Genomic DNA, 288,358 nt, shown 5'->3' with positions numbered 1-288,358 from the left:
TCTAGAACACATCATCGGTGTTTCTTTGGTTTCCTTGACCTGATATTTTGATGAGTTCCAGGTCAGTTATTTTGTAAAATGGCTCTCAGTTTGAGTTCCTCTGAGATTTCCTCCTGAAGTGAGGATGTGTTCCTGGTCAACCAGCTCCACCCTGATGGAGAAGCCAGAACTCCACGGCAAAGCAAAATAGAAGAAAATGGGATCTCAGGTGACCACATGGAAAGCAGACCCCTTGACAGCTCTGGGCAAATTAACTCTAGGTTGTACTGTAAGGGAAAATTAACATTATTTTATTTATGTCTCTAAGTTTGAAGGTCTTTATCCAAGTTTCATTCTGCTGCCTGAGTAATCACTCTCAATTGCAAATGTATTCATGAGATTATCAAGTGTCTACAATACACAACAGCTGAGAACATACAGGGCTTATTCATTTCTATCTCCCAAATACCTAACTGAGTGTGTACCTAAAGGCACTAAGCAAATGTTTGTGGAAACTGTGAATCAGTATGACTTTCAACAGTAAGTATTTGTGCTGTGTTCTCTAGAGCCAACTCTGGGTCCCCTGTTGAGCATCTGATTCAGTTCACACGTGGACCACCCCCCTCATCATGTCCTCATGTCCCAGGCTCCCTGGGACCCACCCTAATCACCCCAGGGGCCGGCCCCTGTGCCCCAGACTCACCAAATTATTCAAAGTAGCCAATCCATACCACTTCCCCTTTAAAAAAATATTTTCCATAAGCCTATGTGTTTCCAATTCTAGACTTCACAAATGTTACATATTTTCTCTCCAATCTTTTTAGGTCACCACAAGGCTTGTGATATTTATCTGATTAATAAGTGCATGCTGTTCTTAGAAATAACCTTGGGATTTATAAAAACCCTCTGGGCTCGTCTTCAATGCTGGACATTAAGAACACCAAGTCAAGTCCGCTCTCGCCTACTAGATAGTAGCATCCAAGGCAGCGGCCGAGACGTGGGCTCCAGAGCCAGCTTAATTGGTCTGCTGGCTCCAGACCTAGGGCAATGCACTGTTTCCATGCCATGGTTTCACCTCTGTAAAATGGCAATGCTAATGCTTCCTATTTTAAAGATGTGCTATGAGGATTACATTAGTTAATATACTGAAAGTGATGACAACAAACCTGACTGCATTCATAAGCACTGGGTAAGTGTGGGCTATTGCTACTGAGAATTGTCAATATGAATACACGTACATACACAACAAAGGACATAGTGTGAAAGCAACTGCTCAAGACAGAACTGCTCATGAAAGCCAGATTTATGAAAAAAAAAATAGACAAGTCAGAAATTAGTAAGGTATCGTTTATGAACAGAAAATATTTCATCGGTTACCCCAAATAATAAAAATGTTAGCGCCTGTGCACACGCACGCTTATTGTTTCCTCCACAGGTACAAAAACATTTAACAATTCCTCGAGATTAAGAAATTAGGAAGAGACATCCCCACTTTTCATTGTGTCACATTAAGTGCAATGTGGATAAACACACTCACTTCCACACTCACATGTGTGTATGTACTATTTTTACTATTATTATTATTTGATTTACAAAATGTTACCTGTGAGGAAAATTGTATTTTCTTATCCACAGTTCACTTTATTCTACAAATAAGAGAATAAATACCCCATTTTTCAAATATTGAAAGGATGAAAGCGTTAAGCATAGTGAGAGGACTTTGCGAGTAGTCGAAAGTGGGTAAGAAATGTTGACACGCTGGGACATAACTTAAGGCGATATGCACATAAAGCACAGAGAGAGAGACACACACGACCTAACCAAACACGAAGCTGGATAATGAATGAACTATGGTGATTCTGTGTGGTGCTGGGAACATCGTGCTGTTTAGTGGGTACCTTCGTGGTTGTTGCTATCAAAAGACACAGTTCGGTGTTTATACTGCTTTGGGAAGAAGGGGTGGGCAGGGCAGAGCACTGGATATATTTACAGAAAATAAACCTTGTCTCTCCTCGGAGAAGATTTCAAAGATGAGCTGGCCTTTCCAATGTCTTTGAAGGAAAGTCTGAAGCAAGATCGTGCCAGATAGACGCCTGCGTGGGTACCAACTGTCTTGTTTCAGGAGAGACGGCAGCTTTGCCTGTGACTTCCGCACAAAGGTGTACCGTGACCTGCAGTCTATCATGACTGGATGCTGAACACTTTGAGAAAATACAGGACCATAGAGCCCATAGGCCCCATTGTCATTATAAATCCCTGTCTTCCCTGAGATATATACGTGGAGCCCACATAGACACGTGCACATGCTCTCACACACACGAAGGATTTGGAGGCAACACAGACGAAAGGAAGCAGGAATTCAAAGTGGACTCTTCCCAAGGAAGTGGAGACAGAACCCTATTCGGGAATTAAGTCATTTTAGGAAGAAATGAGCCATATGAACAGCAGGTGTGTATGCTAATAGAATGGCTCTGTGTTTTAATTAAGCAGCATTTCCCTACAGAATAATTACCTATGTTGTTTACTCAACTATTTTTTTAAAAGCCATTAACACTTCTGTAATGTACTTTCTTCCCAGGCTACACGTTTAAAAGCTTTAAGAACATTTACTTTCATCATGAAAGAAATACATAATAGGTACTTTGCTTATTGCCGATATTTATTCCCTACAAATAGTTCATCCAGGAACTCAAACACTCCATAGCCTTACTTTCATAGCTTACTTGAAGTTTATAAAAATTTGTCTTGGCTTTATTGTAAAGAATTATGCCTTGGATTCTACAGAAGTGCAAAAATGTTTTGAGGGAACATCAAATGCACATCCCTATTCCCATGGAAACTTCCACAGCTGTGATGCCTTCTCATGGCGGCTGTCCGGGGGAGACAGAAGTGTCACAGTGTGCAAAATCACAGAGTGCCATCTCCTGAACTAAATACTCATCCCTTGAATTCAAAGCTGCCACGTGAAACACCCAGAATGGAAGCTTCGGTGCTCCTTTTGGAAGAATTTCTTGGAAGTCATGACAGCACTGTCATGAACACAAGGAATCCATACATTTTGAAGGCTTACAGAAGACCTGACCACATGGAGGGGGTACTCTGTTTCTTTACCTGAACTAGCACAAATCCACAGCATTTTGTTAAAGATTCAGTGGAGTAGCGTTGCTTATCAGAGAAAGTTAGCTAAGTGGATGATTTGAAAGACAAGGTTACCAGAAGCCATGCAGAAAAAGTCTACGCCATCATCTTTTGAAGGCTGAACTTGGCTTCTAAGGATCCCGTGTTTCAGGGCGTCTGAGTCTGGTTCTCTCTGCTGGAACAGTGCAACTGCAGAAGCGGCCCCAATTGTTCGACTGGAATCTTACGGGAAGAAGACAAAGTGCTTGATGAGACTTAATTAGGGGACTGCAAAGTGATGTCTCCCTTTTTTTTTTTAATCTCTACCTAGCAATTTTATAAATTATTTTCAAAAATTCTCACGGCTCTGACTGGACGACGATGTCTGGCAGCCAGCATAGTTGACAAAAAGGATGCTGGACAAATCACACCGATTCGTCTGGGAAGGCAAGGGGTGTGACTGCTGCGAGGAAATGTCATGGTGGACTTTCTATTACAGAGTCGGCCCGCGAGCTGCCGAAGGGTAGATGCCCAAAGAACGCCGCTTCACACAACACACACAGACAGCGGTCCCAAGTGCATCGTAAATGTCTGTGCCGACGGTTAATAGTAAGTATTACGCGCACTTTTGTTGACATCAGCCATGTTCTACTGAGGGGAATTCAGAGCACGGTGCAAGAGGAAGATTTCGGCACAGACAGTGCAAGTGGGTAGATCTTCCAACAAAAGACCTTCCAACAAAAAACAAAAGGAGTGTTTTTCTTCAGTGACTGTGTCGTATGGGGGACTCACACTTCCTTTGTGATGAAGTTTGATAAAGTCTCTTCTTGGAATTTAAATTCGGTCCTCACTTCACGAAACCATCACATCCGACCGGATTTTGGGATGGCTTTTTACAGTCCTCACCTTATAATTTCATGAAAGAAATGATAGGAAACAAGTTCAAAATGCTTTCTTCACGTAGATAAGCAATCGGAGCAATTGTGGCAGTAAGGGTTCAGGAGTGAAGAGGCCTTATGACATCGATGTTGCCGTGGTTTTAATGGTCTCTTTCAACAGGGCTTTAAAAGGTGAGCAAAAAGGAGCCAAAATAAAACTTTTGAGAAACTTGAGGCCTTAACAACTCATTATTGATAATTCGGTTTTTTCTTCATTTTTAAAGAACGACATAACGATGTGTTTGCACATCAACGTAACCCGTACCAGATTTCAACTTCTCCAGATCTCCTGAAACTCAAGGTGCGCTGGATTATGAGATCTGGCAGCAGAGAGCTGCTGTCTTCTGGACAGAGCTGGGGGAGAGGCAGATTTGGAGGTTCCAGGTCAACCCAGTAATTATCTTTCAGCAGGTAAACAACACTTGTGTGTGTGTCCCCACTTCCTGGAATTCTAAGATCTTTCCAAATCTTGTAATTTTAAGATTTTCAAGTCTTTTTTTAATGTTTATTTGTTTTTGAGAGAGACAGACAGAAAGACAAAGTGCACGCACGGGAGTAGGGGAGGGGCAGAGAGAGAGGGAGAATCTGAAGCAGGCTCCCGGCCCCAAGCTGTCAGCACAGAGCCCAACGTGAGGCTTGAACTCACAAACCATGAGACCATGACCTGAACCGAAGTCGGATGCTTAGCTGACTGACCTCCCAGGTACCCTTAAGATTTTCAAGTCTTATCAAGCAGTCCATCAACCCCAACCACAGAAAAGCCATGTAAAGTAATTCTCATCCTTTACTTGTGCATCATAGTCTTCATTTAATTTTCATGAATTCTGTATTAAAAGAACAAAGAGCAGTTACTCTAGGTCTTGACATCTATATTGCTAAAATAGCTTCCTTGAAAAGCATGAGGGCAATTTTGGCACCTTTTATTTATGGAAGCTGTTTACTCAGCAACTTACTAGATGAAGGGTAGGGAACATGAATTGATGATTGTTGCCTGTTCTGATTCTGACATAGTTGGTGGTCACTAAAGACTATCAAATTAATACAAAGACCATTGTAACAACAATACAGTGAATTACTTTTTCAATAGAACAAGACATAATTTCTTAATTTCACTGCCCACATTAGTTCCTAGGACTATATAACCAGGTACCACAAACTGAGCGGCTAAACACAACGGAAAAGTGTCCCCTCATGGCTCTGGAGGCTGGAAGGGGTCATGCTCCCACGAGAGCCTCTAGGAGTGGATCCCACCCCCCACCCCCGGGTCTTCAGCTTCTAGAGATTCCAGGTGTCCTTTGCTTTGGGCTGCATACCTCCAATCCCTTCTGTCTCCACGTGGTTGTATTTCCTTCTCGTCCCTGGGTCTGCGTCTCTTCTCAGGAGGACACCAGTCAGATTGGACTAAGGGCCAATACAGCTTCTGTATGACCTCACTTTAACTTCACCAATTACATCCACAATGACCCTATTCCAAAATTAGGTCCCATTCTCAAGAATGAGAGCCAGGGCTTCAACGTGTGTTTTCGAGGGGGATACAATTCAGCCCCTAACAATACCATTGGTTAAAAATACTGTAGGTGTGATTTAAAATATGGTGACAGATGACTTTAGGATTCTCCCATCATGGAAGGAAGAGAAGACATAAGGATGTGTTCTTATAGAGAAGAGAAGTGAGAATGGAATAGTTATCTGGTAAATGAGTGATGTAGACAGCCACTCTTGATAATGAGGCAGACATTTATGCTTGATATTTGCCTTGACCTTCATAGTCACGTTACACTCACACCTTACAACATGTCAACATGCCGTGTGTAATAAATGCCAGAATCACAGTGTTTCCTTTCACATCCTGGACATTTAATACAATTTTGACATAAAACTGAAATCTTAGCATTAAAGCAAGTTTAGGTAATACTTCCAGGAGTGCACCTCTAACACACTAGGTACTATCACTATTTAGTCTAATCAGGTATATTCCTCCAGGATTCCCATTAGAAATCACTGGAAAAATGATGTAGTTTACATATGACCATATAATGTAACCCTTTATGCTTCCTTTTCTCATGACATTATTTTCCCTTGTGAGTTCAGCTCTGGGAGCCAAGCTGAATTTTCTTAAGTAGAGCACTTAGTTAATTGGCTTGAGGCTTCTTGATTAGAATAGCGACTTCAGCTTCAACTTTTTAATATAAACATTATCACAATAAATGAAGAAAAGTGTCTGTCAAGACACATTTCACTTAAAACATACAATGAGGAAAACAGAAAAGAAAATGCAATATGGATATCAAATATGTAAGCAAGTGTTACTCCTCTGTTTTATGCTGAATAATGATTTTTTAATAAAGGCTCAGTGGTATATTTCAAGTAATTCCTCAAAAAAGCTGAAAGCCGGTGGCCATATTTACATTGTTCTGGCTTTATGAGTTTAATGCTGCCCTGGTTTTCATACCAGGACTGTTAACTACAGCTGTCACAGGCAGCCGCTGAGCACTTGGTATGGGGCTGGGTTGAATTTTTAATTTACGATACTTTAATAAAAATAAATTTAGGGTCACCTGGGTGGTTCAGTCGGTTAAGCGTCTGACTTCAGCTCAGGTCACGATATCACGGTCCGTGAGTTCGAGCCCCGCGTCGGGCTCTGGGCTGACGACTCAGAACCTGGAGCCTGCTTCCGATTCTATGTCTCCCTCTCTCTCTGCCCCTCCCCCGTTCATGCTCTGTCTCTGTCTCAAAAATAAATAAACGTTAAAAAAAATTAAAAAAAAATAACTTTAAAAACTGAAGCAGAGTAAAGTATTTTTCTGTTAAGTACCTTTTTATTGTCTTGGTAGGACTACACTTCATCAAAACCACTGAAAATACAGGATTCAAACTGAGATGTGCTGTGACCCTCCGTGCCAGAATTTGAATAGTGAGAATAAAAAATTAATGTGAAATACCTCAGTCATAAGTCTGAACTGGATTAAATGTTGAGATACTATTTTGCACATATATTTCCCTTCTTTTTTATGTGAACACTATACATTTTAAAGTTATGTATATGGCTCAGTTTACATTTTTATTACACAGTGCTACTGCAGAGTAACCTAAGAAAAATAGAACTGTTACGCAGTTTCAGAAGATTTACAAACAATTCAGTCTTAGGGTGAAGCAGGGTGTTTTTGCTAGAAAAAGTAGTAAGAAAAGTAGCATTTCAACCTCAAGCCTGTGAGTAAAACCAATGCACTGGCTATGTAACGTTTCATAGGAAATTACACTTGTTTGAGTTCTCCATGACTTGTATGAGAAATTTTTTTTTTTTTTTTTCTAATCAAACTTGGATTTGCACACATAAAACACCCTACCCCCAACTCCAAAATGCACACACACACACACACACACACGCACACACGTACACACATGCACACACACACACACACACACACACACACACAGATACATAAACACACATACCCACACAGGCTCAGATGCATTTTGAACCATATTCTGAGTGGTTTTCTAGCTTCATTCTGGAACTTTTACTAGTAAGGTGCATAAAATTAGAAGATTGGTTTAAAAAAAAGAAATCCAAAAGTGATGGGTTTTCTGCCTCATCTTTTTGGAGAAGGAGGAATTGATATATCATTATATTTTTGTTGTTTGTTTACTTATTTATTTTGAGATCGAGAGCATGTGAGAACAAGGGAGGGGCAGAGAGAAGGAGAGAGAGAATCCCAAGCAGACTCCTCAGTGTCAGTGCAGAGCTTGATGCAAGGTTCTGTCTCATGAACTGTGAGATAATGACCTGAGCTGAAACCAAGAGTTGGACACTTAACCAAATGAGCCTCCCGGGCGCCTGGAGAATAATTCTAATCTTACTCAGATTCTGTAACATCCTCACATTCTACAAGAACCCATTATTTTCTTCTGAAATCCGATGATGGTAGCACTGAGAAAGACTGGGTAGGTCCCGTGGCACAGTACTTCCTGTTAGTTAGTTAGTTAGTTAGTTAGTTAGTTAGTTAGTTAGTTATTTTTGAGAGGGGGGATGGGCAGAGAGAGACAGGGAAAGAATCCCAAGCAGGTTGCACTCTGTCAGCACAGAGCCCGACACAGGGCTCGACCCACGATCCCTGACATCATGACCTGAGCCAAAGACAAAACCAGACTCTTCTTAAGCGACTGAGCCATCCAGGTGCCCCTGTTGTTACTTTTAATTTATTTTACTTAATCTTTCTTGTGGTACTTGTTTTGCCCTAATGAGAGCAGACAAGTAAGGCAAAGATGACAATATTAAGTAAATAGTGAGGGAAACAGTACGTAGTATGCGTATATTTATGCTTTTTATATCAATTACTTTACTGATACTTCATAATCACCTGGTTATGGTAGTGGAGCCCACACTTTTTACTAATAAGCAAACCATGTGTCTGCATTTTGCCTGATGTCACTCTGCATCGACCTGCAGACCAAGATCTGGACGGTGTGCAGCCTGTCCCGCCCCACGATGGACAACACAGACAAAGAGGGTCTGGAGAACAATACGGGGGCAGGATATTTAAATTTTTGTTTATTTGTAACTTTTCAGCCATTCTTTTTTTAGACCATTCTTAACAATAAGAACTAAGAAAGTAAAGATCATACAGCCCATTATGGGATTTAGTTTCCAGGGAAATCACTTGGGGAAGCCCACACACTAGTGAATTGCACCTTAACACTTGATGTCTCATTACATTCCTATCTGTTTTCACCTAAGAATTACATTCACCACCTTTGAGGAGCTCGGTCACTGGTGCTTTCCCAAGACATGTAAGAAAGAGTATCTGCTTTCTTTATTTTTTTATTTATTTTTTTTTAATTTTTTTTTCAACGTTTTTATTTATTTTTTTTGGGACAGAGAGAGACAGAGCATGAACGGGGGAGGGGCAGAGAGAGAGGGAGACACAGAATCGGAAGCAGGCTCCAGGCTCTGAGCCATCAGCCCAGAGCCCGACGCAGGGCTCAAACTCCCGGACCGCGAGATCGTGACCTGGCTGAAGTCGGACGCCTAACCGACTGCACCACCCAGGCGCCCCAAGAGTATCTGCTTTCAAGAAGAGGCCATACGCTTGGAGAGACACTGACCAAAAGCATACTGTGTGCAAGGCCCAGATGAGGGCATCTCCTTCTTTCCTTTAGTCTCCCTTCTGAAAATAAAATACTGGCTTTGCCATTGGATCGATTAATGGGTGTTATTTTTTTCACAGGTGTAAAAATCACCACTTCTGGGTCCCACAGGTATCACCTGCCTACAGGCCTACATAAAACTAAACAAAGCACAAATAATTCAAACAAGTACCATCAGCAGTCCTCCTACTCAGGAAAATCATTGTTAATTTTTTGGTAACTTGTTTTCTGGGTTTTTTTTTCCTATACGTATAGAATACATGTAAATGCGTATATCATATATGCATTTTGAACCTTTACTTTAACAGAATACCACAAACACTTTCCACATTAAATACGTTAATATTTTTCAAAGATTATTCTTCACAATTGTATACTATTCTTTTGCTTAAATGCAAATTGCTCCCTTTAATTGTATATAGATTACTTTCATATTTATTATAAATAATGCTTTGGTGTTAATTATTGTAAAGTACATCTTTTTGTATATCTCTAATTAGTATGATTTCCCAAAAGGACAATTAATTACAGGATACAGGAGGCAATTAACTTAGAAAGCTTACGAAATACTACAGAAAAGAAGTTGTTTAGAAGATCGTACCAATTTATATTTATACCAGCACCTTACAAAAGCATTATTCACAAACTTTATGGGTACTGAACGTTTTCCACTTTTTTGATTTAATATTCACATCACTTGTCAACTTCACACATAAAAATTATTCTCAATTTTACATTACATATCATATTTTCTACATGTTTAGTCACTTTGATTAATTAATTTTTAAGTGTGTTTACTTCTTTATTTGAGAGAGTGTACATGCACATAAGAGGAGGAGGGGGAGAGAGAGAGAGAGAGAGAGAGAGAAAGAGAGAGAGAAAGAGAGAGAGAGAGAGAGAGAGAGAAAGAGAGAGAGAAAGAGAGAGAGAAAGAGAGAGAGAAAGAGAGAGAGAGAAAGAGAGAAAGAGAGAGAGAGAGAGAAAGAGAGAGAGAAAGAGAGAGAGAAAGAGAGAGAGAGAAAGAGAGAGAGAGAAAGAGAGAGAGAAAGAGAGAGAGAGAGAGAGAGAGAGAGAGAGAGAGAGAGAGAGAAGAGAGAGAGAAAGAGAGAGAGAGAAAGAGAGAGAGAGAGACAATCTCAAGCAGGCTCCATGCTGTCAGCACAGAGCCCGATGCGGGGCTTGATCCCACGACCCCGGGCATCATGACCTGAGCTGAAATCAACAGACGCTTAACCGACTAACCCACCAGGCGCTTCTACTTTGATTAATTTAAAGACTCATTTTCTTTTTTTTTAGTAATTTCTTAAAATCTTGTCCTTCTCACGGCATAGTAAGTACAAACAAACAAAAAGGGGAATGAAAACGCATCACGGAATTGTTTCTTTGCACAGTTATTATTGATTATTTGGGGGAAGAACCACACATTCTTCTCCCCTTGTCTACAATTTACCCTTTAACACGGAAGCAGAAAAGCACACGGAAGCAGAAAAGCACAGTGAGCAGGTGTGCTCACTGGGAGGCTGGCAACCCTTCCACTAAGTATAATTTTTGAATTGATTAAAGAATTCCATGTGTGTGTTTTCAAGGCACAAGAGAATTATAATAAAAAATAAAATTGAATAAAATCCTCACAAAAGTGAACAGCTTTTTTAATATTGTCAAGAGATATCGTAGATACTGCTTATCTCCTGTGTGACCAGACCATTTTCTATGGCCCAGAACGGATGAAACTCTGTGACAAACGGCTCTGTGTACACTGAGAGTCTCGTCAGAGTATGTTTTCTAGGTGTGACACCGGGCTCCCTGCTGCAGCCGGGAGGCTCTCTGCAGCTGGGAGGCTGCAGGTGCATGGCGCGCCTGCGGGCTCGGGTCCGTCATTCGGTCCAGGCAGCTTCACAGCTCAGCCCTGAGGCAGAAAACCAACCCCATAAATGCAACGGAATTTAATCAGAAAAGCCTTGAATTTTGGAGTCACTCTTGCAGAAAATGCCAAATTAAATGGAAAATTACTCTGGTTTCCCTCGGAGATAGCTCCACATCTAGGAAATTAACTTGCAGAAGCAGCTTCTTTCTGTAGGGAGAAAGCCTCCAGGGCGACCTCAACACCATACGGGAACACGACCCCAGATAACAACAGTACCAGATACGAGCAAGCTGTGCGTTATCACTGCAGAGAGAGCAGGGATACGTAGAGGACTGGCTGAGTAAACTCAACCGTGGATCTCCTAGAACAGCGAAGCGGGAGCCCTTCCATTTTGGAACGATGAGATCTAACCCTGCTTCCTTCCTGAGAAAGGGCGACTGAGCATTTGTTACCTCCTAGGTGCCACTCACAAAACATCAGCTCCTCTATGGGGTTCTCTTTGCCTCTAGCAGCAGGATGTCCTTTTCCTTTGCTACTCTATTTCTATTGTTGGTTCATGCCACTATCATGACACATTAAAACTTACAAGTAGATTTATATATTCTATCCAGTGTCGTGATAACATAGCGAAGGAGCTATCCACAAGATGCAGATGATAAGACAAGTGCAGCGGCTGTAGATAATTTTAAAATGCAATCAACCGGACTAAATTTCATTCTGGTTTTTATTATTACCATGCACCAGGAATCGTACACAATGAGATGATAAAATGCTCCTGTCCTCCACGGATCACTCCCACCCACAGGCACCCTCCATTTCCACCTGCCCCCGCCCCTACCCCTGTCTGGACTACCACTCATTATATCTCTCCTTCTTCACCTGTCATATATTTGAGGATAGAATCACTTTTAATCTGATTCATCTATCTATCTATCTATCTATCCATCCATCCATCCATATCTGTGGCAATACAAAGACACTCAGGAAATGCTGGTAGAACATGTCTATTTTTTTTAAGAAAAAGGTTGTTTGTTTGTTTATTTATTTATTTAGAGAGAGAATGGGCAGGGGAGGGGCAGAGAGAGAGGGAGACATAGAATCCGAAGTAGCTCCAGGCTCTGAGCTGTCAGCACAGAGCCCAATGCAAGGTTGGTAACCCACAGACTGTGGGATCATGACCTGAGCTGAAGTTGGACACCTAACCAACTGAGCCACCCAGGCACCCTAAGAGCTAATTTTTTACACATTTATTTATTTATTAAAATTTTTTGTTGATTTATTTTGGGGGGGGCATAGGGGAGGGGCAGAGAGAGAGTGGGAGAGAGAGAATCCCAAGCAGGCTCTGAGCTGTCAACACAGAGCCTGACTCAGGGTTCAAACCCACAAACTGCGAGATCAAGACCTGAGCTGACGTCGGACACTTCACTGACTGAGCCACCCAGGAGCCCCTAAAACACATCTGACTTAATGAATAGCACAGGTAGAAGATCTCAAAGGAAGGGAAAATGGGAAAGTCAAGTTTCTTACTACATGAGATCAGAAAATATTTTCCATATTAAATCAGAGAAAAATGGCACGTGAAACAAAATAAATGATGGGAACTTTATATAGAGTCATTTTGCAACTTGTGAGAAAACAAGATATTGAAATGTATAGCAAAGACTAAAATAAGCAGTGACTGAACAAGAAAACACATATCTCCCATCTGCACACGTGTCTGCCTGAGAACACCTAGGATAAATGTTGCAGTAATAATTTCTCCTTTGCATTAGTTTTCCGGGTCTAAAAAAGGGCTATCGCTGACATAATCAAGTCCAGAAACATGAGGAAATGGGTTTCGGAAAAAGCAGAGCATGGCTTGTCTTCATGATGCAGAGGGACCTATCCTGGACGGTACTGATGCCACGTTGACAAGAGCAAATTAAGCACAAGAGATGCGTGCTGGGGGAGACGGATTGGGCAGAGTCCACAGAGCAGGCGAATAGTGGGAGTGGATACATTTCTTTAACAGAATGAGAAGAAAAAGTTCAATTGCACCAAAGTAGTAATATACTAGAGGTGTGTGTGTGTGTGTGTGTGTGTGTGTGTGTGTGTGTGTGTGCGTGTGCGTGTATACATATATAAACTTCAGAGGAGTCAAAAAATTTGGAAGACAAAATCAAAGAAAATGCTAAAGCAAGATAGATTTCCTCTGGAATAAAAAGCAAACTAGTCACATGCAGTACAAAAGTCATGGTAAACCACATATCTAATGCTGAAGAAGTTCTGATTTTGATATTAATAACTGAGATGTCATTGTATACCAGCAACAAGATTGAATATGAATAAATTAATCATTAGACGGTGATGGAATCGAGTTTCAAGCAGAAAGGAACACAGAGGAGAGAGGCTCATCTCTTATACTAAGTACAATGCATTTGGTGTCAATGCAAATGTAAGTTGAAAGGGGAATTTAGTATTTTCATGTGCACTCTCTTCCAATCAAATAAAAACAGAAATTTTTAAGAATGTAAACTTGTCTGGGGCATCTGGCGGGCTCAGTCGGAAGAGCCCGCGACTCTTGACCTTGGGGTCATGAGTTCAAGCCCCATGTTGGGTATAGAGATTAATTAATAAATATATTTTTTTTAAAAGAGTGTAAACTTCCCTGAATAAAACAAAGCTAGAATTTGAAAGCATTTTCAATTTGTGGCTACTAATAAAATTATATGGAGTATAAAATAATGCACTGTATACACAAAATACATAGATTACACTATAAATGATATATATCACTTGTTATAATCTATGTTACATGTAGGTCATATATTACATGAATTCTAAATACTGTGTATACCTCATGACCCAGCTTTTATAAATCCACATTCCGTCAGCCTAGAGTATATTCACAACACTACGAGTAAATCAGAGCTGAAAAGCTGCGTGGGAGAAGGAACAGCTGATCACATGTAAGTCAAAGCAAACATCGAGAACCAAGAACACGGGGTCAGGAACGAGGTTGCCTGCGGTCGTGCGTTGTCAGGGTAACATGCGTGTTCGGTGTGGATGCTGTAAATCACAGACGGCACAGGCAAAGCGCTCCGGAATGTGACAGCCTGGCCTCTGAGGTTCCTACCCCGCCATGCCTGAGACTCCCGCGGATTTTGGGCGACACGACTCCAACGCCAACACCGGGAGTGCGTCCTAGTCCTAAAAAACCCCCACAGTGGCCGGAGGCGGCCCTGAGCTCTCCACACAACCTGGCTCCTGGGCTCCACTTCTACCCTTTCCATTCAGCACAGAGTCCCAGCACCTGGCTCCCCCAACGGTGCTGTGACCACTTTTCCTCTGTTGGCTTACATACACCCAGACACCTCCGTGGAGGGTTACCAGTTTGGAGTCCTGACACTGCTCCCGAAATTAGGCAGTGCTTCTAATAGTTTCCTTACCATTAGCAGCTACAGAAAAACAGTATGGAGTGAATAAAGGGTAATTCCAACAGAAAAGACACTTACACATCCAAAACCTACTCTTAGGTTCATGGTACACAGACTCTCCCTCATTGTGTAGTTTTCCCCTGCCTCTAGCCACCGCAGTCCCCCGTCTGCACTTAGGCTTTTGGGCTGGGAGTCAACCTTACCAAATCCTGATCCCTTTGGGCATACACGTTACCGGCTTCTGCTCAAGAGCAGCTTCAGGGACCAATGTTCTCAAAGGCTGTGAGTTTTCCCCCGAGCAATGGTCCAGGTAGTGTAGGCACCCACAGCCCCCTACCTGTTCATGGCTCCTGCACCCGACCCCACACACGCCGTGTCCCAAGGTCTACAAGGGGCAGGCACCCCCCTGGTGGGGTGCCCAGAACACAAGCCGAAAAACAAGGACTCTGCTTGGATTTCAAAAGTCCCAGAGTTGATCCCGCCATCATGCTGCTAACTCCTCATCACTACCTGAGTCTCAGATACTCAGAAACTTTATAGTTCTTGGGGGTTGTGCAGCATATAGAAATACTGCGCAGAATTAATTTAAAACATCATTTAATGTTTATTTATTTTACAAAGAGGGAGAGTGTGCAAGCAGGGGAGGCGCAGAGAGAGAGGGAGACACAGAATCGGAAGCCGGCTCCAGGCTCCGAGGTGGACACAGCCTGACGCGGGGCTCAAACCCACGACCCGTGAGATCATGACCTGAGCTGAAGTTAGACACTTAACTGAGACACCCAGGCGCCCCTGTGCAAGATTAATTTTAAAAGACTCCCTTGTGTGGTCCCTAATGACACCTAACCAAACAGGTCCTTTCCCTTCCTCTACCAGGCCAGGTGCTGCCGGTCCCCACTGCTGGTCCCCACCAGAGAGTCCCCACTGCTGGTCCCCACCAGAGAGTCCCCACTGCTGGTCCCCACCAGAGAGTCCCCACTGCTGGACCTCACCATGGGGACGGCCCTCCAAGCCCCTCCTATGACCAGGCTCACGGCTGGTGCTCTACGCACTGCGTTCTCTGTGACACACCTCATGTTCTCTGCCAGTTGTACACCCACCCCATCCCTTGGAACAAATGCTCTTTAACTTGGTATTAGTGCTGAACCTCAGTGATGCTTATGTGGCCTCCACGGACATGTGTAGACAGAAAAAAGTAATAGCTACCAGCTATGCGAATCCTGCTCAAGCGGACACTTTGTTAGGAGTTTAAGTGCGGCCAGGTGGGGGAACAGCGAGGGTGCCTACATATGGACAGACACTATTGCTGAGCCAGTGAAATTCTAATTACACATGGAATGTGGTGAGGGAGAGATTACTAAGGAAACATTTTAATAACCTGATAACCCTAAAATTAAACATAGCAGGTTGAAAGGATTTATAGTGATTATCAAAGATATTATAAAACTATCCATTTATATCTGGTAACATTGTATTTTTACATTTTTATTCAACTATTCCTAATGGAAAGCGTTATTATGAAAACCAAAAGAGTCATGCCTTCAAAATCAAGGTGGCATTAAGGTTGTGATAAATGTATGTTACGTACAGCATGTTTCAGGAAGAATGTTAGGGTATTTATTTGTCCACACACACACCGCTATAGTCCAAGCATTGCTTGTATTTAAATTCTTCAGTTGCTGATTCGTTTTAAAAAACAGAGGATACCAAAAAGGACTTCGGCATATCTTCAGCATCAGCAGGCCATCGACATTTACTCAGGATTACTAAAAATCTACTGTATTCAAACACGTGTACCTGGGACCTTTAGAAAATGACCTGGATCCTAAATAAAGGGACCTTGTAGGTCATTACTATTAACTACTTTACCGTGGGCTCCACACGTGGTGCTGGCTTGCCACAAAGTAAGGACTCAGGCTACCATGTCCTAAACACATGTTTCGTGTTCAACACCTTGCACATTTCCTCTCTGGGGTACATGAAAGTAGCCCCATTTTACAGGGTGGAAAGTGAAGCGGAGGAAGAGAAGCAATCAAGCCAAGAATCCGCAGGAGAGTTGGGATTTGAATCCGAATTTTTATCTATAATCCCCGAAGTCTTCCCATACCGCCACAGACTCCTCGTGTGACATCTGACACATAAACTGTGCTCACAGCTTCCTGTTATTTCGTACGTAGCACTCTTTCTACATTGCACAAAAATCTCTTCGTGCGCATACAGCTGATGAGGTCTTTAATTCCCTTATGAAGAAACTAAGAAGTAGCAGATGTGATTTTCGTTATCTTCAATTTATAGTGTTTCACTTTATAAAATTTGTAAATGTTTCTTAAAAATATTTTTTCTTTTAAGTTTATTTTGAGAGAGACAGACACTGTGCAAACCCACAAAGCTGTGACATCATGACCAGAACCAAAACCTAGAGTTGGACACTCAACTGACTGAGCCACCAAGCGCCCAAAATAACTTTTGTTTTAGAATAGTTTTCAGTTCATAGAAAGTTTATGGAGATAGTATCAATAGTTCTGGATACATACTCTGCTGCCAATCCATCTGCTTCCCTGGTCCCATTCAAATCCTAACCTCCTCCAGAAACACCCCCCAGACACGGCCGGCAATAATGTTTAACCGGCTATCTGGGCACCATCCGACCCAGACAAACTGACACAGAAAATTAACCGTCACTTTCAGTATGGTGCATTTGTCACAGTTAATCAATCAATATTGATTTATTACTATTAAATGAAGCCTACTTTCCTCAGGTTTACTTCGTTTCTGCATAATATCCTTATTCTGTTCCAGGATCCCATCCAGGACACCACACTGCACCTAACTGTCACATCCCCCTGGGCGTCTCTTGGCTGTGACAGTTTCTCAGACTCCCATGGTTCTTCGTGATCTTGAAAGTCCTCAAATAACCCTGGGGATCAGGACTGCGGAGCAAGTATTTTGTAGGATGTCCCCTCCATTTGGATTTGTCTGGCGTTTGTGATACTATTCGACGGGGTGGAGGGGGGCCGTGGAGAGGAAGTCTAGCTTTCATCCAAGGGCACATCAAAGGGCATATGGGGTTGGCATGATAGCTGTGCCTGTGAACATCGGTAGTTTGTCTCACGTCTCTCCAATGAAAGGCAATTTTGTTTTCAATATTTCAGTTTTTTCTTCCTTTTAAATTGAAGAAGAATTGACATCAAACGTCCTATTAGTTTCAGGTGTACCTGTCACTCGGTATTTTTATACATTACTAAATGATCCCCAAGATAGGTCTAGTTGTCATCTGTCACCATACAAAGTCATTACAATACTACTGACTATGCCCCCATGCGGAACGTTGCATCTCCGTGCCTTATTTTATACCCGGAAACTTGTACCTCTGAATCCCCTTCAGCTACCCCAACCCCTCTCCGCTCTGGTAACTTTGTTTCCTGTTTCTCTGAGTCTCTTGCTGTGTCGTTTTGTTCCTTTTGCCTTTTAGATTCTACATATGAGGGCAATCACACAATATACGTCTTTCTCCAACTGACTCACTTCACTTTGCATGATACCCTCTAGATCCATCCATGCCATGGCAAATGGCAACATTTCATTCTTGTTTGTGGCTGAGTAATATTCCACTGTGCGTATGCACCACCTCTTCTTTATCCACTCCATACCTTGGCTACTGTAAACGAAGCTGCAATAAACCGGGGTGCGTGTATCTCTGAATTGCTGTCGTTCGTTGTCTTCAGCTAAACACTCAGAACTAAAATTGCTGGATGGTGTGGTAGTTCACTTTTAATTTATTGAGGAACCTATACATCACCTTCTATAGTGGCTGCACCAATTTATACCCCTACTGAGAGTGTATGAGGGCTCCCACTTCTCCACCTCCACACCCACACTTGCTATTTGTGTGTGTGTGTGTGTTGATAACAGCCAGTTTAATGGGTGTGAGGTGATACTTTATTGTGGTTTTGATTTGCATTTCCCTGATCATGACTGACATGGAGCAGCTTTTCATGGGTCTATTGAATACCTGTACGTTCTCCTTGGAGAAATTTCCGTTCATGTCGTCTGCCCATTTTTTAGTCAAGTTGTTTCTTTTCTTGATATTCAGTTGTATAAGTTTTCTATATATTTGGATATTAACCCCTTGTAGAATGTAAAGGTAATCTTTTTTCCTCCACTTTTCACGTGGTACATGTGCAGATGACATTTAAGGAATGGGAATTATGCTCCGAATCTTTGAGGGTGGTAATAGGAAGAAGAGTCCATACATACGCCCGTAATGTGGCTCACTCTTCGAAGTGACAGACCAGTAGGCAGAGCCCTGAACATAACCTGCATCTGACATGAATGAGAATCATCCAAATGAGGGCGTCAGCACTATTCTGGTGACTCCGTCCCAGGCCAGGGGGTCACCAGACCTCTCTGTGGAAGGAAGGCTAGACAAGGAGGTACCAGGAAGAGGACAGAAGCATAATTTCCCCTCCTCCCAGCTCCCCAGGGCATCTGGTTTGCTGCAAGATTCGAGCTCCCTGAGAGGAAAACGTGGACTGAATTCCAGACTGGGGCTGGTGCATGAGGTCTCCCCGTTCTATCGGCAGAGAACTGAGCAAGTCTTTAGAAAAGCAACCCAAAGTATGGGGTGTCTGGAACCAGATCTGAGTGGTGGGGCCCCAGCTGCTGGGGTACAAGGGCAGTGCTGACCTGGTCATGCCCAACTGTCCCTGCAGCAAGGGGCATTCTCACTGCCACAACCCTGTGGTTCAGAATGTGCAATAGTGGAAAAATAAAAACCCTACCTAGTGGATATTCCATAATCTAACAATTTAAAAGATTTTGATAATTTGATATATTAAAACATCAACTTTTCGATTCATGACTTGAAATATTTATAGCACTTATATGTCCTTGCTAAAAAATTTTTAATATCTAAAATTTATATTTTTATTTGGTGTGTTAATGTGTCTCTTACTAAGTCTGAGTGCTTTTATACTTAGTTATTTAGTACATTAATCCAAATATTTTCTCAGCTCGATGTTTGCCTTAAAATTATCATAGATTTCATGCATAGCTTAGATGAAATATTATTGGTAGTTTTCTTTGCTGAAGTTGACTTTCATTTTAACAAAATGTTTTCCAGAATCATTTTTAGCATTAATAACTCCATAGCCTTTGATGTGATTTATTATATATTATACTCACATAAGTTGACAGGATTGTATATATTCGTTCAATGTATTCATATTCAGTGTTTTGAAATATATACATAACAGAATGCCTTAAAGTTTATGGTTATTCTCAATTCTTCTAAAAGTCTCTTTAAGTATCAGAATTAGAAATGAAATAGTATTTAGATATACTTTTATATATAATGAAGACTTCTACAGGATTAACACTGTCGGGGCCGATGACAGCCTGCCCCCAAATGCGCCACTTTGGAATAGTATTGTAAAGAAAGTTACTGTAGAGACACTACGACGCTGAGACTGTCCTGAAAGCAGGTAATCCGTCTCCCACGTGAAAGCCCCCTCCCCATCCCAGGAGGTGAAGAGAGTCCTCATCACCAGAGACAGGAAATTTAGAGCCGAGAAGGCTGCTTAAACAACCCAGGTTATTTCTTACTAAGTTACTACATTGGCCCAAATTCTGCTTAGAATTCTTTACCAACTGAATCCCCCGACGTTGACTTTTCTTGGTCCCGACAGTCCCTCACAAGTGTATTGTCTCTTTGTCTGAAAAGCATAAACCCTGTGCCTAGGTCACTCCTTTAGGGTCCCAACGTAATAAAACTGGTTTCTTCTCCTTTTCAACTGCCTCATGTAAATTTAACCCTTTTCAGCTGGAAGACCATGAGGACGGAGAACTTTTCCTTCCCTGCAACACAGTCTGGAGATTTAGAACCAGCTTGTTCACAACACTGTGACCCAGGAGAAATCACGTGGGATCAGTACAGAGGGATCCTCCCTGCTCTGCCCCAGCTGTGCTGCCAGGATGGGTCCTAAGGACTTGAGTGTGCCGGGCTGGGCCACACAGAGAGCGGCAGAAACGAGCAAAAACGAAATTTACGTGGGAAAAACCACGGAGTGATGACCTGAAGGGAAGGATGATCCTGGAACGAGGGGAGTAAGGAGGGCCAGGACACCAGAACGATCATCACAGTGCATTTTAGAAAATTGCACAGAAACTTGTTGCAACTTACCTCCTGCCGGGTCCTCAGAAGAGACCAGCACTGACTTAGATGATATCCCAAAGCTTCTGGGCTCGTGTTGTTAGTTTCATCTGGAGGCCACATCAGCCTCGATCTGCCCTGGTTTCAGAACACAGACATGCAAGTGTACTGGGGTCACTTTTAAGCCTTGTTTATACATTTCCTTTTTTTTTTTTTTTTTTTGCATTTGCATCCTAATCAAACCCTCAATAAGATGTTTGTAAAAAATACATAAGTTTTGATGTTCGACACCTACCCTTGATATTGTGTGATTTACTAGCCCTCAGACTTTAGACAGATTGATCTCGTGATTGACAGGGAAGGAGTCCCAGGGCACTGCCCAAGTCACTCCGATCGGCCAGTCTTTTCTATGGAGGAGTCATCACCTAGTCTGTTGGGCTCGGTCCATTCTGCGCAGGAGTAATCTGGCATACAGCAGATATATTACGCATTTGCTTTGCTCTAACACATTCTATGCTCAGAGATTAATAAAAACATTTTATGGACTTTATTATAGCTGAACATCACCAGCGTTGGCCCTTTTAAATTTTACACCAACGGCTGCTTATATCTGCATTTTCTCAGGCAGGTTCTGCATCACACTGTGTTAACAGCTTTCTCATTGTGCCAAAGAACCTTGAATTCTCCTTCCATGTACTTCAATAACCAAAGGCACATAACTACAGCTTGAAAGTAAACACATTTTTAATGACCTATTAGCTATTAAAGCAATGCGTGTTGGAAAATGAAAATGGATGTACAATTTGATTAATTCAGTTTGCTATGAGAATGGTACTGGGAGTAATCTGTTTTCATTATGACATCTATAAATTCTGCATATCCTAATCACGCCTTACACTTCAACACAATGTATTTTATTACACTTTTAACATATGCTATACCACGGTTGTTCTTAGCGTTAGACATAACAAAATAGTGGAAAATGGGTTCTAAATTGCTGCTTTTGGCAATATTACGTAGGAACGTGTAAGAATGTGAGAGCATACAGCTGAGATAAAAGTCAGATACATGCTGACCAAAGAGATGCACGTACATGCTTGTACACGCAGGTCACACATCGTGTGCCTGTGTTCACACAGACACACAGACTCATCCATGGTGACTTATGCTACAGCCCCAGTAAGACCTGAAACTCAGGTCTAACACATAGTAGCTGGGCAAGATGTTTAACTTAACTAGATCTTATATTCATACACTGTAATTTTCATATATTTATGAGACATTCAGATTCAAGAGAAAATATTTCTCAAGTAATGGATTTTTTTAATGGTTTTTAATGTTTATTTATTTTTGAGAGAGAGAGAGAGAGACAGTGTGAGCAGGGGAGGGGCAGAGAGCGAGGGAGACACAGAATCCAAAGCAGGCTCCAGGCTCTGAGCTGTCAGCACAGAGCCTGATGCAGGGCTCGAATTCATGAGCTGTGAGATCATGATCTGAGCCGAATTTGGGTGCTTCACAGACTGAGCCACTCAAGTGTCCCTGGATTCTTTTTTATTTTTTAAATTTATTTATTATAATTAGAGAGAGAGGGAGAAAGGATGAGTAGGAGGGGCAGAGAGAGCGAGAGCGAGAGCACCAGTGGGGAAGGGACAGAGAGAGGCAGAGAGAGAATCCCAAGCAGGCTCCCTGCTATCAGCACAGAGCCCTATGCAGGGCTTGAACCCATTAACTGTGAGATCATGACCTGAGCTGAAATCAAGAACCAGACACTCCATCCACTGAGCCACCCAGGGGCCCTTCCAAGTGATAGATCATTTTAAAAGTGCTATTTATCTTTCTTTCCCACTCCTTCTGCATTTTCAAAGCCTATCATTTCACTTTGTTTTTGCTTTTCCATCTCCCACAGATGTACCAGTATTTGCCACCCAGGCCCCATGGATTTGATTTCATCTTTTGCCTTTTTTTTTTCTCATCTATGTCTCCAAACATTTTCTACTAAATCACATCCTTCAGCACACAATCATATCACACACTGGGTGAAAATATCTGCAAAGGCTATCCGACAAAGGACTGGTATCTAAAAAATACAAAGAGCTCTTAAGAATGAATAAGAGGAAGGGGCGCCTGGGTGGCGCAGTCGGTTAAGCGTCCGACTTCAGCCAGGTCACGATCTCGCGGTCCGTGAGTTTGAGCCCCGCGTCGGGCTCTGGGCTGGTGGCTCGGAGCCTGGAGCCTGTTTCCGATTCTGTGTCTCCCTCGCTCTCTGCCCCTCCCCCGTTCATGCTCTGTCTCTCTCTGTCCCAAAAATAAATAAAAACGTTGAAAAAAAAAATTTAAAAAAAAAAAAAAAGAATGAATAAGAGGAAAATGAACAAATGACCTTAACAGATAAAAGTGGGCAAAAGACCTTACCAGGCGTCTCACCAAACAAGGTCTACTGACAGCAAATAAGCATGTGGAAAGAAGAGCCACATCCAAGGGCACTCGGGAATTACAAATGAAAGCAACAATGAGATAATCCTACACACCTGTTAGAAGGACCAAATTCCAAACCACCAGGGCACCCACTGCACGTGAGGGTGTGAAGGAGGAGGAGCCCTCATCTGTTGCTGGTGGAAGAGCAAACAGTTCCTCCACTTTGGAAGACGGCTGGCCGGTTTCTCCCAAATCTAAACATACATCCACCATAAGACCCAGCGATCGTGTTGCTAACATTTTACGCAGGTGAACTGAAAACTTATGTCTCCACAGAACCTGCTCATGGCAGCTGTATTCCTAATTGCCAACAACCTGGACTCAACTGAGACGTTCTTCAGTAGGTGATGGATACATACACTGTGGGGCATCCGGACAATGGAACGTTATTCAGCACTAAACACAGAGAGCCATAAAGCTGTGAGATAAAGCATATAATTCTGACTATATGACACTCTGGAAAATACAAAATTAGAGATACAGTATAAACACCAGCGGTTGCCAGAGATTGGGTGCGGGAAAGCTAGAGCACAGAAGAAGTCGGGGGCACTGAAACTATTCGGATTGTACTACAGTTGTGGATACCTGTCAGCATACATGTGTCAAACCCACAGATGGCACAACAGCAGGGGTGAGCCCTAAGCTCACCTACCTACTTGAGGTGACAACGATGTGCTCCTTTAGGCCCCTCAGTGGTAACAACCCAACCACTGTGGTATCACAGGTCTGGGCTGGTGGATGGTGCATGTGTGTGGGCAACGGCTATCTGGGAAACCTCTGTATATCCCACTCAGCTTTCTGTAACCTAAAACTGCTCTGAAAAATTAAGTCCATTAAAAAAAAACCCTGGGTACATTTTTTGCTTCATTTCAATTTGTGTAAGCTATTTGTGTGAATACCCTTGATGAAGCTGTGTGATTTTCCAATACTTATAAGAGAATCAGAAGACTCACCCCTTGTTTTCATAATTGCCTGTGTTATCAAAAGAGTCCCCTGCCCAGAAATCAGATCAGACAAGTCACGCCCCATGGTAGAGTCTCTTGTTTTTGTAATTATTCAATTATAAATTCAGAAACAGAAGGAACTAGCTACTTCATTCTGCTCAAGTTTTAATCCAGTTTGTAAGAGATAATGGACACTAAAGTTTAGTGAGATCTTTATTCTGCCCGCAAATGCAAACTGAAATAGAGACAAGTCTGGGGAGTAGAAGACATCGATTTCTATTTTAGCTGGTGTATTTACCCGCACACAGAACTCACATTCATTCTCTCCAGAGAGGTTTTCCTGTGAGATGATAAACAAGTTTTAGAAAGAAATAGCATTTGACTCCACTAAAATAGAGCATGCGTGCGTGCATGCGTACACACACACACACACACACACACACACACACACAGATGCAAAGGTAGGCACAGACTGAATGAGTTTCATGTATTTAAAACTTAGGAGTTACTTTTATAAATAGATGTGCCCATTCATCAAATCAGTCCTGTCCAAATGAAAACATTACTCTTACTTCAACTCTTGACTGTTGGGAGAGTTGGAAAGAACGTTGAATCCATAGTTAAGTATTTGAGAGCAAAGCTTGATCCTTCTCCTCACTTACTCTATGACTTTTGGAAAAATGGGGAGCTTTGTAGTTTGATAAATATTTAGAAATTCTTCCTCTTACCAGGTGGAAGATATTTGCTTGACGTATTCAATTTGAGGCTCAGAGACTTCCCCAAACAAATCAGTATAATAACTTATAGCCTTAACAGTTGTTATTAGGATGTTATATGAATGCATATCCTACATTTGAGATTTTAAATTCATGCAAGGAATTGTCTTAGCCATCTTTTCCACATCGGTGACTCAAAGGAAGACTGAACTGGTTCAGAAGAACCAAAATCTATTCCAGGCTGACCCACCTGTTCCATTATTTGGGTAGAACACTGAAAGATGTTTAGGATTCATCTTTCTCAACTGTAATGAATGAAATTGTTGGACCGGGCAATCAATCTTTCCCCTTTGCTTTCCAAATGCAAAATGATTTCTCCTAACTTATGCGTCACTTCATTGTGTTCTTGACGCCAAATTCCATTATGTCCTATTCTCTCTCTCTCTTCCTTTCTCTCCCTGGGTACATGTTTATGTGCGTGTACCTGTGACCAAATCACCACTGGATGCAGCAATGGCCTTGCCAAGGTTAGCCTGCACTCTTTCATCGGTTGGATAGAAGCAAGCACACATTACATGTGAACCAGCTTTCTCTAAAAGCATCTAAATATATGTATAAATTAAAATGACATGCATGGAGAAGCACTTGCCTACTTAGCTTGATAAATGCCCTCCACAGTTATGCCTACCACCCTTCACAATTCTTCTGTCTAGGATGAGATTTAGAACCTAATATACTAATGAAGTAATTGGAAGTCTTAATTTTATTCCCTAGGTAAACTGTGAAGAATGGTATACCAGCAATTTGCTTACATTTGAAAAAATAAAAACTAGCCAAGTACTCTCCTGGAACTCTACTGTGGTGACAGTATCAGTATGCCATGTATCACTGTGGTCACTTTATCTAGCAATGCTTAAAGGATGAATTAACATGCGAAATACTTTTATGTTAAGTTCCTAGACTTGTAAAAAGACTTAGCAATTAATAAAAAATGTATTTTACAATTAAAAAGCTATTAATATATATGCAAACAGTGCAAAGTGAGAGATTTCCTTCAATATAATGCTGGGTTCAGTAATTTTAAGAAGCATGGAATAAATTTAATGGGAAACAGGAAAGCTCCTGAAATTCACATGTTCTACTGGATATGCACATGTATCTGCTCATGTACATACACACGATTTTTGAACTTTTCTCCTGGGTAAGTTCATTCAATGATATGTATTTACCATATGATTTTGTGCACAGTGCCATGCTGGATATTGTTGGATATTTCCAGGGCCACATCCTGGGGAAGGGCTAAGGATCATTGTATGGAAAGAAGAGCTAATTGTAATTAACATAACTGAGAAGCAGGAAGAAAGGTGATAAAAAGCAATTGGTCGGTTGGTAGTAACACACAGGTAAGTAACAGTATATCCCCCCCTGTCCCCCTGGAGCATTTACTGAGGCCCTCTCGTCAGACCCTGTGCAGGCAGAAATCACTGGCGATGGTGAGGACAGCTGATGCACCGTGTACACCGGCAGCCGTGGCAGAGGAATGTCCAGCCCTGAAATAATGCTGGAAAATCCAAAGGCACTTGGTTCTGTGTGAGCTACCTTGTAATTTGTGACATCCAGTACTTGTAATGGTTTGCATCAGCAGTACCAAGAGTAAGATTCCTCCCTCAGAGCTACAAATAGTGAAGACAGGACCCCACATGCACCAGGCAGCAGAGTTGTCATTGAAGGTGAGGGTCAGGAGATGATGTAGGCGAGGACGAGCAGGTTAGGAAAAGGAAGCACGATCGTCAAGACAGATGAAGGGTCTTATAAGAGTCTAACCAACCAGACTCTACTGTTATCGTACCATTCATACCAAACACAGAAAAGAGAAAATTAGCAGAGGAAACATATTGAAATATTCATAGCCAAATTTCCAGCTATGCTTTATCACCCATTTATTGTAGGACAATCAGAAATATAAAACTGTAGGGTGCCTGGGTGGCTCAGTCGGTTAAGCGTCCGACTTCAGCTCAGGTCATGATCTTGCAGTTAGTGAGTTCAAGCCCCACGTCGGGCTCTGTGCTGACAGTTCAGAGCCTGGAGCCTGCTTGGGATTCTGTGTCTCCCTCTCTCTCTCCTCCTCCCTCGCTCACATTGTCTCTCTTTCTTTCTCAAAAATAAACATTAGAAATATAAAACTGTATCTAAAATGGTTAATATATTGTGTGAATTTTATAGAAGCTGTGTTTGGATTAGTTTGACTTAGTGTAAAGGCTTTCCTAGGAGAATTTATTTCTCTGATATTTGAGTAAATTAACAGTCCCTATGATTAACATTTCCTTAAAATAGATATGCCCCTACACAGAGGTACAGGCTGTAAACTCACAATCTCCACTTAGAAATTTAAGCATGGTGTTTAAGGTCACTGTCCTGTGACTTTTCCAAAGAGAGTTTAGCCTTGGCTGTGCTTGAGGGAAAATCTGTGTCATCCATAAAAATAATTAATTCTATCTTGTAAACATTGTTGTATATTTTGGTTGCATATGTATATATCATATGCCGAGGTTATCAGTGCATTTTTAAATAAAAAATGGAAGGCCATTCAAGGCTAATGTTCTCATTGCTAATATCTTCCATAAAGATCTTATATTTTTTTCACTAATTCTGCAGAGTTTGCCGAGTTGTGGTACGAGTGTAGATATTCAACGGAATATTGACACCAACTTTGCCTCAAATCCTGGAGTATTTTATAATTAAAAGGTTATTAAAGGGGCACCTGGGTGGCTCAGTCAGTTGAGCATCCCACAGGTTCAGGTCAGGATCTCGCAGTTTGTGAGTTCAAGCCCCACTTCGGACACTGTGCTGACAGCTCAGAGCCTGGAGCCTGTTTCAGATTCTATGTGTCTCCCTCGTGCCTCTTCCCTGCTCATGCTCTGTCTCTGTCTCTCAAAAATGAATAAACGTTAAAATTTTTTTTTTAAATAAAGGTTATTAAATAATGGAAATATGCTATGTGGCTTTAAGATTTGCATGTTCTTACCCTAAACATCCTATGATTATGTTATGAACAGATTCTATCTCTGAAGCTCTAAGAAGAATTAAATTTCAAATTTCACGTTACACAGAGCAGAGCAGCAGGGTGGGGGCAAGCAGGTTACTGGGTGCTAACTGTAGAGGGCGCTGCAGTTCTCAGCTCCAAGCTCTGAAGAGTTTTCAAATGACCATTGATCCCTGGAGTGTAGACACTATTCCCCAAGCTCACAATCCACCAGCAGAAGTTCTAACGGACTCTAACACTTCCCCACGGATTACTGATATGTTCCTTATAAGTCAACGTACCCTGAAGGCTTGTGCAAAGATACTCTGTTAGACAAAAGCTAAAATACGTGTTGGAAAATTTTCTCAGATGGAACAAGTTGGCATGAAGATGAAGGCCCTTCTCTTATGTCCTAATCCTTCGTGTTTCAAGAAAATGAATTCAGACATCAGTACAATTTTCTTGAGTTTCACAAGGCCATAAAACTTCATGAAAATAAAAGATTCATTTGTATCTACAGGTATGCGTGAGTATAGCAGTGCGCAGCTCGGACAACGCTCAGGAAGTATGGCAGGAAGTGCGCTTTCACAGTAAGAGCCAAGGACCTGGAGTCAACAGTGTAAGATCTCTGGACTTAAATTCTCACTCAACCAACTCACAAATTATGTGAATTTGGTGTGTGTGTGTGTGTGTGTGTGTGTGTATGCACGCACCCTCTCTCTCTCTCTCTCTCTCTCTCTGCGCCAGTAATTTAAAAAAAAAAAGTTCTGTGTTAGGTATTACTCCCCTTGAGTCAGGCACTCTAAGGTAAGCCAAAAAAAAAGCTTGCCCAAAACCCCTAATTTCATCTCTAAGTTGGTATATCATTATATTTTAGCACTGTGATAAAAATAAAGCAAATTATTATAAGTAATAACATTCTCTGAATTGTGTAAAATGCTTCACAATGTTGGGTTTTTTTTTCCCCCTAGTCAATAAGAGAAAGTTCAGATTGGCTACAGGGGGGCCATTAGTGGCCTTGGGTCAAAAAATGTTAATTGACCAAATTGAGAATTTAAACTCATTTTCTGGCTTCATTAGCCCAATTTTCTTGTCAGCTGATTTAACCAGTAACAGACCTAAACTGCCAAAAAACAGAACTGCTATGCATCCTAGCAGTGAGCTGACAGATATAGGAAACCATTTCTGCAAGAAACCCTGTCACCTGTCTCTTCAGCCCAAATTTACAGTGATTATTGCCAAAGTCACTCAGTGGAAAAGAGGCTTGGACCTTTGACTGCTCAGCTACATAGTTTTAACAGTTATTAACAATACATTTTTAGAAAATGTCAACATATCCATCAAAGCAGAAGTCTTGTTAAGAAAAGAGTTTGAAAAAAAACTGAAAAGTTTCAATGATGGAAAAAAGATGCTTTCTTACCCTCTGAAAATTCAAAACTGGATGAGCAGAAATTAACATAATTTTCCAAGAGCTCACTCCAGATACAGAATTCTGTCATATGGAATTTTAGCCTAAAGGAGATACCTTACATCCTATAAACTTTATATGAAAGAATATAAAATCTCTAAATTATCACCACAAAATGTAATTTATGAGTATAATAATAATATGTTCTTTCAAAAACAGAAAAAGTTTTCTTCATTAAGATTCTGGTGTCATCTGACCATGTAGATTTATTTTAAAAATTGTTATTGAGGGAAACAATCAACCTTTGCTTTCATTTTTTAAAATACTGATTTTGATGAGTATTTTGATCAGAAACAAAGGACAGTGAAACAAAAGAGCTATAATATTATCAATTGTAAATAGTGTCAGTTTCTATCATAACATATGTAATTCTATTTACTACATTATCTCAAGATTATTTGAATTGATTTAAATCCATTGTTTATTTTGGGTTCTGACAGTATGAGAGGCAGGGTGACCAGAGAAACTTGGGGGATTTGCTTACAGGAATCAACCAAAACACTGAATAAAATTAAAAATATGTATCCGCATGATGACAGTTGTGTTAGTAATAAGGTAAGGAAATCTTAGAATGCCATAAATAACATGAAATTGGGAATACAAGGAGGTCAGAGGTTGCCTTGAATCAACCTTTGCTCTAGGAACTTCTAGCCCAGACCTTAGATTTTAATGGATCTTACAGAGACATAATCTAAGGACCCCACTGTGAAAGGGTGAGGCAATGATCCCCCCCCAATAAAGCTGGGTCTCCTAAAAACCAACGCTTACAATGGACAAACTAAGCATGAAAAGCAGAAACGCTCCTTAAAGGGAGACAAAATCAGAAGATTCTGCCCTAACAATCCCTAACCACAGGCTGAGTATCACATAGTATTAGAGCTTACATTCATAACACGTGTACCCATCTAACAATGCACAGGCAAAAATAAAAATAATGATTGTCCTAGATTTGGAAGTCCTTGAGGGACCTGCCAGAAGCAACTATACTTTCTGGAGAAATGCGGTTAAACTTTCAACAAATTCTCACCAATAAAGTGCAACTGTCATGGTCCCGCCATTAAAGTTCACAAAAATACATGAGGAAATAATCCATCATGAGTGAGAGGTAGGAGACCCACCAAACTGCAGATCATACCGCAGACACTGGAATTTCCAGAACCAGGATGAAAACATATCAGTGTATTTCAAGATACAAAGTAAGGTATCGAAATGTTACGCATTAAGAAAGACTGTCAAAATATCCAGGAATATTTGTAAAGGAAAGAGTTTTCCAGAGGTTAAAAATGCAAAGATACACACACACACACACACACACACACACACACACACACACAGTATGTGAAGCTGGCAACTCAATCCAGAATTAAGGAGTAGCTTATGATCAGCAGAATACAGAACTGGCACCCTGGAGAACAGAAGAACCACACAGAACACAGCACAGACAGACGAGAAGGCGGGAAGTGTGCGTGGGGGTCTGAGACACTATTGGTGGAGTGAGCCTATCATATTAGAAACTAGCATTAGAACAGGTAACACCGGTGAGGATGGAGAAAGGGACAGATTCAGACACACCATGGTGCCTTCTCCTTCTCTGCTCTCCTCCTCTGCCTCCTCCTCCTCCTTGCCTTAACTGTCCATCCATCTCATGTGCACTCAGTCCAACAGCAGACAGGAGGTGACCATCTAAAGCTGACGGGAACATAGGCAGGTACGAAGACCAACATCAGGAGTGCGGGGAGGGCACACGAGCATGCGGAGCCTGAGTGGTGTGAGGGTGGCATCCACACGGGGAGGTGAAAACGCGGAGGACTTTTTATCTAATAAATGAATAAATAAAAGCCAAATAGAGCCATTTCCTCAATGTTAGAGAAGGCAATTACAAATATGGAAAGAAAGAAAATAAGAATGCACCCTGGGATATGAGACTGGATTTGGCTGTATCTATGTGCACTCAAGATTTTTGATGAGACACTGGGGCGCCTGGGTGGTGCAGTCGGTTAAGCGTCCGACTTCAGCCAGGTCACGATCTCGCGGTCCGTGAGTTCGAGCCCCGCGTCAGGCTCTGGGCTGATGGCTCGGAGCCTGGAGCCTGTTTCCGATTCTGTGTCTCCCTCTCTCTCTGCCCCTCCCCCGTTCATGCTCTGTCTCTCTCTGTCCCAAAAATAAATAAAAACGTTGAAAAAAAAATTTAAAAAAAAAAAAAAAGATTTTTGATGAGACACAGAGAAACAGAATGAAGCATAACTCAGGTGGAAATGTGAACAGGTACACATTTTACAGCTCGTTCACTGCGAGAGCTGGGAGCAGCAGCCCCCAATGGCAACGAACATTACAGAGATTCACATTTTGGCTTCTAACTACCATCCTTCTCTGAAATGCACCAAGCGTCCTGATACGGGATAAAGGCATATAAAAGGGGACGACGATCCGTGAATAACTTCTGCCAGATGGCCAGAAATGCTCAGAGATGCAAGTATGTCAAAAACACACAGAAGCCAAAGACATTCCTATTGGCTAAGTGGAGAAACTTGACCATTAAAGTGACGACAACAACAGCAACAATAAATAATGGGTTATAACACCAAATAAAGCAGGAAAACATGAATCCAAAGTGTTATAAATAAATAACTTGGAGTTTCATGAGAGACAAGACTGTTAGAGTTTCAAAGTAACTCCTACAAAAATATGTATCCACTTCACAGGAAAAACCTAACATTTCTGGGTGATCAAGTCTGGGTGATCAAACCTCATTCCAGTGAGCAACGCGACCCTCACCACTAACAGGGAAATCTGAAGTGTGCAGCACCTCATCAGACACGTTTAGAAGAACACGGCACCGACTCAGGGAAGCTCCCGCCACGGTGTCTGAACCTGGGCGGTATCATGAAGAAACATCACACAAAACCGAGCTCGGCAGCATCTTCGAACATGCCAAGGCGTAAACTTAAGGGATAAAGAATTGTTAGAGGCTGGAGGAGACCAAAGAGACTTGAAAACTCCATGCAACACATGCCTCTGAGCAGAGCTGCTTGGACATAAAGGGCATTATTGGGAAAAGTGTAACGGACTCCGAATGTTGTACAGAAGCAGTCCATCAAGGTTTGTTGTCACATTTGACGGCTTTATTGAGATCAAGTAGTAGATTATCCTTCTTTGTACTAAATATGTAGTAAAGTATTTCTGGTCATAGCATCTGGTCAACAACACACAAATAGTATAGAAAAAAAACTTTGTTCTATATATGCAACTATTTTGTGAGTTTGTGAATACTTTAAAATAAAACTATTTTATTGTACACATTTCTTCCTAAATTGCCTTCATTTATAACAATGGTTTCTTTTTTTTTTTTAAGTTTATTTATTCTGAGAAACAGAGAGCGTGAGCAGGCGAGGGACAGAGAGAGAGGGAGACTCAGAATCTGAAGCAGGCTCCAGGCTCTGAGCTGTTAGCACAGAGCCCGATGCGGGGCTCAAACCCGTGAACCACAAGATCATGACCTGAGCCCAAGTCGAACACTTAACCGACTAAGTCACCCAGCCACCTCTATAACAGTGGTTTATAAATCTCTTTTATTATTTTTATTTCAAGCTTATTTGTTTTTTTTTTTTGCCATAATCTCAACGTTTTTTTTTAATATTTATTTTTATTTTTGAGAGAGAGAGAGAGAGATCAATTGATCACATGAACGGGAGAGGTGCAGACAGATGTGGGGACAGAGGATCCAAAGCAGGCTCTGTGCTAGCACAGAGCCTGATGCAGGCTTGAACTCAGGAACCATGAGATCATGACCTGAGCTGAAGTCGGATTTTCATCCAACTGAGCTACTCAGGCACCCCTCAACTTTCTTAAACTACTACAAGATGTATAATTATTACTAAAGCTAAAATAAATAAAAATTCATCTGGGTTTTTTTTTAAGGGCTTTTATGTCATTGGAGGTCCTATATTGTACAAATAATAGAATGAAAGAATTTTGAGGATGAAATTCATAATTCAAAATGCATTTACAGATATCATTTTTATTACGAAAAGTTATACTAAATTCAACAGTTTCCATAGACGCTGCATATACTTTTTTATTGAAGAATATGGATTGGTGTGTTGGAAGAAAGGGAGGGCATACTGTTTCCAGAAAAAGACTGAAAAGTAAGTTACATCTTTCTAAAATTAGTGAAGCAAGCTCAAAGTCTGTGTATTCGTAAGGGTTTTCCACTGAACCTCAACTGTCATAAGAGCTCATGGAGTGGGTAAACTGAACACTGGTTGCAGATTAAGCAACTTCAAAGTCATATTTCAATACTCCATGGTGTTGTGTGGAGAAATTACAACCTACAGCTACTGTCCAAACGGTACCCTAGTGACCCAAAATGTTGAATGTGGGATTTCTTTAAGGAAGAAGCTTATGCACTCAACTTTGGTTCAGTAATTAACACTTAATTTTAATTTTACTAAAATTTTCTGTCAAGAGTAGTTTGTATTTCAAACCATATTTATGTAAATACATATACCTGCAAAACTATGATAGAAAGTAAATGCCTTTAAATCACTAAAAACATTTTTTTATTATTTTAGAGAGAGAGAATTAGTGGGGGAGAGTGGCAGGGGTGGGGAGAGAAAGAGAGAGAGAGAGAGAGAGAGAGAGAGAGAGAGAGAAAGAGAGAGAGAGAATCCCAAGTAGGTTCCACACTAAGCACAGAGTCCAACACAGGGCTTAATCCCATGCCCCTGGGATGATGACGTGAGCTGAAATCAAGAATGAGATGCTCAACAACTAAGCCAGGTGCCTGGCTCATCCCTAAAAACATTTACAGTAGAACCATGGACCAACTATTTCTCAGATATACAAAAAATTTCATAATTCAGGATTCTCTCAAAAGAAGTAAAAATGTCCCAAACAGCTCACAAAATTCTGAATTACTCTTAAGAACAAGGATATTATTTTTCCGAGTCAAAATTACACATTAGGGGCGGCTGGGTGGCACAGTCGGTTAAGCGTCCGACTTCAGCCAGGTCACGATCTCGCGGTCCGTGAGTTCGAGCCCCGCGTCAGGCTCTGGGCTGATGGCTCAGAGCCTGGAGCCTGTTTCCGATTCTGTGTCTCCCTCTCTCTCTGTCCCTCCCCCGTTCATGCTCTGTCTCTGTCTGTCCCAAAAATAAATAAACGTTGAAAAAAAAAATTCAAAATTACACATTAATATGCTAACTTGATATTGAGGGATAGTAAGTAAAAGTTAATATTGAGCCTGAAACAATAAAGCACTGTCTAACACCTCATGTCTCATGATACCAAAATAAGCTTTCTCAGGAAAAAACCAGGTTCATCTCCTGAAAGCAAAGATAATAGGTAATCGTGCTTTACAGATAAGACGATAATTATGTTAGCATGTCATTTTGTTGCTCGGGGAAGGGAAGGCCAAGTATGGTTTATTGGTAGGTATGCGTTATTCTTACGGATATTGTAATCACATAGAACTATAAGGTACATTTTTAAATAGTCCTCTATTCCTTTTTATTTTTTATTTTTCATGGATTCAGAAATTAGTTTCTGGGCACCTGGGTGGCCCAGTCGGTTTAAGATTCCAATTCTTGGTTTCAGCTCAGGTCATGATCTCATGGTTCATGAGATAGAGCCCCACGTTGGGCTCTGTGCTGACAGTGTAGACCCTGCTTGGGATTCTGTCCCTCTCTCTGCCCCTCCCCTGCTGACACTCCCTCTCTCATAAAGTTGATATCCAAAAACCATGTATTTAAAAAAATTTTTTTTACCGTTTATTTATTTTTGAGACAGAGAGAGACAGAGCATGAACAGGGGAGGGTCAGAGAGAGAGGGAGACACAGAATCCGAAACAGGCTCCAGGCTCTGAGCGGTCAGCACAGAGCATGACGCGGAGCTCGAACTCATGGACTGTGAGATCATAACCTGAGCGGAAGTCGGATGTTTAACCGACTGAGCCACCCAGGCGCCCCAAAAACCATGCATTTTAAAAACAAGTGCCTGACGAACTTCTTAAAAGTATTAGTCTGCTAATTATCCACCAAGTCCCTTTTGCCATATTCCACCTTTTAGTGAAGAATGCGCCAGTTTCAGAACAACCGGCCGAACAGGGACAAGTCACGTCTCCTGGCCTCCCCGCCTCCGGCTGTTCCGTGACAGTTGGTGGAAGGTTCGGCACAACTTCGGTAGCACGTCTTGATGAAACCAGTTTGCGTTCCATTTTCTCTTCCCCTTTTCTGCAGGCAGTCAGCAGAAAGTGGCAGGAGTTAGAGTGAACAATGCGTCAAGAACACACACATGGAGACAGCAGACACAAAGGCAGAAGGAGTTCTGAGTTACTCGATTCACTTAATTTGGGGGTCCCTTTACGACACCTTAATCTGTACACTAACTCAGAGGCTTTGCACCTGGAGGTGCGTGAAGATTCTCTGAGGAGTATGAAAGCACAGACAGGTTTAAGGGACTTAACTGTCAACGCTTTAACTTCCATATAGCCCCTTAAGAGAAACGGTCTGCCTGAGAACTTGCCGGGTCATCCACAGCCCTTCTCCAGCTTCACAAAACAAGGGCAGACATACCTACTTAACCATCCCCGATCTTCACACAGCACCTAGCTCAGGCTGCAGAAATCCCCCCACGGTATAAAAATGGGAATCCATGATCCCACAGGACTTCCTGTGTTCCCCTGTCATAGAAAAGTTAAGTGACAGAAGTCAATGAAGGAATCGAGATTCAAACCTAGGCCGCTGGCCCCAGTGCCTGTCTCTTGATCACAAACCAGACTCCAGAAAGACAAGCCCAAAAGACAAAACCATCACGCACAAAGCTCTCCCCCTGCATCCTCTGTTTCTGAGCCATATCAACAGCGATCCTCAAGGTGTGAAGCCTGATTAGGATAAGGGGAGAGGCACCGAATGACCTTGGAGCCCAAGTTTTAAAATCAAAATAACGCGAAACTAAAATTTATGGAACATCCACCATGTGCCAGGCACCACGCTAAACCATTTACAGAGACGTACGATAAGTCTGTGAGAAGTGCACGATTATACTCATTTTATGGAACCCGGCACACGGAGGTAAAGCTAATATTTCAGAGTAGCACAGGAAGTAAGTTGTTAAGGAAGCGTTCAAAGTCATGCCCCCCACTGCGTATTCAACTTGCTCTGAATATACAGCGGGGGCATTAGTGTGTGTTTGTGCAGCTGAACACCTTAATCGCAGATAGCACGTCTGGTAAATAAGTATTAGCAAAGGCGAGCATAAGTGCGTTCAGGATCCCTTCAAAGTTTGTATTCTCTGAAAGGCCAAAAAGTTTATTAAGCAAGGAATGCTTTTTGATTGCTCAGGATGTGACAGGGAATCTACAATACAGCGTCAAAAAATGCTGCTACTCTGTATATTGAGAATGATAACTACTTCGCTTTTATACCTACCTACGTAATTAATCACATTGGATGGCCTGTCTGTTAGAATCATGGATTTTCAGAGAAATGCAAGCTGCTATAAATCTTCATGTGTACATATTAGTGTAGACATTCCTGTCTTTCTCATGGGTAAGCAAGCTAGGATTGAGACCTCTGAGTTGTATGGGTCACTCTATGTGTAATTTTATAAATACCTTAAAATGTTTCCCAAAGAAAGTGTGTAACCACTTTAAATCACTTCAAAGAACGTCCATGTCCACGGTTGTGCCATTTTTACGTCACCTTTCCTGCCAGTGCTGCATGAGAGTTCCAGCTGACCTACGTGCCTAACACCACTTGGTTTTCTCCATATTTTAAGCTTTAGCCATTTAGGGAGTATAGAGCTGGGCGTCTTGCCGTTTTTAATTTGCATTTCCCTGGACACTATTTTTCTTCCTTTTTTGCTATTCATTTTATTTATTTATTTATTGGATTCCTATTTAAATTCCAGTTAGTGAACATCCAGTGGAATATTAGTTCCATGTGCACAGCAGAGCGATTCGCCACGGCCAGACATCACCCGGTGCTCCTCACGAGAAGTGCCCTCCTTCCTCCCCATCATCTATTTCAGCCTAATTTTTGAGTACAATACATTAAAGTATTGCATGAGCTATTTAGTTTACATATCTAGGATAGATGCTAACTATAAATATTATCAAATAAATCATGCTATATATTTTAAACCCTGTTTCAGCTTTAACACTCTAATTATCCAAATATGTCCATGTTAGAAAGTATGGATCTATCTCATTTATTTGGGTGACTACAAATCACGTCTTATCCATTTATCAACATACCATCCTTGATTAATTTTAGAACATTCATAATACTTCCAATTTTTGTTACACCAAACAACTCTATAATAAAAATGCTTGTGCAGAAATCTGACATAGCAGTCGACTTCTATAAGTAGGATACATTTTCTCAAACTATAATTGTTAAATTTGTCCATTTTAATGTTTCACTTGCATGTTTTTTATTTATTTTTAATGTTTACTTATTTTGGAGAGATAGGGAGACCGAGCATGAGCGGGGCAGGGGAAGAGACAGAGGGAGACACAGGTCACATGCACATTTAGAGGGTCCACTTCCATGGACGCCTGCAAACGTGAAAGATCATCGTTCTTCTCCACCTTTTGACATTCCTTTTCAAGTCACTTTGATTATGATCTATTGATAAACTTGTGAAAGACTTATCCAAATATACTAGAATCTATTAGATATATGGTAGTTATTGAAGTACTTTTCATGTTTGGATAAGATTAGAAAAGTATAAAGTCTGGAAGTAACTTAACATTAGTTGCTTTTCCTGTGAGAAAAGCAACTGTTTGCCAAGCTTTGTTTACGTACTATGGCTAAACTGGTGAAGAAGGCAGACAAAACATCACGTTTCACAGACCTTACCTTGAAGGGTGTTGGGCATATAATAGTTTTAACAAGAAAACTACAAAATCTTTGATTAGCATTAAACAAATATTTGCAAAACACCTACACTCCCCAGGATATATTACTGAATAAAGCAAGAGAAATGACCATCCTCGTGGACCCTGCGTCTTAGAAATCACTCCACGGCAGAGAAGGAAGCACATTTTGGAAGTGCCCCAAAATGGCAGTCCAGGACATGGGGATCAGAGGGCAGTGTAAGCGCTCTGTGGGGAAGTACAACAGAGTAATAATGCAGAAGGATGAGCAATCACTAAGGAAGGGACATAGAGGCTGAGGTGTGAATGACAAAAAGGGAACCATTAATTTGAAGATTGAAAGTCAGGGAGAGTAGATACTGCAAAGTCTCTACAGCAGGAACAAAACTGTCATATTTGAAGTAAAAACAAAGGGGTTGATATGCTTAGAGCTTAGAGCCACTGTAAGAATCACAAGAGCTGGTGTCTGAGAAGCAGGCGTGGCCGAAGACTTAAGAAACGCATGTGCAGGAGACCCCATCTGTTTGAGTCACGTAGAGTCTCCACTTAGAAAGTTACACGTATGTATACCCTCAGAAACATCCACAGAATCATATTTCTGGGTGTGTGTGTTTCTGGAAAGAAGCACATGTTGACACGAGTGATGGTAGAAAATTCATGTTTCACTTGACCCCACTGACTTTTTGTTACGATCGGTTCCACGTTCTGAGTTGTCCTGAGAAGACGTTGGATGATCTGTTTCATCCCAAGGAGGCCAGAAGGACACACACACACACACACACACACACACACACGCACACACACACACCAGGAAGTATGAACAATGGAAGAGACTGCCGGGTGAGTGAGGAGGAGGAGAGGGAGGAGAGGGAGGAGAGTGGGGAGAGAGGCCGGCATGTCACCGAAAGGCATGAGCAGCCTCGGTGACAACCAGGATGGATCTTCCCTGGTATTTGTGTCACCCGACTTAATTTGTCATCTCTCCACTTCACCAGACAGAAGAAATCAAGTTTAATCTGTGATTCTTTCTATCCTCTACTGCTGTATCTAAACCTCACAGGCGGGAAGAAGAGGGATTACTTTGTCTTTATGTCATCTGTGCTGCCAACCCTCGTGACCATTAGCTAGTCCTGTCCTCAAGCTTCAGTCCACACAAGCCACCAGCGAGTTCCCCTCCACAACCCTCTTTATTAATTTCTACGTTTTTATTGAAGTATAGTTGATATACGATGTCCTGTAAATTTCACGTTACACCACAGTGATTTGATATTTCTGTGCATCACAAGACGATCCCCACAATAACTGGTTACTGCTGTCACCACATAAAGTTGGTGCGATATCATTGGTATGTTCCCTGTGCTGTACATTCTACATCCTGTGTCTTACTTATAATCCGAAGTGTGTATGTCTTAATCCCCTTCGCCTGTGTCACCTGCTCTCCAATCCATCCCAACCCATCCCCTCGCTGGTATCCAACAGTTTCCTGTATTTGAGTCTGTTTCTGTTTTGTTTTGCTTCTTAATTTGTTTTGTTAGATTCCACGTATGAGGGAAATCATACGGTAAAAATCACTTCCTGCCTGACTTATTTCACTCAGGATAGTACCCTCTAGGTCCATCCATACCGTCACAAGTGACGAGACTTCATTTTCCTCAGGCTGAGTAATATTCCAGTGTGTGTATATACAAGCCCCAGGCCTGCACTCTTCTCTCCGCCATGTCCTCATCAGTGATGGCGGGTTGCCTCCCTCTGGTACCCCTTTAATCTGCTGTCATTTTCCAACATCCAGTCTTCCGCTTCTTCCTTGTTCTCTTTCCTGTTTGCTCTGCTCTTAAAGTTCTTAAGGGACATGGGTCTTTCTTTCTTCGTGTTACTGTTTTCTTTCATAGGGCTTCGCACTTGGAGCAGGTTAACAAAAATACTCCCATTTCCAGGAAGCCATGAACGCCCATTCGTGAGTTTCCTATCCCTGACCACCCTCAACCCCACAAAAATCATTTTCTTCTCTCTGGTCTTAAAATAAAAAACACTGTTCATCTATCAATCTACTTCCTCTAAAATAACTCATACGACTGTGAACCATTATAGTCCCTGAGGTCCTAAATTTGGAAAATCAAAAGGCAAGAAAATGTAAAAATATTTGGGAGGGTTTTGTTTTTTGTTGTTGTTGTTGGTTTTTTTTCTCTCTCTCTCTCATACTCCTCCATGAGCAGATGAGCACAGCATAACTGTCAGGTGATTCACTGATGGTGATAGAGAGGATAGTGATAGTGGTGATGGTGGTGGTGGTAATACTTTGCATTTGTGTGTGTGTGTGTGTGTGTGTGTGTGTGTGTGTGTGTGTGTGTGTTGGGGATGGGTATTGAAACCAAGAATAGATGAAAGGGTCCAAAATATGGAACGCAAGGCAAATACATCTATTAATCTTTCAAAATTCTTACGCTATCACTGAATAACATGACAAATTGAAATACCAGACTAGGATACAAGTCAAATTTGCAAAGCACTTAGATACTCACTTATATATGACATTCAAATACTTGGTACACCTGACCCACAAAATGTTACAAACTTAAAATTTTGTTATTATGTAGATGTGTTCATTAGAGAAGCCCCTTGAGTCCTTATTTATTCATTTTAAAAAAATTACATTTATTTTTAAGAGCAAGAGAGAGAGAGAGAGAGAGCAGGGGAGGGGCAGAGAGAGATTGGGAGACACAGAATCTGAAGCAGGCTCCAAGTTCTTAGCTGTCAGCACAGAACCCAATGTGGAGCTTGAATTCACAGAACGTGAGATCATGACCTGAGCCGAAGTCAGACGCTTAACCAACTGAGCCACCCAGGCACCCTGAGTCCTTATTTATTTTAAAATACAGAACATGCGGGGTGCCTGGGTGGCGCAGTAGGTTAAGCGTCCGACTTCAGCCAGGTCACAATCTCGCGGTCTGTGAGTACGAGCCCCGCGTCAGGCTCTGGGCTGATGGCTCAGAGCCTGGAGCCTGTTTCCGATTCTGTGTCTCCCTCTCTCTCTGCCCCTCCCCCGTTCATGCTCTGTCTCTCTCTGTCCCAAAAATAAATAAACGTTGAAAAAAAAATTAAAAAAAAATACAGAACATGAGTTCCCCTTTTTCTGCTTACCACTCATGTAATACATTATATGAATTTATAAAAAATAGTATCAGTAATAATTATAGTTTTTGTTTTGTTTTTTTGCTAATTTGCTGAGAAGTAAGCTCATGGAAGAGGGATTTGCTTTTATGTTTTCATTAGTCTGATTAAAAAAACCTTTCCATAACAGGGGAACCTGGGTGGCTCAGCCGGTTACGCATCTGGCTCTCGATTTTGGCTCAGGTCATAACCTCATGGTTCATGAGTTTGAGCCCTACGTAAGGCTCTGTGCTGACAGCTTGGAGCCTGCTTATAATTCTCTCCCCTTCTATCTCTGCCTTCCCCCCCAACCAAATAAATAAATAAACTTAAAAAAACCTTTCCATAATAATGAATTCAAGTATTGGAAGAATCCACATTTTCCTTATTCTTTTACTAGCTATCATTGAACAAATCATTGAAAAGTCTATGGATGCCACCTAGCTATATATACATCTTCAATATTATAAAAATACTAAAATGAGTAACGAAGCTAATTAAAGAAATCTAAAAGGGAAAGATAAAAGTTTCTAAGTATAATTGATAGAACAAATCTAATTTGAAAGGTTAACAAGCACTTGAAAACCACTGAATCAAGTAAAGAGTGATGTACCTAATATATTTAGATGTAGTTAGAGGGCATATTCATTTTTATATATTAAAATCTGTATTTCATCATGCCAAACAAAATCTGAATTAAAAATTTTGCAGATTATATTATATAAAATCTGAATTAAGGTTTGTAATTGACTCAAAATTCAAATCCATTTTTGCAACTAAACAGGATTTGTATGTGCTCTTTATTTTAAAATATCACTATGAAAGGTCTTCATTTTCTACATTTATTGGATATTATTTGGGTACCTGCTATGTCAGATGCCAGTGAACAAGGCTCCAAACCTATTCTCAAAAGCTAGTATGATCTACACAACGATAAATGAAACAAAGAAGTATAACAACTAATAAATATGGAGGGTTTAGAGGATTTTAATGGAGTATGTAGGAGAGGCACCTGACTGTGTTTGAGATGAGACAGGGAGGATTTGGGAAATGTTTCCAAGTGCAGCAGACTCAATGCCCAGGCATCACCGGTGGGGAAAGGAAAGAGCAGGGTCCTAAGCAGGGGAGAGTCAGCAGGTGACAGACACGAGGAGGAGGAAAACCCACCACATCTGTGCAACCCTAGAGAGCTGGAAAAACTACATCCTAAAATGGGCAGAGGAGCGTGGGGGAAACACTGTTAGATACACAGGCAGACTCCAAGGGCTTAAAGATCTCATACCCCCAAATAATGGGGTTGAGCTTTGTTTGAAAGTCCCTGTGGGTTTTTTTTTTTTTTTTTTTTTTAGTTTATGTATTTACTTTGAGACAGAGAGAGTGAGCACGGGTGAAGCAGAGAGAGAGAGAGGGAGAGAGAATCTCAAGCAGGCTCAGCACTGTCAGCACAGAGCCCGATGTAGGGCTCAATCCCACAACCCCGGGATTATGACCTGAGCTGAGATCCAGAGTTGGACACTTAACTGACTGAGCCACCCAGGCGCCCCATAGTCTTAGGGGGTTTTTAAACACAACATGTTCAGAGATGCATATTTAATCTATTTCTGAAGTATATTTTATTGTAGAGATATTTAACAATAAGCATGCCACCCAGTACCCAAGAGCATTTAAAATGACAGAACCATGAAGATAGGAACAAAAAGATACAATGCAAGCCATCTTAACTCCTTTTCTTTCTTTTTTCTTCCCCCCACCCAAGTGGCTCAAGTTGATCAGAGGGGAAAGTTACAGAGATTAGGAATGTCAAGGATCAAGGGTGAGTGTTTTTCTTGATGGGTCATCTCAACAATGAAATCCTCTCTCTCTCTCTCTGTCTCTCTCTCTCTCTCTCACACACACACACACACACACACACACACACACACACACACACACGGGGGGGGGGGTATAAAGAGAATATGAAGGTGGCAAAGGATTTGAGAGGGAAAAACAAGCAAAAATGTGGGCAGATGACAGCAATGGGGAGTGTAGACGAAGTACATCCAAAAGGCCTTGCCTCTAAACAGCATGAGGGGAGCCAAGAAGGAAGGCACACTGATCTCAAGTTGCTTTGGTTTCATAAACAAAACCAGTTCTTCTTTTCACCCTGACAAATGGATCAGAAATGGAAAATAGTCAACTATCTCAAAATCAAATAGCCATTTAAGCCAGAACATCAAAAATCTCCCCTCCAAAATACAACTTTTTCTGATAGATCACTCCTGTTCTCTCCTTCCAGATTTTGTCTCTCTATTCACGTTAAATGTGCTATTAATTTCATTTCCACATCACAGAAAATATAATCACTTTTGTCTCCGTGGTTCCAGTGTGCGAGACGAGTTAAAGTTATTACCGACACACTAGCAACCTGCAACTAAAATTTTATCTAGAGAATTTTTCAGTGGTTTTTACCTAGCATTTTGCTTCATTCTAAGAGGGCTGCAATTTACCTAACAATTTAAACCAGAAATGTAATCAGTATCTGAGGACAAAATATATTTTGGTTGGAAATCCTTCCGTCTGGAATTGAAACGCACACACACACGCCCATGCACACGGGTGTTCTGGAACAGAAATGCTTCACACTAAACTGACTTACCATGGAGCTAATGGCCATCTAGACCCGCACGAATCACTTTATTGTTTCACGTAATATTTGCTATTGCAAAGACCTATCATGAGTGATTAGGAAATGATTGTTTTCAAACTGGTTGTTAGAGAACATTTCTAAAATTATTTTAGGATTACAAAGTTTAATTTCTTCTATTTTAATGTGTTAAATCTCAGATTTTCAGTTTAAATTCTGACCAGATATTTAATAAAGGAAGGAAACATGGTGGTTATAAAGCTTGGTTGAGGAAGCTCTATCATAAGATGCTGTTTTAAGTCTCTTCATTTGACAGTCAATCCTGATTATGCGACTGTCGGTCCCAAGGTGACACTCAGCCTCGTAACGAACACAGATGAAGACCATACAGTTCCCTCCTGCTCCAGAGACTGACAGAAGACTGGATTCACGCTATGCTTTTTTTTTTTCTTTGTGTTATAGGCTTTGTCACAGGAATTAGGTTTTAGAATTTTATGGCATCGTGTGTTCCTGGAGAGATAACATTAAATTGTATTGTTTTGATCTTTACCATGTTCCATAATTTCTCTGGATGGTCATTCTGATTTTTCCTTGTATGTGCTCGGAAGTCGATGACAAGACAAAAACGGACCCAGAAAATGCTGTGTGTACTTGATACTTGGTCAAAGGCAGGCGACTCAGGCCTCTTTCCCAGGGTATTCTGAACATTTTCTTGAGAGTGTTTTTGACGCAGAGAAATATCAAGTTTGGATGAAGTCCAGACTCTGGTTCATCGTCCTTAAAACCTAAATGAGCACTGGAGTGAAATAAAACCCCGCGAATCAGTTACCGGAAACACAATGCTATCATTTGGTGGTTTGGGGATCCCACTTCACGCACAAGGCCACTTGTCACAGAGACGATTAGTAACCTACCACATGAGGAACAGGGGCTCGTCTGTTCCCGCCCTTGTCCCCACACGTGTGGGAGACCACTGCCGATACCGTCCAATAAACAGGAAACCACTGCAGCCTCTGACGAAATACTACTGAGCGGTGACTGCAAGTCAGCCGCACAAGCGGGAAGAGTCAGAAGACAGTGGCTGAGTTACGGTCTCTCACGCCGTGTATGGGACAAGCATATGCTCTGGAACTGGTTTGCTACGAACAGAATCAGCACCGATCGCCTTTTTAGTTTTAGGCTCCTTGATAAAGATGAACAAACTCCCAAAACACTTAAATGTTTTGAGAACAGGATCTCACACGCCGCACACAGCCACCAGCCGTAGGTCCTTTGCCTGCACCTTCCAGGGTCACAGAATGTTCCAGGTGATGGCCTCAGAGCCACTTCATTTCCTAACACCTCGCTCAGCATCAGCTATGTCTCCTGGACTCCTCGCACTACGTCCTTTATTCGAGGTCCACGGCCCTTAGGTGGACGTGATTCCTGCCACTCACTCTCCTGCCGATAAATGTCAGTGAGAAGGGGCTTGCTCACGCGACGCTATATTCCGTGGAACACACACTGGGAAAAACCCACGATGCTGTGCCTTCTGTTGATTTCCTATTTCTACCACCCAGTATAGCCCTAAGGAGATCTCTGTTCGGTTACACTTTAACCTACTACTTCTGAATTTGACTAGTCTAGACACTTCATCTAAGCGGAATTAATTATACAACGTTTATCCCTCTGTGTCTGGCTTTACTGAGCACAATGGCTTTACCTATCATCCATGCTGGGAGGTGTCCCAAGACTTCAGTCGTCTCACTGCTGAATGATGTCGTCACACACACACACGCACACACATTTTGTTTACTTGTTCATCTGCTGATGGACATTGGACTGTTCCCACCGTCGGCTACTGCAAAAACGCTGCAGTGAATACTGCCTGCCTGTCTCCGGTTGTTGGAAGTGGACTCCAACTGCTGGGCCACACGGTCATTCCACGCTCAGCCCGGAAGAAATCTCCCACCTGTTTCCCACGATGGCTGCGCCACGGACGTTCCCACAGCACGCTGTGCTGCTTTCAATTTCTACAAGTCTTTGCTGACCCTCGCTCTCTGACTGAGGCAGAGAGGTGCAGCTGTGTCCATCCAGCAAGCCTGGGGCCTGACGAAGGTCCTCCTGTGTCGCGTCCCCTCCCTTCACTGCAGGATGGAAACCCTGCACCGTCCTGCCTGCCTGCTATATTGTGAGGACCCAGTCGGTCCTCTGTCATGATTTATACTGAGTACCCAGTCAGAGTGGAGGCAATATCATCCACGGCTTTGTTGACTAAAACTGCAGTGATGAAAGAAAATCAGAGTAAAGAATAAAACTGCCATCAGGGGTTAGTCTAAAAGAAAAAAAAAAATCACGTAAATGTATGTTTTGATTTTTAGTGTCCCCTGATTGAAAGAAAAGAAAAATAATCTGAGAATCAAAATATCATTAGAATTATACAGAAAGGATCTAAGTGACACATACTGTCCCTTTTCACATTGTTTCTCGCATTCAGAGAACATTCATTTCAACATTCCATGGATTGGCTTCTGTGAACAAAATCCACTTATTGCCACATGTTGGTTTGATAATTATTTCAATTCCTCCCCATTGAAAATGAATAGGCAAAGCAAAACAAGATGAAAATTCCCTTAAAAATAGAAAGAAAAAATAAAAGAGCAAATATGAAAAGACATTCAAATACCATAAAAATCATATATTCTCTTCTACCTTAGTTCCATCACTTGTCCGTGTTCCTTGTTTCAGGTCAGCTGAAAAGAGCTCCACCCCAGTGCCAGCTCATACCTAAGTCCTCTGTTTATTTATTTCAAGATTCCCCAGTGTTTCTGACAAAACCAATTTCTTATAAACCACACTTCATTCCATCAAGTTGGAATCAAGACGGCTGGTTATTAATGTTAGAAATCTTGCAAGGTTTGATATTCTATACTGGTATTTTTATTTTCCCAGACTTTTTCCTTTTGCATTGAGTTCAGCATCCTAGAGATTTCCGTAGGAATTTAAGGTTTGCATATCATCATGACCAAGTCTCAGGTTTTCTATGGAAATGCAATTTTCCTGAGAAATATCATGCATGTCCTACCCTTACCTCCCAGCAATGGCTTTGATTCATCACCACAAAGGACTGTATCTCGCTCATGCATTCTTCTCTACACACCTCACCTGCTCTTAAGGAAATGGGCCCTCCCTTGAAGGAACCCAGAATGATAACATCTGCTTGGGGAGGCACCATCTTTAATCTGACTTTGGCTGCAATGTCCCATTGAAGCAGAGAAATTTTAATAGAAAGTTCCTGAGATGATAACCTTTCCTCATGTTAAGACTGTCTCTTTGCAGCTACTTAGAGCACCTTGTCTTTGGCATAAAAAGGCAACAGTCTTCGAATCACAGAAGTGTATAAACACTGGGAATGTCACTGACTGTACGCTGTCCATCACGGCTGGAGTACTGTTCCTCAGCAGATTGGTTTTCCCTTCTTTCTCTGCTTGTGAAGGGTCTGGCCCTCATCTGATGCTATTGTCCCTTGCAAGGAGGTCTTGAATGGAAGCAAGAGGCGGAGTAAGAAAGCAAGTCTGATTCCCTTTTTCTGTTCGTCCTCCTACTACAGCTCAGTCAGCATGAGGCCTCACGCACAATGGTCAGGGCACGAAAGCGTGCCTGACGTCTGACGGGTCTGCCTGTCCATCCAAAAGCGGTCGGCATTTGAGACTTTCATATCAAGGCTTGAGAATGTCTGCAGCCCAACGTCTTCCAGACTGCCAACGCCACATATTCGCTCCCACTACTGTCCACAACATTTTTCTGGGCCACTAATTCTGTACCCTTCATGAACGTATTCAGATGCCCAGACAGAACAACCCCCATTAAATGATTTAATCAGGTAAGCGTTTATTTGCTTGTTTGCTTCTAACCGGGTAAGAAATCAAGAGGTGGCTGTGAAGGATTGTGCGGTGCCTCCATTTTTATATCAAGGACCCTGGGTCGTACTTTCTCTCTCTCTGTCCATCATTCTTAGCATGAGCTCATTCCCCTCCCCATCACGCTTTTAAGATATCTGCAAGGCTGACTCGATAGGCGTGGGGCCTGTGTAGTGACACAACGCCCTACTCTCAGAAGGGACTCTGCTCGTGTAACTGAAGTCCACGGGAGAACAAAGCACGTGCACAAGCACATGGGATGTGCGGGGTCAGCACGTGCGCACAAGCTCCGGCCTCTGGGCAGGGAGAGCCGCGCACAGCTGTGCACCTGCTGGTCTCAAGGTACTAAATGTTACAGAGCATAATGAAATGTCATTGTATAGATTTAAAATTAAATTCCGACCGGGGTGCCTGGGTGGCTCAGTCCATTAAACATCCGACTCTTGGTTTTGGTTCAGGTCAGGATCTCGAGGTTCATGAGTTCGAGCCTTGTGTTGGGCTCTGCACTGACAGTGTAGAGGCGGCCTGGGATTCTCTCTCTCCCTCTCTCTCTCTGCCCCTCCCTCACTCTCTCTCAGAATAAATACACTTTAAAGAAAACGGATTATAAAAACATAAAAATTAAATTCAGACTTACAAAAAAGTAATTTGTTTGAAAAATTAAATAGTTTAGAAAAGAAAAGTTGTATAAGAATCATCAGCTCTAGATGGACTAAAATTGTTATCCTGAAATAATTGATTAGAAATGCATATCCAAGTTTTTTCATCCTCCAAAACACAATTAACAGCTGCAGTAATGATGATGTAAGTAAAAAGATCTTTCTCAAAGTTAAAAAGTTTAAAAATTAGTTAAGATCTTGCATTTGCCAACAGAAATCGGTATCACTTTCAACTATCGTGCTTACAAATGAAGTTGCCAGAAGTATATATTTTGATAACCATTGAACAGACATGCAGAAAAATGAGACAAAAAATCTTTGATCAAATGACACATTAATAAATTATTTTGCTATATAAATTAATGGATGAAAATACTTAATGCCATTTGTACTATTTGTCTGCCACTATATTGTTACTTGTGTATTAGTACTAAGCCCTGTAAGTCTTTTTTTTTATTTTTTTTTTTTATTTATTTTTTTTTTTTTATTTTTTTATTTTTGGGACAGAGAGAGACAGAGCATGAACGGGGGAGGGGCAGAGAGAGAGGGAGACACAGAATCGGAAACAGGCTCCAGGCTCTGAGCCATCAGCCCAGAGCCCGACGCGGGGCTCGAACTCACGGACCGCGAGATCGTGACCTGGCTGAAGTCGGACGCCCAACCGACTGCGCCACCCAGGCGCCCCAGCCCTGTAAGTCTTAAAGTAATGAACTAGTTGAAAGGAAATGTTCTACATTTATGCACCTATTCTACCCCTGCTCTTTGAACGGGGGGGGGGGGGGGGGGTGGCTATTTTCATTTGTACCAGATTCTGCAAATCGTGTGGCTGGTCTTGGATGTTTGTTATTAAGTGAAAGCAATATATGCATGTTGCAGCCAGGAAATGAGAAAGAAGTCAAAAAGGTAAACGGAGAACGGGAGCATATCCGTATCCCTTCAAGATGCAATTTTTTCCTCACCCGCTGGTTACTGGCCATCTCATTGGCCATATTGTATCACATACCCTTTTAATTTCACGGAAATTTTGGAGGCAGAGCATGCTAATGGGGCACTTGGCCACTCTGGAAAAAAGGCTTTGTAGACCTCCCTTTGTAGGGGAGAAAGGGTGAATGGGTAGTGAGCTACCCACAGGGTATTTTTCATTCTGTCAGTGGTCACCAGGTACCCATGGCTCTCCATGTTATCACCTCCGATTCCCTTCTTTTGTAAGAAGTATTTATAATACCCCCTTTATTACTGTGAAACAAAATTCTGAAAGAGTTGTATATGTTACACAAAAAACATAAAAATAAATCAATATGACGGCCAAAATTAGCTCCCTTATTCTAAGCAGAACTAAAGATGAGTTACAATACTATACTACAGAACTGTAAAACTAGGCACTCAAATAAACTGACATTAGACGTCACAATAAATTGGTCTTAGTTAACCCTCCACACAGAATCGTGCATAGTTAGGCTAATTCATGGTGCCAGCCGCACTCTACAGCCCAGTGGACATAACAGGCAGCGTTGCCCCCAGTGATGTGATCTTCTGAAACTGAAGTGGGGGGGGGGGTTAAAACCTAAAGATCCACAGAAGATAAACTGTGGTCTCTCTTTATTTACACTGAAGTCACAATCCTGAAAGCCTCAGCATATGTTAAAATGATGTAGACTGAAGAGTTGGGGTCTGGACTCAGGTGAAGAAGTGTGCCTGTGACACAGATACCCGAGGACAACAACGGGCATTTTCACGCTCAGGTAGGAAGGTCGTGCACCGCACGAGGTCTCTGATTCCCCGGGCCCGCACTCCGCGTACCAGTAACACTCACAGTCTGAGTGATCCACACCCACCATGAGGAGAGCATCCCCAGAAATGCCCCTCCAGGTTAGACCTTCCCCAGAATACCTGCTGATTCGCAGGTCTTTTCTCTTTCTTTCAGGAAAGCAGGTTTCTTTAGAACATCATTACCCTGTTTTGTGACGGCTCCTGGCTTCCACAGCCTGGACGGAGCCCACGCCTTCCTGACGTCTCTTCCCCGTCCCCCCAGACGTCCTGGTCCTCACGTGCATCCTGGCACTTCACACCTTCACCCACGCTCCGCCCGTGCATGGAAATCCTGGGTCTTTGTGGAAATACCTACTCGGTTGTGTAAATGCCTACTCAATTCAAAACGAAGACTTCTGTCGATCTTAGCCTTTGGGATCTGGCTATTTCCTTCGCTGGCAACAATCGTACCCTGCTACCAAAACTCGGTCCTCTTGAAACTTCGGCACTTTCCTGTCCTCTTTGAGCCTGCATTTCCTAACGTGTCACTGAGGCTATGCCGGGATGTATGTCACCTGGTGACAACGATAATGCAGTGAGACGCTGTGTGCGGTGATGCACTTAGTGCTGCCTTACTTCATGGGACGCTCTCCGTCAAGTATCATCAAAGGCTGTCATGTGCCACTGTACCTAAACCATTTTTACGAGTCCTCCCGTACTGCCTCTATGGCTAAAAGGACACTTAAAATTCACATCTAGGGGTGCCAGGGTGACTCAGTCGGTTAAGCGCCCGACTTCGGCTCAGGTCATGATCTCATGGTTCGTGGGTTCGAGCCCCACGTCGGGCTCTGTGCTGCCAGCTCGGAGCCTGGAGCCTGCTTGGGATTCTGTGTCTCCCTCTCTCTGTGTGTCCTTCTCCCTCTCTCACTCTGTCTCTATCAAAAATAAACAATAAACATTAAAAAAATTTCAAAACTTTCCCATCTAGCACTTTATTTGTGGTGTAGCATACGGTAAAAACTATTTTTGAGGGAATAAATAAATGTATGCATTAATATTTCACAATGTGTGTGGGCAGAGGTATGGGTATGTGATTCTGGAAAGGCTATCTTGTTTTGAATTAATTTTTCTATGATATTCGGATGTCCTCACTAAAGTTAAAGTTAAAACCTAAGTTAAACTGTCCACCCCCATACATCAGCCTGATAGTAACAACATGGCTTATCAGAGTAGATCGCACTTAAATAGAAAACTTGACAGGAGTGAAAAATTCTCACACTTTTTTTTTTTTGTCTCACAATAATACTCTCTAGAGAGCCACATTATTCTGTGCAATGTCAGGAGACGGTCCAAGAAAAGAAACATAAAATATTCTGGCAAGAACACTTGGAAAGCTGTTAAATACTGTTCAGTTAAATACCGTTTTTGTTTGTTTTTGTTTTTAAACATTTACTTATTTTGAGAGAGAGAGAGAGAGAGAGAGAGAAGTGAGCGAGGGGCAGAGAGAAGGAGAGGGAATCCCAAGCAGGCTGCACACTGTGAGCGCAGAGCCCGATGTGGGGCTCGAACCCACCAAGCGTGAGATCACGACCTGGGCAGGAACCGGGAGTAGGAGGCCTCCCCGGCCGCGCCCCAGGCGACCCGAGCACCCAGGGCTCAGGGTGTCCCCCCAGGTGCACCTGTGCAGCCCCCGCCTGGCCGGGGTCAGCAGAGCACAGGCCCGCACGTGCCCGGGCAGGAAGGCAGGTGTGCCGTCGTCACCCAGGACGGGTCGGCACTCGTGGGACCGGCGCCCCCAGGGAAGGAGCCGGGGGTGGGGGTGGGGGGGCTGAGCAGGCGGCAGCTCGGCGGGTCCTGAGCCGTGAGCCGGGCCAGCCGTCCCGGCCCCTCCAGGGGGCGCTCACACTAAACAGCTGTGAGTGTCCCGGGACCTATGCAAATGCACGTCTGACCCAGCCCAGCAGAGCCCAGGGCAGGGAAGACGAGGGACCGGCCTTGCCGACGGCGGGGTGCAGGGAGCTCACCGCTCCGGGGCGGGCGCCACTCGGGCCTCCGGCAGGGCGAACCATGCACCGGGGTGTCCGCGGCGGCCCTCGGAGGGGAGCGACCACTCACCTCCCGGGGCGGGGGACGGCACGGAGGGCAGTCGGGACGACGGCGGGGGACGGCCCAGGGGCCGCGCGCTCGCAGGGCAGTGCTTCCAGGTCGGGTGCTGGGGACGCACCCCGCTCCCCTGGGGCAATGGCTCTTCACTTGCGGAGGGAGGTCCCCCCGCGAGACAAGGGCTAGCTGTGCACGCTCCGCAAACAGCCACAGGAGGCCAGGAAGGCGGGAAGTCCCCCTCCCCTGCAGGGTCCAGCCGGGGCAGGCGGTCAAGGAACTCGAGTGATTGGACCTTTCGTCTGGGGGATGAAACAGTTTGGAAATCTGAAGTGGATAAAGGCATTTTTTTATTACCTAAGAATGATCGCAAGAAAATCAACGAGGGTAGATCCAGATTTCAACCAAGAGAGAAGGAAAACTTGGGGCCCCCGGGTGGCTCAGTCGGTTAAGGGTCCGACTTCAGCTCGGGTCATGATCTCCCAGTCGGAGGGTTCGAGCCCCCGCATGGGGCTCTGTGCGAACAGCTCAGAGCCTGGAGCCTGCTTCGGATTCTGTCTGTCTCTCTCTCTCTCTCTACCTCTCCCCTGCTCATGCTCTGTCTCTCCCAAAAATAAACAAACACTAAAATTTAAAAAAAAAAAAAAAAAAGGGAAAACTCAGTTCCACAGAGTGGTTAATGATGGACGTAGGAAAGAAGAGAATGAAAATTATTTTCTCTTAATAATCACTGAGTCCCTCTTCTTCAGTTTACAAATTATACAGTCTGTTCAGTGATAGTATTTTACATTCCAACTCGTCACTGGCACGGGTTTGAAAATGAGGACGGCGCGTGGCAATGTGGTTAAACACTTTCCCAAAAGGCCAGTTTTCAGAGGAAAACTACTTAGAAAACGAGTCCGTATTCTGAAGTGATCATTCGGCGCTCCATCCACAGTGTAACACCGAGACCCACCTGACAGCACCTCATGTCCGGCAATATTCCCACGACCGTATCTTCCTGTCAAAAAATGTCATCCAGAGATAACCCGGCCTGTGGACGTCCACTGCCCTGCTGAGGCTGAGTTCACTGCCTGATTCTTGAGCCACTTCGAACTAAAAACACTGCCCTGAGGAAACAGTGCCTGAAACAAAGTTTGTCGCATTTAAGGATCATTGTCACTGGAGAGCAGCTGCCCGACTCTCTGCGTTCCCTGACGATCCCATGCTTCACGTAGGTACACGGCCAGTCGTGACCACACGTGACAACTGTGTCTCTGGAGACCTCGTGGATGATCCACCTCAGACTGTAGAAGATAAGCCACATTACAAGATACTCTTCGCCCAAACTAACATCGTTTGTGGACGACCATGTGACCTCAGCTGCAGGCCACTGGCTGGCAGATTACGTCAGGGTTCAATAGATACTTCACCTAATTAGATATTTAATAATTCTGCTTCAGAGTTTTCTTCCTATATTTGAAGCCCGTCTCCTGTTTTTGCTGTAGTGGTGATCATTTATCCTTTCCCTTCTATTTTTAACCCAAGCACTTGTACAGGTTCTTAATAAACCTCTCAGGCCTAGGCACAGAACGGCAAGTGGCTGGGGTTCCTGTTGTCAGCTCTCAAGGTGACTCTGTTTCGGGAAGGGACTCAATGACAATTCACGCTGCACAGTCCACAGAACCTCTGGGGCCTCTGGGGGCCCAGGAGAGAGAAGGCTCTGCAGGAAGAGGCCTAGCTGCGTCTCGTCACCACATGACGTGGGGAGGCCGCTGTGTCCCCTGCTCCTGAGCATTAAACCAGGCAGCTCACACCACTGACGCCCCCGCCCTGGAAGCTGGACACACCTGCTGCCCCCGCCCCACTCCCCCTCCATGGTGTCCCCATCCACAGCAAGTGGCTCTTCTGATCAGGAAAAGAACCACAGGGGCAGAAAAAATTCTAGCTCCCCAATATCATAATTACGTGTGCCATGAGGAATCGCTATTTTATTTTTCTGTATCTGAGTTTTCATATTTGCAAAGTCAAGTTTCTGCTACCAGGAAAAACTCAAAAAGGAAGACAAAGTATCAGGTGTGCACACGTGTGTACGTGTGTGTGTGTGTGTGTGCAGGGTACAGGAGATGAGAACACATGCTGGACGGAACCGCTCGGCCAACATACAGAAGAGAGAAACCCAGAGAAGCGGATCCAACAGTAGAGTCCTTTTCCTCCCCGGGGACGTTTTACGACTTCCAGATACAGCAAAACTACTGAGAGCCCCACACGGTTAAACAGACAAATGTGGGGCGGGGACATCACTCATGGGGGCAGACAGGCCAAACTGGGGGCACTGACATACTTCCGGTCCTGAGAATTGGGGCTTAACGATAAACTGGAAGTAATGCATCATATGCATGTCCTAGAAAAATTCCACCACTGAAAGTCAACTCACATGTTCCCAGATTGCTGATGCCTGTTACCTAAAAAAATAAAAAAAAATAAAAAAAATAGAGAAAAGCCCCTTTAAAGGAAGATATGCTAGGGTTTAGATTCCAGGATTTAAAGCACAGGGTCCAGGACACGAAGCCCACACACGCGCGGACACAGGCAGCAGGAGCGCTAGGTAGGAGAAACACGAATGAAAGCCAGGGAAATGTCAGGTCCCCAAAGCCCTTATAAACTCTACACATTTGAATAAATACATGTTGTGGGATTAAGGAAATAAAAGATAAGCTTAGTAGAGGGAGATTCAGGATCAAAGGGGGAAATTACAGCAAACGTTCTTCACGAGAAAGCCCACGACTGCTCCATGAACACCTGTGCATCAGAAATAGCTTCTCCTGGAGAGAAGCAGCAAGCTGATGACCTGGGCGAGCATAAAACGTATCCAAAGGGATGTTACCTTCCTGAAGCACCGACTTTCTGAGGGCATATCAGGTCCAGGCCTGGACCTGTTAGGCAAGAAGTCTCTTTCACCCTCCTCACTACGATCGGCAAAGTGATCCGAGACTCACTGAGGCTCCAGGATGCCTTCCCTTCTGTCCTTCTGATGAGGGCCCTGGGTCTACACCCAAAGATGGGTCTCCACTAGCCCCCAGGAGCCACCCTGGGTGCCCAGCAGAACATTCCCTACCACGTGGGCCTGAGACAGCTTCACCTGGGAACACAAGAAGCCCATCTCCTGCTACGGACTGTGAGGGGTCACTTGTGTTGGCTCAAAAGGCCCCAAGAGTGTGCTTCAAATACCCTTCACCACCTCACAACAGGATGATGCTCACCTCAGCCTGATGGTGAACATGGGTCTCAGCTATGAAACTCTACTGATCCTTCGACTCTCCCTCATCACTTCATATGCTTGGCACTTTCCTCACGAGACCCTCGCGCATTCCCCTCGAATATGGCACCAGCCTTCTAACACCTCAGGTGCGTACACGGGGGTTCTCTTGGAGCTTAACTTCTGAGCCTCCCACTCATTGCCCTGCACACGCGTGTGCACGTATGCACACACACACACACGCTCTCCTCATACATGAAGATCACTTCAAGTTGATGTTTTATGTAGAATTATCCTCTTACTTTAGTTCACATAAACACTAATTTAGAAAGTATGATAAATACACTTTTAAAGGATTTAATTTTCTCATTTTATAAAGCTACACTGCTTGAAATAAGGGATTGTAAAAACTGATGTTGAAAAGAATTTTACTCAAGAACTCAAGTTATTTTAACTACAATGAAGAATATTATTTTGGGGCGCCTGGGTGGCTCAGGCAGTTAAATGATCTGACTCTTGATTTGGGCTCAGGTCATGATCTCATGGTTCATGGGTTTGAGTTTCGCATCCGGCTCCCTGCTGACAGCTCAGAGCCTGGAGCCTGCTTCAGATTCCATGTCTCCCTCTCTCTCTGACCCTCCTGTGCTCACTCGCTCTCTCTCAAACTAAGTAAAATAAATTTTTAAAAATTATTAAAAATGAAAATATTAAAGAATATTGTTTGAATATTTCTGTTGTAACAAGGATTTTGTGAATTAAGAATGCAGATTCTTTACTCGCTTTAAAACACCTTGGGTTGTGTATCATTTGTTTTTCAAGTAAGAAAATAATTATCGTAATGACGAAATGTCCATATATACACACACAAAACCAGCCACTGCTGGAAATCAGAATAAAGAACCTCAAACATCTCAAAAAGCAGATGATCTGTGAATCACCCCACAGGGAGGGTTCACAACAAAGACAACTGGAAACCAATTCCCTAATATTTATGGCAAATAATCATTAAACGCTCTGCTAAATTTATGGCTCAGTTTCACACACGTTCTTGTTATTCTGCCATTTCCTGGTTTGAAGGAAATTCACATCAGCCAATGTCACATCAGCTGAGACACTGTCTACCCACATCACACAGCTCTAACACCAAACTGTCACACAATCCATTTGCTCAACATTAAGTCACATAACAGAATGACAATGCGGGGGCTTTACTCAATAACACAAAGGAATAAGGATCAAAAGAAGTATTCCAAATCTCTAATATACGTGGACATTAAAAATACCTGTTCTTAGGTGTGTAATTTACACAGTCGTTTTTATTAGACACACTTTTTTGCCAACAGAAGGATGTTGGAGGTATTAAATCATTAGAGACTACGAGTATTAGGGCTTTACTCAATAAGGCAACAAAAAGTTATACCATAAAGTTAGCCTAAATATTTAATATGTGGTGTCAGAAAATAATGCTTCTTAGGTGGGTTAGTTTTTTTTTTAATGTTTATTTATTTATTTTGAGAGAGAGAGCGAGCATGGGGGGAGGGACAGAGACAGGGAGAAAGAGAATCCCAAGCAGACTCTGTGCTGTCGGCAACCCACGAACCATGGGATCATGATCTGAGCCAAGATCAAGTGTCGATGCTCAACTGACTGAGCCACCCACCCAGGTGCCCCATCTTAGGTGTGTTTTCTATTGGTATTACTGTTAACATTTTCCAATCACCAATTTAACCATCCAAAAAGCATTCAAAAGATTAATGTTTAACTTCCTTTTCTATCAAACTTAATATCACATTGTGTTTGAGAATCTGTTCAAACCCAACAATCTAGAATTATGTTCGGTCCACCTCACTGGACATATACTGATATAACTGGAGAGTTTAATTGGAAGAACAGATACAATTTAAAGTCTATGGAAATAATATCTAAAGGCAAACACACTTTTTTCCACTTTCTTTTGATAAAAATATATTTAAAATCTGTTTTTCTTAATCTTTTGGCAAAATAGTCTTTTAAAGAAAGATTGTTCAAATACAAGCAAATCTAAAGTTTAATTTGGCCTTATAACAAATGTGGTTATTTGACTATTAGTTTATGTTACATTAGTGTTTTGCAGTTACTTGTACCAACTAATTACATAACACCTATTGGTCACAATAAATGCATCTAGTTACCATGAGCTCATGGATTTAAGGCTAATCCCATTGTTAGCATTTTCTAGAGAAAAAGCAAATGTGATTACGCCTGTAAATGACCTGCAAGTTTCTGAATACTATATTCAGGACGGTGAAATATTTCTCATATTCCATCAATGTCGAGCTTGATCAGAAAATCGGAAGCCCCTGAGGTAGTCCAGCAGGAAAAAAATGAATACCAGGCAAGCAGTGTTTCTAGTCTTAGAGACACTAAGGTGACCCAGCGATTCCTTAACTCCTGACGTCCACATCTTTATTTCGTTCTACTTGATTGTATGCAAAACCTACAACTTGTTTCCAACCAACAGAAGGTGCAAAGCGGATGGGCCATGTCATCCACCAGAGGTCACAGCAGGCAGCCTCCGTCCTTGCAGATGCAGATGGAATCTCCACGTGGGATTCAGGAAACAGGAAGCCATGTTACAGAACGCTACCTAGGAAGGACCTCAGGTGGCCTCTAGGGATGGAGGGGTACCTGCAGGTCTGAGTTACAGAACAAAAGTGACCGCTCAGGCCTGGAACCTCAGGGAAATGATAATGCCATCCACATGCTAATCATGAACAGTTCCCTACCAGATTTCTCCCAGAAGGCCCTCCACAGGAGAACACAGTGCAACCACGGGGCGTGGCTAGTGGTACACAGCCCCCTGACCCCACGACCTACGAGATAATGGATACGTGCTGCGGGAAGCTGCCGCTCTTGCGGTTAATTGTAACACAGTAATGGACAATGAAAGTACTCTTGGGAGTGCTGAAGCAGCAAGCTCAGAAAAACAGAAAGACTGTGAGCTCTCCGTGATTTGCCCTGGAGGCCTTCCTGGATAGAAACACCCAATGGCCGGAAATGCCTGCAGGCCAAGAGGATTGATCTGCATCAAAACAACTGCCGTTGAAGTAAAATCCTGCATCAATAATGTTCCACCAAGGATCCACCGTGCTGTGGGTGGAGAAAAATAGCTTCTGCTTTCCTTATGCCTTTTAAATATCCCAAGGGTACCTCCCATGAGCTGAATGGAAACCAGAACCCTGCAGGCGAGAGACTCGGGAAAATACCGTTCCTGAGATTCAGAATACATATGTGGCACACAGCAGTAAATGAAAAATGGCAGCACAGTGATTAGAACTCCTGGTTCTGTGGAAATCGACTACATCCGAGATGTAAAACTTCAGGAAACTCATTTAACCTCTGTAATCTCAAATTCTGTCTTCTATAAAATGTGAAAACTTTCACCCGCCACACTGGGTTACGGAGAGGATTAAGCATGAAAGTAGCATATATGAATGCCTCTAAAAATGTAACTGCTATTATAATGATCACCATTATTGTTGCTCTCATTAGTATTGGTTAGCATGAAATTGCTCCAGAAGACGTGTTCTTCCCGAGTTAAAACCAGCTTTTTCCAAGACGCTCTCATGTCCCTGGACAGGCTCCCCTTCTTCTTCTTCCCCTTGGTTAACATTCTCAGCATGATCTTGCCACCGTTTCTAAATCTAAATTCGGTCTCCTTTCTTTACACCGTCAGACAGGTAAGGCTGGTTTCTACTGTCCGTTCCCTTGGAAAGCACCCACCTCTCACCTAGCAGAGCGGCTTCTACTCTATTCCATAAACTCTTCAAGTCACAAAGTATCTTTTTTTCTTGACTGTTTAAACCCTATTTAATTATTTATTTTACTGAGCTCTTTTTTTTAAAAAAGATTAAGTCTGGAATATTTTGTTGCTCCTAATTGTTTTTGAGAATAGTATTAGCGGGAAGCCAAATACTTTCCAGGTACCAAACTGAGCCTCCTTATTAATGAAAAAAAAATTCTATACAGGGATTTTGAGACTAGGGAGGAGTGAACATGCATCAATTTTACTCTAGAGCGGTATACACAAACCCGGGGTGATCCACACGGATCTAGAGCGGTACCCACAAACCTGGATTGATCCACACAGAACCAAAGTAGTATACACAAACCTAGAGTAGTATATAGAAACCCGGAGTGGTACACCCGAATCTAGAGGCACAGTCACCAACTTGGAGTGGTACATGCAAATCTAGAGTAGTATACACAAAGCTAGAGTGGTGCTCAAATCTAGAACATATAAACATACCTAGAGTGATATAAACAAACCTACACCGCTATACAGAAATCCTGAGCAGTATACACAAACTTGGAGAGATATACACAAACCTAGAGACTCTTAAAAACTGAGAACAAACTGAGGGCTGATGGGGGGTGGGAGGGAGGGGAGGGTGGGTGATGGGCATTGAGGAGGGCACCTGTTGGGATGAGCACTGGGTGTTGTATGGAAACCAATTTGACAATAAATTTCATATGTTAAAAAAAATAATAAAAAACTTAAAAAACAAATGTAGAGCAGTATAAACAAGTCTAGAGCAGTATAGACAAACCTAGAGTGATATACCCAATCCCGACTGGCATAAACAAATCTAGAGTGTATAAACAAACCTGGAGTGGCATCAACAAGGCATAAGAAAGTTAACTGGAATTTTTAGGAGAGGCATATCCTTGACCTAAGGCTGAAGACGTAGACAGAAAAGGTAAGACAGTATACTGTGAGATAGCAGTGATCCATATTTTAGCTTCCATCTTTACTCTTTCTTCCAGGTACTGGAATCATAGAATTGTGATTGTTTCAATCTCTCTCATTCTTCTTCTCTAACTTAATCTCAGGATTGATCAACTCTGGATGGGAGCCAAATCTGGATTACATCTGGATCACAAATCTGAAAATGCACCCATTACTCTCACTGGATCTTTTACCCTTTTGCTGAAAAATTTAGTGAAGGAAAAATAAAGCATGGAAAGAGAGAATTATTGTTTGAAATACACTTGTTACTTACCTGCTTAGAAGATGAGAATCATTTTGAGCATGAATCTTTAAAAAGTTATTTTTGTTTCTCCAAAACTTATAAATACCCTAATTATAGGTACCATATGTTGGCTTTTTCTTTTCCTTTCCCCACCCCTTCCCATCCCAACATCAAGCACAATGTACGCTTATGGTATGAGCCCAAGAGATACTTGTTGAAATGAATTCCAACCTAATAGCGTGATCTTCTATAACATGGCAGAGTAATATATTTCAAGGTATTTGAAATTGATCATTCATAATATGCTGTCTCTAAACACATAGGCAAATAGATGCATGTCGCAACAGACTCTACAAGTTAAATGCCACTTCAGCAATAATTGGGTCTATCAGGGTAAGGTGATTTCTGTGCATTTTTAGCTCTAGGAGAATTGCTTTACTTCCTCTCTTCACTGTAGAAAATATTTTCATTTCCATATTCAGTAGGAAGTCAGTCCACAGCCATTATTAATGTTCTTCAGAAAAATAGATAATTTCATTTCTATTTTTAAATGTTGTGGCTTGAGAGCTCCAAGGTCTCCTACAAAATCGAGTTGAATAGACGGAATTTAAAGAACTAGAATATTCTCTAACACACCATTACAGTCTTCATCCACTCTTCCTTTTTTAGTTATGTATTTTCTGGTATTTTTCCAATTTTGGAAGAAGTATAATAAGTTTTGAAAGAAATACTCAAAAGACACATCTACTTCGTGTCTGTCTTTATGACAAGCCATCTGTTGCAGCCGGGAGAAGGGTCTGCAGACCTGCCATCAAGATTCATTACGATCTTTACTGCTTCACATAAAGAGGGATTCCGCCTCAAAAATAAGGCAGAAGGCCTTTGGGCTTTTAAGGGCTCATTTAAGGGCTCCTTAAAATGAGATAAGAGTCTGAATTATGCTAAATGCAGACCGGGCAGTCTTGACAGGTCTGTCTTCAGACTGGAGGCACCGATCACTGGTATTCTCTGGGAGAGGAATGACTGCATTTTCATCTTCAACTCAAAACAGAGTCATTTGGGTAAATCACAAAGTCTATGGCTGAGTGCAGGACTTGACTTGCACTTAGAAATAATCATGCGACAAGACATACAAAACTATAAAATTACCAGTGAACCCAGAAGCGGTTAATTTTAATTTTTTTTTTTTTTCAATGTTTATTTTATTTTTGGGACAGAGAGAGACAGAGCATGAACGGGGGAGGGGCAGAGAGAGGGGGAGACACAGAATCGGAAACAGGCTCCAGGCTCTGAGCCATCAGCCCAGAGCCCGACGCGGGGCTCGAACTCACGGACCGCGAGATCGTGACCTGGCTGAAGTCGGACGCCCAACCGACTGCGCCACCCAGGCGCCCCAGAAGCGGTTAATTTTAACGTGGTCATAGCATAAGTCACTGTGAAGAATGTAAGTGCACTGGAAAATCAACAGTCTTTTACTGTTTTAATTCTGTCCCATTTAAAGGCATCCTGCAAATATGTTACATTTTCCCTAGTTCAATGAACGTAGTGATATCTATCACTTGTTGGGAGACGGCTGTACAGCTGAGGCCATTCCTTGACAGACAACTTCCTTTTCTACTATGTAGTGACCACGTCATTAGAATTACACGGCTTGTGTATTCATTATTCAGACTGTCTGGCCCTGCCTCAGACACAGTCAGTCACAAGGACCAATATTTGGCACAGGAATTTAAAACATATCCAAGCTCCTCAGGTGATTTTAATATATACTGACATTTAGCACCATGACTTAAAAGGATAGAAGTTTCTATATCCAAATGCTCTTTATCACCATCAAATACATTCATAAACTAGGGGGATTCACATTAGAAGTCATCTCAAGCAAACTTCAAAGAAGAAAAACATCCTCACTATATTTATACCCATTGTATGGTTTTGAGTATAAAAATGTGGTGTGATAAAAGGAGACAAGAAATAAAACTCTGGAGGACGCACACACTTATCAAAAAATATGTACTGAGATCTCCAAGAGCCACGTCCTAAGCCCTGGGTTTACAGTAATGAAAAATGTTCTCAAGGCGGCACCAGCATTTTCTCCACCGGCAACTTCGTGGTAGGAAGCAGAAAACAGTAACATAATAAGTGAAGTACACAGAACATAGGAAATAATATATGCTATCATTCACGTTTGAAGGCTGCATTATGGAATTTTCCATTACACTTATTTTTCTCAGCTAAGCTCTGCTATTCTTTCATCTTCTGGATTCTGCTGAGAACTGTATGCCTCTTTCTGTATTGTTCCTTAAAGATAAAGTGTCCTCTTATTTCCGAAGACTCTTGTGAGGTTCCTCTTTGTCTTTGGGTTTTCAACAGTTGCGCTATGATGCTTAGTTATGCGGAGTGTGTGTGTGTGTGTGTGTGTGTGCGCGCGCATGCGTGTGTGTACGCAAGCTTAGGGTTTATAAAGCATACTGATTCTTTGGTTGGATGTCTTTTGTCAGTGTTGAATTTTTTTTCAGGCAGTATCTCTTCGAACATTTCTGTTCCTCATATTCTCTACACTTACAGCCTCTGAGTCACAAACTGTATGCATCTTAGAATTTTAAACTATTTCCTAGGCTACTTTTAAGGTGTCTTGTGTGTTTTGTAGCACATTTTCTCTCTGCACATTAATGTGGGTGTTTTCTACTCCTTTATTGTCCAATTCACCAGCCTTTCTATTCTGTCTAAACTGTTTTTACGCATAACCACTTAGTACCATATTTTTAAACACATTCAAATGCTCAGATGCAGTTGTTGGTCTTTGTTTTCTGTAACATATTTTTCAGTTTTTTATTTCTTTTAATTTAAATTCAAGTTAGTTAACATATAGTATAATAATGTTTTCAGGAATAGAATTAGTGATTCATCAATTCATACAATTAATGCTCCTCCCAACAAGTGCCCTCCTTAATGCCCATCACCCATCTAGCCCATCCCCCAGCCACTTCCCCTCCAGCAACCCTCAGTTTGTTCTCTATACTTACGAGTCTCTTATAGTTTGCCTCCCTCTCTGTTTTTATCTTATTTTTCCATCCCTTCCCCTATGTTCATCTGTTTTGTTTCTTAAATACCATATTTGAGTGAAATCGTATGGTATTTGTCTTTCACTGACTTATTTCTGTCTTTCACTGACTTAGTATAATGGATAAAGAAGATGTGGTATATATATACAATGGAATGTTACTCAGCCATCACAAAGAATGAAATCTTGCCATTAGCAACAATGTGGACAGATCAGAGTATAATATGCTATGCTCAGTTGTTTTTAAATATCTGTCCTATAACTACAATCTCTAGGTCTCTTCGAATGTCTTTCTATTATATTTGTTTCTCCCCATCTGTCTCTGTGTGCTTGTGTGTGTGTGTGTGTGTGTGTGTGTGTGTGTGTGTGTGTGTGTGTCATTACACCAGAGAGGAATCCATTTGTTTAATCCACTGGAGTCTGACCTAGTTATGATCTGTCCACCGTGGACACTGCTGGCTTTCAAAAGGAGATAGCCTGCATGTTCTAAGGTATGCTCACCATTTCTAGAGTCTTTGGCAGGTTTTTCCATGTGGGCTCCTTGGCTACTGAGTTCTTCAAGCCAACAGGAATCTCTTACTTCAGAGAGAGCCCAATCCCTTTTTAACGGCTTCCACCTGATGAAAGGCAATCCTCCCATATAGTCACCCCTTGGAAGACCTCAAAATCAGCTTGATTTCACACCTGCAGAATTCTTTCACCTTGTCCATTTGGCTAGGAGCAGGTCACATGTCTCACCTACACTGGAGGGGAAGGGCCTCCAGAGACCGTGAACACCCGCAGGAGTAGATGCCGCGGCAGACCCCTGGGTGCACCCTCACTGCTCCTGATGGGAGATCACTCCTCTGGCAGCAGGTGCACTTTCCTGCAGGGCCTCCATGTTCTTGGCCCTTTATGACTCCATGAAAGCCCTGAATGCAAATGTTCACCTACTCCCAATCTAGTGAGACTTTTGCAAGTTCTATTCCGCTTTCTCTTCAAGATGTGGCACGTGAAGTGAATTCACAAATATCCTTTGAGGGAAACAATAATCTGCCTTCTTTCCCCATCAAATCCTGTTGCCTTGGCTGTTCTCTACTTTCAATCTCCCTTCCTTCTTTTGTCTGTTCGGGTGTAGTGTTGCTTTTAATCTACTTGTTATAGCTGTTCCCAGAGACAATATGCCCTTCAATACCAGCCACTGCCCCGAGCTTGAAGCACACTTTAGATAGTATGCAATTATTCTCATCTTCGCAAAACCCAGCTCTTTCTTCTTTCAAATTAGATTTATTTTGTTTTACATAATACACTGCATGAAGCGTAACTTGGAGGAATTAGTGTTCTTGTATCATAAGCCTGTTTTTTTAACCCCCTAGTCTAGATGGATGGCTTGGGAATGTTAGTATTGTTTTGTTTTGTTTTGGGAATGTTAGTACCTTACTATACTAAAGAAAGAAGGTTAAAAAGTTCTTTTATATTAATCGACTCCCTGTCCTCCACACGTTTTTAAAATTTACTAACCAACTTTGTTGCCATCAGTGTTAGTGACAAGGCAGAGCTTGGATAAGAGCTTTAACCACCCTATTGTCTCCGTTAATCTCTTCTCCGTGAGACTTCAAGGTGCAAAATAGGTCATTTCTCAATTATTAATATAAGGAAGCATCCAGCACAATTCGAGTGAGATTGTTGCTCCCAAACCCTTGGTAAAGATTTCTGGAGTTTCCTCTGACCGCCATCTACTGTCTTTCTTTGTGCTACAGCGAAATCCCAGATTCCTTTCCTGAGAACGTGTGGCACTAGCAAAGAGAACACTTCACTCCTCAAGTCTGAGATGCCCTTACCTGGAGGTAATTTGCCAGTGGACACACACAAAGGCAGCGCCACCCCATTTAGGATTTTGCACTTCAGTTACATGAAGCTCGTAACATCACTAGCATTCAATAATACAAGTGGAAAAAACATAATGAAATAACAAGTCACTGAGACACACTGATGGGTACCAATGTTTGAAGCCATTATTTTAACCATTTGAAATTTGGTTTTCTCATCTATAAAACAGAATAATAACATCAATAGCAACGAGATCCAACAGTATGTTGCTTACAACTTAAGTTTTAACGGCATCCACAGGCTGAAAGTGAGGGACAAAAAAAGATCCTCTGTGCAAATGGAAACCAAAAGAGATCAAGGTAGCTCCACTTGTATCAGACAAAACAGACTTTAAGACAGGCTATAAAAGGAGACAAAGAAGTTCTTTATGTAATGATAAAGAAGTCGATTCATCACAGGATATAACAACTGCAAGTATATACATAGCCAATACTGTAGTACTTTAAATATATTAAACAATTATTAAGAGATCTGAAGGCAAAAATAGACAACAATGCAATTTAGCAGGGGACTTCAATATCCCCACTTTGAACAATGGACAGGTCATCCAGACAGACAACCGGTGAGGAAATAACAGACTTGAACTACACGTTAGAGCAGGTAGACCCGACAGACACGCACAGAACATTCCACCCCACAGCACACACACACACACAGAATACACATTCCTCTCAAGCACACATGGAACATTTCCTAGGACAGGTCTCAGGTTAGTCACAAAACGAGTACTAACAAATTTAAGAAAACTGAAACCATATCAGGTACCTTTTCTAGGTACAATGGTATGAAACTAGAGACCAATAACCAGACAAAAGCTAGAAATATGCAGATACGTGTAAATTAAACAACATATTTGTGAAAAACCAATGCATCTAAGATGAAATCAAAAAGGGAAATCTTCAGATCTTGGGGAAATAAGATTTCAGGTAAACAAAAATGGAAACACAACATACTGAAACTTAACAGATATAGCAAAACATTCTCTACTATCACCATTTTAAGAAGGAATTTTACAATGATAAAAGTCTTCTTCAAGAAAAAAGGAAGATCTCAGTTTAACAACCTAATTTGACACCTTGAGGAATAAAAAGGGATAACAAACTAAGCCCAAAGATAGCAAAGGAAGGAAATAATAAGGATTAGAGTAGAAATAAATGAAATAGACAATAGAAAAGATCAATAAACTTAAAATTTGTTTTTTCAAAAAGCTAAATGAAACTGACAAAATTTTAGCTACATTAATAAAAAATTGAAAGAACTGAAATAAAAGAAGGGATATTACAACCGATAACCAGAGAAATACAAAGGATCGTAAGAGAATGGTATGAACAATTATACACCAACATATTGGATAAGGGAAGAAATGGGTAAATTCCTGGAGACACGCAACTTACCAAGAGTGAATCATGAGGTAATGGAAAATCTGAACAAACCAATAATGAGCAAGGAGATTGAATCTGCAATCAAAAATCTTCCAATAAATAGAAAAGTCCAGAACCAGATGGTTTCACAGGTGAATTTTAACAAACTTTTAAATTAGAATTAATGCCAGTACTTCTCAAGCTCTTCAAGAAAACTGAAGATAAGGGAACACTTCCATATTCATATGATAAGGTCAGCATTACCCTGAGACCAAAGCCAGATGAGTACACTGCAAGAAATGAAAATTACAAGCAAATATCACTGGTGAAATCCTCAACAAAAGACAAGCAAACCTAATTCAAGAGCACACTAAAAGAAGCATACACCATGATCAAGAGGGATTCATCACTGGAATGCAATAGTGGCTTCATATGCACAAATCAACTGATGTGATACACCACATTAAAAGAAGGATGGATAAATATATGATCAGATCCTTTCAATCATTGTAGAGAATGCATTTCACCAAATTCAACATCCTTTCGTGATAAAAACTCTCAACAAATTGTATGTGGAAACAATGTTCCTCAACATAACAAAGGCCATATAGGACAAGCCCACAAGCTAACGTACTCATTCATAAATATAAAACCCTTTTCTCTAAGATCCGAACAGGACAAGGATTCTCACTCTTCTCATTTCTATTCAACATAGTACTGGAGGTCCCAGCCAGAGCAATTAGGCAAGAAAAAGAAAAAAAAGCCTTCTAATTCAGAAAGGAAGAAATAAGATTATCTCTGTTTGCAGATGACCTGCCCTTATATAGAGAAAAATATAAGACCTCCACCAAAAATCTGTTAGAAATAATAAATTCAGTAAAATTACAGGATACAAGTCAACACACAGAAAATAGCTTTGTTTCTGTACAATAAAAACAAAATGTCTGAGGGACACATGGGTGCGTAGTCGGTTAAGCATCCAACTTCAGCTCAGGTCATGATCTCGTGGTTCATGAGTTCGAGCTCTGCGTCGGGCTCTGTGCCGACAGCTCAGAGCCTGGATCCTGCTTCAGATTCTGTGTCTCACTCTCTCTCTACCCCTCTCCTACTCAGGCTCTGTCTCTCTCTCAAAAATAAACATTAAAAATTTTTTAAACAATAAAAAAATAGCTGAAAAGAAATTAAAGCAATTCCATTTATAATAACAACAATAAAATATTTATAAATAAATTTAATCATGTAGGTTAAACACCTACATACTAAAACCATGAGACACTACAAGCAAATGAAAATATAGTCTGTGTTTTGGATTAGAAGAATATTGTGAAAATGTCCATGCTACCAAAAGCAATTTATACTCTTTCTGCAACACCTACAAAAATTCCGAGGGTATTTTTTCACACAAAGAGGAAAAAACTCTACTAAAATTTGTGTGGAACCAGAAAAACACTGAATCGACAAAGCAATTCTGTTTCTTTTTTTCAAGAACACTGAAGGCATCCCACTTTCTGATTTGAAGCATATTACAAAGCCTAGTAATGAAAACAGTGTGGTACTGGAGTAAAAACAGGCTCCTAAGCCAGCAGGACACGACAGGAAGCACAGACACAAAGCTCTGCATATCCAGACACGACTGATACTTGATAAGGGCGCTAAGAACACTAAGGGGAAAAGGACAGTCTCTAATAAACGGTGCTGGGAAAACTGGATATCCACATATTAAAGAATAAAACTGGACCCATTCTTACATCACTTACAAAAATTACCTCAAAATGGATCAAAGACTTAAATGTAAGATCTGAAACCATAAAACTCCTCGAAGAAAACATAGGGGAGAAGATCCTGACACTGGTCTTAGCAATGATTACTTGGCTAAGACAACAAAAGCCAAAATAAACCAGTGGGGCTGCATCAAACTGGAAAGCTCCTGTCCAGCAAGGCCCACATTCAATAAACTGAAAAGCTATTATGGAAACAGGCTGCTGTTTCCTCACAAAGTCAGAACTAAGCTACCACACGATCTCGCAGTCCCACTCCTGCATATACATCTAAGGGACCCAGAGCCGTATCTTGAAGAGATATCCACTCCCCCATGTTCACTGTAGCGTCATTCACAATAGCCAAGATACAGGAACAGCCTCAATGTCCCTAAACAAATGAATGGATAAAGAAAATGTGGCGCACTCACACACACACACACACACACACACACACACACACACACCCCAATTATTATTCACTCATAAAGTAGAGAAAATACTGCCATCTTTGATAACATGGATGAAGCTGGAGGGCATTACACCAAGTGAGATAAGCCAGACATAGGACAACATATACTCTGTGGTATCGCTTATGCATGGAATATTTTTTAAAAATGCTGATTTTATAGAAAAAGCAGAGAATAGAATGGTGGTTTCCAGGAACTGGGGTCAGGGGAAATGGGATGACATACGGATGACATACAGTAAAATTTTCAGTTGAGGTAAGAACAGATCAAACACACAGCATGGTGACTATAGTTAACAAAATTGTATTATATACTTGAATGCTGTTGAGAGTAGATCTTAAGTATTCTCATCACATTAAAAAATTAAATAAAAAGAGTTAGCTATGTGAGTTTCCAGATGTGTTAATCATCTTAATCGTGGGCATCACTCCACAACACATATGTACACACATAACCACATTGTACACTTTAAATACACAAAATTAGATGTGTCAGTTTTTTCCTCAATAAAGTTTAAGCAAAACAAAACAAACAGAAACAAAGCTGAATGACCTTCCAAACTGTTCAGGGAAAAGGATATGCTTTAAAGAAAAGTAACATGGAAAAATTAAACTATATAAAGAGGAAACTGGGTTTTTGGTCTGGCTTCCCAGGCATGAGTAGCACACGCACGTTTTCACTTTGATATTGCCTCCAATAATCATGTCAATTACACCAACATGTATGTTGACCAATAATTAAAAGAGGTAATTTAAAAAGACACCCAATTTACACTGTGTTCTAAGCAATGTCATTTGGAACCCTAACCAACCACCAACGCGGAGTCCTCACTTCCTGTTTCTGTGCAAACTCCTCCTTCCACTTCGTGGGGTTGATACATTGGTCACCTAATCAAATTTTTATATAATTCAACTAGCTTAACTCATAAGCTAAGAAATGAAAGCAGTCTTAAAATTTGGAATTGAACAAGTCTGCAAATAGCATTCAGCATTTTCTTTTTTCCTCCTCCTTTCCCTTCGATTGAATCAACAATTCTTTAAAGATCCCAAGTACCCACTGTTATCACACTTTGCCAAGCTTTGAAGGTAAAGACCTTTCCAAACACATTCAGGTTTACTGAGACACATTATCAGTAAAAACCTTGCAGACTAAGAGGGCCATTCTTTGTATACTGTCTAGCCTCTTGCCCCTTCTCTTACCGGCTTCAGTAGAAGAAATTTAAATCTCTTTTTAAAGATTTTTATCCAAAGAGTTTCTGCCAGCATTTCTGGTAACCTTAAGCTAGCAATTATCACCACCAGATCAATATGTGTTGTGTTCTTCTAGCTTGCATCCCTCCTGCAAGAACTTGAGTTCTGTTATTTAAGGAAAATCTAAGCCACCACTCCACGTCAGCATTATTTGTGGTGACTCATCAGAATAACCACTGCATCAAACTAATTTGCCAGTGAGAAATCTGAAGTATACTCTTTACTAAATTTCACATGCGTAAGTAATACCAGATCTGGACCACAGCCCAAGATTATGTCCAGCCACTGTTCTCCCACTCCTCCACATGACCTTTCAAGTATTTACTATAGCCCTTAATACAGGATTGATGCAAAACTGTTTTTTTTCTCTTTAAAGAATATAAAAAGTAGTAGAAAACTGAAACTGGCCCAACATACAGAGTACTTGGAAAATATTCAAACTTTTAATGAGTCAGTTAGTCATGACCTATATTGCAGGCATTTTGACTTGCACATGAAATATGACAGCCCATAAGTACTGGCTCATGTAATAGAAACTATCATTTGACTTGGGATCTGACAGAACAGTATATATAATTGAGAGCTTTTGAAATCAGTTACATGAACAACAATAATCAACTGGAAGAACTAATCATCAGACAATTTCAGTCAAAATACAGGAGAGAGTCTGATTCAACCACTCATTGCTAAGTTTGCTCAGTCAATTAAATACCAATAAGATTTGTTATAATTTCTGTTGTATATACTGATGTGTGAATCTCATTATAGGAGGCGCTTACCATGATTTGATACCCAGCATAAAAGATACCATATTTTTTCAGACACAATGTAAATTAATTGCCAATTCTTTTCAGTTTTTTCATTAATTTATACCGAGGGAGTTAACTTATAATTTTGAGGAGATGGACTGATGGCAGAGAGCATGCATGCTTGTGGATATAAGTGAAGTTTTCCTGGTAAATACTCAGTTTCTCTGACAATGTACAAAAGCAAACTCTGCATTACACATTTAAGTCCATTATGTTGCCAAGATGTTATGAAAATATTTTCATATAAATATCTTTAATTTTGAGCCAATGTATGGTACTTAGAATCATTATAGCCTTTACAGGATTTAACTAGTAAAGTGGAAAAAAAAAAGACTGCACAACACTGAATGCGATATTAAGAGTTTAACTAAGAGTGAGAAGCTGGCACCCAGTTATTACTCATTAAAAAAGAATCATTGATAATGAGAAATCATATGCTACAATAAATCCCAGTGGAAAGAGTAAGCATATAGTGAAGGTAGCAACCTAGTCACTTACGAAGATCGCATTAAGGTTAAAAGACAAAAGTAGTGAAAATAGAACTACAATATTAATTAGGGATACAAAACATAAAAGATGCAAAATATGACAGCAGAAAGATAAAACAAGAAGGGGAGAGTAAAAATGTAGAGTTTAGAATGAGTTCAAGTTTAAGGTGCTATCAACTTCAAATAGACTTTTATACAAATAACATTATATGTGAACCTCATGGCAACCCTACAGCAAAACCTTCTAGTAAATACAAGAAAATGAGCAAGGAATCCAAACACAAACTAAAGAAAGTTAACTACCCAGAAGGGAAGAGAGAAAGAGAAGAAAGAAGAGAAAAAAAACTATAAAAACAGCCATAAAACATTTAACAAATGGCCAAAAGTACAGGCATACGGTGTTTATTGTACTTCACACATATGGCGTGTTTTACAAATTGAAGGTTTGTGGCAGGAAACAAGTCTATCAGTGCAACGTTTCCAACAGTATTTGCTCACTAGGTGTCTCTGTGTCACATCTGGGGGATTCTTGCAGTATTTCAAACGTTTACATTATCATTTTACTTATGCTGCTGATCTGTGATCAATGATCTTTGAAGTTACTATTGTAATTGTTTTCCGACGCCACAGAACATGCCCATATGAGATGGCGACTTACTTGACAAATGTGTGTGGGTTCTGACTGCCCCGCTGACCAGCCATTCCCCCGCCTCCCTCTCCTCAGGCCTCTCGATTCCCTGAGACACAACAATACTGAAATCAGGACAGTTAATGCTCCTACAGTAATGGCCGCTCGGTGTTCAAGTGACAGGAAGAGTCACGGGTTTGTCACGAATCACAAACTAGGAAGGAGTCAGCTCAGAGAGGAAGGGGTGTCCAAAGCTGAGACAGGCTGAGAGCGAGGCCAAGGGATGCACCAAACATCAGCCAAGTGGAGGACCCAGAGGACAAGCTCCTGAAGGAAAGGACAGGTGCTTCTTCAGTGAGTGCACAGATGGCAAGAAAGCCACACAGCCTACTGCTGATACGGAGAAAGGTTGTGTGGTCTGGACTTATGATCTAACCGGCCCCGACGTTCCTTCAGGCAAAGCCTAACCCAGAGCAAGGCCCTTCACTTCTGTGCAGGCTGAGAGGTGAGGAGACTGCAGAGGAGAAGTCTGAAGTGAGCAGAGGTTGGTTCGTGACCTTTAAGGAGGGAAGCCACCTCCATGACATAAAGGCCCCAGGCAAAGCCACAGGTGCTGATGTAGAAGCTGTAGGAAGTCATCCAGAAGATCCAGCTGAGAGAGTGAGTGAAGGTGGCCACACTGAACAAGACTTTCAAGATGAAACAGCCTCCTGTTGGGAGAAGATGCCATCCAGGACTGTCATAGCTGGAGAGAAGTCCGTGCCTGGCTTCAAGGCTTCAAGGGACAGGCTGACGCTCTCATTAGGGGCTAATGCAGCTGGGGACTTGAAGCTGAATCCAGGGCTCATGTACCAGTCCTAAAATCCTAGAGCCCCTAAGGATCCTGCTAAATCCCCTCTGCCCAGGCTCTATCGAGGGAGCAGCAGGACGACAATGCATCTGTTCACAACATTGTTGACTGAATATTCGGAGCCTCTGTTGAGACCTGATGCTCAGTTCAAATACAGCTGCTCACACAATGCACCTGGTCACTCACAAGCTCTGATAAGAATGTACAATGAGATTAATACTGTTTTCATGCCTGCTAACACAGCATCCGTCCTGTAGCCCACGGATCAGGAGTCCTTTCAACCCAAGTCTTATTATTTAAGAAATACATTTCATAAGGCTCTAGTTGCCATAGATAGTGATTCCTCCGATGGATCTGGGTAAAGAAAATGCAGAACCTTCTGGAATGGACACATAATTCCAGATGTCAATAAGAACATTCATGATTCATGGGGAGAGGTGGTCATCAACATGACCAGGAGTCTGGAAGAGGTTGATTCCAACCCTCATGGAGGACAGTGAGGGTCTCAAGACCTCAGGGGAGGAAGTCACTGCAGATGTGGTGAAACAGCAAGAGAACTGGACTCAGAAGTGGAGCCTGAAGGTGGGACTGAATGTCTGCACCTCATTATAAAATTTTTAATAGATATGTTGTTTCTTATGGATGCTCAAGAACATGGTTCCTCAGGATGGAATCTACTCCTGCTGACGATGCTGTTAAGACTATAGCCATGAAAGCACAGCATTAAGAATATCACACGAACACAGTTGATAAAGCAGTGGCAGGTTTGAAAGAATGGACTCCAGTTTTGAGAGAAGTTCTACTGTGGGTAAAATGCCATCAAACAGCATCACATGTTACAGAGAAATCATTCATGAAAGAGTCAACTGAAGTAGCAAACTTCATTGTTGTCTTATTCATTGTTGTCATAGAACTTTCTATGGCCGCCCAAGCCTTCAGCACCCAGCAACCTGACCAGTCATCGGCCACCAACATCAAGGGAGAACCCTCCACCAGCATAAAGATCATGATTCATTGAAAGCTCAGATGATGGTTAGTACTGTTTATCAATAAATCATTTTTAATTAGGGTATGTACCTTGTTTTTTTAGACATAATGCTATTGCAGACTTAATAGACAAGTGTAAACATAACTCTTATATGCCTTGGGAAAGCAAAACCTTTATTGTAGTCACGTTGCAATAGTCTGGAACCAAACCCATAATCTCTCTTAAGTATGCCAAAATTCATCAAACCTTATTACAAAGTTACAAAAATCAAAACATTGTGGTATTGACATGAAACAGACACATAGATCAATGGAACTTAATAGAAAGCTCAGAAATAAATCCACGATTATATGGTCAATTAATTTATGATACAGGAGCCAGGATTATCCAATGGGGAAACATGGTCTCTTAACTGAAATGTTAAGAAAACTGGACAGCGAGGGAGAAGCCAAGATGGCGGAACAGCATGGAGGTTTTTTGCATCTTGTGTCCCTGAAATGCAGCCAAATCAACATTAAACCATCCTGCACACCTAGAAAACTGATTTGAGGATTAACACAACAATCTGCACACCTGAACCACAGAACTCAGCAGGTATGTGGTGCAGAGAGGTGAACTGTGGAAGAAGCTGTGGAGGGCAGGGAGGTGTTTTTGCTTGCAGAGAGAGGCGGGAGGCCAGTGGGGAGAGTGTGGCAAAAGCATCCCACCCCCCAAACCATCTGGAAAGTGGAAAAGTGGAAATAGCTGCAAGGATAGAACTAAAAAGGGAGAAAGGAGAAAAGAGAAAGGAGGAAGGACAGGGTTTAAATCCCATTAACACTCTATAAACAGGGGGAGTGCAGAGTCTGAAACTCTCCAGCTCGACACCTGGCAGTGCTCTGGTGAGAAGGGTGAATCCCCATGAGCAGAGTGAAGTCTGGGGGTCTTCAGGCCACATGGGAAGAGTTGGTTCCCCTGCTGGGAGGACATCTAGTAGAGGATATGTGTCTCCCCAAAAGGCAAAGGCCCCAGTGGATCCAGGAGAACAACCACATTTGCTGGTGCTGGAACAAGGTCACAGGGGGTGAAGCCTGGTGCCAGATGTGTGTTGTAATTTTCCACAATCCCTGAAACTCTGTTGCTACACTGTCCTGTGAACTTTTTCTGGGATAGGCTGGCACCCAGCCACAGTTTCTAGGCATCAGCAACAGCATGATCCCGTGAATGTTCCTGGGTGGGGTCAGCACCCAGCCATTGCTCAGTGAGAGCCTCCTGCACAGGGGCAGAAAGAGTCAAACCTACAGACCCTCAGGGCTAAGAAGTCAGGAAACACAGCCACATCTGACATAAAACTTATGAGGGAGGTGCTGCCTGGGTCTTGGTCATGGACAGTGTAAAAGCAGGGAGCAGATGGACGCCGAAGACAAAGTACGGGTGCATGATTGCTGCTGGGGAGAACAGAGTTCCGATACTAGAGACAGGGTAGGTGGGTGAGGCCAGTATCACCCCTCCTGTGCATGCACGTACACACCTACAAGCACCACAACAATCCACCCCAGTCAGCTAAGCAGCACCATCTGGTGGAGAACATAACCATTACACTAAACCCTGCCCAACTGGGCCAACCTCACTCTTCAGGAACACCACAAGTCTCTCTGCCTGCTTAGTTTATGGACTATAAAGCGCTTCATAGCTTGACTTCTAGGAGAAAACGAAATAATTTCAATCATATTTCACTCTGTTTGCTGGTCCAGCTACACAATTTTCTTTTTGTTTCCTTTTTTATTCTTTTTGTTTCTTTTCTTGAATACAGAAAGAGAAAAAAAATTATTTTTATTTTCAATTTTTATTAAAAATATTTTCTTTGTTTTTCTACTATATTTTTTACGTTCATGTAAATTTTTTTCAAACCCTATTTTACTACCATTATTTCATTTTATTCTATTTCAGTATATTCTTTTTTTTTCAAATTTTCGAATGATTTCTTTTTTGTCATTCTCCTTTTTTTCTCTAATCTATCAAGCCCCTCTCAACACCCAAACCAAAACACACCTAGGATCTAGCATCATTTATTTGATTTTTTGTGTGTTTGTTGTTTGTATTTTTTTAATTTAAAAATTTTTAATTTTAATTTTAATTTTTTACCTCATTCCTTTTCTCCCTCAAAATGATGAAACGAAGGAAGTCACCCCAAAAGAAAGAGCAGGAAGAAATGACAGCCAAGGACTTAACTAACACAGATACAAACAAGATGACTGAACCAGAATTTAGAATCACGATAATATGAATACTAGCTGGAATCAAAAATATATTAGAATCCCTTTCTACGGAGATAAAAGAAGTAAAAGCTAGTCAGAATGAAATAAAAAATTCTGTAACTGAGTTGCAATCTCAAATGGATGCCACGGTGGCAACAATGGATGAGGCAGAGCAGAGAATCAGCAATATAGAGGTCAAACTTATGGAGAATAGTGAAGCAGAATAAAAGAGGGAGAGTAAGGCAAAAGAACACAATTTAAGAATCAGAGAAATCAGTGACTCATTAAAAAGGAACAACATCAGAATTACAGGGGTCCCAGAAGATGAAGAGAGAGAAAAAGGGACCGAAGGGTTATGTGAGCAAATCATAGCAGAAAACTTTCCTAACCTGGGAAAGACACAGACATCAAAATCCAGGAAGCACAGAAGATTCCCATTATGTTCAACAAAAACCGACCATCAACAAGGTATATCATAGTCAAATACACAAAATACTCAGGCAAGGAAAGAATCATGAAAGCAGCAAGGGGGAGAAAGTCCTTAACCTACAAGGGAAGACAGATCAAGTTTGCAGCAGACCTATCCACAGAAACTTGGCAGACCAGAAAGGAGTGGTGGGATATATTCAATGTACTGAATCAGAAAAATATGCAGCCAAGAATTCTTTATCCAGCAAGGCTGTCATTCAAATTAGAAGGAGAGATAAAAAGTTTCCCAAACAAAAATTAAAGGAGTTCCTAACCACTAAACCAGCCCTGCAACAAACTGTAAGGGGGACTCTTTGAGGGGAGAAAAGATAGATAGATAGATAGATAGATAGATAGATAGATAGATAGATAGAGATAGACAGAGATAGATAGAGATAGATAGATAGACAGACAGACAGAAAGATAGGCAGACAGATACCAAAATCAACAAAGACTAGAAAGGACCAGAGAACACCACCAGAAACTCCCAACTCTACAAGCAAAAAAATGGCAATAAATTCCATCTATAGGCTGTTTACAAGAGACCCACTTGAGACCTAAAGACACCTTCAGATTGAAAGTGAGGGGATGGAGAACCATCTATCATGCTAATGGTCAACAAAAGAAAGCCAAAGTAGCCATATTTATATCAGACAACCTAGACATTAAAATAAAGACTGTAACGAGATGAAGAAGGGCATTATATCATAATTAAGGGGTCTATCCACCAAGAAGACCTAACATTGTAAAAATGTATGCTCCAAATGTGCAAGCACCCAAATATATAAAGAAATTAATCACAAGCATAAAGAAACTCATTGATAATAATACCATAATATAGGGGACTTCAACACCCCACTTACTACAATGGACAGATCATCTAAACAGAAAATCAAAAAGGAAACAATGGCTTTGAATGACACACTGGACCAGATGGACTTAACAGATATATTCATAACATTTCATCCTAAAGCAGCAGAATACACATTCTTTTCCAGTGCACATAGAATGTTTTCCAGAATAGACCACATACTGGTGTTGGAGAACAACAAGCCAGAGGCACCATAAGAATATCCTAAAGGGAAGGGACAGAGCAGCAATAAACTAAAAGCATTTTCATTCCTAGGACGGAAAGCCACCAGGACTGCTCGTTCTCTCCAGAAGGACATCATACAGGTGCCAGGCCTGGGGATAAGAATGTTTTGTCTGGCACCAGATGTATTCATGACCCGGTATGGAATACATGGCAGGTGGATGACTTGTCCAGATGCCAAATACTATGTCGTATGTGCTTGCTGTTGTCAGACAATTTGCAAAAATAAAAGAGGCTTGAGTCAGGGGACTGATGCTTCGGCTGCTGGAGAGCCTTAGCCCCCTGCTTTCCAATTCTCTTGCCACAGAGCCTTTAGGACCTGTCTCTCCACATACTGGGACACAAATCAGCCGTCAACAAGTACAAAAGGAATGAGATCATACCGTGCATATTTTCAGACCACAAAGCTATAAAACTCAAAATCAACCACAAGAAAAAATTTGGGAAGGTAACAAATACTTGGAGACTAAAGAACATCCTAGTAAAGAATGAATGGGCTAACCAAGAAGTTAAAGAGGAAATTAAAAAGTACATGGAACCCAATGAAAATGATAACACCACAACCCAAAACCTCTGCAACATGGCAAAGGCAGTCAAAAGAGGCAAGTATATAGCAATCCCGGGCTTCCTAAGGAAGGAAGAAAGATTTCAGATACACAACATAACCTTATGCCTTAAGGAGCTGGAAAAAGAACAGCAAATAAAACCCAAACCAGCAGAAGACAGGAAATAATAAAGATTAGAGCAGAAATTAATGCTATTGAAACTAAAAAAACACAGAACAGATCAATGAAACCAGAAGCTGGTTCTTTGAAAGAATTAACAAAATTGATAAACCACTAGCCAGTTTGATGAAAAAGAAAAAGGGAAGGACCCAAATAAATAAAATCAGGACTGAAAGAGGACAGATCACAACCTACACCACAGGAACACAATTATAAGAGAATATTATGAGCAATTATATGCCAACACTAATGGGTAATCTGGAAGAAATGGACAAATTCCTAGAAACATATACACTACCAAAACTGAAACAGGAAGAAATAGAAAATTTGAACAGACCTATAACCAGTAAAGAAATCAAATTAGTAATCAAAAATCTCCCCCAAAAAACAAGAGTCCAGGGCCAGATGGCTTTCCAAGAGAATTCTATCAAACATTTAAGGAAGAGTTAACACCTATTCTCTTGAAGCTGTTCCAAAAATTAGAAATGGAAGGAAAGCTTCCAAACTCTTTCTATGAAGCCAGCAACAGCTTCATTCCAAAACCGAAGACTCCACTAAACAGGAGAACTATAGACCAATTTCCCTGATGAACATGGATGCAAAAATCCTCAACAAGATTATTAGCTAACCAGATCCAACAATACATTAAAAAAATTATTCACCATGACCAAGTGGGATTTATACCTGGGATGCAGGGCTGGATTAATATCCACAAAACAAACAATGTGATTTATCACATCAATAAAAGAAAGGACAAGAACCTTATGATCCTCTCAATAGATGCAGACAAAGCATTTGACAAAATACAACATCCTTTCTTGATAAAAACCCCCAAGCAAGTAGGGATGGAAGGATCATACCTTGAGATCATAAAAGCTATATATGAAAGACCCCATGCTAATATCATTCTCAATGGAGAAAAACAGAGCTTTCCCCCTAAGGTCAGGAACAAGACAGGGATGTCCACTCTCACCACTGTTATTCAACATAATATTTGAAGTCAGCCTTAGTAATCAGACAACACAAACAAATAAAAGGCATCCAAATCAGCCAGGAGGAGGTCAAACTTTCACTCTTTGCAGATGACATGATACTCTATATGGAAAACCAAAAGATTCCACCAAAAAACTGCTAGAACTGATTCATGAATTCAGCAAAGTTACAGGATATAAAATCAATGCATAGAAATTGGTTGCATTCCCATACACCAATAATGAAGAAACAGAAATCAGGGAATCGATCCCATTTACAATTGCACCAAAACCCATAAAATACCTAGGAATAAATCTTACTAAAGAGATGAAAAATCTATACACTGAAAAGTATAGAAAGCTTATGAAAGAAATTGAAGAAGACACAAAAAAATGGAAAAATATTCTATGCTCCTAGATAGGAAGAATAAATATTGTTAAAATGTCAATACTACCCAAAGCAATCTACATACTCAATGCAATCCCTATCGACATAACACCAGCATTCTTCACAGAGCTACAACAATCCTAAAATGTGTATGGAACTAGAAAAGACCCCAAATAGCCAAAGTAATTTTGAGAAAGAAAACCAAAGCAGGAGGCATCACAATCCTGGACTTCAAGCTATACTACAAATCTGTAATCATCAAGACAGTATGGTAATGGCACAAAAGCAGACACTCACAAAAGTGGAACATAAAAGAGAGTCCAGAAATGGACGCACAAACATATGGCCAACCAACTTTTGACAAAGCAGGAAAGAATATTCAGTGCAATAAAGACAGTTTCTTCAGCAAATGGTGCTGGGAAAACTGGACAGTGACATGCAGAAGAATGAATCTGGATCACTTTCTTACACCATACACAAAAATAAACTCAAAATGGATGAAAGACCTAAATGTAAGAAAGGAATCCATCAAAAGCCTTGAGGAGAAAATGGGCAAAAAACCTCTTTGACCTCAGCTGCACCAACTTCTTACTCAACACGTCTCCAGAGGCAAGGGAAACAAAAGCAAAATTGAACTATTGGGACCTCATCAAAATAAAAAGCTTCTGCACAGCAAAGGAAACAATCAGGAAAACTAAAAGGCAACCGACAGAATGGGAGAAGATATTTTCAAATGACATATCAGATCAAGGGTTAGTACCCAAAATCTATAAAGAACTTATCAAACTCAACACCCAAAAAACAAATAATCCAGTGAAGAAATGGGCAAAAGACATGAATAGATACATCTCCAAAGAAGACATTCAAATGGCCAATTGACACACGAAAAGATGCTCAACATCACTCATCATCAGGGAAATACAAACCAAAACCACAATGAGATACCACCTTACCCCTGTCAGAATGGCTAACATAACAACAGGCAACAACAGATGTTGGCGAGGATGCGGAGAAAGAGGATCTCTTTGGCACTGCTGGTGGGAATGCAAACTGGTGCAGCCACTCTGGAGAACAGTACGGAGGTTCCTCAAAAAATTAAAAACTGAACTACTCATGACCCAGCAATTGCACTACTAGGCATTTATCCACGGGATACAGGTGTTCTGTTTCAAAGGGACACATGCACCCCCATGTTTATAGCAGCACTATCAACAATAGCCAAAGTATGGAAAGAGTCTAAATGTCCATCAACTGATGAATGGATAAAGAAGATGTGGTTAATATATACAATGGAGTAATACTCGGCGATCAAAAAGAATGAAATCTTGCCATTTGCAACTACGTGGATGGAACTAGAGGGTATTATGTTAAGGGAAATTAGTCAGAGAAAGACAAATATCATATGACTTCACTCATATGAAGACTTTAAGACACAGAACAGATGAACACAAGGGAAGGGAAGCAAAAATAATATAAAAAGAGGGAGGGGGACAAAACATAAGACTCTTAAAATGAAGAACACACTGAGGGTTACTGGAGGGGTTGTGGGAGGGGAGATGGGCTAATTGGGTAAGGGGCATTACGGAATCTACCCCTGAAATCCCTGTTGCACTATATGCTAACTTGGATGTAAAAAAAAAAAAAAAAAAAAAAAAAAAAGGAAAGGAAAGGAAAATTTAAAAAAAGAAAACTAGACAGCCACATGCAAAAGAGTGAAAGTAAACCACTGTGTTACACCATATATAAAATTAACTCAAAACTGATTCAAGACTTGAATGTCAGACTTGACATTATAAAATTCCTAGAAGAAATCATAGGCAGTAAGCTCCTTGACATCAGTCTTGGTGATGATTTTTTTGAACAAAAGCAAAAAATAATCAAGTAAAACCACATCAAATTAAAGACTTCTGCACAGTAAAGGAAGCATGAACAAAATGAAAAAGCAACCTACCAAATGGGAGAAAAGTTTTGCAAATCATATAGTTGATAAGGGGTTAATATCCAAAATATATAAAGAACTCATTACAACTCAACAGCAAAAAAAAAAAAAAAAAAAAAAAACCAGCAAAACCAAAACCAAACAAACAGTCTAATTTAAAAATGGACAGATAACCCGAATAGACATTTCTCCAGAGAAGACATCCAGATGGCTTACAGACACATGAAAAGATGCTCAACATCACTCATCATCAGGGAACTAAAAATCAAAACCTCCATGAGATGCAACCTCACACCTGTTTGGTTATTATCAACAACAACAAAAAAGGAAAAAATGCCTTAATTAGGAAAGGCTGCCAGCATGAGGCTGGGGCCTAAGTCGATCCTTGCCTTACTCTAATTTTAAGGCTATTAATGTGGTCAGGCTGATCAGTTTTGTTGTTTTTATTTAATTTTTTTAATGTTTTTTAAATTTATTTTTGAGAGACAGAGACAGAGCACAAGCATGGGAGAGGGGCAGACAGAGGGAGACAAAGAATCCCAAGCAGGCTCCAGGCTCTGAGCTGTCAGCACAGAGCCTGACGTGGGGCTTGAACCCACCAGTGGTGGGATCATGACCTGAGCTGAAGACAGGCACTTAACCGACTGAGCTACACAGGCGCCCCTGTTGTTTTTAAAGCCACAAGTGAATAAGGCTTCCACTCGGAGCCTCCTCTGGGACAGTGGCCTCACCACCCTGAAGGAGAAGCAGATGGCAGTGAGGGTGAAGTTGAACAAGGTGCAGACAACAGAGCTGAAGACAGAGAAAGAAGGGGGTGCGGAGGTGGCAGAAGGAAGGGGGTGAGAAATCAGGGCCAAGAGAACACCAGCGAAGGAGGGGGCTTTGAGAGGTACAGAAACCATCCTGAAGGCGCGGTCCTTCAGGAACTTCATGAACTCACATCACATTGAGCAACACAAAGAAACAAACTCAAACGTGGGCAACAGAGTCCCATGGAACGTCAGTGTACGTCCAAAGAGCACGAAGTGGAGAGGGCGTGTGCGATGGGGGCGGGATCTCTGTCCCACGTGGCCATGAACTGCTGACGCTAAGACCCCCACGCTTCTTGCAGCACCTACCTTCGCGTGTGACGCTGTCACACTGTTGCGTGCCTAGATCTCTTGGGCTTTTCTGAACAAGACACTGAAAGAGAATGGGACAGCGGAGAAGGAGACCGAAACCAAAAATCATCAAATGCATTTCATTCACTGGGAAAGGAGTAATTGAAAGGAAGGAATTTTTCAATATATATACTGGAGAATGTTAAGTATGAGGTCAAAGAAGGCACCTTGTGTAGGGGAGACTCAGCTGTTCCCCAAGCCTTTGACCCACCTGACTACTCTTTTTCAGTGTTCTCTCTTTGAGTGGGGGTAGGGAAGTTTGGATTCCAACACCCTTTCTATAGTGCTAGACAAAATGTCAGTGCGTCATAACAGCATGTTATATGGAATTCGGCTTGGAAATTATGGCTGTTGAGTTATTTAAGCAAGACTTGTTTTCAACACTGTTCTCTTCATTCATATTAACACTTACATTCATTTAAAACTATCTCAACTAATATGTGTCCGAATAATAAGAATTGTAGGATTCTCCATTTCTTTTCCTACATTAGATAATAAATTAGCAACTGCATTATCACCATAAATGACCTTAGTACTTTTTTTATAGGAAATGGGTACAGGGTCACTGTTGGGGCCAGCTGTCCCACCACGGCCACAACGGAGTCCCCTTCAAGTCTGGAATCCAGTATTTCCAGGTAAATGTGGCAAGATGGATCCATGAACATACTTCCTTTACGTACACTGATTAATAAAGAAATCATTGGAAGAAAAACAGTTGTGTAATTCTCAAAAAGTTCTTAATGATACAAGTTCTACGTGATCCCTTTGCACGACACATGCTCTCGACTCAAGATCCTTGTATACACTGTCACTTGTACAACTGGTCTCCCAAATTCCCAGATGGGGCCAATATCGTAGCGCCACTGAGCTGGATCCAAATCATTATAAGCCTTGTGATCCCGGTTACATTAAGTCTTGTATAATTTTATTTCTTTCCTGTTACCATCAGCAAACCATGAAAATCTCTTCTTTTTTATCTCATCAACAAGACCAACCTAGCACAGCACTTCAAATGTTTACTTCCATGCCTACAAATTGGTATCATTTATTTGGCTTTTACAAATGGACTGTGGTTATTTATACTCCTAGTTGAGCACACCTACATGCTATTCTAATTTTTATTTAAATACAATAATTTCTTATCATCATTTTATCATAGCTTTTTATCAGTGACCTGAACGAATTGCTCTGCTTTGTAATGATGTGATTATCTTAAAAATTAATAGCAAATTAACTACATTTGTATGAACTCTTCAGGGCCCTGATTCACTTACTTAGGAGTTGTTTTTTCTTCCCTCCCCACGCCCCCAAATCCTATTCTGGGTTTTTGTTGTTACTGCTTTGTTGCAAGCAAAGAGAAGAGACGCCATAGGAGATAGATCAGACTATATCCTGGTACTGAGAGAGTATTAACTCTGGAAGAGGAAAATATAAGTCATGTGCATAATGAAGTTATGAATCACTTTGACATTATGCTTGGAGCTAACCCTGGAATAAATTCAAGGCAACAGGCAGGCTTCAAAAAGAATCAGGATGAATGTCGCTATGTGGAGGGGGTTCTCTATACAAATGTGTGACAAGCCAATTTCATAGGGCTTAAATTTCATAGCAAAAATGTGTTACTTAACCCCAGTCTGAACACTTTGTAATAAATTATTGAAAAAGAAAAATCACAGCAAAATTAGTCGATACATGCTCCTGTTGTTGGAACCTTTTTAGAGCAGAATTTGCAACCTAATGTGTTATAGACAACATCCTGTGAGGACAAAGGTTTTGTTTACGTCACACTGTTTTTGGATTGAAAGTGTGTTTTAAAATGGGATTTCACATGATAATATGTATTTTATACATATATATGTATAATAATATGTATTTTATACACATGTATAATAATATGTATTTTATACATATATGTATAATATGTATTTTATTTTATACGTATATATGTATACATACGTATATACATGTATATACATATATATGTATCCATATATACATGTATATACGTATGTATACATATATATGTATAAAATACATACTTCAAAAATATATTTTATATATAATGAATCTTATTTTTAATATCTAAGTCCAATAAATATTCATTTATAAGTTAATCACTAAATGCAAAGTCTAAATTAAATATATATTTGAAATATATGAGAATATACATATATACGTATATATATGTACATATTTTTATATACCTGTGTGTACGCACATATACACATACACACAGGCACATAAAAATTGTAGTCTCTCTTGGTAAGAATTGAAAGTTTTGGCACCGTATTTTCAACACGACAACAACTTGCCAGAGCTGACCTACCCCCACCGCGGTTGGCCAAGCCGCCCTAGAGCCTGTGTGCCCCACACTCCCATGGGGTATTACTTGCTGCTCATCTATACTGTCTTGATTTTACAATCCTGAGTCTATAGATGATGTTTGGGAGCACACATATTCATTTCCATCTATCTGTTCTACTTCTCCAGCTGAAACAGTAGGCAATGATAGTTGATACTTCTCAGGAAATGCATTATTTCATCATCAAGAAAATGTTAAATTATCCTTAATACTGTAAACTGATGTCTTTAATTTCTAACAATGTTGAAACAAAAATAAAAAGAGAATGAAAAAAATCTCTGCTTAGCTAAGTCAATAGGAAATTAAATTATGCTGGATTTTTAATACTTGAACATTAGAATTATCGAAATCTTTACTTTTTAGATGCCTCCAGCATAGAAATGAATTTAGAAAGCAACAAAAATTCCTACAGGAGGAAATCTTATGTTTATATTTAATATTCAAATCCAATAGTTTATAAAGTTGATCACAAAATTAAAAGTCTAAATTGAATATGTAGATATATATAATTATTTAAAATTTAATAAATTTCTAACCTACATATTATAATGCACTTATACCCAGCAAACCTCTTGTGATATTTATATTTCTTGAGTATCCAGAAAGTTGGAGTATGAACTTCTCTACATCACTGCCTTTCAGAAACTGAAACTGCCTTTCAGTTTTTTATGATTGATGTAAACCCAGGTCATCATTAGGAATTTTCCTTATTATGTTGTGCTATTAAAAACTTAGGGCCATACCTCCTATTGATGGAAACGAATTTCTTTTATGAATGGCCATGGATTATTGTAATTTGAGACTGACTCAGTACACAGTACACAACATTTTCTTTCAGTTTTACAATTAACTCTTACTTGTCAGCATTTTTGGTGCAGTCCTGATGGTGTGGCATCTCCTTTTACCACTGACATTTCTAAAATTCATACAATTAATATATTTTGGGGCTGGTGTTGTAACATACATCTTGTTAATCAGAAGCTTTTTAACCGTGTACTCCTCTGTTTCATTAGGCAAATCTGTAAAACAACCTAAGTCTGGATACACGATGTGTTGCTGCACCCATGTTTGCTTTAAATTTTCTGGGAGAAGAATTAGAAATATTTTCGCATACTTATGCCTTCTCACTATAAGCTGAACAATCTGGGGGTGGATGCAGCGTACCCTGAAAGTCAGACCAGAAACGAGACAGGAAATTAGTACATAAAAGCACAAATACTGAGTGCTTTGAGCTGCTGGCTACACTGAACATTGTCCCAAAGGTGACAGAATGAGGGAGTGAGACTTGGCGGTGGATGTCACAGCGTCTACGCGCTAACAGGACCCTAGAAAAGGTATTTAACATCTCCCACCCTAGACTTACCTATCAAATCAACAGAATAAATACACCAGAGGTCTGTTAAGATGAATAATGAAAATAATTAAAAGAAACCCCTCTAAACTCGACATTTCGATCTCATTTCTTCTGTTTAAATAAAATTTTGTAGAAACAATTGCCTGACATACCGCTCACCTTTATGTGGGAAAACACAGGCTGCTGTAAGTTTTATTACTGAAAATTTAGAATCGTATTTTGGTGGCTAACGGCTACCAAGCGGCACAGCAGCCTCTAATTCAGAGCAGCTAATGAGCTGTGATCCCAGAAAATGTATCCGCGGTCTTAGCCTTGCACGCTGATGCCCTGAGAAACTCACGCACCATTTCTTAGGGTCTCAGCAAAGCATCATCTACAATCCTTACCTTTGAGGTGTTAAAAGGATTAGTATTTGTAAAACACTTAAAGTCCCTTCATTGAATATAAAAATCATTGCACAGGTACTTTTCCCATCCCACAGTAAAGAACACGCGTGGGCTATTTAGTTGTAAATGATTATTTTGGATAATCCAGCTTTGTGTGATGGTGACAACTCACTGGTTACTGGGAATTCCATTCTTGTCATGTCTATGGATGGAGACTTTTATACCACAAAGTGGAAAACCAGAGCTGTACCATAAACCGGGGTAAGAATGACAGGTAAGTGTGGTGGTCAACAAAGTAACCTGGAAGAAGTTTCCTAGATAAGTCACACTAAGGGTGTCTCTTTTTCTTGGCCCTAATATTCACAAGTGAAGTCATCACAGGCAACCACTGTAATGTTTCTGAACTTTGAGAAGAACTGTGCGTCCGCCCCTTTACCGCTCATAGAAACCTTGGACTCCTGGCCTTTTTTTAAAAAAATGAACACATTGAAAATGTATCATAATGATAAAAAAAGTGGAAACATTAAGCTCAACACAATTCCATTTTAAAACTTAGAAAGTGAAAACCAAGTACCTAATTCTATACAACTGATTGTGAGAGACAGAAAAAGCAAAGTTGCTCACAGGAATGATATGAAACTAGAATTACCAAACTTACTTAGGGAAATAGGTTTCATTGTAGATTTCAGAAAAGGGAACAAAGAGTCACACACCCTGGGGAGCTAGCGAGCTTCAATCTGCACGTCGCAAAACCATCTCTGACCTCCTAACAACCATCTCGATCTCTACTGAGTGCATCACTGAGTATTTATGTCAAAGGTATATAGAAAGAAGATGCCTTCATTACTCAATCATGAATATAATTTCACAGAAAATCAGATTAAAAAGCACATAGCTTCCCCCGAAGCCAAGGCTGACATTATAAGAATGGCACTCAACCTTCCTGGACGATGGTCTGAAGCCAGAGAGATTAAACTAGAAGCCAAGAGCTCTGTCCCACTTTCAGGCTCTCCCATCAGCATCTCAGAGACTGTGGACAATCGCTCTGTGCTCCCTGCCCCTGCCTTCTCAGGGTTAAGTCAGGTACAACGGTGGCTGTGTGGTGCAAATGACCAGATTGCCGTAATCACATGGGCATACAGTGAGCAATCAAATACTTAAAAACTGAGTACAGAGTATTTGATTTAAACACCACCATCATCCATCACCTATCGTGATGCCACACTGAAAAGTGTGCTTCACGGCCTGTTGGGGAAAAAGCGGCCATTATTAAGCACCGTTGTCCGGCCTGTGCACTGGAGGGCTTGTGGGGTGGGCGGCCCGTGTAAGATACTGACTGGACAGAAACCCACACGGAATAAAAAGACCCCCGACCAGAGTTCCGGAGGAAGCAGTGAAAGATACTCAGCCTGTGGCTGACTTTGCCCGTATTTTCTCCACAGCATTGGTAACAATATGGGAAATAGGAAATATAAATGAAGAGAGATGAAACACGTTAAATAAAAACTTAACAGTATGAAAATCAGTTTTCAATATTTGTATATAGTCTGTACAGATCCGCAGACGCAGTAACAGGAATGTGAGCACGTGTGTGCGTGCGTGTACATACGTTGCTCGCGTGAAAGTCCGCGCCAGCCGCCGTGTGTGCCTGTGTGTGTGCGGGGGTCTGACTGTCCGCAGCTGGGCGAGCCGACAGGTGGGTTACTGAGACCGGACTTGACACCCACAGGGCACACAGACAGGATGGGGAGGGGACAGGGGCTGCAGCCCGACCGAGTGCTGTCTGCAGGCTCAGCTTCACCGCAGAGGAGCTCCAGAATCCAGGGGAAGATAGAGCGTTTGCTGATCTGAGCACCGCCCTGCCCCGAAGAGGTGAGCCCGTGGGTAAACAGAATATATGAGTACAGCCTTCCCTCCAAGTCACCCACAAGAGTTGCAGCCGGGGCTCACGCTTCCAGAGACAGGCGGGAGAGAGGGTTCTGGCAAGAGGCCAGCACTCAGTGCAAGAAGCTTACAACCGTGTACTTCCAATCCCCTGAATCGGTCTTCGGTGTTAATGTCACGGATTTTACCTCCACATATGATGCAACCCCGTACTCCACTGCTAACTGGCTGTGCTTTGAAGTATCAAATTTTAAAGATATCCAAATGGTCTCTGTTTGTCCTATTTTTGTTTTAGATCCAATCCAAGAGAACTGCCTGGAGGCGGAGTTAGACCCCCACAGTCTGAGCCAAAAGTGAGGCACAAGAGAAGGAGATGCGGTTGCCACATCACAGGAAGACAGGAATCGCTGACGCCAGCACAAAAACTCGAAAGTATGTAGTTTAACCTCTTCCTTCTAAATATTAAATTACAAAGGAAGTGATATTTCTATAGCTTTTAATAAGTATCTCAGCATTTTTTGCACAACGTATTTCATTTCATTTTAACAGCAATCCCCTATGTCTGGAAATAATTTTGTAATTTATCCGAGTGGTTATTAAATGCAGAGAGTTAAGACTGCCATTCTCATTTTCTGATTGCAAACGCTTAAATATTGTTTTTCCAATATTTTAACTTTTTGAGGAAATAAAACTAAAGTGCATGCTCATGTGACACTATACTGTGTAAAAATTCCCAGTAAGGAAGTTCTTACTGCTATAGGCACGAGGATAATGAGAAACTGAAGGCATCTTGACTCACTTTTCTCCCACTAACGCTGTGATCAGACAGATGCTCTGTGCTCGGAGCCTTATCCTTCCCAAGAGACGCGTCCAAAAGAGCGGAAAAGCGCGAGGACCGATGGGATTTCTGCCGATTGAGGACCTTCCAAAGGTAATCAGCATAGAATGACCTTTGCAGGGGCCAGTGTAGCTTTGCTTTGATTGCGTTGAAATCTGAATGCTCCCCACACACCAGGCTCCTATTTTCCCCGCGTTTCAATCAAAGCCAGCAAATTGCTGTTTCTGAGCTCCACGATGGTAAATATCTCTGCAGCCACAGGTGTTCACCGCTCTCGCTCTCGCTGTTGAAGGGGCAGCTTTTGTTCTGAGGGTGAGCTTTGCCCTCAGTAACCACTGTTTCTTTTTCTCCTGGCTGGAATCTAGAGACAGGGGTCCACGGAAGGAAAACCTCTTCGGTGTATTACAGCACATGGTGGATCCATTCTTCTCCCAGACAATGCGGGAGCAGCAGAGGATCAGAGGAAAACAACTGACAGGTGGTGTAAAGGCCAAAGCGAGACCCAGGATTATTCACTCTGTGCTCAGTGGCCCCGAGCCCAATCCACAGGCTGCATGGTCGGAAGTGACCGGCCATCAAAGAACACGATCACTACGCCCAAACGGGCCTGGAAACAAAGGGGCTTGTCTTCGGTCCCTGCTTCTCGTTGAGCACCCCTGAAAACGCATCTTTAACTTTTTGTGTGACTGTGCTCCAAGTGGCCTATATCATAAAACAGCATGTGGGGAACACAGCCCGTGACCAGATTCGAGCTCAGGAGGCTCCCGCCCTGCGCGGGTCTGCGGTTACTTTTCATTAAGGCATGTGGCGAAGCCGCCCAGGGCCCACGGACCTGACAGCTTCCTGACTGCAAAACAAATGAGTACCATCGGCTTCAGACAGTAGTTCTGAGTCGGAGTAAGAACCTGCAGAATATGTTTCTATGCAAAGGAACACTGGGATGGAAAGGGACGCGATTCTGGGACTAACGCATTTATTTCGTCGGCACTTCTGCGGACACGTCTTTCCACTTGTTCCAGACAATACACGACAAAGGGCCTCCTTTTTCATGTGGGCAAATTGAGAGGCAAGGCTGCAACGCCGACTGCGTTTCTTCCGGTGCCTCTGCCTTTCCTTCCTGGGTCTTGGAGGTGAGCTGGGCAGCCGTCTGCCACCCCGCACGGGGGTCTGCTCGCCCCCCTTCCTGCTGCGATCCCTGCCTCTCCCTGGTGGGCCCAGGGCCATCGTCCCCCCCCCCCCCCCCCGCCCCTGGTGAGGCCCGCGTATCTGCAGAGCGTGGGGCAGACACAAGGCCTGGCATCGTTAGAGCCAGAGTCACAGAGGCGGCCATCTCCAGGGCCCAAGGGGGTCCCCACTGCAGTGGGCTTTCTCGCACTTGGGTTGTGCATGTGAAAACACTGAAATAAAAACTTGAGGAGTTTGGGGTGCCTGGGTGGTTCCCTCGGTTGAGCGGCCAACTCTTGATTTCAGCTCAGGTTGTGATCGCGGTTCATGAGTTTGAGCCCCTTGACCAACTCTGACGGTGTGGAGGAGCCCGCCTGGGATTCTCTCTCTTCCTCCCTCTCCTTACCCCTACCCCCCAAAATAAACATTTAAAAAAGACTTAAAGCAATATGTTCTCAAACCCATTTTTCCTGCAATGTAAAACTCTAAATTTTGTTTTTCCTGCTTTAAAATATTAAGTAATAGAGAAATGTTTTCCTACTCTAAGTAAAAATAAAAATGATAAATTCAGCTTACACTCAGTATCAATTTTGAGGAATTAATAAAGGAACCCTGGGGAATACTTTGAACTCCCTTCTAAAGGGGCACGTGAATTCCACATTTATTCACACCCAGCATCTCCTCACCATGAGAAAGTATGGACGGAGGGTTGTTTGAAAACCTAGTATTACTAGAGAAGCCAGAAATACAGATTTTGAAATAGGAAACACCTATCTTCAAACACTTTTGTTAAAAACTCCATTTTAAAGGCTCCTTCATTCTGAGAGCCACATATGTGTGTGTGTGTGTGTGTGTGTGTGTGTGTGTGTGTGAGAGAGAGAGAGAGAGAGAGAGAGAAAGAGAGAGACCACATTTAGCCCACAGGCTAAGAATTTTCAGCTTCTCACAATGAAAATGAATTCGGTATAATACAAATTAAATCATTGAATCTTTGATGATTATGAGCAACTGTACCCACGTGACAACTGTCTAATTTACTGAGTACACAGCTGACTAGCACATACATCAACACACTACACAATTCAGCCTCCCAACTCCATCGAGTGAGCTGAGATAAAACGACTCGTTGGGATGACTATTGGGCACAGGAAGGTTTTGTGTAGTAGGAATTAACACATCCTCCTTTCCGGCCACAGTACATGTGCACGGCCATATTGCAGGACATTTCCTGCCATATGCAGAGAAGGGAGCAGAACTGCAGCATTTCTGAACTCATTTAAGGTTTAATTATAACAATAATGCAATAAATCTAATTAAAGGACATTATGAAATTCGTTGTCTCATTCATGCTTCTTGTGAGGATATTGATACCGGGAACACAATTCTTTGTCATGCACACATCAGTAGCTTTCATTATTGCCATACGTCTACTTGGATTTTTTAACCATTTGTTGACGTGTGACACACAATACAGAAAAGTGCGTGTGCGCGCGTGTGTGTGTATAAATATAAAATTGTGCAGGTTGATGAACGGACACAAAATGAACACCCGTTGAATCAGCACTCAAATCAGGTACTGGACATTTTTCAGCACGACGGTTAGTGCCTTTTTGGGTTTCCTACTAGTTTACTTCTCTAAAGGGTAAACAATATCCTGATTTTTAATCACGGATTAGTCTTGCAATCCTTTGGACTTCATGTTGGTGTAAGACTTGAGTACGTACATTTTGTGACTGTGTCCTTTCATGCAGTATCATGTCTGTGAGATTATCTGTGGTGTAGAATGCACCTGCAGCCAATTCATTCTTAATCACTGCAAGTATTTCCTCCCGTGAATGCCTCACAATCTATTTAGGGACCTCTCGACTGGCCTTCTGCAGTTTCCAAGGGCTGGCCACTGCAAACAGAGGGGCTATGTTTTGGAGACTCAGATATGCACTTTTTTTTCCGACAAAGCCATGGGATTCCTGGGCCATCAGTTGTATCCACAGCTACAGGTGCCCAGCACTGCTAATTCCCCCAGTTCACTGAGTCACTCAGCTAGGTGAGACTCTGAGAGTAGTACATAAGAGGTTCCAGTTTTCAGTTTTCTACACAGTACTGAGTTTCTAAAATTACATTTTATGTTTTAGCCATCCTCGTGGTTACATATTTTCATTTCCAATATCCCTGATGACTAATGAAGCTGGACAACATTTCTTATATTGTTACCCATGGGTTATCTTCTTTGGAGAAGTGCTCATTAATTTATCCATATCTTTTGCTCATTTTTATATTTTTAAATACGTATTTTTATTTCTACTTATATTTTCAAACTGACAATATACCCATTTCTTGGCAGTTTTGCAATAAATTGGTTTACGACAAACATAAGTAATAAGTACGATTAAATTGGTAGGGAAAGCTTACTCTTTTAAAGATTTTTCCAAAAATACTAGAAATAAGTTCTAGCTTATTTTTTTCTGTAATTAGATTCCTTGAGCACAGTTACAGCTAATGACCTCGGGAAGCATGATTATCAACAGGAACAAATTATCATAAAATGACAATTCAATTCTCAATGTGATTTTTCATTTACTTTACAGTAACTCTTAACATTCAATCATGTGTCAGACATTTTTCAAGGAACTACACACAGGGTACTGCACAGATTCTCACCCTGTTACGAAGAGAAAGCTCAAACCAATTCAATTACCGTGACGACTCCTGTGCACGTTTGTTTGTTTTCTAATCAGACATCAACAGAAAGCACGATCTCTCCAGTACTTCTCTCGATGCCATCATGAAACCCATTTTCTGAGTTAAAGGGACGGAGAGCTGCCTCGTGCATAATTTTCCTAAGTGTTAACACAATGTATCTCCTGTAGTTCCAAATAATTTATTGGATTTTGGGGTGAGGCAAAGTGGCTCCAAGGTTAAGGATAACAAGGTCTTGAATTCATATTAATTTTCTGTGAGCAAATCACTTCCGATGGTTTGTGATGATGAAGTACATCCAGGTTAGGGGAGAAAAAGGCTTCCTCTGCTGTTCCTTCTTGACCACTTGACAAGTGTCCATGCTATGGCATCCCTGCACATACTGCTTGGTGCCTTTCAACCAAGTAGAACCTGCTCTCACCCTACACTTCATCCTTCGGAAGGAAATACCTCCAGCTAGAAGATGACTTAAAGAAGATTTTCCTTGGACACATCTCATAGCAAGGTCGGCCACAGGTTTTCTGGGTCATTAAAAGTAATTAATCTTCACTGGCACAAAAACAGACACTCAGATCAATGGAACAGAATAGAGAACCCAGAAATGGATGCACAAGCGTATGGCCAACTAATCTTTGACAAAGGAGGAAAGAATATCCAATGGAATAAAGACAGTCTCTTCAGCAAGTGGTGCTGGGAAAACTGGATGGCAACATGCAGACAAATGAACCTGGACCACTTTCTTACACCATACACAAAAATAAATTCAAAATGGTTGAAAGATCTAAAGGTCAGACTGCACCACCAAAATCCTTGAGGAGAAAGCAAGCAAAAATGTCTTTGACCTTGGCAGCAGCAACTTCTTACCCAACACATCTCCAGAGGCCAGGGAAACAAATGCAAAACTGAACTACTGGAACCTCATCAAAATAAAAAGCTTCTGCACAGCAAAGGAAACAATCAGAAAAACTAAAAGGCAACCGAGAATAGGAGGAGATATTTGCAAGTGACACATCAGATCAAGGGTTAGTATCCAAAATCTATAAAGAATTTATGAAAGTCAACACCCAGAAAACAAATAATCCAATGAAGAAATGGGCAAAAGACATGAATAGATACATCTCCAAAGAAGACATTCAAATGGCCAATCGACACACGAAAAGATGCTCAACATCACTCATCATCAGGGAAATACAAACCTAAACCACAATGAGATACCACCTTACCCCTGTCAGAATGGCTAGCATTAACAACAGGCAACAACAGATGTTGGTGAGGATGCGGAGAAAGAGGATCTCTTTGGCACTGCTGGTGGGAATGCAAACTGGTGCAGCCACTCTGGAGAACAGTATGGAGGTTTCTCAAAAAATTAAAAACTGAACTATCCTGTGACCAGCAATTGCCCTATCAGGTATTTATCTAAGTGATACAGGTATGCTGTTTCGAAGGGGCACATGTACCCCAATGTTTATATCAGCCCTACTGACAGTGGCCAAAGTATGGAAAGAGCCCAAATGTCCATCGACTAACGAATGGATAAAGATGTGATATAGATATACAATGGAGTATTACTCGGCAATCAAAAAGAATGAAATCTTGCCATTTGCAACTACGTGAATGGAACTGGAGGGTATTATGCTAAGCGAAATTAGTCAGAGAAAGACAAATATCATATAACTTCACTCATATGAAAACTTTAAGACACAGAACAGATGAACACAAGGGAAGGGAAGCAAAAATCATATAAAATCAGGGAGGGGGACAAAACATAAGAGACTCTTCAACATGGAGAACAAACAGAGGGTTGCTGGAGAGGTTGTGGAAGGGGGGAAGGGCTAAATGGCTCAGGGGAAGTAAGGAATCTATTCCTGAAATCATTGTTGCACTATATGCTAACTAACATGTATGTAAATTTAAAAAGTAAGTAAATTATTTTTTTAAAGTATTTAGTCTTGCCATAGCAACTAACAACTTTGACAGCTATGTTTTAAAGATATAAAAGGGAAGCGAGGGAATACATTAAAGGAAAACAGAAATCCCTCTCTCCTCGGACGTATAAATTAAAATATTGATTTTAAATGCCATTGTTTAAAGTTTTCTAATGTTTAAAATAGAGGACTGAATTTATTCTGTGTGGCACTCTCAACAGATCCTGAAATCCTATGCATATTTTTAAGGGTCACACCTTACTTTGATTTGGTTCTTTTGTTTCTAGCTATGTTTTGGCTGGTTTTGTAACATAAGGAGTGTGCTAGTAAGATGGCTTAAGTTTCTATAATTTTGTCAAGTGCTTTTACATCATCTATTGAGATGATCATAAGATTTGCTACTTTATTACCATGGTGTCACGTTGGTTGATTTGTAGATGTTGAACCATCCTTTCATACCTAGAATAAATTCCATTTGATCATGGTGTATTATCCTTTCAATGTATTGCTGAATTCAGTCTGCTAATATTTTTATCGAAGAAATTTGAATCTATCTCATTGGGGATACTGGCCTATGATTTTCTTTTTTTTTGCAGTGGCCTAGTCTAGTTTTGGTATCTGGGTAATGATAGCTTTGTAAAATGAATCTTGAAGCATTTTCTCTTTGATTTTTTCAGAGTTTGAGAAGGATAGGTATTAAATCTTAAACGCTGGGCAGATTTTACCTTTGAAGCCATCTGGTCTGTATTTTATTTGTTGGATGTTTTTGATTACTGGGTCTCATCATCCTTATTAATATTTGGTCTATTCAGGTTTTCCATTTCTTCATGATTCAGTCTCGGAAGATTGTATGTTTGTAGGAATTATCCATTTCTTCTATGTTTTCCAATTTCTTGGCATATAATTGTTCACAGTCATCTTGTTATCCTTTGTGTTTGTGTGGTATCAGTTGCAATATCTCCTCTTTCCTTTCTAATTGTATTTATTTGAGCCCACTCTTATCTTGCAGAATCTAGCTAAAGGTTCATCAAATTTGTTTATCTTTTCAAAGAATCAGGTCTTACTTTTATTGATTTTTTTGTCTCTATTTCAGTTATTTCCACTGTAATCTTCATTATTTCCTTCTTTCTACTAACTTTTAGCTTTGTTTGTCTTATTTTTCTAGTTCCTTTAGTTGTAAAGTTAGGCTGTTGGAACTAATAAATTAAGTCAGTAAAGCTATAGAATACAGTATCAATATGCAGAAGTCTATATATAATAATGAACCAAGAGAAAAAACAGTCCTATCTGGGGAGCCTGGGTGGCTCAGTGGGTCGAGCGTCCGACTTCGGCTCAGGTCATGACATCACAGGTCATGGGTTCAAGCCCTGCGTTGATCTCTGTGCCGACAGCTTAGAGCCTGGAGCCTGCTTCAGATTCTGTGTCTCCCTCTCTCTCTGTCCCTCCCCTGCTCATGCTCTCTCTCTCTCTCTCTCTCTCTCTCTCTCAAAAATAAATAAATGTTAAAAAAAATTTTTTAAAGAAAGAAAACAGCCCTATCTATAACTGTATCACTTGATACAATTAGGCAAGAAAAGAAGAAAATAGCTATGAATAAACTAAATGATGGGGGTGAAAGACCTGTACACTGAAAACTATAAGACATTTATGAAAAAAAAACCTGAAGACACAAATAGATGGAAATATGTATTCCACGTTCATAAATTGGAAGAATTAATAATGTTAAGATATCCATACCATACAAAGCAGACTACAGATTGAATGCAATCCTTATCAACAACCCCAACAGCATTTCTCACAGAACTAGAACAAATAATTCTAAAATATGCATGGAACCACTCAAAGACCCTAAATATCCAAAGCAATGTCAAGAAAGAAACGTAAAGGTGGAGGCACCACACTCCCTGACTTCAAACTACATTACAAACCTGCAATAATCAAAACAGCATGGTGCTGGCATAAAGACACACTGGTGACTGAAACAGAGTAGAGCCCAGAAATGAACCACATGCGGTTAATTAATTTATGACAAAGGGGCCAAGAATATACCTTAAGGACAAGACAGTATCTTTAATAAATGTTGTTGAGAAAACTAAACAGCTACAAGAAAAAGAGTGAAAATGGAGAACTGTCTCATGACAAACACAAAACTTAAATGGAGAAGACCTGAATGTAAGACCTGAATGCACAAAACCCCTAGAAGAAAACACAGGCAGTAAGCTCCCTGACATCCATCTTCCCTTTTGAGTTTTTGGATCTGACTCTAAAAGCAAAGGCAACGAAAGCAAAAATAAACTACTGAGACTACACCAAACTAAAGAGCTTCTGTGCAGCAAAGGGAATAGTTAACAAAACAAAAAGATGACCTACTGAATGGGAGAAAGTATCGGCAAATTATACATCTGATAAGGGGTTAATATCCAAAATATATGAAGAACTGAACTGAATATAAAAAAAATTCAATTAGGGGCGACTGGGTGGCACAGTCGGTTAAGCGTCCGACTTCAGCCAGGTCACGATCTCGCGGTCCGGGAGTTCGAGCCCCGCGTCAGGCTCTGGGCTGATGGCTCAGAGCCTGGAGCCTGTTTCCGATTCTGTGTCTCCCTCTCTCTCTGCCCCTCCCCCGTTCATGCTCTGTCTCTCTCTGTCCCAAAAATAAAAATAAACGTTGAAAAAAAAATTTTTAAAAAATCCAATTAAAAAAGGGGCAGAGACTCTGAATAGACATTTTCCAAAGAAAATGAAAAGATGACACATGAAGAGATGTTCAACATCACTCGTGATCAGGGAAATGCGTATCCAAACCACTGTGAGATCTCACTGTTACAAGTGGCATTACCAAACAGACAAATAAGTGTTGGCGAGGATGTGGAGAAGGGGACGCTCATGGACTGCTGGTGGGAATGCAAACTGGTGCAGCCACTCTGAAGAACAGTATGGAGGTTCCTCAAAGAGTTAAAAACAGAACTGCTATATTCAGCTACTCCATTTCTGGGCATGTCTCAAAAAATATATAAATTCAAAAAGACACATCTTAATTGTAGTATTGTTTGTAACGGCCAAGGTATGGAGACAACCGAGTGTCCCCTGACAGATGAGTGGATTGTGAAGGTCTGGATACACATATGATGGAATGTTACCTAACCATAAAAGGAAGGCATTCTTGCCATTTGCCACAGCACGGATGAACTCTGAAGGTGTTATGCTACATGAAATGAGTCAGACAGGGAAAGACAAACACCGTATGGTTCAACTTATATGTGGAATCTAAAAAATTCACAAAAGACAACACAACAAAACTCATAGAGTCTGAGAACAGAGTGATGATTATGAGAGGGGAGAGGGGTTGGGCAAAATGAGTGAAGGGGTCAATTATGCTGTGATGGATGATAACTAGACTTATTATAGTGATCATGTTGTAGTGTATACAAATGTCTAATTACTATATTGTGTACGTGAAACTAGTATCGTGTTAATGTCATATACCAATTTTACCTCAATAAAAGTAAAGGTGATATATCCAAAAAATAGTTCAAAGACAGAAACTGCCATAAATGATGTATGTTCTAGCTATTTTCTACCCAGCTAGCTACCCCTGGCCCTCCTGTATAGAAATTCTATAACTGTCACTGAAAACAGTCTGGAATGGACAGCCAAAAGGTTTTATGTGTTATGAGACCTTGGCTTATAAGCCTTTGGCTTATGGATCTTATAGATCTTTGGTTTATAAAGACAGAAACATAAACTTTATACTGCCAACAACTGGCATATATATATAGTTTATGCCCAGACTAGGCAAAGGGAGGGAATGCAGAAAAGTCAGGAGAACAGAATAGACCATTTTTGTCTCTAAAAACCTCCTGAATGATGAGCTCCTGGGCCCATGTCAGAAGCAAATGGAATCTGAGAAGACCAAGAGATGTATGGTGATTCAGAACAGAGGCGCCTCACCTCCCAACTGGGCATGGGTTACTGATGCCGTCCAGACGTGCCCTGGGGCTGGGTATGTGCAGGACTTTATGACTAGGCCTGTCTGAGCAGAACAGAGTGGGCCCGAGACAGCCTGTGAAATTCCCGACGTCCTGCACAGAACCGCAGAAGAGCCAAATTTGACCACACCACCTTGAAGGACATGAGGACTTTTTGAGAGGGTGAAATCAATGGGTCAAAGAGATTCATGGTCCTAATGAGGGAAGCCTGCAGCAAAATGCATGGGGAAGATATGACCGGAGTAATATGGAGACACGGGTATTCCAGCAGAAGCTACAGCAGGTAGGTATTGCCGCGTAACAACCAGTTCAGTGGCTAAAGCTAAGTTCATTATTCCTCACAGATCTGAGGGCTGCCTGTGAGTCCTGTGGGCCTTGGCTGCTTCATCTCTTTGTGGACAGTACATTCATGAGTCTGCAGTCAGCTGAAGCTCCAGCTGGAGAGCCAAGAGGCGAATCTAGGAGCACCCAGGCTGGGTCTGCTCTCATTCACGTGTGCTTCGTGTCTCTCAGGCAGGCACGCTCTTATTCTAGTGGCAAGGTCCAAGGAAGGAGGAGAGATGTGCATGCCTGTTCCCAAGTCTCTCTGAAGTCTGCTGCCACCGTACTGGTAAAGCATCTCTCTTGAGAGGGGGCTGCATAGACAGAGCACAAGCAGGGGAGGGGCAGAGAGAGAGGGAGACACAGAATCCGAAACAGGCTCCAGGCTCTGAGCCGGCAGCACAGAGCCCGACGCGGGGCTCGAACCCACAAACCGTGAGATCACAGCCTGAGCCAAAGTGGGACGCTCAACTGACTTAGTCACCCAGGCGCCCCAGGAGCGTGTGAGTCTTAATTTTCTCTGTGGTTATGTTTCCGGCATGGCCACCACCAGGGAAAGTATCTCCCTCTCCTCTGAAGAGGTCCACTTTAAATCTGTGCACATCTACCGAGGAGGTGACATACAGGCCTGTATCTCTACGGAATGCTGCAACATATACTGTGCCCACAGAGTGTTACCATGATTTTGCAGGTTAATCTTTTAATACGAAAATGCTGATTTAGTTTTTCTCGAAATGCTGGCACATCGGGCAGCACGGGGATGGCATTTCCGAACGGCAGGATTTTCTGGTGGCCGTAACCCACCATTCTCAGCAGCCTCAGACGCTCCTCACCTCCGCGATCACACTCTTGGTTTTCTGCGTTAGAGAAATATACGTATTATGCTTCTAGCAGGAGTGGACAATTTGGGTGTTGAAACATGGGAGAGGGCGTATTTGTCTGTGAAAACTAACCCACACGTGTTTAAGGTGAACCCTGCTTTGCGCCTCTCGTGTCTGTTCCTCCGTAGATTTCTCACTTTGTAAGCTGTGCCGCTTCACTACTCATCAGGCGTTGTCTCCTTTGGTAGATACTCCGCGCACATGCTTTACTTCATTTTCCAGACTATAAATTAACTGATGATAAGCAATCACGTCTTGATGCAGAGTCGACACTTAATACTTGAATGCTTTACTGAATTTATTTTCATAAACCATTCATTTTACCATGTTTACATAGATGTGTATACACATCTACACACACACAAGGAGGAAGAGAAGCATTTGGGGACAACAGCTTTTAGGCTATCATGACTTCTTAGTGTTGTTGAAGCATAGGTCACACTTTTCACAGGGATCGGGGACCTCCTGTGTTACCAGCGGTCGCTGACTTCTGATTATAAATATTGGAATTTTCATTTTTCTCATTGCCAACCCTCAATTTCCATTTGGTCAGGCATAATCTGGTTTGTGTAAGTTTCAGGTTAGGTGATGTTCTGTAATCATGTCGTCCGATGAAGCCTTCTTTCTAGGTCCTCAGGTCTATCGGCGAGTTTCTCTCATTCTTCGGGAGTATAACCCAAACCCTTCCTTGTCAACACATGGACCCATAAGATGTTCTGGAGAAGAAAATGAGTCAAGGTTAGGTAAGTGTGTGAAATGCAGTATATTTTCATCTTAAAAGTCTTTTAGCAAGTATTAGTGTGCTCACGACTCTCCGGAGTGTCGAATAAAGAAATTTCCGCATTTTCAGATGTGTTTGATTATAAAGCACTTTTCCCCCATCCATCCACGTGGGACTGAATATTCTTGGGTTACCACTAGTAAGATCTTATCAAGTTAAAAACCTGCCTTTTTAAAAATTATTTTTAATGTTTAGTTTTTAGAGAGAGACACACAGAATGCAAGTGGGGGAGGGGCAGAGAGTGAGGGAGACACAGAATCCGAAGCAGGTTCCCGACTCGAGCTGTCAGCACACAGCTAAACATGGGGCTTGCACCCACAGACTGTGATATCGTGACCTGAGCTGAAATTGGACACTTAACCAACTGAGCCACCCACCCAGGTGCCCCAAAACTTGATGGTTTTTAATATCCTGATGAGGCCAAGGAAAAACATTAAGAAACTCTTTCTCCCAAGCCCTATTTTATTTATAGCTCCAATTTTTAAAGAAATATGTAAAATTTATTTTACCATTTACTTCCTTGGAATATCAAATTCAAATTTAAAGGTTAACCATAATGATGATTTCATGCAGTTTCCTTAATATATTTTCTTCTTTGTTCCTATAAGTTCACGTAGCCTGCTTTTATTTTAAATCGCTCTTTTAAAAATCAGTTTTAACTTGATAACGTGTATTTTGTTAAACATGTGCTCACCTCTGCTTCTGCCAAATGATGGCGGATGGCAGCAAAAGAATGAAGAGTCGTTTCCGCTCCTGTGTGCACAGGTCCATCCACACCACAGCTCTGTTGTCTCTCACTGTAGGGAGACCACCACTGGGTTTCTCTTCCCGGTGATGCAGCCAGGAAACTGGCCCCAGGAAGGAAGCCGGCACAATTACTGTCCTCTTGGTAATCAGGGCCCACTGCCTCCTGTCCACCACCCGAAAACTACTGTTTCATATATTTTAATCCTGTTTTCCAGTTGTTTACTGTGGAAAGATAAGTCTAGTCCTTTCTTCACATTGGCCTGCCTGAAAGATTTATGAAAATCAAATTTTCCTGCAATGCTGGGTGACACTCCACTTGGTCTATATGCATTATGTTTTCATATATTGCTGGATTTATAATCAAATTCCTGAAAACCCGTGGAAAGACAAGTTTCAAAAAAGACCTGTACAGAGAAACAAAGATAAGAGTAACAGTGGATTTCTCACCAGAAAACGGCACAGGCCAGAGGATTTTTGCTTCGTGTGCTCATGTAAGATACTGATTTATAGTTCAATTTGTTTCTCCCCTACGGTCTTTGACTAGTTCTGGATGAGGATTATGCTGGACATGCTGGGGGTTCATCAAGAAAGTGTGGAGGGGGTTGACCTATCATCAGGAAGATGTGGCCGTGGTCGACTATCAGCAGGAAGACGTGGCTGTGGTTGACCTGTCATCGGGAAGACGTGGCCATCGTTGATCTGTCATCGGGAAGGCATGGCCATGGTGGACTCTCAGCAGGAAGGTGTGGCCGTGGTTGACCTGTGAGCTGGACCCAGTGACTGTAGGTTCCCCACCCACCCCCATCCTTGGACTGTGCCCTCTGCTCACCTTCCCTATTCCCAGAAGCTGCCCCAAGGATACAGCCTTGAAATAGAAACATGGTGTTGAAGCTACCTGGAGTACACGTGAATGAACCCAGTTAAGGCCTCTGTATAAACTTCCAAGGTTTGGTGAGCTGGTACGGTTACCTGCTGATCATGCAGCCACCCAACACAAGCCCCAACACAAGTTCCCTCGCTTATTAAACCTTCCGCCTCCTACCTCTTTGTTTGCCTTTTCTTTGGTCTCTCCCTGCCCTCCTATATGGGAAAGTACGGGAACTAGTTTCAGATTAGATCTGGGAAACTCCCAAGGCAGTTGTAAAGCAACACATAAAATCATCTGGGAAGCGTTCCCCTCTTCTGTATTATTCAAGAGAGTTCATGTTTAATTGGTATTAATTCCTTGTAAAATGTTTGATAGAATTCACCAGTGAAGACCTCTGGGCTTCAGAAACTTCTCAATGAAGTTTTCATCGATGGAGGGATTTTTAATTCAAAGTAAACTAATTTAGATTACACTGAAGGTGGCAGCAGAGGTGGAGGACCCATAAACACTAGAAGATAAGGATCATATCATCCTAAATAGCACAGAAATCTGGCCAGAGAGGGCAGAACAAACCCCTCAACTAAAGGGAGAGAAGAGGCCACATCATAGAAGGCAGGAAATGAGGAGAGGTGGGGTAGGGGAGAAACAGGTACTGGGTATTGCAGAGGGGAGGGAGCTGTAGTCATGGTAAAAGGAGAGAGACAGAGAAAGAAAGAGAGAAGGAGGGTGAGAGAGAGAGAGGGAGAAAAGGAGGGAGGGAAGAAGGGAGAGAGAAGGAGGTAGAGAGAGGAGGGGAAAAGAGAGAGGGGGGAGAGAGAGAGGAGGGGGAGAGACAGAGAGAAGGAGGGGGGGAGAGAGAGGGAGAAAAGGAGGGAGGGAAGAAGGGAGAGAGAAGGAGGTAGAGAGAGGAGGGGAAAAGAGAGAGGGGGGAGAGAGAGAGGAGGGGGAGAGACAGAGAGAAGGAGGGGAGGAGAGAGAGAGGGAGAAAAGGAGGGAGGGAAGAAGGGAGAGAGAAGGAGGTAGAGAGAGGAGGGGAAAAGAGAGAGGGGGGAGAGAGAGGAGGGGGAGAGACAGAGAGAAGGAGGGGGGGAGAGAGAGAGAGAGAGAGGAGGGGTGGGGGGGGCGCCCAGGAATGCACAAGAAGAACAGGTCCCCTGGGTCAGTGCTGGAAGATGAGAGGGGTGGAATTTGAGGAGTCCTCACAAGCAGCAGGGCTTGAAGCCTAGAGATGGTGTGGTGTGCTTGGTTCTGGGGGCGCCCAGAGGACACGGGGCTGCTTCTGGAGAAAAGGCAGGGCAAACAGCGCATGGACAGACAGAGGACAGACAGTGAGGAGACAGTGAGGACGAGCACTTGGTACACACAACAGGCAGGTGAGGTGCTCATGTCAGAGTGTCCAGGGGCGGGGGCAGCGTTCACTGGGTGACCCCCTGTTCCATCTCCCTCCCGTGTCCTCAGCAGAAGCACGGAGCTTCCTTCTGCCAGCGCTAGGACCCCTTCACCCCAAGCCTCCCCACACACACTCAGGCGGGCCTCCCCGCCCCGCCCCCCAGTCACACTGGCCCAAACCCCTGCTTGCTCCGCCTCTCCCTACACAGGAGTTTTGGAGAGTGGTGGTGGTGACAGGTTTCACTGCACTAGCAGAGCACACCCCGTTCAGGCCAGGACCCCACGCTGCCCCCGGCAGGCCACAGGGCCTCTGCAGACATAGCCCGAAGGACACAGCAGCGGATACAACAGTAGGGCACACCCAGCATGCACTAGAGACACTCCCGGGAGCACCGGGCCCTGGGAAGCAAGAGGCACGACAGGACCTCTTCCTCATAAGCCACCACCGTCGAGAGCAGTGGACACAGCTGACTCTCCCAACACAGACAGGCACAGAGACTTAAGCCAAATGAGGAGACATAGAAATTGATCCCAAATGAAAGAACAGGACAGAGATCTAAGTAAAACAATGTAAGTAACATGCCTGATGGACAGCTCGAAGAATTGACATAAGGGCACTCGCTGGACTTGAAAAATGAGTGGAAGACGTGACTGAGACCCTTGATGCAGAGATAGGAATCAGACCAGGACCAGACGGCCTCACAGCAAACTCTACCAAACATTTAAAGACGACTTAATACCTCTTCTTCTCAAACTACTCCAAAAAATAGAAAAAGAAGGAAAACTTCCAAATTCATTCTATGAGGCCAGCATCACCCTGATAAAGGCCCTCCTAAAAAAAAGAACTATAGACCAATACTCCTGTTGAATATAGATGTAAAAATCCTCAACAAAATACTACCAAACCGAATCCAGAAATACATTAAAAAAAAAAAAAAAAAACATTCACCATGATCAAGTGCTATTTATTCCTGGGCTACAAGAGCGGTTCAAGATTCACAAATTGATCAACATGATACATCATATCAATAAGAGAAAGGATAAAAACCATATGATCATGTAAATAGACACAGAAAAAGCATCTGACAAAGTACAACATCCATTCATGACAAAAACGCTCAACAAAGTAGGTGTAAAGGGAATATATCTCAACATAATAAAAGCCATATATGAAAAACTCACAGCTAACATCATCCTTAATGGGGATAAACTGAAGAGCTTTTTCCTACGATCAGGAACAAGAGACCGATGTCCACTGTCCCCACTTTTATTCAACATAGTATCGCAAGTCCTAGCCGCAGCAATCAAAACAAAAAGAAATAAAAGGCATCTGAATCGGTAAGGAAGAAGTAAAACTTTCACTATTTGCAGATGACATAATATTCTATATATAAAAAACCTGCAAGACTCCACCAAAAAACTGCCAGAACTGATATATGAATCCATTAAGGTCCCAGGATACAAAATCAATGTACAGAAATCTGTTGAATTTCTATACACCAATAATGAAGCAGTAGAAAGAGAAATTAAGAAAACAATCCCATTTAAAATTGGACCAAAAATCATAAGATACCTAGGAATAAACCCAACCAAAGATGTGAAAGATCTGTACACTGAAAACTATAACACACTAATGAAAGAAATTGAAGATGACACGAAAAATGAAAAGATATTTCACGCTCATGGGTTAGAAAATAAATACTGTCAAAATGTCTATACTACCCAAAGCAATCTACACATTTAATGTAACCCCCTATCAAACGCCAACAGCATTTTCCACAGAGCTAGAACAAATAATCCTAAAATCTGTATGGAATGACAAAAGACTGAGAATAGCAAAAGCAATCCTGAAAAAGAAAAACAAAACCGGAAGCATCATGTTTTTTTACAAAGCTGTAATCATCAAGACAGGATGGTACTGGCACAAAAAGACACAGAGATCAATGGAACAGAATAGAGAACCCAGAAATGGACCTACAACTATTTGGTCAATTAATCTTCAACAAAGCAGGAAAGAATATCCAATGGAAAAAAGACAGTCTCTTCAGCAAATGGTGCTGGGAAAATAGGGCAGCAACATACAGAAAAATGAGACTGGACCACCTTTCTTACACTATACACAAAAATAATTCAAAATGGATAAAATATATAAATGTGATACAGGAAACCATCAAAATACTACAGAACACAGGCAGCAACCTCTTTGACCTTGGCTGCAACAACTTCTTACTTCACACATCTCTGGAGGCAAGAGAAACAAAAGCAAACGTGAACTATTGGGACCTCATCAGGATAAAAAGCTTCTGCACTGCAAAGGAAACAACCAACAAAACTAAAAGGCAACTGATGGAATGGGAGAACATATTCACAAATGACATATATGATAAAGGTCTAGTATCCAAAATCTATAAAGAACTTATCAAACTCAACTCCCAAAACCCATATAATCCAGTTAAAAAATGGGAAAAAGACACAAACAGGCATTTTTCCAGAGAAGACATCCACATGGCTAATAGACACATGAAAAGATGCTCAACATCACTCATCATCAGGGAAATACAAATCAAAACCATAATGAGATACCACCCCACAACTGTCAAAATGACTAAAATTAAAAACTCAGGCAACAGTGGATGTTGGCAAAGATGAGGAGAAAGGGGAACCCTTCTGCACTGTTTTTGGGAATGCAAATTGGTGCAGCCACTCTGGAAAACAGTATGGAGGTTCCTCAAAAAACTAAAAATATAACTACCCTATGACCCAGCAATTGCACTACTAGGTATTTACCCAAAGAATACAAAAATAGATTCAAAGGGGCACATGCACCCCAATGTTTATAGCAGCACAATCAATAATAGGCATTTTATGTAAAGAGTCAAAATGGCCAGCTACTGATCAATGGATAAAGAAAATGTTGTATACACACACACACACACACACACACACACACACACACACACACACAGAGAGAGAGAGAGAGAGAGAGAGAGAGAGAGAGAGAGAGAGAGAGGAATATTACTCAGCAATGAAAAAGAATGAAATCTTATTTGCAACAACATGGATGGAACCAGAGTGGATGATGCTAAGTGAAATAAGACAGTCAGAGAAAGACAAATACCATATGATTTCACTCATATGTGGAATTTAATAAACAACACAGATGAACACAGAGGAAGGAAAAAAAGAGAAGAGGAAAGCACACCAGAAGAGACTTGTAACTACAGAAAACAAACAGGGTTGATGGATGGATGTGGTGGAGGGAGTGGACCAAATGGGTGATGAGCATTAAGGAGGGTACTTGCTGGGATGAGCACTGGGTGTTCTATGTAAGTAATGAATCACTAAATTCTACTCCTGAAGCCAATATTACCTTCCATGTTAACTAACTAGAATTTAAATCACAACTTGAAATAAACAAAAAAAATCTTCTGCACAGCAAAAGAAATAATCAACAAAACTAAAAGGCAAGCTACAAATGGGAGAAGATATTTACAAATTACATTACTGGATAAAGAGCTAGTATCCAATATATATATAAAGAACTTCTATTACACAACACCCCCAGAACAAATAATCCAAGTAAAACTGGGCAGAAGACTTAAACACATTTCTCCAAAGAAGACATATAGATGGCCAACAGACACATGAAAAGATGTTAATCATCACTTATCATCAGGGAAATGCAAATCAAAAAAACAATGATATCACCTCACACATGTCATAATGGCTAGATCAAAAACACAAAAAAACAGCAGGTGTTGGTGAGGATGTGGAGAAAGGGGAACCCTCTTTCGCTGTTGGTGGGAATGCAAACTGGTGCAGCCACTGAGAAAAACAGTAAGCAGGTTCCTTAAAAAGTTGAAAATAGAACTATTCTATAATCCTGCAAGCACACTATTAGGTATTTACCCAAAGAATACAGAAACACTAATTCCAAAGGATACATGCACCACTATGTTTAAAACATCATTATCTACAATAGCCAAATTATGGAAACAGCCCAAGTGTCCTTTGATGAATGGATACAGAAGTGTGTGTGTGTATACATATATATATATATATATATATATATATATATATATATATATATATAATATATATGTATGTATAAGTGTGTATACATATGTATATATATATGTATAAGTGTGTATATATATGTATATATATATATATATACATACACACACACAATGGAATATTACTCAGCCATAAAAAAGAATAAAAGAATGAAATCTTGCCATTTGCCACAACACAGATGGAGCTAGAGAGTATTATGCTAAGCAAAATAAGTCAGAGAAAGGCAAATACCATATGATTTCACTCATATGTGGAATTTAAGAAACAAAACAACAAGCAAAGTGGGGGTGGGGAAGTGGGGGAAGGAAGGAGAGAGAAAGAGACAAGCCAAGAAACAGACTCTTTAAAAACTTTTAAAAAGTAAATAAATAAGTCATTTTTATTAAACGATAAAAAAGTGAATTTATTTATTGAATCAAAAATCTACTTAGATCGTTTTCTTTGCCACTTTTGTTTACAAGTGTCTTCCATTCCACTAACTTATGGGATTTATTGGCATAAATTTTTTCACACTTCTTCCATTCATTCTTTTCATGTCTCCTGGATCTTGAGTGTGAGCCCTTATTTCACACATGATGTCGTGACTGGGCCTTTTCTCTTTTTTCCCTGAATATCCTGGAAAGAGTTTATCAATTTTACTCACCTTCTGGATGAATTGTCATTAGATTTACTTGATGTCTTTCACTGTAAATCTGTTTTATTTTATTGTTTTGTTTCTGTACTTGTCTTTATTATTTATTTTGGGATTTTTCAGATATCTTTCTCTTATTGGTTCCTCATTTACACGCATGCTATGTACAAGTACAATTCTTTTAGGTTAATGGAGACATAATTTGGTCCATTACAATTCCTATCTTTATGCATTTGTTGGCAGCTAGAATAAACATGAATTCTACTTTTGTCTGGAGCTGGGTCTGCAAATCTAATTGTACCCAGGTCTTGCCTGTGTGCTCAACTTTCATACGCTGACTTACCTTCTGTCTACTTGTCAGTCATAGAGAGAGGAGCACGGAAATAAATATAGTTGTGGTATTGTCTATTTCTCTTTCCAGTGCCCTCTGTGTAATGAAATTTCTGTAATTTAAAGCATTTATGATTTTTATGTATTTTCTGTGACTTGATCCTTCTATTATTCTGAAATGCCTCTACATCATTCCCAGAAATCCTGCTTTGGAGTCTCTGTCTGACAGTAACGTGGCCACGACAGCTTTGTGATGCTTACTGCTTGGTTATAGTTTGCTTATTCATCCTTGTCCTCCTAATCTCTCAGTGTTCTCCTGTTTGATGGGGATTTTTTTTTCTGTGGCTATGGAACAAACTTGTGTCTTGATCTTCCATTCCACCTAAATCCTCTGCCTTACTGGAAGGCATAAATCCATTAGAGGTAATGAAATTAATGACACGGTTGGCTTATGTTTGTCGCCTAAGCCTTGTATTTACTTTGATCCTTTACCTTCTCTTCACCTGCCTTCATTTGGAATAACTGGGTATTTTTTTTTTATTATTTCATTTTATGTCCTCTACTGGCTTATCAGCTATTGTTGTGCATTTTACCATCCGCGTAAACACCACAAAGCCTTTCAATAAATACGTTTACTTTAAACAATTATAGTCCTAAGAAAATAAAAGCACACTTTGTACTTGAGTTTTCATCTTCTGTGACCCTCTTTGCTCCTTTTCCTAGATCCAGTGTCTTTCTGTTAAACAATGCTATTGTTATTTCTTGCAGTTCATGGCTGTTGGTAAAAAATCTGCTCAGTTTTTGTTTCAAGAAGTTTTTATTTCATGTTCGTCTTATGAATAATTTTTGCTCATAGAAACCCAGCCCCCTTATCACAATCTGGGAAAACGTGTAATAGCCCTCTCCCACATATCCCTTGGGATTGTGAGAATATAGAGACTTCTGTTGTGTTTATATCACATTCTCTCCTTCTCCCCTATTCTACTCCCTTCACTCCTGCCATGTTTTATTCCAAAGTTACTGTTCCAGAACTTTCTGTACTCAAATTTCTCACTCAGTTTCTTTTGCCAAAGGAATTCAATTTAAGACAAATTTTAAAAAATTGGTAATGGATGTGGATTTTGATATTCAAACACAGAGTCTCAAAGATTAAGTCATACAATAACAGTCACACACACACACACACACACACACACATATTTTAAATTCTCATGAATGCTTGGTTTGAATCAAGCTTAATCCAAATCATCATCAAGGTAAAGGGATATCAAACTTCTGTTGGAGTTTCAATTACCTATGTCTCCTAAAGCTTACTGTTATGATCAGCCACTCAAACCTTCCCCACCTATCCATCTTTCAAAGTACCCAGTACCTTTTTTTTAAATGTTTATTTATTTTTGAGACAGAGAGAGACAGAGCATGAACGGGGGAGGGTCAGAGAGAGGGAGACACAGAATCTGAAACAGGCTCCAGGCTCTGAGCCGTCAGCACAGAGCCTGACGCAGGGCTCGAACTCACGGACCACAAGATCGTGACCTGAGCCAAAGTCGGACACTTAACCGACTGAGCCACCCAGGTGCCCCACAAAGCACCCAGTATCTTAATGCAGTCTTAGACCGCAGATCTCAGATTCTGCCAGAATTCCAAGTTAGGATGAGAGTGAATTCCGTGGCTCTGTGATCCTCCTGACAGAAGAGTGTGTGCTCATCCTTAGGAAGTCCTGGGAGAATTTTCAGTTGTTACCTGGTCATGTTGAAGTACTAAGGTGACCACAAAGCTCCTTCATTTAATGGTCTCCGATAAATTTTACGAAACAGTTTAACTTGTATGGCCTTTTTTTTTTTCATTAATTTGTATCCAATAATCTTTACAGGAATGTTTCACTTTCACAGATGCACGTAACTTTCATGGGTGCATATATACTAATTAAGTAGGTATATAGTTAAGCTTAATATAATGAATATAATCATAATGGTAATTAGTCTATGAATAAGTTGTCATATTAATTGTGCTCACCAATGTCATTACCTTTTGTTCATTTCCGTTCTGGATATAATAATTACTTTATAATTTTATTAATCCTGTTAAATCATAATTGTCCTATTAATTACAAATTTATGATTAACATTGTATTGCTCAAAATCGTTCTCAAAGGAAGGAAGAAACTGGCATTGGAAGATCAAGAAGGGCATTACTTCATTAATTAGAAGGTAGAGGTAAACAAAGAATTGATCACTTTAAAATATATATGAGTGTTATACTTTCTAATAAGTTTATGAGCTTCACAAACGCTCCCCTAACATTCAGTCACATGCAGGTTATTAAATGGGCCATTGCACATCTAAGCAATGGGAATAAAATATGCTACTTTGCTACACTGATGTGAGGTTTCACTAAGGTAACACTGACCCACAGTTAATAGAGCAGGGATAATACAATTGTCCACGTGGATTTCCAGGAAGATAACCCTAAAATTGTAGTATTTTAGGAGAATCATCCATTAAGAAATGTATCTTTGTTTGCACGGTCCGGTGGGACCCATGAACGGAGCCCTGCTGGCCAGCAGAGCCAGGCAACCCTGGGCATCCTTCTGGGTGGCAGCCAACGAAATCCGGGACACCAGACACGTGCAGAAGCTCCATCCCAGGGTCGCTGGTGGCCGGGAATAGGCCAGCAGGGCAGGGAGAAGGCACTGGCTGTCTCCCTGGCCTCCAGCCCCTGGATTTCTACTCAATCAGAAGACTGACCCTCAGGCAGCCATTTTTAAAGTAGGCACACCCGCCTCTTGGAGGGAAAGACAGAGAGGTGGAGTTTCCTTTCAGCAAGCCCAGCTCTGAGCCCTGAGGGCACAGCCACCGCAGATCCTGTATTTGCTTGCTGGGGTCTAGTGGGTCTCCATCATGCAAATCCCGTTAACTTTCAGAGCCCTGTGCTTTAGGGGCTGCTGTTCAGGTGGAAATCTTATAGCTGGGCACTAGGGATGGGGTCCAACCCTCTGCTCCTCAGGAAGAAGTTGGGACACGTGAGCTCCCTCCCAGGAACTGCCTTTCCCGAGGCCGGCCGACTGTGGGGTTCACAAGAAAGTGTGCTTCGGCCTTTTCTACCTGCTGTGACACAGGTATTGCCTCACTGGCCCATGTGTACGAATCCTTTTCTAGATCTTTCCTAGGGAATTGCTCCGCGTCTAGCTGTAGAGTTGGCATGTCCGTGGGGGCAGGCGAGCCCAGGGGCCTCCTATTCCGATGTCTGGGATCAGAACCTCACTGGATGATTCTTTTTTTTAAATGTTTATTTATTTATTTTGAGAGAGAGACAGAGAGCAAGCGCAAGCAAGGGAGGGGCAGAGAGAGGAGAGAGAGAAGCCCAAGCAGGCTCCGCTCTCGGGCTTCTCTCTCTCCTCTCTCTCTATGCCTCCCCTGCACATGTGCACATTCTCTCTCTCTTTCCCTCAAAGAAAAAAAAAATACTAGTTTAGTATATCCTTGTCATGACTTGTTGCTTTTCCTTGTGTTACCTTTACTGCAAATTAGAAAACTTGTTCTTCTGACCATAAGGAGAAAAGCATTAACCTATATTATGTAAATTTGTAAGATAAGCCTTAAAAAAAAGAAACATTCAGACTATCATTTTCATTGTAGAAAAGCAATTATGAAGTTGATATTCAGATATGTATTTGGTACACGGTGTCTGATAGAAAAACCATATGAGACAGTTCATGTTTTTAAAAGCATAAGTGATCATTTCGAATACATAACCTCTGATGTTAGGAGTCTTAACCTGATGTCTGAGGACGATTAAGCCATGAATTTGCCACAAACTCATTATATGGAATTCTGTGCATAATGTGTGCATTTTTCCTAAGGAGAGGATACAAAAATAAACCATTCTGAAAAGGGCTGTACATCCCTAAATATTTAAGAGTCTGCTATTCACAGCATTTCTGATGAATGTAGCTGGGTTCCCTTTAAATATTCATTTCAAAGAGAGAAATTGTGATGTTTTGCTTGTGTAAGATTTATCCCACGACTTATTTTTCAAATGTCTTAAAAATAAAGCATTCATTTGATTTTAACTAAATTGTATTTTCATGCAGGGAAGTCCCATTATCACAGAACCTGGTTAGAGAGAGCGACTTGGTTCTGGGTCTTAATAAGGCAGCATCTGGCTTCCCGCTTCTTATATGTGTGCATGTGTGTATACATGTGTGTGCCTGTGTATCTATACATGTGTGCACACGTGTGCGTGCATACACATGTGTGCATGTACGTGTGCACATGTGATTGTGTCCGTTGTGTGCATGTGTTTATACACATGTATGCCTGTGTGTCTGTACGAGTGAGTGCACTGTGTGGATGCATGTGTGTGCATGTGTATACACAAGTGTGCACATACGTATGCACATGTGTGACTGCGTATGCGTTGTACACATGCGTATGTGTGCACGTATGTGTGCACGTGTGTTGTGACTGCATGTGTGTGCATGCGTACGTGTGTGTGATTGTGTGTGCATGTGTACCCATGTGCATGTTTACGTGTGTGTGCGTGTGCACATGTATGTGTGCACACGTGTGTTCATGTGTGCACATGCATGTTATGAGGAAAGGGCATCACACGAAAATGTGTTATCTGTATCAAGTACTCACAAACTACAAGCCATGTGCAACAAGCAGCTGATTTTCTAGTAATTATACAGAACTTCTCCCCACCTTGCCCCTCACTCAGTTGGAGAAATCTGTAGCATAACCTGGCATTTCTCAGTGCCGAAAGGTCATCGCAGGAGGCCCTCCCTGGAGCAGCAGAGGTACCACGCGTGTGTCAGGTGACATGATGGCTACAGGGGCGGAGGCCAGCGACACCAGCTGAGCATCAGTAAGGGCGGGGTAACCCTATGAGAGATTCCTGCTGAATCTTCCCCAAACCAGTGAGGTGTGGTTGCTGCCGCCATGTCTGAAATAAACACATTCATTGGGAAATTAGACATGTGAATACGTAAGGCACCTCGTGGGAGTTTCAGTGTTCCTCATTCTGCCGGGTCTCCATTCATTTGTCTTTACGTATCTCTTTGATGGGCTACAATACAATCACATCTACGTGAAAACAGCAGAAGAGCAACAACTGAGAGAGAAAAAGAGCGAGAGGAGGGGAAGGAGGCGTGACTCCCTTCAAGGGGAACAGTGTGAGGCACGCGCACGGACACGAAGGGCGCACTCCAGAAAGCCACACCTCCAGCGAACACATCCAGGCGGACCCCACGCTTGCAGGCGTTCGCTGCACCTTTACAAACATTCCCGCGTGTCTTATCAGATCCGGTATCCATCCTGATCAGTGAAAGGGGAACATGAATTATTTTGGTGAAGAGTTCATCTGGAAACGAGAGACACGTGCTCCCACAGCGCTGCTCCCCTTGGGCCACACCCTGACCCCCGCAGCACCTCCTTCCTTCACCTGCCTTGTGCTTCACTTCCGCGAAGCCGCATCAATCACAGTTTCAAAAAAAACTGCAGTTATCTAGTCTGATAAAAATATGTCCTTTGAAGAAAACCACTTTGAGACTAAATCTTTAAGTGCATTTTTTTAAAAAAATGCATTAACCTTTTCACTAGAAGAACAGACCTTACTAGAAAACATGCTCATTTATATACAACCTATTTCTCTTAGCAGATACTGCTTGAATAAAAAGCTGAACAGCATTTACCAAAATAGGTCAAATTCCTAAGCATGGCTTAGCATTTTGAGTCCTTTTTATTTTTTTACCCAGCATTGTTGATGCTATTTTTTATATCACAGCTTTTGATTCCTCTTCAACAATCACTCCTGTGCCTGTGTCGAGCATTCAGCAAACGAGAGTGACATGAGGGGACTCACATGTCATTGCAGATGACGGATGAGATGCAGGAGAAAACAATACAGAGGACACCTGCCACGTCAGTACCAATCTCCTAAGTGCTGAAGCAAATAACAGATTGTGAAGGAGTCCCACTTGTCCATTTTTGCTTTTGCTGCCTGCATTTCTGGTGTCACGTCTGAAAAATCATGGCCAAGATGCTCCGCCCTTTCTTCTAGGAGTTTTAGAGTCTAAGTTTTACAGTAAGACTTTATGAGCTGATTTTGCATATGGCGTAAGGTGTGGCCGATTTTCACTTTTCTGCGTGAGCATCACCTTTTCCCAGTACTGCTTGTTGGGGACACGATCCTTCTCCCACTGTGTGTTCTCTGCACCATTATCAGAGACCGCCTGGCTACACGCGGGTTTATTTCTGGGCTCTCTGTTCAGTTCCCCCAGGTCTGGATGACGGTACTAATGTACCTTACTGTTAGGGGCGCCTGGGTGGCTCAGTCGGTTAAGCGGCCGACTTCGGCTCAGGTCACGATCTCGCGGTCCATGAGTTCGAGCTCCGCGTCGGGCTCTGTGCTGACCGCTCAGAGCCTGGAGCCTGTTTCAGATTCTGTGTCTCCCTCTCGCTGACCCTCCCCTGTTCATGCTCTGTCTCTCTCTGTCTCAAAAATAAATAAAACATTTAAAAAAAAATTTAAAAAAATACCTTACTGTTAATTACTGTACTTTTGTAATATGTTCTGAAATCAAGTGTGATACCTCCAGCTTTGTTCATCTCATTCAAGACTGTTGGCAATTCTGGATCTTTTGTGGTTCCATATGAACTTGAGGACTATTATTTTTTATTTCTATTTTAAAAAAAGGGCATTGGGATCTTGATGAGGATGGCACTGGATCTGTAGGTTGTGTTCAGTCTTCTAGTCGATGAACACACAATGTTTTTCTTGCATTTATATCTGCTTAATATCTGCCATCGATGTTGTCATTGTACAAGTCTTACCTCTTGGTGAGGCTCATTCCTATTCTATTCTTTCTGATATGGTTACATATGGGGTCAGTTGTGTAATTTCCTTTTCAGACGGTTTGTTGTTAGTGTACAGAAATACAACTAATTTTTGTCTATTGATGTTGTGTAGTGGAACTTCAATGACATCATTTGTCAGTTGTAAGACACGTTTGTGAAGTCCTTAGTATTTTCTACATACGGGATTGTGTCATCTGCCACCCGACGATTGTACTTCTTCCTTTCAGATTAAATACCTTTTATTTGTTTTCCTTGCCAATTGCCTGTTGTCCTAGGTTGAACAGAAGTGGCGAGAGTGGGCACTCTTCTCTTGTCCCTGACCTTAGAGGAAAAGGGTTTACTTTCTACCACTGAGGATGTTAGTTGCAGGCTTGTCAAACACTATCCTGTTGGTATTGTGAATTAAATTGAGTTTTGAGACGATCTCCATTCCTGGGAAAAACCCAATGTGGCCTCAGTGTATTATTCTTTTTATGTGCTGCTACATACAATTTGCTAATATTTGAAAAAGACTTTTTCATGAAAGTTTTTTTTTTTTTTTATAGTTTACTTTCTTGTAATGTTTTTGTCTCATTTGGGGATTCTTCCAACTCTGCTCTAGGCTCCTGCAGCACAAATGTTAGATGATAAATTTCACTTTTTAAATGCATCGTGGATGCTTAAATACTGGCTCTCATATCCATGCTGTAGTGCCACTTTGGGGACCAGTATGGCACTGCCATTTTCTCCGTACTCACATGACAAGGGTATTTTCTGCTCAAATAGTATCATCAGGTATTTCTTATAAATTATGTGTTGCCAAGATGTGGCGTTCTGTTGCTCATTTTGTTGTCTATAAATCATTTCATAACTTACACATCCTGTAATTTACATGTAAAAATATTTTGGAGAGAGAATTTTAGACTTGTTTATTTTTTTCCTTGTGTTTCCATTGTTTTGTTTATGGAAAATTTAAGATAAGATGTGGCTGTTAATTAAAGTATATTGTTTCATTAATTAACAAAGAATAAGAAAGCCTTTGAGAATAATCGCTTTATGAAATGACTTCAAATTCAACATTGTCATTCTTTTTAAGAACTAATGGAGGGGACCTGGGAGGCTCAGTTGGTTGAGCATCCAACTTCGGCTCGGGTTGTGATCTCATGGTTCATGAGTTCAAGCCCCCCATCGGACTTGCTGCCGTCAGTGCAAAGCCTGCTTTTGGATCGTCTGTCCCCCTCTCTGCTCCCCTCCCCACTTGCACTTCCTCTCTCAAAAATAAATAAGGCTTTTAAAAAAATTAATGTGATTTCTCTCCATCTGATGTGGTTAATCACTAGGTTTTCTTATGTGAAAGTTTGGTTTTATTTTTCAACGACTCACTTTTAGGGGAATGTAGACTATCAAGAGATTGTTTTTAAAAAATAGGTCAGGAGTGGCTGGGTGGCTCAGTCAGTTGAGTGTCTGACTCTTGGTTTCGGCTCAGGTTTTGATCTCAGAGTTTCATGAGTACAAGCCCCGGGTGAGGCTCTGCACTGGCAGAGCGGAGCCTACTTGGGGTTCCCTCTCTTGCTCTCTCTCAATCTCTCGTGCGCACCCTCCCTCCCTCCCCCGCTTGTGCCGTCTCTCTTTCAAAATACATAAATAAGCTTAAAAAAACAGGTCAACAAATTTATTTTTCGAAGACAAGATCAATAACTTTCTCTAACAAGCATTAGGGGATGAACTTCTCATCCCATTTCTTGCATGGTCTGTGTCGGATACTGTGTTCAGCACTGCAGAGTAAAGTTTGGCTGGGTTCCCGGCAGGGATGTGCTCTATCTGAAAAGAGGCAGAGTCGCCATACGAGACGGACACTGGACCCTCACCTGTTGCGCACCTGCCACCGGGGGAAGGACGTGCCCAGCCTGCTGTTCCCACGCGGGGCTGACACACACGGGAGCCTTAGCTGGGCCGAGCCTAGACGCGCTCCTGCTCCGTCTCTGGGGTCCCCCACAGACCTGCAGCTTTGACCCAGTAAAGAATCCAATTCCAAGCCTGCTTTTTTGATGAATCATGCATTTGATCAGATTCAATTCCATTTGTCCTCATGTTTCTATTTTTCTTGCCTTGCACATTTATTCCTATACTACAGCCTCATGTAAACTATTTCACATTTTGATAATGTTTGATGTTTCTACTATTTCATGAAGTATGAAACAGGATTCTTTACAAGGAAAGAAACTTCAGTTTAGAAACTGATCAATTTTCCTCTCAATTCTAACACCTTATTCTCGACTACTAAGGCTTAGTTAAAGGAAAAGAACATACCCAACCCACCAGGTGCCCCTCCATTAATTCTTAAAAAGAATGACAATGTCATTTCATTCAGCAAGTATTTAAAGTCATTTCATAAAATGATGATTCTCAAAGACTTTCTAATTACTAAATGAAACAATATACATAAATGTAATTAACAGCCATATCTTATTTTAAAATTTCCACAAGCAAACTCTATCTGGGATTTGATGAGGCATTACAAAAAATAAAATCTTCAAAATCTTCAGTAGTCCATTTTACTGTGCCTCAAGCCAAATAGAAGAGCCTATATGTTTTATGTGTAACTTAAATTCCTCACGTTGTAATAGCTGAAGTAACAGTAACAGACTGAGTGAAGCAAGTGTTCTAGGCGCCATGCTAAGCAATCTGTAAACACGTACGTATCTCTTTAATTTCTTGTAACAAGGGGCGCCTGGGTGGCTCAGTCTGTTAAGCATCTGACTTCAGCTCGGGTCATGATCTCGTGGCTCGTGAGTCTGAGCCCCACGCCGGGCTCTGTGCCGTCAGCGTGCAGCCTGCTTGGGATTCTGCCTCCCTCTCTCTCTGCCCTGCCGAGCTCTCTCTCTCTCTCCCGCTAGCTCTCAAAAAACAAATTTCCCATAACAAGACTGTGCGGGAGGTACTACTATGATCTTCAGAGATACGGGGTGATATTCGGAATTCATGAAGTTGACAGGGGACAGAATGAGCCCTTAAGCCGAAGCAATACACGCTCACGAGAGCTTGTGTTCTGAACAACATGCCTACGGGAATTTTTATGATCACGTGGAAAAAATACAACTGTATGCCACACAGTGAGGTAATTAAGTTAACCTCATTCCTTAAACGTCTAAGCATTACAAAAGTATTTAAAGTAAAAATGGAAATGTCTTTCCTCCCAGGCTAGTCACGATCTACATCAAGATGTAACTATTTGGAATCACGCAAAACTCGGAGTAAAAAGGCCTGTGGCGGCCAGGGTTTCAGGGCGGGAGAAGGAGCAAGTGGTGGGGCACACGTATTTTGTAGGTGTGGAACCTATTTTGTGTGGCACGGAAATAGGGGAAATACAGCACTGTGAATCTGGCAAAACCCACAGAACTGCACAACACAAACAATGCACTTTCCCGACGCGACATGTTAGTAGCAGGGACGCTGTGTGGGAGGACTCTGTGCTTCCTCTCAAATTTTCCGTAGAACTGAAAAATAGCCTTTTAACTTACAAAAGGCAAAGACCTTCATTCTCTGGCCTCCTTCCACACAGGTCTGGCTGAACAACAGCCGGTGACACGCAGGGGTCAGCGTGGCCTCAGGTGGAGTTCCGTGAAACGGACGCAAGGTGGGGAGTGACGCAGGCAGCGGATGGTCAATGACCTTGAGAAGGAAACTGGAAAAAAGCTAGGTTCCTGGAGAAGCGGTGGTAAGGCCTATTTTCGGACATTTCCCTTATGTGAAGGAAATGTGAGCCACTTGTTGAAGTGTCAAGGGTAAGGAGCTCGACGCATTTCTCAAATGTGGAAAAGGCAAGTGTATTTCAAGACTGACAGATACTGCTAAACTACCTTCGGAAAAAAAAAAAAAAACCGCATCAATACAGAGCTCAACACCATTAACAAATATTTGTTTCTTCACAGATTCCAATATCAAGTATTACGATTTTTTTGTTTCTATAATGAGAAGAAAAGTGTCTTATTTCTCTTTTACAATGTTATTTTAAATTACATATTTCTGATAATTATTCAGAAAGAAAATATTCTTAAGGTTATATTGGCCATTTATATTCTCCTTTTATGAATTTTCTGCTCGGATAACTTTTCCTATTACATTTTTTATCTTCTCCCTACTAATTTAAAAAATACATATATTTATCTGGATACTGAAGTCAATTCTATTCTTTTTTTTTTTTTCATGGCACACTAAAATCATTAGCCCAAATGAGGCATTGTCTCCTTTCATGCTGTTTAATTTGTTTTTACCTGTTTACTTACATCCTCTACCCCTTCACAGTCTCTCACCCTAAAACATTTACTGCAGGCTTAGATGTGCGTATGTAAAAATATCATGGAAAAATGTATAGCAGCTGATTATGTCGTTCTAACTTAAAAATATTATTATGCAATCAACCTCCTTGTTTCTTACTCATTCTATTTTACACTAACTTAGTGAGATCTGATGACGATGCCAAAGGACAATGTCTATACCTGGAATTCTTATTGAATGCCTCTATTAATTTAATCAATCAAACTAGCTAGCTAGCTACCTATTTATTTCAATAAAAATTATTTGCCGACAATAAAATGCTAGGTCTTACGAGCATAACTTGACAGTGCGATACTGTGATAAACACACGTGCACTACACCCAGAACAGAAACAGAAAAACACGGGCCATCACATCACAAAATCTCTCCTGGCCGCTTTCCAGTGAATCCTTTTCACACAGTGGCATCATCCACTGGATGTTCAACCATCACATTGGTTTTGCAGAATCTTGGATTTCGTGTAAATGTGATCACTGAGAGTGTAACATATGGGTGGCTTTATCTCTACGTAACGTTTTTCAGATTCATCTCTGCTGTTTTGTGTATCATGGCTTTATGCACTTCTGCTGGCTGGTATTTCCTGCTGATGGCTATTTGGGATGGTCACCGTTTATGAGGATTATAAGACTACCATAAAATTTTTTAACAACATTTTTTATGGGCAGATTTCCTCCTCCTCCTGAGTAAATAACTAGGGGAGATGTACGTGCAACCTTATTTACCATTCTTATTCAACATAGTACTAGAAATTCTAGCTGGCACAATCAGCCAATATTAAAAAAAAAAGGCAGGGCGCCTGGGTGGCGCAGTCGGGTAAGCGTCCGACTTCAGCCAGGTCACGATCTCGCGGTCCGTGAGTTCGAGCCCCGCGTCGGGCTCTGGGCTGATGGCTCAGAGCCTGGAGCCTGTTTCCGATTCTGTGTCTCCCTCTCTCTCTGCCCCTCGCCCGTTCATGCTCTGTCTCTCTCTGTCCCAAAAAAATAAATAAACGTTGAAAAAAAAAATTAAAAAAATAAAAAATAAAAAAAAAAGGCACCAAATTGAAAAGAAAGGAGGAAAACTATCATTATTTGATCATGAGATGATAACTCTAAAGAGTTAACCAAAACAGTCTTGGAACCAATCAATAAATTCAGTAAAGTTGCAGATTGTAAAATTAACATACAGAAATCAGGTGTGTTCCTATACACTATCAATGATATGCCTGAAAGTGAAAATAAAAAAAAATTTTTTTTAAATTAAAAAAAATAAAAAACGAAAAACTATCCCATTCACAATTGCATCAAAACCAATAAACTACTTAGAAATAAATTTTACCAAGGAAGAGAAAGATCTGTACAATGAAAACTACAGAACTGTGATAAAAGAAATTGAAAAAGGTACAAACAAATGGAAAAAATATCCCATGTTCATGGATTGGAATAATTAATATTGGTAAAATGTCTTTACTACCCAAAGCCATCTATAGAAATCAATCCCTACCAAAATACCAGTGACATTTTCCACAGAAATAGAAAAAAAAAAACACCTCAAGTTTGTATGGAACCACAAAAGACCCTGAATAGCTAAAGCAAACCTGAGAAAGAACAAAGGTGGAGGCATCACACTTCTTGACTTCAAAGGGCACTACAAAGCAACAGTAAAATAAATAAAAATAAACAGACCAATAGAATAGAATAGGAGCCCAGAAATAAACCCAACATATACAGTCAACTAATATTTAACAAAGGAGGCAAGAATACTCAATGGAAAAATGATAGTCTCTTCAATACAGTGTTGGGAAAACTGGATAACCACATGCAGAAAAATGAAATTACCTCAAAATGGATCAAAGACTTAAGACATGCAGTACAGTTTGAGAAAGAAAACAAGCAATGTTCACCTCTACACTGAACTTCGAGTCTACCACCAAAGAACAGAGCAGATACCACAGTGAGCCTAACTATTCCAAACTAAGCTGTTTATTCTAATCTATGAAGAAACCTTCTGTCAAGAACTCCCTTGGAATGATAAAGGTAAGCATAAGTTTCTCGCGCATGTTAACACTGGTTAAATCAATACACATTGATGAAATCTTATAAAATTTTTCAATTACTTCTTGCCACATCTCTCTTGAATGTAATCATTGTAAGTATGGCAAAGATATATCACATGAATTAAGAAAAATTCTATCTAAAGTTTTGTCTCAGTCAGTATATTTTATTTAGAAATACTGTATGACACAACAGAACCTTATCATGAATATTCTATAAAGTCAATAAATAAATCTTACATTTTAAATGGATTCAGCCTATTAATCTAAAACAGACTAAAAGAGGGGCACCTGGGTGGCTCAGTTGGTTAAGCGTCTGACTTTGGCTCAGGTCATGATCTCACGGTCTGTGAGTTTGAGCCCCGCGTTGGGCTCTCTGCTGACAGCTCAGAGCCTGGAGCCTGTTTCCGATTCTGTGTCTCCCTCTCTCTCTGACCCTCCCCCGTTCATGCTCTGTCTCTCTCTGTCTCAAAAATAAAACAAACAAACAAACAAACAAAAAAAAACAAATAAAACAGACTAAAAGAATCCTATGTCAAAACTACAGGAAAAAAATTCTTAAAATTAAACAAAGTTCCAAAACATTTTGGACAACACTAAGTGAATCTGAGCATCATCAAACACCTTTGTTAGATGCAAAATCATAAACAGAAGTTAAAATATGCTTCTTCCCATTTGGCAATTCTGACACTGACTATGTTATACTTTAACTCCCTTAGAGAAATAAAGTCCCCAAATAGGCAGTGTGCACCATTTGAAACAAGCTAGATTACACAGACCTCCATGCACCTGGGGGGCTCAGTCGGTTGAGTGTCACACTCTTGATTTTGGCTCAGGTCATTCCAGGGTCTGAGTTCAAGCCCTCCATTGGGCTCTGTGTTGAATTTGGAGCCTGCTTGGGATTCTCTCTCTCCCTCTCTCTCTTCCCCTCCCTTGCTTGTGCACTCTCTCTCTATTAAAAAAAATAGATGTGACAGTTTCTTTCTTTAATGAACCTGAAGTCTGTTAGGATGCATGTATTTAACAGACTACACTACACATCTTCAAAAGTACTGTAGGAAAAATAAAAAAAAATAAATTTCTGTAGGAAATTAGATAAATAATCTCCCTTAATTGTGAGCAAGATAGGTTACAGAGAAAATCAGGAATAAGAGCAGTAGTATTTGGGGAATCCTTAGCAGACATATGATGTTGAAATGTATGAAAATGAAGGTGTTAACAAGTTTGATTGAGAGGACAGAGTCAGAAAAGAATATGAGCTACAGGATGAAGATATGTATCTACATGTGTATCTATATACCCTAGATATATATGGTCTCTATATACATATTTGTTACACTTATAACATTTATTATATTTAAGTACATATAATGATATGTAATAATATGTATTTATGTGTTTATTACATATTTATACATTATACATTTACATATAGATAAACTTATCTAGGCTACATATATATACATATATATGCACACACACATACACACATATACATATACCTATAGATATACAGATATATAATATGATGCTTTAGGTAATACACTACATATAGATATTCATAATCAAATATTTAATAATACTGTAATTGATGATTTGTAGGCCACATTGCTGTGCTTTTACTTCAAAATGTGCAGTAATACCTTCTTCTATCTATACAGTCTTTCCCAGGATTCCCTTAGGATTTATAGAGTTTATGCTGTTATGTGAAAGGAGATGGTTGGCAGATCAGCTAATACTCATGAATTATGATCTAAAACTTTATGACTTGTCTCTAAATCACTCCACTGATTTGTTACATCAGACTTCTAATTTTCATTTTATTAACAGAAGCCCTAAATGTATGTTAAATGAGATTTTGACCTGTGTATAAAATAACTCATCTCATCATGCACCGAAAAGGAATAAAAACAATAAGGGAGATGTGCCAAAGGCAATCGGGGAAGACGGCTGTTCTGTCTCCTTCCCAGAGATGCACCTTGGGAAGGCGAGCGCTCTGTGGAAGCAGGCGGTACCTTCCCTGGAGGGAATGTACTAGACCAGTTCTGAGTGCTGCAAGGAGGCAGGGTTCTGCTCCCTGATTCTCAAAGAGCCCAGGGAGTCGTCCCTTCCTCTGTCTGTCGTGTCCTCCCTGCCCTTCTCCAGAATCAATCGTCGTGCCAATCACTGTAAGGTCTTCCTTCCCTACGTATCCCCATCAAGGGCCTCAGGAATCTACTAAAATCTCCTTAATAGTATCAGGGATTTGACAGCAACAAGTCAAGGAGTAGCAGTTTTGTCCTCTTAAATGGTTTTCCTTATAACATCACATCCTTAATTCAGACGGCATAAAAGGAACACTGGACTCTGCAAATTTCTTGAGGGGAATTAAAGGATAATGGAAGAAAAATGTCTTAAAACTTTTTCATTATAATAATTTATAAGAATTTATCACTCTATCATAAGTTTTTAATATGCACTAATTCTGATTTCCTAAGTGCAAGTTATTGCGTTACTACAGTCTACTGAGAAGACTTCAATAATGTTTTTAAAATTTTTTTTTTCAACGTTTATTTATTTTTGGGACAGAGCATGAACGGGGGAGGGGCAGAGAGAGAGGGAGACACAGAATCGGAAACAGGCTCCAGGCTCTGAGCCATCAGCCCAGAGCCCGACGCGGGGCTCGAACTCACGGACCGCGAGATCGTGACCTGGCTGAAGTCAGACGCTTAACCGACTGCACCACCCAGGCGCCCCATTCAATAATGTTTTTAAAAGTCGGGCTGTACTCAACATTTGGAAAAGTTGCACAATTTTTTTTTTTGTTTTTTGTTTTTTTTTAGTTTTAAGTACACAAGCATATAATTACATTTCCATTATTCTTTAGAAGAATGCTACCTACCAGTGCCCCTCAGAATTCTCTTGGGTTAGCTAAGATTTTTATTTCCCATTCTCTATTTTATTATACATTACAGATATTTAACTGGCATTATTGGTTGAGACTGTTGCAACAGTAAGGTACAATTACAAGAAAACCACCTTTGCCTATTTCCAACAATGAAGACATGTACACCTTGAAAAGTCAAATATGAATCATAAGTACTCATCCTGCTCTGTGTGTTGTAAGCGTTACTCTCCAATATTTTCTATACACAGAAGTGAACTTCATAGATGATATACTGATCCATTTTCTATTAATTAGACATTATGGATACTGTTAGACACAGTAAGAAAATATGGCAACATGAGGTATCCCTACGGTGTTTGGAAATGGTTAGTATCTTGGCCGTCAGGATGGACACCCTAACCTACACAAATGATGAAATTGTGTAGAACTTAATGCATACAAAAAGAAACTTTACAAAGGATTGATGTTCACTCAATAATTAATATTTGATTTCAAATATATCGACAAATAAAGGTACAAGTGTTTTTAAGGGATTTGTAGCCTAATTCATAAATCCAAACTTCAGAGATGGGGGAGTGATCCAACTGTAAGCCTTCATATCATGCTATTTCTCCAAGCACAGCTTCTAAGCCTCTTTTGCATTTCTCTTAGGTCCCCTTAGTTTCCTTAAACAAAGTACCATAACTGCACTGTAATAAACCAGGAGCATATAGTTAATCAACTTCATTACTCAACAATTCATTTAAGTCTACATAATATACTGAACACCTAAAAAAAAGATGAACCCAGGGACACCTGGGTGGCTCAGTCGGTTAAGCGTCCGACTTCAGCTCAGGTCATGATCTCACGGTCCGTGAGTTTGAGCCCCGCGTCGGGGTCTGGGCTGATGGCTCAGAGCCTGGAGCCTGCTTCTGATTCTGTGTCTCCCTCTCTTTGCCCCTCCCCCATTCATGCTCTGTCTCTCTCTGTCTCAAAAATAAATAAACGTTAAAAAAAAAACGTAAAGTTGTACATAAATGTAGTCATCACTGCCATATTAGCTTAATTTACTGGAACAGTACACAATATTGGGCTTTTCTACTAAAATTTTAAATGAAGATTTACTATGAATTCTGTCTCTGTTGAGACTCATTGCTCCTGAATATTCAAAGACGATTACTTGTGTAAGTTTTTTTCAAACCACTTGACTTTGTGTTGATCACTATGAAACTGAGGAATATAAATTATTATCCCTTTAGTAATCAAAGGCTGACTGTAAAATGCATATGCATGTATTAGACATGCAATAAAATATGACTGCAATTTAAACACCTGGACATAGCCTACTTCTCAGTATGTATGTCATCAGTAGAGTTAACATATTAGTGGCCTATTATTAAACCTATTCCTTCATAACTGGCTTTCTACCAACAGGAACACCCTATTAATACAAAATTTCACAGTTATTAAGTACTGGGTTGAGTTATTTTCCTCATGACTGCTCTGAGGTCACACAAGACCTTGTGGTCTTTCTCAAACACTAAAGAAAAGATCATTCATACTCACTGTTTTTATGTCTACTATTATTTTCTCTTTGGAATTTGATATTTGAACTGTGATAATTATTAACTAATCACAAAATATTATGTGATCAGAGAAAATACCAAAGAGTTGGCACATATACTGGTTATTGATCCTAGGACACCCATTTGTATATATGCTAAAAATTACGAATTATTGTGTGTTTACATATTCTGATTTTTTGCCACTCTGGCTTAGTTGTGCAACATGGATATGTAGCCATTGATATACAACTAACAGAATCCCTCTCATACCTTAAACTCAATGCAACACACACACATACAATGCAAGGTAGCAGAGATTTAGTTACGGTCTTCTAATTTTATGTGCTCTCTGATTCTAATAAATTGGTATTTTAAGAAGTGAAGATGATGTTTCAATAATATATCATAGTATTCAAGTAGTTTTGCCAAATGATCGAATTCCCCTCAAGTTTTGAAGGCAGCCAAATGCAGAGAATCACGGGGTAAATGCATGTTTATGCTACGTCCTCTTATACACACTCAGTACTACCTCTGCACGGAGCTCCCGACTGGATTTAACAACCAGTTCTCAACCCTAATACAATGATGAAATGGGCACGTATATGAAACACTTAAACAGGTAAGCAGATGGATGTGAAGGATGGTTGTGAAAAAGGAATCGCGGGCCTGTTGTCAAAAAGCAGACACTGAATCATTGCAGTTGAGTCTTGTAATTTCATTGTCACAACAATTTATAAAGAAGGAGGAACAGGGAGAGAAAGGGAAACACAGTATTTACATTTAAACTATGGTCTAACCAACATTACCAAATCCGATCAGCCCTATGCCTACTACCTGCTCATAGAGATTGAAGAAAGTCAGCAGAGATACGGCTAAGGGTCCCCTTCCTTTCCCCCCAAACTCCGTAGGTTGAACCCTGCCACCTCACATTTCCTCTGTAGTTTTCATCCAATTTGAATTCACGTTTATTTGCTGGACATTGAGTCAAATTTATATCAAAGAGAATATGAAAATATTTTGCATTTCATTGGACCAATCAACAAATTTAGAGTAAATTAATGTATTCCCATGGTACATTTCCTAGAGAGGCTCAAATAAGGCTCAAATCTATCACATTATGTGCAATATCTGTGCACCTACAAAGGGTAAGTCACATGTTTACGATCCCTAGAGCCCAGGCTTTAGATTTTTCATCCTATAACATTTCTAGTCAACTTATATTCTTATAGAACAGATGCTTAATTTTCTAGCTCTTTATTTCATACCACAATTCAACAGTGTTATCTCAGAGAAAACTTATATTTGGCAAAGATTATTATTAGTAAAGCCAAGAATATATTTACTCTATTAGGACCTCATTACTTTGAAAGAAAATTGAGTATTTTTTCACTTATTTTAAGGTTTTGCAATACATCCTTTTATGGAGGATCACATCTTATTATGTGAGGATCTTCTCTTATGCCAAGTGTTAACGATAATTAGTTTTTCCCAGCACTTTAAAAATTAATTGCCAGCAACTTCCATTTTTTTCTTTCTTCTAACCCTAGTTGTTTTGCCATCACGAGAACATAACACAATTGACAGGTTGTTATTGTAGTTTTTGATGCATACAAAGATGTATATGTGGGCATTTTTTTATTGCCAACAATTTATTATTTCAATCAATATATACTCAGCAGCCACTAATGACATAATTACTGTGTTAGGCTAGTTAGGAGAAATAATGACTTAAGTCAGGCTGCTAGAATTCCGAGCATTGGTATCAGGAGATGACATTAAGCCAGGTTCTTCACTTAGTACAGAAAAAGACTGCAGCTGTAGGTGAATTTGGAAGAGGTTTTAGGGGGAATCTTTTCCATTTCAGAGGAATAAAAGGACACTGAAACGGCGGATAAGGAAGGTAGTTTCCAAACCTGTGTGATTATATTAGAGACGAAGAGGGAAGGCGCCAGAGCGTTAGGTGGGTGGGGCATGTGTGTGGTGTCAGGAAAGGGAGGGGTAATTTTAGAACGCTGTGAGGGGTACACAGGGCTAAAGAAGGGTGTAAGTTCACAAGAGCAGGGAAAATGGACCAAAATACAGACCGGTTGCTTAGGTAGCATTTAAAAACCGCCCGTTAAATTCTTTTGAGGGGGAAATGCCATAGCCAATGATGCTCTGTCAAATGAAGTACTTCTCATTCACTGGCAAAATGATATGGACACATATCCTGAGAGGAAAAATGAACTGTGTCTGAAGAATAGATTTCAGATTTGTTTCAGAATTTGTCCTGTGCTGAACTGTAACTCCAGTACAAATATAAAGCCATATGAGAATGCTCTTTGAATTTGAAACTGAGACAAGCCGGAGTCTGTGCTCCCAGCTGTCCACACCGAGATCTCACGTGAATGCACGTACGTTCACATACCGTTCGTCCCATTGCACACACGTGCTTATTAACTTTCCAAGGTCACGGAATTACAACGCATCTTTTTTTTTTTTTTTTGTAGTCATCTTATTATCTATCAGATGTAGATAGTCTTTCAATATCTGATATTTTAGAAAAACACAGTAAAGCAAAATGTAAAGATAGGTTCTTTGCTCCTCATCCGTTTTTCATGTGTCAAGAGAGGATTATTCACACATTAGTCACACCCCAGGCTTGTGTTCCGGAAACATCCAAAATAAGACCCAGAACAAGGCCCAAGGTTGATTACAGATAAAAATATTGGGATCAGAGAGAAAAACTGTCATCATATACTTTCTATATTTCATCCAGGAAATAGATGCAGGAAATAAGAAATGACGATTCATTACATTATTCTAATTCTATGCTCTTAGTATGTTTGGGGCTAAAAAGAAATTTCCTTGGGAGAACAAACACCAGGGTGTCTCCATTAATTCCAAACATAAGAAACACAATGCAGGTAACAAAAGGGCCCAGGGCTTTTAACCCCCTATGGCTTTTAGACACCAGAAATCCTGGCCCATATGTATTGGGTTAATAACAGGCTCCTGGCACAAAAGTGAAGAGAAGAGACTGTTCTCAAAACTGAAGAGTCGTCCTAGTAGGTCTGTATTGTGTGTTTCTTCGAAGCAGAAACTTTCCTGCCTCACAGAAGTTTATATCTGCCTACAGGGATATTAAAAGGAATATTATCTATATTACTATTTTCTTTCTTGTGATGACGATGTATTTGAGGACTCCTTGATTCAGTAATGTTGAACATAATTTCCTTTGAAATATAAATCATTCACATATGTATGTATCGTGCATGTGTGTGCATATGCGCATCCCTGGTTTGTGTGTGTGTGTGTGTATGTGTGTATATATATATATATACATACACACATATATATATATATATATATATATATATATATATATATACCTCTGATTTACTCAGGATTCATAGCATTTTAGAGAAGAGAAAACACAGAGTAAACAAATAAAGAGAAATAATACTGTGGCAATATGTCACATTTTTTGATACTTACGTAGACCCCATTTTATTCCAGAAATAATTTATTTGTAATGCACTCTATTAATTCCTTTGTATAAGGCAATGATATAGTTTCATTTTGGAAACTTTGGATAGCAAAAATAAAGAAAAAGAAGACAATTAAAATAACCTATAATCTCAACATTTAGATAAATCCACTACTGAAAATCTGTTCACGTATTTACAATTTGTGTGTGTGCATGCACACCTGCGTAGGGGGTACACGTGCCTGTGTGTGCATGCTGGGGTGTGCATGTATGCACGTGGGTGTGGGTGTGTGCACGCATGTGGGTGGGTGTGAAGGGGTGTGCACACGTGTGGGTGGTTATGTGTGTGCACACGTGTTATGCATGCACACATGTGGGTGGTTATGTGGGTGCATGCATGCGTGGGAGTGTGGGGGTGTGTGTGCATGCATGTGTGGGTTTTGAAGACAACTCCATAAGCACAGTAGAAAGTGAAACCCCAAGACCTTCGGTGTCTTTCTGCAGCGGGCAAAACAGGGAGCTGGACCGCACAACAGGGGAAGAGGACTGAGATTTGGGGTGTCATCTGCGGAAGCCATGGAGATAAAAGAAAGAGAAGTCCTTGCTCAAATGTGGAGGTTGATGTTAAAAATGAAAAGCAGACTTAAATTCAAAGTAACAGCAAGATAATTTGAACAGCATCAGAGGGCAGGGCACCCCCACGTGTGAGGTCACCCAGACAACCTATGCCTTCCGACAACTGCCTGACATCTGGACACGGAAGGAGGGCCCCTGAAACCGCACCTGCCCTTAGTGACTTCCCAATTATCTCATTTAGATCTCTAGAGGCAGACACACACCTATATAATACTCTAGGTACATTCACCAATTATGTATTCCCAGCCTACCAGCCTAAGATTACAAACATTACAATTTTTTCTTTATTATGATTTAACCTGACTGCAGAAAATTATCCCTCTGCATTAGCACGCCTCCATCCAATAACAAATATTCTCCAATGTACCAGCTCAGGAATATTCCAGAACAAGTCCACTTCAGCCTATTCTGTTGCCTGAGTATTTTCTCCTCTGCTGATAACCTAGTACCCCTCAAATGGCTAGGTTTGAACCTGGATCGCCAGTAAAGACCTACTCGAGCCTGAGAATTCCAGATAGCACGACTCAAAATAATTGTGATTGTTAGTACAATTTATTGAAATCATAGTACAAGGAGAAAGAAAATACCCAAAGTAATTTTTAAACACATATCCATATTTAGAGGTCCTGAAACTTAATAATTAAGAATTAAGTAATTAAGAAAGGTCACTATTTTGGGTGGCTGTCTCAACCTTCACAAGCTGGGATCTCTCGGTAGGACAATACCTCACTGTCTGGCCTCAATCATAATGTCCCGGAAAGACCAGTGTCCTTCCTTGTCCCAGATATGAGCTCGTGTAAATATTGATTCCCCTCAGGGCAACTCCCGAGGGCACTATTTTATCCCTGTGTATCATAAGAGTAATCTCCCAAATACTCATATACTGAGTCTTAAACAGCCCAACATGCAAGACACGGTCAACTCAGGCCAGACAATGGAAATGCCGACGCAACACCTTGTAGTATTTCCTCCAATGTGGCAGACCGATAACCAGCTGCACGGCGGCCTCGGCTGCAGAATTCTTGCAAAGAAACACTTCCACGAAAACACAGCACAGCCACGTACACACGGTGACCACGCGCGCGCGCGCACGCGCACACCTTGTGAGAACAAAAAAGAATTTCCAGGCAAAATCCATGCAAAGAACGGGAATGGGGGATAAACCTCTAAATTTTCAAAGTCATAGTTGTGCTGATACATAGGAACATGCTCTATCGAAGGGAAGATTCAAACTCTAAGCATTTGTGTCGTTTCCTCACAATTAAGGGATTCTCACCGAAGAGTGAGGAGGAATTTGCCTCAGACATTCAGGAAGGTTCATGTACAAGAGGATAGTCTCTGCGCACGGGAAACCGTCATGCAGTTTTATATATGCTATTTACGTTCCATTTCTTTTCTTTTTTGCTTTCTACCACAAAAACACCACGACGTGCGGCTTCTCGGCGTTAAATACTTTACCTTCGGAATATTTTACGGTAACGATATCGCGAACGCCCCGCGGCCTCCCCGCCGTCCCTCCTGCGTCGTGTCAACGTCCAGAACGCCGTCCTGATTTGCTCCGGGGACGCGAAATCTCTTCTGCGTCGGGACGCCGGACTTTCGCGTGCTCCCCGTCCAAGCATCAAGGGGTAGGTCCCCGCTTTGGCTGACGCCACCTCCCTGCCGGCGCCTCAGCGCTTTGCGGGAGGGGCTCCCGACGCCCGCCCCTCGGCCCTCGGCCCCACTCGAGCGTTTCCTTCCGGGGTGAGTCGAGCTGCAGGGTGAGTGCCAGCAGGGGAGCTGAATACCAAGGAGGCCGTGGAGGCGAAGACTCCTCCCCCCAATCGCCACTCCCGCCAAGGCCAAGCGAAGACGCAGCCATCACAATCGGACCCTTGGTGTCCAGGCCCTGAGATAACACGCAGGTGTAAACAGTGTTCCTCGAAGGCGATCGCGCTGGAATAAAAAACGTACCTTGTAAAATATCATGTGTGCCCTTTTGTCTTGTACTCTAAGAGACAAACAGCACGTTACTCTCAACGTTTTTTGAATCATCTATAGGATAACTTCTTAGAGTGTGAAACCCTTAAGAAAACTCAAATTTTTACATATTAAGACTTTCAAAGCAGCACAGACTGTGTTGTAAGGAAAAAATAAAGCCCCTAATTTTGCCTCACAGATCCAAAATAGAGCCTATCTCTCACACATCTAAATAAGTTTTACTACGGGTGCTGTTTATTTATTATGTTAATTTCACCTAACATGATAGTTAGGCCATCAGCTCAAAATGATTCCGTGTTTACTGCGCTCAGCTATTGTGCCGCTGACAATACGGGACCAACCCCCCAGCCTCCCCTCAAAGGTCAGAGGTAACCGATACATAGACTCTCAGACTGCATTTTAATATAATACCTGGCTGTAATCTCTCCATATTCACTTGCACTGCATAACCGATTATTTTCTATAAATGTGCCTGATGAGGGGCGGCTGGGTGGCTCCGTCGGTTAAGCATCCGATTCTTGATCTTGTCTCAGGTCATGATCTCGGTTTCACGGGATTGAGCCTGCGTCGACCTCTGCGTTGACAGTGTAGAGTCTGCTCGTGAATCTCTCTCTCTCTCTCTCTGCCCCTCCTCAACTTGCACACACACCCCAAAATAAATAATATTAAAAAAAAAGTTACAGCTGTCTTATTCTAACCTCAGTTTTAACCTCAGTAAACCAGTTGCTGCTGTGTAGACAGCTTCCAATTCCGTGCACAATTTTCACACACCTTGAGCAAGGGAGGAGGAAGAACTATACTCTTAGGAATAAGCGTGTGCTATGTGAGTGCACAGTCATCACCTGACTGTAGGATGGGAGGAAGGGTGGAGGTCACTGGTAACTTCCTGGCAGAAGAAAGAACTTGGAGCAGTCACCCTTCCCGCCTCTCCTCTTCAGCACAATCAGTGATCACAAAGCAAGCGGCACAGAGTGAGTTAGGTCGGGGGAATTGATTTGCTACCGCCTAAATGCTGGCTTCATCTTTTCCTATATGTGTGACCTTGGGCAATTTCCTTAATCTCTGTGAGTCCACCTCTATGCCCCCCATTTGGAAAAAGGGAATAATAGAAGTTATTCATTCCCAGGACTGCTGAGATGACCTTACCACTACTACTGTAGGTAAACAAAATAGGGCAGTGACAGGTGTCAAAGCAAGCTTCCCTGAACACTATGGAAGGAATGGGAGGTTTTATCTTCAAGTTTACTACAGGAGGAGAAAAAGGCCAGATTGCAGTCTGAACTCAACTCCCCTGAAAGACAGGGCGGGACACCTTCCACCTCCCTTGGTGATTACATTCCAAAGGCACTTTGGGCCCAAGGATCCGAGAAAGACTGCCCTGGTTGTAAAGATGACAAGAGGTTTTTTAAAAAGAATTACTGTCCAATAAATAAATAAATAAATAAATAAATAAGTAAATAAATAAATAAATAAATAAATAAAAAGAATTACTTCTCCAATGGAAAGAGAAGGAGTTTTCAAGGTTCTGAAAGTAAATGCTCTCAGAAACAGGAAGAGGTGGTACTTCTCTGGACGTGGACGTGGCTGGAGTGTGGAAGACGTCGGGGCAGAGACTCGCTGAATCAAGCCGAGGGGACCGTGAAGGCCCCGTGGTCATAGGTGATCAGCAGGCACTTGATAAGCAGACTGCCCTTATTACTACGCTTATAACTAGTGATACGGATAGGAGTACCAGCCACAAGGACGCCAGGCCACCACGGAGCATTTCCTGAACAGGCACTACTCATCTGATTTGTTTCTTTCTTTCCACTTCACCCTTTACAGAGGGTCTCCTCCATCCCCACATTCCACCAACCAAAATTCTACGTTTCACGGATCCTAGAAAACTGAGTTTCACCCCTGCCACGGACTCAACTGTGTCACGCGGTGAAGTCCTAACCTGCCGTGTGATATCTGGAGGTGGGGCTCGGGGAGCTGGTTAGGTTCCGGCGAGGTCACGGCGGTGGGGTCCTGGGAGGGGACCCGTTGCCTTCCTGCCCTGGGAGGGCACAGTGAAAGGGTGAGAACGGCCACCGGTCACAAAGGAAGGGGGCCTTCCGGAGAACCGGCCTTGCTGGCCCCGGACCTCACACACCCAGCCTCCAGGACCGTGAGGAGGTCAGTTCTCTGGCCCAAGCCCCCCCCCACCTCCCCCGTCTCTGGCGTCCTGTCACGGCGTCCTGTCCCAGCAGCCCCAGCAGACGACATGACCAGACACTCCTGCAAAGTCTTTCCCAACCCCCTCCTCTGCTGCAGACATGGTGACGGTAATGTCACACTGACCAGTGAGGAACAGAAAGGACAACCCCTCACCAGTGTTCACCAAGTGCCAGGATCTGTGCAGACACTTCACACACATTCCTCATGTGGTCCTCACAGCAGTTGTGTGACGAGTAACGTACAAATGTGCAGAGTTACAACATGGCTCAACAACGCAGTGGGCAGACCATTCTGCTTTCTCTGAATTTTAACATAATTTACGTAGGTGACTCCCTTTGGGTATTATTGCCGTGGACCCATACTTGCTGCCCCGTCAGACCCCAACCTACCAGAAACTTGTTTCACCTATGAGTTATTGTGAAGTATTTTCCATTGTTGCCAGTAAGTTCAAGATGAAAAGATTAACATACAGATCAAAATATCTTGAGACAACTCAGATAATCAATCTTGCGATGAGACAGAATTAGAGCCATGAGAACCATCACCCCCGGACACACAGAGTAATGGGCAAAAACGACCCTCCGGCCTGTGTCTGTGCTCCTGACAGGCTGTCGAGTTGTACATGCTGTGTCCCCGATTATTACAGTTTCTTCCATCACTAGAGTAACAGAAGACCATGGCCCCAATCAAAGCAGAGCAAAACGTACAAATTACGTAAAGAACCTTTATAACCATTTCGTTTTCAGATATGACATTGAAGTGTAAAGCCCTCAAAAAAAAAATCAGATGAAGATTACACATTCTTCAGTTAATAAAGTAATAAATATATAACAAGAAAGAGAATTTAAAATATCCCTGCGAAAAAGGAATTTAGGTGAATTTATTCACACACTAAAAAGGATTCCTGAAAGAAATACTAAAAGAGATGAAACCTTAACAATTGTCAATTCAGAGTGAAAGCCAAAACCTCGTCACATTCGCACTTTGGAAACTCAGTGGCTTCATCATCGGTGACCGCTCTTCACTGGACAATACTATAACCACGCTGCACACCGCCGTGTGTCCCCAGTAGGGTGACAGAAGTCGCATGGGCAGCAAGACCTGGCAAAGACAAACACCCAGCACGTGCTGGGGTCACTGGGGCCTCGCCCGCTGCCAGATGCACAAATGCGAGCAAACGCTTTGGAAACCAGAGACTATAACCCACTGCGGCTGGAGAAGGTAGGTAGGTAGGTGCGGAACGGGAACGAGGGCACAGATTCACGTAAAATATGCACAATAGTGTTTACACCAGCAATACTAATACTGACCCAAAATGGGAAGCAATCTAAGAGCACATCCACAGTGAAAGAGTTCAGTGTTCTGGCATGTTCATAAAAATGGTACCTGCGAGATGTGTCATTTAATATGGGAGTAATTAGCCATGTGTAGCCATTAAAAGTTTTCAAAATTAAATTGAAAATCTAAGTCATCCTGTGCACTAACCACATTTCGAGTGCTCAGAGGCCACAAGTGGCTGGTGGCTAACACTGGACAGTGCCCTTATGGAAGATGCCTTGTACTGCAAAACATTCTGGTGAATGGTGTCACTATATAGCAAGGAAAACAAATGCATTATTCTGTACTTTCATAAAAAGTCCACAAAAATGGTGAATGGTGTCACTATATAGCAAGGAAAACAAATGCATTATTCTGTACTTTCATAAAAAGTCCACAAAAATGATGAGCTAAACCATTTAGATTTACAAATACACACTGTATGATTATTTTTTTGTTTTTTAGAAACTCAAGCTGTTTTATGATTGAACTGAACCATTTTACCAGTTAATCTCAGCGGCAGTACATGAAAGTTTTAGCTTCTCTACATCTTAGCGAACACTTTTTATGCTCAGTGTTTTCAATTTTAGTCATTCCAAGATAATCAGATATACAATGCACACAAGTTTCTTATTTCTATGAGTCATTAGTTTTCATACGCAGTATGTGGCTGGGGTCAAATTTTGGTTTGAATATGGACACCCAACGGCTTGTCGCACAGGTTGTCACTCTCCATGCAATCACTCTGTGCTTCTCACATCCAGACACCCAGTTGACCCATTTGCTAGGTCCTCAGAGCCACTTTGTTAAATAGGTCCTGCCTAATGCCACCATGTTAGAAACGCAATTTACTTTGAAAACGTAAATTTACCCAGATGGGTGGGTAAATGTGCAAAGAGAGAAATAAAAACAGAGGTCGTCGGTAAGCGTGGGAGACTGTTAACAGCTGGTGAGTCTAGGGAAGGCCTGGACGATCACCGTACTTTTCTGTCACCAAAATTTTAAAGCCACTGTGCTCCTCCCTGTGACAGTAACTGTCTTCTTATAAAACACAGGAACGAAAACAAACTTGGCAAGATATTCTTATTTCAATGTGGTTTATAAACTCATTCATATTATTTTTGAATGCCTGGAAGCAGCATGGAGTGAATGGATTTTAAAAAGCCTACATTGACCATGTATTCAAGTAAACATTAGTGGTAAATATATACAGATTTCATGTCACAGCCATTATTTACATAGAGTTAAGTGTTGACACATTTATTTTTAAATGACCGATATTATACATGCTATTTTTCTAAGAAACACACACAAGGTATTATGCATCACTGTTTTCAAGAAAAGTGATTTCAAGTGTTTGTAATACTTGTGTTCCTATAGGAGAAGTGAAATCTACACTCTAATTTTGTTGCACGAGAGCACTGGCAACTGCTGTTAACAGAGTTACACGTCCATAAGGACAGCAAGGCCAGTCTCAAGACTGTTTCACAAAGAACACCGGGTTCTCTTTTCCTATACCAAGTTCACAGATCATACCAGAGCTAAATTACTTTCTAGTACACTATGGATTCTCAAAAAGTTAAAATAATGACCTGAATTCTAATGACTTTCAATTCTGACATATCTATATATTCAAACAGACTTTAGTTCTATTTTTGTCATTCCATCTATATAACAGTGATATCCATATAGCATATTATTAAAATTTAAGATTAACAATTATCTTTCATCAAAAAATATTTCCAGATTCTATATGAAAATCCTACTATCTAAACTTATCAAAAGCCTCATTGTTTCAATTTGCCAAAGCTGTGTGCTCAAGATCCATAGGAAGTTTTGGAGATCTCTAAAGTTGGGTTATTGGGAAGAAAAATCCTATGGAGATACTAAATATAAATACTAGGCCAGTTTATTTCTACTTTCTCAAAATTATAAACACTAGACCGGACAGAGAAATGGACATTGCTGCAGCCTGTTATTTTGTACAATAATTTTGGCAAATATAACATTTTAACCTCTTTTGTTAGCTTAACACCAGAGTAGTCACGAGCACACAATAAGTGGTCATTCTGCTCAGGAACAATATCAGAAACCAAATAAAATGATTTTTAAAAATGAATGAGGAGAACAATTTGGAGAATAATGTTTTATGCAGTCAGATAATGTTCTATAACTCTACTCTAAATGAGCAGTGAAAATATAGCTGGGTCCAGGACAAATTAGTGTTTTCAAGAAAGGAATGTATAAGGACTTGATAAGAATAATTATAGTCTATTTAAGAAAGGAAAGGAAAAGAATTGTAACTAAAAATGGCAACTACAGGCACCATAATTATAACTAGCAAACACTTGGTACTGATGTCTTTAATATAGTCTAGACAAGTTTTAGACATTGTTACATTTTAAAGACCACAGTTTCACTTCTAATGACTAACTGTAAGAACAGAACAAATTGGCAGTTAATATTTTCAATAAAAATCAGTTTAGAGAATAAGCAAATTTATAGAACATCTTACTTGAATGTGGTTTTGAAAAGCTTTTCATACAATTATATAATCAAGATCATAAAAGTATTTCCATAAGATTTATTAAAATCTTTATTAAGGCATAGAGTGGAAATAGTCTAGCCTTGAATTAAATAAAAATATTCTTATGGTCCTAATGACTACCCCCTCCACACACATTTTTTTTTTTTTGACTCGGAGTATTTATTCCCTTAAATGCTCTGAGTTTTTTTAAATGAATGCACTACAGTTAAGGTCACTTTAGGATTCACAGGAAAATGGAGTGTACAGAGAGTTGCCACATAGCCTGTCGCATCCTTGTACAGAACCTCTCTCTTTGTCAACACCCCCACAGGGTGGTGGTCTCTTGCACCTGGTGAGCCAAGGTTGGCATATCATTATCACTAAAAGTCCGTAATGTACATTAGTGTTCATTCTGGGACTTGTACAATCTGTGGGTTTTGAAAATGTGTAACGACACATGGCCACCCTTATAGTGTCACACAGAATCATTTCACGGCTTACAAATCTCCCATGCTTTTGCCTGTTTATCTCTCCCAGCCTCCAACCCCCGACATCCACTGGTATTTTTACCGTCTCCAGTTCTGCCTCTTCTGGAATGTCACAGAGCTGAAGTCATACAGTGAGGCCTTCTCAGATCTTTTCAGCCTTCTTTCACTTCATGGTATGTGCTGAAAGCTCCTGTATGTCTTTTCAATCCATTGAATCATCCACCATTTAATCATCCACTAACCCCCTGAAGAAGTTTCCAAGTTTTGGTAATTATGAAAAATTACCAAGTTTTGGTATTAGCTTCCAAGTTTTGGTAATTATGAAAAAAAAAAAAGCTGCTGTAATAATCCATATGAAGATTTTTGCACGCACATAAGTTTTCAACTCCATCAGGAAATGCCAAAGAGTGCCATTGCTGGATTATATGGTAACAGTATGCTTATGTTTGTAAGAAACTACAACTGTCTTCCAAAGTGGCTGCACCATTTTACATTTTCACCAGATGTGAATGAGAGTTCCTGTAGCTCCACATCCGAGCCAGCATCTGATGTTGTCAGTTTGGGATTTTTGCCATCATACGGGGTGTGTAGTGTGACTTTCTTTTGAAATATAGACATGTTATAAAATTAAGTAAAAAACAAACAAAAATGAGCATCTTTGATGGTTACTGTTTGTGCCCATAGTATAGCATAGAAACACTTCAGCAAACTTGTCTCTTCTCCTTCCTTTGACTTTTTATAGAATCTAAGATGTATTTTCCTTTTCCTTCCTTCTTTTCTTTTCTTTCTTTTTTTTTCTTTTTCTTTCTTTTTCTCTCTTTCTTTCACTCCCTCCCTTCCCTCCATCCCTCCCTCCTTCCTTCTTCCTGCCTTCTTTCCTGCTTGCTTGCCTGCCTGCCTTCCTTCCTGCCTTTTCTTAGAAGAATTCTTTCTTTAAAAGAAATTTAATAGAAATTTTTGCTTGAAATAAGACTGCCAGTCTCTAAACGGAGAGCAGTTTACTGTGGGGGTTGTGGACCCTGACTCTGAACTAGCCTCCCTGGTGACCTAGAGACTGGGGCCTGTAGGCTTCATGGATCTACAGCACTCAGTCTCTCTGAGTTCAGGAGAGCTGGAAGTGAATTCATGGGAAGAGGTCCAAGAGTTAAAAGCATAGAAGAGAGACTGGTGAAGATACTCTTGAGAACTGATGAGATGTGTAATCACCACACTTCCGGACACACAGAATTTGGAATCATATTTGTGAGCTTGCAATTAATTCAGACCTCTGGCTTTGGAAAGGAAAACAATTGGACTTTCCAATCACACGTCAGTGGGCTGGACTTCAGACAGAAGCTCAAAGCTGGCATTCTCTCCAGTAATAATTATTGGAGAATCAGTCCCTAAAACACAGGCATAAGTAATCACAGTTCCCCAATGATTTCTCAGATTCTCTGCTTTTCCTCTACTTTTAACCTACGGAAGTTCCTATTTTTAATGAAAGTAAAATGGATTCACACTTTCAAATCATAAGAACAAGTTGAGAAATGCATTGCTATCACTGCTCTTCTCAGGCCAACTTGTTTACCATGTACTTTCAGTTTCCATTTTTTTTTCAAAATCTCTCTTTGGGTTACAAAGCCTATCTCCTTACGTTTATGTCATTTCTTCGAACTTACGAAATTTGCTGCTCCTGAACGTGGAAAATCTGTAGAGAGGAAAGCACAGACTTTGGAAAGCCTGGGTTTAACTGGCAGCACTGCCATTTGTCAGCTCTAGGATGCTGAACAATCATATTTAGCGAAGACTAATTCTCTCAGGTGTAAACACGAAGGATTTCTTTTTCTGTGTTGCAATCCTTGCCTTTTTTCTGTGTGCGTCAACTGAGATCAAAGCGTATTTGTGAAACTAAGTGTTATCTACACGTAAGACAATGAAGGTGGTTATTATATAACAGCATGAAGAATGGTCACTTTAATTGTAAATTCACGCTAAAATGTTCAGGTACTTGGACATCAGAAGTGTCACTGAGTCACCATACAGACGGGCCACCTTAGAGAATTCTTATACAGCTAGGTGTTTAAAATTTTGAATGAAGCTAGTAGTTGGTATCTTGTTAGTATTTATTCTCAAATAGATTCTTGTTAGTATTTTCTTGTTTTATTTTTTTTTAAGTTTATTTATTTATTTTGAGAGAGTGAGAGAGCACAGGCTGGGATGGGGCACAGAGAAGGAGAGAAAGAATCCCAAGTAGGCTCCACACCATCAGCGCAGACCCCACGGTGGGGCTCAATCTCACAAACAGCGAGACCATGACCTGAGCCAAGATCAAGAGTCAGACGCCTCACCGACTGTTCCACCCAGGCACTCCATTAGTATTTTCAAAGAAACTCTGCTTAATATCTATCCTCAGGTAAATTCTCTAAATGTTCTCAGGATAACATACATGGATTCTGAATCCTGCCAATAGCTGAGATTTGAATGTTAGCTGCATTAAAAGCACAATTATTTCTTGAACTGTTTTTATTGGCTCAGAATGGATCAACTTGGATTTATGTGAGTAAGTGGTAATTATGGATCTTTTGAAATGAATTTGAAGGTTATGGTTAATGAAAACATTTACATAAAAATTGGATTTGTATTATAATGAAACCAAATCGAATATATCTTGTTCTCAGTTATTAAAATGTTTCTTCCATTACAATTTTATTTCATAGTAATGGTACTTACATAAATTAGCTTTCCTTGTCCCTGGTTATTTTCCTCTTGCCATTATATTTTCACAAAGACCTTCATAATACACTTTTCAGTTGAATCTATCCTCTTGGACAGAGTAATGCAGAACTCTCTTTTCCATTTATCTTCTAAATATATAATAGTTGACAAAATTGTGATTAACACATGTCTTTGTCCATTCGTGCTGCTGTAACAAACCACTTTCTTCCTCCAAGTACATTCAGTGAGCAATCACCACTAACCAGTTTGATGCAACTGTCTGTCTTGGCTTTTGCTAAGCCTGCAGTAGCTTCATCCAATATTGTTTCATACCCTCAGTGGAGATAGCAACAGAGTAAAATGGTGACAAGTGTGTTCCTATTTTTATGAAAATAGCTTTTACCTTAAGGACAGATACCATATAAAGGTCTTAGGGCCTCTTGGGGGTCCACAGAGCCCACTTCAAAACCTGCTACATAGAACACTGATGAGATTATATGTCCCCAAATGGAAACTTCCACCGTCCCAGGTGGAGCAAACTGTGCGGTGTTCTTGGTTTACTGAGACGGAGGGAAAAGCATCTGCCAGAATGACAGCTGCAGGCACATGTGGGCCACCCACACACAGGAACCCACCTTGAAAGCCACCTGCACTCAAAGCCACCACTCAGTCTTTGTCCAAGGCTTGCCCGATGTCAGCCGAGGTCAAACGGTAAGTCCTTAAAGCCACCACTCAGTCCTCCTCCGAGGCTCTTCCAACGTCAGCTGAGATCAAACAGTAAGTCCAAATGAGGCACATTAAGACTCAATCTACAGTTTTCAAGTCTTTGAGAGCAGAACTAATGCTGGTGACTCCCCAGGGATGTGGTATTTCTTCTGAGTTACCATTTCAATATTTAGGAAAAGTTCAAGGAGCTCTTTTGACTCCTCCTTCAATTTTAGTCCCCAATGCACAGATTCCATTACCAATGTGAAGATTCTATCTAGTCCATTAAAGGACTAGAAAAGCAACTCCAGACCAAGAGGACTTTTCTGTTAAAGATATTAAGTTATAAACATGCTTCCCATCTACTTCAGATCTATGGCTTATCTACCCCTAAAGATTCTTGTGGGTCAAACCAAATGATTATCTCTTCGGTACCATTACCTGCTATGGGAACCACACTCTCCTCGTCTCTTTTGGCTGAATGTCGCTGCCCCTCCGGACTTCAGTCATTTCTACTGAACTGAGAAGCCCGCTTCAATAGCAGTATCTCCTGTCTGTGTTCCTAGTTTTCAAGGACATCCATTACTGCACTTTTGAGGGATGCAAGGGTTCTCTTCATCAGTATCTTTCTCCACACCTTGGTGAAAGGACAACTGCCAAAACCCTGAGGGGATGTCTGAGGAATGTACTCCATATCAGGGCAGAATACCCGCCCAGATGTGATTGACAGCTTTTCTGGATTACTGCTGAGTGCTTTCCACTCTTTTTTCCTGAATGGTACTTGCTGTGTGTGTGTATGTGCATTAGTCAGCTTGGGCTGCATAACAAAATACAACTGACTGGGTGGCTTAGATAACATAAACTAATTTTCTTACAATTCTGGAGATTAGAAATCCAAGATCAAGATTCTAGTGGATTCTGTTTCTGGTGAAGATTCTCTTTCTGGTTTGCAAATGGTCACCTTCTTACTACGTCCTCACATGGTCTTTCCTGGGTGTGTGTGTGTGTGTGTGTGTGTGTGTGAGAGAGAGAGAGAAAGAGAGAGAGAGAGAGAGAGAGAGAGAGAGCATGAGCACTCTGATGTCTCCTCTTATGAGGATGATAATTCTATTATTTACTAGAATAGGCCTCATTTAATCTTAATTACTCCCTTAGAGACCCCACCTCCAAATACAGCCACACTGAATGCTAGGACTTTAACATATGAATTTGGGAGGGGACACAAATATTCTGTCATAATTGTGTGTGTGTGTGTGTGTGTGTGTGTGTGTGTGTGTACATGCGTGTGTTTTATATGGGGAGAAGGTAAGAACAGATACTTGGGTAGTCAGACTGTGGATATCTTTCTTTTAAAAGAGAGTAAAGCTGGGCATATAGCCAACCAATTAAACTCTTCTCATTCCAGCCTCTCTTATAGCTAGACTAATTTCTCAATAAAAGGAATATGAGCAGAATCATTAAGCAGAATTTCCACATTACTTTCTCGAAAAGAAGTCTTGTACTTTCCATGCACTTCTCCTCTTTTCTCCAGTCTGGAACGTGGATAGAGAGGTGACCTAGCTTCTTACACAGATGAGGACAGACCTCTCAGGAAGAGTACATCAGAGAGACAGAAGAAATCTCAGTCTCTGAGTGACCTCATGATACAGAGCTGTTTTAGGAGCCGGGTCTCCCCATCTCTATGCTATTAAATAACAAAAAAAGAAACTGCCTTGTTTGAGCTTTTGCATTTTGATGTCTTTTGGGTTATAGCATTTTAAACTCAACCCTGATTAATACTATGGAGGAATACTAACTACCCACGATTAATACTCCTTAGCCTGGGGGCGCTGGGGTGGTTCAGTTGGTTAAGAGAGCCACAAGGCAGGCTCTGCACAAATAGAGCCTGCTTGGGATTCTCTCTCTCTCCCTCCCTCTCTGCCCTTCCCTGACTCTCTTAAAATAAATGAATAAATAAGTAAGTAAATAAATAAATAAATATTTTTAAAAAATACTCTTCAGGCTCAATTCATATTTATACTTTCTACCGTTCATGCCTACTCTCAAATACCATTTGCTTAGTATTTTGAAATTGTTAATAATATTTCTCGTAGAACAAAGTCCTGCTCTAAGGTTCCGGCTATTCAGTCTTAGTTTTCAAAGACTGATATTCTAGCTATTACCCTGCTCTACATAATTGATATAATTTGTTGCACTGTTGATATGCCCTTAGGAAAGATTCTAAAGACTGCAACTGATCACTAAAATGAAATAATCTGCCTCGTTACTATGCTACAACATAGCTGGGGGCTACATGATGATAATGGTCTTGGGCTCATTTCAAGAGCAGGATTGAAATTACTGGCACTTTGAGAAATAATGCCATGTTAAATCTGTTCTATATCCTCAAAGTTCTAAATGTTTTATGAGCAAAATATCTGTTGTGTGACACTGTATATAAATACAGCTATTACTAATATTCTGTAATCATGAAATTAGAATTTATATATGTACTGAATAGTTTTTTTCAATCTAACCCACATCATTTTGTTTATATTATCCATTCATCCGTTCACTTGACCAATATACATTAGGTGACTGCAGTCTGCCAGCCACTTTGTGGGGCTCCTGGAGAGGATAAACTGCATAAGACAGTTTCTAGAAATGTTATCTTCAAATCTGTGCTCTTAGCAAATCCCTTCTGATACTTCAAGTCCAAACCTGTTCTCTACCAGTTCCGTAAAGTCTATTTCATGGTACAATCACAGGCAATAAACCACAGTGGTAATAATGTAGATTGTGAAATCAGAAAAACTCTGGCTTAAAATGATACCTACAACTTCAAATTATTGAATGAACGGGGAAAATTAATGAATCAAGGTGAAATTCGGCTTACTTAACTTAAGCGAGGATGATGACACTGAAAATATGGTTGTTCTAAGGGCTAAAGCAGAACATCCCCCCTTCTCTGCATGCTCCTGGCTACCGCTCTGGTGTACGTTCTGAGCAGACCACTGGCAGGCTTGCTGTCTTCTACCCACTCTTAAATATGGGATGTCAACCTTCAGTCCTAGGTCCTCTTCTTTTTCACCCTATGCTCACTCCCCTGAGTGACTTCCTCCAAATCCATGACTTGAAAACTGACCTCGGGGCTCCTGGGTGGTTCAGTCAGTTGAATGTCCGACTTCAGCTCAGGTCATGACCTCACAGTCCGTGAGTTTGAGCCCCATGTCGGGCTCTGTGCTGACAGCTCGGAGCCTGGAGCCTGCTTCGGGTTCTGGGTCTCCCTCTCTCTCTGCCCCTCCCCTGCTTACATTCTGTCTCTGTCTTCCTCAAAATAAACATTAAAAAAATAATTTAAAAAACTGACCTCAACACAGATGATCTATAATCGTGTATTACTAGTACATATGTCCCTTCTAAATTTCAATTCTTCTATACAGATGCCTACAAAGTCTACTTGAAAACCCAATGATACACCAACACTAGGTTGTCAAAAATGAAATCTGTAAGCTGCTTCTCAGCAGGTGCAGCGTCACCGAGGCATAGGGCACTTGGCTTCTTTTTTATAAAAGAAACAACAACAACAAAAACAACAAATAAATAAAACCTTTATTTTTTTCTTCCCATTCATTAGACTAAATAATTTCCATCGATTTACCATCAAATTCACTCTTTTTTGCTGCTGTCAAAAGTGCTTTTTGAAGAAATTCCACCGAATTTTTTTTTTTCTGAGGGTGGATTTTTCAGCTCTAGAATTTCCATTCATTCTTTTTATTTGGGGTTTTCTGCAGTCTGAGACTCTCCATCTGTATGTTGGTCATTGTCCTATATCCCTTTGACTCTCTGAACATGCACTTTGTAAGAGCTGTGTGAAGGTCAAACCTGTTAATTCACACATCTGGAGTTTCCTAGGAAAAGCTGCTTTGCGTTGCCCTTTTTATCTATGTTTCCAATTTTTATTCTCTTCTCAGTTCTAGTCATTTTTGTATGTTGAATATTGAGGAGGACATGTCGTAAAGACTCTGGCTTAAGTTGTCTTTTGCAGATTGTTGATACTCTCCTAGCGCAAAGCTGGGCCGGCCGACCTCTAATCACAGATGGTTTCCTCTGTGTTGGGTAGCAGCTAGGATATCTGCTCAAGTTCTTTGGGTCTTTAAGTATGTTTCTGCTCGGAGTCTCTCCTTTGCGAATGCTTCACAGGTTCCCTAATGTCATCTTTTGAACTTGCAAGCAGACTAGGGGCCTTCCCCTGTACAGAGCCCTCACTTCCAGAACACCCCCTTCGCTCACTGGCCAGCAGCTTTGACACCAGGAAACCCATCAGGTCACTCCACAGTCCAGCAGCACAGTGGCTTTCTGCATGAACTTGAATGGCCTTGTAGAGCACAGACTTGGGGAGGGGTCTACCCTTACACAAAACCACCTAAAAAAATTGCACCCAAATCTCCTCCCCTTCTCCAGAGTCAGCTTTCCCCTAAGTGCAGCATACTTGTGACCACACTCTAATGCTTTCAAACATCTGTAGCCCTCTAAAACTGAAGTGGGGAGAAATAGAGAATTTGGACAGACTAATTACTAGCAATGAGATCGAATCAATAATCAAAATTCTCCCAAAAAACAAAGGCCCAGGTCCAGACAGCTTCACAGACAAATTCTATCAATCATGCAAAGAAGAGTTAATACTTATTCTTGTCTAACTATTCCAAAAAATAGAAGACGAAGGAAAGCTTCCAAATTCATTCTAGGAGGCCCCCATTACCCTGATTCCAAAAGCAGATAAAGACACAACAACAAAAGAAAACAACATGCCAATTTCTCTTTTGATGCAAAAGTCCTCAACAAAATATTAGCAAACTGAATCCAACAATATGCTAAACAAATCACTCACTACGAACAGGCATCCCCAGGGATACAAGTGTAATTCAATATCTCAAATCAATCAATGTAATACATCTCCTTAATCAGAGTTCATGGTTCCTGTCTTAGGAGGGCTAACCAAGTACTCTCCCGCACACTGTTGGACTTCAGCATCCTATCTTTTATTGACTACATTTAGCTTGGTCCTTAGAAGCTCTCTAAAACTTTCTATTAACAGTCAGTTAAACAGTCAGAGCACAGAGTGAGCACAGAAGAGAATGCCAGAGGGCAGCCAAGATAGACGCTCTTCGGGCATCCTCGACTCAGAAGGGAATCACATCCCCTCTACCATATGATATTCACTAGAAAAAAGTCACTGAATCCAGCCAATACTCAAGTAGGATCTACTGTAAAAGGGTATGGATATAAGGGGCCACTTCAAGGTTGGATACCATAAAGCCTTTTGTTTGAAGTGTATTTATTTTGAGAGAGAGAAAGAGAGCACAGGCAGGGGAGGGACAGAGAGAGAGGGAGAGAGAGAATCTCAACAACTTGGGATCCCACGAACTTGGGATCCCATGGATCCCACAAACCGTGAGATCATGACTTGTGCTGAAATCAAGAGTCAGACACTTAACCAACTGAGCCACCCAGGTGCCCCTGCCATAAAGTCTTTACCTGAATCATTTTTGTGTTTGTTTCTCTTTTGTATATTTTGTCTTGATTTTCTACCAGTTGGTCTTTTTTTTCAATATACGGTTGACTATATATTATCGTGTATTATATACCATAGATGTCAGAGTTTAGAGATAATGTTTGGTCTGAGGTTTTCTCTCTCGTGATATGATGTTCGTATACTTCCTTTGTATGCCTAAGAACACATGAGTCCCACACGACCTTTACCTGATTAGAGATTCCAATGTTTACAGTTGGCGTTATTGTGAGGGCTGAACTACTTTCAGTACATCCCTCCGTCTTTGTGATATGCTGTTCAGAGTTCCTTCCCAAAGCCTCTGAAGTTTACTTAGGTCTTCCTTCCTTAAAATTGCAAACCTCCCGTGCCCATGAGTTTTTAAAAAGCGTCTGCTTGACTCAACAGTCTGAACGTCCTCTCCTAGAACCGTCAGAAATGCTAAGGCAACAGGGAGTTCAGTTCACGCCATATTTTAACACCAACACACCAAAAGTCTACTGACACATCCAAACCGTCATGAATCCCAATCAAATGTATGGGAAGAAGACACAAATATATTTTATAAAAAATATAACATAAAATGAAAAAATCTAATTGGCCTACCGAGGGCACGTTATTTTTCTGCTCCATTCTTTAATATTCTCTCGTGTTTATGATTTGCTCATGAATTCAGTGGTTTGGGAGAGTCACAGAAGGGAAACACCAGGGCTGGGATTATAAAGTGAGGGTGTGCTCAGGGTTATTTTCTTCAGCGAAATTAAAAACCAGATTATGCTGGAGAAGACTCTGTTACAAGGTAAACAGCACATTAAAATTTCAAGGGCTTATTTGAGCATACAAGGATTTCAAGTGAGCGGTGCCGAACTGAAGGTGGTCAGGGGCACCCCATGACCGGAGCTGGTGGGGGAAGGCCTGACGCAGACGGTGGAGAAGCGAACCCAGGAAACCATGCAACTGGCCAGAGTGTGAGCGGTTGTCGTATTTGGAAAAGGCCCGTTGGCTTTTTCTTGGTTGGTTTTTCTTAAATTGCATTTTCTGGGATTTAGCGCGTTGACTCTGGCTGAGGTTTTGGTTGGCTTTCGGAGGCCACCAACGCATCAGAACCACCTCGGTCCAGCGGCCTCCTTGTGGAATTACTTTCACAAGAAAAAGGCAGAAACGGCATTGCCCAGGGCAGGGATAGTAAAGCCATAACAAGGAACAGCTAAAAGTAAATTCGTGAGTTCAGTCCATTCAGTAAATCACGCAGTCGCTCGCTCACTCACTGTAGACGGCAAGATGGAGTCACTGGGGTCGGGCAGGGACCCAAGCAGGGCCCTCAGCTACGAGGCGCCGCCCAGACCGGCGGCAGCAGCACTGATACCCGGCAGAAGCAGGGGAGGCCTGCGGGGACCCAGGGCCGGCCACATCCCGCCAGAAGGGGAGGGTGTTTGCAGCGAAGCGTGGGCCACACAGACGCGGCCCGTCGGGGTCTGTCCCCCCAAAAGGGCGGCTCCTCCGGAGAGAGGCTGCGCGCGCAGCGCGGCGCCCGTGCCTGCTGGGACACAATACGCAGACGCAGACGGACTCCGTGTTTGCTTCGTTCGCTCCCCAGCCCGGGTGACCTTGCGTGTCGTGTGGTTTGTCGCGTGTCCCGCTCTGGGCGCCTGCAAGGAGCCAAGGGAAGCGTGTGATAAAGCGTACTGAGTTTGGAAGGCTGAGCCTGCTCTCTGCTTCCGTGAGCCTCCCTTGGGGCTCAGGGCCGCGGACCGTGCGGACAGACACGGCTCCACTCGACTCGCGTGCGCGCCTTCCCGGCGTGCTGGCGGCGGCGCTCACACGCACACTCACCCAGTCCGTCCCTCGTCCGGTCGCGGGAGCAGCTGGCCGCCTGGATGGGCCAGGCTCTCTGCGGCCCCGGGCCACCCGACGGAAACCAAGTCCTCGCAGTCCCGCAATTCGCGAAGCCCACGTTTGGGCGGGCACGTGACACAAAACGCGCAGACTGACCCGCGGGATTTCGGGAACCGACGCTTCTTCTCTTTCCTCCCTCCTCCTGTTTCCCCTTCTGACCACAGGTAGGCCCGGAGTCAGCCCGCAAGGCCACGTGTCTTCAGATCCATCGGCTCCGACACATTATACACAGTAAATCACTTACTCCTTCCCGAGCTTTTCATATTTTTTCCTGTTAATGGTTTTCCGGTACTTCTAACAAACGATAAACAAAGCCGGAGAGAAGAATCTACCTTCTACTTTCGCAGGAGCCTTTGTGCGCAAAGTAACCTTCTGGGCGTTGAATTTGCTCGGTACTCACCCTGCCATCTATTCTGGCATCAGGGCCTCCTGGAAGGAGCTGAGCGGCCGGAAGAATCTCTCCCTATTTCTCGATGTTCTTTTGGTTATGATGCAGTGAGAGCTGCCCATAATTTTTCCTTTCCAAAAATGCAGCCCCTTGCTTTGAAATTCAATAGAGTTATGCATTTGAAGTACGGTAGTTGTTCTTATTTATTAAAAAATAAAATACTTGCAAACTTTGATTATTCACCCTGAGTAATACGCTTTTGTGATACATTCCAAAAACAATCTGGACATTCTAGTGTCTTCAAATATTGAAATTCAGAATCCTTGAGCCATATAGAACACTTTCTTATCACTTCTTCCTTCTTCCATTTTCCATGAAGCTCATATTTCAAGAATATATTCTGCTCATATATGTGAGCATCTGTCATTTTTATTCAAAGCTCCACTGTATTGATTTAACTGAGATCTTACTAATAGTGCTTTTTTCCATGATAGAAGCTCCATTAGACTGTAAGGTGAATATGAGAAAAGCAAAATTAAACCGAGGGAATAAAATGTGGTTTTCCAACCTATTTAATTAGCAACCAGTCAAACAGATCCATCGTCCGGTAAACATTTTAAAAATCCATTTGCTTTTTAAGGATATAGTCTGTAACATTTACGATGCGATCATCAAACGTTCTCAGATGCTGAAGTCGTCAGAGTCTCGGTTACCTTTGTGTGTGTTCAGTAGTAAACGTTTTATTGGACGTAATTAGTATTCTTCCCACAGAGAAGCTGCTGGCCTCTTTCAGTCGGGCAGGAATCTCCAGAACAGTCACAGTTGAGATGATCTCTAAATAAGTATTTTACATCCTTTTGGCTAAACATATTTTGGATACAGGCAATCAGCAGTTCGTGACTAGTGGCTCCCTCTTTCCAGCAAATGTTAAGTGCCTACTGTGTGCACAGTCACCCTGTGGATGGCGGAGCTGGTCCTACTGAGAGGAGTCTGGGTGTGTGAGCCAAGGAGTGTGCCATCGGGAGGATGACTCCGGGCAAACGCGTCAGTGGTCACACAGACGTACGTCATCCTGGAAGTCTGAAGGAAACACTGAGGAAGCAGCCTGCGTTTTCCCCATGAGGCCAAGTCACCCGAACTAAGATGATTCTGGCCTGGGCTTCGAAAGACAGAGAAGGTGTTTACGCACAGCTAGAGAGAGGAAAAGTGAAGTTTCTGTGGCAAACGCAGCACGCGGACGCGAGAAAGGATAAGCAGAGGCGTGTGGCTGCACCGTGGGACGTAGGGCAAGAAGATAATGAGAAGAATGTCAGGGCTGTCACAGTTCAGAAACACAGGGACTCGCAGGCTACGAGACATGATTTTTTCTGCGGAGCTTTTGAAGGTGTCCGAACCAGAGGATGGCGTGACCCTAACTGGACGGTAGAAAGCTGACTCCAAAGGCTGTGCGTTACTCATGGCCGTGGTGACGCCCCAAGTCGGGCTCAGCGCTCAGGTGACAGACGTCAAGAAGCAAAGCCAGAAAAGTGGCTGAGGAACTGAAGAGAAACTGTCTTTGGAACCGAAGTCACAAAGTTACCTACAGTCTTTAATGCAATGAAGCCCGAGCCCTTTTGTCCCCTGTCAATGAGGGGAATTTCCCCATAAACAGCTTCTCTTCTGTCCCTCGGTCCACACTGTCAAAGGAAACACAGGACTGAGCCTTCTTTAACAAGCACTCTGAAGTGCTTGTTAAAGTACTCTGAAGGCATCGTGAGCCCCCAGTGAGGCTGCAGTAAAATAATCTGGTGTTTCTCACGGATTCTTCCAGCAGGTCTGTCGGCACCAAGAAGCACGATGTACGGCCCTTTCCCTGGAGAAGGGCATCCTCGGCGAGATTCCAAGCGAGTGCCTAACTTTGACTCCGGGCCACTGGCAATGTCACAACGTAATGAGCACTGTGGGATAGCCCATGCAAAGTCAACTGAATACATCTGCTTCTGCCCTCGCATGAATTGTTACGAGGCTAGTAGCTTCTGTGGTATGAATGTTTGTATCACCCCAAAATTCAAGCGCTACAATCCTAATTCTCAAAGGTGATGTTATTTGGAGGTGATGCTAGGGAGGTGCTTAGGTCAATGGTAACCTTGGAAGTCTTGTTTTAGTAGTTTGATTTAATTATTGCCTTGTTTGAGCAATGGGGAAAAAAAATATTCCAATTCAAGACTAATTATGCCAGACACTGTTTGATGCTGTGCTTGAGTGATCCCTCTTGCCCTCAAAACTATTTATAGAATATGAACTCTAATTATACCCATTTTGCAGTTTAGAAATGGAAACATATAGAAATGTAATTACGGCTACAAATCACAATGCAGGTAAGTGGCAAAGCCACACAGGAACCAAGACCTTTCTGATGCTGAATTTCAGGCTCTCAGGCACTCCTGGATGGTGCATTTCCTTTTTATTTTTTTTTAATGTCTATCCATTTATTTTAAGAGAGAGAGAGAGAGAATGAGAGTAGGGGTGGGGCAGAGAGAGAAGAGAGAGCCCTCCGCTTAGTGCAGAGCTTGACTTGGGGCTAGATCCACGACCATGAGATTATGACCTGAGCCGCAATCAAGAGTCAGACGAGCACTCAACCGACCCAGTCACCAAGGCTCCCCATGATGGTGCATTTTCTAATATTTGTTTCCACAGAGACCTGAATGTCACTACACCACCTGCTGCAGTGTTCCCACCGGTCCTACTATGTGCACTCCTACAGAAGTGAGGTCACATGAGGCCTCTCCCTCTGCCTGGATAACCACTGTCCTAGGAATCCTGAAGTCAGCATCCTTCTGCTTAAAGACACACAGGATTTTAATGACAAAAACACTGATGATGATAAAAGTAAAAGTTAACACTTACTGAACAGTTAATGCCTGCTAGGGTCTGTCCTATATGCGTCCCCATCTGATTCGGAACAGTTACAAACTAGGGAAGCAGGAAAAAGAAGGTTGTGCTAAGAATCTGAAAGCTTTGTGTCCACATGGAACCCACCCCTTCTCCAAATTCACGACGGGATTTCGACCTACTCCTCAAGTGTCAGCTTAGAAGTCCTTGCCCCACGGAGGCTTTCAGGCCCCCCGTGTCAGTGCCCGCCAGTGGATGGCAATTCACCGCGTCTCTATGCTCCTTTCTGCCTGTATCTTAACACAGGGGTCTTGGCCATCCACACACTACAGGCTCTCTGGGCCAGGGCTGTGTGCTGTCCTGTCTTGCTCTTAGCAACACTTCTATAGTTTGAATGAATGAAATGTTGGGATTCGCTTTCTCCTACCCCCACGTCCACTGACTTTCAAACTAAATGGAATGTCACGCCTAACACAATTCCAGTCTGTTCGATGCTTTTGGTGATTCTAACCAGGCTGCCAGGTCTGCCTGAGCTCAGGGCAGCGGTGGTCAGCTCTTCCTCCCAGGGACAGTGACCAGCACGATGCTGAGTTCCTATTCCCACTTTTTCTGACTCAGGGCCTTCTCTAAAGCCTTGCAAATAGTCACCTCAGGTAGATGCACAGCCTGAAAATCAGGAAGAACTAACTCCCCGAGGACAATTCTCAATCAATAGAGGAGACAGTCTTGAATAAACAGCCCAACCTCTCTCCTACCCCAGCCCCTCCCCTCTCCCAGCCTCTTCCCTCTCCCCAAGCCTCTCCTCTCTCTCAGCCTCTCCCCTCCCTCTCAGCCTCTCCCCTCTCCCCAGCCCCTCCCCTCTCCCCTCTCCCCCAGCCCCTCCCCTTTCCCCCCCAGCCTCTCCCCTCTCCCCAAGCCTCCCCTCCCTCTCAGCTTCTCCCCTCTCCCCCAGCCCCTCCCCTCTCCCTCAGCCTCTCCCCTCTCCCCCAGCCCTTCCCCTCTCCCCCAGCCCCTCCCCTTTCCCCCCCAGCCTCTCCCCTCTCCCCAAGCCTCTCCTCTCTCTCAGCCTCTCCCCTCTCCCCGACAATTCTAGCAGGCTTTCTGTAAAGGTGTCTGAGATCCTGGAGCATTTTTCTGAGTTCTAAAATGGTATCAGCCTCCTCCCCTTTTGTCTCACTTCCCAGGCTCCCTCCCATCTCTCTTTGGGAGCAACTTCCAAACAGACCACCTGCACTCAAGTCCTGTTTTGAACCTAGGCACTCAGAAACTCTGAAAGGCTTCTGATCTATTCCCTCAGGTTTCCCCTCCTGTGATCACTCTTGCTGGGAATCCCTCAGCTTGAATCTCCCTCTGCCCCTGCCTTGTCTGAGATTACTACCACATGTAACACGGCAGGGTGGTAAATCCAACGGATGGAAGGCGGAATTTGTTCTAGGGTCCACATGCACCCTTTCTCCAACTCCTCTGCGGACTTCAAGCTGACACAAGCCCGCATCCTCACATTCAGTCTCTTTGGAACATCTTAGATCTGAATCTGCTTTAATCTAATCCTGGGATGAATACCTGAAGTACTTGGGAAAGGTCATGCTGGAATATTTCTTTGAGTTGCAACAGAACCTTAGTTCAGAAGCTTATTGTTATGACTTTTTAAAAACAGCTCTTACTTCTGCACTTACCTGTATGCCTTTTTTCTTCTAAGGCATTAAAAAGGGAATGTATTTGTACTCTACAGTTGACCCTTGAACAGCATGGTTTTGAACTACACAGGTCCACTTATATGTGTATTTTTTGCAGTCCAGTACTGTTCATGTATTTTCTCTTCCTTATGTTTCTTCATAACCTTTTCTCCAGCTTATTACAACACAGTATATAATACAACACACAAGATACATGTCAATTAATTAAACAATATGTTACTGATAGAGCTTTTTGTCAACAATAGGTGATTAGGACTTAACTTTTTAATTTTTTTTTTTAAGTTTACTTCAAGATGGAGAGAGAGAGAGAGAGAGAGAGATGGAGAGAAAGAGAGAGAGAGAGTGTGTGTGAGTGGAGGGGGGCAGAGAGTGACAGAGAGAAAGAGAGAGAGAGATTGAGATTGATTCTCAAGCAGTCTCCACACTCACACAGAGCCAGCGTGGGGCTCGAGCCCACAAACCATGAGATCATGACCTGAGTGGAAATCAAGAATCGTACATTTAACCGACTGAGCCACCCAGGCGCCCCAGGAGTTAAGTTTTTAGAGAGTCAAAAGTTATATGTGGATTTTTGACTTGCGAGGCAGTGCCCTAACCCCTGTGTTGTTCAAGGATTAACTGTATTTCTAATTAGATTTATATTATTATAAGCAATATACCCCTTCATCTCAAACATTTCTGCATTTAGAACAGAGAAATCGGATTTGGGAAAATACTGTATTATTTCCTTATTGATGCTGTGAAAACATAAAGTCTATTCAGAACAAAAGACATCGTGGATATCAAAAAATGCAGGAAAACTCATCTCTAAAATGAAGAGAAAAAGACAACAATTAACTATGGAACTGTCCAAGATGGACCATCTGTTTAAGAGCTTCCTCCATTAGGAAGTACCAATTCCAGCCACTTCTCATCCCCCAGGATGCTGGATTTATTGAATGTTTTTCAGCATTTGTCAAAAAAAAAGTCATGTTTTTCCCTCCTTATTTTCTATAATGTATTGAATTACAGTGACTGATTTTTTAATTACAGTGACTGATTTTTAAGGATAAATCAGTATTGCAAAATTCTTTGGGAAGTGCTTGATGTTAGAAGAATCTATCAGGATTGACAAAAATCACACAAAGTTCTCTGGAAAGTCTTTTCATAAGAAAGTTAAGTTATTCTAATTGATACAAAGATAATTTTTAACTTTTTAAAAATTTAAATGTAATGTTTAAATTTTCATTCTAGTAAGTTCGGTTTTTTTGTTTTGTTTTTTTTTTTTAATTTTTTAAAGTTTATTTATTTATCTTGAGAGAGAGACAGCACATGAGCAGGGGTGGTGCAGAGAGAGAGAGAGGGAAGATGACAGAATCTCAAGCAGGCTCCAAGCTGTCAGCACAGAGCCCGATGAAGGGCTTGAACTCACAGACTGTGAGATCATGACCTGAGCTGAAACCAAGAGTCTGACTCTTAACAGATGGAGACACCCAGGTGCCCCTGAGTTGTTTTTAATTTGAAGAAATTCTTCCATTCCATCTAAATCCTTAAATATACTTACAGAAATGTTAAATACCTACCCATTCTCATACTAATAAGTCACAATATCCAACTAAGTGGAGTATTTTGAAAGGGAGATTTTAGAAAAGGAAGTATTTGCCACTACACCATTCCAGACAGTATAAAAGGTAAATCATTAGGTCAACACCTACAAAAGTATCTTTTTGTTTCATCTGTACAAGGGCTTGTAAGAGTAAATACATAATGGCATCTGATTATTGAGAAACACGTACACAATTGTTATTTTATAGCTAAGATGTCAACAGTTGAAATGAAGAAATTACTGACACAAATCTGTTGGCATCATGAAAAACACTGACATGAAGAAAGGAGACACTCTCAAAGCTAATTTTGATAAAATGGAGGAAGTACATCCTCACCCTCAAATCCACAAATTGAACTGAGCTTTGGTAAAAACAAGCCCTTGGGAGCATTTGGAATCTCAATCAAAAAATGAAAACTAAATGTTTTCTTTGAAATACAAACTCATTTTAGTTAAGTAGCAAGCTCCTTTTCTTACATACTTGAAGCTAACATAATTTAGAATTTGAGAATTTCAAACAGCTCCTTTTACAAATGGAGAAATCACCACCGTCAGTGAAATTAAGAGGAAAGCTACGTTTGCCAAAGAAGTGGGCTTTTTTTAATTCCCCCAAGGGCCAGGATCAGTTTAATGGTATGCAAATTCAGTAAATCCCTTGAAATGTTTTTCTGCTTTATACACTCTTCCTATGAGGTCGCTGAAGGGAATCAATACTACCTCAAGAAGGTGACAGGGCAAAATCAGAAAACAAACTAACCAGCCTACCAGGGAAGACAGGCTCTTTCCTCTTCCTTTCGTAGTTTTCTCCTTCATTTACGACGTCTCCCAATCAGTAACCGAAGGCATCGCAAGATGGCCCCGAACGTGGCTCCTGGCACCCGCGATTTCCTGCTTCCTCGGTGCAGTGTTTCTCCTGTCTGATATCATTTTAAATCACTTGGCAAAATAAAGCTGTACACGTACAGAAAGAGGTATCTCCACGTTACCAGTGAGTGACCCAGTTTTATGGACAGGGGACACACAGAGAGAACTTTTCTGATGAGGGAGGATCAGGCTGGCCGCCAGGCCTCCAACACCTCCCCCACCCGCCAGGTGGGACAAGTGTGATACTCCTCGGGCACTCCTGGCTGCCCAAGAACAAAGGAAAGGGGGAAAACAGATGGTTAACTGATAGAGATCACAGTCCTGCAGGACCTGAGTCTCCATCACCCCTCCGTAGTGATGTGGGGACAGGGGCAGGAGGAAATGGCAGATAGAGCTAAGTTTCCTTATACCCTGAAGCCCATTGACTAACGCTTGAGGCCGGCAGAGCAAACGTTTCTCCGGGAACCCCCTGCTGTCTCAATGCTAACGCTTTGCTGGAAGGAAAACCACCCCAGCTTGACAACAGCCAGGCCTCCGGGATCCTGGGAGTCTTCTTCAGCGTATGGAAATCTCACTGGAAACTTCCCCTGGACTTTACCTCCCCCAGTCTGTCCTCATGATCCCCGGGCAGCTCTTCCTGGCCACGGGTCCTGTCCCCGTGCTTCAACAAAATCACCTTTTTGCACCAAAAATGTGTTCAAGAATTCTTTCTCGGGCATCAGCTCTGGACCCCGTGAACCTCACTATCACCCCCAAAAAACCTCATCAATATCTACAAGTTACATCTGAGAGACTAACGAGGTGTAAGTCGTGTTACAAATCGGAATATTCTTACTACAGCACTTCTTAGGTCAGAAGCATTTTCAAACTTGAATTGCGCATTTTTAAATAAAATACGAGTTTTCACCTCCATTTTATCACAGTGCTGGTGGTGCACGCACGGAACTGTGCTTCATCTCCGTTTGCATATGTGTCCCCACAGCTGTAGGTTGGAGACAAATCTACAAACTAATAACAAACAAAAGGACAAAAGCAGCAAAATTGTAACTGACAACTGTAATGGAGTATAATGGATGATAGTGGGTTAGAAAGGAATAGTCGATTTTGCTTTTAAATTAGAAATGTGACGTGTCAGGTCTTGTTATATATATAAAATCTATCCTTTTCCTCTTTTCCTTCAGTAATGTTTATGTAGAGAACGTATATTGTTTGCAAACTCTACTGTAAAATATGGACTTGAAAATATTAAAGCTTTGTTTTCTGATTATAGACAATCGGACTTTACATTTGCACAATTCTCTAATGACCATTTGCCGCCTTCAAGGTGTGCCATTTGAGGATCATAATGCCACCCCATTACCTTAAATATAAGATTAACCTTGCAGTTTAAGAAGCTGTGAATGAAATGAGCATGTAATCCAATCATTGTTAGAGCAGAAAAATACTTCTGACAAATTTATTGCTACTTCCTAAGAGCGCTATTTGGCCCATGCAAATAGGTGATTCAAATATTAGAAGAAACCTGTTCAAAATGTGAATACAAACTAAGTCTGGTTTTAAACTCTGCCACCTGCCCTCGAGTGCCCCTGTTTCCTGGGAAAATCTGGCTAGCAAAAGGCACTAGATTTGGCTTTTACTTGACAAAAGTATGATTGTAAATACAGAAATATTAGTCATGAAATCCTAGCGATCTCTAGTTGCACACTGGTTAATATGATGTCGAACTTGATTTGAGTATTTTTAAAGAAAATTAGAGTTTAGAAAACCCTGAATGTAACATTCTTAGACTCAAGAGTCCCAAGAGCATTTCCAAACACGCCTATGTTCCTCGGTTTGAGAAATTCTGCCATACTGTCTCCCAGCGGAAGAGTCTATTAAACAATTTTGAAAAGAGAGGAAAAAAAAAACAAGGCAACATTCCTGTTTGTCGTCATCATTTCTGAAATTATTTTTAAATATATTAATTTAATTTCTTGTGGGTATGCTCTCTTTGAGAATTCTAATTTCAGGACAATGAAATGTTCTTCTCCTGAAAGAACTAATTTTCCCTACTTTAATGAATTCATTCATCCCTCCATCTAGTTGTATAGGTTCCCCAGAAGCATCTTTACCATAATGACAATAGTTACATTCATCGGAGATGATGGTGACCAAAATATTACAAACCGCCTTCAGAGCGGAGGATCGAAATGCAGAAGTTTCTCCTTTTTTCCATAAGGCAGATACTTAATAGAATCACATCATTTGAAGGAATGGTCTTTGAAAGAAAGTGTTTTGGAAATAAATACACAGACATATTAATAGATAAATCCTATCAGAGGAATATCATACTTCAATAAAGTGAGATTTCTAAGACAAAAATTTCACTGCCTGGCCATTATGTCTGAAATCTAGTACAAAAGAGCCGATTGATAATTTTTAAGAGAAAGAAGGGTAGTAAGTTGAATGTGAACGTGATGCTTATTAAGGACACATGGGTAACTTTTCTAAAGTTTATGAGCTTGACTTTGGAAAGATGACTGATCAAACATATGTAAGTATGCTGTACTTTTATAAGCAGCATTATAAAATGAAAACATTAAAACTATGATATATAAATATTACTAAGTTAAAATACTAAGAAATGAAATAATATTTTAGGCAGTCTAATAAATTGGAGCTTTTATGCTCTTTTTTAAGTTTTTTAATGTTTATTTTTGAGAGACAGACTGAGCATGAGCAGGGGTGGAACAGAGGGAAGAGGGAAACACAGAATCTGAAGCAGGCTCCAGGCTCCGAGCTGTCAGCACAGAGCCTGACGCGGGGCACGAATCCACAAACCACAACATCATGACCAGAGCCAAAGTCAGACACCTAACCAACTGAGTCACCTAGGCGCCCCAAGCTTTTATGCTCTTTAGGATGCCACAACATCATGGGTATTTATAAGTGGGGACTTCTTTAGAGATGAATTTTGTCAAGTTTCAGATGAGTGAAGGTGTCTCACCCAGATAAATATGGAGACAAGAGATGAGATTTAGTTACCTTACCGGTTGTCAGTTGTTTCTACAGTTCAATCGGACAAAATTTTCTACTCGTAGACAGAGAAGCTAACTGAAGTATCTTCTCAAGCATCACGTCTTTATTAGCTGTTGGGCTGTTGACTATATCCCTACTGCATGCTATTTCCCAATTTCTAAATCTTAAAATAGCAAGACAAATGTATCTCAGAGAGTTGTAAGGATTAAAGGAGATAACATATATAAAATATTTATCAGAGTTCCTGGCCCAAGTTTAAAATATATGAGAGGTGACAATAATATTAATGTAATTATAATTTGATAACAGGCCTGCTTACCAGTGCTGTGCTCGGTGATTATGGCTTTTATTATTTGTTTAAAAGTCTTAGAGGAGTGTGTTATGTTAACAGACTTACAGAACGGTTTCACTTCTTTAGGCGGATGTATCTTCTCCCCTGATTTTTTTCCTGGTATAGAGATCATTTCATCCAATTTCAGATGTCTGGGGACACTAACAAGCTGTCTACGATGTGTCCTACAGGGACAGGGAAATGGGCAGGAAGGACTGGAGGGAGAAGAGGAGAGAGGAAAACAGACTGAAAGATTCAAGCAGAGATAGCGGGAAGAAAAGGAAGACCACCACAGACAACGCCTGCTCAGCGCTGCTCTCTGACCTGCGACCTGACGAGTCTCTGTTCTGAAGCCTGAGGTCTGGGGACTTTGGCAGTTCAGGGCCCTGCACTGCTGGCCTTGGGACGGGGGCTTTCCAAGGGCGTCAGCCTCCGTGCGCGGGACTCCTGGATGGTTTTCAGGCCTTGATGACATTACTTTAGAGGACACCCTGTCGCCGGGGGACTCAGCCCAGGTGCCCAAATGCTGGCTGCACTGTCACTCGACACCTTCCACGTGCTTCTCAGACACACGGACACCCCCATGAGGTCTGTACCTGAAATGCATGCTTCTGAGTGACTTTTAAGACACGTGCTGAAATTCACATGAAAGGTCCTCAACAGGCTGAGTTCACACGGGCAAGCCGAACGGTTTCTTCCACAATTGTCTTCAAACACGGTTTTTAAGATTTCTCTCCTTACCGGCCTGGGGATAATGAGACAATCCTACAACTTTCTGGCACTTGCAGACATCGCAAGTCTGACTTTGTGACATTAGAAAATCCAGACCATTGCTCTTCTCTTGTGCCGGAACCAGTCACTGCACGGCACCGCCCGCACACGAGCCCGCTCCCACCCAGTCGTGCGGGCCGGACGCCCCGCCGGCCCCGCTGCCCGGGCCCTCACGACGCTAGCGTCTGTCCGCTTGGAGCTTCCTCAAGTTGAGAGCAGACTCAGCTCCTTGCAGCTGCGGGAATGAGCTCCCTGTCGGCTTGCTGACCAGCGGCCGGGGCTCCCTCTCAGCCCCGCATCCTGCCCTGGGTCCCTGCACGTGAGTCCCTCCAAGTGGAAGTGAGAATCAGGGCGCCGACCCCTGCGAATACTCTCCCGCTGCATCCGGTTTCTGGTTATCCCAAACCCTGAAAAGCAAAGAAGTTTCTTCAGTGATGTGATTCGACTGGGCTTCCCAGATATTCCAGGAAACTCCTCTTTTCTCACCTGAATCTACATCATATCTCCTAGTCCAAGGCTTTGGAATTAGGCTAAGACGTGTTCTGCCTCCATTAACCTTGATTAAATTTTCAATTTCTCATCCGGCCCCAAACTTGCCATCGGCCATGCCCCCAGCTCAGGTCACCCCACATCCACGCCTGGGGTGCAGGGTTCTTTCACTCTCTTCCCCTCAGCTATCCCAACCCTGTCTGAAACTTCTGGCTGGTTCAGGTTTCTGGACTTGGGAAGGAGAGATTTTTAGAGTGAGTGTCGGGTAACTGTGTCCACATCCTCGAGACACTTAGCCAGGGAGTAAGCCCTACAGCCAACACTGATCTGCCACGACTCCCTCAGTGTTACCAGAACATGACGATAAAAATGACGCGATGTCAAGTCTAACATCACTGACCGCGTTTGCTTCTTATCAAACAGTAACACAAGTGTGCGTGTTTATGGACAGAGCGTCCTAAAAGCACGCGTGGCGAATCATTTGTGTGGTTCCACATCCAAACGCTACTGGCCGGCAGTATGACATTGGGAAAGTTTATAACCCCCGGTGCCTCTTGGGTGTGTACGTCCCAGAAAAGCCAAATTAGTCTGACCCAAGATAACCATCCAGTTTAATCAACTCAGCCAGAGCCTTGAAAGCTATGGGAGCACAGGGACGTGTAACCAGGCGGCCGTGCCCAGACATACACACTGGGCTTTACGGATAGCACTCGGCTAAAAAGACACAGGTGGGGCTTGGGATCCATCCCACGCTCTGCCCAGCACACCCGTGGAGGGTTCCACTCGGAGCATGCAGGACTCCTTCCTAATTACTCCTGGAGGAGTGACTTTTTTTTTTTAATTTGAGAGAGAGAGAGAGAGAGAGAGAGAGCAGTGGGGAGGGGCAGAGGGAGAGAGAGAATCCCAAGCAGGCTCCTGTTCAGCACAGAGCCCAGCATGGGGCTTGAACCCAGGATTCTGGAATCATGACCTGAACCGAAATCAAGAGTTGGACATTCAATTGACTAAGCCACCCAGGTGCTCAGTGAGTGACTTTTATAAATTATCTATCCACAGGAAACACCTTTTTATCATTTGTGGAAAGGGGTCATATGTGCTTTGTGAGTACATGAAAAAGGGGGGAAACGGTCAGAATCAATTATATTAGTTGTTTGATAGTTGGTAGGTAAAAATAATTTCACTCTATTTCAAAGGACACACTAGGATCTGTAGGTACGAGGTGCTGCCTGGATTAGTAACCCCTCAGGACGTAGAATCTTTCAGAAACTGATCCAGGCCATGACCTCTCTCAGAAACATGCATCCCTGACTCTTTGGTGCCCCGGTTCATTTTCCCGGCTTTAGCTTCATTCAACACCTGACTTTTATTCTGTGCATTTATAGGCTCCCTGTTGACCTGGCTAATGCTCCCAACTCAAAGAGCTGTATTTCCTCCTGTACCATCACCTCCTGCATCACCATCACCTCCTGCATCAACATCCCCTCCTGCACCATCACTTCCTGCATCATCACCTCTGAATCATCACCTCCTGCACCATCATCACCTCCTTCATATCACCTCGTGCATCATCTCTTGTATCGTCATGACCCCCAAATCACCTCCTGCACCATCACCTCCTGCATCATCATCACCTCCTGCGCTGATGAAACCATGAATGACAGTTAACATCTAAAAGAATGGTGTAACATTTCCCATCAACATGATATAGACCTTACAGCTGAAGCCAAGACTTAAAGAGAGTCCTCCAGCTTTTCCAGAACTTATCCATTTTGTATCTGAATGCTGGACACTCTGAGCCTTCTGGAGGTAAGCGGAGTGCCCTGGATAGCAAGCAAATGGGGAACCAAAGATTCTGCATGTAATCACGTACCAGCCAGCACGGACACACTGCCGTAACTTAGCACCCAGTACAGCTGTTTCCGGGCATAAGGACCGAGTATCAGTCATGGTGAGACCACCTGTGCTTCCAGCCAAGTCTTCCCGTCACAGCGCACGCCCGACTCTTGCTTCCACCCCGCTGACCCCCACTTAGGGTCCTGGCCGGCTAAGCCTGGGATCTCGTAAATGGACAAATTCCTAACACTCTCGTTATTAGAAGTAAAGTGTTTTGGCTTAGGGTAGTTTATTTTGAAATTTCTTACTTTACAACTGGAAGAATACTGATGTAACTTCTTATATCCTCAGCACATTAGTTCTTCAAATACACACTTTATCATGTGTATCTTCAATCTCTACATACTCAGGGAGTCTGTATGTTATGCTTTACCAAAAACATCGAGTTGTCCTAGCCTAGCCTACTTCCCTTGATCTTTTTCTTCCTTTAAACACCAAAATTCTTGGACGTAGAGTCTAACTTTAGTTCCCCATATTATTTTTCCTACAAATCCACTACATTATTGACCTACTAAGGTAATAAATAGGTTCCTGCTAAGATAATTACCAATCTGCAAAGTTCCAATTCAGTAAGGGTTACCTTCTTATCTTAACAAGTTACCTCTGCCTTCCTTACAGTGTTCTTTCTGAGTCTCCTCTGCTAATATTTTTTCCTCTGCCTGCTGTCTATAATTTGGTGTTTTTTCCTATTTACTTTCAATCTTTTTCTCTTCATGCTACATTATTTTTCTGGATAGTCCTGCCCATGAAATTCATTCCCTATATTATATTTGGCTCTTAAATGTTTGTTTACAACTCTGATCCATGTTTTTTTAAGTTTCTCTATTGGCGGCGGAGGAAGAAGGAGAGGGAGAGGGAGAAAGGGAGAGGGAGAGGGAGAGAGGGAGAGAGAGACAGGGACAGGGAGAGAGAGAGAAGGAGAGGGAGAGGAGACACACATGGGCACGAGTGGGGCAGAGAGAGGAAGGGAGAGAGAATCCCAAGCTGACTGTGCAGAGCCCGATGTGTGACTTGATCCCACAAACTGTGAGATCCACATAATGTCCCCAGTTTGCAAAACAAGGTGTCTCTTATCAATCCTACTGCTCAACACATGACCTCACTGTTCCTTCTGACCTTTGTATGGTGTGTGTTTTTTTATCACCTTTAGCTTTTCCATTCCAGAGTTTGTCACCTCCAACTGATCACACGTCATTTATGCCACAGCTTGTCACATCCTTCAAATCTCATTCAAACATGGTCCTCTTAAGATCTTCCCACCGTCACCTTATGAGTAAATGTGGCTATCAGTGCTTTGTATCGTTTCCCTACCCCGTTTCTTTCAACACAAAAACTCTCTTACATGCTACTGACTCACCATCTAATCTCTAATGTAGTTCATCCTGGAGCAGGGCTCACCTAAAGAACTGAAAAGGACCTAATGGGGGTATATCTGTGCCCCCCTTCCAGGCAGTACAGAATGCCCCTCAGCCACTCTGTCCACCTCTGCACCTCAGTATATTTTTCCACTTGACATTTAACCTTTAGATTCTGTTACCTTTCTCGCTTTCTTTGAAATGCCAAAATGTATCAGGAAAAATGAAAATCATGTATAATTAAAATTGTTGGGAGATATTTTTGAAAAATACAAGTTATTTTCACAACACAATAATGAAGTAACGGTAGAGTGGGGTTGCTATTTGAGAAAAGGCACATTAAAGGGAAAAGAAAAACTGATATCTCGTATCAGAGGTACAAGTACCACATTCTAAACTGTCATGTAGTAGAAGTAAATAGACCTAGAGTAAACAAAATTCAGCTTACAAGGCTTCTGTGGTTGGAAACTGTGCCGCACCATTTCACAGGAAAATGAGCTGCTAGAAACCCAACATGAAATGCATCACCCTCAATTCTATTTGTATTTGGAATTCTATGATACGCACCGCACCGTCTGTTTCCAAGGAAGGTAGGTGACCTGTCAGATGCATATATTTGCCAAGGAGGCAAGCACACATGCGGTTGATTCAACTTAGTTTATGATCGAAAAATATACACAGAAACAAGAAAGTCCCCACTGGACACCACTTAGCAATGAAAACCAATAGATGTAGTCAAACAGCATAGTTTCTAAACTGCTTCAATGATCATATGTGACATTTCTCTGCAGACGTGATCTGAGCTCCTCTCTGGATGCACTACGCCTGACATTGACAAGATCCCACACGTCAGCTGTGGGCCCTGAAGGTTCAGCTACGGACCCAGGCACAGGGGAACCACTATGTCCAAATGCTTTGGAAGCCTCCACCTGCTGGGTTTAACCTCCTGTATCTCTCCTAAAGTAATGTTATTTTATTCCCCATTAACCTCCGTTCCTGCATCCCTATCATCTGTGATGCCAAAAATGCCTGACATAGAAAAAACCATCTTATTTTGGGAGTTTAGAGGAGGGGGTTCCAGATACAGCCTTGCTTCTGTCAGACTGATCCTCCCAGAGTTGTCCGACCACTCAGGATCCCCAGATGAACAGGAAATAAGAATGCCGTCTGGATACTGAAGCTTGCATTCTGATTGTTTGCCATTAATCAAATTTATTTCGCTTATGGGATTTTTCTTTACTGAAAAACCTAACACAATTTTGGAATGATTTGTCTCTTTTCACCTATGGAATTAACAATTTCTTTTCTTAAATACTTACAGGTCTTAGGTCAGTCTTCTTTACTGTTCAATTAAATTGTGTGTGTGTATATACTTACATATATATATATATATATATATGTAAGTATAACATATATACATATATAGGTATGCATAATATATAAGTCACACAGAATTCATTAAAAATTCAATTTGTCACAGAATTTGTTATTGTATTATTTATTGTATTTTTTAAAATTCAAATCCAAGTGAGTTAATATAAAATTTAGCATTGGTTTCAGGAGTAGAATTTAGTAACTCATCACTTACATATAACCCCAGTTCTCATCCAAATCAGTGTCCTCCTTAATGCCCATCACCCATCTAGCCCATCCCCCACAACTAACACATCTCCTTCAACCCTCAGTTTGTTCTCTATTGGTTAAGAGTCTCTTACAGTTGTCTCCCTCTCTGTTTTCATCTTATTTTTCCTTCCCTTCCCTTATGTTCATCTGTTTTGTTTCTTAAGTTCCACATATCTGTGAAATCCTATGGTATCTGTATTTCTCTGACTGACTGATTTCACTTAGCATAATACTTTCTAGTTCCATCCACATTGTTGCAAATGGCAAGATTTCCTCCTTTGAGATTGCCAAGTAGTATTCCATTTTGTATCTATACACCATTCTTCTTTATCTATTCATCAATCGATGGACATTTGGGCTCTTTCCATAATCTGGCTATTGTTAATAGTGCTTCTATAAATATTGAGGTGCATGTGTCCCTTCAAATCATTTTTGTATCCTTTGGATAAACACTCACTAGTGCAATTGCTGGGTTGTAGGGTAGTTCTCTTTTCAATTTTTTGAGGAACCTCCACACTGTTTCCCAGAGTGGCTGCACCAGTTTGCATTCCCACGAAGAGAAAAAGAGTGTTCCCCTCTCTCCACGTCCTCACCAACATCTATTGTTTCCTGAGTTGTCAATTTTAGCCACTCTGACTGGTGTGAGATGGTACCTCACTGTAGTTTTGATTTGTATTTCCCTGATGATAAGTGATGTTGAGCATCTTCTCAGGTGTCAGTTGGCCATCTGGATGTCTTCTTTGGAAAAGTGTCTATTCATGGCTTCTGCCCAATTCTTCACTGGATTATTTGTTTTTTGGGTGCTGACTTTGATAAGTTCTTTGTAGATTTCAGATACTAACCCTTCATCCAATACATAGCTTGCAAATCTCTTCTCCCATTCCATCGGTTGCCTTTTAGTATTGTTGATTGTTTCCTTTGCAGTGTAGAAGCTTTTTATCTTGATGAGATCCTAATAGTTCATTTTTGCTTTTATCTCGCTTGGCTCTGGAGACACGTCGAGCAAGAAGTTGCTGCAGCCGAGGTCAAAGAGGTTGTTGCCTATTTTCTCCGCTAGGACTTTGATGGCTTCCTGTCTTATGTTTAGGTCCTTCATCCACTTTGAGTTTATTTTTGTGTATGATGTAAGAAAGTGGTCCAGGTTCATTCTTCTGCATGTCGCTGTCCAGTTTTCCCAGCACCATTTGCTGAAGAGACTGTCTTTTTTCCACTGGATATTCTTCCCTGCTTTGTCAAAGATTAGTCGGTCATACATTTGTGGGTCCATTTCTGGGTTCTCTATTCTGCTCCATTGGTCCTAGTGTCTGTTTTTGTACCAGTACCATCCTGTCTTGATGATTCCAGCTTTGTAGTATAACTTGAAGCCAAGGATGGTGATGCCTCCTGCTTTGGTTTTCTTTTTCAACATTACTTTGGCTATTTTGGGTTTTTTAGTGGTTCCATACAAATTTTAATATTGTTTGTTCTAGCTCTGTGAAGAATGCTAGTGTTATGTCGACAGATGTTGCATTAAATGTGTAGATTGCTTTGGGTAGTATAGACATTTTAAAAACATTTGTTCTTCTAATCCATGAGCATGGAATGTTTTTCCATTTCTTTAATTTCTTTCATAATCTTTCTACAGTTTTCAGAGTTGTCAGATTTTTTTTTCATTGAAAATTGCTGTTTTAAAATTTTAGTCTTCTTTCATAATTAATAATAGTTAGGGTTGGTTAGAAAAATTAGACACTACAGGGGCGCCTGGGTGGCTCAGTCGGTTAAGCGGCCGACTTCGGCTCAGGTCATGATTTCGCGGTCCGTGGGCTCGAGCCCCGCATTGGGCTCTGTGCTGACAGGTCAGAGCCTGGAGCCTGTTTCAGATTCTGTGTCTCCCTCTCTCTGACCCTCCCCCGTTCATGCTCTGTCTCTCTCTGTCTCAAAAATAAACGTTAAAAAAAATTAAAAAAAAAAAAAGAAAAATTAGACACTACAGTTAAGCATAAAAAGAAATTAATTAAATCTATTTTTCCTGACCTTCTTTACTGAATGTATCTGAAATAAAACAGAATCATACCAAATATTCATTTCTGAAACCTGCTTTTCTTGTAGAACAACATATGAAGAAAATTATTTAATGCTAGTTTATCTTCATTTAAATTTTTTCAATGTTTATTTATTTTTGAGAGAGAGAGTGTGTGAAAGGGGGAGCGGCAGAGAGAGAGGGAGACACAGAACCGGAAGCAGGCTCCAGGCTCTGAGCTTTCAGCACAGAGCCTGACGTGGGGCTTGAACTCCCAAACCGTGAGATCATGACCTGAGCTGAAGGCGGACGTTTAACCAACTGAGCCACCCAGGCACCCCAGTTTGTCTTCCTTTAAAGGGAAATTAAAAATAAGGACTGTTTGAGGGGTACATGGATGGCTCAGTCATTTGAGTGTCTGCCTCTGATTTAGGTTCAGGTCATGATCCCAGGGTCATGGGATCAAGTTCCTGGTTGGGCTCTGCACTGAGTGTGGAGCCTGCATGCAATTTATTCTCCCCCACCTGGCTCTCTCCCTCAAAAAAAAAAAAAAAAAAAAAAAAAAAAATGAAATAAAATAAATCAATTGTTTGGGAACAAAAAATGTAATTGTGTTAAAACACCTGAATTATGTGAAGTCACATGTAATCCCTTCTACTGAAATGAAGGAGCACCTGGGTGTCTCAGTCAGTTAGGTGTCAACTCTTGATTTCCACGGAGGTCATGATCTCGTAGTTAGGGTTCAAATCCCGAATGGGCTGTGCACTGACAGCACGGAGCCTGCTTGGAATTCTCTCTCCCTCTCTCTTTACGCCCCTTCTGCTCTCTCTCTCAGAATAAACTGATAAAAAAAAAAAAAAGAACTGAACACACCACTTTAATAGACTCCAGTAAGATGTAATACTGGGATTGCTAGGATTTGTGATTCAGGGTCATTTTTATTAGGAACTGTATTTCTAATTACTTCAAGGAGTAAAAGACATTCCTTAGAGGAGCAAGGGCATCTCTGAGGCCCCTGCAGTGCCTGCCCTGCACCTGCTCACCTGGGCACACATATTGAAGCACTCTGCGACCTATGTCAGCCTCTGTCGTGGTCTCAGCAGCCACTACGTGTGAGAGGCAGATGTTTGATTCCGCTAAAAACTCAGTCTGTGCCTAAAGCTTCAGTAGTCAGAGTTCCGGAGGAAAAATAAAACATTATTACTCCTCGGATACCTATTTATTTTAGCAACACACACGCATACACACACAGGCGCACACACAGGCTTTACATCCTGAAACTCAGCAGATATTCTCATGACCCTGTTTGTGTCCTTTCCCGCAGGGTTTCCAACAAGTCTGGCTCGTAATCAAACAACGCTGTGCTCTGAGCAAAATTTGCCGGACAATGTGATCCACGTGGCCAGCGGCTGGTTGGTTCCCAGTCGTCTGAACTCGGTACCTCCAGAGAAAACAGGGATCAGCCAGTAGTTACGCGTACGCGTTCCCCGCACGAAGAAGGCAAGTGTCTGCACAGAATAAAGGGTTACCACCGCACCTCAAAGTATTCAGAAGATTCTTGGCTCTCAGCTTCATTAAAAGCAGGAAGCCATAAATTTGTTCAATAATATTCAGTCTCCCAGCTGTGTAACTTTATAAAGCTCAAGTCCTCGCTTGTCCCCTACATTTATATCCCTCAACGAACATGAGAGCATCTGGAGATGAGCTTTTAATTGGAAGTAAACCCCCTTTTGCAAATCAACGTGCTCATCTGCTCATCTACCCTCTTTGTTGGTTTTAATCACTATTCACTCTACAAACGGATCCTGAGTGGCTGCTATGTGCCAGGCACTGTTCACTGTTCTTGGTCAAAGAGCAGCGGACAAGTGACCTCACAGCTTGGCTTTAACGCTCCCCTCAGCTCCAGTACATCCTAGATTTCCTCCTGACTGTAGGACCCTGGCTTCCCCTTCCTTAGCACATTTACCCCAGAAAACTTACAAACGTAAAATCCTTCTCTGCCCGTTTTTAAAAGCATCTTGCCAGTTTTACAGCACAGGACTCTGTTTTGTCAGGACCTGGGAGCCATCACTTTGAAATGTGGTTATCACAAAATATAGCTCCCTGTCTCCCAGTTTCCGTGGGAGGGTAGGAGCCCCACCTCGGGGAGCACCCATCCGAAAGCTCGGGTGGCCCCATCACATGGGCCAACCCCCCTCTACTGTCCTGCAAGCCCTTTCCACTGGCCATGCCATCCCTGCACAGGTCTCCTCCCTACAAACGTTCTTATTTTTTGTTTCGGCAGAGTTGTGTTCAATCCCCCTCTCAAAAGCAGTGGTCCTCAGTAAAGTTTTCCCTGGCTGATTAATTCTTAGCACAGTTTTCCTTCAACAGAAAACAGAAAAAGTCCCTGTCCTTACACAGTTTGTATTTTAGTGGGCAAGAGACCCAGTAAAAAAAATAAATACAGTGATTTTCTATTTTCATAATAATATCAAGAAATTAATGGTGATAATAGAAGTCTTGGTCCAAACCTAAAATGGACTGCTCACTCAATGTGGTAAATGGAGAAGAGTATAATTTATAAAGGACGAGTCTGACGTTGGGGTAGAGACACCATAGCAGGTAAACGCTGGAGCTCTGCTGCGTATGCTGTGTCCCAGAGAACCAGGACAGGGGTGGTCATCGGTCCAGGAGAGAGGGTGGGAGAGAGCCTGGGAGAGCTGATGACACGGGGGACATCCTGTGTCCCAGAGAACCAGAATAGGGGTGGTCATCGGTCCAGGAGAGAGGGTGGGAGAGAGCCCGGGAGAGCTGATGACACGGGGGACATCCTGTGTCCCAGAGAACCAGGACAGGGGTGGTCATCGGTCCAGGAGAGAGGGTGGGAGAGAGCCTGGGAGAGCTGATGACACGGGGGACATCCTGTGTCCCAGAGAACCAGAATAGGGGTGGTCATCGGTCCAGGAGAGAGGGTGGGAGAGAGCCCGGGAGAGCTGATGACACGGGGGACATCCTGTGTCCCAGAGAACCAGAATAGGGGTGGTCATCGGTCCAGGAGAGAGGGTGGGAGAGAGCCCGGGAGAGCTGATGACACGGGGGACATCCTGTGTCCCAGAGAACCAGGACAGGGGTGGTCCTAAGTCCAGGATTGAGCCCAGGAGAGCTGGTAACACGGGTAACAGAGTGTGTCCCCGAAGGACACAGCCAGGAGCAAACACCCAGATTTTCCTGTCCAGCCTGTCTCCCATGTCCTGACCGGGGTCCCCAGTGGCCAGACTAATGAGAACCAGAATTCTGTGAAGTTGTCTTGAAATACTTCATGCAGTTGGGCCAACAATATTCATTTTGTATAATTCATTTAACTCCAGTTATTTTACTATAATATCTTATTCCCTTTCATGTGTATATTTATTAATTTACTTATTACATCGCACTGAGCCCATGCCACTTGATATGAAAATCTAGGGCAGACAGCGTCTTCATACAGAAGAAGGAATGTTTGTTACTATGAAATTACAAACAGAGTGGTTGGGCACCGTCCGGAACAGTTACCACGTAGACACTAGACAGTGCTTCTGCACACACGGGGCCTGGGAGAGGAGCTCCGTGATGTGGAGAGAGAAATTCCCGAGAGGGGATCTTTTGCGAGGCCTCCTTCCCATGCACCGAAGGGGCACGGGAATGATGCATAAAGAAAAGTTATGCCTCAAACATACAAGAGTGCAGGAAAGGATACTGCTCGGATTACACAGCTAAAGACTTTTAATTCGATTCCAGAGAGGGGGGAGCTGGTAAAATCCTTTGGAAAAAAACCACAAGCTAGAGCATGTGTGTGTGAACAGCACTTGTAAGTTGAGCAGCAGCACCCAGGGTAACCTCGAGAACGGGGGGCTGGGTTAGGGGACTGAGTGGCCATGTGAGAATTCACAGCACTGGGTCATCACGAGCTGTCACTGAATCCGAGTCAGTCTCGCAGTGTCTGTGCTCACATGCCAGCTCGCCTGAGGTTTCCCTACGACTCCCACTACCGCGTCTACCTCATCGACACGTACGTGCGCCGTAACCTCACCTCAGAGCCCTGAGTACCCAACTGCTTATTTTGTCTCCTTTCATCTTGTTTGAGGTTTGTTTATTTATGTACTATGTGGGGGGGGGGGGGGGTTGGGGCAGAGAGACAGGGAGAGAGAATCCCAAGCAGGCTCCACACTGTCAGCACAGAGCCAGACTCGGGGTGCGATCCCACGAACCGTGAGTTCACGACACAGGCCGAAGTCTAGAGTCAGACGCTCCAGGACCGAGCTACCCGGGCACCCCTGTCTCCTTAACTCTTTCGTAGGCATTTCCAACTATGTACGTGCAAACTCTGACTGGTCCTGCCCTCACAGCCACCTCCCCAACCCCTCGTCTTTTGCACCCCTCCCAGACTAGCCTCTGAAAATAATACCCTTTGCTTCAAACGAGCTTTCATTCGTCCATCCAAACAACATGTTTGACACACGAATTCACCCAAAGCCTCTGCTGCAGCATCAAGTCCTTATCCTTCCCATTTGCATCTCTAATTTCCGACCTGCCTAATTAGTATTTTTTTCCCAAAGCACATCATAATCAAATTGTTTGAAACCAGAAAGGAGGAGAAGATCTTAGAAGCAGGCAGAGGGGAGGAAAAAGACATTTTATACAGAAGGACAAAGGATAACAACAGCCCTCTCATCAGAACCATACCAGCTAATAACATAAAAGTTCATCTTCTTCCCCTTTCCCCACCGAGATTCCTCACATGTGTCAGGGGAGTCTGAGAGTCACGCACGTCCACGACATGCCGTGAGCCAGTTTCTCAAGTCTCGGTGAGAAAACACCAGCTACAAGTGGTTCACTCTTCAGGCTGCCCTCTGGGAACTGTGCCCTAAAAGGCCCGGAGCCCCTCCAGGGCTCGGCCCAAAACTAGTGAACTGCGTACACATTATGGACTCAAGTGCTCGGAAAACACTGGTCTGGGCGCCTGGGCGGCTCCGTCGGTTGAGCGTCCGACTCTTGATTTCAGCTCAGGTCACGATGTCACATTTGTGAGTTCGAGCCCTGCATCAGGCTTTGTGCTGACAGTGCGGAGCCTGCTTGGGATTCTCTCCCCATGTCTCTCCCTCACGCAGGCTTCTGCTCTCTGTCTCTCAAAACAAATAAATGAAGTTAAAAAAAAATTAGTAAATAAAAAACATACTGGTCAAAGCAAAATAATACGTAGTAAAATCAAAATTTGAATGTGACCTAAGAAAATATCAGAGCTGAAAGAAGAAATGTGAACTCTACGAATATGCTTTTATTTTAACATTAAACTATTTCATTTTTTAAAGTTTAATGTTTTATTTATTTTTCAGAGGGAGGGGAGAGGGAGGAAGAGAGAGAGAGTGAGAAAGCGGGAGACACAGAATCCGAAGCAGGCTCCAGGCTCTGAGCTGTCAGCACAGAGCCCGACGCGGGGCTCGAACCCACAAACGGTGAGTTCATGACCTGAGCCGAAGTTGGACGCCTATGCCCTAAACTATTTAATTTTTATACAGATTCCTGTTTTTCTCAGCTTATCTCAAACAGATAAAAATGGAGAAAACATATTTCTGTTTATAAATCTCCACTTTGCTATTGTCTTGGGCACAATGAAAGCCTTCGGCTGGAAGAGGACTTCCTGCAGTAAACACCTAAGAGGCAAGTAGCAGGCACAGAACAGGGAAGGGACGCTGCTCGGCAGTTTCCGGGCAGAAGCGTGCTGCACACGGGACTCCCCTTCCGGCCGAGAGGAGAGGACGGGGAGCTGTGACTGTTCAGCCTTGTCCTTGGCCGCCCCAGGCGGGAGGATGGAGCCCAGGTGCGGACCCCTGTCAGGACGGCCAGAGGCAGCGGCAGGGACACACCCACCCTCTCGGGGCAGGAGGCCTGGAAAGCTACAAGGAGCAAGGAGCGTGGGTGTGACGGGTGGCCGCAGTAGGGAACGCTGCCCTCCCCCCCTTCCCCCCCCCATGCTCACTGTCCTCCAGATCCCTGCAGATTGTGCAGGGGAGGCGGAGCAGGGGCAGGGTCTGCAGGGGAGGGGGAGCAGGGGCAGGTTCTACAGGACAGGGGGAACAGAAACAGAGTGTGTGGGGCAGGGGGACCAAGAGCAGGGTCTGCAGGGGGCTGGCGGGGGTGGGGGGGCAGAAGGCAAGAGCACTGCCAGTCTTGGGGGCAGAAGCAGCGGCAAAGGATCAGGGAAAACCATCACTTTATGTCACAGCAGAAGGACACAGGAGTCCAATTTCTACCTCATAGAGTTTTTGGGAAGTGAATGAACTGAGCTCATCTCTGTAAAACATTTACACAGAGTATGTGTTATGTGTGTGTATATATGTGCACACACACACAGGGAACAATGTGCATGGCAAGAGGGGTTTTAGTCATAACAGGGAGTGGTCGGTATGTAGAGGAAACAGATCCCTATGACAGTCATATTTCTATCTATTCTGAGCTACCTTTACATGAAGAAAAACAGCAACATCCTTTACTCTGTAATGTTTTACGTCAGTTAAATGTACCTTTTCTATGGAAATTTGCTGCAGACAAAGTTTTCCTCTCAACATGTCTCATATGTGAATGTAGAATCTGGAAAGAAAATGTTACATGTACCAGAGAAAAGTTAATGTTCTCACAAACACACATAATTTTAGCGTGTGTTGAATGTATTTTAAAGTTGCTTTTAAAATTCAACCAAGCAAACTTGCACAGAGTTTTTAACCTAGTAAATAATGGCCAATAAGAGAAAAAGTAACCAAACACACAAAAGACGATCAGTGTGTGAATCTCCCCATCTCACTGCCTGATACTAATACCGAGTCCAAAACAGGTGTTCGATGCAGTTCTATTTCTTTTCAATACACAGGTGGACTTTGCATAAGCTCTTCCACTACAACTAATCCATTTCAGGAAGACAGAACTTTAGGTAGTGTAAGGTGATTTGTGAATTCCTGTCCTTACAACCATACAGAGACCCTCGCTCATCTGCTTTAATGAGATATTTAAAATACAGCCTTGGGGACTTTATTGACATAACCATTCTGCCATATATTCAAATTTGAGGCTGCGGGTTTTATGGTCAAGTAGGTATTTCAATTGTAAAGCATTGTTTTATTGGTAGAGCAGATGATGATGACCTTTGTTCATCGTCTCACATAAAATACGACTGTAACTGCGCAATAAAATTACACTTTTCACTGTTCCAGTCACCATTTTGTCTCTCCTTTCAATGGTCTCATTCACTGAAGATCAGAACTGGAAGAGGCCTGCTTTCCCTGGCATCAGGAAGCTCCCGGATTCTCCGAACATCTCACACTTACTGCAAAATGTTCACCTTCAAAACGATACAGAATTTGAAAAACCAGGAAAGCTAACCTTTTTCATGACCAAGAATAACAACTAATCAAAACACCATTGCCTTAAATTAAATATTTAGCAGGTCCAGTGTCTTCTATTTGAAAATTGTGGCTAACACATTAAATGTCTTCAAGTTTCTTGCAATCCTAAAATCTAGTTATAGGACTTTAAACATTCTAAAGCATGGCTTTCTAATAGTCTCATTGCCTGCTTCAACATACTAAAAATGTTATATCCATTTGTGATGTATTACTAGTACACATTTATGAAATCTTGCTTTTGAGATAGTTTCTAAGCTAACTACTTTGCAAATAATACCACCTAATTCAAAGATTCTCTACTATTACCACGACTATTATGGAAAGATTCCATAGAAGTGGTCAAGGTGTTCAGACTATTCATCCCACCTCTGGCAAGAGCAGACAATGTTTGACTCTGAGAGTTATGGTCTCTTAATCGCAGTCGGTTTTCCAACTGTTGTCCAAGAAGACAAGGTAAAGTAAGACACACGTAACTATGCCTAAAGAGACGGCATGAGGCATAAACCATCTTGGGGGGTTTCTGAAAGGAGGACACGGAAAGGACTTTGAATTTTAGATCAACTTTAACACTTGACACATTTTTAGAATTCACTCTAAGTAAAATCTGCATCTGTTTTAGGTCATCTAATACCTTCCCCTTGATTCCTGAGGTGAGAAGTTCTCCTCATCCCACGCCCACCCTTTCCCACCTTTTGTGGGCATCTTCGTCCCAAGGCTTACTTCACTTTAACAAGGGTTCTGGGGGCGCCTGGGTGGCTCAGTTGGTTAGGGGTCTGACTTCAGCTCAGGTCATGATCTCATAGTCTGTGAGTTCGAGCCCCATGTCAGGCTCTGTGCCGAAAGCTCAGAGCCTGGAGCCTCTTTCCGATTCTGTGTCTCCCTCTCTCTCTGCCCCTCCCCTGCTCATGCTCTGTTTCTCTCTGTCTCAAAAATAAATAAAAACATTTAAAAAAAAATAACAAGGGGTACTGCAGACAGAAGGACTCCTGAGCACAGGGACCTGTCTCTCCCTTGTCTTCTTACTCCAACACAATAAAATCTCTGTGCGTCACCAGGGCAATTATCTGTCTTCTGCAACACCGAGGGAGGGAGCGGTTGTTTCTGCTTTTAAAACAGGGAGGAGTCTCAGCACGTGATGAAAAAGCCTTGAGAAGTCTCATACATTTTGTATTCCATCTGACTTCACGCTTAAGGATTTCTCCCCTGTAGCATAATTTAAAAGAGTGATGTAGACATGGAAATCAATGTCTGACAAGGAACGCCAGAGATAATTCATTGGAGATTTGGATAAATATCATTTCTAGGCTTTGTGTCTATGGAAAAGGCACCATTTGAAAATAATTTTACCACGTGCATTCCCAATTATTACACTTGATAAGACGTTGAAAATTATACCCTTCAAAGACAATTAACGACTACCTTTTGATAACCACACGAAAGCTGTGGGCCATCCCCTCACCTGCGACAACTGTGAAGGAAGAATCTGCAGAAAATCAGTGTCTGTCAGCGGCAGGCATCTGGGAGCTGTGCTGTGGGCAGAGGGAACAAGGACTTCCCGATTTCACTGTGGGTTCAATTCAACAGGCGTCTGTGCGCATCCGCTCCGTAACAGGAGCCTTTCTGGGTGTGCAGGGGGCCCGGTCAAGACTAACACAGAGCCTCGGCCCCGAAGGCCTTCACCTCCTAACAGCAGAGGTGAAGATCGGCCGCGTTTCCTGCAGCAGCAGCAAGAGCACTTACCGGTGTAAGGGCCACACGAGCCAGGGTCTCCGACGTGGACGACTGGAGAGGAAGGGTCACAGGAGCGAGGGTCTCCGACGTGGACGACTGGAGAGGAGCCAGGGCAGTGGCGGGGGAGCTGGACCCCGAGGGCCGGCAGTTCCAACAGGTGGAGGCCCAGGATGCAAACCTAGGGAAGCAAGGAGCAAACACCGTGGACACGTGAAGCCGCACGTGTGTACCTGGAAGGACGATGCAGAGCACAGCCAGTCTGGGCTCAGATGGGGAAGCGCAGGGGACCTGCCCCGAGCTGGCCAGTGCACACGTGTGACGAGTGCACTTCTCCATGCAACTGCTCATTTTCACCGTGCTCCCTTTCCACACTGCGACTCTGTTTCTACGTGACATTCACCCTGAAAGTCAAATAAAATGTCTACACGTGGGGTTCTTTTCTCACTCAAATTTTTATAAAAGCTAAACAGATCTTTAGAAACAAGTATGCATTCTCACTTTTTTCAATCTTTAATAATATATCAGTGATAAAATTACATTCTTCTTCAGCTCTCATCTGGGCATGTACTGAAGCTTCTTTTTAAAGCATCCTTGGGGCGCCTGGGTGGCGCAGTCGGTTAAGCGTCCGACTTCAGCCAGGTCACGATCTCGCGGTCCGTGAGTTCGAGCCCCGTGTCGGGCTCTGGGCTGATGGCTCAGAGCCTGGAGCCTGTTTCCGATTCTGTGTCTCCCTCTCTCTCTGCCCCTCCCCCGTTCATGCTCTGTCTCTCCCTGTCCCAAAAATAAATAAACATTGAAAAAAAAATTTTTTTAAAAAATAAAGCATCCTTTTGTCTGTTTAAAAAGTAGAGAAGTAACAAGTTATTCATGATTTCCGCTGTAGGCCGTTCGGGCAATACACAAGTGCACCGAGTAGATCATGGCCACGTGTCTTCTCCACCTCACCCTTCCCAAACCTTTAAGTAGGACCCTAGTGACGCTACAGTGTGCTTTCTGCTAGCCATATATCATATACATAATGGAAACGTAATCCTAATACAGCAACTGTTTTGGCCTTTACTTATTTCTAATTAACACTGACTCGGAGACGCTTAAATCACCCTACGTTCTGTTGTCCACAAACTGCAACTATAAAAATGAGATAAATGCTCGTTTATCTTTTTCTATGTGTACAAAAATTTAGTTTGTGAAAACATTTTCATACACATAAGACTCTACTCAAGAGCATCCAACTTTTTGTAATCTAATGCTTAGAATTTTTTTAAATAATAATTTGAGATGTGCCTGGGTGGCTCAGTGGGTTAAGCGACCGACTCTTGGTTTCGGCTCAGGTCATGACCTTACGGTTTGTGGGATCAATCTCCATGTCGGGGCTCTGTGCTGACAGTGTGGAGCCTGCTTGGGAGTCTCTCTAGCTCTCTCTCTGCCCCTCCCCACACATTCTCTCTCCCTCTCTCTCAAAATAAACTTAAAAATAATAATAATTTATATAAAATCATACATGTCATTCATCTTTTCAAAGTGTATCTTTTCCTTTTCTGAAAGTTGTCCTTTTTCTCTCATACTTTTCTGCCTTAGGTTACTGAAATTAAAACCTCTTAATAAAACTCCTATGTTTGGGCACCTGGGTGACTCAGTGGGTTAAACATCTGACTCTTGATTTCAGCTCAGGTCATAGTCTCACAGTTCGTGCTTTCGAGCCCCACGTCGGGCTCTGTGCTGACAGCTCAGAGCCTGGAGCCTGCTTCAGGTTCTGTGTCTCCCTCTCTCTCTGCCCCTCCCTTGCTTGCAATCTCTCTCTCTCTCTCTCTCTCTCAAAAATAAATATTAAAAACATAAAAATAAAATGAAACTCTCATGTATATTTATATAGTCATACACAACCAGATAGATGGATACATATTTATATGTATTAGAGTTTATCCTCATTTTACTTGGATTCCATATTTAAGAATTCCCCTACTCACTGATATATATTTGTAACCTCCATACACCACTATCCATGGTAATTCTATTGTCACTCTTGGACATACACAGAGCGGAGGCTCTGAGCCACCAGACCTACACATCCTCGGCTAAGGTTCAGTACGATGGTGCTCTGGCTTCTTCTCTTAGCTATCACAGGGTAAACTACATCCTTTCTGCAGTCTTGTTAGTCCATACTTTTTTAGATTTTTGTGCTTTTTGTTGCTGACTTCACTCTTCAAAATGGTGCCCAGCATGGTTCTGACATGCTATAAGTCAAAGAAGGTTGTGATGTGTATTAGATCAGCCTCATTAAGACAGGAGTTATTATAGTGAGGTTGCTTGTGAGTTCAATGTCAATGAGTCAACAACGTATAGTAAATATGATGCCTTTAAACAGGAACACACATAAAATGATTTACATGTTGACTGGATGACAAAAATATTTTGTCCGGGGGCTCTCGAGAATCTAACCCTGTATTTATTTCCTGTGAGGTGAACTGTTCCTAATTTGCTGAATCAGTGTTTATAGCAACCATAGAGGCCGTAACTGCCACAAGTAATGAGAATTCACGGTATTTACGTCTATCCATCTATCCATTTACAGTTTCATCTTTTTTCACAATACGGATTGTATTTTAGAAGAGAGATGATGTAAGTTTCTGGTAAAGGGTTTCAATCTTATATAGTCTCCATTTTTCACCTGGAGTTTCCTAAACTATTATAATCATATGGTGTTTCTATTCTAAACTATCACTATAACCATTTAGATCAAAACATTTCCTATAATTGTAGCACTCTTGCATTCTTGTGATAAAGAACGGCTGGAAATACACAACATACCTTTTAAAAATATTTATGATGATATAAATAAGTAAAACTGTATACATATTAATTTTGTACAATGGTTTATTAACTACATATAAATAAGCTCATATAATCAGCACTGAAATAAAAAAAAGGGAATACTGGTAGGTAAACAAAAGCCCCTATACTGCCCCTTCCCATTCAAAATCATCCATGTTCACTAAGAAATTGAGATAATCATGCATGTACCAAAAGTAAGATGCATGCTTAGAAGAACATCTGAGAAGATCCTCAGCTTTCACCTCAGGCTGATCCCGAGACTCGGCAAAAGGTTAGTTAAGTCTCAAAGGAGCAGGACACACAACCTTCAAAGATATTAGACAAACTTTGTTTTTGTTTTTGTTTTGCTGATGGCATTCATCAAAATCTGAAAAAGTACTAAACAAATTTAAGCCAAGGGACAGAGACTTCAGAGACCAAACACAATAAGGAATACAGACTTTGCAAAATACAGTTATAAAGTCACTAAAAAATTGGATTATTACAGCCTTCGATGATCAAAAAAAAATCAATAAACTCTTACAGGGGTGGAGAAGCTAATTTCTGTACCTACCATATTATATTAAAATATCCAAGTTCCCACAAAAATCACAATGCATACAAATAAACAGAAAGTGTGTTCCATTCAAAGAATTGAATAAGCTACCAGAAGTCCCCCAAAGTCCAGATATTGAGCTTACTAGAAAAACACTTTAAGGGGACTATTATAAATATACTCAGAGATAAAGGAAATCATAAGTAAAAAATTAAAAGAAATCAGGAATACAGTATATGAATATAATAACAATAAAATATACACAAAATATAAAAAGGAATTAAATAGAAATTCTGGAGGTGAAATGTTTAAAAACTGAAAATTTAAAAATACTAGAAGTGTTCAACAGGAGATCTGAGCAGGGAGAAGAAAGAATCAATGAGCATGAAACTAGGAAAACTGAAATTGAGTCAGAGGATCAGAAAGAAAAAAGAATGAAGAAAAGTGAAGAGACTAAGATACCTGTGGGACACCAAAAATATAAAAAAAGAAAGAAAAATAATTAACATACACATTTTGGGAGCCCCAAACAGAAATAGAGGGGAAAAATGCAAAACTGGTTCAACATAAGACAATAAAATAACATAATATGTCACATTAATAGAATGAAAGGAAAAAATACATCATCATCCCAACTGGTGCAGAAAAAGCATTTGACAAAATCCAACACCCTCTCATGATTAAAAATTCACTCAGAAAACTAGGTAGAAGGAAACTTCCTTTCGATGATAGAGTATTTTTTAAACACTACAGCAAACACCACACTCGGTGGTGAAAGAATAAAAGCTCCCTCTATAAGAACAGGAACAAGACAAGGATGGCCACTGTCACCAATACTAGTCAACACTGTACAGGGAGTTCCAGGTGGAACAGTAAGATAAGAAAAACGATGAGGGAGAAGAGTTAACATGGAGGGGGAGTAGAGAGACCCGAAGCTTGACTCATCCCTGAAGACAACCTGATAAATATCAACTCACCGTGGACACACAAGAAATTGATTGGAGAACTGACAGAACAAACTGCACAACTAGAAATGGAAAAATGGCCACATCCCAGAAGGTAGGAGCTATGGAGAGCTGATTTCGGGGAGAAAAGAATTGTGGGCGATGCAGAGGGGAGGGAGCGCTGATCACAGAGAGAGAAGCAAGACAGACAGAAAGAGTGAAGCAGTGCACAGGGGTTGCATACAAAATCTCTTCCCCAAAACTAGGGAGAGGGAAAACAAGAGGTGCTGAATACCACAAGGTTTTATAAGCAATGGAGCTCAAAGTCTGAAGTTCTGGAAGTCCTCGTCATCGCCAGGGTCCTGCCTGGCTGACGCAGTGGTGCTCCTGTGTGGAAGGAGGGTGAAAACCCGGGAGCAGGCAGCATGGTCTGAGGATCTCCTGGGTCGCATGGGGAGAAACAGTTCCCTTTCTTGTAATGCATTTGTGAGAGGTGGCACAGCCTTGGCAAAGCCAAGAAACTGTATCCAGTCAGGCGGCTGTCATTTAGAATAGAAGGAGGGATAAAGAGTTTCACAGACAAACAAACAAACAAAAAAGGAGTTCATGATCACTAAACCAGCCCTGCAAAGATATTGAAAGGGACTCCTTGAGTGGGAAAGAAAGACCAAAAGCAACAAAGACTAGAAGGAACAGGGAACATAATGAGAAACAAAGACTTTATAGATAATACAACACTAAATTCATAACTATCAATAATCACTCAGAATGTAAATGGACTAAATGCTCCAATCAAAAGACATAGTGAATCAGAATGGATATACAAAAAAAAAGACCCATCTATATGCTGCCTACAAGAGACTCATTTTAGACCTAAATACATTTAGATCTATCTATCTATCTATCATTCTAGTGGAGATAAAAGGAAAGCCAGAGTAGCCATGCTTATGATATAAGCCATGTTTATATCAGACAAACTATATTTTAAATCAAAGACCGTGGCAAGAAATGGAGAAGGGCACTGCATCATAATTAAGGGGTCTATCCATCAAAAAGACCTAACAATTGCAGATATTTATGCTCCCAACCTGGTGGCTTCTCAAAGATATAAATCAATTAACAACGAACATAAAAAACTCATTGATGATAATACACTAATAGTAGGGAACTTTAATACCGACTTACTACAATGGACAATTCAAAAGAAAATCAACAAGGGAACAATGGCTTTGAATGACACACTGGACCAGATGGACTTAATGGAGATATTTCATTTCATCCTAAAGCATGCTAAAATATATCATCCTGGGGCGCCTGGGTGGCTCAGTCAGTTGAGCGTCCGACTTCAGCTCAGGTCATGATCTCGCGGTCTGTGAGTTTGAGCCCCGTGTCAGGCTCTGTGCTGACAGCTCAGAGCCTGGAGCTGCTTCGGATTCTGTGTCTCCCTCTCTCTCTGCCCCTCCCCCACTCATGCTCTGTCTCTCTCTGTCTCAAAAATAAACATTTAAAAAAATTAAAGAAAAAATAAAATAAAAAAATAAAATAAAATAAAATAAAATAAAAAAATAAAATATTTCATCCTAAAACAGTAAAAAATTCATTCTTTTTGAGTGCAGAAGGAATAGTCTCCAAAGTAGATCACATACTGATTCACAAATCAGCCTTCAACAAGTACAAAAAGACTGAGATCATACCATGCATATTCTCAGACCACAACAATGTAAAACCTAAAGACAAGCACAAGATGAAATCTGGAAAGACTATAAATACATGGAAGTTAAAGAATCTTACTAAAAAATGAATGGGTTAACCAGGAAATTAAAGAAGAAATTAAAAATTACATGGAAGCAAATAAAAGTGAAAATACAACAGTTGGAAACGTTTGGGATGCAACAAAGGTGGTCGTGAGAGGTAAATATATAGCAATACAGACCTACCTCAAGAAGCAAGAAACGTCCCAAATACACAACCTACCCCTACACCTAAAGGAGCTAGCAAAGAAAGAGCAGATAAAGCCTAAATGAGCAAAAGTAGGGAAATAAAAATGATCAGAGAAGAAATAAACAATATAGAAACAAAAACAATAGTAGAAGAGATCAAGAAACTAAGAACTGGCTCTTTGAAAGATTAATAAAATTGATAAACTTTAGCTAGACTTATCAAAGTGAAAAGAGAAAGTACATTAATATATAAAATCATGAATGAAAGAGAAGGGATCATAATAACACCATAGAAATACAAACAATTATAAGAGAATATTATGAAAAATCATATGCCTACAAACCACAATCTGGAAGAAATGCATAAATTGCTAGAAACATAAAAACCACCAAAATTGAAACAGGAAGAAATAGAAAATTTGGACAGACCCATAACCAGCAAAGAAATTGAATCAGTAATCAAACACCTCCCAACCTACAAAAGTCTAGGACCAGATGGCTTCCCAGGGAAATTCTACCAGACATTTAAAGAAGAGTTTCAATAGCTTTTCTTCTCAAACTGTTCCAAAAAAAAAACGGAAATAGGAGGAAAACTTCCAAACTCATTCTATGAAGCCAACATTACCTTGATTCCAAAATGAGACAAAGAGCTAACTAACAAGGAAAATTAAAGACCAATTTCCTTGATGAACATGGATGCCAAAATTCTCAACAAGATACTAGCAAATCAAATCCAACAGTATATTAAAAGAACACGAAGATCAAATGGGATTTCTTCCCGGGCTGCAGGGCTGGTGCAATATTCCCAAACCAATCAATGTGATACACCACATTAATAAAAGAAAGGATATGAACCATACGATCCTCTCAATAGATGCACAAAAAGCATTTGACAAAATACAGCATCCCTACTGATAAAATCTTCAAGAAAGTAGAGATAGATGGAACATAGCTCAACATCATAAAGGCCATATATGAAACAGCCACAGCTAATATTATCCTCGATGGGGAAAATCTGAGAGCTTTCCCTTTACAGTGAGGAACAAGACAGGGATGGCCACTGGTTACCCTTACTATTTAACACAGTACTTGAAGTCTTAGCCTCAGCAAACAGACAACAAAAAGAATAAGAGGAATCCAAATCAGCAAGGAAGAAGTCAAACTTTCACTACTTGTAGACTGAATTTATACTTTATGCAGAAAATCCGGAAGACTCCACCAAAAAATTGCTAGAACTCATACATGAATTCAGCAAAGTCACAGGATATAATATCAACATACAGAAATCTGTTGCATTTCCATACACCAATAACGAAGCAGCAGAACAAGAAAATCAAGAAATTGATCCCATTTGCAAATGCACCAAAAATGATTAGATACCAGAAATAAACCTAAATAGGTTAAAGATCTGTGTTCAAAACTATACAATACTTATGAAAGAAACTGAAGAGGACACAAAGACATGGAAAAACACGCCATGCTCATTGATTGGAAGAACAAACAGAGCAGTCTACACATTCAATGTAATCCCTATCAAAATAACATCTGCATTGTTCACAGGGCTAGAACAAACGATACTAAAATTTGCATGGAACTACAAAAGCCCTGAATACTCAAAGCAACCTTGAAAAAGAAAAAGCTGGAGGCATCACGATTCCAGACGTCAAGGTATATTACAAAACTGTAGTCACCAAGACAGTATGGTAACGGCACAAAAACAGACACTGAGATCAGTGGAGCAGAATAGAGAACCCAGAAATGGATCCACAACTATATGGTCAATTAATCTTGAATAAAGCAGGAAAGAGTATCCAATAGACAAAAGACAGTCTCTTCAGCAAATGCTGTTGGGAAAACTGGACAGCGATATGCAGAAGAATGAAGCCAGACCACTTTTTTACACCATGCACAAAAATAATTTCGAAACGGATGAAAGACCTAAATGTGAGACAGGAAACCATCAAAATCCTAGAGGAAAAAACAGGCAGCAACCTCTCTGACCTTGGCCACAGCAACTTCTTACTTGATATGTCTCTGGAGGCAAGGGAAACAAAAGCAAAAATGAACTATTGGGGCCTCATCAGGATAAAAGCTTCAGCACAGTGAAGGAAACAACCAACAAAACTAAAAGGCTTCCTTCTGGAATAGAAGAAAATATTTTCAAATGACATATCTTATAAAGGGTTTGTATCCAAAATCTATAAAGAACTTATCAAAGTCAACACGCCAAAAAACAAATAATCCAGTGAAGAAATGGGCAGAAGACATGAATAGACACTTCTCCAAAGAAGACATCCAGATGGCCAACAGACACATGAAAGGATGCTCAACATCACTCATCATCAGGGAAATGCAATCAAAACCACAATAAGATACCACCTCCTAACTATCCGAATGGCTAAAATTAACAACTCAGGAAACAAAAGATGTTGGTGGGGATGTGAAGAAAAAGGAACCCTCTTACACTGCTGGTGGGAATGCAAACTGGCGCAGCCAGTCTGGAAAACAGTATGGAGGCTCCTCAAGAAGTTAAAGATAGAACCACCTTACAATCCAGCAATTGCACTACTAGGTATTTACCCAAAAGGCACAAAAATACAGATCCGAAGGGGCACATGCACCCTGACATTTATAGCAGCACTATCATAAATAGCCAAACTATGGAAAGAACCCAAATTTCCACTGACTGACGAACGAATAAAGAAGATGTGGTGTGTGTGTGTGTGTGTGTGTGTGTGTGTGTGTGTTGCCCCTTTCTCCTCATTCTTGCTAACATCTGTTGTTTCCTGTGTTGTTAATTTTAGCAAAATTATACACACACAAACACACGCACTCACACACAATGGACTATTAATCATCCATCAAAAACAATGAAATCTTGCAATTTGCAATGATGTGAATGAAGCTAGAGTACATTATGCTAAGTGAAATAAGTCTGTCAGAGAGTAACAAAAATATCATTATGATCTCACTCATATTTGGAAAATAAGAAACAAAACACATGAACATATAGGAAGGAATAAAAGAGAGAGAAAAGGAAACAAACCATATGAGACTCTTTTTTTATGTTTATTTACTTTTGAGACAGAGCAAAACAAAGCATGAGTGGTGGAGGGGCAGAGAAAGAGGCAGACACAGAATCCAAAGTAGGCTCCAGGCTCTGAGCTGTCAGCACAGAGCCCAACCTGGGGCTTGAACCCACGAACCATGAGATCATGACCTGAGCCGAAGTTAGCCACTTAACCAACTGAGCCACCCAGGTGCCCCTTGAGACTCTTAAAGATACTGAAAAAGCTGAGGGTTGATGGAGGGAAAGTGGGTGGGAGATGGGCTAAATGGGTGATGGGCATTAAGGAGGGCACTTGTTGGGATGAGCACTGGGTGTTATATGTGAGTGATGAATCACTAACTTCTACTCTTGAAACTAGTATTACACTGTATGTTAAGAAGCTAGAGTTTAAATAAAAATTTGAAAATAATAAAAAAAAAAGATGAAAAGTATCCAGTTTGGAAAGGAAGAAGTAATAAGATTTCTATTCAAAAATCACACAATCCTACACATGAAAATCCTACACAATCCACAAAACAACTACTAGATAACATACACATTCAGCAAAATTGTAGGGTAGTTATAGGGGAGACCGACACACAAAAACTAGTTGTATTTCCATACTTAAGCAATGAATAATACAAAAAGGAAACTGGGAAAGAAATTTCATTTATAATGAAACCTAACAGCGGCGCCTGAATGGCTCAGTCGGTGGAGCGTCCAGCTTCGGTTCAGGTCATGATCTCCTGGTTCGTGGGTTCGAGCCCCAAGTCGGGCTCTGTGCTGACAGCTCAGAGCCTGGAGCCTGTTTCAGATTCTGTGTCTCCCTCTCTCTCTGCCCCTTCCCTGCTCACACTCTGTCTCTCTCTCTCTCAAAAATGAATAAATGTTATAATGAAGCCTGACAATAAAATAGGTAGGAATAAATTCATGCAAGGAAGTGAAAGACTTGTACCATCACTGAAAACTACAATCACTGCAGATATAAATCAAAAGCATAAAGAGTTGGAAAGACATCCCGTGTTCAAGGATTGGAGATTAACTAGTGTTTTTATGTCAATACTATTCCCCAAATCTACAGATTCAGTGCAACCTCTATCAAAATTCTAACAGCCTTTTTATCAGAAATGGAAAAAATTACCTTCAAGTTTACATGGAACTGCAGCTGGCCAAGGAGAAGCCAAAACAGTGTTCAAAGAGAACAAAATTGGAGGATTCACACTTCCTAATTTCAAAGCTTTCTATAAAACTGCAGTAATGAAGAGAGTGTTGTACTGCCATAAAGATAAACATACACACCAATGTAACTGAATTTAGAGTCCAGAAATAAGCCCATGCATGTAAGGCCTATTGATTTTTGACAAAGGCAGCAAGTTCATTCAACTTGGAAAGGACACTTTCTTTGATAATACATGGTGCTAGGGAAAATGGACTTCCACATAAAGAAGCATAAAGTTGGGTCTTTACTTCACACCATATATACAAATTCAAAATGGATCAATGTCCTAAATATAAGAGCTCAAGCCACAAAGCTGTCAGAAGAAAACATAGGGGTAAATCTTCATGACCTTGGAGTTAGCAACAAGGTCTTAGACATGACACCAAAACCATGAGAAACAAAGGATAAGTAGGTAAATTCAACTTGATCAAAATTTAAAATTGTATACATCAAAAGACATTAACAATAAAGTGATAAAACAACACACAAAAAGGACAAAATGTTAGCATGTGATATATCTGAGAAGGGTATAATATACAGAATATATAAGGAGCTCCAACAACTGAACAGTAAAACAAAACCAGATATATCGTCTTCATCCATGACTACAATAAAAATACAGAACTTTTCATCCATCGGAAGAAAGTCTGTGTTGCTTTCCAGAAAGTCTGCACCCCCTCACTCCAAGACATCTTTTCTTACCATTGGTTAATATTGCCTGTGCTTGAGGGGCGCCTGGGTGGCGCAGTCGGTTAGGCGTCCGACTTCAGCCAGGTCACGATCTCGCGGTCCGTGAGTTCGAGCCCCGCGTCGGGCTCTGGGCTGATGGCTCAGAGCCTGGAGCCTGTTTCCGATTCTGTGTCTCCCTCTCTCTCTGCCCCTCCCCCGTTCATGCTCTGTCTCTCTCTATCCCAAAAATAAATAAACGTTGAAAAAAAAAATATTGCCTGTGCTTGAATTCACATAACTGACTCATAAGGAACAAATTCTTGTGCATTTGTTTTTCAACATGATAATTTTGCGATTACTATTCTTGCACACGCCAGAAAATGTTCATGCGTTCTCATGGCTAAATAGCATCATATTGCACAAATGTAGCGTGTGTTTTTTAAATCATTCTCCTGTTGAAATTTTGGGGTATTTGTAGTTTGTGCCATTATAAGTAAGGCCACTATGAACACTTTTTATATGTTTTTTTGTGTGTGTGTGACATACCTTTTTATTTACCTTAGGTAAAAATTTAAGAGCAAAGTTGCTAAGTTTGAGGTAAGTGTATATTTAACATTATAATAAAGTGCCAGAAAGCTCTCCAAAGCTTTTCCATCATCTTCCACTACCAACAGCAATGAATGAAAATTCCCATTGGTCCTCATTGTTGCCAAATTTGTTTATTTTCAGTACTTTGGGTATTAAGTGGTATCCAAATATAGTCTAATTTGCATTTCTATCATGACTATTAATGTTGAGCACCTTTTCTATGGTTATTGACTTGTGCAGATACATGCATCTGTTGTGAAGTGCTCACTGAAGTCTTCAGTAAAAACTGTATTGTCACAGTCTGGGCATGCTTTTGCATTTTTCCATTATGGAAAAATACACAAACATAAATTTATCATTTTAACCACTTAACATTATTTCACATTGTATGTTCAATAATACAGATTTATAATTATTTCTATGCATTTGTCTTCTAAATAATTTGGAAAACAAATAGTAGAGTTACAAAAAAAAAGTAATAGTAGCTTTCATATCTTCCCAAGTGGTTTCTTTTATTAGAGATCTTTGTTTCTTCATACAGTTTTAACCATGTCAACCACTGACTTTTAGCCTTCATTTCTGATGGGAAATCATCTCTTAATCTTATTGAGGACCCGTTTTATGTGATTAGCTGCTTCTCCCTTACTGAATTCAAGCATCTTCTAGGTCATTGGACGGTTTAGTTATTAATTATAATATGTCTTGCTACGGATATCTTTGAAGTTATGCTACTTGGAATTCGTTGGGCATCTTAAATCTCTAGATACATATCTTTTGCTAGAATCAGGAACTTTCTGGCCTCCTTCCAATATTCTTTCTTCTCCTTTCTCTCTCTTCTCCTTCTGATACTCCCATAATGCACAGTAGTCTTATTAATGGAATGCCACAGGTTCATTATGCTCTATTCACTTTTCTTCATTCTTTCTTTCTGCACCTCTGACCACATCATTCAACTGCCCTATATTCAAGTTCACTGATTCTGTTTTCTGACTGCTCAAATGTGTTAAAACTCTCCCTTCCCCACAGAGAATTTTTCCTTTCAGTTACTGTACTTTCCAGCTCAAGAATTTCTTTTTGGTGCTTTTAAAAATTTCATCCCTTTCCTGATAGTCACATTTTAATCATACGCAATTTTCCTGATTTCTTATAGTTGTTTACTCTTGTTTACCTTCAGCTCTTGGAGAATATTTAATACATTTATTTTAAATTCATCAAGAAACAGACAAAACAATTATAAGATGAGCAAAAGATTTGAATAGAAAGAAAACATACAAATTGTCATTCGGCATACAAAATAATCCTCAGCATCGTTAGTCATGAAGGAAATCCAAAAAGAAACCACACTGAAATATCACTTCGCAACTACCTGGATAGATAAATAGAAAAAAAGGAGGGTTAAACAACAAGTATTAATGAGGATGTAGGGAAATTGGAATGTTTATACATCACTGGTAGGAGTGTAAAATGGTGCAGCTGCTGTGCGATAAAGTTTGGCATTACCTGGGAGTTGAAAATTTTCAAACGAAGACTTATATGATAATGCTCACTGCAGCAATATTCAGAACAGCCAAAGAAAGAAGTGAGCGGAGTGTCTAACAATAGTTGAAGAAACAAAATGTAGTGTATTCATACAGTAGAGTGCCATTTAGATATAAAAGTAAATAAACTTCTGATATATGCTATCTATGTCAAGATGAACCTTGTTCACTTGCTAAGTGAAAGAAGTTTGCCATAAGCAATCCTATGCTTTTAAATTCCATTGATTTGAAATGTCTAGAATAGGAAAATCTATAGAGATATGAAGTGGACTGTTGGTACCTAGGGATAGGGGTGGAAAAGAGTAAGTCATGTTTAACGGATGCAGAGCTTCTCTTCGGGGTGATGAAAATATTTTGGACATACAGAGTAGCTATACTTGCACAATATTTTGAAAGTAATTAATGCTACTAATACACTTTCAAAACAATGAAAATGTCAAACGTTATTACATTTTAAGGCAGTAAAAAAAATTAAACCTTCATTTTTTTCTTCATTTTTGAAGTATGTTTCCTATGGGTGCAAGATTTTAGGTGGAGCATTATCTTCTGACAGATTTTTGAAGACGCCTTTGCGTTTTCTTTTTAATTTTATTCTTTAAGAAATATGCTATCTCTTAATTGTTGCTCTTTGAAAGTATTGTGTTTACCTCTATTTCCACCCACTGGCTACTTTGAAGATTTTCTCTTTAACATTTCATATTCATAATTGTATTATAAAGATCCCAACTGTGGTTTTCTTTGTTTTTATTTATTTGTATTTATTCTTCTTGGTATTTACATAAGTCCTTCTTTCTCTGTAACTTTCACCAGTTCTTAAAAATCTATGGACACTGTCTTTTCAAATATTGCTTCTCTTCTCTTCTTCTGAGACTTCAAAGTCTGCATGTGTGTGTGTGCATGTGCACGTGTGTGTGTACGTGTGTATGGTATGTATTTTCTTAAAAGTTGCCATTTGTCTGGGAATGCAAGCTGGGGCAGCCACTCTGGAAAACATTTTGGAGGTTCCTCAAAAAACTAAAAGTGGAACTCCCCTATGACCCAGCAATTGCACTACGAGGCATTTATCCATGAGATGCAGGTGTGCTGTTTTGAAGGGACACAAGAACCCCCATGTTTATAGCAGCACTATTGACAAAAGCCAAAGTATGAAAAGAACCCAAATGTCCCTCGATGGATGAATGGATAAAGAATATGTGCTACATAGATACAATGGAGTATTACTCGGCAATCAAAAAGAATAAAATCTTGCCATTTGCAACCATATGGATGGAACTGGAGGGTATTATGCTACATGAAATCAGTCAGTCAGAGAAAGACAAAAATCATATGACTTCACTCGTATGAGGACTTTAAGAGACAAAACAGATGAACATAAGGGAAGGAAAACAAAAGTAACACAAAAACAGGGAGGGGGACAAAACAGAAGAGACTCATAAATATGGAGAACAAACTGAGGGTTACTGGAGGGGTTGTGGGAGGGGGGATGGACTCAATGGGTGAGGGGCTCTAAGGGATCTACTCCTGAAATCAACATTGCACTAGATGCTAACTAACATGGATGTAAATTTTAAAAAATACAAAGTAACATAAAACAAAATAAAAAATAAACAAGCAAAAAAAAAAGCTGCCATTTGTCTGTTTTTATCAGAGAAGGTTTAACTTCGTGCTTGTGGGAAGATACTATTGGGCAAAGCCTCAGTAATTTCATCAAAAAATGAATATGCAGGGTGACCTCCATCTAAGAAGAAGTTAAAATCCCCACTAAACATAAAGTTACAGCTACATTCTGATATTTGGAGGGAGTGGTGCTCCCCTTGCTTCAGATGAGCTAGGAAAGAAGTGAGTTATTCTCACTGGAGGAGTGATTGGCGGTGACCCTTAGGAAGCATTAGACTTGCTATCCCACAATAGGGTTAGGGAGACATGTGCCTGTCAATGACTCAGTGTCTGGTGTCTCTTAGTGCTTCATGCACGGGCTGAAAAGCTTCAACCAGAGCCCTTCAGGGATAAAGATCGGGGTCATCTCTCCATCAGCACAAGCCACCTAGACCTGAAGAGATGCTAACTCAACACAAGGAGACTGCAGAACGGATAGCAGGGAAAGAGATGAGGACCAGCGGTCAGAATCTCGAGACCCTCTGCAGTAGCAAGAGCTCGAGCTCATCTTACACTAAATTTCCTGTTGCGGGTTTTACACTAAATTGTAACTAAAAGCAGTCACGTGGATTCTGGGACTGACTGGAGCAAACTTAATTTGCAAAGTGGAGTCGATCAGCGGAAGGGATCAACTACCATGAAATGTGTTAGTGTTTGCACCAGATCCCTTCACACTCCTTTTCCTGGTTGTGCAGGTCTCGTGACACCTTCTGCTGGCTCCTTTCCTAATCGCCCACACGTTCAAAATGTATCAGGAAGCAATCTTGGACAAGTAGAACCACTTGGAATAAATGCCTAGAAAGGCACTGAGAGCTGGGATTTCTGCTCATAGTCAGCCCCTGACTGATGGAAGACTATGAAATCTGGCTTCATTCTTGAAGCCAGAATAAACTCTGGAGTCGGAATACTTCAGAGCTTCTTCAAAACTGAGCCAAGACTGGAACTCCGTGTGAAACAACACCTTTGCTTTTCTTCTTCCTCTTTGTTATCCTGCTTCTCGCGGTCCCTTACCAGCCTCTTCTGGGAATTACCTTCTGAACAGATTGTTCTCAGATGTAACTTCACCTCGGCATCTGCTTGCAGTGACATGATCCAAGACAACCAATTATATGATTTTGTGCTGAAGTATGTGATGAAGTCTAGGAGAATTATATAACTTGGCAAAGAAAAGACAGATGGGTAAATATAACACCACTGTTACAACTTGAAGAATTTTAGAAGAAAGAGTATTTCTAATAACTTATCTATGATCTAAATATATTCTATGAGCAATATGAAATAATGTCACAAATTTTGGTAACTGTTAATGTAAAACATTAAAAAAACCAAAACAGTCATCATACACACCAATGACTGCTTAATAATCTCCCCTTCAGATAACAGAAGGCAAATGTTAGGGGGCATTTTGTAACAGATCTAAACTTCAAGAACTGAACCTCTGTAGCATATGAAGCAGAATGTAGAATCCACACTGTACACACCCATTGAGAATTTCTCCCTTACTTTAAACTTAAGGATTATGTGCAGAATCATTTTGGGTACAGTTGTAGGGTTGGCACATACTCAAGAGAAGTTGTTTCCGTGGTAACCGTAACCCTAACCTTGAAGAAGGTGGCAGGTCAAAGACATAAATTCATATCATAACCCAAATAAAATTCACTGAATTTTCCATGACACACAAAATCAATGTGACCAACATGTCTGATATACTGTTCCTTTATAGGAGACTGAGGCAGTAAATAAAAAGTTAAAGTCAGTCTGAGTTACAACAGTCTCTATTACTTCCCAATCATTTTCAAAATATTGATGCAATAAAAGGGATCTTAACTAGTCCTTAGAGTGTTGTTTCAGAAATAGTATATAAATGTGATCATTTTCCATTTATTTAACAAAAGCTTGTTTGGTGGCTGCAGACTTCAAGTACTTTGTTAGACGATAGACAAAATAATAAGACAGAAACACTGCTCGAGATCATTGCAGAAGACTAACTGTAATCTTTTTAAAGACATAGCAAGAAATAATCTTCTCATAATTCCCAGATAATTGCCTAATACAGTTCCCAAGTAATTTGGGCATTTCCAGAAACAAGGGTGTTCAGAGTGAACACAATCAGTCCCCCACTGACTCACCAGGAGACGCTGCACCAGCGGCTGGTGTGAGCAACACTGAGAAGTGCCAGTCCTGACCGAAAATGAGGAAAGGACAAAGCTCGAGCGGCATCGTCCAAACTGAACTGGTAACGTTTCCTCAAACACCTTTATGCGCTCTAGTTACTTACCATTCACGTGCAACACCTTCATCCATGTCGAGCATACCAGTAAGTCAAACTAAAATACTTTCCACAAGTAATTTCAACTTTCCACAACAATTTCAAAATCAGCCAAACAGACGGGAGACCTAAAATTATTTCAGGTTCGTGCTATGATGCGTTTGGGGGCCTATCATCTAACAACCGAGAATATAAAAGCCTCAACTCACAAATGACCATCATGTTCTGATCGTTACGTTGTTGTGGTGGATAAACTGCTAAAACACGGAAAGCCAAAATTAAGATGATGGAGTTTGGGAGATCCGTAGAACAGTATAGCATTTTTGATGCATTATGTAACTGATAAAATAAAATCTATACTGATTCGCTAATGGTAATTATGATGACATCTCTCCATCCTTAGGGATTTTTTTTAAGCACAAAGTATACAGCATCAATCCCATGTTAAGAAATTTGGGGTCAGACTGCTTAGAATTCTCCTACATGTCAATCAACTAAAGAAGCTGTACTGAATTCTACCTTTTCTTCTACAAGGTGATGGTCTCTGTTTATCAAGTTTTCTTAAAGTTGGGCATAACTACAAAATTATTGACATTAGATGATGATTATATATATCACACTTTTATTTACTTCAGTGTATTCACTAACACTTAGAACAGTGAACCAGCACTGTGACAATGACTAAGGGCATACACAACCAAATCTGGCCCACACGCCTTTGCTTCTGTTAGCACCAGGCATGCCCAGCAAGGGAAATGGACAAGTTACAAGATGGGAAGTTATGGGCCCTGTAAGCAGCAGGCTGACCTCTGCACGCTTGCTCAGGTTGGTGGCAGAGATACGAGGGAGAAAGCAGAAAAACTCAAAGCTTTTTAAGGCCCAGGCTCACAACCAGCACACTGTCATTTATGCCCCTTTTCTTTTTAAATTTTTATTTATTTATTTTGAGAGAGAGAGAGAGAGAGAGAGAGCAGAGGAGGGGCAGAGAGAGAGAGAGAGAGAGAGAGAGAGACAGAAGTTTAAGCAGGCTCTGCACTGTCAGCACAGAGCCCTAAGCAGGGCTCAAACTCATGAACCGTGAGATCGTGACCTGAGCCAAATCAAGGGAGTCAGACGCTTAACCCACTGAGCCACCCAGGCACCCCACTTAGGCCTTTTTTTACTGGTGAAAGCAAATCACAACAGATTCAGCGGGAAGAACCATAAATCCGTGTGGCAAAAGCTGTGGAAATACATCTGTATCGGGGCAATAAATTAGACTCAAAACAGTAACACTGTCTAAATGATCTTCTCTCCTAGCTCTAATTATTCACTCCCCAGGCTGGGAATAATACATCAAAGCAGGCGTCCTCTAGCAGGACTAACACATCAGCTGGGAGTAGCTGCCTCTCAATGTGTCCCATCACGGCAAGATCCAGGATAGGACGCTGTGATGTTTATTACCAGTCAGGGAAACAACCTTCCAAGTTCTTGTCTTCTCTTCAAAGTAAGAATCTTGGAACCCACCACCTAATTCCTTACTATTCCTTTCTGATATTCCTTCTGAAACATAAAACACTATCTCTTAACTTTGTCTCTTTTGAAATAAAAGATCTATTTCCATAAGAGTTATTTTATAGCTATGTGTTAACATATTAGACTGAGCATCAAAATGTATTTGCCGCACCCTCACCCTTCACAGAGGAGGGATCTAACTGGCACGTGCTTGAAACACATCCAAATGAGATGGTGACCTCTCAGTGGCGCAGCTCTCCGATTCTATGACAACGTCAGCAAGGGTGCCTCGTGAGTATGGTCATCGAATGAACACAGCTGCCTGCCGGCTTTTCCTTGATTTCAGCCGGGGGATAAAAATCGTCAATAATAATCATGACTTCATATGGCCTGTTAGTTACGCAACTCAATATTCTTAATCCAAATGCCGGAAATAGAAAATTTACACTTCTCTTACAGCAGGTCAGAAGAATTTGAGACTTCTTCTTACCTGTAGGTAATACCTACCTTCTTACCTGTAGGTAATACCTAATACCTACAGGTGATAGGTATTACCTGATACCTATTATCAGGTAATAATGTATAAAGAAAAAGGGGAGGAGGAGAAAATGAGGAAGAGGAGATAACTACATTCTTGAGAAGTCTGAATTCTTCCCCTACTTTTCAGTATCATTTTCCGTACTTACTGAGCACTTAATACATTCCATTATGCAGTGTAATATGTATCTATAGACATTACCTTAGTTTTCACAAAAACGTAAGATATTCAAAACAGGAATAAAGATGTCAGTTATAAGAGTCAGTGAAGGTTTCATTACTTCTCCATTATTTATCAATAATCATCAGTAATCCTACGTTAATTATCAATAACAGAATTCAACATAGCTAAACTTGTGCTAACCTTCATGAATTTTAGTACCTATATAATGTGAGCCTCACTTAAATTTTTACTCTTATTAACCTTATTACATAGATTACTTAGGTTCTTTTTGTTTTCAAATTTTATTTTAGAAAGAGAGAGAGAGGGAGGGAGAGAGAATCCCAGGCAGGCTCCACACTCAGCACAGAGCCCAATACACCAACACAGGGCTTGATCTCAGGACCCCAGGATCACGACCTGAGCCAAAATCAAGAGTCAGACGTCCAACCCACCCAGTCACCGACGCCCCCTTACTTAAGTTCTTAAACGGATAACTTTCTCTCTTAGCTAACTGGTAAGCCATTCAAACTCCGACATAACCGTCAGAGAAATGGGCTGGGAACGGTGTTACAGAGACTATGGGCAGGTCTCCGGAGAGGCGGTTTAGGCTGGCAGGCTTCCAAATCTCCCTATGGCTCAAAGTTGCTTCAGCCATGGTCACATCCAGGCCTTCTCCTATTCTGGGCTTGGATTTTAATTCCAGTTTATATCTACATACTTCAAACATATTCAGGATTACTATTTTAAGTCATGATTTGTTCAGATTTACTCGCATTTACCACTATCTTCGCTCTGCATGAATTAGCACGTTTTATACTTCTTTCTCCTACATTTACTTCTTCTTTCTAAAGAAAGTATCTCAAAAGCCTTCTGAGTTTCTGGGTGTGGTAGGCCTTTGATACATCTTTATCCCTAATTGTTCATGGAGTCCAATCTGGCTAGATAATTTCAGGTGAAGAAATATTATTCCTAAAAATCTTGAAGATACTTCTCCAGTATGTTTAGATTGGAATGAAACCATGAGAAGTTTGCTCTCAGGCCAGTGTTTGATGGGTGTTTGATGAGATTCGAGTCCACTTAACTTTAATTCTTAGTTTACATAACTGTTATCAGTGAAAGGCATACACTGTTGCCATTCTTTAAGGGAACAGTCACATGAATATATAAAATACACACACACACACACACACACACACACACACACACGTTTTGGGTGGACTCAAAAGAGAATGAGCTTTAGAGATAAGCTGGTAACATTTTAGAATCTCTTCCACGTTAAGATGTACATGCTTCGGCAGAACTCTCAACAGTTGGAAGTTATTTGTTCCCTGTGAAATTCAGTTGACAACTGGTAAGATGACTACCGTGCCGTGTGTATGTGTGGGGTGTGCGTCCCACAGCCTCCTGCTTCCTATTTCCTGCCGTGCTCAGTCTACCTCGTGGAGTTGTATCTCACGATCTACTCCTCCTCCCCACAGACTGGATTCAGCTTTCCTGTGCGACGGAACGGGCAGACATGTCAAGTAGGAGGCCCTGAGTGTCCACGGATCCAAGATAACTTACACACGTCATCAGAAGACGGAGCTGCTCTTTTTCTGTTGTCCTTGGTTTTTCTTGTGAAAAAGCAGATTCGTGTATGCACTAACAAAATGTGGATATAAAATAATGTCATTTTGCATTTTTCCTATGAAATTCATTGATGTATCTGTCAATGCTTGGTGGAGAAGGAGGTAAATAGCAATTTAACACAAAGACCTTGGAGGCTTCGGTAATATTCACCACTTACGCTACAACCAGGGCTGGGGCACAGAAAATTTGATTTCCATGAGGCTTCTTATTTAAAATTATGTTTTGAAAAAAATGACTTAATATTGAATCCTCATTTCTTTAATGACAGCTTGGAAAAATGGTGTATTTCAAATTGATTCCGTGGAATTATCACTACTGCACATAAATGTGGTTCATCTATCAACAGGAAATTATCTATCAGCTGAGGATTGTATCACACAGGAATTTTAAGACAGCCTAGGATGAAACATGATCCTCTAAGTAAATTACTGTAATTTAAGCAGAAATACAGACTAGATTTAACGTGGTTGGTCATACTGGCCTCAGATGCAGTACACAACCATAGTAGCAAAGTGGCTGACCTGCTCTGCCTAGATACAACCAGTTAAAAAAATCAATTGGAAATAATTGAAATAAAAAATTGTAATCTGACATTATACAGAAATATGTATTCAGTTACTTTTCCTAATGAACCTGGTTTTTTAATTTAAAAGTGATGTATTTGCCAATTTTTTTCTTTGGAGGACACCTGAGAACATTACTCGCCAAGTTTGGTATGTGGGGTAAGTACAATTCCACTTCCAGTTTACATGTGACAGAGACTTCCACTCAAATGACTAATTCTTAAACTGGGACCCAAACTCTTTCAGATCTTTCTAGAGCGGCTTAATAGACCAAGAGCTTGCTTGCACACCTGTGAACAAACACCAGCCCCAGCTCCTGGGGGCCTGGAGTTGGCACACGGAGCTGTCCTCTCCTAAGGGGAGGAGAAGAACGGCTCACCGGCCTGAAGGCAAGGCTATACTGGAGTCCCCCTCCCCGCCCTCCCCTCGGTTTTCAACCTCCAGTGACACTTTGTCCTCATGACAGTGTCTTGGGGAAGGAGACCATCTGCCGCGCGGCTACTGGGATGGCGGTAAGGGCGGACCAAGATGAATCCTTACCATCTGTCTGCGTGTTGGCCACGCAGGGTGTGGCTCACAGGGGCAAGGAGCCAGCACCCCTGCTCCTCACATCACCTCTGACCCCCGGACCCGGGGCGCCCTCACCCAAACCCCCACACCCCACACCCCCGGCCCCAGGGTGCACTCACCCGGACCCCGGATCCGGTAGAAGCTCACCCACCACCTCGGACCTGGGGTGCCCTTACCTGCACCCCCGGACCTGGGGCACCCTCACCTGGACCCCCACACCCCCGGCCCCGGGGCGCGCTCAGCCCTCAGAGCCTGTACCTATTTACTATTCAGGAATGAACATCGGACAGACTGAGTACGTCATCTCCCCCCCTCCTGAAGGCACCTGCAAGACGGAAGGTCACCGTCCGTGACCCGGACCCCTCTCGTAAATGGTATTTGTGCACGCCAAAACCAAAACCCAAGAGGCCCAACAAATACACCCACATATGCATGCATATAAACAGCTAAGCCTCTGCTGGGAAGAAAAAGCCATCGGGCACCTTGAAATCACGGAACGTGTCTCAGCACATGCTGGGGAGTCAACTAGTAACCCATCCCACCAGGCGGCAGGCGCCCACAGCTAGAACGCAGTAAACAGTCCGCGTTGGGAACACAACCATAGCATAAACAGAAGTCCAGTTTCCGACACGTACGTGCATCAGGAATGCAGACTTCACAAGGATTCAAACTCTTGTCACAGGAACGCAAAGGCAAAGTAGAACTGAACTGCAGTAGGAAGTAAAAGGCAGTAACTTGCCTCGTGTGCTTGAGACCCTCCGGAATTCCCCAGGGTTTCTTCCTCAAGCATTCCCCAGTATTATATTCAGGGTCAAGGACAGAAATTCAAGGGACTACGTCACTGGGTGGAAACTCTAACTGGATGGTCGTGGGGCTACATGTGCTGGGATCCTTCCAGGTGAATCACTACCGATCAGGTCAGACACACATGTTCCTGATCTATAGTCACAGTGCTGAGGTGCCTTTCAGGAAATCTGGAACAAGCCAGAATGAGCTCACCTGCATTGCCCTGGAGACCTGGTGGTAAACCAGACACTGCTCCCCGGGGACTGGGGGACCGCAGAGACACATGCCTGCGCAGGCACTGACAGCAGCTGCTGCTGTCAGGGAAGAAAAGAGCCTCAACTGCAGAAAATACGTTACTTTACAAGAACACAATGGCAATCAGTCTCTACGGTGTATTAGTGGGAATTTTTACAGAACGGAAATCAATCCACAACTATGTTTTATAATATCACCAATTCTGTTAAAACCACTGATTTGATCTTCCATTTTAAATGCAAAGGATGGGATGAAAACACATACAAGCATCCCTCCTTCCCTTCAGGGTATTCTCCTGCCAAGTTCTTGGCTCTGTTCAAAGAAACACTAGAGGGAAAGATAAACCAGAAGGGAGAAAGCAGAGAAAAACATCAAAAGAAGGAAATGGAGAGAATGAGAAGGAGGGGGCGGTGGGAGGGACAGAGAGAGAGTCGGGGGGTGGGGTGGGGGGAGAGACAGGGAAGGAGAGAGACAGAGAGGGAAACAGAGACAGAGGATGAGAGAGACAGAGGGAGAGAGACAGAGAGAGGGAAAGAGAAAGGACAGACAGGGAGAGACAAAGGGAGACAGAAACAGAGGCAGAGAGACAGGGAAACAGAGACAGAGGGAGACGGGGAGAGAGAGAGAGAGTGAGGGAGAGAAAGACTGAGACTGACATAAACACATTCGAATGGACAAATTATGAAACTCACACCCCATTCTGAAAGAAATTTTAGCCAATCTATATTATTTCAAAGTCAAAAAGAAAAAAAGGACAAGATAAAAATCACATTTCATTAAAGAAATGTACATAGTGGAAATATTTTTATTCTAAAAACGCATGTTCACATTTTCCTTGACAAGGATTATTTTTATTTATTTATTTACTGACGTATTTCTCTATTTTTGAGAGAGAGAGCAAGCACAAGCGGGGGAGAGGTAGAGGGAGACAGGATCCTAAGCAGGCTCCACGTGGTCGGCACAGAGCCCAACGCGGGGCTTGAACTCACGAGCTGTGAGATCGCGACCCGGGCCCAAGTCGGCCGCTCAGCGGACTGAGCCCCCCCGGCGCCTGGACAATGATGATTTTCTTAACCGCATGCAGTACAGCAGCCGCAGTACGTAGCCGTTGCCGACCGCCTCAGCACAGGGGCGTCAACGCCGGATGTGCGCCCGGCTAAGTACCAGGTTGCTTGGGTTAATCTCCCTACTGGAAATAAAGCCGAACTTGAGGACTAGACTTCATGACTGTCCCGAACCGGTGGAAGGTTTGAAAGTCCTGAGAAAGCAAGGACTGTCGAAATCTTCGTGCTGAGGGTGGAAGGTACAAAACAGGCCAAACTCAGGAGCGCTTTACGAGCGGCTCGCGCGCTCGCACAGAGACCTGTGCCCGACAACGTGTGCGCCTGCTACACCGTGTGCACCAGGATATACGAGCTTGGTTTCACGCTCCTGGAAAACTCTTAATGACAACAGAAGCAGCCTGTCAGAAATACCGAGAGTCTGGAAAAATGAGTACCACAGACTTGTAGTAATGATTGAAGAGAATTTTTCATAAAATATTTTTTTGGGAATTGTCTTTCTTCCACTTCCTTGTGTACGTGTTTGTAAATATACCTAGCTATTTTAACGAGTTCCTAACACAGAGCGTGACTGAATCAAAAAACGCCTTTATTTTAAAAACTAATGTTAGGATCAGAAATATAAAAAGAAAAACAAAAACAAAAAAACAAACGTGGGATATGTTTTTTGAGACAAAGCATCTGTCTTTACTGCATATGAGAATCACAGAAATAGAACATTTCCTTTCCAATATTTATTTAAAATAGTAAAATGATATATCCTTTCTAAGAAACTGTAGCACTAAATCCGTGCACTCTCACGTTAATGCAAAGCTGCATTTTCATTCATTAATTGCAAACCTAGTGCTTGAACTCAAGGTGCAAAGGAAAATGGCTCCTACAGAGGGAGAAGCATAGACTGTCCTCAAAAACAGCGGTTCCATCTGAAGATAGACTTTAAATGTATTTATTCCACCTTTTCTTTTTTTTTTCATATGAAATTTATTGTCAAGTTGGTTTCCATACAACACCCAGTGTTCATCCCAACAGGTGCCCTCCTCAGTGCCCATCACCCACTTTGCCCTCCCTCCCACCCCCCACCAACCCTCAGTTTACTCTCAGTTTTTAAGAGTCTCTCATGGTTTGCCTCCTTCCTTCTCTGTAACTTTTTCTCCCCCTTTCCCTCCCCTATTCTACACCTTTTCTTCTTTAAATAGAAGAACCAAAATAGCAGAGATTTATTTATCTTTTTAGGATCTATACAATGGTAGCTTTTAATGTTTTCTCTTATTATAAACAGCATCCTTTCTAGGGTAACATGTCTTATATTCCAGTTCAGAGTCCATTGTCCCTTATGGGGGTATTTCTCATATATGAAGTTCCCAACCCCCAACACAGATGTCACAGATCACACCCATGATATGAGAACACGGGAATGGTTTATGTTGTGCACTGTACCCACCTGATTTTTTGTTTGCAAAAGTACGAGAAATACAAGAAGACTTGATATTTGTTGAGCTCTTAAATTCCAAACACAGGTCATCCTTTTTTATCCTGAAAACACTATTTCTATTACCTATCAGATATCAGGTGTTCAGAAGTCAAAGGGCCTGCTCACGACAGCATGCAGCATAAGAGGACACAGAAGGATTCCAAAATCATGTCTTCAGAACTACAGATACCATTTAATCACGCAGTGCAGAGTAACAGGAATTTTTATCTTGGATAAACATACATTTGACTTTTTTTTTAAGGTTACTTATTCATTTTGAGAGAGAGAGAGCACAAGTGAGGGACAGGCAGAGAGAAGGAGAGACAGAATCCCAAGCAGGCTCCACAACATCGGCACAGAGCCCAAAGCGGGGCTGAACTCACTAACTGTGAGATTATGACCTGAGCCGAGATCAAGAGTCAGACGCTTAACTGATTGCACCATCTAGTTGCTCCAACATACATTTGACTGTTAATCCACAGATTAATTTACACATTCTCAATGCCAATTTTCTCATCTTCAAATGAATATGATGTTTTCAAACAGGTGAACACTTGTTCCTTTAAAAAAAAATAGCAAATCATACGTAAATATAACTTCCCAGACAAATGAGGACAACCAGCACTGAAAGAGTGTAAATACTAAAAGCAAACTTTCATACCCACAACCATATATGTGGTCAATTCAGAAGCAGTAAGGAAGTCACCAGGACATAGCTCTCCAGTATCTCGTAAAATACAAACGGAATAAAATCACATTCTGGGGTTGCTGAGACATGATGTCAAGTTTTTTGGTGATCTCTGCAAGTCTTATATACAAAAACAGCAAAATGTGTAGAGAAGGGAGACCGGCGGAAGGCAGCCTACAGGTGTTCAACGCTGCACTCCCATGTCGTGTGACACAAGATAAGGCAGATGCTGCCTCGCTGGAATGGGACACAACTCACAAACACACCCTCGTGTCCTGACGCTCTTCTAGCATATGGGGACATTTTTCCAATCGTACTAGTGAAGAAAGTTTTAGCGCTTGGATACCAGAAAACGAGCTTTAGTCTATCAAATACATTTGAATAAAATTAATGTATTGAAAAGTGAACTGCACACAAAAAATACTGACATCATAAAATTTTAAATATTTTAACATATTGCTGCTAAGCATACAAAAACACAGATCTATACATAAGATTTATTGAGACTGAAATAAGTTTTGCTCAATAGACTCTTCAAAATTTCTTAAATTTCTCTAAGTTAACATAATGTTGTTTTCCAAACCTTTTTATTTTTTTCTGAACAAGAGGCTTTTGTTCTATGGTGTTTTACTCTACTCAGATCAGATGTTGGATCCGGTGACAATTAAACACCTGCGCTACACAGCTTTGTGCTGATTCTGTGCGAAAATTCCAGATTGGCCACACGTCCTCATTAGAACTAACGAGAACTTCACGGCTGATTCCCTGTGTGCCAGGCTGCATGTTGCTCCCTAGCGTTCAATAGCCCTTAAATTTTCCTCATTTCTTACCTGTTGTGCCACCTGCTAATAATTGAATTACTCCATCTGCTTCTTGCACACACTTGAAAGAAGAAGCGGTTTCTCATGTACAGCATTGAACTTTAGCACATGCTAGAAATACACACAAAACCGTTTTAACATTCTTGTCTGGTGTTATTTTTTGAAGTTATTAATATTAGCTGAAAAATTCTTTATACCTTGAAATTGTCAGGTTTGAAATTTCCTCTGGGAGAAGGAGGTAATGTGGTTGATAGGTGAGACATAATTTGGTGAATAATCTGGAGATATTTCCCAGGTCAGAATATTTACTTTCATTTTTATGAACTATTTGTTTTGTGACTGACTGGGTTATGTCTTTGTCTTTCATAAAAGAAAAGGTTCATGAAGATCAGAATATCATATCCAGATCAGTACTGCACCCCTGTGGCCTGACACAGGGTCAGGTTCAGAGGGTATCTACACTTTTTCAGCTTTGCTAGGTTATCCTACTAAAAAAATATTTTTTATATTAAAAATATATACTGCAGTGGTGCCTGGGTGGCTCAGTCAGTTAAACATCCGACTTAGGCTCAGGTCATGATCTCACAGTTCTCAGGTTTGAGACCTGTGTCAGGCTCTGTGCTGACAGCTCAGAGCCTGGACCCTGCTTCGGATTCTGTCTCTCTCTCTCTCTCTGCCCCTCCCTCATTCATGCCCTCTCTCTCTTTCTCTTTCCCTCTCTTTCTCTCAGAAATAAAAACATTAAATTTTTTTTAAATATACATATACTGTGAATAAATGATGCCCCCAGGCAGTACTTGGTAGGACTGAATACTGCCTGGAAGACCAAAGCTTCCCCTTAAACTACAGACATCTATTCAGAAGCACCAGACAATTCCAGAAAGGATGGTGTTTAAGAGGAGAGAAATTCCAAAGAGGCCAGAAGCCTTTAGAGGAACACTGGGAATCTATCACTGGGCTGGTGTGCTTCCATCCACCCTGGGCACTGTGGAGGCTTAGACTTGGAGTGGGGTTGCCCATCGGTCATGTAATGAGTTGGGGAAACAGATGGACTGGACGCTACAGAGTTAAGGCCAAGCCTCTGAAAAACATGGCCTGAGAGTCTCGTCACAGAGCTCACAGAGGCTGGGCCTGAGGACCAAGTCAGAGGAAAAGCCCGAGAGGGACACTGAAACAGGAATGCCAAACGCTCTTCTGTCTGGTCCCTGACCAATCTCCACCAGGGAGTGGGACCGGCCATCTTACTGCAGCTTAACTTGCAAATCTGTGACGGGAAGGATGTTCCGCACATTTTCAGGTGCTGATTGCTGACTTTTGTATTTTTATATAATTATTTTTCAAAGTGTGTGTTCAAGTTTTGTCTGCTATTAACTTAATGCAACTTTTTGTGTTATAAATGTTGACTTTCAGGGAGACAAGTCTGACAAAATGAAACAAATACATCACAAACATTATAAAAGTCATAAATTATGGGACAGTATTTCTCATGAACACAGATGGAAAATCCTATCCTGTATGAAGTTTAAAAATATTGATTCCACTAAATACAAAAAAGTTAATGGATCATGACCAAATGAATATTATCGTACAAGTGGTTTAACATCAAAAAGTTTATCTTTGTGACGCAACATTAGTAAAAAAAAGAAACATTAATCACTTAGGTCCCAAAAATGGATTTGACAAAGTTCTAAATTGACAAAGCAGGAATAATAATACATTGTTAATATGGTAAAAGTTTATCTATAAACATCTATAGAAAACCTATACTAGACAGTGAAATAATGAAGAAATTCTTCCTCAGAACAGGAACAAAAAAGGATGTCTATCATCATGATTTCAAAGGAAAAAATAAACATTTAAAGAGAATACTACTTACAATAGCATTGAAACTATCACATATTTAGGAATAAACCTAACAAACATGTCCTTTATCTCATACATAAAAATGTGAAAAAAATATTATTTAAAGAAATTGTTGAAAGAATAAACTAAAAAAGGTAGACACTATGATCATGGACAGTGGGGATATTATTCCCCTCCCTCAAATTATATACTTTGAGAAAGCCAAATAAAGTTCTGTAGTGTGTGACTGTATTTGTTTGTGAACATACAACTTTGTTCCTAAAATCCATGTGAATAAACAAAGGGTCTATTAATAGCATAAAAAAGAACTACACATTTCTGTGTAGAACAAGAATAAATCAGACTACCAGGTGTCAAGCCCAAGTTAAATCTGTTAACATTGACCGATATGTGACTGACGAAGGGACAGAGACCGTCCATCAGTGGAAGTACACAGAGGATTCATTCTTGGGCCACATGTAGTTGGTCACTTGAGGAACAAAAAATGAGACACTTCAATGAAATAAAAAGTACGGTCTTAGTAACAAATGGTACTGGGCTAGACATCTATATGAACATATATGTAAATCCTTATCCTCGTTAGGCATCAGGAAAATACAGAAGAAAGCTGCAATAAAACGCACCTCCCCACCCCCACCCCCGACCCCGTGGAAAACAGAATGACCAAAGTAGATAAGTCAGTAAATACCAAGTTTTGACAACAACGTGCTGCAGCTCAGGAGCCCTTTACTGCAAAGAGCCACACTGATGAAGCCACTTTGGAAACCTGCACTAACTACAGGGTGAACGTGTCCCCACGCTCGCTGCAACAGCATCCTTCCTGGGTGCATGGTCCACTCTAATGTTTACACGTGTTTAAAACAGATGTGCGTGCATGTATATTATGAATGTTCACAACATCACTATTCACAAGAGTTCTAGAGGCAAACCCCAAAACGCCTATTAACAGGAGAAAGAATGGTGTATTTGGATTACTCATAAAGTAGATTTATCTATACAGCAAAGGAAACAAATGAGTGGTAACTTCCAGCAGCATATGATGTCACAAGCAAAACGTACACTGAAATACATCAGTCCCCCATCCACGTTTCCGTCACTGGTGGTCAATCATTCACACGAGTTTTATTATAGTATATCGCTATAATTATTTAATTATTGTTCTCTTACTATACCTCTTACAATTTATAAACTAAACCGTATCATAGGGATACCTGAAGAGCAGAAACCATAATCTATGTAGAATTCCACACAGTTTGTGGCCCCAGGCATCTACTGGAGGTCTTGGAACCTATCCCCCATGGATACAGGGAACTACCGTAAATGAGACACAAAGGAGTACATAATGTAAGAGGCTGACCATATCAAGCTTTAAAACAGACAGAAAAGATAAATGCCATTAGATGTCAGGCAAGTATTCACTTGTGTGTGGACAATGACTGGAAGATAACAGGAGTGCGGTGTCTGTGGTTTCCACACAGGATGGCATTATGCAATCACTGTATTGACCTTTATTTTTTTTTTTTTAATTTTTTTTTTCAACGTTTATTTATTTTTGGGACAGAGAGAGACAGAGCATGAATGGAGGAGGGGCAGAGAAAGAGGAAGACACAGAATCGGAAACAGGCTCCAGGCTCTGAGCCATCAGCCCAGAGCCTGACGCGGGGCTCGAACTCACGGACCGCGAGATCGTGACCTGGCTGAAGTCGGACGCTTAACCGACTGCGCCACCCAGGCGCCCCTGTATTGACCTTTAATCTAAAGGTCTAAGAAATTTAATCCAAGAAATTATATGTGTGGATTTAGGTGTATGATTTTATGATATGTTTTCTGTACCCCCCGACTTTTATTCCATTTTTCTTTCTACTTTATCTCGTTCTTGCCTGTCTTCTTTTGTACAATATATTTTTCAGAATTCTATTTTTATTTGCTGTTTAGCCATAACACATTGCATTATTTTTCTGTGTTCAAATGTACAAAACCGAGAGTGAACCCTAATGCACAGTATGGACTCTGGATGATGGTGTGTCAAAGTATATTCATCGTTTGTAACAAATGCACTAATCCAGCCGGCTATGCTGATGGGGAGGGGCGGCTGTGCCTGCGTGGGGTCACGGGGTGTGTGGGAAATCTCCATACCGCCCTCCTAATTTTACTTGGAAGCTAAAACTGTTCTAAAGATGAAGTCTCTACACTGAAAACAAATTTCCCAGACAACCCTTAGCCTGGGATTCCCTAAGTAACAGTGCAGATCACCTGCAGTTATAAAATGTCAGTAAGATATTAACTAATGTGAGTATTTACCAAGTCTGGTATCTTATAAGCCTAACTTGCATAACCACCAACATAGCTAAATGTTATCATTCTCACTTTATATATTTAAACAACTACAACAACAACAAAAAAGACCCCAGGACACTTAAATAATTTCCTCAACTTGACCCACAGAGCTAATAAATTACACAAATTGTATTTAAAATCAGCATTCTTCTGGGGCACCTTCATGGCTCGGTCAGTTAAGCGGTTAAGCGCCTGACTCTTAATTTTAGCTGAGGTCATGATCCCACGGTTTGTGAGATGCAGCCCCACATCTGTCAGTACAGAGCCTGCTTGGGATTCTCTCTTTCTTTCTCAAAATTAATAAATAAGCTTCACAAATTTTTAAATTAAATTAAATCAGCATTCTTCTCTCACAATATGTTTTCTTACGTAGCTAATTAAACTACAGAAAGAATTCTATTTGTAACTCCATTGATGAGATCATGCATAATTGGTTGGCGATAAAAAAGTATACTTTTTAGTCACCCTGTACAGCCGAACTATTTTTTTGAGGAATTCTTCCAAATTCAGTTACTTAAACAAGTTAGACACTTGGTCATATATCATAATGTGTCTTAGGTAATTTAGAGGGTAATCACACAAAACCAATGGTTATTTCTTCTTAGTTAAATATAATCTGATAACCAATAGTGTGAAGACCGTCTGCTTCAAAGTTGAAGATCAATTACAATGCAAAACATTTTCACTTAATGCAAGCGTTCCAGTTAATGAAAAGCACACTCGTGGACCACAGGGTCAACTTATAAAATGACACACTGTTTTGTCTTCAACGTGTTTCATGTTGTGAGGCGCCTGGGTGGCTCAGTGGGTTAAGCGTCTGACTTGAGCTCAGGTCATGATCTCACGGTTCATGGGTTCGAGCCCTGTGTCTGGCTCTGTGCCGACAGATTGGAGCCTGGAACCTGATTTGGATTCTGGGCCCCTCTCTCTCTGCCCCTCCCCCACTCGTGCTCTGTTTCTCTCAAAAATAAATAAACGTTAAAAAATTTTTTTTAACTGCTTCATGTTGCAGTCAATCTGCAACTTGCCTTTTCCATATTCACAGGCCTGCAGAGCCCAAACTTTCTACAGTGAGGATGAGAATAAAATGGAATTTCTGATGTGAGTATTTCACACATTAAGTAGTACATACATTTTAAAGTGTGGCTTACAACTACTTAAGTGAATCATCAATGACCATAAATTAAGCATGAAATGAAAAAATTATATGTACAATTTAAATTAGCGTTTGAATGCTGATATTAAATCATACTTCAATCTCCTTTTCCCAAAAATTAATTAGCCTGCCTTTTTTAAAAGCATCTTTATTAGAGATTTTGATATTATTTAAAATTAAGTTTCTCTGCATCATTTATATTTCAGATCACAGTTTTAATTTCTCTCAGTCACACTGGGAGGTTCTCGTTTTAGACGCAGGTAATGTGCAGCTCTTTCTTTAGAGAATAAAGCTTGAAACATCACTATTTCTTAGTTTCTCCAACATTACCAAATTGATTGTAAAATTCTTTTAAGCTTTTATACGATTTATCAGCTTAAAATGAATCCTTCCGGTACAAAAGGAGCTAGCAAAAGCTCATACAAGATCACGGCCTGAACCTGAGGTGTAGCACTTTAGCTTGTGGTGTCATAAGCCGTTCAACACACTGAAAACCCTCCGGCTTCTGGGTAGACTCGTGTCACCCGTGATGCTGGTCGTACGGAGATCTGGCAAGGAAATGTAACCTCGTCACTGCAGCACCACGTGGGTAATGCCCGGGCACAGAGCCTTCCAGCACACAGTGGAGAGCCCATTCAGCATAACACAGTCATGCCTCCTACCAGCCTGAGAGCCCAACAGCTCACTGTCTGCTGAACACACTGCCTCTCGGACACAGAATAAAACTAAACTAACACTACTGAGCACTGGCTTGGAGAGTAGAAGCCTTTTAAACTAAACCACTTGTTTCTAATCTGGGAAGGATTTGTCGAGGAGTAAAGTAGTTTGGGTTTGTTAAGTTCCCAGGCAGAGGCAGGAGACATATAAAGTGTTGATAAAAGTGCTATTACGTTGACGATTTTTCAAGATCCAGGTTTCGATCAGTTTTCTCAACCACTCAGCTTTCACAAGTGACAGGCCTACAAATTATAAACAAGACACTGGAGGAGCGTGTCAGATGCCTGCATTCAAAGCTGAACATTTGAATTTTAGCTGAAAGGTACTTTCATTATAAACAACTGTGTGTGTGTGTGTGTGTGTGTGTGTGTGTGTGTGTAAAGGAATACAAGCTTTTTTAGAAAGACACAAGTGTGTGTGCACACATTTTTACACACAGATACTGTCCCCTGACCAAGAGCAACTACTTGCTCAGGTAGGAAATTGGGTAAAATGTAGACCGTATGGCACTGTGTGCTGAGTTTATGGAAGTAAGAAGAGGGAATGTTCTAGAGCTCTACAGCGACACACGTACAGCTTCTAACTGTTGCTGAGAACCTGAAATCCTGGTGGCAGTGTCGCAGCAGGACCTTGGCAGCGCCCGTGCACTCTCCAGGGGGTTTCTGGGACAAAGGAAAGTTGGCTGTTAACAAGGGCTTTGTGGAAACCAAATCTCAGGAGCGGAGGATACTCAGAATTAAATAGGTGCAATGTAGTGAGTTTCATTTTTCTATAACTAGCTTTTTTGTAAAAAATATTCTGAGTATACAGAAAAGAGTTGTTTTCATGGTGGCCAAAGTTTATTGGTTGCTAAATATATGCCCTACACATTTCAGAAATCTTTGATCTTTATAACAGCTCTATAAAGTGGACACGATAGTGATTTCTATTTTAAAGACAAAGACTCTTAGGGAAACATTGGATGAGGGCTTGCCTAATGGTCTAGATTTTCTGTGTGTCAGAACTAGAATTTAGACGCATGATTATTCCAGAGCCAGGACTCTTAAAAACTATGCTACAAAGACCTCCAGAAGGATTAAACGGACATGCTATTCCCTATTCTTCCCACTAAATATAGCAAATAATGCTGGCCATTATGATATATATATTTATAGGTTATCTCTACCTATCATCTATCTATCTATCTATCTATCTATCTATCTATCATCTATCACTCTATCTATGTATCTACCTATCTATATTAAAAGGTTCTCTGGGGGCGCCTGGGTGGCGCAGTCGGTTAAGCGTCCGACTTCAGCCAGGTCACGATCTCGCGGTCCGTGAGTTCGAGCCCCGCGTCGGGCTCTGGGCTGATGGCTCAGAGCCTGGAGCCTGTTTCTGATTCTGTGTCTCCCTCTCTCTCTGCCCCTCCCCCGTTCATGCTCTGTTTCTCTCTGTCCCAAAAATAAATAAACGTTGAAAAAAAAAAAAAAAAAAAGGTTCTCTGGAAGGTGTACCCCAGGGAAGGACACCAAGCTGATTTTCCTGGGTATTCCTTTTAACTCATATATTAGAGATGTAACAGAAGAAGCCAGTTGCCCAGAGATTCCAGTGGGCACTTACAGGAAAAGGCCCATCAAAGGACTAGAGAAAAGAGCAGCCTGGTGATGTGGCAAACGTTTAGAAAACAATTCCTCCAATCCAGATAAATATCACAGAAAAAGACTCCACCTTCACCCACAACCACAAAGGCCAAGTGGGGAATCTCTGCTTCCGTATTCATGAAGATGTAATGAGGTGCCCATCACACAATCTACAGACAGATAGGGGTGGTACACATCCCAGCCGGGGGTAAAAGCCAACTACCCTAAGGGATCTGTTGATGCCCAAGGGCAGCCGGAACCTCCCGCCCCGCCCAGCACTAACCAGGACCCTTCCAAGTCTGTGGAGCCTGAGCAGGGACGACGACCTCTGAGCCCTCCCAAGTAAGGAATTGGCCACAGCAGCGTCGGAGGAAAGCAGCTAAAACACAAGGTCTAAAAAAGATACAGAGAACCTAATGCCCAAAATATGCCATTTTTAACTTAAAAATCACACGTCACAGCAAAAATCAGGAAAATCTCAAAGTGAAAGAAAAAGGACAATCAAGCAATGCCGATGCAGAGACGATAGAGAGGTTAAGATGATCTGAGAAAGACTCTAATGCAGGTATCACGAATCGGCTAAAAAGAGCAGTTACAAAAACACCTGAAACAAAGGAAAACACAGAAAATCCCAGCAAAGAGACAGTCGTGAAAAAGAAGAACCCAATGCAAATACATGAACTGAAATAGGAACTCAGTGAATGGGCTGGAGAGCACGATGCAGAAGACGGGAGAGCAGGAATGAGTCAAACAACAGAGAGAAAATAGTGGGGGAAATGAACAGACAATATAACAAAATACCAACCACCACAGTCCTGGGAGGACACTGCGGAGTGCCTGAGATACACTAGCAGGAATAATGGTTAAAACTTCCCCAATTAGGCAAAAGAATGAACCTACAGATTCAAGTATGAGTAAGCCCCAAACAGCACACCTGAAGAGATTTCCACAACGTCAAGCTGGAATGCAGAAAACTGGACAAAGGAAAAATCCTGAAAGCAGGAAGACAGAAAGGACAACTTGCCTCATATGGGAACCACCGAGTGACAGGACCTTCTCAGAAGCCATGGAGGGTAGGGGGATTTGCACAGTGTTTTTCAAGTGCTCAAGGAAAAAAAGAAGTGTCAACCCAGAGTCCTATATGCAATGAAAATGACCTTTTGTAATTATCAAAACATCATCAAATGGAGGACACCGGATATAATGTGTCATCTTCAAACCCACCTTAAAGGAATGCCTGAAGGAAGTTCTCTAAACACAAAGAAAACAATATATTAAGGAACCTAGGACATCAATAAGAAAAGAAGCACATGGCTAGGAAACCTGAAAAAATACAACGGACTGTGCTTTTCCTCTTAAATTTTCTAAATTATGTTTGACAGTTACATCCTCTGATGTGGTTTTCAATGAATGTAGAGAAATATTTAAGATAATTATATTATAAAATGGATGGTTTACAACAGGATGTGCAAAGAGGTAGTTTCTATATACTTCACTCATTCTTGGGAATGACCTGACCGTTAGACTGTGATGTCTATGTCCCCATCTATATCTATGGGTCTATGTCCCCCCCCCATGTCACCTAGAGTGACTATTTAGAAAGCTATATAGGGGCGCCTGGGCGCTTAGTCAGTTGAGCGTCTGACTTCAGCTCATGTCATGATCTCAAAGCTCGTGGGTTCGAGCCCCACATCGGACTCTGTGCTGACAGCTCAGAGCCTGGAGCCTGCTTCGGATTCTGGGGTCTCCCTCTCTCTCTGCCCCTCCCCTGCTCATGCCCTGTCTCTCTCTCTCTCTCTGTCAAAAATAAAAAATAAACATTAAAAAATTTTTAGAAAGCTATATAAAGAAACACACTAAAAACTACTGTGATAAAACAAAATGGATTTCTAAAAACTAGTTAGGAAACCCACAGAAAGGCAGGAATAAGAAAACAAAAGTAGAAGGGCGCCTGGGTGGCGCAGTCGGTTAAGCGTCCGACTTCAGCCAGGTCACGATCTCGCGGTCCGTGAGTTCGAGCCCCGCGTCAGGCTCTGGGCTGATGGCTCAGAGCCTGGAGCCTGTTTCCGATTCTGTGTCTCCCTCTCTCTCTGCCCCTCCCCCGTTCATGCTCTGTCTCTCTCTATCCCAAAAATAAATAAACGTTGAAAAAAAATTAAAAAAAAAAAAAAGAAAGAAAACAAAAGTAGAAAACAAAACGAACAGGCATAAAACAAACCAAAAAAATGGCAGACTTAGCCCCAATATATGAATAAAAATACCTTAAATGTAATGATTCTTCAAAAAATACAAAATGATAAAAACTCACCCAATATGAAGTAGAGAATTTAATAGCCCTATCGGTGTTAATGGAACTGAATTTACATTTAAAGTTCTCTCTAAAGAAGTCCCCAGGCCCAGGTGATTTCTTTGAAGAATTCTACCAAATGATTAAAGAAGAATTAAAAGCAATTCTAGAAACAGAAGGATAAACTCCCTAGTTAATTTTGTGCAGCTGTGATTATGGATTACCCTAAAACCAAATCAGACAAATATAGTACAAAAACAACAAACAAAACCCCCACAACTATGGACCAATATTCTTCATAGATAAAGACTCAAAAACACATGTAAAACATTAGCATATAAAATTCACAAACACATAAGAAGAATTATACTCAGTGCCCTAGTGGTGTTTATTCCAAGGAGAAAAGGTTGCTTCAATATTCAAAACTAAAAGTAATCTACCACATTAACTGGCTAAAGAAGAAAAGTCACATGATTTATCAAATGATGCCTAACCAGCACTTGACAAAATCCAAAATTCACTCACGATAAAAACTCTAAAACAAGTAAGACTAGAGAGAAACTTCTTCAAATTGATAGCAATTACCCATGGAAAATCTACAAGTAATATTACTGGTGAAAGACTGCTATCACCTTAAATTGGAAATAAGACAAAGTTATCTGTTCTCACTATTTTTATTCAACATAGTGTGGAAATTATAGTTGGTGCAATAGGGCAAGAAAAGGAAATAAAATTTATGCAGATCAGTAAGGAAGAAATAAAACTGTTTCTATTTGCAGATGACATGATTTTCTACGTAGAAAATCCAAATGAATCTACAAACTCCTAGGCCTATTAAGTGGTTCAGCCAAGTTGTAGGATAAAATATATACTAATCCATTACATTTCTATGTAAAAGCAATTAACTCATGGATATAGAAATTAAAAATATAGTAACATGTACAATCACTCTAAAAAAAGAGAAATTAGGTGTAACTCTAATAAAATGTGTGCAATAGTGTATACTGAAAACCACATAACGCTGATGAAAGAAATCAAAAAAGATATAAATAAACGGAGAGACCCAGTGTATTTATGTTATTGGAAGTATCAACATAATAAATATGTCGGTTCTCCCCAAACTGATATGCAGGTTTAATGCAATTCTTATTAAAATCCAACAAAGATTTTTGTAGATACAGACAGGATTGTTTTTGAATTTACATGGAAAGAAAAATGTTCTACACTTGTTAAAACCTTGAAAGAGAATAAAGTGGGAGGAATTAGTCTACCCAAGGTCAACACGTATTCTATAGCCACAGCAATTAAGATTGGGAGGTACTGGCAGAGGGATAGACACATAGATCAATGGCACAAAATATTTATTGGAAATAAATGCACAGAAACATGCTAACTAATTTTTAACAGTAGTGCAAAAACAGTTCAATAGAGAAATAATAGCATTTTCTGCAAACATTCAGGAACAAGCGGAAATCCATGGGTGAAAGAAAAAAGTGAACTAAAATCACACGCTTTACACAAAAAATAACTCAAAATGGATGACAGACTTAAGTATAAATACAAAATCATACAACTTTTAGAAAATGATTACAAAATCTCCAGGATCTAGACACTTCAAGTCTCGGACACTTCAGTTTAACACCAGAACCCATCAAAGAAAATAATGACAAAATTGACTTCACCAAAATTAAGTCTCTCAAAGTTTGAAAAGCAAGCTCCAGATGGTGAGAAAATATGTGCCAACCAGGTATCTGACAAAGAACTTCTATCTACACAATACATGAATGAAGATAAAAAAGTATAGATTTGAAGGGGCACATGCACCCGATGTTTAACAGCAGCGTTATTGACAATAGCCAAAGTATGGAAAGAGCCCAAATGTCCATCAATGGATGAATGGATAACAAAGATGTGGTAGATATATGATGGAGTATTCCTCAGCCACAGAAAAAGAATGAAATCTTGCCGTTTGCAACTACGTGGCTGGAACTAGAGGGTATTATGCTAAGCAAAGTAAGTCGGAGAAAGGAAAATACTGTATGATTCCACTCATATGTGGATTTAAGAAACAAAACAGATGAACATAAAGGAGGAGGAAAAAAAGGAAACAGAGAGAGGGAAACAAACCACAGGAGACTCTTAACTCCAGAGAACAAACTGAGGGTTGCTGAAGGGGAAGTGGGTGGGGGGACAGGCTAGATGGGTGATGGGCATTAAGGAAGGCACTTGGGATGAGCACCGGGTGTTACATGTAGGTGATGAATCACTAAATTCTACTCCTGAAAGCAGTGTGTTAACTAACTAGAATTTAAATAAAAAATTTGAAAAGAAAAAAATACAACACATAAATACTAAAATATTAATAGTAAAAAAAATCCCCAATCAGGTTAGATAATGAGAAAAAAAAAGATGTTTATTGAAGAGTTTATACGGATGGAAAATAAGCATATGAAAGGATGTTCAACAGTATTCATCACCAGGAAAATGCAAAATCAAAACTATAATGACATTACTACATACTTATCAAAATGGCAAAAAATAAAAATAATGACAATACCAAACTCTGGTAGGAGGCAGAGGAAACAGATCTTTCCCATGTTGCTGGTGGGAAGGTAAAATGGTACAGCCATTGTTACCAGTTTGGCAGTTTCTTAAAAAACTAAACTAACTACCATACAACCCAGCAATTGCACTCTTGAATATTTATCACAGAGAAATGAAAACTTAGGTTCGCAGGGGGAAACAAAAAACAAGACAAAGAAAAGAAAAGAAAAGAAAAGAAAAGAAAAGAAAAGAAAAGAAAAGAAAAGAAAAGAAAAGAAAAGAAAAGAAAGAAAGAAAGAAAGAAAGAAAGAAAGAAAGAAAGAAAGAAAAGGAAAGGAAAGGAAAGAAAAAACACTGTACACAAACATTTAGAGCATCTCAATTAGTAACAGTCCAAAACCTGGAACAACTCTGATACTCTTTACCAGTGACGTTTTAAAGCTCATGCCTCCATACTATGAGATATTACACACAGACACACAGACATACATAAAACTTCTGATACACGTAGTCTATAACCTGTAACAATCTCCAGAGAATGATGGAGTGAAGAAAACCCAATCTCAAAAGGTTGCAAACCATAAGATTACATTGGTAGAACAGTCTCCAAATGACAAACTTTTGGAAAGGGAGAGGAGATCAGTCATTGTCCGATGAAGGAAGGGGTGAGACTCAGAGGAAAGTAAGTCTATGGAAGATCAACATGAAAAACGCTTCTCATGACAGAAATGTGCTGTCTTGATTGTGCCATATTAATATAACTGTAATACTGTATATAATTTTGGACGAAGTTACCATGTGGGGAAACCTTGGGGGAAACACCACCTTTCTATATCATTCCTTACAATGGCTTCAGAAGCACAATGGTCTCAAAATAAAAGGTTTAACAACAACAAAAAACTAGTCTAAATAAAAGGAACATACGGAAGTTACTAGGACAGTCCCCTACTTTATATTAGATTCCTTCATTTAACAAATATTTATTGACTCTTATTGATACTGTGGGGATACATCACAGAAAAAAACAAGTATGATATCTGTAGTCAGGAGTAGGAATAGGAGGAAATTAGTAAGTGATTAAAATGTATTAAAAGAAAAAATGATAGCTTCAGAGGTATATGCTCCAAAAGAAAATAACAAGCTGAATCAAAAACAGAAATGTCAGGGGCATCAGTCAGTTAAGCATCCGACTTCAGCTCAGGTCATGATCTCGTGGTTCATGAGTTCCAGCCCAGGCATCGGGCTCTGTGTCTCCCTCTGTCTCTGCCCCCTCCACTGCTCATGCTCTGTCTGTCTCTCTCTCTCTCTCTCTCTCTCTCTCTCTCTCTCAAAAATAAACAATAATAAATAGAATATTTTTAAAAAGAAACATCAGAGAGAACATCTTTCAGCAGGTAGCACCTAAGATCTTCAATGAGGTCTGAGGCTCAGAGATGTGGCAGCATTAGCTGCTGCCACATATTACATTTCCCTTCCAGAGTGACGTGTCCTTCTGGGAAGGGACTGCTCATATAGAAACTACCATTCCTAGCCTAATTTATAGTTTTATGCAGCCACATGATAAATATCTGGCCAAGTGAATATAATCTAGAGTGGCCTGATTCAAATATATGCCCTACATGGTGCTCCTGTGTCCTTTTTTCCTTTAGGTTGGATGGAACAGAGGTGATCTCATGAGCATTCCTGAAAAATGACTGATGATGCATAAACTCTTATCAGCCTGTGTCCCTAAATGGGTGGATAGTTCTTTCAATACCATACATTATAAGATTCACTATTTTTAATGTATGTAACAAAAAGAGCTGTCAATTTCACTGGAAAAATTAAAAAAAAAAAAAAGCATTTACAAGACCTTAACCTGGGGTGGCTGGGGGGGTCTGACTCTTGATTTTGGCTCGAGTCATGATCTCACTGCTCATGAGATCAGTTACAGCCCCGGGTCGGGCTCTGTGCTGACAGTGCAGAGCCTGCCTGGGAGTCTCTCTCCCTCTCTCTTTCCCTCCCCAGCTTGTGTACATGCTTGCTCTCTCACTCTCTCTCTTTCAAATAAATAAACGTTAAAAAAAAAAACCCAAAACTTAAAAGACATGATGTAATTTCAGTCACTAAATATGCTAAAAGTAAAGCACCTTTTGGAATTCGTGACAATTTGTACTTTGTAAGCAGTTTACAAAGCATTTCCATAAACATTAAAATACTCAGTACTAAAACCATCAATTGAATAACAGAAATATTATGTCAAAGAAGTGAAATGATTTGCCAAAAATTTCAAAGCCATTATGTGGCTAAGACTGGCCCAGAGCCAAAGTTCTCTGACTTCAGCACTCTATGATTTGCTTCTTGTAGTAAATACTGTAGGGTAGTTCCTTTATACAGCCCTCGACTTTAGGTGACAATAATGGCTGTCAGATGTAATGGCATCTTAGAAGTTTACGACAATTTCAGTTTCCGATTTCACTGCATCTACATTTCTTGTCAGTCTGCTCTATGTACTATGCGGAATGTAAATATAGCCCCCTTTAAAAGATTCACAGTGATCCATACGTCTTTTTGGTTACAACAGCCCTTTGGTGGCTTCATGTAGAATATATATGGATACCCACAACTTTTCTCTATGGCGATTTGAATCCAAAAAGGAAGGAAGATTCACTCTGTGTACTAAATAATATCATCGAAGGGACGAGTTAAGATATTCTACCAATAAACTATTTGACTTCATTAAACATCGTGACTCTTTCTCCGCTGTGTGGTCCACTTCCCACTACGAACCTGTTGTGGTATTACCCACTGTATTACCCACTCTTCATCCTCAAACACTCACTGAGCTCTCACTACAAGTCAGCACCCACATCCTAACGGTGTTCACAATTCAGGGAGAGGTGTGCAGCGGTGAGGTTAGAAATAGAAATTTAAAATCGAACCTTTATATAAGCTTTACCTTAACGAATTCTAGGGTCATAATTCAATTGTCATCTTTCAAGAGCCCCCCACACCACCCCCTCCTTCTCTCCCTTTCTCTAACACTTCTTAAACTAGAAAAATGAGACGGAAACACAAAGACAGATTTATATTCAAAATACATGTCCTCAAGGAGAGCCAGATCCCTATTTCTCTTCCACGTTACCTGAGCTTAAGCACACCTTTTGTTTCATTTTCCTCTATTTTATGATATATTTTGGAACCCTTGTTTCTTTTCCTTCAGATATTTTAAAATGATTATATACTTTTTAAGTTTTTGAGAACATGGAGAAGTATTCCTTGACTTATTTTTGATTTTTCTTAATGTTTACTTACTTTTGATAGAGAGAGAAACAGAGGGCAAGCAGGGGAGGGACAGAGAGAGGCAGAGACAGAATCTGAAACAGGTTCCAGGCTCTGAGCGGTCAGCAAAGAGCCCAATGCGCGGCTTGAACTCACAAATGGTGAGATCATGACCTGAGCTGAAGTCAGATGCCTAACTGACCGAGCCACCCAGGTGCCCCTAATTTTTTTCTAAAGATGACCTCTGCTTCTTTCAAAAATTCCTCTTGGGATAATGATCTTCCTCTAGTTGCTTCTATTTAATTCTTATTACTGAGACAATCTTCCGGGTAACTTTCAGAGGAAAAAAAAATCAAAATCATATTTTGAAAACATGATTAATTCTAACAGGTCACTTGAGCAACAAGAAGATTCCTGCCTCAGCTGGTGGGAACAATGACCTTGCGATTTAAAACAGTTAATGTATGGGGCGCCTGGGTGGCGCAGTCGGTTAAGCGTCCGACTTCAGCCAGGTCACGATCTCGCGGTCCGTGAGTTCGAGCCCCGCATCGGGCTCTGGGCTGATGGCTCAGAGCCTGGAGCCTGTTTCCGATTCTGTGTCTCCCTCTCTCTCTGCCCCTCCCCCGTTCATGCTCTGTCTCTCTCTGTCCCAAAAATAAATAAACGTTGAAAAAAAAATTAAAAAATAAATAAATAAAACAGGTAATGTAATTTCCCTATTCAAATTGAATTAAAACTGGTAGTTAGTGCTCCTGCAGAAATCTGTGGCAAGCGTGGCAAGCGTCCAAAGGCAGTAAACGCCCTGATCTCCGACTTTCACATTTGCTTTAGCAAGTCATGTGCCACAGCAGCGTATGCAGATGCTGCTGTCATTGCCTTCACCGCTGCCTTAGTCAGTGCGACCCTCAGGAGTCCCTGGCGAGTGCATGCTAGGGACCGGAGACTTTCCACTGTGCTCACCCGTCAGTGCACACGCCCTGGCCATTCTTCCTCAGAACGTGACCCGCGCTCCAGTGACAGTTCAAGCAGACATGTGACGTGCGGACGGCCCATGTGGGGATATGACTACTAGCCGCCCACACTTACGACTTACTCCCTGCAGAGGACCGAGGTATCCACTAGGGGCGCACCAGTGGTTTTGACACCTGGAGCCAGGACTTTTTTTTTTTTTTATTTTTATTTATTTTTTTTCAATATACGAAATTTATTGTCAAACTGGTTTCCATACAACACCCAGTGCTCGTCCCAAAAGGTGCCCTCCTCAATACCCATCACCCACCCTCCCCTCTCTCCCACCCCCCATCAACCCTCAGTTTCTTCTCAGTTTTTAACAGTCTCTTATGCTTTGGCTCTCTTGCACTCTAACCTCTTTTTTTTTTTTTTTCCTTCCCCTCCCCCATGGGTTTCTGTTAAGTTTCTCAGGATCCACATAAGAGTGAAAACATATGGTATCTGTCTTTCTCTGTATGGCTTATTTCACTTAGCATCACACTCTCCAGTTCCATCCACGTTGCTACAAAGGGCCATATTTCATTCTTTCTCATTGCCACGTAGTACTCCATTGTGTATATAAACCATAATTTCTTTATCCATTCATCAGTTGATGGACATTTAGGTGGAGCCAGGACTTTAAAGACCCCTCCTGTTATGGCACAGAATTATTTCAATAACATGTTAATATTTCAGTTTCTTGATTTGTTCTTTAGTTTTAAACAACTAACCACCTGAACAGAATAAATTTCTATTTTAAAGGTATTACTCACATTCTTTAAAATGTCTCACATATGAATTAAAACTTTCTCCTTCACAAATATATCACAACTTGCAGTTTACGTTATATTTCACTACTTTACAGTTTAGACGCAAATTAGGTATCCAAGTAGACACCTAGAATGAATGGATTGAAATGATTGAAATTCTAGGTCATTTCTTCATCGTTATGACGACTGTGCTAACATCACTTGTCTTAAATCCAGGACCGAAGGCCACTGGCCCAGGGCACAAGTTTGTACATCCAGCTCCCGAACAATGACACAGTCACTCTCCTAGGGAACAGCTGAGATTCCTGAGTCCGCACCTTGGGTTCTGTTCGTTAATCCTCAGTTTCTAAGTAGTTTTCATAAACATTACAGTGTTTATTAAAGAATAAGTAATAAAATATTCTAATTGAAATATTCAATCTAATTGAAATATATAATTGAAATGTATAAATGTATATGCATTAATGAAACTCCTCTGTTTCATTCAGAACAGCAAAACATTACCTTCCCAGGAAGAGTATTTCATCATTGACATAGTTTAGATTTATCTGCACATGACAATAAAAAATGCAGACTGAATTTTAGTCCATTTCATTATTACTTTTAAGAGTTATTGAGACAGGGCGCCTGGGTGGCTGTCGGTTAAGTGTTCCACTCTTGATTTTGGCTCAGGTCATGATCTCATAGTCCTTGAGCTCGAGCCCCACATTGAACTCTACACTGACAGCGTGGAGCCTGAATGGGACTCTCTCTCTCTCTCTCTCTCTCTCTCTCTCTCTCTCTCTCTGTCTCTCTCTCAAAAATAAACTAAAAAAAAAAAAAAAGTTATAGAGACAATTTACCCCTCACTACCTGCACAGGATATAAAGTCCTGCCCCCCAGTCCTTGGTAAGGCCACTGTCATGGACTAGATAATTGTGTGTGTGTGTGTGTGTGTGTGTGTGTGTGTGTGTGTGTGTGTGTGTGTGTGTTAGAGGTAAGATTCTTGATTGGAGACTCAGGAAGTGATAAAGCTCTCGGACAGGCATGGCTAGCAATCAAAACAACTGATTATCTATTTTAAATCTCTTAAGTTATATTTCTTTTGGAACAATATACACTTAGGATTAATTGATAAGCATTAAGACCACACCATCAATGCTCGTAACCTGAATAGTTTATGGAAATTGTGGTGTCTGTTCTGTCTTGGATATTTAAAAGCAAAATAGTTATAGACAAATCACCCTAAAATATGGAATGCAAAATTTAGACACTGTGCCACACACACACACACACACACACACAACATTGATGCTCTCAATTTATTTAAGAACTAAATGTACATCCCTGCCTTGTTCCTGACCATAAAGGAAATCTCTCAGTTCTTCCCAATTGAGTACGATGTTAGCTGTGGGTTTTCATTTATGGCCTTTATTATGTTGACGTATGCTCCCTCTAAAACCTACTTTGTTGAGGGTTTTTGTCATAAACGGATGTTGTACTATGCCAAGTGGCTTTTCTGAGTCTACTGAAACGATCATATGGTTTTTATCCTTCCTTTCCTGAGGTGATGTATCACACTGATTTATTTGGAAATATTGAACCAACCTTGCAACCCAGGAATAAATCCCTGGTCATTCAGCTTGGTCATGATGAATGATTTTTTTAATGTACTGTTGGATTCAGCTGGTTAGTAGCCTGTTGAGGATTTTTGCACCCCTGCTCATCAGGAATACTGGCCTGTACTTCTCTTCTTTAGTGGGGTCTCTGTCTGGTTTCACTATCAGGGTAATGATGGCCTCATAAAATTGAGTTTGCAAGCTTTCTTTCCTCTTCTTTTTTTGGAATAGTTTCAGAAGAATAGGTATTAACTCTTTTTTTTTATTTTTTTTTTCAATGTTTACTTATTTTTGAGAGAGAGAGAGAGAGGCAGACTGCAAGCGGGGAAGGGTCAGAGAGAGAAGGAGACACAAAATTCGAAGCAGGCTCCAGGCTCTGAGCTGTCAGCACAGATCCCGACGCGGGGCTCAAACCCACGAACTGTGAGATCATGACCTGAGCCGAGGTCAATTGCTTAAACAACTGAGTCACCCAGGTGCCCCTAACTCTTAAATAACTGACAGAAGATACCTGTGAATATATCTTGGCCCTGGACTTGTTTGCTGAGAGTTTTTTGATTACTGTTTCCATTTATTTGCTGGTTATCAGTCTGTTCAAGTTTTCTATGCTTGCTTGTTTCAGTGGCAATAGTTTATGTTTCCAGGAATTTATCCATTTCTTCCAAGTTTTTCAATTTGTTGGCATAAAGTTTTTCATAATATTCTCTTATACTAAGATCCAACAATTCCACTACTAGGTATTTACCCAGAGAATACAAAAATACTGATTCAAAGGTATACATGTACCCCAATGTTTACAGCAGCATTATATTAATAATATAATTATTATAATATAGTAATAATATTTTATATAATGTGGCATGTATATATGTATATAATGTGGCATATATATATGTGTGTGTGTGTATATATATATATATATACATATGTACACAATGGAATATTTTTGACCATCAGAAAGAATGAAATTTTATCATTTGCAATGACATGGAGGGAGTTAACTATATTATGCTAAGTGAAATAAGTCGGAGAAAGACAGATACCACATGATTTCACTCATATTTGTAATTTAAGAAACAAATGAGCAAAGGGGGAAAAAAGAGAGAGGCAAACCAAGAAGCCGACTGTTAACTACAGAGAACACACTGATGATGGTCACCAGAGGGGAGATGGGTGAGGGGGGCTTGGGGGAAACAGGTGATGGGGATGAAGGAGGGCACTTGTTGTGATAAGCACCAGGTGATGTACGGAAGTGTGGGGTCACTATGTTGTACTCCCGAAACTCATATTACACTGCATATTAACTGGAATTTAAATAAAAACTTGAAAAAATAAAATATATAAAATTTTAATTAAATGAATATTTGAGAACACATCCAGTTACCTTTGACAGGAGTGTGATAATTGATCTTTGAAAAGTTCAATGGAATAAAAATGTGCAACGGATCCCAAGTAGGATGAAGATGAGAAAACGTGTGCGTGTGTGTGTTTTCCTCTTAAACAACTACTTCTGTTCTCTTAAATGTTATAATTCTTTGTAAATTTGTCCTTGTATGCAGTTTGATGTTTGACTACAACAACTTTAGTTTATTTTACAGACACCCATTCAGGTGTTCCAAAACTATTTATTGATATATCCATAATCTTTCTATATTTTACAAAGTTATTTCAAGTGGTCAATGTCACCATAATGCACCAAAGTAATTTAAGCATTTTAGTATATTTCTGGACTTCCCATCCACAGGCTAACACTGGACTGCTTTTGATTACCACAGCTTATATAATGCTTTAATTCCTGGTGGGACCACCCTCGCTTCATTTATCTTCTTCTCCAAGGTACAGCAGTTACTATTTGATGAATAATTTTGAATTGAGTTACTTAAATGAGCTTTATCTGTGGTGTTCTTTTCTTAAATAAATTGTGGTATGAATATTATTTTCTCTAATATAATTATATTAGCTACTTTTTTTTTTCATTTTCTATGCTCTGGATTGGCTTAACATTAAGATGATCTAATATGATGGTTATAAGAATAACTGTGTAAATTACTACAAGACTAGTGTTTTACATACAAATAGAATTTAGATGACAGTTTAGATTTCTATGATGCTACTCTACTAATTAATCTTTTCTTAATTTCCCTTTCTTTTGGAGTCCTTTTGATAAATTCTTACTTTGTGGAAAATAATGAATTTTATCCACTTCTACTAAATTATTTTTAGCATAGAAGAAAAATACATTTTTGTTGATACTTTCACTTTTTTGTCTAATTTTTATAGTTACATCCCTCATTATTTCTTCTTTTGTAAAATTATAATCTTTCTCTGCTTATACTCAGTTAGCTAAAATCTGATTATTTTACTGTTATTTTTAAATTATTTTCTGCATTTATCCTCCTCAACCCCTTCCTTCTTACCTTAGATTATAAAATTTCATTGTAAAATTTAAATTTCATTTTATAGTCTTCTAACTTGTTACCTTTTGTGCTTTTTGGGTATTTCTGATCCGTTAATTTTTAAATAACGTTAAATATGTCAATTCCTTTATAAGCATTACTTCAAATATTTTCACAGTTTATTCTAACTACACTATTGACAGAAATAGTCTTACAAATTTGATTTAGTCTCTGATCCAAGAATTAAGAGAAACTGCTTTTGATTGTTGTTGATTTTCATGTGGGTTGGGGGATGTTTTCTTATATCAATTTGTTTTTAATTTCTTGTCGTAATATTCTTAATCAGAAACTGCCTTTGCAGCATGTTTACTCTTTGGAAATTATGGGTATTTTATTCGTGGGCTATAAACAGTTTGTTGTTACAATGGGATTCTGATCACTCAGTTGGAGATGGTTCCTCACGATCAGTGACATTACTTTGCTGCCACACTGATCTTGTTTGTATCCCAAGGTGTGGATGAACGCATTCACTGTTCTAATAGATCTGTCAGTGAATTTCGTAGATTTTTCACATAAAATAAGAGGCCAACTGTAATTATAGCTCTTTTTATTCCCACTCTGAGTGACTTTACTTCTTTTTCTTCATTAATTACTCTAAAACCCCCAGTAAGATGCTGAATGGAAATGGGGAGAGCAGATACCTGGTTTTATTCAAGATCTTGGGAGGAGGGCAGCAGCGAGACATTTAGTCTTTAATCACCAACTATGATATTAACTGTGGGCTTTCAATAGGAAGTATTTACTTCACTGAGGAATATCCCATCTATTCCTAGTGTGTTGAGTGTTTATGGAATGGTGAGTGAAAGTGTGTTGAATTTTGTCACGTGTTTTTTCACTCTATTTAGATGGCAATATGCCGTCTTTATTCTATTAATAGTGTGTATCAGACTCTATGTAGATGACGATATGCCATCTTTATTCTGTTAAAAATGTGTTTCAGTTAAGTTCCACCAGAGCTGCAGAACAAGTAAGAGATACATATTACTAAGTCCACTGGCAGAACTTAGTTTACACAATTGGGGAGACGAGGTAGGCCAGGCCTCCATCCATAGGGTGAGGGAGCTGAGGACACTCTAGAGCTGTAGGGCAGAAGGAGGCCTGTCTTGAATACATACAATTAGACAGCTGGGAAGGCCATACCAGAACTCTATGGCATGGGGAAGAAAGTCCTCAGTCCTTAGGGGGACGCAGTTGGGAAGACATAAGACACACTGGAGTTCTAAGACATGGGGAGGCCGGTCTTCCACCCATAGGGGGGACAGCAGGGAAGGACATGCTAGAGTTCTAGGACATGGGGAGGCCAGTCTTCCACCCACAGCGGGGGACAGCAGGGAAGGACACACGAGTTCTCGGGCACAGTTGAAGCTGCTGCCCATCAGCAGAGTTTCTTTCTAAGCCTTTCAACTGATTAACTCAACCTTCCCAGATTATGTAACATAATCTTCTTTCTAAATGTCAATTTATTATGGACTTTAATCTCATCTACAAAATACCATCACAACATATAATTAGTGTTTTACTCAATAACCAGTTACTGTAGCCCTAGTCGAGCTGATACATCACAAGACCATCAGGTGTTGTGTTCCATTGTTGGATGGAGTTTCACATGTTAAACCATGTTGCAAAACCTGGTTAAATCCCACTTGTGCAAGGCAAGAGTTATTATTTTAATTTCACAGATAAGGAAACAGGCCCAGAGAAATAATACCACTTTCTGAAAGTCATAAAACTCAGAAGTGATGGCTTTCAAATTGGAACCCAGATCCTATGACTGCAATGCAGTCACTCTAAGTTCCAATTAAAATAGAGGTTCTAAAGTTTTGAGTAATATTTTAAAGCCAGGAGAAACTAGGAAGATGCAATGGATGTAGTGGTTCCCTGACTGTTACATTTCAGAAACTGCTGGAAAAAATAAAAATGAAGCATAAAGAATGGTATGACTTTTTGTCAAATAACTTCAAGCCAACATAAACACTGTAACAAAATAAATACCATCAAAATCACCATGTTTTCACCAAGCAGATATTAATTTCAGGAAGTTGGAAGGGCACAATCTTAAGTGACAGAGCCACCCATGGATCCCAGAAGGGCACAATCTTAAAGCAATACACACTCTGTCCTCAAACAGACAGATGGACAGGGCCTTGTAACTGATGAGTGCACACAGGCTACATTGCAATTACAATCATTTTCCTTGTGTGGCTATGGGTCTATGAAAATGTCTTCAGGGCACCTAGGTGGCTCGCTCTCTCTCTCTCTCTCTCTCTCTCTCTCTGCCCCTCCCCAGCTTATGCACTGTCTCTCTCTCTCAAGAAAAACATTAAAAAAATATTAAAAAAAAAAAGAAAAGAAAACGTCTTAGTTACATGGGAAGTGCGGTTTTATTAATAATGCTAAGGTGGGGAGGGGGGTAAGGGGAGGGAGAGAGAGGGAGAAAGAAAGGGGCGGTGAGATGGGATGTGTGTGTAGAGGGAAGAGGCAGCAATTCCCCAAAAACCGCAAGACTGTGTTCACCTGGAACATGTAAAATGCTGACAGTTGGCTCGATCTCCAATGTAGCTAAAATGTCTTAAAGTTAATCCTGGAAAAGGGCTGCTCTTTAAACAGGACTGAACTTCAAATTTCCATCTGCTTTTATATCTGCATATATATAAGCAGAAGGCTTTCTGCAGCTTTTTTCCCAGAATCCCGCTAGTAGAGATGACATTCTCAAATGTCAATGGCAAGACAGTGTCAGAATAATGAAAGTCTAAACCAAAGAAAGTTAACAATCAACTATCTAATGAGATATCTGGATTAATATAGACTTTTATGTCTCTATATTGTGAAAGCAATGCTAGTTTTCTTCAACACTTGTTTTGATATTGAAAAACTTCCTCACCAAGTCTCTGAATTGGTTATACACCCTGGGGAAATACTAGAAGGTGGAAACAGAGGAGAGGGAGGCAGACAGTACATTTAATATTTAAATACTGAGCAACTGCATGGCACTGTCTGCTCAATTAGCACAGTCAACTGGTGATAAACCCGGGTCGGGGCTGATGCCCTCCCTGTGCACCACACTCAGAAACCAGCATCGGGTCCCTCAGTGCTGGCACAAGACGGATACAGCCATTAGTTCCATGAAAGCACCAGGAAGGCAGGTCGGGGTGAAAAACTACATCATGGTGAGGAGTTTAAGGTCATGCTTCAGCAATTTAGTTTCCGAGAAAATGTAGGCACTTTGTTAGCAAAGCACAAGTTTTTATATTTAGAATCATCATGAGTAAATATTAAAGGTTGTTATTAAAATGCTAATAATTGATTGTGCTTTAAAATAAAAACCAGACTATACTACATAGAATTTGGGTAATTTAGTATAATATCACTAGACAGTGACTTTGCTCAATAATACATTGCACAATTTTGAAAAGGAAAAAAATAGTACTATCTATTTTTAGATCCTAAAATCTATTACATTAATTATCATTTAAGATTTAAAAATATTTAACTAAAGGTTAAGAGCATGTTTTTAGATCCTTATAAAATGTCAATAGAATAAACAGGGTGATCTGTGACATATTCTAAAAATTCACGAATACAAACATCTTGGGTCAAGTTAAAAAGCACAGGTTTTAGACTCCCAACCATCTGAGTTTGAATCTAGCCAAGCACTGCACTCTCTGAGCCTCAGTAGCCCCCAAACAATGGAGGGCTCTGTCTGTGGTCTCCAAGAATCCTCCTTTGAAAAGCCACCTAGAGGGAAATCATACATTTCTAATGGGAATGGAGCTGCATAATCATACCTCATCTTTTAGTAATCTAATTAAAATAAGAACATGTCAGGTTTTATGTAAAAACTTTAGCCAAGTTTTTTCAAGTTAATTTGTCAATACCGATTGGATAATTATTATATAGTCGGTCCCCTGTCCAAAAGCCTGGATGTAATTAGTGAAAATCCTGACCCTTGAGAAAATTACAGTAAGGAAGTCAGGCATATAAAGCGATCATCTCAATTAGTCTAAATGAATCTATTCTGAACAGAGAGGTGAAGAGATAAATATGGAGACACTGTCATAACCAAATTTCGCTACTTTCTTCACACACCAGGGCTTTTCCAAGCAATAAAATTTTAAGCTCATTAAAGTGTGAAAATCTGAATATAAAATCCTTAGGTGGCTCTCGGCCACACTGGTAATATATGTTACCTTCGTGTAAGTTTGTGCTCTCATCTCCAAACTTTCAAAGGCCGCTTTCAACCTCAGGGCTTAAGTTTTAAAACCTAAAGTTTAGTAATTAAATCCTTTTCATTTGATTTAATCTACATCTATCCTTGAGAAAGCCATAGTGAAAGCTCCTGATTATATATCAATGCAAGTTTTACTTGTCTTTCAAAGTAGTATCTTTACGATTCAATTTATTCTTGGGTTCATCCCAGGTTAAGAGTATGATTTATACATTAGCCCTAAAGCAGGCCCCCAATATATTCAATCCAAAAAATTCATCATTTGTTTTTTTTTTGTCTGCTATAGGTATTTGTGAGGCTGATTTCTTCTGTGTCAACGTGGCTGGGCCATGAGGTGCCCAGATATTTGGTCAAATGTTATTCCAGGTGTTTCTGTGAGGGTATTTTCGGATGAGCTTAACATTTAAGTTAGTGGTGCTTGGGTAAAGCTGATTGCCTTCCATAATGTGGACTCATCCCCATCAGCTGCAAGACTGAATAGAAGAAAAAGACCAGCCTCCTCTGAGCAGTCTGAAGACTGCCTTCACCCTTCCCCAGCAACATTGGCTGAATGTTCGTTCCTACAGCGGACCGCCTTCTGACTAGAACCGGACCGTCCGCTGTGCTGGGTCTCCACCTGCTGGCCTACCCTACAGACGGTGGACGTGGGGCTTGCAGCCCCCATAACTGTGTGAGTCAATTTTTTAATAACATATCTCTTTATATACATAAATATAAATATGATACAAAATATAAATAAAATATAGAAGCCTCCCACTAGTTCTGTTTCTATGGAGAAATCTAACACATATTTGGTGTTGAGAGACTGGTTACAGAGGGACAAAATCTTAAGGATGAATTTCCAAATAGGTTCTAGGTGTTCTGGAATTGGCTCTCCAATCTGATTAAATTCACTCATGAGTGTAAAGTCACTTGGGAGTAAAGAGATCACTGACTTAGGTCTATTATGTGATCTGGCAATAGGGACACACAGAATATCACCACTGGAAGTTTCTAATCAAACACTTACAAGAAACAGAGGTCGGGTGACTTTCCAACATTGCTGTCAAAATAACAAGTATAATAAGACTGACGGGTTGCTCCTCACACTGCCGGACAAAGTACAGAAAGAAAAGGATGAGTTTAGGTATTGGAATCCCCAGCTCAAGAGCCACACAAATGACCCAAAGCATCTAGATGTGTCCTGAAGGAGGCCTTCACCTTCTGTGGCCATAGGGCTGAGACTGTGCCCTCGGAGTGACAGCCCCCACACAAATGACATTCCTGCTGTGCAGGGCGTCTACGGTTCCAGGGCAGGCACTGCAGGGATGGGGAGTGGATCCCAAACACGGGAATGGGCCTTGTGGGAAGGAGGACCTCAAAGAAGCTCTCAAATGAGCCCCCAAATTCTAATGAGCCTTCTCTGCCAGCAGAAGTGGCCTCTCCGGCCCAGTGGGGGAGGGAACCCCCGCGATGGCCTCCACTGGGGCAGATGCCTTGCAAAGCTGGCAACCGCTTCCGGTTCAGTGTGAGTGCAAGAGGGCAAAGCTCCAATTTCAGCACTCATCAAGGAAAACCAGGCCTGAATAGAACACATCGTAAACTCAAAATCAGGAGGTGATACATTTTAAGGTAAATTTTCATGTGCTTTCCAATTCCTCCCTGGAATATAGTAGTATGTCTTAATATATAGCAAACACGCATTGTGCAAAAACCTCAGCGTACAATAGCAAACACTTACTAATAACCCAGGGTCCCAGAGCTGCGGTGGGTCAGGAACCAGGTACAGCTTCGCTGATGCCTGCGTCTCACAAGGCTGCAGTTGAGGCATGAAGAACAGACACAGCTTTATCTGAAGACCTTCCTGGGGAAGACCCACTTTGAAGATCACTCACATGGTCCCTCAAGGGACTCAGTCACTGGTGTTTTGTTGGATTAAGGCCTCAGTTCTCCCAGATCTATGGGACAGAGGTCTCTCTCAGGTCCTCGCCACAGAGGCCTCTTCATGGCACATCTCCAAGATGGCAGAGAGCTGCGTGAGGGCCAGCAAGCAAGCAGGAGGGCAAGAAGGATGCCACTGTGATTGAGAGGGACTATGGTAAGGGATACCATAGTCCTCTGTAACCTGGCCATGACAGCCATGCTCACTCCCTTTCAGTTTCTCCTTTCTGGTAGAAGTACGTGGTGACACAGCCCAAGGATTCCGTAACGGTATAAACACCAAAACACAGGGGTCCCAGGAGAGCATTTCCGAAGTTGGTCTACCATATGTATTGTGAGGAAAACTCCAATTTTCTCTACTTTTTCATTACTATCCTCTTCTACTCTGCAGGTTCCATTTCTCTTTGGAATGTAACTTGAAACCAGTTATTAAACCTCATTTAAAAAAAAATGGGGTGCCTGGGTGGCTCAGTCGGTTAAGCGTCCGACTTCAGCTCAGGTCACGATCTCGCGGTCCGCGAGTTCCAGCCCCGCGTCGGGCTCTGGGCTGATGGCTCAGAGCCTGGAGCCTGCTTCCGATTCTGTGTCTCCCTCTCTCTCTGCCCCTCCCCCGTTCATGCTGTGTCTCTCTCTGTCTCAAAAATAAATAAACGTTAAAAAAAATTATTTTTTAAATAACTAACATGACCCTCGTTTGCAGCATGCACAGTAGTGGGAATATAAGTTTTTACTCTGCAAGTCCTTTTACATCATTTAAACTAAATAATCTGTAATGAATTAAAAAATGTGCTAAAATGAAGTACAGGGTTGAATGAAGAACAGAGAGGACTTGAATGCCTAGTCTCATTTTCTTCTTAACTTATTTTAAAAACTATTTATTGATCTTAACTAGTTTTTATTAATAATAATCAAAAAAATAATTTCTCGACAGATAAATGTTTTTTCAAATTCTTTTTCGGAGATATCATAAGGTGGCTGCATAGGCGGCGTCCCGCTGATCGCTTTGATTCCACCCACATCTGCCTAAATAACCCAGAAAACTGCCAGAAGACTTGCAGAACACACTCTCCGGAGCCAAGCGTAGACAAGAGGCCCACGGAAGAGGACGGGTCTGCCTCCCTCCCGGTGCCGCAGGGCCCCTCCTGAAGCGGACCACCGAAGGCAAAGCGAGCTGAGCCTGCCCCTCCCTCCCCTGTGCACCTTGCGGATTCACCCCGCCTCATACGCCAGATCCCATAGAAGCAGCGCCACAAGCCTGGCGGTGTGCAAGCAGCCCAGACAGGGGCCACACCTCTCCACAGTGAGTCGCGCCCCTGGGACAGGGGAAGATAACGTACACACCAGTCTGACTGTGGCCCCAGCGGTGGACTGGGGGCAGACATCGGGTCTGACTGCAGCCCCGCTCACACAAGTAACACAAGTTACTCTGGACAGCACAGGGGGAGTGCTCCACAGTTCCACACCACCCCAGGGACTACCCAAAATGACAAAATGGAAGAACTCTCCTCAAAAGAAACTCCAGGAAGTAGTGACAGCTAACGAATTGATCAAAAACGATTTAAGCAATATAACGGAACAAGAATTTAGAATAATAGTCATAAAATTAATTGCTGGGATTGAAAAAAGCATAGAGGACAGCAGAGAATCTATTTCTACAGAGATCAAGGGACTAACAAATAGTCATGAGGAGCTAAAAATGCTCTAAATGAGGTGCAAAATAAAATGGAGGCAACCACAGCTCAGATTGAAGAGGCAGAGGAGAGAATAGGTGAATTAGAAGATAAAACTATGGAAAAAGAGGAAGCTGAGAAAAAGAGATAAAAAAAACAGGAATATGAGGGGAGAATTAGAGAACTACGTGGTGCAATGAAATGAACAATATCCATATAATAGGAATTCCAGAAAAGGAAGAGAGAGAGAAAGGGGCTGAAGGTGTACTTGAACAAATCATAGCTGAGAACTTCCCTGATCTGGGGAAGGAAAAAAGCATTGAAATCAAAGAGGCACAGAGAACTCCTTTCAGATGTAACTTGAATCGATCTTCTGCATGACATATCATAGTGAAACTGGCAAAATACAGGTTAAAGAGAAAATTCTGAAAGCAGCTAGGGATAAACAGGCTCTAACTTACAAAGGAAGACCCATAAGACTAGTGGCAGACCGATCTACTGAAACTTGGCAGGCCAGAAAGGAATGGCAGGAAATCTTCAACGTGATGGACACAAAAAATTTGCAGCCGAGAATCCTTTATCCAGCAAGTCTGTCATTCAGAATAGAAGAGATAAAGGTCTTCCCAAACAAACAAAAACTGAAGGAATTCATCACCACTAAACCAGCCCTGCAAGAGATCCTAAGAGGGATTCTGTGAGTGAAATGTTGCAAGGACCACAAAGGACCAGAGACATCACTACAAGCATGAAATCTACAGACATCACAATGACTCTAAACCCGTATCTTTCAATAATAACACTGAATGTAAATGGACCAAATGTGCCAACCAAAAGACACAGGGTATCAGAATGGATAAAAAAAAAAAAACAAAACACATCTATTTGCTGTCTACAAGAGACTCATTTTAGACCTGAGGACACCTTCAGATTGAAAGCAAGGGGACGGAGAACTATCTATCATGCTACTGGAAGTCAAAAGAAAGCTGGAGTAGCCATACTTATATCAGACCAACTAGACTTTAACTTCAAGGCTGTAACAAGGGATGAAGAAGGGCATTATATAATAATTGCAGGGTCTATCCATCAGGAAGAGCTAACAATTATAAATGTCTATGGACCGAATACAGGAGCCCCCTAATATATAAAACAATTAATCACAAACATAAGCAACCTTACTGATAAGAATGTGGTAATTGCAGGGGACTTTAATACTCCATTTACAACAATGGATAGATCATCTAGACACAGGATCAATAAAGAAACAAGGGCCCTGAATGACACATTGGATCAGATGGACTTGACAGATATATTTAGAACTCTGCATCCCGAAGCAACAGAATATACTTTCTTCTCGAGTGCACATGAAACATTCTCCAAGATAGATCAAATACTGGGTCACAAAACAGCCCTTTATAAGTATACAAGAATTGAGATCATACCAGGCACACTTTCAGACCACAATGCTATGAAACTTGAAATCAACCACAGGAAAAAGTCTGGAAAACCTCCAAAAGCATGGAAGTTAAAGAACACCCTACTAAAGAATGAATGGGTAAACTGGGAAATTAGAGAAGAAATTTAAAAACAAATGAAAATGAAAAGACAACAATCCAAACGCTTTGGGATGCAGCGAAGGCAGTCCTGAGAGGAAAATACACTGCAATCCAGGCCTATCTTAAGAAACAAGAAAAATCCCAAATACAAAATCTAACAGCTAAAAAGGAACTAGAAGCAGAACAGCAAAGACACCCCAAACCCAGCAGAAGAAGAGAAATAATAAAGATCAGAGCAGAAATAAACAATACAGAATCTAAAAAAAACACTGTAGAGCAGATCAATGAAATCAAGAGTTGGTTTTTTGAAAAAATAAACAAAATTGATAAACCTCTAGCCTGGCTTCTGAAAAAGAAAAGGGAGATGACCCAAATAGATAAAATCATGAATGAAAATGGAATTATTACAACCAATCCCTCAGAAATTCAAATTCTTTTTCTGTAGCAATTCTTATTTATGCTATACTGAGTAGGAGCAATAATTAAAGTCAAAATATAGTCAGTATTTTCCCATAAAAATGCAGAGGAAAACTAATTATTCTTGGTTTAATTAAGATAATCTAGTGAGCAAGTATATAAATGTTGTTTAATTGTACCTGATGTCCTGTCAAAAACAAAATGAAGACAGAGGAAATTGGTGTTTCCAATTCTAGAACTCCCTAGCACAGTTTTTTTACTGAACTGATGTCACTAGAAGTTAATTTAGAGTTTATAGAATTTTGTATAAATGGAATTATGGACTTTGTACATTTGGGAGAAGTTGTGTTTTCTTCACAGTAAAATTATTTTAAGATTCATTTACCTTGTTGTATCAACAGTCCATTGATCGTCCATTATTGCTGGAAAGTATTTCATTGTACAAATGTACCAAAACTTGTTTACTGATTGACCTTCTGATGGGCATATGAGTTGTTTCCAGGTCTTGGCTAGTAAAAATGAGCCTGCTATAAACATTCATGTACAAATTTTTGCCTGGACATATACATTTTGTTTGTATTTAGGTATGTATGTATGCATGTATGTAGTGTTAACTTATTTACTTATTTATTGTTTATTTATTTACTTACTTATTTACTCACTTATTTACTTAGTTTCACATCCAGTGCAGAGCCCAACACGGGGCTTGATTTCATGACTCTGAGATCAAGACCTGAGCTGAGATCAAGAGTTGGATGCTTATTCAACTGAGCCACCCAGGCGCCCTGTACATTTATTTTTCATGAGCAAACACAGTAGTGAAATGGTTGGAGGAGATGCTAAGTATATGTTTAGCTAACAATGTAGAAACTGCTGGACAGTCTTCCAAAGTGTTTGCACTATTTCCCATTTCTAGTATGTATATATTTTATCAAGAAAATGCATGTTTATTTGCTAAATATGGCAACCCCACCTGAGTTTAAAACTGCCCTCAACTTAATACAATATTATCTTAACAATTTACTTATCTTTGATTTTCCTAATGGTAATAAGAAAATAGAACCATATTGTGTTGTAATACATTCATCCTATGTTGTAGAATCCATGGGATTCTTATCATGGGATATGACACACTAAATTACACTGAATTGTAGCCATCATGGTATTCTTAAGTCCTAATTATAGTATTATTTTTCCTTAATTATAAAAATAATGCCTATTTTTCTCCAGGAATATTGGAGAACATGATGAAATATATATAAAACAGCACAGGCATGTAGCTTACAGCCACGTCCTCTAGTAAGACGTTAAGGTACTTTCTCCCAGCCTGTTACCATGCTTCTATTTTCAAATTTATGTCACTTGTGAAAAACCACTTTAAATATTTTTTGGTTGTAGATATAATTGTCTTTTTCACCTTTTGATAAGTTCTCTTAAAAATTGTATTTAGTGATAGCTATTATAGTAATGATAAAAATATATAACGAATGTTCACTATGTATCTTATCCCTTTTATTCACTTGTAAATTGAACATTTTAATTGGATAATTCCATTTGAACTCATGACCAATATATTTTCCTTAATGATTATCTTATTTTTAGAAATCCAGGCTCTTTCTATAAAGTCACTCTTAGTAAGTAATTACAAATATCACTTGTATAAATCTGAGAATACTTCTTCTTCAATGTGGAATACTAGTAGCAAAGTTATTGGAATAAATATACAGCAGTAATTAAATATGCACAAAATAAAAATATATTTATAAAGTAAATATCGCACAATATTGTAAGCATATTTATTCTACATATACACACATAAAGACTGCCAAATGGGGGGCACCTGGGTGGCCCAGTCGGTTAAACGTCCGACTTCGGCTCAGGTCATGATCTTGCGGTCCGTGAGTTTGAGCCCCGTGTCGGGCTCTGTGCTGACAGCTCAGAGCCTGGAGCCTGTTTCAGATTCTGTGTCTCCCTTTCTCTCGACCCACCCCATTCATGCTCTGTCTCTCTCTGTCTCAAAAATAAACATTAAAAAAATTTTAAAAAAAGAATGCCAAATGGATTTTAATCATGCTGTTCTCAATAAACCCCAATTCATTGTGGTTTATGAATTTTTTACAATCTTTATGTTCTACAACTGTTAAAGTTAACCTTCCTAGAAATGCAGAGACCAACCAAATCTCCCATTCAGTATCTGTCATACAGAGTACATGAAGCCATTTTTCCCTATGAGCAAGCCGGTGGGGTCATGGTTTACCATCAACAACTAATATCCCAACATCTACAATTAAGGTGATCTTCAACACTTTCCCTTCAACATGCACCAGACAGAAGACCCAAACAGAACAGATCCTGACCTAATATAGAGTATTATTTCAGAGCACATAACTAACCCATCCTGTAGCACAGAGAAATACAGTGCTATTCCATGTGAAAATGACCAAGATCTCTAGACGATCCAAGCTAAGTGTGTGAAGCATGTCATGAAGGCTGTGGAAAGCTTGCAGAGACTGAACTCTTACCACAGATGAAACCAGAGGAAACCACTGTGAGAGGACTTGGGAGTTCCCTGAGAAACAATCACTGAGAAAATCAAGGTTTAGTCTCAAAAGGAATAGAAAGCATCCTTGGGAATAAGTTGTAAAGTTTTCACTTCAGTAATCATGTTTCCCTTGACAAGTTATTAAACTTTCATTAGGACGACCAAATGTGTAGATGATATGATTTATAAGCTCCCCGGAAATGTGAAAATTAGATAATAATTATGGCACAGTTTTGAAGAGCACTCACTTAGAAATGAAGTAGGCTAATTTCTCACATTCTTTCAAATATTTATTAAATGCCAAGTATGTGCAGAGCACAGTTCTGGCGCATGACAGAGACTGAGAACGATGGCAAAGCTGTGTGCACTCACAACCTGGGACAGACACGGGGGACAAAGAGCAGGTGGCATTAAGAGTCTCCAGTTAGTGCTGGAAAAAAGAACGTGCCCTCACCCTCCTGCAGCCTCCACCCCAAGGTTAAGTCTGTTCCACAGAGGGGTGAGCACTGGGTGCTGGGAGAGGTGCGGAGGGAACCGGACCTAAAAAAGTTTATGCAAATTTAGTGTCTGACGTGGAAGAAGCTCCCAGACTGAGGGGGATTTGGTTAAGATTTTTACTTAAATCCATAAGTGGGGACTCTCCGTAGCTAATACAATCTAAGATTCTAGTGACTACATGGTCTCTTCTATTTACGCTGCTCCAGGACAGTAGAAACCAAGTCCATACGTGTGAGTAGCAGTGGGGAGAATGCTAGGGGTTGTTCTTTGTTGTTTGCAAGTTCTTTATTATTTAATACAAAATTATTTTTCACTATTCATTTCACTATTCATTCACTATTCATTGGTTTTCTTAACCTCAAAGTAAATATAGATCTTGAAGACAAACTGTTTCATGATTTTTTTCTGAATATTTTTAATACAGTATTAAACACCTACAAGGTTCCTTAAATAGTGTGGTCCTTCCAGAAATCCCCTCAAGCTAAGAATTAAAACACACACACAAATACACACACAAGCACGTACAAAGGAACTAATGAATCTACTTCCTACTCTTTATCATTAACATGTGCTGATTTCTAAATTTTTTATTTTTCAACGTTTATTTATTTTTGGGACAGAGAGAGACAGAGCATGAACGGGGGGAGGGGCAGAGAGAGAGGGAGACACAGAATCGGAAACAGGCTCCAGGCTCTGAGCCATCAGCCCAGAGCGTGACGCGGGGCTCGAACTCACAGACCATGAGATCGTGACCTGGCTGAAGTCGGACGCTTAACCGACTGCGCCACCCAGGCGCCCCAACATGTGCTGATTTCTAAACTATCCTATCAAAACTGTGTGTGTGCGTGTGTCCACATTTTGGAGGAAACTGTTAATTATTAAACTTTAGAAAGCTATTTGCTTATTTATATAAATGTGATCTCTTCCCTGGTATCTCTCTAGTTATACTAGACATTATTTCTAGATAAACCCTATTTTGTTATTTTTATCAAGGCTCTATACTTCAGAGTAGCATTAAGCATAATAATCAACTATAAACACGTGTGATTTGTCACAGAAATCACATCAAATCTGAAACGTGATTAATAAATCTGGACGCATCACCTCATACATACTGTAATTGACATGTTCACCTCCAACAATTTTACAGAAGGAAAAGCATGTGTGTGTGCATGCGTGCGCACACATCCGTCTGGACTTGAGGTGCACATCAGAGAACCTGGGGATGCTGGCCATAAAGGAATTTGAAGGACATCTGAACCTCAGCCGTTTGGTTAAGCTTAATTGTGAAGAGGCATGAACAGTGACAACCAAATACAGATGGTTCGCCATAGTTTGGTCCTAAACCACAGTGCCTGTCACATACTAGGTATTCAAAATATATTTTTAAATAAAATAATGTACCAATATGTATCCTTGAAAAGTCCCAAAAGATTCATACTGTTGCTTTTTAAAAGTGACCAGGTATTGTTGCACAAAAATATAGGGGAGAATAAATTTAAGGAAAAGACAGTGTTGTAACGGGGAGCAGAAAGTGGGTCTTTTATTACAAAGATAATTACAAGGTAGAGTAGATTTTCTTTACAACTTATCATTGTTCCCATGGCAATCATTGATCTTTTTTTTTTTTTTAATTTTTTTTTTCAACGTTTATTTATTTTTGGGACAGAGAGAGACAGAGCATGAACGAGGGAGGGGCAGAGAGAGAGGGAGACACAGAATCGGAAACAGGCTCCAGGCTCCGAGCCATCAGCCCAGAGCCCGACGCGGGGCTCGAACTCACGGACCGCGAGATTGTGACCTGGCTGAAGTCGGACGCTTAACCGACTGCGCCACCCAGGTGCCCCAATCATTGATCTTTTCACAGGCTTTTAAGTAAAATATCTGAGAATCTAGCAATTATCTCACCTCTTTTTTGTACTTTTGTATAAAGAACTTAGCATATTTAGAAAAGAAGAGAGAAGCAAAGATACTTGTCACACACTCATATAGAAATCTAGATGTCCTGTTAAGGCTATGGAGCCCCCACATGGTCTGACAGTCACAAATAAACACAGGTGTGCTCTGATTATACGTGGGGGCACAGATCTTACTTTCTCTTTGATCAGAAACATACATTCTTCAGATCATGATTTTATCACTCGTTTTTGGAATAAGAATTACTAGTTCCACTTGCATAAATAAAGTTGAATGTAATTCTAGTTAGCAAGATTGTTTTCTTTTGGAAGGACAGTGATGCTGCCAAGGTTTTGTTTTTGTTTTTGTTTTTTTTAACGAGAACTGTCAAGTTAGGCACATCGTGTGCAAGCCCCCGGGTGTAATGTTCATATCCAGAATGCATGCAGAGTCACAGGACATTAAATACGGGGGTTCACAGAACACCATCCCAACGTATACCCTTTAAAAAGATTTAAAAGTGTCAGGGCGCCTGGGTGGTGTAGTCGGTTAAGCGTCCGACTTCAGCTAGGTCACGATCTCACGGTCCGTGAGTTCGAGCCCCGCGTCGGGCTCTGGGCTGATGGCTCAGAGCCTGGAGCCTGTTTCCGATTCTGTGTCTCCCTCTCTCTCTGCCCCTCCCCCATTCATGCTCTGTCTCTCTGTCCCAAAAATAAATAAACGTTGGAAAAAAAAAAATTTAAAGTGTTAAAAAAAAAAAAAAGGATGATTCATATATTCAAGGTTAATACCTATGAGGTGCTTCAGGGGCGCCTGGGTGGCTCAGTCATTTAAGTGCCCGACCTCGGCTCAGGTCATGATCTCACGGTTTGTGAGTTCAAGCCCCACATCGGGCTCTGTGCTCACAACTCAGAGCCTGGAGCCTGTTTCACATTCTGTGTCTCCCTCTCTCTCTCTGCCCCTCCCCTTCTCTCTCAAAAATAAATAAACATTAAAAAAATTTTAAAAATGGTAATTTGGAAACATTAATTTAGGATCATAACTTTCTATAATTTTTACTGAATAGTTACACTTCTAAAGATTTACTCTGAAAGCAAAGCAAATCCTTTCAGAAAGCTATATGAAGAAAAGAAAACTACGCATCCAGTTGTCAAATGCAGTGTTATTTATATTAACAATTTGGAAAAAAGACGGCCAGTGTCAAGGGTTACGTTGTACCCTGGATAGTGCCCCAAAGATAACAATGTTCTACTATGTTCTACTGTGGCACCTTTCATGGTGGCAGGAAGTCTGTATGTGAAATTAGGTGACTATACTAGATTATGCCACCCAGGTGGGCCTGATATATTCACGAGGGTCCCTATGAGAAAAAGGCAGGTCAGAGGAGAAAAAATGTCAGGCTGCAGATACAGCAGGTAGGGAGGGAAGCCACAGGGTACAGAAGGAAGGGGAGGGCAGGGGAGGGGAGGGGAAGGGAGGGGAGGGGAGGCGAGGGAGGGGAGGGGAGGGAGGGGAGGGGAAGGGATGGGGGAGGGAGGGGAGAGGAGGGAATGTGAGGGGAAGGGAGGGGAGGGGAGGGGAGGGGAGGGAAGGGAAGGGGACAGGAGGGGAGGGGAAGGGAGGGGAGGGGAGGGGAAGGGATGGGGGAGGGAGGGGAGAGGAGGGAATGTGAGGGGAAGGGAGGGGAGGGGAAGGGAGGGAAGGGAAGGGAAGGGAAGGGAAGGGAAGGGAAGGGAAGGGAAGGGAAGGGAAGGGAAGGGAAGGGAAGGGGAGGGGAGGGGAGGGGAAGGGATGGGGGAGGGAGGGGAGAGGAGGAAATGTGAGGGAAGGGAAGGGGAGGGAAGGGAGGGGAGGGGAAGGGGAGGGGAGGAAGGGGCTGTGCCTCTAGAAGTCAGAAATGCAAGGAAGCAGATTCTCCTCTACAGTCTCTGGAAGAAGTGCCAGGTTCCAAACTCAAAACTGCTAAATAATGTATGTATCGGGGTGCCTGGGTGGCTCAGTAGGTTGAGCTTCCAATTTGGCTCAGGTCATGATCTCATGGTTCATGAGTTCGAGCCCCACATCTGGCTCCGTGCTGACAGCTCAGAGCCTGGAGCTTGCTTCGGATTCTGTGTCTCCGTTTCTCTGCCCCTCCCCCACTCATGCTCTGTCTCCCTCTGTCTCTCAAAAATAAATAAATGTAAATAACAATAATAATAATGTATGTATATTGTTTTAAGTAACTAAGTTTTTGGTAATTTCTTAAAGGTTACGTAAGTTTTTGTGGTAGTGGTATACTGTTCTTTGGAACTTCAAAAATTAGGAAAAATGATGTTTATGTTACAGAGCTAAATGAAAAATAAATTACCCTAAATGTGACCCATACCAGTATTAAATAACAATCACAGATCTAGCATAATCTGCTACATCTACTGTAACACTGTATTCATAACTGAGTGGTAGAATGATGGGCATTTTGGGTTACTTCTCTATATCTTCCCATATTTACCATTTTTCTCTAATATGTATTTTTCTTAATTTTTTTAATCTTTATTTACTTTTGAGAGAGATACAGAACATGAGCAGGGGAGGAGCAGAGAGAGAGGGAGACACAGAATCCAAAGCAGGCTCCGGGCTCCGAGCTGTCAGCACAGAGCCCGCCATGGGGCTCGAACCCATGAACCGCGAGATCATGACCTGAGCCAAAGTCAGACGCTTTGCCCCATCTAATAAGTATTTATTTACATTAAATAGTATAGTAAATCATAAACTGCTCTTTAAGATTCTTAAAAAGAGACTAAAGATATTTGTTAAGACTTATTTGTAAACTGATTATCAGTTGGGCCTTTCCATCCTTCCTCACTAAATCATTTAGGTGCCTGCTTGATTAAATAAGGAAAATCTGACCTTATCTGAGGGGACTGACCACTAACTATATCAGGATGGTAATTTCTTACTGTATCATCAGTGTATGTCTTTGTCTTGCCCAAACTGCCTTTCTAGTGTGATTAGATTAGGATTTGTCATTTTCCCAGGGTGATACAACTCTGCCAAAACACCATCTACTTCCCATGACATATATTTTAAAATTATTATTCGGGAATAGAAGCTAGAAACTGTGGCATTTGGATGCTTTTAGAAAAATAAACGAGGTGGCTGAGTGCTGGAAGGTTAAACGGACGTGGCCGGGATCCTGGTCAGGAAGAACTACTTCTACTAAGTAGCATACGATGTTTTGACTCCTGGACCAGCACGTGGTGAGGAGAAGGACATCAGTCAGCGAGAGATGCGCCTGCAGTCAGGGCCAGGCAAGAGCTGCAGACCGGCCGCTTACCTAAGCAAGGCTTCTGGAAGAGCACACGGGCGGGGGCGTGGTCTCGTTAGCTTTCCTGTCATTTACCCGATTTCAGTGGTCACCTTGACCTTGGGGAGTTCAGAGTGGCCATACTGTGCTAACGGAGAGTCCAGGCCATCTGGTTTTCACCTAAACTGACAGAACATTTCAGCCAAAGCATTTGGACACATTACACTCCTAGACATAATCACCAAATACCTTAATCCACCTCTCCCCAGAATGGGGATTTTAAATGAATGACTGAAAGATAATGAAAAACATGAAATACGAAGTGAAATAATTTTAATTGCACTTCTTAAACTTAAGTACAAATTGTTGCAAAATGGACTCTGGTATTTTCTGTAGATAGCTTATTTTAATTGTTTAAATATTGTGCTTTTGTGACAAAATGATATTTGTTCATTTTTAAATCCTGTTCCTGGTACCTAAACATTAACTGAATTTTGCAACTCTTGGAAATGGAAATGAGTATTTTTCCTAAACGTGGCCATGGTGGTGTCATGAATAACAATTTCAAGACTTAAAGTAAATGTAGGCCTATGTTTTGGTCAGACATGGCTTGACCGTTATTTATGTTTTATGAAAATTAGGCCAATTTTAAAAATTAGGATATTTCATTTCAAATTTAAGTTTCTAGTTTTTTCTTTTTTTTAAGTTTACTTATTTTAAGAGAGAGAGAGTGAAAGCAGGGGGAGGGCAAAGGGAAAGGGAGAGAGAGAGAATCCCATGCAGGCTCCACACTGACAGCACAGAGCCCGATGTGGGACTTGAACTCACGAACCATGAGATCATGACCTGAGCTGCAATCAAGAGTCAGATACCACCAACTGAGCCACCCAGATACCCTAAGATTACAAGTTTTTTCTTCAATAATTGGAGTTTCTGGCAACACAGAACTCACAAAGTATGACCACAACCGGAAGAACCTAAAGCAAACATTCATGTCTTGAAAGACACGTACACGAATTCACAAATTTCCCTCAGAGCCCATCGTTGGCACAACACATGCACGTGATTAATGACCTACCCAATCCTTACCGGCTTTCATCTTATAGTCACTTACAGTAGATATCGTAAAATCACGCAGTGAATAAGGACACAACAGTGAAGGTGGTTTGCAAAGGGGACACGTAGAGGTTCCGTATGGAACTTGAACTTTCCTAATATTTTTGTAACCGTACCCTTCATCTGTCAGGAAGCATCAGATCTGGATTCGACATTGGTAGAGAGCTGACGGTACCTCCTTCAAACGGGCTTGGAAAAGTTCTGTCAACAAGGAGTTAGACTTTTACTTGTATCTGTACCTTTCCTTTGTTTGATCAAGAGTTGACATTGCCTTCGGGCCCTGACCTTTTGATTCACCAAACAGGCAAGCATAAGGTCAAGTGCAGGAGTTCCTGGAGACTATTTCTGTGAGAAATGGTCTTTCCTGGTGCACAACACCCAAGAAACTGGCAAAAACAGGCACACCAGTATTCGATAGTCAGCAACTGACTGGGATGAAAGCTATACGAATACCTAAATGGGACAATTCCTTGACCACAAAGGAGAGTTCACAAAATCTACGCTGTGCAAAGTGCAGGCATGACAAGACATCTGGAGAAACAGATAACACACTTTAATTATACAGGAAAGGTGTCACTTGACCAAGGCTTCAGGGTTGTGGGCACGTGTCCACAGAGTACAAGCGTTAGCTCTGAAAGCTTCGCTGACAGGAATTAAGTGATGACTTTATTATAGGGAAACATACAATTGGCATGATCAAAACTAACAAAAGATAGTTCCATTTCACAAAGTTAGTATTTATACTTATGAAGAAAAACAATGAATCCAGCACCTGTATTTTTAGTTTACAAACTGCTTTCATTTATCTGGTGATTCTTCATGTGATTCTTAAAAACCTTTAAGGCAAAATTAGAAATGGCTACCTTTTTTAAATGTATTCTCTTACAAAGACTATCACAAAAATAATTCAAAATATAAAAAAAGAAAATCAATCCCTTGGTGTGTTTTCGGTGAGGTGCTAATATGACTTTGTATCATCTGGTCTACACCACAAATCTCTAGAGTCTACGGCAATTTCTAGATTTTTATTTAGTAAAGATGCAAATAAGTACTGTCCAGTGTCCACTTAGTTTATTGTCTTTTTGGATATTAGCCAATTTTAGATCTAACCAGCAATCATATCCTACCATTGCCTATAAACTCCTGGTTTTTAAAATTCTCTTTAAATATTTGGAACATTTTAGGGATTCTCTCATTAATTAACAAGATTTCTAAAATCCTTGATATGCTTTCATTTTACATGTGCATGATTTTACCTGTTAGAAAATGACATAAAGAAGATATGAGAGAGATATATATATATATATATGATATATATGATATATATGATGAAGTCTTGCATTTGCAACTACATGGATACAACTAGAGTGTATTATGCTAAGTGAAATTAGTCAGAGAAAGACAAATATCACATGACTTCACTCGTATGTGGAATTTAAGATACACAACAGATGAACATAAGGGAAGGGAAGCAAAAATAATATACAAATGGGGAGGAAGACAAAACATGAAAGACTCTTAAATACAGAGAACAAACTGAGGGGAGGCGGTGGGGGATGGGCATTAAGGAGGCACTTGTTAGGATGAGCACTGGGTGTTGTATGTAGGGGATGAATCACTAAATTCTATTCTTGAAATCTTTATTACACCATATGCTAACTAACTTAGATGTAAATAAAAGATAATAATAATTTTACAAAGAAAATGACACATTAAAGATGTATATTTCAGGACTTCCAGGGAAGACAGCAGAACAGGAGTATCTGAAATTCACCTCAACCCATGAATACGATGAGGGAACACCTACATCAGTGCAAATAACCCAGAAAATGACCCAAACACTGGCAGAAGAGACTCTCCACAGAAAGAAAAGAGGCCACATCCAAGAGGGTAGGAAGGGCAGGGATGACCTGTCTGGGGAGGAGGGACACCACAGGCACAGTGAAGGGAGAGGAGCAGACCCTAACCAGGCACTCCAGGCACAGGGGACCTGCACTGGGCAGAAGAACCACAACATTTGGCTTTGAAAACCAGAGGGGCTTAACTTCCTGAATTCTTACAATCAGAGGGGCTTAACAGCTGCAACTGTGAATATCAGCCGCTCAGCTCTGCAAGAGCCCCGAGGGCAAAAGGAAACTTAGTCCTGCCCTCAAATGAGCCTATATAACGAACAGCTCTGCTGAGATACAGCTCAGAAGCAGCAGTTTGAAAACACCTGGGGTGCGTGGGGGAGAGATTTATTTACTCATCTCAGAGCACACACTGGAGGGGCAGGGATCTTTGGGAGAGTTCTCCAGGAACAGAGGAGCTGGCAGGTGCCATCTCCCTTTCCCAGTCCAGACACAAAGACACCTGTGGGAATCAATGCAATGCCCACACTCCCTACCTAACTTGCTAACAGCACCCCCACCCCCTCCGACAGGTCCCCTCCCACAGCCCAGCACACACCTTACTAACACTCAGAGCTGTCCCGTGGACCCAACAGCTCCAGCGAGCCCTCTACAGGAGCCCATGCACAGAGGCTCCACAAGCATGGCAGCGTGCCAGCAGCTCCGACAGGGGCTCCCCTCCAGGGTGACTCCTGCCCCGGGAAAGAAAGGAAGGTAACCACATACACCAATCCAATTGCAGCCCCGGCAGTGGGTGGGCACAAGCGTCTGGTCTGACTGCAGGCCCTGCCCATCGATGAAAGCTCAGGGGACAACACAGGGAAGCACCTGCAGCTCCAGGCCACCGCATCTCTGGCACAGGCCCAGTCTGACCCACCTGCCCGAGGCAGCCCCAGACAAGTCCACAAAGACCACAGGGAACAAACCCTGCCCACAGCAGACCAGGAGCCACCTCAGATGACAGTCCTGAAGGCACAAGGGGCTCAACCACAACAGGGCACACGACGCACACAGGAGACACCCCCGTAGCACCAGGTTCCGGGGAATAGGGGACGCGGCACTGCCGGGCACGGCAGGGCCGCTTCATTAGGCCGCGACTTTCGAGAGCAGGAGACACGGCTGACCCTCCTCACACAGAAACACACCCAGAGACTCAGACAAAATGAGGAGACAGAGGCATACATCCCAAATCAAGGAACAGGACAAATCACAGCAGGAGACCTAAGCAAAATGGAGATAAGTAATATACCTGACGGAGAATATAAAGGTACTTACTGGACTGGAAAACTGAGTGGAGGACCTCAGTGAAACTCTCAACCAAGAGATAGATACCATTACTAAATAATAATCAGCAATGAAGAACTCAATAAATGAAATTAAAAATACACTAAATAGAATAAATAATATACTTGAGAAAGAGGAAGAGCAGATTAGAGATCTGGAGGACAGAGTAATGGAAAACAATCATGCTGAAAAAGAGAAAATACAATAAAAATGAAAACACACTTAGGGAATTTAGCAACATCATCAAGCATAATAATATTCATATCACAGGGACCTCAGGATGTGAAAGAGAGATAAAAGCAGACATAAAAATTATCTGAAGAAATAAAAACTGAAAACCTCCCAACTCAGGGGAAGGAAACAGAAATTCAGATCCAGGAGACATAAAGAACCCCCCAAAAATCAACCCAAGGAGGTACACACCACAACACGTAGTAATTAAACCAGCAAAAAAGAAGTGAGAGTTGTAAGCCCAGCAACAGAAAAGAAAACAGTTACATATAAAGGAAACCCCATAAGGTTATCAGCTGATTTTTCAGCAGAAACTTTACAGGACAGAGGGGAGTGACATGATATATTCAAAGGTCTGAGAGAAAAAAAAAAATGCTACCAAAAATACTCTGTCCAGGAAAGCTACCATTCATAAAATAATGAGATATTAAGGGTTTCTCTGACAAACAAAAGTTAAAGGAATTCGTGACCACTAAACCAGCCCTATACAAAATGCTATAGGGGACTCATTGAGTACAAAAAAAGACCATAAGTAGGAATAAAAAAAAACAGGAGGAAGCACAAAAGCAATAAAATTAAGTATATCTCTATAGATTAGTCAAGGGATTCACAAAATAAAAGGATGTAAATATGATACCATATCCCCAAAACATGGATGGGACAGAAGTAAAAATTTAATGCTTCTAGAATAGATTCAAAGTGACCATCAATTTTAATAGAGTAAGATGTTACATACAAACAACAATAACCACAAATCAGAAACTTGTAATATATGCAAAAATAAAGAGAAAGGAATCTAAGTATATGACTAAAGAAAGCCAGAAAACCCTGAGACAAAAGAGCAAAAGAAGAAAGGAACAGAGAACTACAAAAACAACCACAAAACAAGTAACAAAATGGCAGTTAGTACATACCTATCAATAATTACTTTGAATGTAAATGGACTAAATACTCCAATCAAAATACATAGTGTGGCAGAATGGATTAAAAAGCAAGACCCACTCATATGCCGCCTACAATAGACTCACTTCAGACCTAAAGATATCTGCACATTGTAAGTGAACGAATGGATGGAAAAGCATTGATCATACAAATGGAAGTGAAAAGCTGGGGTAGCAATACTTAAATTGGACCAAATAGATCTTACAACAAATACTATAACAAGAGACAAAGAAACACATGATATAATCATGAAAGGAACAATCTAACAAGAAGATATAATGATTTTAAATATTTACACACCCAACACGGGAGTACCCAAAACATAAAGCAGCTAATAACAAACACAAAGGAAGTAATAAACAGGAATACAATACTAGTAAGGAACTTTAACACCTCACTTACTCCAAAGAGAAAATAAACAAGGAAACAGCGGCTTTGAATAGCATATTGGACAAGATGGATGTAACAGATATATTCAAAACATTTTATCCTAAAACAGCAGAATATATATTCTTTTCAAATGCACATGAAACAGTCTCCAGAATAGATCATATATGTGGTCTCCAAACAAGTCTCAACAAATGCAAAAAGACTGAAGTCATACCATGCATCTTTTATAACACGATGAAACTAGAAATCAACCATAAGAAAAAGTCTAGAAAGAATACAATTACATAGAGGTTAAAGTTAATGCTACTAAACAATTCATGGGTCAATCAAGAAGTAAAAGAGAAAATTAAAAAATACACGGAAACAAAAGAAAATGAAAACACATGGTCTAAAATCCTTGGGATGCACAAAAGAGACTCAAAGAGGGAAGTGTATAGCAATACAGGCCCAGCACAGGAAGCAAGAAAAATCTCAAATAAACAACTTAGACTTACACCTAAAGGAGCTACGAAAAGAAGCACAAGCAAAACCAAAGCCAGCAGAAATAAGGAAATAATAAAGATTAGAGCAGAAATAAACAAAATAGAAACTAAAAATAGAACAGAACAGGGCAATGAAACCAGAAGCTGGTTCTCTGAAAAGATCAACAAACTTGATAAAGCTTTAGCCAGACTCATCGAAAATAAAGAGAGAAATAAAGGGGATTCAAATAAAATCAGAGATGAAATAAGAGAAATAACACCCAACACCACAGAAATATGAAGGATTATATGCCAGCAAACTGGAAAGCCTAGAAGAAATGGGATAAATTCCTAGAAACATGTAAGTTTTCAAACCTGAAGCAGAAGAAATAGAACATTGGAACAGACCAATTATCAACAATGAAACTGAATCAGTAATTTAAAAAAAAAACAAAAAAACACCTCCCCAAAACAAAAGTCTAGGACCATAAGGTTTCCCAGGTCAATTTTATCAAACATTTAAAGAAGAGTTAAAACTATTCTTCTCCAACTATTCCACAGGAAAGAAAGAAAGAAAGAAAGAAAGAAAGAAAGAAAGAAAGAAAGAAAGAAAGAAAGAAAGAAAGAAAGAAAGAAAGAAAGAAGAAAGAGAGAGAGAGAGAGAGAGAGAGAGAGAAAGAAAGAAAGAGAAAGAAAGAAAGAAAGAAAGAAAGAAAGAAAGAAAGAAAGAAAGAAAGAAGAAAAGGAATGAAAGTTTCTAAATTCATTCTATGAGGCCATAATCACACTGATCCCAAACAAAATAAAGACACTTCAAAAAAGAGAACTACAGGCCAATATCTCTGATGAAAAAATATGCAAAAATCCTCAACAAAATATTAGCAAACCAAATCCAACAATACATTTAAAAAATTATTCACCAGGACCAAGTAGGATTTATTCCTGTAGGGCAAGAGTGGTTCAATATTTGCAAATCAATCAATGGGATACATCACATCAACAAGAGAATGGATAAGAACCATATTACCATTTCAACAGATGCAGAAAAAGCACCTGACAAAGTACAACAACCATTCATGATAAAACCCTCATCAAGGTAGGTTTAGAGGGAACATACTCCCACATATGAAAGGCCATATTAAAAAAAAAAAATCACTGGGGCGCCTGGGTGGCGCAGTCGGTTAAGCGTCCGACTTCAGCCAGGTCACGATCTCGCGGTCTGTGAGTTCGAGCCCCGCGTCAGGCTCTGGGCTGATGGCTCAGAGCCTGGAGCCTGTTTCCGATTCTGTGTCTCCCTCTCTCTCTGCCCCTCCCCCGTTCATGCTCTGTCTCTCTGTCCCAAAAATAAATAAACGTTGAAAAAAAAAAATTAAAAAAAAAAATCACTAATATCATTCTAAATGGTGAAAAAGAGAAAATTTCCCCTAAGATGAGGAACAAGACAGGGATGTCCACTCTCACTGCTTTTATTCAACATAGTACTGCAAGTCCTAGCCACAGTAATAAGAAAGAAAGAAAGAAAGAAAGAAAGAAAGAAAGAAAGAAAGAAAGAAAGAAAGAAAGAAAGGAGGGAGGGAGGGAGGGAGGGAGGGAGGGAGGGAGGGAGGGAGGGAGGGAGGGAGGGAGGGAGGAAAGGTATCCAAATTGGTAAGGAAGAAGTGAAACTTTCACTATTTGCAGATGACATACTAGAAATGATAAATGAATTCAGTAAAGTCAGAGGATATAAAACTAATATACAGAAATCCACTGTGGGGCACCTGGGTGGTTCAGCTGGTTGAGCGTCTGACTTCAGCTCAGGTCATGATCCCACAACTCATGAGTTCAAGCCCCATGTCTGGCTCTGTGCTGACAACTCAGAACCTGGAGGCTGCTTCAGATTCTGTGTCTCCCTCTCTCTCTGCTCCTAACCCACTCACATTCTGTCTCTGTCTCTCTCAAAAATAAATAAACATTAAAAAAATTTTTTTAAAAAGAAAAAGAAATCCACTGCATTTCTATACACCAATAATGAAACTGCAAAAAGAGAAATTAAGAAAACAATCCCACTTACAATTTCACCCAAAATAATAACATACTTCTGAATAAATATAACCAAGAAGGTGAAAGATTTATACTCTGAAAACTATAAACAATGAAGAAAGATACTGAATAAGACACAAACAAATGGAAATATATTCCACGCTCATGGATTGGAAGAACAAATATTGTTAAAATATCCATACTACCCAAAGCAATCTATACATTCAAAGCAATTATTATCAAAACACCAACAACATTTTTCATTTTTCACAGAACTAGAACAAACAAGTCTAAAATTTGTATGGAACCACAAAGACCCCATATAGCCAAACAATATTGAAAGAAAATCCCAGATAACAAGATACATAGATCAATAGAAAGAACAGAGAGCCCAGGTATAAACCCTCAATTATGTGAAAATTGACAAAGCAGGAAAGACTATCCAATGGGAAAAAGATAGTCTCTTCAACAAATGGTGGGAAAACTGGACAGCAACATTCAAAAGAATGAAAATGGATCACTTTCTCACACCATACACCAAAATAATCTCAAAATGGATTAAGAACCTGAATGTAAGACCTGAATTCATAAAAATCCTAGAAGAGAGCACAGGCAATAATTTCTTTGACATTGGCCATAGCAACATTTTTCTAGATAGGTCTATTGAGGCAAGGGAAACAAAATTGGTGAGAATGTGGAGAAAAATCAACCATTGTATTCTGTTGGTGGGAATGCAAACTGATGTAGCCACTGTGGAAAACAGCGTGGAGGTTCCTCAAAAAATTAAAAATGGAATTACCATATGATCCAGTCATTCCGCTACTAGGTATTTGCCCAAATAATTCAAAGAGTTTCGAATCAAAAACACATTTGAAAAGACATATGCACCCCTATGTTTACTGTAGCATTGTTTACAATAGCCAAATTATGGAACCAACCCATGTATTTATCCACAGAAGAATAAATAAAGATGTGATCATGAGATACAGAACCCAGAATGTAATCATCCAGCTAAGCTACTCTTGGATTCTTACCCAACAGAATAACACATGCTTATTTTTCAAATTATTTCTTTTATAAGTTAATGTTCCTTTCTGTCTTCTTATCAAGACTCTGGGATATCTCAAAATTAAAATGTACTGATGCTATGATAATAGTGAAATATATTGCCACTGTCAATATATATATATAATAGCCTGTGATTTTGAAAGATTAAAACATGAGATAGGTATTAAGTGACAAAATATGTAAGACATATATTGAGTGATACTATTATATAGAGAGCATCCCCAGGGGATTTTTAGAACAGAAAAGCCAATAGAATTCATAATAGTTGTAGAAATCCTTATCACAGAAGTCAGGAGTGTAAGTCACTTAAAAAATACTGCACCTTGTGACTTCGTTATGAAATAACAGAAGCTTCTGGTGAACAGAGGGACATCATATAAATCAGACTGGCAACTGGAAATTGGCTTGGGGAGTATTCCCAAAGATGTGACTACCAGTTATTCAAGGAGGCTGTGCACGCATAGGGGCAGGGGTATGTGAGAAATCCGTACTTTCTTTTTTTTTTTTGTAAATGTCCAGTTATTTTTGAGAGAGAAACAGAGTATGAGCAGGGGAGGGGCAGAGAGAGACACAGAGACACAGACTCTGAAGCAGGCTCCAGGCTCTGAGCTGTCATTACAGAGCCCAACATGGGACTCGAACCCACCAACTGCGAGATCATGACCTGAGCCTAAGTAGGACATTTGACCAACTGAGAGACCCAGGCACCCCGAGAAATCTGTACTTTCATCCCAACTTTGATGTAAACCTAAAGTTCTCTAGAAAATAATGTCTATTTTATGTATACACACACACACCTACATACACACATATACACACATTCATATACAAAACATATACATATATAAAACATATACATATATAGTATAACGTATTTTGTATATTATATAACAGTATGTATTACATAGAGACATTCATTAGCTATACATATATACACACACATGCACAAACACCAACATTCATGGTCAATATGTATATTATATAATATTGTATAGATATACTTATTTCTCTTACATACCTAGTACATATACATATAGCCCATATATTATATATCTAACATAAATTTAATCCAGTTGAAGAATACAGTTGTATAGAAAATTAAAATGAAATTATAAATAGAAGAAAAGCAATACTGATGGGAAAAGTTGAAAAACTTCATGTAACTGTTTATTATATCCATATGAGCGTGCAGAGAAACTAAAGGCCCATATATGTCTGCAGAGAAAACATAGTTTAAAATATACTCTGACTTACACGTATGTTGTATCTCCACAGTCTGTCTCTTTCCTGGGAATTGCCTGCTATTGCAAGGACAGAGGTGACACATTGTAACCTCTTCAGAAACACTTCCCCAATTTATCAAATCACAAATGTCAACCAGTAAGCGGTCTGTGCTATCTTTGAGGTACTACTATATTTAAGGTGAATCGTGTGACTAATTCAAGGAGACCCTGCAATATACCCACCATCTTATCACAAAGGGACACATAATAAGAGAGAACAACTTTGCTGACCTCTGAAACACTCTCAATGTCTCAACACCACTATAGAAAACTGAATGATTTGATTCTACAGCTATTGAACATTGCACATTAATAGGGAAAATGTGAAGTTTACAACTCCATTATAGACAGAAGCATTAAATTTCGCTCATCAATGATAAAAATTACTTAAACTTTTAATGTTTCCCTTTTAGCAATATATCTAAAGTGGCACCAAACTGGACACAAAGTTTATCAGAAAAATTTAATATTCCACTTGTCCAATAATAAGAGATAAATGATATATTCATCAATTCAAATTACTTTTGTTTTTGGAAATGCTCTTGTGGGTCCAAGTAGTTTAAAAATACACACACACACACACACACACACACACACACACACAGAGTGCCAAAGTATTAATTTCAATAAAGATTATGGCTTTCAAGTGCAGCAGGTACTCGTATTTGCTGAGCAGCAATTCTTTGCTTTCTAGTACAATCTCCCTCAAGAAACCAAACTACAATCACTGAGTGATAGTGAATATGAATGTAGAATCAGGAGAGTTGATCTATCAGCCAAAATGAATTATTTCAAAAACCATGGTACTCTACGCATCCATTCCATCTAAGGAAACCAGCAAGACCCCAAAGATACTCCTTTTCATAAGCCCTGGGACTCTCTTCCACAGACAGAATGAAGCATAAAGACCCATGCTCCCCCATGAAGATTTTACATCCCCTACACTTTTATGTCAACACTAACCCTCTGCTTGCATTTCTTTTTCTCCAAATATCTGCACGATTCTGACATATGAGTGAAAGTTATTTTCACAGCTCACTCCTACTCGTCATCAAAGACACCAAGCTTGTTTGACATGTAGAGGTGTTAGGCAATCACTAAATTTCACTGGAGACAGTCACAGAGGATTCCACAACCAAGGATAAAGTGAGTAGGTCACTTAGTTACCATTATCCTTCCTATCTGGTAGGTCCAAAAAAGAACACCAATGCATACACGGATGAATATAAATACCAGTCATTTTCTTTTTGTTTCATTTTTCTTTGAATTTCCCTATAGTTCCTGAAGCCTCTGTGATGAGGAATCCTGTTGTATGGTACATTTTACTTACCTTTATGAGTTATTTAACAATGTAATTCAAAAATACTATTTTAAATCGAGAAATAAAACTTTTGGGAAAAATGCATTTCAAACAATTGAACATTTACAAAAATCTAATTAAAAGATTTAAATGCCATTTGGAAAAGATCAAAGGTACATTTTATTTAATATATGCTTTAAGATACATGATGAATACTTCATATTGAAAGTTACCGCAAGGAGGTATAGTGCATATATGAATAATATTCTATTGCCTAAGGACCTCCATAACATGCTACAAGAAAAGTATATATTATGTGCTTTGATCTGTTTAAAAAGTAATAGACTACTTTTGACATTGAATGTTTAAAGTTTCATATTAAATGCTATGAACATTAAAGGGAATCAATATTATCTGTGCACATTTCTATTTTGGAACTAACTTTTTATATGTAATGATGAGAGGAATCTGAAAACCAACAGACTTGCATCTCATTCAAAACTCCGATCATATTAATGTTAGAGCAGTAAATATATCTGATGTTGGCGGTAATTTTGAAATAAAGAGACTGATTTTTTATTGTATTGATGTTAACATTTTATTCTAATTTCATAGTGATGATACCTTATTTTGGATGCTGGGCATTAAGACTTGTTTTTCAATTGAAGAAAAGAATGTTAATAAGAGATTCACACCAACACTAAACTAAGAACTTGGAAAAGTGACCTACTATGATACACATTAAACATTATACAGGCTGTGATGTCACATGTTATTTTTCAAAGCTGAATATAATGGACTTTTAAAAGAAGTTCTGCTCTCAAATGAGATATTCAGATGTATCTCCATTCCATTTATGCACAATATAAGGGAAAAGACACAAAGGAAGAAAATTAATACCATCGGGATTTAAAGGAAAAATAAATCAATTGTCTTACAAGTGTAATTTCCGAGTGACCTTCCTTGGATTACTTCCAAGTCCAATAAGATCCATGGAAAGACACGTATCCAGTCATTTGGACAGTGAAAAATTAAACATTATTAAAATTTTTGCATTTGGTTAATATGTCCTTTTAAAAGATAAAACAGCCCAGTACCCTGGGGTAAGGCTGGTTAAAGCCTTCCCATCAAAAAGACGCTCAGAGATCTTAGAATCAAACATGTTCCACGTTACCATCAGGAAGAATGAGAAGCTCACATCTAAGACATCTTGTCGATCTGTTTCTGCTTGTGTCTATGCGAGCTGTGACACTGGAAACTTCTAGCTGCAAATGTGCCCAGGAGTTTGCAAGGGTTGTTTTCTTCTCACTTTTGGTTTGTTTTGTTTTGTTTTATTCCTCCTCCCTTCACCCAGAATGAGGTCTGTTTTTGGAGCATCTGTGGAGACCAGTCACTAAGTGTGTCAGGTGATCGATCCCATAATCCATCTGGGCTGCTGTCACCACAGACTGGGTGACCCCACAAGGGACCCCATTCCTCACAGCTCTGGAGGCTGGGACTCCCAGATCCAGGCTGCAGCAGATCTGGATTTTGGAAAGGGCGCTGAGCCATCACATGTGGGAGTGGGAGGGGCTCTCTGTTCTAAGGCACTGGTCCCACTCCTGCTCCCGGGGCTCCACTCCCTTCCCCATCATACTGGGGGTTAGGAGTTCCACATATGGACTCTAGGGGGACACAGTGCATGGCAGCAACTCCCGTGCTTGTCAAAACTTTCTTAACTGAAATATCACAACTGAAAATACCAAAGTCACCATTAAACCAATTCTTGCTCTGCCCTTTCAGCCATCTTTGTCTCTTTCCTCTTATGTCTACTTTTATCCTTTTTCTACTGACGTTTCCAGGCCATGTGGCGCTAAGGCCTGCACTCATTCCCCATGTTCAGAATGCACTATGTTTGCCCAACAATCAATTTTACCCTTTGTTCTGACCCAAGTTCTCTTAGCCTTTGGCCTAGGTGTTCAATGCTCAGACATGTGCTTTCCCTGAGGTGTCCTCTGAACGCTTTCCAGGTACCTGAGCTCCCTCTATTTACAGGAAAGCGCGATAGCTTCTTCAAGGTTTCTAAAGATGTAAGAATGAAAATAAACAAAGTGCGTGAACTGTCTAAGGCTGTTTCTTCATTATGTACCACTCAATATTCATGATATAAGCTCCCCCAAACTATTATAATTCCATGCACTCTTTCAGAGGGGAGATTCCGGGCTAGGAATTCAATAGAAATTTGTGTCTGTGTGTGCATGGTGTGCAGGTGTGACTGTGTGTGCACGTGTGTGCATGCATGTGAGAATTCTGTACACGTCTGCACAGACATGGGTGCATGCACACGTACACGTGTACATGTGTGTGTGAGTGCATGCATATATGTGTATGTGTGCACGGCTGTGTGTGCATGTGTGTACGTGAGAATGTGTGTACGTTTGCAGGCATTGTGTATGCACATGTGTGGCGTGCACGTATGTGTGTAGGCAGATGTATGCACACGTATGAGTGTGACGTGCACACATGCATATGTGTATGCACATGTGTTAGTGCAGATGCATGTGTGTACATGTGTGTATGAGTGTGGTGCGCACACATGCATGTATGTACATGTATGTGTACATTATGAGTGTACACATGTGTTTTGCGTGCACGTGTGTGTGCAGATGTGTTTGGCATGCATGCATGCATACATGTGGGTGTGCACAAGTGGGAGTGTGTTCACATGTGAGGGGTGGTATGTGCGTGTCTGGGCACGCAATCCTATCTCTACAAGCTTAACGAAGCCTTTTATACTTCCGTCAGCAGTGGTGAGAACTCCGTGTGAATTCAGAGAGCACGGAGCTCAGGCTATTGTACATTTGGTGAAGTCCTCAGGACAGACTATCGGCTCTTTTGCATATTCGTTTTGAAACACAAATAACAGAAAATTCAAAAGACATTAAAGAGCTGAGAAACACATAATAATAACGTTGTGTTTCTAATAAATATTCACGAACACCTGTGCAATTCTGTGAGGTGCGTGTGCTGGCATGGTGTTTCCTTTCACTACATCTGCATCAGAATGTGTCAGAACTTCTACTACAGTTCTCAGCAAACATCAAACGGTGCTTTAGGAACGTCAGCTCTTCAGGTGTTCCAGCCCATGAGTCAGATCAGGAGGGCTGCAGGAGACAAGTGCAGCAACATCACTTGGGACAAGGACTTCAACTCTGAGTCGGGGAACACTGGCCCTACCTGCCTGTCCAGATCCTCCATTGGAAGATGAACGGATAAGAGAGCCCTGGCCAGGTCTGGATGGCCCAGCAGTTCCGGATCCTTCGTTGCAAGATGAACGGAAAAGAGAGCCCTGGCCAGGTCTGGATGGCCCAGCAGTTCCAGAGCAGTGGCACAGCCCAGGGGAAGCCGTGAGCGCGGCAGTAGGGCTAAGTCAGGATCGAGTGAGATCAGGGCAAGTGAAGAGAGCAATGGACATTTCCTGAGCCAGGTGCCAGGTAACAGAGTGTCCTTCTTACTAACAGGACGGACGCATCTGAGGCGCAGAGGTGATCCCGAGGAAGTGACACAGCCGGCGTCTGCTTTACCGCCAAGTGGTTAGCTGGCCCCTCACTCCTGGTCCACATGGTGTCTGGGGCCCTGCTTAGATGTAGGGGACTCGGCAGGACAGTGGGGAAACTGAATCAGAGGGCGCAAGCGGGACCAGCACATCACTGAGTTGAAGAGCAAAGTATTCTGGAATGCCTGGGTGGCTCAGTTGGTTGAGCCACCGATCTTGGCTCAGGTCATGATCTCGCGGTTTGTGGGTTCGAGCCCTGTGACGGACTCTGCTGACGGCTCAGAGCCTGGAGCCTGCTTCGGATTCTGTGTCTCTCCCTCTCTCTGCCCCTCCCCTGCTAGCATTCTGTCTCTCTGTCTCTCAAAAATAAATAAACATTAAAAAAATTTTAATAAAATAAAATAAAAATGAGCAAAGCATTTCTGCTCCTGAACCTCAAGATCTTTTACATATTTTCTTGTATTTGAACTAATTTTATTCCTTTTTTCAACAAAAAAGTGCTTATTAACACTTTAACATATTCCTACTTTTAAAATATAGGCTATAAGAATATAAAGTTAAAAATCGCCATCATCTCAAACCACAGGTAACAGTTAATTACTTATAGAGAACTTTCCAAAACTATATGCATTTTTGTCTATGTATAAATGACTACAAATGTTTACAAAAATAACACTTTTACAAGGTACGATCACTAGTCAAGCTTGGTCATCTTTCCACATCAACAACATAGATTTGCAGCATCCTCTTAAGTATTCCGTATTATGTCTTAGAAACGTTGACTATCCTTCTGTTTCCAGTCAGCAAGTTTTGTGGATGGTGATTAAATACAAATGTTGCCGCAAATACGCTGTAAAACACACTTATGCTTACTGATTCATCTGATTTCTAAACATGCATTCTTCGTGACTCAACTAGCTTTCTGGACCAAAGCGGAAAGCATGCCTTCCGTCCCCCTCCCTTGCTCACACACGTCATTCTACAGGTTTACAACTACTACTGCCAAAGAGAAGTAAACCGGGGAAGATGCAGCGCTATTTTACATGGTCCCTTGCGATTCATGAATGATTCGGAAACCGCTCTGCCCACCGCCTATGAGGCTGCTTGTGTTTTCCTCAGTAACACAGATAAAGTCCACCTACAGAAAAGACAGTAACTCTCTGCATGTCATCTGTGTTGATCAAGTTTGCCGTGTGTTTAAAATGATGAAATGGTTTTGTTTCACTTAAGGTTACAAGATTTCTGAAGTTAGGGCACCCGGCTGGCTCAGTGATCTCCTGGTCACGAGCTGAAACCTGTGTTGGATGTGGCACCTACCTAAAAATAATAAAATTTTAAAACAAGAAAAAAGAAATACACTACAGTATTTAAAAATTTTTCAAAGATTCCTGAAGTCAAATTTCTTATCCTTTTCTCCGCAGCTTCTGGCCGCGATGCCTGTGCCACGTTGGAAGGGTGGCCTGCAGGCTCCGGGGTGGGGGGCGGGGGGAGCCCCGTCTCTCTAAGGGGGAGCGACCTGCAGGCTCCTGGTGGGGGCAGGGGAGCCCTGTGTGTGTGAGGGGAGGGAGCAAACACGGGAGGAGTGCCCGGGCTGCTCCGGGCACCACACAGAAACCATCACGGCCTGAGCTGGGGCCGCCGGAGTCATGGCAGGGGAAAGAACTCCCCTTTTCTTTAAAGAGGGCCGACTTGGGGCGCCTGGGTGGCCCAGTCGGTTGGGCGTCCGACTTCAGCCAGGTCACGATCTCGCGGTCCGTGAGTTCGAGCCCCGCGTCGGGCTCTGGGCTGATGGCTCAGAGCCTGGAGCCTGTTTCCGATTCTGTGTCTCCCTCTCTCTGCCCCTCCCCCGTTCATGCTCTGTCTCTCTCTGTCCCAAAAATAAATAAACGTTGAAAAAAAAATTTTTTAAAAATAAAAAAAATAAAGAGGGCCGACCTGAGAGTGATCACCTGCAGCCTGTGGTCACGGTGTGGTCTCGGAGAGGTCCTTCATTTTCCTTCCTACAAGTTCTTCCCTTAGACAGACACACACACACACACACACACACACACACACACACACACACACACACACTACAGGTATATTATACATTTCCAGGCATATCAACATGTGTGATCCTAAAAGAACCGTGTGACACTGCTGAAGACAAGGTTAGTAAGCACGTGTAACAAACGCAAAGAAAGCATAAAGAATATTTTATGGGGTCGGGCGCCTGGGTGGCTTAGTTGGTAGAGCATCTGACTCCTGATGTTGGCTCAGGTCATGATCCCAGGATTGTGACATCGAGCCCCACGCTGGGCTCTGTGCTGACAGAGTAGAACCTGCTTGGGATTCTCTCTCTCCCTCTCTCTCACTCTGCCCCTCCCCTGCACATGCACGCTCTCTGTCTCTCAAAATAAATAAGTAAACATTAAAAAAAAGAAGAAGAATACTTCACACAGGGTCACAGGCCAGGTTACACACTAAGCCAAAACTAGGCTGCAGGCTTCTGCTGCTGAACTCTTTTCTAGAACATCATACAATTTCTGTTTGGTCTATTGCTTCTTTAGGAACATGGCTCGCATAGGAACCATATGCTATGTTCTGTCTATAGCACTGATCTGACAATGGTGCAAAACCATATTAAAGTGTTTAACTGCATTAAGTAAATAACGTGTTTAATCTTCAAATCTACTGTCATATCCGTCAGTAACTCTTAAAATAATTTTTAATAACTATCTTTGTGACATTAATATTAGAAGTGTGTGTGCTTCCCGTGTGCGTGGGATCTCTGCAGACGTCACCTCTGCGCCCGAGAGCTTCTTGTAGCTGTGTCCACTCAAATAAAAACACGGATGGACGCGATGTACTTGGAAACCACAGAAGGCAGAGAGTAACCAGTATTTCATGACTTCTACTTATGTTAGGGCTGAAGCGTGCTCAGAGAATCTAAGTGACTCGTCGACAATCTAACTCAGGCCTTGCACTTATTGTTAAATACAGGCATTAGACAAATATTCACTGTTTTCTTTCTATATACCAGGCAGTAGTCTAGTCCCCAGGGATGGAGCAGTGGAAACAGAAAGAGTGGTGGCTTTAATCACTTTGCCAAGGGCACAGGCCCATCTCTCAGGGAAGAAGACGGTCCAGCAGACTTCATGGAGAACCATACATAGGCAAAATTATATTTAATATAAATATAAAATTATACTTACATGTAGGTAAAATCAGTTATATATATTTGTGAGAAACTGAAGAAATTTCCTTTCCAACCCCTATGGAACATGTCTCAAGATCTAAGCTCCTTCCACAATTTTTTTCCCTGCCTGAGGCTTGAGTACTTAATTTTATTTTGTCATGTTTGTTCTTAAAGTCATGTAAAATTGTATTTACAAGGACTCTCAGATCTTAATTCAAACTAATAACTTAAAGGAATCGTAGTTGGTATTGATGTTCACTGAAGACAGCAGGTATCAGGGGCACCTGGGTGGCTCAGTTGGTTAAGTGTCCGACTTTGGCTCAGGTCACGATCTTACGGGCCCCACATTGGGCTCTGTGCTGACAGCTCAGAGCCTGAAGCCTGCTTCGGATCCTGTGTCTCCCTCTCTTCTGCCCCTCCCCTGCTCACACTCTGTCTCTCTCTCTCAAACATACTCTATGTGGTCTTACTTCCCAAGGCCCAGACTCGTGCTGAGCGTATTTTATAAAAATCAGTACCATGGTGTTAGAGATTTTATAAAAAACATTAGATGATTAAAAAATAACTAGATCCCTTTGACTCAAAAAGAAACTTGAAATAAAACACTTGAAGATTCCAAATTCTATTTACAAACAACAAATTTCCCACTGAGGCATAGATTTTTCAGGATAGTTGAAAGAAAACAATTTACTCAGAGGTAGTAATTATATATGTATTATACCTTGTATCACCTACCTATACTCCGAGCTATTATTGTTAATGTAAATAATTGCCATTGACTATATCTGCAAGCTCATTAACATTCTATCAAAAATAGAATCAAGGGATATGAACAGATTACATTTCTGTATAATGGCAATACACTATCTCCTAGAAATTATGACCATATTGTCACTGTTTAAAATGCTTTAAAACAAACACCATGTCAAAAGTGTGTAGTTTATATGACAATAGACAACTATGAACCAGTGTGTTCATATAACACAAAGACAATTAGCTTCCTTATGACTTCAACACTAATGTGCAGTTAATTGCTGTCCGTAAATTATTTACTATGAATTACACAGACATTAATCCAAAGTTACTAACAGTTTTAACCCACTGAAAAGAAGCACTAGAAATTAAGTCCAGAGCTACACTTTCAACTACCACAATTTATTTTCTAGTAGTGGAAGAGAACTATGAAAAGAACATTTAAAACACAGTCCATTTTGGTGCTTAATTCTTAGAAAACTACAAACCCTCATGTTAACTAAATTACATTGTAATATGTAAATTGTTTAGGGAAGACAATGTTGAGAAATGTAAACTTTTCTGGTTTCACACACTGAATCATCCAATTAACCAACTTTTGATTCCTAAAACCTTTTGTTCCAGGTGGACACACAAATTGTTTCAATTGATGTCATTTATATGACATATTATACTATAATATTAATATGACAGCATCTCTTCTAGTTGAAGGGAGCCAAATTCTTTTCAGAACGAATTGACCTGTTTTATGACACTGCTTTTTTTCTTTAAAACATGTTTTTTTAGGGGTGCCTGGGTGGGTCAGTCAGTTGAACATCTGATTCTTGATTTTAGCTCAGGTAATGATCTCACAGTCATAGAATCAAGCCCCACGTCAAGTTCTGCACTGAGCATAGAGCCTGCTTGGGATTTCTCCCTCTCCTGCTGCCCTCCACCCCCCCCCCCAAAGAAATAAAATGAACATTCAAAACATGTATTTTTTAGTAGAAATGAGCATTTTCTAATAATATACAAAGCTGCTTAATTTATCCATTATTTACTTTTCTATGCCAGATAGGTCTGTGTGGATGGAAAAACCTGTAGGTGCTGATAATTTAACAGATATTTTCACTATTTTCAAAATCAATTCACGGTGTTTACTAAGTTTGAATTATGGGACTTTTCCCCACTATCTGCAATTTTACTACATCGACAACTGAAACGCCAGCTTACTTGGCAGGAGAGCAGAAAGAGAACCGGAGAACCAGAAAATACGGATGAGGATGCAGAGAGGCACTCACTGAACAGATCCTCTGAACGGCTTTAAGGACCACAGGGCTCCAGCTTGCGCACACTGCCCTAAACAACACGCAGACTGGGAATACCTCGATGGCAGGGGAACAGGGTGGCACAGCCAGGGACAGACCTGAATGGTACCCCAAAGGCCTTCAACACTAAAGTGACACTGGACGCACAACCCACATGGAGCTAATCAGAATCCAGGGGACACGCGACCAGGTGGACTGCCTTCTAAATAAAAATGAAGGGAAATGATACACCAACGTTCTACCGCAGGGTTTGTACAAGATCTGCAGCATCCCAACAAAAGACTTAATTAACATGTCCAGGCTACAACCTGAAATTACTCTGCACATGTGTGATCTGCAGAGGCCAAGGTCAAGACAACAAAGATGATGAAATTTATTATTTAATTACAAGGTTTTTTTACCTTCAGAAAAGGTTATTGAACTTAACTCGCAGCACCTATCGAAATAATCAAATCATGTTTCTTCTTTGATAATTGTAGCATCTTATTTTGAGTATATTTAAAATAATGTGCTCTGCACTTTATTAATTAACTTGAAACACATTCAGGCTAATGGCCGACTCCTCAAATGGCTAGTTCCAAGGGTGATGTGACAGAGCACTTCACAAGGGAGCACGGACATGCTCCACTCACACGGGATCTGGAGCTGGGAGACAAGTGGAATCTTCGTCCTGCACCAGACGCCTGGACGGCCTTCAGCAGCCATTTCCCTCTGTACTCATTGCCCTGGCCTATGCAGACAGCGTCTCCACCCCTCCGTGAGTGTAGGCCTCCCACTTCTCAACATGCTCGGCCATCTCCCAAACCCGCTCTCTGGTCTTACCACTTCTAGGAATCTACAAAAGCCTGCTAGGTTTAAAAAGCAAAGTCGGGGCGCCTGGGTGGCGCAGTCGGTTAAGCGTCCGACTTCAACCAGGTCACGATCTCACGGTCTGTGAGTTCGAGCCCTGCGTCGGGCTCTGGGCTGATGGCTCAGAGCCTGGAGCCTGTTTCCGATTCTGTGTCTCCCTCTCTCTCTGCCCCTCGCCCATTCATGCTCTGTCTCTCTCTGTCCCAAAAATAAATAAACGTTGAAAAAAAAAAAAAAAAAAGCAAAGTCATCAAGGTCTCAGGGTACAATATCAATATAAAAAATCAGTTACATTTCTTTACTCTAGGAAAAATTAACTTATGTACATTAGAAACAAATATATTAAATTATGAGACTATGTCCAATAGCATCAAAATGGCAAATACCTAGAAACAACTTTAACAAAAAAAATAAAAAATAATCCTACACTAAAAGGTACAAAACATTACTGATAGAAAATAACTTCGATGCAAACATTTGAATACACTTGACAAATTCACTGGTAAGAAGATAGTACTATAAAGCCATCTATCTTTCAAAATTGAGTTATTTCAGCATACTTTTTTCCCCATATATTTATAAGCCAATGTTAAACCTTATGTATAAATATACTATTTTTAATTTTATAAAGGCAGACCAAGTTGAGGAAATTAATATTACATGAATTTGTCTTACTATAAAGCTACAATGACAGAGAGTAGTATTGGCATAAAATAACAAAAAAGTTAAAACTATTTTTTTAATGTTTATTTATTTTTGAGACAGAGAGAGACAGAGCGTGCATGGGGGAGGGGCAGAGAGAGAGAGCGAGAGGGAGACACAGAAGCTGAAGCAGGCTCAGGCTCTGAGCTGTCAGCACAGAGCCCGAGACGGGGCTCAAACTTGAGAATGGTGAGATCATGACCTGAGCCAAAGCTGGACACCCAACTGACTGAGCCACCCAAACGCCCCAAAATTACAAAAAAGTTTAATTAAATATTAAAAATTCCACACTCTGATTAAACATTTAACTAAGATAATAATTCAACTAAATGGGAAAGAAAAAGACTTCAACGAATGATTTTCTATCAACTGTTTTTTTTTTTTTTTAAAGAGAGGGGCTTACTTAACCTTATACACTAAAATTAACAGACATAAATCTAGAAGCTAAAATTATAGCTACCAAAAGAAAACACAGAAGAACAGTTAAGTAAATAATCACAAAATACTGTGAAGTGGAACTTTATAAAAAATCATCTACTTATCAAAAGATAATGGAAATTCAAAAGCAAGTTTCAGACAGAGAAAAAAATTTTACATATACATTTCTGACCTTAACTTGTATCCAGAATATGTAAAAATATCCAACAAATCAAAAAAAAAAAAAAAAAGAAAAAGAAAACCAATGGGCAGAAAACAAAAACAAACCTTGTAATGACTCCACACACAAAATAAGACCTAAAAGTGGCTAATAAGCATAGAAAACTATGGTCAATATCATTACACAGCAGAGAGATGCTAATACATTCCATAATAAGATACCACGGTATTCCGCTGTTACGGAAAAAGACTAATAAGTACCTAGTGAATATGGGAAGAAGTACTAAGGAATTTGACCTTTCATGCATTACTGATGTGGTTGTAAATTTGTACAACTCTGGAAAAGTATTTGGTATTTTAAAAATACATTTCTTATTATTTCTTTATGATGGAGCAATTCCATTCCTGTGTAATTTCTTAAAAATAAATATATCCGTAAATACAGATGGATTCTAAGAATAGTCATTACGGCTTCATTCATGAAAGCAGTATTTTGAAGCAACTCAAACATAAAACACACCTCGCAGAAGAATAAAGGCTGTGACATATTCATATCATGGAATATTACTCAGCTATTATGATAAATGAACTAATTCATACCACATAAAAAAATTAAGTGTTGAGCGGAAGAATTCAAAGCAAAAGGCTATATGCATTCTGGTTCCATTTTCATAAGGTTTAAGTAATCTACAGAGACATCAATCAGAACAGTGATGGTCTCTGAGATGGCGGGAGGGGGAGGGGAATGTCCAGAGTTAATATTTGACACTTTAACTGGTATATTGCTTAAACACATGTAACATTTGGCAAAACTCATCAGACTGTGTCCTTAATACATGGGCATTTTATCTGTAAGCAGATCTCAATTTTAAAAATTATAGTTGACAATATACACTTCTTTTTCTTTTACTGAATAATTATCACTGGCCCTAAGCAGCGAGTCAATTCCCACTCATTTGCTATTCTTATGTGCTTGGAACATTTAGAGTTCAATTTGTGGTTTCTGGAAGGTGTCCAAGGGCCCATCCTTCTGTGTTTTAGTGTCCCTGACACTAACTCCATACTGTCCTCATCCCACATGTCCTGCATGTTATTTAGTGCTGAATTCGTTAGAAAGCTCTCTATTCAGCCAACGCTGTTCCGTCTAGTTTGTCCTATTCCCCAAGGACAAATAAGAAATTTCTGCAATTACTACTCTAAAGAGAATCTCTCAAAAAAGGACTCTATCTCATTATTTTGTAACAATATAAATGCAACTTCCATCAAGCTCTTTCAAAGCAACTGAACAGTATTTTCTAACACTGTGCCCCCTTTCTAGAATATGACAGACCACAAATTAACTTCCCCATTCAAAGTGTTACAGCTTGTGAAATCAGACTCCGTGAGACAGTCTGGACAAGCCACAGAAGCAAACCGCTTTCTCTCACTTGTACTTTCCTCTATTTAAATGCACAACTTGGTTTGTATTTCATAATCCTAGAGCTCTGTCGACACGGGGGCAGGGCGGGGGGTTGGGAAGAAAAAAGAGAAAAAAAACAGGAAGGACTTCCAATTAAACGAAGAAAAATGAAGTCAGAACAAGCAGTATCAGAATAAGAACGATCATGACAGCCATGAAGTACTCACAATCTTTTTTCAATTTTTTTAATGTGTATTTATTTTGAGAGAGGGAGAGCAAGCAGGAGGAAGGCAGGGAGAGAAGGAGACACAGAATCCGAAGCAGGCTCCAGGCTCTGAGGTGTCAGCACAGAGTCGGACCCGGGGCTCGAACTCACGAACTATGAGATCATACGCTCAACCGACTGAGCCACACGGGTGCCCCCACAATATTTATAATTTAAAAAAAATCCAGCTTTACATATTTCACTGTCTCCCTTATGGATTAGGAAGAATTTACACATAGCTGCTTATTCATGTATTCAATACCAGTATTACGAATTGAAAGCTGACACCTTGAAGTGTTTCCATTTTACGGAACGAAAACAACTGAGGTAGAGGAAAATGGCATCGAGGGAAAACACGGCTCACACTGGCCAGGGCGCTCAGCAACAGTATACTCAACTGGAAGGAAGGTTTTCCCCTGAGATTTCCATGACCTCATGCAAACAAATTAATATGAGCAGAAGATCTAGATTTGTAGATTTTCATATTAATAACTGCCAAGATTGAGAGGCTCAGATACCATTTTATCTGAATGAGGATTTTCTACAGAAAGCAAATATCATTCCAAAAACATCACGCGCCACCAGCCAAGGAAGACCTTCGATGAGTGGCTGCTATCTCTAAAACCTGTAATTGCTCCTAGTTACAACAATCCAACTCTGGGCTTCAGCTAACAGATAACTCCACTCTTAAAAACGCAAAAATCAACCAAATCAAACTCTTCTGAGAAAAGCTTTCACGCACTGCCCGAACGGAAAGAGCAAGGCAGACTACTACTATGTATTTTTTACCATGCTTATTCTACGTAACTTGATCCAGGTGAAAAAAGTAGGAAAACAAACTGATTTTCTGCTTCCTTATTGTCCTTGGTACTCTGTGGACTCTCTCCATCCTGGAGCTATTCCAAGGCCGGCAGAGAAACCCGTCAGCTGACAGATGACCCAGTGGTATCACCCAGAGCAGAGACACCTGCCTCCTGCATTCTGTCCGGCTCTGCACACGGGACAGGAGACGCAGGCCTCTGAGTGGGAATCCGGTCCTGACGGATCCCGTCAGAGCTCGCCAGTGTGGGGTCCGTCACCGCTAATGACTCTGCCACGACCCCCGGCAGGACGTTATTAAGGGCACCGAGATGTGCAAATCTCTGGTGAATCAATTAGCAGACACACACCGTCAATTTTAACCTCCAGATTAAATATCCGAAACAGGAATACCTTACACAAGGATGTTCTGAGCGTTCGGCACTGGTGTCTTGTTTGTTTCAGAGTATTGAAATCACAGTAAAATGACTCAAATTCATTTGTCTCGTCCAGTCCTTCTGATGAGTTGTTGAATTTGAGGATTCTAATGGGGTGCTGTAAGGAGTAGTTGGGAGGGGCTGGAAGTGGCTATGAGAGATGCTTGCAAGGATGTGACGAGGTTCACTCTCCCTTTCTGGAAAAGGGCTGCAGATAAGGGCACTGAGTTCATGCTAACTTGGCTCAAACAGCCTCCTGATGCTTCGTCACCGAATCCTACTATCACGTGTACACAAACTGCACACACACACCAACAATTTCTCACCCAGGAAACACTCAGCAAATGCTTTTCGTATCTCAGTCACAGTCCTAGTTTCTGTGATAGAAGGTAGACAATAAGGCAAGACTTTCGTAGTCGGAAGTTTACAGTTGGGTTTTTCCTTTTTCCTTTTCCCCCACAAATTAATTAGTGGAAACAGCATGAGTTAAACCATATCAATGGCCCCCTCCTCTGACCACGGACTTACTTTTGCATATTGAGTTACAATTTTCAATCCATAAAGTCATCCATTCTATATCATGATACGTGTCTGCACTGATTAGTAATAGTTTACATACCAAAATTAAACTTTCGATGTTACAAAAAGAGAATAAAGAGAATAGTGGCTACTATTTACTTGACATAAAGCATGTGCAAAGTACCACGACAAGGCATTTGTATACATGATCTGTTCACTTAGCAACCATTATGGAGCACCTATCGCGTGCAAGATGCCAGGCTATGCTGAAGAAACAGGGGTGGGCTGGCGAGACAGCCTAGCTTAAGGTGCCTATGCTCAGAGTGAGATAGATCTATAGCATAACAAGTGACAAATAAGGTACAGAAGGTGCTACAGGATAGGTCAGGAGCGTGTGCAATGTTAGATGCAAATCTGCCATGTGCAGGGGCGCCTGGGTGACTCAGTCGGTTAAGCATCCGACTTTGGCTCTGGTCACGATCTCAAGGTTCCTGAGTTCGAGCCCCAAGTCGGGCTCTGTGCTGACAGCTTAGAGCCTGGAGCCTGCTTCGGATTCTGTGTCTCCCTCTCTCTCGCCCTCCCCACTCACACTCTGTCTCTCTCAGTCAAAAATAAATCAACATTAAAAAAAAAAAGAAGAACTTTGAAAATCCTCCATGTTTCCATTCCAAATTAGCAGAAATGCCATGTATTTCCCTCACAGGGCTTCCTCTCCCCCTAGGTTGTCCCCCACAAAAAAGCCTTTATTCAATTGAGAGGTGATTAAGTCCATCTACCATAACCAAATGTTTCTGCTAAAAGTAGGTTAAATCTACTGCTATGTCCCCACTTTTCTGACTCAACAGAATGATACAGAGAATGGAAACAGATAATCCCCAGTAAGTACTTTCAATCATGAGCTTCCTGTTTCCATTCTGTGTTATGACACTTTAAATATTAAAGCTGAATCTATAGAAGTTCAATCTTCATTTTATGATCCCAGCTCCTTTCATTTCTTTTTGTGGGGGAAAAGAGGAGTTTTAACATTAAAATACAATTAGAATTTAAAAAGTCCCAGGTTATTATTTCAATTTGACCCCTCCGATTTTTAGAATATCCTGGTTGTCAATCTTTGCTCTCAGTGATGTTATATAATTGTCTTTAAGCCTTTCTTGGTACGTAGAACTTAAAAGTATGTTGGTTAGGAGCTAAATTACGAATTGCTGACCTCAAATGCTACTTCCTAGTGCAAAGTACACACGTGCACGCATACAACTTTCTCCTCAGCAGAGGGATGTCCAAATGGGAAGCACAGCATTTTAGTATTTCCTAACTTGGTCTTTTTCAATCAGAAAATCCTTAGTTCAAATCCTAGCTCTGCTGCTGGTACGAAACATCCACGTTCTTCGTCTCCCTGCTCCATAACATGAGAATGAAGAGCCAGTCACAGGTCGTGAGGATGCAGTGAGAGAGCCCTGCACGGTGTTCTGACCAGCCTCTAGCACAGAAGGAGATTCAACGCACATTAGCTTTAGTATCACGTAAGTATACTAAAACGTCTAAAAGTGCTTTTAAAGCTGAAAATGATTATATAAATGTAAGGTATAATGGACAGCAACACGTGGAATGTGATAAAGCATTTTTCATTCATTCATTCATGCACGCGTGTGTTCATCCACCCCGCTGAACCCCAAGCCCTGTGATGCCCAGCTTCAGTGTAGAGGGTTGTGCAGCTGAGCCTGAAGCCCTGTGGCGCCCAGCTCCAGTGTACAGGGTAGAGCAAGCTTCGCTTCAGGCAGAGGAATTCAGAAGACATCACTGAATCTCACCCTAATGGTAATTTTCAAAAGCTGGATAAGCCACAAAGTCCCACTTTAACCTAATCAGAGATGTGCGGCACAAAGAATCTCACTAAAGGAAACTCTAGAGAGCAGCAAGCCTTTCATATGACACCAGAGCCTCGTGTCCTCATCCCTCACAGACTTAAGTCTGCCACGAGAAGAGGAAAGGCAAGATCACCCAAACCTCTGTGCAACCTGGACCCCACGTGTGGAACCGCCACAGCGGATCAGAATCCTCAGGAACCTCACTAAGAAGGTGAGTCTACACCCACCTGCTAGTCCTTACGTGGGGATCTTCCCCCGGCGCCGCACCGGAGGGCAGCGTGGCCAAAGCAGAGGGCTGGGTGGGGCCCTGCAGAAAGGAGCGGCTGAGAGGCCACAGAGCGTCCCCTCAACGGGCAGGACCAAGGCAAAAGAGCTCAGAGTAACTCACAAGAGGCACTGCCAACGCCGGACAACGGGGTTCGAGAGTCTTCGAGACATCACACCCTAGGAGTGGGGGGAAAGGCCTTTAAATACAGAGGGAGGAACAGAACTGAAAGAGAGCCCCGGAGGTCACCAAGAGAGGAGGGAAAGAAAAGGAAAAACCTCCCAGTGACCATGAAGTCTGTTAGCTGGGCTAGAGTCACCTCCGGTTCAGGAAGGGACACCTCAGCAGTGGGGAACAGACACACCTCCAGGATTTTACCAGGGCTTAATTTTGGACCCTGTCAAGGGGAACACTGATACTGTCTCCAAACGTCTGAAGGCAGTCACCAGCCCAACCATCCAAAGCTGCCCATCGGACTGGCTCAGACCTCGTCCAGCCGGCGGAGGAAGGGTGAGACTTTCAGGTACAGGGTGTGGCCTGCAAGTGAAGATTAAGAGACCCTGGCAAAAAGTGAAAGAAAGTAGCAATTCACGGAGAGAGCAGAAATCAATAGAATCAGGACAAGGGAGTATCCAGTTAAAGGAACTGTAAGGAAAAGAATAAAGTAGCTACGATAAAGATACAGTGAAACACACAACTTGTCCAAAAGTACTAAATTTCAGTAACGACAGGAAAACTATAAAACAGAGCAAATGGAAATACTGGAAATGAAAAATACCATATAAAAATGAAAAAGAAAAAAAAACCTATCAACCAGGAATCAAACGAAATTATCTTTAAAAATAGGGAGGCAAAATAAAGATGTTCTCCCACAGACTTAGACTTCAAGAAACGCCAGCAGGAAGTCCTTGGGTGGACGAGAGATGCTGCTGATGGCAATTCCACACGTGCAGGAAGAAAGAACATTAGTAAAGGTACAGATCTAGGTAAATACAAACGAGAATACTGATACTCAGTGCGAAAATAATACCAGTGATTGTGGTATATACGTGAATAAAACAAGACAACAAAAACGAGAGGGTAGGTAAGAAGGGAATAAATAGAATTATATAGGTATATGCCCCTACGTGGTTCCCATACTAGTATATCTGATGACAGAATATGATAGCTTAAAGATGCACATTGTAATTGCCCCCTAAGTGGCTAAACAGGAACATGCTGACGTAGCATTACAATATGCACCTGTGCATGTACATATACACAGGTGTATGTGTACATACGTACAGAGGAATGTAATCACACGTTACACAATTCATTACAAAAAAGCAGAAAATAAGGAATAGAAGAACAAAAAACAAATGGTATAAATTAAAAGCAAAGGCCCAGAAGAGATTTAAGTTAATTATATCATTATTTACAATGACTATAAGTGGACTCCAAAGTCTAAGGAAAAAACACAAAACAGCAGGCTGGATTTATTTTTAAAAAAGCAAAAATCCATAAAAAAAGCAAGATCTATGTGTTATATATAAGAAACACACCTCAATTAAAAAGACTGATAGGATCAGTGTAAATGGGTAAAAATATATTTGTATATATACCACAGTAACACTAAGCATAAAAAAACACAGGTGTGGTTACATTAATATAAAAAATACCCTTCAAGGGGCGCCTGGGTGGCGCAGTCGGTTAAGCGTCCGACTTCAGCCAGGTCACGATCTCGCGGTCCGTGGGTTCGAGCCCCGCGTCAGGCTCTGGGCTGATGGCTCAGAGCCTGGAGCCTGTTTCCGATTCTGTGTCTCCCTCTCTCTCTGCCCGTCCCCCGTTCATGCTCTGTCTCTCTCTGTCCCAAAAATAAATAAAAAACGTTGAAAAAAAATTTTAAAAAAAATACCCTTCAAATTAAAGAATACTACTAACGACACAAAAGGATGGTTCATAATGTTTATCACAGAAGTCTACCCCACCCACCCACCCCCCAATAAAAAATAAATAAAAAACATTAAATATGTACATTCACAAGAGATCTTTAAAAACTGTAGAACAAAAAGTGACAGAACTTAAAGGAGAAATTAAATAAATCCACAGTCCAATTTGCATATTTATACCCTGTCTCTTAATAACTGATAGAATAAGCAGAGCACAGCCAATAAACACATGGAAGGTACCATGTGACCTGATAAACATTTGTAGAACACAACAGCCAATAGCTTCACAAAATAAATAAATAAACCATGGTCTCTGGGGAAAATATTTTCAGCATGTCTATCTATCTGACAAAGGGTTTGTATCCAGAATACGTAAAGAACTCTTTCAACTCAAGAAAAAGTTCACAATCCTTCCACAAGGCAGACATATATCAAATCGTCACACAGTACATTTTAAATATCTTGAAATTCCATGTGTCCATTATCCCGCAGTAAAGCTGGATAAAAAGAAAAATCTCACAAACAAGTCAATAAAAAAGGTACAGAAGATGTGGACAGCCACTTCAACAAATAAGATCCACAGATGGGCGACAAGCCCATGAGACGATGCTTATGAGCATGTTAAGGAAAAAGACAAACTACTAAATTTAAAAATTGGGCATGGAATTGAAAAGACTATTACAAAATAGGATAATGATTGGCTAATAAACTTGAGAAAATATTCTCAACATGATTAATCAGCAGGAAATTCTAATTAAAACCACAATTAGATATCACTTTAAACCTGCTGGAGGAACATAAATAAAAAAGACTGGTGACACTAACTGTTGTCAAGATGTAAACCAATTGACAATCTCAAAACTTGCTTGTGTAAGTGCAGAACGATTCAACCACACTGCAGAACCCAACCCACAAATATTGCCAGGAAGTAGATACCCAGTGGGCCATGGTTTAGAAAGACCATCCTCCTCACTCTTGAGACTCTAGAGGGGCTTCAGCATTTGGACTTCTACTGATGTTGTGAGTCCTATAAAGATGCTGTTTTATATTAGTGATTGACAGTTTTAAAGTGACTGATAATGACACATTAGAGTTACTTAATTGAATATTTTATGGGTGGATATAACGTACATTTGCTCTATTATTTGGCAATTCTGAATTTTGCCATTATAAACAAGAAAAATAAATGAGATTAATGAAACTCGTATGAAAGTTTAAGCATAGATACTAAGTAGTCCAGTATCTTGTGAATTCAACTGAAAACTCAGGTGATGTGGTAACAACAGATAGTGAAAAAATAGCTTAAAAGTAGCAGGCAGAATTCATATTATGTGTTAAGTTTAGACAGAAAGTAAATTAATAATATATGACTTTTTTATAGCAAGAAAAGGATGGAAATACTCCATCATAAGGTATGAATCATGGCATCACTCTGTACCTAGGTCATCCCTAAAATGGCTACTCATCAGTGGCAATCAGTATGTCTCATTCTGCCCAGAGTGACAGTATTTCCTTCAAAAAGAACCTTACCTTGTTCTGTCCTTTCCAATTATCCCCAATGTTGGAGGCATGCTCTCAGTGATTATTTTTGGATTTTAAGAAAAAAAATTTATTTTTTATATTTTTAATTTCTTTTAATGTTTGTTTTTTTTATTTTTGAGAGAGAGACAGAGACAGAGTGTGAGTGGAAGGGCAGAGAGAGAGAGAGAGACCCAGAATGCAAAACAGGCTCCTGGCTCCGAACTGTCAGCACAGAGCCTGATACAGGGCTCGAACCCACAAACTGTGAGATCATGACCTGAGCCACAGTTGGAAGCTTAACCAACTGAGCCACCCAGGTGCCCCTAGAAAAAAAGTATTTTAACCTCTATCTTTATGAACTTTATTTCAGTACTTTTAAATTTCTATTGTAAGAATTTTATAATATGTGTAATATCTAGCTAGAAAAGTACATTTACAAACTTTAAATATAAGAGTAAATATTTAGAGCCTTAATAATGTTTTTTTCTACTAAGGACTGCTACAAAGAATGTAGAAATTAGTGTATCTGAAAGGTTTGCTTTTTCTAAAGAAAGTAACTCAATGAGCTCTTATGTATAATGGAAACTGCACTGGAAATAAAACGGTTTCAAAAGAACATTCTTCTGAAGGAATACGCACTACTGTCTTGATCAGCTGTTTTAAATTTCTGTGATTTCTACTCTGAATGATCTTCTGTACGTATTAATGGCATGGGGTACAAAATATATGTACATATAAATCCTAACAGAGATCTTTTCCCATTGTGTTCAAGATATAAAACCTTCTGCAGAATTCAAAAACTCTGAAAGGTATGGGACCACGGAACAGCCATCGCAGCAAATTTTATTGCTTCTTGGCAATTTCTAGAGGGAGGAAAGCCAGTTATTTTAGCTGAAGTCAGTACTTGCTTCCCAAGTTTTTTCCAGACACCCTCTGGTCAATAAAACGTAACATAGTGAAGTAGCCAAGAAATCATTTCCATTTCATAAGACTCCTTTATTCCCGTAACAAATGAGGACTCATTTACTTCCATGAGCAATCTGATCCTTGAAAATAAAAAGTTGATTTCTAGATCAAGAATGATCACCATTAGGAGTTCTATTCATTTCAGACAAGCCGAATAATAGCACTCTATCAGATGCAAATAAAACTGTTATAAAAAAATCGGGGCGCCTGGGTGGCGCAGTCGGTTAAGCGTCCGACTTCAGCCAGGTCACGATCTCGCGGTCCGTGAGTTCGAGCCCCGCGTCGGGCTCTGGGCTGATGGCTCGGAGCCTGGAGCCTGTTTCCGATTCTGTGTCTCCCTCTCTCTCTGCCCCTCCCCTGTTCATGCTCTGTCTCTCTCTGTCCCAAAAATAAATAAACGTTGAAAAAAAAAATTAAAAAAAAAAAAAATCAGTGACTTGGAAAATACCACAGTAGTTTTACCACACATTCCAGGTTTCTGCTTAAAATTTTGATCCTTCTTTCTTGGATTTTTAATATCCTACAAATATACCACAAGTATAAATATAGTACAAATATCCTGTTTCTGAACTTGTGACGTGTTTGGATTCTAAGCCAGTGTTTTCCAAAACTATCTATACCATCTTCAAAGCCTTAGAGTAATATGGTTCCATGAGGAAGCATGTTCGAATAGGCCTCTATCAGGGTACAGGAAACCGAGTTTTGAGTAGCTTCCTGTACAACTACATTTGTAGCTAGACGGTTTCCTCTCTGCTAGATCAATCATAGAACCACTGACTAATCACTACCTTGCCTGCCTTAGTTTGTTGTTTCTAAACCTGAAATCCTTTTATTACTTCTGGGTTATTGGCATACCTTCTTGGAAGAAAGGAGGGAGTTCCTCTAGTGGACAGTTTAGTGAGGGTCTAATCTGGCTTCATGTCCACTGAGAATACGTCTCAGATTATCTGGTGTAACAATAAAAGGTTGGCACCAATATTCTCTTTCCTAAGAATTGACACTAAGGGCAGTAAGATTCAAGGTAAGCACATTTTACCCACTAAACTGAAGTATCAAAGAAAACAAACTTTCTTCCATTATTAAACTGTTGGGTCTCAGCATCCTTCTCTTCTGGATACATCTTTCCCTCGATGAGAAGCTAGAGATCTAGTGGGGAGAGGCAAAAAGATACCCCTGTGTCTGCCTCTGTAAGGATCACATGATTGGAAGTCATACCTGGGGCTTTCCACAGAGCTGCGGATCGAGCCAAAACTTAATAAAATGCCATAGTAACCAGAGGTATCTCAAAGCAAACCTTTAAACTTCATTTCATTATTAAAACAGGAGACAGACAATTCACTGAGAGAATATTAAGATGGTAACTTCAAACATGAAAAGTGGTTAAAGATCATTAACTGTCATATGACCACAAATAAAGACCACAACGGGATTTCACTGAACACCCACCAACATGACTGAAATAAAACAGTACAATGACACATATGCTGATGAGGAATCAGAAAAACTGGATCACCTGCACACTGCTAATGGGAGCATAAACCATAACCCCACCATGGTCAGTTTGCCAGTTTCCTATATAACTAACAGTGCAATTACCTTAGGACCCAGCAGTTGCATTCTTGGACATTTATCCAGAGAAACGGACATTTATATTCAAAACCTTATACATGAAGTTTCAAAGCACTTTTCTCTTAATAGCCCCAAAGAGGAAGCCGTTGAGATGTCCCTCAATAGGTGAACACTTAACCACTCACACAAGCTGGGGTCCATCCATACCATGGAATACTACTCGGCAATAAAAAGGAACACACCGCTGATAACATGCAACAACTTGGATGAATCTCCACTTTAGCTTCGAATTATACAAAGTGAGCAAAGCCAATCCCAAAGGTTACATCCCCTTTGATTCCATTAATGAAAGGTTTTGTAATGACAAAATTTATGAAGAGCAAGTTGCTGGTTGCTAGGAGCTAGAGATGGGAGAGACGGAGGGAATCTGCCGGTGTTTTAAAGAGAAAAGGAAAAAATCCTTGTGGCAAAGAATCACTTCGTATCTCCAATGTGATGGTGGATACCTGAAACGATGTATGTGACAGAAATGTACAGAACGAAACACATATGAAAGTGCACGTAACACTAGGGAAATCTGCATACAGTTATTTGACTGTACAATGTCAGCATCCTGGTTGTGACCTCGTACTACAGTTTTGCAAAGTCTTATCATTGAGGGAAAATGGGTGCACGCACACGGAATTACAGCCGCATGTGAATAAACATTCTCTCAAAATTTTCGGTTAAAAATAATGATAATAGTTCAAAATATTTCCCAGATGTACAAGTAAGACATTCTAGATTATAAAGGTAATCTAAATACTCCTCAAATTAGCTGAAAATTAATCCACACAATAGTCCACCAACATGGTATTTCAGGACTGAAGATAAAGAAAGTATGTTCCAATAGTACAGGTTTTTTTTAAAGCTCAATTAACTAATTAATTGAGAGAGAGAGAGAGAGAGAGAGAGAGAGAGAGAGAGAGAACAAGCAGGGGAGGGGCAGAGGGAGAGAGAGAGAATCTTCAGCAGGCTCCATGCTCAGCATGGACTCTGACAGGGGGCTTGATCCCACGAACCGTGAGATCAGGTCCTGAGCTGAAATCAAGAGTCAGTCACTCAACTGACTGTGCCACCCAGGCGCCCCCAGTTTTCCAGTTTTACACAAAGGATCACGAATCAGAATGGCACTGGAGTTACAGCAGCAAACAAGCTGGCACACAGTGGAACACGCCTTCCGCATTCTGTGGGCAAAATGTTTCCAACCTAGCTGTCTGTCTTCCCCAAACTACATTTACACTTGGCAAGGAGGGCATATAGAGGTATTTTCACACACACAAAGACTCAGAAACTGAGCTACACAATGACCCTATTTCAGCAAGATACTGGAGGATGTTTTACACAGTTCTAAAGGGGTAAATGAGAAAAAAAGAGGTCACAAACTTCAGAACACAGGCAATCCAAATGGATGGCACACAAGAGCAATTTCCAGAACAAGGTTGAAGGAATACACCGATAAAACAACCCTGCATCAAGCCTGGGAGGCCACTGAGTGAGAGTCACACGGTCAGAAAGCTCTGGAAGAGACCTCTTCGAAAAAGAAACATTAATAGATTATCTAATCTATCAAAATATGTAACAAAAGAGCTCTACAAAACTGACAGCCATGGGTTAAGTTTGTGATGTGGACACAGAAAACTAGGTAAAAACATCAAAGACCACTATTATGAAGAAAATACAAAATGTGAGGGAAATAAAAATCATCCCAGGATACTGCATGGCTCAGCTCTATATTTTCTTTGAAAAAAATATTATAAACTTGCATAGTGATCAAATTTATGGTCTCATGGCAGACACTGGGAAAAAATCAGTGCCGGGAAGTATGTATGGAGGAACTGGGGATGCCAAATTCTAATCTTCCATAATAGAAAACAATCGATAGATGATAGTTACAAGTTAAAGGGCACAAAGCAGAAATACAAGTACGCTGTACAAATACATGGAGGGATATGAACATAGTTGGCTGAAAGAATGAAAATTACTGCCTCTGAGGAAAGGAAACAGTAGAGGAGAACATGGATGCACAGTGTTACTAAGCCATACAGAATGACCGGGCATTCTCGATATTCTGAAAGACCATGCGCACACGCGCACGTGCACACACACACACACACACACACACACCCATGTACACACACACACACACACACGGACACACACGTGTGCACTCATGCACACACACAGGCACACACACACACGTGCATGCACACACGCACACCCGTAATACACACACGTGCTCACTCACACACGCACACCCATGCACACACAGAGATGCAGAGGTTAATGCATACACAGATACACATACATGCATTAACATCCAATACATTCTACAAATTTTGATTAATTCTTTTTTTTTTTTTTTTAAAGATTTTTTTTTTAATTTTTTTTTTTCAACGTTTATTTATTTTTGGGACAGAGAGAGACAGAGCATGAATGGGGGAGGGGCAGAGAGAGAGGGAGACAGAATCGGAAACAGGCTCCAGGCTCCGAGCCATCAGCCCAGAGCCTGACGCGGGGCTCGAACTCACGGACCGCGAGATCGTGACCTGGCTGAAGTCGGACGCTTAACCGACTGCGCCACCCAGGCGCCCCAAATTTTGATTAATTCTAAGAACATTTTAAATCCATCAGAGATTACCTTGTCCAACATGAGGCTACATGAATTTCATATTCTGGTTGTAACTTTAAGAATATAACACTAACAATATTTACTTTCCTATAAAAGGGAAAGGCTTTTAAAGCTACTGAAACACAAGTCAAACAGGATGTTTATTACTATAGAAAACATAACAGAATTCATTGACAGTAATTTTTACCAAAATGGATGGGAATTTGATATAAGGTAAATGGAGTTACATACATAATAAGCTATTTATGAATTATTAAAAAGAATATGCCTCATGGGAAAACATTATAAAACATCTTCCTTCCTTTTTTCACTGCAAGATTATGGATGACACTGAGAAATGTCACATATTGAAGCTGTGACCTGCAATGTTCATTATGAAACTATAGCATTCAAAGAAAAACGAACAGTGAAAATACCATTCATCATCAAAGAAGGAGAAGGGTTTTTTGAGGTTATTTTCAATACTTTGATCTGATGTCCTTATGGAAATTTAATTTAGAAGACTGGACTTATGAAAGGAGACCACCTAAAACATACTGGAATTTTCAATTCAGAATGAAAACATTATGCTCACCCAGCACACTTAGGAAAAGATTGCTGATCAACATGGATGCAAAAATTCTCAACAAGATATTGGCAAATCGAATTCAACAGTACATAAAAAGAATTATTCACCATAATAGAATGGGATTTATTCCTGGGCTGAAGGAGTGGTTCAGTATCTGCAAATCAATCGATATGATACATCACATTAATAAAAGAAAGCATAAGAATCACATGATCCTCTCAACAGATGCAGGAAAAGCATATGACAAAATAGAGCATTCTCTTGTGTTTAAAAACCCTCAAGAAAGTAGGGATAGAAGGAACATACCTCAAGATCATAAAGGCCATAGACAGAAGACCCACAGCTACTATCATCCTCAATGGGGAAAAACCCGAGAACTTACTCCTAAGGTTGGGAACACAACAGGATGTCCACTCGCACCACTTTGTTCGACAGAAAACTGGAAGTGCTAGTCTCAGCAATCAGACAACAAAAAGAAATAAAAGGCATACAAGCTGTCAAGGAAGCAGTCAAACTATTATTCTTTGCAGACAATATTATACACTAAAGTGGAAAACCCGAAAGACTCCACCAAAAAACTGCTAGAACCGTTACATGAATTCAGTAAAGTCGCATGATATAAAATCAATGTATAGAAAAAGGCTGCATTTCTATATGCCAACAATGCAGCAGCAGAAAGAGATATCAAGGAGTCGACCCCCTTTACAACCCCAAAAAACATAAAATACCTAGGAATAAAGCTAGCCAGAGAGGTAAAAGATCTGTATGCTGAAAACTATAGAATGCGTATGAAATAAATTGAAAAGAACACAAAGAAGTGGAAGAATATTCCATGCTCATGGACTGGAAGAACAAATATTGTTAAAATGTCGATACTACCCAAAGCAACCTACACTTTCAATGCAATCTCTATCGATATGACACCAACATTCTTCACAGAGCTAAGAACTAACAATCCTAAAATTTGTATGGAACCAGAAAAGACCCGGAATAGACAAAATAATGTTGAAAAAGAAAACAAAGCTGGAAGCATCATAATCCTGGGCTTTAAGCTATATTAAAAAGCTGTAATCATCAAGACAGTATGGTACTGGCACAAAAACAGACACATGGATCAATGGAACAGAATAGAGAACCCAGAAATGGAGCCACAAATGTATGGCCAACTAATCCTTGAAAAGCAGGAAAGAATATCCAATGGAATAACGACAGTCTCTTCAGCAAATGATGCTGGGAAAACTGGACAGTGACATGCAGAAAAAGGAACCTGGACCACTTTCTTAGACCATACATAAAATAAACTCAAAATGGATGAAAGACACAAAGGTAAGACAGAAAACCACCAAAGTCCTACAGGAGAAAACAGGCAACAACCTTTTTGACCTCAGCCACGGCAACTTCTTACTCGACGCGTCTCCAGAAGCAAGGGAAACAAAAGCAAAATTGAATTACTGGGACTTCATCAAGATAAACTTCTGCACAGTGAAGGAAACAATCAACAAAATTAAAGGGCAACGGATGGAATGGGAGAAGATATTTGCAAACAACATATCAGATCAAGGGTTAGTAACCAAAATCTATAAAGAACTTATCAAACTCAACACCCAGGAAACAAATAATCCAGTGAAGAAATGAGCAGAAGATATGAATAGACACTTTTCCAAAGAAGACATCTAGATGGCTAACAGATGCATGAAAAAATGCTCAACGTCACTCATCAGCAGGGAAACACAAATCAAAACCACAATGAATTACCACCTTACACCTGTCAGAATGGCTAACATTAACAACTCAGGGAACAACAGATGTTGGCGAGGATGTGGAGAAAGAGGATCTCTTTTGCACTGTTGGTGGCAATGCAAGCTGGTGCAGCCACTCTGCAAAACAGTATGGAGGTTCCTCAAAAAACTAAAAACAGAACTACCCTACGACCCAGCAATTGCACTACTAGGTTATTTATCCAAAGGATACAGGAGTGCTGATTCAAAGGGGCACATGCACCCCAATGTTTATAGCAGCACTTTCAACAATAGCCAAAGTATGGAAAGAGCGCAAATGCCCATCGATGGATGAATGGATAAAGAAGATGTGAGATATATATATATATATATACATATATATATATATATACACACACATACACACACACACACAATGGAATATATATATTACTAGTTGATCAAAAAGAATACTGCCATTTGCAACAATGTGGACTGAACTAGAGTATACTATGCTAAGTGAACTAAGTCAGTTAGAGAAAGACAAATATATGATTGCACAAATATATGATTTAAAAAATACAACAGATGAACACAGAGGAAGGGAAGGAAAAATAAAATGAGATAAAAACAGAGAGGGAGGCACACCATAAAGGACTCTTAAATACAGAGAACAAAATGAGGGTTGCTGGAGGGGAGGTGTGGGGGGGCTAGAGAAAATGGGTGATGAGCATTGAGGGGGGCACTTGTTGGGATGAGCCCTGGGTGTCATAGGTAAATGATAAATCACTGGGTTCCACTCCTGAACTAATACTACACTGTATGTTAACTAACTTGAATTTAAATTAAAAACAAAAAAAACCCACAAACAACCAAAAGAAAAAAAAAAAAAAAGACTTCTGTCTCCGAAAAAAAACAGTGCATTTGGTATTGAATCTATCCTCATATCAAAAACAATTAAGAAATTGGAAAAAAAAAATAGGCAAAAACTTGCAGACATTGTAAAACACACAACATACAGCTCCAGTAAGCGACCCAGGCAATATAAACCGTATAATTTCCCTGAATTCCTGCCTGGAGGGCAGGCCTTTCTGTTTGTACAGAAAGGCACATCACAGAAACAGCCCATCAATCTCTGAGGATTGAGAAAAATAAGTCAGACTTGGGGGAGAGCAAATCAACTAAAATTCAGAGTAAGAGAAAGGAGAATAAAATCATAATTAATCTAGGACCCAAAGAAATGGAAGAACTGTTTTTTTTAATGGCAATTGTAGAAAAGAAAAATCTCAGTACCTGAATGGGCTACTATGTAATCCAGAAGACAAGATCAGTGATCTTGAATAGACAGAAATCAAAACTGTTCACACTAACGCAAGAGAGAAAAGTACACTGAGAAAAAACGCGTAACTCTAGACATGCACAAGTCTCTGGGTCACTGGTTTTACCATCTCTAAAACAAGACGACAGAGCTGTATTAAAATTAGTAGAGATTACATTTTGAGTGTTTGATACATGACAGATTGTAAAATAAGGTATCCACATAAGTAATCTCTGAATCCATATGGCAACATTATTAGGGGAATAAGAAAGCTAATTTCAAAGACAATTAAACTGAAGGCCTGTGTATTCCCCTACCCTGATCGATACTGGCACTGATATTCATTCAATTCTATCTTAAGATACTATGCAATTCTACCCTTCTGTGGTTGGAATAAAAAAAGCTGAAATCTTTTCTGGAAAAGTAGAGATGATATTATGAGCAATTAGAGTTATTAATTAATTAAATTATATCATTTTGGAGATGATAGAAAGATCTTAAGTATGCTTCTCATGGTGCCTAATGGGCGACCATTAAGTATCCCTTACGTTGGGAAACAGGACATGAATAAAATGTGAATTTAAAGATTACACCACCTGGAATTAACTGTTTGTTATCTAGCTAAAAACAAGGTCATGTTCATTCACCTATTCTCCTAACTCACATGTTCTGACCACGTGGTAGAGAACCATCAGACACGCACTTGTAGTATCTGTAAAAGGAAGTCTGGAATCCCAGTCTCAGATAAGGATGGACAATTCCACGTTTAATTGTTCAGGTTCTTGAATAGGTGAAGATACAGAAACTGTGGTGTTTCCTAAAAAATTACCCAAAAGAATGGAGATTTTCGCATTTAAAAAGTGAGAGAGAACAAAGTGAGGCTGTATTTTGGCTTTATTTTCCTCTCCAGGAGGAATCTGACGAACATCTGTAATCACTCAGCTGCTGTACACACATTTCCCTTATTCTATCTGGATGACCTGGAATGGGGAAAAGGCAGAAGAGAAACAAAGGACAAAATGTGGAACAAATTCCACAAACACACTGTGTATTTCTGGCCACTTATCACTCTGCACAGCGAACGCTGATGACTGGCTGCGTCTGGCTCCTCGGGAGTCCTGCCCAGGGACAGCGTCACAGAGTCCTGCTCAAGGACAGTGTCGTGGAGTCCCACCCAGAGACAACATCCCGGAGTCCTGCCCAGCCACACTGTCATCGAGTCCCGCCCAGGGACAGCATTTCGGAGTCCTGTCCATCCACACCGTCACAGAGTCCTGCCCAGGGACAGCATCCCAGAGTCCTGCCCAGCCACACCATCACGGAGTCCTTCCTGCCCAGGGACACCATCCAGGAGTCCTGCCCAGCCATACCATCATGGGAGCCCTGTGCGAGGACAGCAAACACCCTTATCAACACACTGACCAAGAAGCCCAGCCATGTGGGTGCCCAAGAGATTACATCACTCTCCTTCAGCTCAGGCGGGAAATATGGCCAATTCTAAAACCGGAATGTATCAAAAGTGGACAACCATTCTTGCCCTTAAAGTGTATTCGTGACGACACTCCCGTCAAGTCCGGCTCACAAAGGAGGCAGAGTTCCTGTGGACGTAAAAACACCAGCATCCTTTCCTTGCAACATATTCACAAATAACAGTAATGTTTTATTAACAATCACGAATTTGATGAGTTCACCACTTCAAGCACTGTGCTAAGTAATTTCATGGATTATATCATGTTTTACTCACAAGAATATTATGACAAAGACAGCCCCAGATATCGATGAGAAAACCTAGGAAGGGAGATTATTTGACTTGGTGGAGATAGCACAGATACCGCGTGGTGGAGTCGGGGTAGAAACACATAAATCTGGCGTGTCTAAGTCCAAAGCCTTAACTAAGATGTTGGGGTTTATGCATAACTGTTGTTACTTGAAAATATACACCCTGATTATGGTTTTGACATACCTT

The sequence above is a fragment of the Puma concolor genome, chromosome D2, assembly GCF_028749965.1.
Source record: "Puma concolor isolate L17-30 chromosome D2, mPumCon1.1.hap2, whole genome shotgun sequence".
Classification (NCBI taxonomy): domain Eukaryota; kingdom Metazoa; phylum Chordata; class Mammalia; order Carnivora; family Felidae; genus Puma; species Puma concolor.
Note: the sequence above shows the minus strand (reverse complement) of the source record.